This window comes from Protomyctophum parallelum, assembly GCF_964188405.1.
Source record: "Protomyctophum parallelum genome assembly, chromosome: 11".
NCBI classification, from domain to species: domain Eukaryota; kingdom Metazoa; phylum Chordata; class Actinopteri; order Myctophiformes; family Myctophidae; genus Protomyctophum; species Protomyctophum parallelum.
The window spans coordinates 37,796,546-38,042,985 of record NC_139707.1 but is presented as its reverse complement, the minus strand read 5'-3'; the positions used below and the strand labels follow the sequence as shown (position 1 = coordinate 38,042,985).

Genomic DNA, 246,440 nt, shown 5'->3' with positions numbered 1-246,440 from the left:
TAATAAACAGTGTAACATAATTTCAAATGCATATGTTTTATATAAACTTTATTAACTTAAAAACAAATAGGCTACATTAGACATAAAGAAAATGCAATTGAATACAGGACTGTATAATTAAAACGGAAACAGGTCATTTAAACTTGCATGTTTGGAACAGCAGATCATCAACAACAGTATTTGCATATCAGTATACTATATTCACATATTAATATATAGTATTAAGTAGCCTATTCAAACGCATGCCGCATTAAGTGAAGAGTGTTTGTTTAGTAAAGGGTTCTCCCCCTCTCTTTTTTTCATCACTTCCAACTGCACATGTTTATCTTGTAGGCTATCTTGATAGTTATTCTCTTTCCTTATGAAACTGATATTTGACCTGATCTTTTGGAGTGGGAGACCCCTCTCCAGCTCTTTATTCTGATTTCTATCAATAACATATTTTATTAAGAAATATAACTAACAACCCCTTAAAGAAATGTGCATGGTTAGAAACAACTAGAGGTATAATATATTATATTCTGTGGTAAAAACTAAGAGTGTTTTGTTTAAAAAGTGAAAGCTGCAGGTCTACTAATCACTATCACTATCAATAACTAAAAACATCGCATGGATGCACCTGGGACGTATCCTCAGTAATGTATACTGAGGTCAACAGGGTTTCGAGTCTTCCAACATGATTCATACCCCTCACTCAGGCAACCCAGCCGGGGGTGATCAAGTCCCGACTTACGTCCCAGTAGCTACCCACAATCAGTCCCACTAGGGCAAAACCAGGGCCACACAATCCGTTGGAACTACTCCAGAACTACACTGCCAGGGCTGGGAGGTACACTCAACCCTTCCCATTTCACGTGTTCATCCTGTAATGTATCCTATATGAATTCTCTCTCCTGGCTGGATGAAATTGGTACAACAACCTGACATTTTATTTTCTGTTAACTAAAGAGTTGGCGACACAGGGAGACCCCTGTTACTGAACAAATGCTTCAGGCTATGCAAGATCGAGGATTTTGTTCTGTTGTGTTCTGGTTTCTGGAATGTGTCACCTGAAAATTATAAATATGCAGCATAACCTGTGCAGCAAGGGATACATGCAGGCAACAAGAGTATTAAGTTGTCTTTGATTTGTGGTCTCTCATGCTCATGACTGGCTTATCTGTATATGTATATCTGTTATTACTTCCACTGGTGCATAAGATCACACATTGATACCATGAAGAAGGCAGTGCTGGCCGCTACGAGCTTTTAAACTTTTTTCACGAGAAGAATGCCGTGGCTTCTTTTTCCTTAGTTATAACAGTTAGTTACACATATTGTTCACCAGGGCCCAAGTGTTACTCACATATGTTTAATAACTGTATGTTATAGGCATTCGGCCTATTACAAATTTTAGGCCTATTTCACCGTATCTGTCTCTCAATTGGCTTTGCGGATTGGTTGAATGCACTTGTCAGAGATCCCCCAGGGCCAAAGAGTTCAAATCCCTATATCTGAGAGGATCATATTTGGATTTGGGGTGTTAAAGATATTTGATTAATGAATGCATGTCTTATTGACATATTATTTACTGACATATATATAGAACAGATAAAGTTATCTCAATCCTGTTTTTTTTACGGCTTAGAACTATAGCCAAAATCCAAATGTGAATCTTGTGATCCACTCTATAACACTCTATAACACATAACTGATAACGGGAAGTCAATTAGTTAGAACTTTGAACTATAGGGAACAACGATATGTGTTACGAAGGAACGTAGTGCCTCTCTGACATCACAATCAGGACGTCAGGAGTGACATCACTCTCGACATCCCAACACCATAAATACCGATGCCTACGCAGGTTTAGACGGAATGAAGCAAGAAGAACCCAGATCACGTATAGCAGACCTCGTATACCATATCAAGATCCCGCTGCTGACCGCCGGTTCGACCCCTGCGCTCAAAGACGATAGGTTATCCAGTCCCTATCTCTTCGGCGTCCCACCAGGCCATACCTAGGTCTCGGTTACAATATGATTACCCAGTGAAGATGTAAATTATTAGTGTGGTTGCCCGAATGGGCAACCAGACTCTTGTAACTGTGACACTTTATTATTTCACTGGAGTAGTCTTAATTTTGACGCTTTATACCTCCCACACTGTACGCTGTACGCACTTGAGCCATATGTCAAATTGACCGAAAAAATCGGGAATCGTGTGCTTGTATTTTGTTAAGAGAAATGTTGTATAGTTTAATTGATATGAATTTATTAGTGAATTAAATTTCCCCATTGACATGAATGGGAAAAGGCAAAAATTCACATTCAAGTATTCGTTCCTCGGAGACTGTAATCACTATAGTTACAAAACTTTTAGGGATAATTCAACATTATCCCTAAAATTATTTAACCCTAAAATGTTATCGGTCGGCCTCATGGTGGCGCTATAACAGCCCACTTTACCTTTTGGCTTATAACTCTTGAACCGTAGGTCGTAAAATCAAAATTATTTTTTCCGCCATGATAGATTTTCCGCCATTTTGAATTTTGTCCAAAACACACTTTTTGCTTTTCCTCCTACAGATTTTGTCCAAATCTCACAGAAATCGGCACACGTGATCTCTGGACCCATCCAATTAAAACTGAACTGCAGAATTTTTAAAGTGCGTATCGTTCGGCCGTAATCGTCTTCCGAAGTTAGTAGGAGGGGCCTATATCACAAAAAATGCCATAAATCACGAACGGAATGTCCAATCCATCCCACATTTCAATCACATGTCCGGGGTGGTTCAATCAACCAAGTTCTAAAAGCAATTCCATTTTCATCCATAGGGGGCGCCGCAAATGCGAGAAATGTAACCGTTTGTCGCAAAAACATGAATTTCGGGGGTTAAATCCCCTCCGAATTACTTACGCATGATCTAAGGCGTGACTTGAAATTGTAATTGGCTGGCAATACTAGTGGGAGGGGCATATGTAAGCCACTGCGGCAACCACACTCTGCAATTTTTTTAAATTGCGAATTTTCTAGTTTGTGATGCCTTTGACAGATGTTTGTAGAAGTCGTTCAGTTATTGTTACATCATTTTGTAATTAACCTCTTAAGTCCTACATAATATATACACTTAGTCGCACAACAATGTTCAATTGTAAAAATGGCTGATCTACAAACTCACAACACAGCATTGTGAGGCTGTTTTTGAACATTTGTAAAGGATAATTTCACATGTTTCAAGTGATTAAAGGATGGATGGCTTTGCCGGCATTTAATGTGAATCACCACCAGCCCAGGTGAAATGTAGGCTATGCATAGTTCTTGTGAGGCTGGAATCTATTTTACAGTATGGCTCTAGATGCGGAACATAGAAATGTTATGTCAGATTTTCACATTCAGAACCGTGTTAATCAGACCAGTGTGTGTCCATGTGGAAACCTCGTATGAATCTGATCTCAGGTCAGAATGGGTTAATCAGACCAGTGTGTGTCCATGTGGAAACCTCGTATGAATCTGATCTCAGGTCAGAATGGGTTAAATACTAACTACTGAAGTTTCACTTGTAAGTTTGGGTAAGAAACTGTTTTTTTTTATCAGCTTGCAGAGACTTTTTGTCTAATCACGTGGTCTGGTTCTTTATTTTCTTTACTTTATACGATAAAGCGTCCAGTACAGGAGTTATGTACAATTTGTCAATTTGCAGGTATTTAGAACAAAATTAGACTCAAAATCTATACATGCTGCAAGTGCTCCGTCTTCCAATAAATAAGGTTTATCAAGTAGAAATACATGTTTGGTTATGGTGACATACATTTTGTGCGTTGTACATTTACATGACATTGGCAGTTATAAATAAAATTGATATAAATTAACATGTTTTGAGTACTGAGTTATTTCACCGAGCTGGTTCAGTTCAGGTGAAGAAGTTTAAATGGTTTAATGTTTGAAATTATGTTAATTAATTTAGTATTAGCCAAATTTGTTTGATACATATCAAGTAGTGTCTAATGGGGGCTCAACAAATGTGGATTTGGGAACAACTGCAGTACAGTATTAAGTTATTAACAGATCCCTGATTTATCTAAAAACGAATCCACAAATCACCAACAACACAGCAATAAGGCATTGAAACGTTTCCTTTGGAAAGTCAGAAAGTGACGTGCAAAATAAAAAATAAAATCTGCCAATTTATACACACTATGTTACACGTATACCGACGGTAGGATACCGTGTCTTTTAGGGGCGTTTCTGTGGTCAAGATAGGGCTTTTTTTGGTAGGCTACTGTAGCCTACCTGTCAGTTCTGCTGCTGGAGTCGGGTCTTCATGTAGGCTATAGCCTATGTGGTCTTCAATGTATAGCCTATGTGGCGTGAACACTAAATCCAGGCTAAAATCGCGAGATAGTCAGCAAGTCATTAATTACAGAAGTATTTCACACACCTTTGATTCGCTGTAATAAAGGAACTAAAAGGTGTTGAAGCAGAGGGAAACACAAAAGTCAGTTGGCAGCGCCACAGCCCAGCGACACCCACGTTGTGGCCAGAAATGTCACTCCGTTTGTAAGCTAAAGGATCCCACATAATGTAGGTTTGTAATAATGTAGTTTTTTGATGAATTGAACAATGTGGACTTTTGATGAATTGAACAATGTGGACCCTCTTAAACAAGTGTAATGCTTAATTGGGTCGTCCACTCACAGTTAACAGTCTTTGTATTGAGTTTGTGCTTGAAATGTACTGTAATTCTACAAACTATTAATAAAATATTTAAATCAATCAATCAAACCAGAGCTAGACTACACCATGATATATTATTAGGAGTACAATAACTTGGCATTGTGAATAAAAAGGTATTAGCCACAGTGGGGTTGCAGTGTAATGTAATGCTGAAGGTTTAATCACAGGGCTGTCTGCTTTATGTATTATGATTAAACGTGCATTCTGGTATATGTGAATCAATGATTGAGAAAAACATCAAAGGGGTTTGAACCCGTGAAGTTCTATAAAGTTGTATTAAGAAGTCAGGCGTCTAGACTGCTAGACCACTGAGGACGCTGCCAGGAAAGGGACTCATGTCTGTATTGACTATTTAAGCCGTGACGTAACCCGCTTCCGGGTCTTACTCAACGTCATACATTTTCTTTGTCACACTTTACAGTTTACATTAATAATAATTATACTCGAGTTGGAAGCATTAAGACACATTTTAACCCTCAATGGCTTCCTTTCTGAAAAATAACGTTATTGTAAAAAATAAAAAGATTCACGCGTTCAGAATCATAATAATATGTAGCTATAGAAGCGGACGGGACCCGGATGTAACGTAGGAGGACTACAATAATATATGACTAGGCCTACAAGAAAGACGCGGCAAAAGACTCGCGGGCGTGGCCTCACGTCACACCCGGAAGGAAGTGACGCCAACCCCTCAAATACGGAAGAGACGCGTGGAGGGGGGTTTTGCTCAGTGTTGTTTTGATTTTGCCACGTCACCATGTCCGCCGTGGCGTCGTCGTGTCCGCAGCAAGCAGGTACGTTAAATGTTATTTAATACTTAACGTTGTTGTTGTTCAAACATCTGTGATCACTTTATGATAACTTTGTTGTGATGTTTATATATTATGTTCGTGCCACTCTGTAAAACCGTGTTCGAGTAGCCGAGTGGTTACCGTCGGCGCCTAGTAGACTACGGCCAGGGCCCGGGTTCGAGTCCCCATCGAGGACTGAGAGTTTAGCTTCATTTCTTACCAAACACAATTGTTTTAGCTTTTCTCGTCGAGGTCCATTATTCATTCAGTATTTGAGCCTAAAAATGGTGGTCCCGTGGCTCAGATACCGAATGACTAAAGGACCTCGACTTGATGCAAACAAACAGTTGTGTTTGTTAAGAAGAAAATAAACTCGGTCATCGACTGGGAAGTGAACCCGGGCCCGGTTGTTCACATTATTACCATCGACGGTATCCATTGGGCTACTGGATCATGGTTTTATAATGTAGTTAGTAACATATATGAACACAACACAGTAGGAACAGAGCATTCTGGTTCACGACGGCAGCACGCTAGCTAGCTAACGAACTAGCGTGTTCGTTAGCTAGCTAGCGTGCTGCCGTCGTGAACGTGCACAATGATAGTCAACGGACCAGCGCGTTCATGTGTTTGGGGCCAGGCTGCAATACCTTCATTCGGCCACTATGTCCATTTGGCCTCAGGGTTTCCTCTGGGTGCCTTTTCTCTATTCATAATATACTCTATGCTCACAATGGTGGTCAGTGGCTCAAATGGGTCTGAGAGGCTAAATGGCCTCAAATGGTGGTCCGTGGCTGAATAAATAATCGACTAGAGGTGAACAGAGTAGTGTTTAGATGGTTCTGTTATGACTGCATGCTGTAGTGTTTAGATGGTTCTGTTATGACTGCATGTTGTAGTATTTAGATGGTTCTGTTATGACTTCTCCTCTGCATGTTGTAGTGTTTAGATGGTTCTGTTATGACTTCCCCTCTGCATGCTGTAGTGTTTAGATGGTTCTGTTATGACTTCTCCTCTGCATGCTGTAGTGTTTAGATGGTTCTGTTATGACTTCTCCTCTGCATGCTGTAGTGTTTAGATAGTTCTGTTATGACTTCCCCTCTTCATGCTGTAGTGATTAGATGGTTCTGTTATGACTTCTCCTCTGCATGCTGTAGTGTTTAGATGGTTCTGTTATGACTTCTCCTCTGCATGCTGTAGTGTTTAGATGGTTCTGTTATGACTTCTCCTCTGCATGCTGTAGTGTTTAGATGGTTCTGTTATGACTTCTCCTCTGCATGTTGTAGTGTTTAGAATGGGGGTGGGCAACTTTGACGATGGAGACTATATTTCCACTATATTTCCACTCTCACTCCAGAGGGCCACGTTGCATATTGCTGTTGTAGCAAAAATAGCCGATGTACAAGCTCAAAACGGGTCACAGTGCAACGCGTTTGGGGCTTATTGATCAGCTATTTTTTCCCCCCCAAGACGGTGGATTGTGGCCCATGCCTTCCTGCTGTTATTTGTCATGTTGGTGTTCTCTATATCTTTTCGTCCTGGGCATGACGTTAAACTGTTCCGTTCGAGAGGACCGGCGACCCTCGAATGTAAACAGCCACGAAAGGAAACTATGTGTGTGTGAGGTGTTCTATCATTTCATTCCAGTACTACTACTTTGGGTAGTGGCTGGACGTTTGTGTAGATATTGAAAAGGAGGGGACGAGCAGGCTACCTTGTGGTAGGCCGTTCTTTTGGGCTTTCCATTTACTCCTCTGGTCATTTAACTGGACATAGAAGCGCCTGTTGTTGAGGAGGCTTTTCCCGACCATTGTGCGGTGTTGGACAGTGTCGTAGGCAGCAGAGAGATCTCTGAATGCTGCTCCAGTTATTTGTTTTCCCTCAAACCCATCCTCCATGTGTTGGGTGAGGTTGAGCTCTGTCCAGCACAGGAGCGGCCAGGATGGAAACCAGCTTGGTCTTTAGTCAGCTTGGTGTCTGTGAGTGGTATGAGGCGTTGGAGTAGCAGCCTCTCTTGTAGGTGATGCAGAGGAGGGAAATGGGTCGGTAGCTCTTTGGGGGTGATGGGTCTTTGCCAGGTTTGGGGATTGCAACCACTTTGGCCTTTCTCCAGACAGAAGGGATGGTTTTCTGTGCCATGCATTTATTCAGTATCCCCACGAGCCAGATCTTTGCGTTAGGTCCCAGGTGCTGTATCATTTCTGCCAGTATGTCATCAATCCCTGCTGCTTTTCCGGGTTTCAACTTTCCCATTGCAGTTTCGAGTTCTTCTAGGTTGAAGGGTTTGGTTTGAGGGCTGGCTGATTGAGGTTGGTCTGATACCACTGTGTGATGGTATTCTCCTGTGGGTCGGTGGCGGTGTTGGTCACAACTGGTGGCCAACAGTCGTAACCAACACCGCCACCGACCCACATAGAATACCATCGCACAGTGGTATCAGACCAACCACAATCAGCCAGTCCTCAAACCAAACCCTTCGACCTAGAAGAACTTGAAACTGCAATGGGAAAGTTGAAACCCGGAAAAGCAGCAGGGATTGATGACATGCTGGAAGAAATGATACAGCACCTGGGACCTAGCGCAAAGACCTGGCTTGTGGGGATGCTGAACACGTGCATGGCACAGAAAACCATCCCTTCTGTCTGGAGAAAGGCCAAAGTGGTTGCAATCCCTAAACCTGGCAAAGACCCATTATCCCTGAAGAGCTACCGACCCATTTCCTTCCTCTGCATCACCTACAAGCTCTATGAGAGGCACTAACATTTCTGAACAGACTATATTTACATCAATATGTCTGGGTCCCCACATACTCACTCAGGGTTGACGTGTCACACCTGCAGTGATGGGAGGGGCACCAAAATGTGGTGTTTTGATTGGTTGATGGGGGCACTCCCTTAGTATAAAAGTGTATGTTTTGTGTACACATGACCTGATGAAGATCAAATAGATCGAAACGTTGTCAGTATTTCAATACAGAACGTTTTTTTTACACCTGTGATGTGCGGGCTCCATCCAATACCTACACCAGTTGTGATGCAACAGAGTTTGCTGTGACCGTTGTGAATTATGGGTGGTGTGGTCTTTGCCAAGACGGTGGATTGTGGCTCATGCCTTCCTGCTGTTATTTGTCATGTTGGTGTTCTCTATATCTTTTCGTCCTGGGCATGACGTTAAACTGTTCCGTTCGAGAGGACCGGCAACCCTCGAATGTAAACGGGAGTAGCAGCCTCTCTTGTAGGTGATGCAGAGGAGGGAAATGGGTCGGTAGCTCTTTGGGGATGATGGGTCTTTGCCAGGTTTGGGGATTGCAACCACTTTGGCCTTTCTCCAGACAGAAGGGATGGTTTTCTGTGCCATGCATGTATTCAGTATCCCCACGAGCCAGGTCTTTGCGTTAGGTCCCAGGTGCTGTATCATTTCTGCCAGTATGTCATCAATCCCTGCTGCTTTTCCGGGTTTCAACTTTCCCATTGCAGTTTCGAGTTCTTCTAGGTCGAAGGGTTTGGTTTGAGGGCTGGCTGATTGAGGTTGGTCTGATACCACTGTGCGATGGTATTCTCCTGTGGGTCGGTGGCGGTTTTTCGCGTCTCGGTTCCTCAGGTGCAAGCTGCATAGTTGGGTTTGTGTGTGTCTTTCTTTTTCTGTCTTTCTTTCTTAGGACGGAGATCAAGGTAGACGCCGTTGGAAGGCTCAACACAAGCCGATGCCCCTAGAGATCCATCCCAAAGCTTCCCTCAGGGAGTTCAGCAAGCCAGCTAGCCAGCAAGCCTGCCCAGTCAGCGAACGCAGCCAGTCGGCTCCGCCAGTCAGCCAGTGTAGAAAGTCAGGCTGCCAAGCCAGAGCATATCAGCCGTTGCAGTCAGCCACTGCAGCCATACCAGCCTTGCTCAGTCAGCTCAGCCAGGCCTCTCTCGAGGCCTGGCTCTCTGTCTGCCTGGCCCGGTCTGCCCTGCCCTGCCTTGCAGCAACAGAACCAGCCTTTCTGGCAAGCCAGCCAGCTCAGAATGCGAGCTGAGCAAGCCAGTGCAGCAGCAAGCCCAGACTAGGTTACCGCAGCCTTACTGTGCAGCCACAGCCACTCAGCCAAGACCAGCAGGAGCTGGCCAGGCTCCAACCCTTGCAGCGCAGCCTTAGGCCGGATAGTCCCCCTGCCTGCACTTTGTTGCCTTCCTGGCCTGTCTGCCTGCCTAGGCGCCTCGGTCTTCCTGTCTGTCTGCCTTGGCCTGCCTGTCTGAAACTGGTTTAGACTAACTGCGTGCTTGCCAGCTGCGTTGGCTTGCTGAGCTCGTATTCTGAGCTGGCTGGCTTGCTAGCAAGGCTGGTTCTGTTGCTGCAAGGCAGGGCAGGGCAGACCGGGCCAGGCAGACAGAGAGCCAGGCCTCGAGAGAGGCCTGGCTGAGCTGACTGAGCAAGGCTGGTATGGCTGCAATGGCGGACTGCAAGGGCTGATATGCTCTGGCTTGTCAGCCTGACTTTCTACACTGGCTGACTGGCGGAGCTGGCTGGCTGCGTTGGCTGACTGGGCGGGCTTGCTGGCTAGCTGGCTTGCTGGGCTCCCTGAGGGAAGCTTTGGGATGGATCTCTAGGGGCATCGGCTTGTGTTGAGCCTTCCAACGGCGTCTACCTTGATCTTCATCCTAAGAAAGACAGACAGAAAAAGAAAGACACACACAAAGTCAACTATGCAGTTTCCACATGAGGAAGGCAGGCAGGAAGGCAGGCAGGCACGCAGGCAGGCACAAGCTGCCTGCGTGCTTGCTTCGCCCTCCAGTTGCTGCTCCAGTTATTTGTTTTCCCTCAAACCCATCCTCAATGTGTTGGGTGAGGTTGAGCTCTGTCCAGCACAGGACGGGACGGAAACCAGCTTGGTCTTTAGTCAGCTTGGTGTCTGAGTGGTATGAGGCGTTGGAGTAGCAGCCTCTCTTGTAGGTGATGCAGAGGAGGGAAATGGGTCGGTAGCTCTTTGAGGATGATGGGTCTTTGCCAGGTTTGGGGATTGCAACCACTTTGGCCTTTCTCCAGACAGAAGGGATGGTTTTCTGTGCCATGCATGTGTTCAGCATCCCCACGAGCCAGGTCTTTGCGTTAGGTTCCAGGTGCTGTATAATTTCTGCCAGTATGTCATCAATCCCTGCTGCTTTTCCGGGTTTCGAGTTCTTCTAGGTCGAATGGTTTGGTTTGAGGGCTGGCTGATTGTGGTTGGTCTGATACCACTGTGCGATGGTATTCTCCTGTGGGTCGGCGGCGGTGTTGGTTACGACTGTTGGCCACCAGTTGTGATGCAACAGAGTTTGCTGTGACCGTTGTGAATTATGGGTGGCTCCCTGAGGTCCTTGATCGCCATTGGGTCCAACAGTGGTCATTGAAGCGTGCACACACACATGCACACATGCACCTACACACGCACAGGCGCACATGCGTATGCACACCTGGACCTTTAAATGAACAACAACACAAAAACTAAGGCACTGGTGTCGGACTTCTGGTTTACCGGAACGGGGTTCAACTCCCTGCAGTGCCCTGCTCAATGTGTTGTATTTCATTCATTGGTCCATGGTCTCAGGTCATTGAGCGGCGCGCTATAGTGCGCGATTCTTCATCATTGTTGAGGATTTTTTAAAGGTGAAAATCAAGGAAAAGCAAAAGGCTATAGTCCATGGTCACGGACCGCATACTGGTCAAGGTCATTTATACTGGTGAAGATCATTTACTAGTCTTATAAAGGTCATTTATACTGGTCAAGGTCATTTACTAGTCTCATGAAGGTCATGTATACTGGTCACAGTCATATACTGGTCACGGTCATTTCTACTGGTGAAGGTCATTTATACTGGTCAAGGTCATTTGTACTTGTCAAGGTCATTTATACTGGTCAAGGTCATTTACTAGTCTTATTGAAGGTAATTTATACTGCTCAAGGTCATTGATATTGGTCAAGGTCATTAAGTGGCACGCTATAGTGCACGATTCTTCATCATTGTTGAGGATTTGAAAAAAGGTTAAATCGCAGAAAAGCGAAAGGCTAAAGTCCATTGTCACGGAGGGCATACTATAGTATGTTGTTTTTCTATTTTTGGTGGTGTGCGGGCTCCATCCAATACCTACACCAGTTGTGATGCAACAGAGTTTGCTGTGACCGTTGTGAATTATGGGTGGTGTGGTCTTTGCCAAGACGGTGGATTGTGGCTCATGCCTTCCTGCTGTTATTTGTCATGTTGGTGTTCTCTATATCTTTTCGTCCTGGGCATGACGTTAAACTGTTCCGTTCGAGAGGACCGGCAACCCTCGAATGTAAACGGGAGTAGCAGCCTCTCTTGTAGGTGATGCAGAGGAGGGAAATGGGTCGGTAGCTCTTTGGGGATGATGGGTCTTTGCCAGGTTTGGGGATTGCAACCACTTTGGCCTTTCTCCAGACAGAAGGGATGGTTTTCTGTGCCATGCATGTATTCAGTATCCCCACGAGCCAGGTCTTTGCGTTAGGTCCCAGGTGCTGTATCATTTCTGCCAGTATGTCATCAATCCCTGCTGCTTTTCCGGGTTTCAACTTTCCCATTGCAGTTTCGAGTTCTTCTAGGTCGAAGGGTTTGGTTTGAGGGCTGGCTGATTGAGGTTGGTCTGATACCACTGTGCGATGGTATTCTCCTGTGGGTCGGTGGCGGTTTTTCGCGTCTCGGTTCCTCAGGTGCAAGCTGCATAGTTGGGTTTGTGTGTGTCTTTCTTTTTCTGTCTTTCTTTCTTAGGACGGAGATCAAGGTAGACGCCGTTGGAAGGCTCAACACAAGCCGATGCCCCTAGAGATCCATCCCAAAGCTTCCCTCAGGGAGTTCAGCAAGCCAGCTAGCCAGCAAGCCTGCCCAGTCAGCGAACGCAGCCAGTCGGCTCCGCCAGTCAGCCAGTGTAGAAAGTCAGGCTGCCAAGCCAGAGCATATCAGCCGTTGCAGTCAGCCACTGCAGCCATACCAGCCTTGCTCAGTCAGCTCAGCCAGGCCTCTCTCGAGGCCTGGCTCTCTGTCTGCCTGGCCCGGTCTGCCCTGCCCTGCCTTGCAGCAACAGAACCAGCCTTTCTGGCAAGCCAGCCAGCTCAGAATGCGAGCTGAGCAAGCCAGTGCAGCAGCAAGCCCAGACTAGGTTACCGCAGCCTTACTGTGCAGCCACAGCCACTCAGCCAAGACCAGCAGGAGCTGGCCAGGCTCCAACCCTTGCAGCGCAGCCTTAGGCCGGATAGTCCCCCTGCCTGCACTTTGTTGCCTTCCTGGCCTGTCTGCCTGCCTAGGCGCCTCGGTCTTCCTGTCTGTCTGCCTTGGCCTGCCTGTCTGAAACTGGTTTAGACTAACTGCGTGCTTGCCAGCTGCGTTGGCTTGCTGAGCTCGTATTCTGAGCTGGCTGGCTTGCTAGCAAGGCTGGTTCTGTTGCTGCAAGGCAGGGCAGGGCAGACCGGGCCAGGCAGACAGAGAGCCAGGCCTCGAGAGAGGCCTGGCTGAGCTGACTGAGCAAGGCTGGTATGGCTGCAATGGCGGACTGCAAGGGCTGATATGCTCTGGCTTGTCAGCCTGACTTTCTACACTGGCTGACTGGCGGAGCTGGCTGGCTGCGTTGGCTGACTGGGCGGGCTTGCTGGCTAGCTGGCTTGCTGGGCTCCCTGAGGGAAGCTTTGGGATGGATCTCTAGGGGCATCGGCTTGTGTTGAGCCTTCCAACGGCGTCTACCTTGATCTTCATCCTAAGAAAGACAGACAGAAAAAGAAAGACACACACAAAGTCAACTATGCAGTTTCCACATGAGGAAGGCAGGCAGGAAGGCAGGCAGGCACGCAGGCAGGCACAAGCTGCCTGCGTGCTTGCTTCGCCCTCCAGTTGCTGCTCCAGTTATTTGTTTTCCCTCAAACCCATCCTCAATGTGTTGGGTGAGGTTGAGCTCTGTCCAGCACAGGACGGGACGGAAACCAGCTTGGTCTTTAGTCAGCTTGGTGTCTGAGTGGTATGAGGCGTTGGAGTAGCAGCCTCTCTTGTAGGTGATGCAGAGGAGGGAAATGGGTCGGTAGCTCTTTGAGGATGATGGGTCTTTGCCAGGTTTGGGGATTGCAACCACTTTGGCCTTTCTCCAGACAGAAGGGATGGTTTTCTGTGCCATGCATGTGTTCAGCATCCCCACGAGCCAGGTCTTTGCGTTAGGTTCCAGGTGCTGTATAATTTCTGCCAGTATGTCATCAATCCCTGCTGCTTTTCCGGGTTTCGAGTTCTTCTAGGTCGAATGGTTTGGTTTGAGGGCTGGCTGATTGTGGTTGGTCTGATACCACTGTGCGATGGTATTCTCCTGTGGGTCGGCGGCGGTGTTGGTTACGACTGTTGGCCACCAGTTGTGATGCAACAGAGTTTGCTGTGACCGTTGTGAATTATGGGTGGCTCCCTGAGGTCCTTGATCGCCATTGGGTCCAACAGTGGTCATTGAAGCGTGCACACACACATGCACACATGCACCTACACACGCACAGGCGCACATGCGTATGCACACCTGGACCTTTAAATGAACAACAACACAAAAACTAAGGCACTGGTGTCGGACTTCTGGTTTACCGGAACGGGGTTCAACTCCCTGCAGTGCCCTGCTCAATGTGTTGTATTTCATTCATTGGTCCATGGTCTCAGGTCATTGAGCGGCGCGCTATAGTGCGCGATTCTTCATCATTGTTGAGGATTTTTTAAAGGTGAAAATCAAGGAAAAGCAAAAGGCTATAGTCCATGGTCACGGACCGCATACTGGTCAAGGTCATTTATACTGGTGAAGATCATTTACTAGTCTTATAAAGGTCATTTATACTGGTCAAGGTCATTTACTAGTCTCATGAAGGTCATGTATACTGGTCACAGTCATATACTGGTCACGGTCATTTCTACTGGTGAAGGTCATTTATACTGGTCAAGGTCATTTGTACTTGTCAAGGTCATTTATACTGGTCAAGGTCATTTACTAGTCTTATTGAAGGTAATTTATACTGCTCAAGGTCATTGATATTGGTCAAGGTCATTAAGTGGCACGCTATAGTGCACGATTCTTCATCATTGTTGAGGATTTGAAAAAAGGTTAAATCGCAGAAAAGCGAAAGGCTAAAGTCCATTGTCACGGAGGGCATACTATAGTATGTTGTTTTTCTATTTTTGGTGGTGTGCGGGCTCCATCCAATAACTACACCAGTTGTGATGCAATAGAGTTTGCTGTGACCGTTGTGAATTATGGGTGGTGTGGTCTTTGCCAAGACGGTGGATTGTGGCCCATGCCTTCCTGCTGTTATTTGTCATGTTGGTGTTCTCTATATCTTTTCGTCCTGGGCATGACGTTAAACTGTTCCGTTCGAGAGGACCGGCGACCCTCGAATGTAAACAGCCACGAAAGGAAACTATGTGTGTGTGAGGTGTTCTATCATTTCATTCCAGTACTACTACTTTGGGTAGTGGCTGGACGTTTGTGTAGATATTGAAAAGGAGGGGACGAGCAGGCTACCTTGTGGTAGGCCGTTCTTTTGGGCTTTCCATTTACTCCTCTGGTCATTTAACTGGACATAGAAGCGCCTGTTGTTGAGGAGGCTTTTCCCGACCATTGTGCGGTGTTGGACAGTGTCGTAGGCAGCAGAGAGATCTCTGAATGCTGCTCCAGTTATTTGTTTTCCCTCAAACCCATCCTCCATGTGTTGGGTGAGGTTGAGCTCTGTCCAGCACAGGAGTGGCCAGGACGGAAACCAGCTTGGTCTTTAGTCAGCTTGGTGTCTGTGAGTGGTATGAGGCGTTGGAGTAGCAGCCTCTCTTGTAGGTGATGCAGAGGAGGGAAATGGGTCGGTAGCTCTTTGGGGGTGATGGGTCTTTGCCAGGTTTGGGGATTGCAACCACTTTGGCCTTTCTCCAGACAGAAGGGATGGTTTTCTGTGCCATGCATTTATTCAGTATCCCCACGAGCCAGATCTTTGCGTTAGGTCCCAGGTGCTGTATCATTTCTGCCAGTATGTCATCAATCCCTGCTGCTTTTCCGGGTTTCAACTTTCCCATTGCAGTTTCGAGTTCTTCTAGGTTGAAGGGTTTGGTTTGAGGGCTGGCTGATTGAGGTTGGTCTGATACCACTGTGTGATGGTATTCTCCTGTGGGTCGGTGGCGGTGTTGGTCACAACTGGTGGCCAACAGTCGTAACCAACACCGCCACCGACCCACATAGAATACCATCGCACAGTGGTATCAGACCAACCACAATCAGCCAGTCCTCAAACCAAACCCTTCGACCTAGAAGAACTTGAAACTGCAATGGGAAAGTTGAAACCCGGAAAAGCAGCAGGGATTGATGACATGCTGGAAGAAATGATACAGCACCTGGGACCTAGCGCAAAGACCTGGCTTGTGGGGATGCTGAACACGTGCATGGCACAGAAAACCATCCCTTCTGTCTGGAGAAAGGCCAAAGTGGTTGCAATCCCTAAACCTGGCAAAGACCCATTATCCCTGAAGAGCTACCGACCCATTTCCTTCCTCTGCATCACCTACAAGCTCTATGAGAGGCACTAACATTTCTGAACAGACTATATTTACATCAATATGTCTGGGTCCCCACATACTCACTCAGGGTTGACGTGTCACACCTGCAGTGATGGGAGGGGCACCAAAATGTGGTGTTTTTATTGGTTGATGGGGGCACTCCCTTAGTATAAAAGTGTATGTTTTGTGTACACATGACCTGATGAAGATCAAATAGATCGAAACGTTGTCAGTATTTCAATACAGAACGTTTTTTTTACACCTGTGATGTGCGGGCTCCATCCAATACCTACACCAGTTGTGATGCAACAGAGTTTGCTGTGACCGTTGTGAATTATGGGTGGTGTGGTCTTTGCCAAGACGGTGGATTGTGGCTCATGCCTTCCTGCTGTTATTTGTCATGTTGGTGTTCTCTATATCTTTTCGTCCTGGGCATGACGTTAAACTGTTCCGTTCGAGAGGACCGGCAACCCTCGAATGTAAACGGGAGTAGCAGCCTCTCTTGTAGGTGATGCAGAGGAGGGAAATGGGTCGGTAGCTCTTTGGGGATGATGGGTCTTTGCCAGGTTTGGGGATTGCAACCACTTTGGCCTTTCTCCAGACAGAAGGGATGGTTTTCTGTGCCATGCATGTATTCAGTATCCCCACGAGCCAGGTCTTTGCGTTAGGTCCCAGGTGCTGTATCATTTCTGCCAGTATGTCATCAATCCCTGCTGCTTTTCCGGGTTTCAACTTTCCCATTGCAGTTTCGAGTTCTTCTAGGTCGAAGGGTTTGGTTTGAGGGCTGGCTGATTGAGGTTGGTCTGATACCACTGTGCGATGGTATTCTCCTGTGGGTCGGTGGCGGTTTTTCGCGTCTCGGTTCCTCAGGTGCAAGCTGCATAGTTGGGTTTGTGTGTGTCTTTCTTTTTCTGTCTTTCTTTCTTAGGACGGAGATCAAGGTAGACGCCGTTGGAAGGCTCAACACAAGCCGATGCCCCTAGAGATCCATCCCAAAGCTTCCCTCAGGGAGTTCAGCAAGCCAGCTAGCCAGCAAGCCTGCCCAGTCAGCGAACGCAGCCAGTCGGCTCCGCCAGTCAGCCAGTGTAGAAAGTCAGGCTGCCAAGCCAGAGCATATCAGCCGTTGCAGTCAGCCACTGCAGCCATACCAGCCTTGCTCAGTCAGCTCAGCCAGGCCTCTCTCGAGGCCTGGCTCTCTGTCTGCCTGGCCCGGTCTGCCCTGCCCTGCCTTGCAGCAACAGAACCAGCCTTTCTGGCAAGCCAGCCAGCTCAGAATGCGAGCTGAGCAAGCCAGTGCAGCAGCAAGCCCAGACTAGGTTACCGCAGCCTTACTGTGCAGCCACAGCCACTCAGCCAAGACCAGCAGGAGCTGGCCAGGCTCCAACCCTTGCAGCGCAGCCTTAGGCCGGATAGTCCCCCTGCCTGCACTTTGTTGCCTTCCTGGCCTGTCTGCCTGCCTAGGCGCCTCGGTCTTCCTGTCTGTCTGCCTTGGCCTGCCTGTCTGAAACTGGTTTAGACTAACTGCGTGCTTGCCAGCTGCGTTGGCTTGCTGAGCTCGTATTCTGAGCTGGCTGGCTTGCTAGCAAGGCTGGTTCTGTTGCTGCAAGGCAGGGCAGGGCAGACCGGGCCAGGCAGACAGAGAGCCAGGCCTCGAGAGAGGCCTGGCTGAGCTGACTGAGCAAGGCTGGTATGGCTGCAATGGCGGACTGCAAGGGCTGATATGCTCTGGCTTGTCAGCCTGACTTTCTACACTGGCTGACTGGCGGAGCTGGCTGGCTGCGTTGGCTGACTGGGCGGGCTTGCTGGCTAGCTGGCTTGCTGGGCTCCCTGAGGGAAGCTTTGGGATGGATCTCTAGGGGCATCGGCTTGTGTTGAGCCTTCCAACGGCGTCTACCTTGATCTTCATCCTAAGAAAGACAGACAGAAAAAGAAAGACACACACAAAGTCAACTATGCAGTTTCCACATGAGGAAGGCAGGCAGGAAGGCAGGCAGGCACGCAGGCAGGCACAAGCTGCCTGCGTGCTTGCTTCGCCCTCCAGTTGCTGCTCCAGTTATTTGTTTTCCCTCAAACCCATCCTCAATGTGTTGGGTGAGGTTGAGCTCTGTCCAGCACAGGACGGGACGGAAACCAGCTTGGTCTTTAGTCAGCTTGGTGTCTGAGTGGTATGAGGCGTTGGAGTAGCAGCCTCTCTTGTAGGTGATGCAGAGGAGGGAAATGGGTCGGTAGCTCTTTGAGGATGATGGGTCTTTGCCAGGTTTGGGGATTGCAACCACTTTGGCCTTTCTCCAGACAGAAGGGATGGTTTTCTGTGCCATGCATGTGTTCAGCATCCCCACGAGCCAGGTCTTTGCGTTAGGTTCCAGGTGCTGTATAATTTCTGCCAGTATGTCATCAATCCCTGCTGCTTTTCCGGGTTTCGAGTTCTTCTAGGTCGAATGGTTTGGTTTGAGGGCTGGCTGATTGTGGTTGGTCTGATACCACTGTGCGATGGTATTCTCCTGTGGGTCGGCGGCGGTGTTGGTTACGACTGTTGGCCACCAGTTGTGATGCAACAGAGTTTGCTGTGACCGTTGTGAATTATGGGTGGCTCCCTGAGGTCCTTGATCGCCATTGGGTCCAACAGTGGTCATTGAAGCGTGCACACACACATGCACACATGCACCTACACACGCACAGGCGCACATGCGTATGCACACCTGGACCTTTAAATGAACAACAACACAAAAACTAAGGCACTGGTGTCGGACTTCTGGTTTACCGGAACGGGGTTCAACTCCCTGCAGTGCCCTGCTCAATGTGTTGTATTTCATTCATTGGTCCATGGTCTCAGGTCATTGAGCGGCGCGCTATAGTGCGCGATTCTTCATCATTGTTGAGGATTTTTTAAAGGTGAAAATCAAGGAAAAGCAAAAGGCTATAGTCCATGGTCACGGACCGCATACTGGTCAAGGTCATTTATACTGGTGAAGATCATTTACTAGTCTTATAAAGGTCATTTATACTGGTCAAGGTCATTTACTAGTCTCATGAAGGTCATGTATACTGGTCACAGTCATATACTGGTCACGGTCATTTCTACTGGTGAAGGTCATTTATACTGGTCAAGGTCATTTGTACTTGTCAAGGTCATTTATACTGGTCAAGGTCATTTACTAGTCTTATTGAAGGTAATTTATACTGCTCAAGGTCATTGATATTGGTCAAGGTCATTAAGTGGCACGCTATAGTGCACGATTCTTCATCATTGTTGAGGATTTGAAAAAAGGTTAAATCGCAGAAAAGCGAAAGGCTAAAGTCCATTGTCACGGAGGGCATACTATAGTATGTTGTTTTTCTATTTTTGGTGGTGTGCGGGCTCCATCCAATAACTACACCAGTTGTGATGCAATAGAGTTTGCTGTGACCGTTGTGAATTATGGGTGGTGTGGTCTTTGCCAAGACGGTGGATTGTGGCCCATGCCTTCCTGCTGTTATTTGTCATGTTGGTGTTCTCTATATCTTTTCGTCCTGGGCATGACGTTAAACTGTTCCGTTCGAGAGGACCGGCGACCCTCGAATGTAAACAGCCACGAAAGGAAACTATGTGTGTGTGAGGTGTTCTATCATTTCATTCCAGTACTACTACTTTGGGTAGTGGCTGGACGTTTGTGTAGATATTGAAAAGGAGGGGACGAGCAGGCTACCTTGTGGTAGGCCGTTCTTTTGGGCTTTCCATTTACTCCTCTGGTCATTTAACTGGACATAGAAGCGCCTGTTGTTGAGGAGGCTTTTCCCGACCATTGTGCGGTGTTGGACAGTGTCGTAGGCAGCAGAGAGATCTCTGAATGCTGCTCCAGTTATTTGTTTTCCCTCAAACCCATCCTCCATGTGTTGGGTGAGGTTGAGCTCTGTCCAGCACAGGAGTGGCCAGGACGGAAACCAGCTTGGTCTTTAGTCAGCTTGGTGTCTGTGAGTGGTATGAGGCGTTGGAGTAGCAGCCTCTCTTGTAGGTGATGCAGAGGAGGGAAATGGGTCGGTAGCTCTTTGGGGGTGATGGGTCTTTGCCAGGTTTGGGGATTGCAACCACTTTGGCCTTTCTCCAGACAGAAGGGATGGTTTTCTGTGCCATGCATTTATTCAGTATCCCCACGAGCCAGATCTTTGCGTTAGGTCCCAGGTGCTGTATCATTTCTGCCAGTATGTCATCAATCCCTGCTGCTTTTCCGGGTTTCAACTTTCCCATTGCAGTTTCGAGTTCTTCTAGGTTGAAGGGTTTGGTTTGAGGGCTGGCTGATTGAGGTTGGTCTGATACCACTGTGTGATGGTATTCTCCTGTGGGTCGGTGGCGGTGTTGGTCACAACTGGTGGCCAACAGTCGTAACCAACACCGCCACCGACCCACATAGAATACCATCGCACAGTGGTATCAGACCAACCACAATCAGCCAGTCCTCAAACCAAACCCTTCGACCTAGAAGAACTTGAAACTGCAATGGGAAAGTTGAAACCCGGAAAAGCAGCAGGGATTGATGACATGCTGGAAGAAATGATACAGCACCTGGGACCTAGCGCAAAGACCTGGCTTGTGGGGATGCTGAACACGTGCATGGCACAGAAAACCATCCCTTCTGTCTGGAGAAAGGCCAAAGTGGTTGCAATCCCTAAACCTGGCAAAGACCCATTATCCCTGAAGAGCTACCGACCCATTTCCTTCCTCTGCATCACCTACAAGCTCTATGAGAGGCACTAACATTTCTGAACAGACTATATTTACATCAATATGTCTGGGTCCCCACATACTCACTCAGGGTTGACGTGTCACACCTGCAGTGATGGGAGGGGCACCAAAATGTGGTGTTTTGATTGGTTGATGGGGGCACTCCCTTAGTATAAAAGTGTATGTTTTGTGTACACATGACCTGATGAAGATCAAATAGATCGAAACGTTGTCAGTATTTCAATACAGAACGTTTTTTTTACACCTGTGATGTGCGGGCTCCATCCAATACCTACACCAGTTGTGATGCAACAGAGTTTGCTGTGACCGTTGTGAATTATGGGTGGTGTGGTCTTTGCCAAGACGGTGGATTGTGGCTCATGCCTTCCTGCTGTTATTTGTCATGTTGGTGTTCTCTATATCTTTTCGTCCTGGGCATGACGTTAAACTGTTCCGTTCGAGAGGACCGGCAACCCTCGAATGTAAACGGGAGTAGCAGCCTCTCTTGTAGGTGATGCAGAGGAGGGAAATGGGTCGGTAGCTCTTTGGGGATGATGGGTCTTTGCCAGGTTTGGGGATTGCAACCACTTTGGCCTTTCTCCAGACAGAAGGGATGGTTTTCTGTGCCATGCATGTATTCAGTATCCCCACGAGCCAGGTCTTTGCGTTAGGTCCCAGGTGCTGTATCATTTCTGCCAGTATGTCATCAATCCCTGCTGCTTTTCCGGGTTTCAACTTTCCCATTGCAGTTTCGAGTTCTTCTAGGTCGAAGGGTTTGGTTTGAGGGCTGGCTGATTGAGGTTGGTCTGATACCACTGTGCAATGGTATTCTCCTGTGGGTCGGTGGCGGTTTTTCGCGTCTCGGTTCCTCAGGTGCAAGCTGCATAGTTGGGTTTGTGTGTGTCTTTCTTTTTCTGTCTTTCTTTCTTAGGACGGAGATCAAGGTAGACGCCGTTGGAAGGCTCAACACAAGCCGATGCCCCTAGAGATCCATCCCAAAGCTTCCCTCAGGGAGTTCAGCAAGCCAGCTAGCCAGCAAGCCTGCCCAGTCAGCGAACGCAGCCAGTCGGCTCCGCCAGTCAGCCAGTGTAGAAAGTCAGGCTGCCAAGCCAGAGCATATCAGCCGTTGCAGTCAGCCACTGCAGCCATACCAGCCTTGCTCAGTCAGCTCAGCCAGGCCTCTCTCGAGGCCTGGCTCTCTGTCTGCCTGGCCCGGTCTGCCCTGCCCTGCCTTGCAGCAACAGAACCAGCCTTTCTGGCAAGCCAGCCAGCTCAGAATGCGAGCTGAGCAAGCCAGTGCAGCAGCAAGCCCAGACTAGGTTACCGCAGCCTTACTGTGCAGCCACAGCCACTCAGCCAAGACCAGCAGGAGCTGGCCAGGCTCCAACCCTTGCAGCGCAGCCTTAGGCCGGATAGTCCCCCTGCCTGCACTTTGTTGCCTTCCTGGCCTGTCTGCCTGCCTAGGCGCCTCGGTCTTCCTGTCTGTCTGCCTTGGCCTGCCTGTCTGAAACTGGTTTAGACTAACTGCGTGCTTGCCAGCTGCGTTGCCTTGCTGAGCTCGTATTCTGAGCTGGCTGGCTTGCTAGCAAGGCTGGTTCTGTTGCTGCAAGGCAGGGCAGGGCAGACCGGGCCAGGCAGACAGAGAGCCAGGCCTCGAGAGAGGCCTGGCTGAGCTGACTGAGCAAGGCTGGAATGGCTGCAATGGCGGACTGCAAGGGCTGATATGCTCTGGCTTGTCAGCCTGACTTTCTACACTGGCTGACTGGCGGAGCTGGCTGGCTGCATTGGCTGACTGGGCGGGCTTGCTGGCTAGCTGGCTTGCTGGGCTCCCTGAGGGAAGCTTTGGGATGGATCTCTAGGGGCATCGGCTTGTGTTGAGCCTTCCAACGGCGTCTACCTTGATCTTCATCCTAAGAAAGACAGACAGAAAAAGAAAGACACACACAAAGTCAACTATGCAGTTTCCACATGAGGAAGGCAGGCAGGAAGGCAGGCAGGCAGGCACGCAGGCAGGCACAAGCTGCCTGCGTGCTTGCTTCGCCCTCAGTTGCTGCTCCAGTTATTTGTTTTCCCTCAAACCCATCCTCAATGTGTTGGGTGAGGTTGAGCTCTGTCCAGCACAGGACGGGACGGAAACCAGCTTGGTCTTTAGTCAGCTTGGTGTCTGAGTGGTATGAGGCGTTGGAGTAGCAGCCTCTCTTGTAGGTGATGCAGAGGAGGGAAATGGGTCGGTAGCTCTTTGAGGATGATGGGTCTTTGCCAGGTTTGGGGATTGCAACCACTTTGACCTTTCTCCAGACAGAAGGGATGGTTTTCTGTGCCATGCATGTGTTCAGCATCCCCACGAGCCAGGTCTTTGCGTTAGGTTCCAGGTGCTGTATAATTTCTGCCAGTATGTCATCAATCCCTGCTGCTTTTCCGGGTTTCGAGTTCTTCTAGGTCGAATGGTTTGGTTTGAGGGCTGGCTGATTGTGGTTGGTCTGATACCACTGTGCGATGGTATTCTCCTGTGGGTCGGCGGCGGTGTTGGTTACGACTGTTGGCCACCAGTTGTGATGCAACAGAGTTTGCTGTGACCGTTGTGAATTATGGGTGGCTCCCTGAGGTCCTTGATCGCCATTGGGTCCAACAGTGGTCATTGAAGCGTGCACACACACATGCACACATGCACCTACACACGCACAGGCGCACATGCGTATGCACATCTGGACCTTTAAATGAACAACAACACAAAAACTAAGGCACTGGTGTCGGACTTCTGGTTTACCGGAACGGGGTTCAACTCCCTGCAGTGCCCTGCTCAATGTGTTGTATTTCATTCATTGGTCCATGGTCTCAGGTCATTGAGCGGCGCGCTATAGTGCGCGATTCTTCATCATTGTTGAGGATTTTTTAAAGGTGAAAATCAAGGAAAAGCAAAAGGCTATAGTCCATGGTCACGGACCGCATACTGGTCAAGGTCATTTATACTGGTGAAGATCATTTACTAGTCTTATAAAGGTCATTTATACTGGTCAAGGTCATTTACTAGTCTCATGAAGGTCATGTATACTGGTCACAGTCATATACTGGTCACGGTCATTTCTACTGGTGAAGGTAATTTATACTGGTCAAGGTCATTTGTACTTGTCAAGGTCATTTATACTGGTCAAGGTCATTTACTAGTCTTATTGAAGGTAATTTATACTGCTCAAGGTCATTGATATTGGTCAAGGTCATTAAGTGGCACGCTATAGTGCACGATTCTTCATTGTTGAGGATTTGAAAAAAGGTTAAATCGCAGAAAAGCGAAAGGCTAAAGTCCATTGTCACGGAGGGCATACTATAGTATGTTGTTTTTCTATTTTTGGTGGTGTGCGGGCTCCATCCAATAACTACACCAGTTGTGATGCAATAGAGTTTGCTGTGACCGTTGTGAATTATGGGTGGTGTGGTCTTTGCCAAGACGGTGGATTGTGGCCCATGCCTTCCTGCTGTTATTTGTCATGTTGGTGTTCTCTATATCTTTTCGTCCTGGGCATGACGTTAAACTGTTCCGTTCGAGAGGACCAGCAACCCTCGAATGTAAACAGCCACGAAAGGAAACTATGTGTGTGTGAGGTGTTCTCTATCATTTAATTCCAGACTTTCCTTCGTTCATTCCCAACTTCACTGTCTATCTCCTGTGTTCTCCATTCATCTTGAGCGATACACAGTTGTCTGATGTGCGGGGGGAGGTGCCGGCTAGTGCATAAAGGCACGGGACAGGTGTTGTCTTGACGCATCCCAGGTGTCATTTAGGGCTGTGTCGACCAATTTGGTGTGACGTGATCGGCTCCAGCTTGAGCAGGCATACTCTGCTGTAGAGAAAGACAGGGCCATGGCAGTTGCACGGATTGTTTGTGGGTCTGCGCCCCTCTTGGAGTTCACTAGTTTTCACAGGATGTTATTGTGGGTGTTGACCGTGGCTTTTGTGTTCTCCAGGTGTTTTTTGAAGAAGAGGGTCCTGTCCAGTGTAACTCCAAGATACATGGGGTGGGTATGGTTGGAGAGTTTGTGACCATCCCAAGTGACGCTCAGTTCTTTTTTTGCGTCTCGGTTCCTCAGGTGGAAGCTGCATAGTTGGGTTTGTGTCTTTGTGAAAACCGTGTCTTTCTTTTTCTGTCTTTCTTTCTTAGGACAGAGATCAAGGTAGACGCCGTTGGAAGGCTCAACACAAGCCGATGCCCCTAGAGATCCATCCCAAAGCTTCCCTCAGGGAGCTCAGCAAGCCAGCTAGCCAGCAAGCCTGCCCAGTCAGCGAACGCAGCCAGTCAGCTCCGCCAGTCAGCCAGTGTAGAAAGTCAGGCTGCCAAGCCAGAGCATATCAGCCCTTGCAGTCAGCCACTGCAGCCATACTAGCCTTGCTCAGTCAGCTCAGCCAGGCCTCTCTCGAGGCCTGGCTCTCTGTCTGCCTGGCCCAGTCTGCTCCGCCCTGCCTTGCAGCAACAGAACCAGCCTTTCTGGCAAGCCAGCCAGCTCAGAATGCGAGCTGAGCAAGCCAGAGGTTGGGTGAGGTTGAGCTCTGTCCAGCACAGGAGCGGCCGGGACGGAAACCAGCTTGGTCTTTAGTCAGCTTGGTGTCTATGAGTGGCATGAGGCGTTGGAGTAGCAGCCTCTCTTGTAGGTGATGCAGAGGAGGGAAATGGGTCGGTAGCTCTTTGGGGATGATGGGTCTTTGCCAGGTTTGGGGATTGCAACCACTTTGGCCTTTCTCCAGACAAAAGGGATGGTTTTCTGTGCCATGCATTTATTCAGTATCCCCACGAGCCAGGTCTTTGCGTTAGGTCCCAGGTGCTCAACTTTCCCATTGCAGTTTCGAGTTCTTCTAGGTCGAAGGGTTTGGTTTGAGGGCTGGCTGATTGTGGTTGGTCTGATACCACTGTGCGATGGTATTCTCCTGTGGGTCGGCGGCGGTGTTGGTTATGACTGTTGGCCACCAGTTGTGACGCAACAGAGTTCGCTGTGATCGTTGTGAATTATGGGTGGCTCCCTGAGGTCCTTGATCCCCATGGGGTCCAACAGTGGTCATTGAAGCGTGCACACACGCACGCACACACACATGCACCTACACACGCACGGGCGCACATGTGCATGCACACGCTAACCAAATGTAACTCTGAGAGTGTAACACATGTAACCAAATGGACCCTTACAGCTCTAACTCTGAGAGTATATATGGTGGCCGACGGGCACGTACAGGTCTAGTGTAACCAAATGGACCATTTGGTCCATGTCTGTAAGTCTGAGAGTGTAACACATGTAACCAAATGGACCCTTACAGGTCTGTCATTCTGAGAGTGTAACACATGTAACCAAATAGACCCTTACAGGTCTTTAACTCTGAGAGTGTAACACATGTAACCAAATTGACCCTTACAGGTCCAACACTGGTTATCGAAGCATGTACACACGCACGCACGTGTAACCAAATGGATCCTTACACTACAGATCCAACACTGTTTTTTGTTAATCATCGAATGAAATGTGGGAGGTCGGCAAAAGAGAAAGTTTAAAAAATCAAAGCAAAGGTAATTCGAAAATGTTATTTTTGTGCTTTTGTGTTTCTCTTCTTTATACATTACTTTACTGTTTGAAATGTAAAATTTACATTTCAACGAAAGGACCTGTAAAGGACAACACAAAACCTAAGGCACTGGTGTCGTACTTCTGGTTTACCGGAACGGGGTTCAACTCCCTGCAGTGCCCTGCTCAATGTGTTGTATTTACATGGTTCATTGAACGGGGTTCAACTCCCTGCAGTGCCCTGCTCAATGTGTTGTATTTACATGGTTCATTGAACGGGGTTCAACTCCCTGCAGTGCCCTGCTCAATGTGTTGTATTTACATGGTTCATTGAACGGGGTTCAACTCCCTGCAGTGCCCTGCTCAATGTGTTGTATTTACATGGTTCATTGGTCCATGGTCTCAGAGGTCATTAGAGCGGCGCGCTATAGTGCGCGATTCTTCATCATTGTTGAGTTGAGGTGAAAATCGCGGAAAGGTGAAGGGCTATAGTCTATGGTGTCGGACTGCATACTGGTCAAGGTAATTTATACTGGTCAAGGTAATTTACACTAATAAAGGTCATTTATACTGGTCAAGGTCATTTATACTGATCAAGGTCATTTATACTGGTGAAGGTCATTTATACTGATCAAGGTCATTTATACTGGTGAAGGTCATTTATACATGTCAAGGTCATTAATCCATGGTCTCGGAGGTCATACAATAGTATGTCGTTTTTTTTCGATTTCGGAGGATTTGAAAAAAAAGAGGTGAAAATCGCCGAAAAGAGAAAGGCTATAGTCCATGGTCACGGACCGCATACTGGTCAAGGTCATTTATACTGGTCAAGGTCATTTATACTGGTCAAGGTCATATATACTGGTGAAGGTCATATATACTGGTGAAGGTCATTTACTAATCTTATGAAGGTCATTTATACTGCTCAAGGTCAGTGATTGATTGATTGATTGTCGAATTACAGTACATTTCAAGCACAAACTCAATACTAAAAAGTTCCAGCATGTGTCTCCACAGTAAGCTGAATAACAAAGTGTGAATGTAGTTTCTAGGTGAAAGTGATTTTTAAATTTCCCCATTGACATGAATGGGAAAAGGCAAAAATTCACATTCAAGTATTTGTTCCTCGGAGACTGTAATCACTATAGTTACAAAACTTTTAGGGATAATTCAACATTATACCTAAAATTATTTAACCCTAAAATTGGTTAAATGGTGGCGCTATAACAGCCCACTTTACCTTTTGGCTTATAACTCTTGAACCGTAGGTCGTAAAACAAAAAATATTTTTTCCCTGGATTCCTTGGGTCATGATCTCCCCATATAGGCCACGCCCATTTCCGCCATGATAGATTTTCCGCCATTTTTGAATTTTGTCCAAAACACACTTTTTGCTTTTCCTCCTACAGATTTTGTCCAAATCTCACAGAATTCGGCACACGTGATCTCTGGACCCATCCAATTAAAACTGAACTGCAGAATTTTGAAAGTGCGTATCGTTCGGCCGTAATCGTCTTCCGAAGTTAGTAGGAGGGGCCTATATCACAAAAAATGCCATAAATCACGAACGGAATGTCCAATCCATCCCAAATTTGAATCACATGTCCGGGGTGGTTCAATCAACCAAGTTCTAAAAGCAAAAACATGAATTTCGGGGGTTAAATCCCCTCCGAATTACTTACGCATGATCTAAGGCGTGACTTGTAATTGTAATTGTAATTGGCTGGCAATACTAGTGGGAGGGGCATATGTAAGCCACTGCGGCAACCACACTCTGCAATTTTTTTAAATTGCGAATTTTCTAGTTCATGATGCAATGGAAACAGTGATTACTTCACGATAGTCAGAGCTTGAGAATAAGGTGGAGGAGGAGAAACCACTGAAAGAGGAGAAGAAGCAATTTTTGGAAACTTGGAAGGAAAACCAGCGTGGCACAACAGGTCAGGAATATTGCCCAACTGGTTGTGAAACATCCCTCACATCATAAAGTTAGCCGAATTTTTGACCAATCTGGGGGAAAGAAATGCTTAAGAGCTTTCTTCACAAATATGTTGTGTTCATAAAGGTACATCTACTATCACCTCTCAATTTGTTCCAACCCAACTCCCTTGGGAAACTTTGTGACAGCTGCTGAAAGTTGGGCTATATTTAGGCAAATTGTACAAAATATCATTCTGCATTAAACGGGTCAAACTAGGGTTTTTTCATGATTCTGAATTCCCTGCACACATTTGTTTTGCATGAAAAATACTCCTTGGGCTAAAAATGGCACATAGGCCTATAGCCTGGGTTCACTTCGCAGTGACAGTTTGCGAAGTGACATTTATGCATTTGTGATGCAAGGAGTGTTTTTCGTGCAAAATGCTTGCAAATGGATTCAGAATCATGAATGGCGTTCCATGGCCAAATATATAATATATTATTCATTTGGCTTCCTTTAGCCTACATGACAGTATTTGAAAAGCAATAAACTAGTGATTTAGACAGGACTTTAGAGTACCTCACTGTGTTTGTGTAATATGTGTGTTAATGGTGACTTTGTTTTCTTTCAATTCATAATATGATATCATATAGTCGAAACTGGCCCGTAAATTCGATATCCCCCCTCCACACCTTTTCCCCCTCACTGTATATGTTTCTTTTCCCTTTTTACCTCCTTTATGATGAATTCCTGTTCTGTTCTTTGGCTATATAGGCTACGTCTCTAAATGTTTTGATGAATTGAAGGTGGATCCTCTTGTAAACAAGTGTAGTGCTTTATTGGGTCGTCCACTCACAGTTAACAGTCTTTCTATTGAGTTGTGCTGAAAATGTACTGTAATGCAAACTGTTAATAAATATTTCAATCAATCAGTTTGTATGTTTAAGATTTAATCTTTAATTTAAGTTCTATTTGATCACATTTTTGTATTTTTAGAATATCGTTCAGAATGTTAAAGCTTTCACTTTAAAATTGTAGGTCATTCAAGACTGTCCTACTATGACAGTCTTGTCATATCCAATGCTAGTATGCAATGCATACTATGCATTTACAGTATGTATACACTTTTATATTATAAAACCTTTTATATTCAGGTAGGCTACATTTGGATGATTGTTGCTGTTGTCTACACTGGAATGTTTTAACTGATGTGTCTGAAAATCCCATGCTAGGCGATCTAACCTCATATAACTCTATGGTGGGATGGTCCTGATTCTGAATGTCCTGCCACGGATATAAAATACAAATAAAAATGAATGATTTCATTTGTCTGTTCATGTGTCAACCAAATACACCACCACCACCAGTCCGCCACCATAGGCGCACAGCTGTTGTGAACCAATCTGATCTGAGAACTGCCGTTAGCGGCCCGGTGTTGCGAGGGACGGCTATTACTGCCGAGACGGAAGTCCGGTTTCAGTCACGAACCACCATCAAAATGGCGAAGATCGCCAAAACACACGAAGGTAAATTAAATAACAAAAAGTCGTCACTATTTCGTTGATTTTGTGTGAATTGTGACATCATTGTGTGTCGCTTGTTATAATAACTCCACAGAATGTTTTCTTGCCGCAAAATATGATTTTCTGCTCTATTTAAACCGTGTGAGCGGCGGTAGGCCTGGTTACGATGCAACGCAGACATGACGATAATGGCGACGGCTGCTAAGCTATGTAGTATGTAGCCAGCTAATGCTACTATGCTAGACGGCTTTCTCCCTGCACAATACCGTACCACGAATCCAACGCAAAACCTTTAAAGTCGCCCATTTTAAGTACTCATGTGCGACAATAATAAAAGTGCAATTCAAACAGGTGCAACCCAAACTTATACTAGTATTATTTTTGGTACATGGTCATTAACAGCAAGCTAATATTGGCATACCATTACCGTCAGAAACACGTTGTGTGCAGTGTTGGCCATATAAAATGGCGTATCTAGTGGGACGCGAACACAATAAACATATTTTCCAGTTAACTTCAAAATAATCATGCTTATGCATTTTGTGTGGACATGGCGATATATAATTGCTATCGCGCTATTGTGATGGTGTCATTCATTTGTTTTGATTTGTTCCCTTCCTTGCATTACAGGACAATGATGTAAAAATAAAATATTTTTATTTTATTTGTATATCATTGTCCTGTAATGTCATTCATGTCGACTGTCATGTTGTGTGGATCACAGGAAGATTAGCTGCTGCTATGCACCATCTAATGAGGATCCTAATAAAACTCTAAACTCTTGCATAGGGATATCAAGTATGTTGTGCATTGTCTCCACCAGGCCGAAGTCATGGGGAGAGAGTAGCCGCAATTTGCAACTCTAGATTTTTTTAAATAATGGGATGAATCTAGAGTTGCAATACCTCCATTGACTGGAGTTATTCATCCAATTTTGTGTTTGCGATCTGCTTGTATTAAACGACAAACTCACCAACATTGCAGCTCTAGGCCAAGCTTGGATTATCCTCTTTCAATCTGCTTTGCCTTTGTTTAATACAAATCCACCGTAGACATGTTATGAGCTACTTTCTGTCAATAAATTCTGTGCAGGTGATTATTTTTGTGTTGGAGTTTGGAAGCACTCGTTTTTTATTAACGGTCTCTGCTGGCTGCTGCCTCCTGCATTATGTGCAAATTCTAAACGGGTGGTATGCACTGCAGGTCCGTTCAGTGACTTCGACGAGTCCTTCCAAACTCCAACACAGAAAAATAATCACCTGGACATAACTTGTCTATGGTGGATTTTTATGAAACAAAAGCTCTGCAGATTGAAAGAGGATAATTCAAGCTTGGCCTAGAGCTGCAATGTTGGTGAGTTTAACGTTGTTTATTACAAGAAGAACGCAAATTGCATGAATGGGGAGTCAATGGAGGGTATTTCAACTCTAGATTCATCCCATTATAAAAAAAGTTTTTAGAGTTGCAAATTGCAGCTAGGGGAGAGAGTATGTTTTGCACTCTGTCCATGTGCGTGTGTCCGTCTGTTAACTGCGAATCTCCACTCCAGTACCGTTAACCCGGTCGATGCACAATTTTGCACACACACTCCCTAGATGCCAATTATGAACCCCTGCCCCAAATCTTCCATAACGGCCAGTTATAGTGCCACCAGGAGGCAGGAGGCCGACTTAAAAAAAACCCAGCTTTTTTTTATATTACTCCAGATTCTGTCCAAAAATCCCTCAAATCGTTCCACACTATCTCTATAGTCATGTGTTCAAGATGGATCTGTCCGAAAATTGGCTAACATTGGCTTTCAAAGTTTGCAGGATTGGCCCGTTTTGAACGAAAAGCCTCAAATCATGAACGCGGCTTGCAATTTACAATCTTTCACAGACTTTCCTACTAGGCTGAGGAATATATCCCACCCTTTTCACATTGGCCTGTTATAGCGCCACCAACTGGTGTTGATGGCAATCATCCAATTGCCATCCATAAGAAGAAATGGCACCCTTTTCACATTGGCCTATTATAGCGCCACCAGGAGGCCACAACCTGACCTGCCCTGGTGGAGACCTGTGCCCAGAGGGGCACTTTATGTATTGACTTGGTCGGATCATATTGATTCTGCGGTTACATGCAGATGCTCTCCCTATGTTACACAGGCATTAGTGCTTTCACATTTGGAGTATTGTATGGTTGTGTGGTCCTCTGCTGCTAAAAAAGATATACAAAAACTCCAGCTAGCACAAAATAGAGCTGCAAGATTAGTGCTGAACTGCTCTCTTAAAACCAATGTTGCTAGGATGCACCACAGTTTAGTATGGCTAACTCAGATTAAAATAGGGTGCATTTTGCATCCCAAAACGCAGTTTATAGTTAAGGGAGTCAAGGGACGCAATAAAACAACGACCTCTGCATCCACGGGATACACTACTGTACTGTTTTTTTTATTCTAGTTTATTTTGCTAGCTTTAGTTATAACAATAATTTCTTCTGTTTTCTACATGATTATAACCATATACAATGTAATGGGAGTTAAATGCTGAAATTTGTAAAAATTGCTAAATATGACTCCTAACGTTGTTGAAGTGGGACTGGGACTCATCTAAAAGACCATCCCTGCATACCGGGACTCATTACATTGAAAACCAATTTACATCACTGCTAACTGTAGAGGCTAAATTAACTGCTAGTCTTATAAAATTTAACAGAAATTCAATCATTGAGGGAAAGCCATATTTCTACAGGGATCAATTATTTAGTTCAGGTCTAAAACATAGATATCAAACTAGACAGGTAAGCTCAGGGTATTTGGAACTTCCAAAACCAAAGACAAACACTTAAATTGTTGTTATTTATAGAGCCACCCAACAGTGGAACTCATTATCTGTTAAATAAATCAAAAGTAAATACTCTTTTAAAAAATCGCTTAAAAAAAACATCATTGGGAGAGGTCACACAATTGGATTGATGTGCTTTAGTACATGATATTGCTTTTGTACATGTTATTTAACCTACATTATCTATATATCTTTGGTATTCTAATTTAATTGAATCAAGATTTAGACAGACAAGTGTCAGTTGTTTGTATGTATATTGTATTGCATGTTGTTTTTATGTTGTGATGTTCTGTGTGGACCCCAGGAAGACTAGCGACCGCAGCAATAGAACCTAATGGGGATCCGAATAAAGAATCTAGTTGGCATCGTTTCGGTTCAACAGACGGAAGAGATGACCACTTGTAGACTAATGTTTCTTGTTTCTTGTATTTCCTCTAGACATAGAGGCCCAGATCCTGGAGATCCAGGGGATGAAGGCCGCCCTGCTTGAGGAGGGAGATCAAGGAGTGGGCCTAGACTCCACTGGCTTCTATGACCAGGAGATTTATGGAGGCAGTGATAGCCGCTTTGCTGGTTATGTCACCTCAATTGCTGCAAATGAACAAGAAGACGTGAGTAGTTTGTCTTTCTGGGGTGTGGGGATTAAAGATTGAGTAATTATTTGTACTTTCTGCCAAAGTGCTGACACTTGTTCATTTGTGCCACGTTTTTTAAGGAGCTTGACTGCTCCCTTCTTGCCTGTTGCATACGAGCTCGGAGAGTCTGCCTCAATGGCAAGGCTTGACTAGACTCTTGTTTCTCTCTATTTTTCCTCCAGGATGATGAAGAGGATTCATCTACCAGTCTGCTGGGACAGAAAAAGCCGGGGTACCATGCCCCGGTGGCAATACTCAATGCCATACCACAGTCAGAAGAGCAAGTGAGTATTTTATTGTGCTTAGTTATTTCCATAACCATCAGCACCTGAGTAATAAAGGGGCGCATACGTTGGTCCGACGACGTACTAACACTCCGACTGACATGTGTGGCTGCTTAATACTCACTGTATGGCGACAAACGTATTAAGCCACAGAGAGGCAGTACACTTCTCCAGTGTACTGTACAACGATGGTGACGTCATAACAAAGTGCGTAGTGCAAAATAGTATACAGATAGCAGCATGGTGTTGCGTTTGTGTTTGCAATGACTGGGAAGTTTGACTTCCCAGTCATTCACCCCCTCCTTCCATTCATGAAATGCCACCAGTGAACAGCTGACTTTACCCTGACGTACCACCCAACATCACGTGACCGTAGTATCCATAGCAACCCATCGAGCTGTCTAACCTGTCACCACTCACCCGTGGCTCTGACATGCGTGGCTGGTTAGTGGTTAAGACTCAACCGTGGCTCTGACATGCATGGCCGGTTAACCAATTTAGACCGTATGACGTGTGGGAACGTCATAACTAATCCAACCGACGGGTTGCTACACACGTCCTAGCGCATTTTCATGCGAGAAAGATATTCAGATTTTTTTTTGGCCTCTCCTTCTGCACCATACACCATACTTTCGTGCATGCACGTTGTCGTTCACTTCCCTGTTTACCGTTCACAAAGAGAGGCTCGGCGCATGTAATCTATGGAGCTCTCAGTGGTTTTGACCAGATGGATATACTAAGCTCTTAATTTCTGACTTCAACATATGAAGCGAGCGATCATCAGCAACTTTATCGAAATCTTAGTGAAGTAAGCAAGCAATTATGTCTCCCGGTTTTTGTCCGGAAGGGGGAGGGGGGCCTACAGATTATCTTCCCGTCACCCGAGCTTCTATTTTGAAAGAAAGGGGGAATAGAAAAACTCCTGTGTTGGCAGTCATGTACTACCATTTTCTCTGATCTGATTTCTCTGTCTCTGTTTCCTCTTCTATAGTATGATCCATTTGCGGAGCATCGCCCCGCGAAGATTGCAGACCGGGAGGACGAGTACAAAGCCCGCCGCAGACAAATGATCATCTCCCCTGAACGTCTCGACCCCTTTGCAGACGGTAATTTTCACCACCTGTCTTTTCCTCATCACATCCTCCCATTTCCTCCCCTTGTTCATGGTGTTTCTCTTTGTTTTTGTGACCCTGTGTCTACAAAGGGTTTCAAACTCACACACCTTTTTGCTGTTCAACCCTTCGGCCACAAATGCAATGCTTTGCTCCCCAGACTTAGCCCCTTCCTTGTGGTCAATCCTTTCTGGTCCCAATGACACCATTGTAATTGTTCCTCTTTGTCCTTTGATTTCCAGTGGACTTTTCCCTCAGTTTTGCAACAGACTTTGTTTACTTTTGTTTTGGAAGGCTTACTGTTGTGAACACAGACTATTTTACATGAGTGCGATACAATAAAGTTTATCTCGGAGTGAGGTTGACATATGGTTTACTGGAAGAGGTAGTTGGGTGTTCTCCTGCTAAGAGGATGGCTCACCTAACAAACATGGGTTGCAGTCATTTGTGTCGAAGGGTTAACAGACCCATATGGCTGTCAGTCTTCACAGACTGATGATGGGAAGGTGTAATACCATACTATAGGCTGTGATAGTACAGGGATGAGAAATAGGCTGTGATAGCAACAGGATGAGAAATTAAGTTTGACAAGTAGGCTAAATTTGATGCTCAATGTTGGCATAGCTCACCCCTCTGCACTTTCCTGTGCTCAGTAGATCAGGACATAGCGATAATCAATCCGCCCGTACATGTAGAACTACATGTCAAGAGGCAGGCAGTGGAGAGAATTGTGCTGGCCTTATATAACCTTGGCTTGGCTCAGTCACCTGGAGCATATTCACAGTGGCTTCCAAGTATTGAAAGGTCACTCATAAAATTTGTTATACAATCAGACCTTGTCTGTAACCTCAGTTTCTCCTCTGGTATCATACGGCAGCATTATGTTGCTTACATTTGCCGTTGAATTGTCAGACTTAAGTATGCAGCGTCCCACAGGCCTTAATAAATGAGGCTAGATATAATCTAATCAGTGCATTCACCATTATGTGATTGTGAACTGTTCAATAGCTGTAGTGCACCTGCCTCAACATTTCTATCTTTGTGTCTGAGTCAATTATTCTCTGTCCATTAGTGTTAGCGTTAGTGGTGGAAGTAATCCACTTACTTTCAAATTTGTAAGCCTTAACCTGGCTTGATACACACCCCAATATGAGTCTTTGACAGTATTAACTGCTGAATGGCATTAAGATTATAGCTTATACCATGGATGTAGTCTGCACCACAACACAAGCAATTCTTAGCAAGATTCCATACTAGTACACATCCCTTGAGAACAGAAGCTGAAGAAGGCCTGTGTGCCACATGTGGTTTAGTGTTGGTAGGGCTTACAAAACCCTGCATGTAGAGAGAGTTGTTTACAAAGATGTTGTGTAAATATATTTTTATTTTACAACTCTCTGTAAAATAGAAATATGTTATCAAAATGTGTACCACAATACCACAGGCCCATACTAACTGTATCTAATTTCTCTCCTACAGCAGTACTGCTTTGCCAGTCCTGTACTGCACTCTGTTAAGGGTGCAGCAACTCATCCTGTGTAGGTTATGGTGAACACACAGAAGTGTGCACTTGTCAGTTTGGTCAGGGTCCACTGGCTGCTTATCTGACTGGGGGAGCCTATGAGGGGAAACAAATGCAGCTTAGCTACAGCAAACCTCTGTCCCCCACAATCCATTTATTTTTGTTTTATTTTATCATTTGACTTTACCAGGGACCATAGATGAAGTTGTAGCAAATCAGAGCCTATCAAACTTTTGTTTGTAGGATTATGTGTTGCTTTATTTTGATTTATATTATTTATTTATACTTTTGTCTTGAAACAAAAGTCAAGATCCAAATTTAGGATTTTTCTAAATATATTCTTTATCCCACGATTTTGTAACCCATTTTTCACCCCTGTGTCAATCATCTAATGTGATCCTGGGCTCTACACACCCTCCACCAACCTAGTCCCCAAATGTAGGATTTAATGTAATTATTGTTGGAATCATTCAGATGTTAGAGTAACCCAGTACAGCCTAGCTTTATGACCAGAAGTTAAGTGACTGGTTAATTTTTCTGTCCTCATCCCATGAACTTGGCTGCAGAGGTAGCAACAGAACTGCTAGTTTTGATGGCGCAGAGGAGATAATTCACTCCTAGATGTACCCTCAATGTCTTGACTTCATCTTTATTTGCTGTGAATAATTAGTAATGTGGACCACCAACTTTTTTTTATTACAATTTTATTTTATTTGAGGCTAAACCTCAAGAAGATTTTTTATTTTACATTTCTTTGAGTGCCGTAAAACATTGCACTACAGGTGGTATACTATTGTGTGTGAGTTCCAACCCTTTTCCAAAGTGTTACTAATGGTAAAGAGCAATTTTCTAGGCTTCTTTTCTGCCGGTTGAAGTCTGACTGCAGAAGGACCCTTGGCACTGAAAGTGTACGTATTCTGGAGAGCACAGCCCAGGACCCCTGCATCAGTGATGGCTATATCCTCCTTAATCTCCTTTTTAAAAAGAAAACAGAGCAACATCAGCTCTTGTCTCAATGTATCTGCTTGTTTTTCTTTTCTCTATAGACTGCTATGTCTGTATGTAAAAACCAACAGAATATGTACATCTCTAGGGATTTGTTGTTGTGTTTCAGCTGTAAAACAAATGAAAGAAAGAAAAAAAGAAAAGAGCATTTTGATATGAGCATAATAAAGAGAGTCAGGGTTAGCTGGCTGTGTTGTATGTGCTTGCTGTGTTTTTGTTATGAACCGGGTTCCGCGGGGTGTGTTCTAATGAAGGTACTCTGTTCTTGTTCGTGCTCTTTCGCGCAGGGGGCAAAACGCCAGACCCCAAGAAGCAGTCGCGGTCATACATGGACGTCATGAGAGAGCAGCACCTGACCAAAGAGGAGGTAGGCTGTGCTTCTATCCTCCCCCAGACACATTTGCTGAACACATTCGTAAAGAAGTGACAATTGTGGCTGCCGATTAGAATCGGCTCATATAGGGATGTGTTGTATAAAAATAATTTATTATTATTCACTAATACCTGTGTGAAATGAGGTTCATTCAATAAAAAAATAATATAGTTCTTTTTGAATTAATTTGTCAACTTATGTTAATATCTTTTAACCATGATACAATGTTTAAAAAACAGTTGCAATGTGTTTAGAAAAGCCGATTTGCTCGTCCACATATGGCGTAAATTCTCCTTTCATTGTCAATGGCATTTAATGTTTGTTGCCACAAAAAGCCGATTTGTTCAGAAACATGACGTAAATTCTCCTTTCAATGGCAAATGTGACACGAGTTACGGACAAACGGGTACACATAATTTATACCTATGTCAAAAGGATAAAGCTTGAGAGCTTATTTCCATTGTTTGTCTCCCCCACAGAGTGAGATCCGTCAGCAGATGGCTGAAAAGGCCAAGTCAGGGGAGTTGAAGGCTGTGAATGGATCCGCTGCTTCCCAGGTTCCCAGAAAACGTCGCTGGGACCAGACGGCAGAGGCAGGCAACCAAACACCCACCAACACCACGCCCAAAAAGATGTCCAGCTGGGACCAGGCTGACGAAAAAGCTGAGGTAGAACCATCTTACATTTGGTATAGCGCACTAATGGAAATATCGTTGAGGGCAGATGTTGTGGTAATGTGAATGCTGCGTGTACCGTTCCTGGGAGCGGATCTCCCAACCATTCCTGGGACCGCATGGAGGTAGTCTCAGGACCGATTGAAGTGTACTCTGATACGGTTGGATGAAATTTGAAAGCATTGAATACAGTTGAATGAAGTGTACTCGGGTGTGGATGAATCAAGGCCAATGTGAATCATGGCCAGCGGGTACCAGGCAATCGTATTCGGGAACAGTTTGAATCAAACAGACTCTGTGAATCTGCCCTTATAAACTGGCTGGGTGAACTATAGTTCAGAGCCTTGCCTTGAGCATTGGGAAGCTACTGTCTGAGTTTCTGTGTATTCAGACTCCGAAGATGATTAAACTATGTGATTTTCAGCCTGCGAAATATTCCCTATACTATACTATTTCCTTTATGTCTAACATTCTTCTGCTTCCTGTATCTCCCTCCTGTACAGACTCCAGGGCACACCCCTGCACATACCCCTGGGCACACGCCTTCCAACAGCCGCTGGGACGAGACACCTGGTCGGCCGAAGGGAAGTGAAACCCCAGGGGCCACCCCCAGCACCCGCATGTGGGACCCCACGCCCAGCCACACACCGGCTGGAGCTGCCACTCCTGGCAGAGACACTCCCGGTCACGCAACCCCCGGGCATGGTGGTGCCACGGGAAGCGTTCGCAAAAATCGCTGGGATGAAACCCCGAAGACGGAGAGGGAAACCCCCGGACACGGCAGTGGTTGGGCAGAGACTCCGCGCACAGACAGAGGAGAGGAGTCGGTGGGAGAGACCCCCACACCAGGGGCCAGTAAGAGGAAGTCTCGTTGGGACGAGACCCCTGCCAGTCAGATGGGTTCTTCCACACCCCTCCTTACCCCTGGAAAAACCCCCATAGGAACCCCAGCCATGAACATGGCCACACCCACACCAGGTAAACAAGCAGTCATTCTGGCCTACGTGCTTTTTTCTTTTTACTGGCTGTGTTTCTAATGCATGTTTACTTTTGTGTTCTCTTCAGGTCATCTGATGAGCATGACCCCAGAGCAGCTGCAAGCATGGAGATGGGAGCGAGAAATTGATGAGAGGAATCGTCCACTGACGGATGATGAGCTGGATGCCATGTTCCCTGAGGGATACAAGGTATAGACCCTGGTCCAGTCTGATAATTCGTCAATTACTAATGAGGAGGTGACTTGGTGTGCAGAATAAATAAGTCATAGTATTGACAATCCCCCCCCTCATTTAGTGTCTGCTAAACGCCTAAATTGTGAATTGTCCTTTCCTCTCATTAAGTGTCTGCTAAATTGTAAATGATCTTTCCCTCAGGTTTTGCCCCCACCAGCAGGCTACGTTCCCATTCGTACCCCAGCCCGTAAGCTGTCAGCCACCCCCACCCCTATTGGGGGCATGACGGGCTTCCACATGCAGACAGAGGACCGCTCCATGAAGCAGATGAACGATCAGCCCTCCGGAAACCTCCCCTTCCTCAAACCCGATGACATCCAATACTTTGACAAACTGCTGGTGAGTACTGCGCACATCATGAATTTCAACACACACAATGCATAAAACACAGCCAATTGTTATTTTAGTACCGTCGCTTAAAAATCTAAAAAAGTGTGTTTGCTAAAGCCTGATTTATACTTTGTCATACATGTTGCTCACCAAAATAAACCTGCTGAGTAAGCATACAAAGTATGAGTAACTAATTGTGTTTGGTAGGTGGAGGTGGATGAGTCTACACTGAGTCCCGAGGAGCAAAAAGAGAGGAAGATCATGAAGCTTCTGTTGAAGATTAAGAATGGAACGCCGCCCATGAGGAAGGTCAGTCTGAGTTACCAAATCCCATCCTCCCTCACTCAAAACAGTATCCCATTGTACTGATTGGAGGGAGAGAACATTGCTCCTGGGTGAGCTGTATGCGAATCATTCTCGCCTGTTGGACCTCTCCCATGGTCAGACCAGGGCTAGTACTTCGCTAGATTGACACACCAACATGAGAACAAGCAGAGAATGACGTTCATATCACCTCTGTTCTCAACCTGCACCCGTTGGTGACAAACACAAAATAATTGATATTTATTACACTATAAGACATTTAGACCACTATTTCTGCCTGTTTACCATTACGGTACCATGTTGCTCTCAGATCTGTTTAACCCATTCTGACCTGAAATCAGATTCAAAAAATGTCTATTACATCCTGACAGTTTCATTATTATTATTTTTTTAAAGATATGTTTTTGCGGCTTACGCCTTTATTGATTTTTTAAGGGATAGAAAGTAGGCTGACAGGAAACGGGAGAGAGATGGGGGGATGACATGCGGTAAAGGCCGTGTCGGGTCCGGCAGTCGAACCCGCGGCACACCGCGACTGGATCACCAGTCCGGTGCCCAGACCGTTACGCTACGGCCTGGGCCGACAGTTTCATTATTAAGAATCATTGGTTTAAGTGCCCATACCCGAAGGCGGGGTTGGCGAAAGGGCCTTTCTGTGTGGAGTTTGCATGTTCTCCCCGTGTCCCCTAGGGTAGGTACCCTCACAAAAAACATGCAGTAATCCTGGTCACTAAACTGCCTCCCCCTGGCCAGCCGGGGCGCCTGATGGAGGGGAAAGGAACTGGTTGGAATAACGTGTTCCTTCCACGCGCTACGTCCAACCAGGGAAACTCCCCCCAGGTGTAAAGGAGCAACTTGGACACTCAGGCATGAAGGAAGCATGAGTTCAAGTCCGTTGCGCTCCCCTTTTCACCCATATATGGGGACTAGGTTGGTGGAGGGTGTGTAGAGCCCAGGATCACATTAGATGATTGACACAGGGGTGAAAAATGGGTTACAAAATCGTGGGATAAAAATATATATATTTAAGAATCATTGTTTAAGCTGTCATTCATTTCAAGTAAATGTCAGTCTCCCTAATGCAAGATCATCACCCAGCACTGAGCCTGAGCATGCTGTCAGTAGAGAGGACAGATAGTAGACCACCATGTTCCACTGGGAGCAGCAGACAAAACAAGTCTTGGCAAGGACAATGAAGACAATTCCAGTATACATAAATTGTGACTATTTTGACCTGCTCTCCCTTCTAGGCGGCTTTGCGTCAGATAACAGACAAGGCACGTGAGTTTGGAGCGGGTCCCCTGTTCAACCAGATCCTGCCACTGCTCATGTCTCCTACACTGGAAGACCAAGAGCGCCATCTTCTGGTCAAGGTCATCGACCGCATCCTCTACAAACTGGATGACTTGGTCCGACCATATGTACACAAGGTAAGCTGGAGCTGAGCTGTGTGTGTGTGTGTGTGTGTGTGTGTGAAGAACAAGTTTTTCCTCTGTGTATATGAGACTGATTTAAAATCTGTGTCCAGATCCTGGTGGTGATTGAGCCCCTGCTGATTGATGAGGACTACTATGCCAGAGTGGAAGGGAGGGAGATCATTTCTAACTTGGCAAAGGTGAGAGACAGCATTTGTAGCAGTAGTTTGTGCTGTGGTGTTTTTAGGAGATGAAATATGATTGTACTTCTTGTTCTTGTACTGATTGGAGGGAGAGAACATTGCTCCTGGGTGAGCTGTATGCGACTCATTCTCGCCTGTTGGACCTCTCCCATGGTCAGACCAGGGCTAGTACTTCGCTAGATTGACACACCAACATGAGAACAAGCAGAGAATGACGTTCATATCACCTCTGTTCTCAACCTGCACCCGTTGGTGACAAACACAAAATAATTGACATTTATTAAACTTTAAGACATTTAGACCACTATTTCTGCCTGTTTACCAGTATGGGTGTAAGAAAATGGGGATACATTTGAGTATGGCAATATTTTATTTCCCAATACTGTATTGATGTTCAAATTAAAAACAGTAAACTGGTATTAGGCAAATGTTTGCTCACCATGCACAAAAGTTGTACTATGAAGTTGGATGTTATAAGTATTGTGATTATTTACACATTTATACAGTGTTGCTTGCTTAAAAGAACAGTTTTACAAACTAGATCAGATCTTCAAGCTAACAGCCGAGCTAGCTTGTAGATTTGTTTTTTTGTTAACAAAGAATCACACCTGTGTGAAGTGACTCAAGTGAGGGGCATCTCACATCTCATTCCGGCCAATTAGAATTTGCGTCCTCACCTTCGTCTTCAATGTTTTACGCAATGTTTGTGTTTACACAAACACTCAAAGATTCATTGTCAATTGCATTTAATGTTTGTTAGGACAAAGTTTGTGTTTACACGCAGTCACGCACACTAAAAGCTGGACATAAGGGCTAGCGCCCCTCAAATGTTATGCAACATGCATAATTTATACTCTGTCGTATATGGTGGTTATCAGTTTTCCTTAAATGACTCAAATTACAGCATCATATGTTTTGTCTAATATGTTATCTTCTTCTGTCCTCCAGGCTGCAGGCCTGGCTACTATGATTTCAACCATGCGTCCCGATATTGACAACATGGACGAGTATGTCAGAAACACCACTGCCAGAGCGTTTGCTGTGGTGGCCTCTGCACTGGGCATCCCCTCTCTTCTACCCTTCCTGAAAGCTGTGTGTAAGAGCAAGAAGTCCTGGCAGGCCCGACACACGGGCATCAAGATTGTACAGCAGATTGCAATTCTCATGGGCTGCGCCATCCTGCCCCACCTGCGAAGCTTGGTGGAAATCATAGAACATGGTCAGTGTTCGCTCATTCCTCCAACCATTTCCATCAGTAACATGTTGGCAGCTAGATTAATCATTGCATAACAGTTAATATGTCCTGAGGAAGTGCACTGCAAATGATGCTGTGATTGGTCTGTTGCCTGTTTTTCCCATGCGTCTACAGGTCTGGTCGATGAACAGCAGAAAGTAAGGACCATCAGCGCTCTGGCTATCGCAGCCCTGGCTGAAGCCGCCACACCCTACGGTATTGAGTCCTTTGACTCCGTTCTCAAGCCCCTCTGGAAGGGTATCAGACAACACAGAGGAAAGGTGAGAAACTGATTAGACTGTAAAATTGTAAATCAACAAATTGACTCCCAATGCAAGATCATCACCCAGCACTGAGCCTGTGTGTGGCTGCAGTGTGAATATCTCCTTGCTATAAAATCCTCCTCTGTGAGGGACTGCTGCTGTCAGTAGAGCGGTCAGATGTGGACCATGATGCTCTGCTGGTAGCAACAGACAATGGACAACTATTTAAATGAAATGACTGGCTAAAGGGGTACCCATGATTAAACTAAGCATATTTTGTTGTCCTAGGGTCTGGCTGCCTTCCTGAAGGCCATCGGTTACCTGATCCCTCTGATGGATGCAGAATATGCCAACTACTACACCAGAGAGGTGATGTTGATCCTCATCAGAGAGTTCCAGTCCCCCGACGAGGAGATGAAAAAGATTGTCCTTAAGGTACCAGAGGGGAGACCTGTTGCTGTGGGAGGGTGGGCCTGTATGCGAATCATTCTCGCCTGTTGGACCTCTCCCATGGTCGGATAAGGGCTAGTACTTCGCTAGATTGACACACCAGCACGAGAGCTAGCAGAGAATGACGTTCATATCACCTCTGTTCTCAACCTGCACCCGTTGGTGACAAACAAAGAAACTATAAATTTATTCCGGTTTTATGCTTCATGAATATTAACATATTAACATTAGTACTACATACTTAATTGTGTTTAGTAAATGCAAGTATTTTGTCCTGATTCACAAATAAAACCCTAAAGCAAGCTGTAACTACCAGACGTCTTGGGGGTGGCACCCGGTTGCATTCCATGTCTAAGCTTGTTCTCTTGCCTTGTGTGTCAGGTGGTGAAGCAGTGCTGTGGCACCGACGGTGTTGAGGCCAACTACATCAAGACAGAGATTCTCCCCCCCTTCTTCAAGCACTTCTGGCAGCACAGGATGGCTCTGGACAGACGCAACTACAGACAGGTCAGCGCACACCTCGTACAGGAGAGACGCCACATACATTTACAAATTCAAGGATCGGTGCATGTGAACTATAGACATAACATGTATTAAGTTATTGCGTTGACTCCTTCCTGCAGCTGGTAGACACCACAGTGGAGCTGGCTAACAAGGTGGGAGCGGCCGAGATCATTTCGCGTATTGTGGACGACCTGAAGGATGAGGCTGAGCAGTACAGGAAGATGGTGATGGAGACCATCGAGAAGATCATGGGCAATCTTGGAGCAGCAGACATTGACCACAAGCTGGAAGAGCAGCTGATTGACGGCATTCTCTATGCCTTCCAGGAACAGACTACAGAGGTGAGTCATGTGAGACTTGCTTGGCTGAACATGGGCGAGCTGGCTGCATATGAAACATTAATTAAATTTGAAGCATGTCCATTACATAGAGAATGGAGTGGCCCCTATATTTGAAAAACTAAAAACAAGGCTGATTAAGATCTCTTTAATCTATGAAATGAGTCGGAATGCGGAAATTAAATGTAAATGACAGGTCTTTACTGATTACCACACTCATTTCCTTTGTCCAGGATTCAGTGATGCTGAACGGTTTCGGCACAGTGGTCAACGCCCTGGGGAAACGTGTGAAGCCATACCTGCCTCAGATCTGTGGTACGGTGCTATGGCGTCTCAACAACAAGTCAGCCAAGGTCCGTCAGCAGGCTGCTGACCTCATCTCCCGCACAGCAGTGGTCATGAAGACCTGCCAGGAGGTACGCCTTCTTCACACACACACGCACACACATCATTTCAGTGACATAAACTATCACTGGCTAACACATTCTATCGGTCTACCCATTTGCAGGAGAAGCTGATGGGTCACTTGGGAGTGGTGTTATACGAGTACCTGGGAGAAGAGTACCCTGAGGTTCTGGGTAGCATCCTGGGAGCCCTCAAGGCCATCGTCAATGTCATTGGTATGCTAGCTTAACTACTACGCACACACTTTCCATGAATGAATTTCTATGGATGTGACAATGGGTTTACTTTTGACTCTTATCAAAAAATGCAGTGCAAAATATGTAGCATACAATTTGTATGCTACATAATAGCAAAACATGTTATGCAGACCTTTCAGCATATCATTAAAGTGAGCCAGGCTGTCCCTTCTTGCACAATTCAGCAACGCACTAAACCGAGTTGAAACTAACCGACTAATGGCTCGTACACACTGCATGATATTTGCCCCGATTATGCTGTCGGGGATAATCCAGTGCCGGTCCGTGCTCGCTGACACCTTCCCGACCGATTCGAAATGTCTATCAGGTATTTGGCTCTCTCGCCGACTGGACAGCATACAGTATGAACTGACTTGCGACCGCGTCCCGAGAAATCCTGTATTGCAGGCAATGAGAGGACAACTTCACAAGACGGCTGCATGTGCTCACAGACACTATCTGTCTGTTAGTCTGGCGAATGTAGGGCAGGTTATATGAACAGATCATAATGATATATATAACATTTATTCCTTGGATAAATCCCTGTCGTACATATTGGTAGCTATATTATATGAGCCCAACATTGCTGTTACACACTTGAATAATGTACGATAAACCGCATCGTTCAACGCTGCAAACTTTTGGACCGTGTGTGTGTGTGTGTGTGTCAAAATTAATTGGAATAAAAAACAAATGTAGTTTGTGCTGTGGTGTTTTTAGGAGATAAAATATGATTGTACTTGTTGTACTGATTGGACAAGAGGAGAGAACATTGCTCCTGGGTGAGCTGTATGCGAATCATTCTCGCCTGTTGGACCTCTCCCATGGTCAGATCAGGGCTAGTACTTCGCTAGATTGACACACCAACATGAGAACAAGCAGAGAATGACGTTCATATCACCTCTGTTCTCAACCTGCACCCGTTGGTGACAAACACAAAATAATTGACATTTATTAAACTATAAGATCGCATCTTGGTGAACTCTTGCAGTGTGTGATGCCTAGTCGGCTATCAATCGTTTAGTGTGAAAGCCACACAGATATGACAGTCTATTTATAAAAAAGACTCCTGTAGTGTGAAATACATAACGATCTGATGACTCGCCGTCGCCGACAAGTTTAAAACTCCTACAGTGTGTAGGTGCCATTAATGACTAGTCTCAAAAATTAGGCCGATCCATCAATTCAAGCCACATAGCAGTGTAATGTCCTTGGGGTGTACTTGCGTCATGTCCTTGGTGTGAACTCGTACATTATGGCAGTGGTGTGTACATGTAATGTAAGCCGCCTCGTGCTACAGAGACGGGAGATAGGCTCCTGCCCTATGGGCCACATACACACACTTTGCTCAATGGACGTGTAGGCTACTGCATTACGTGTAGGCTGACCCCATTATCAAATCCTTTACGTAGGATAGTTGGAGAGAGAGAGGGAGATGGGTCAGTAGTGCTAAAATTGGCAGTGTGCCTATCGGTATGTGTAATAGACTGATTACACAGAGTGTTCCATCACAAATGACAACTTCTTATATAGCTAATTGTACATTTTCTCCTACAAGGTATGCACAAGATGACCCCACCAATCAAAGACTTGCTCCCTCGTCTGACGCCCATCTTGAAGAATCGGCACGAGAAGGTCCAGGAGAACTGCATTGACCTAGTGGGCAGAATCGCAGACAGGTTGGTGTGGCAACATTGAGTAATATAGCCAGAATATGAATACACGACAGGGGAGGAAGTGATGTGTACGTGTCTTGCGTAGTTGAGCAGTTGGAGACCTTGTGTTCTCTCTCTCCCCCTCTCTGCTCTCGCTCACTCTCTCCATTGTCCTGTCTAAATAAAAAGCAAAACAATAATGCATGATAAAAAAATCCTTTCACAAGTTGAGGTGAGCTGAGACATATGGCTGATGTGGTGTTTTAAAATTTCAGGGGAGCAGAGTACGTGTCGGCCAGGGAATGGATGAGGATTTGTTTTGAGCTGCTGGAGCTGCTCAAGGCTCACAAAAAGGCAATTCGCAGAGCCACTGTCAACACCTTTGGTTATATCGCCAAAGCCATTGGGTGAGTGATAAACTACATTTTTGTTTCACCAGCTACGTTATGTCCTGGGATCTGAACCACTAAAGCCCTATTGGAAAAATAGCAAAAATGTCTTATCGTCCAGTTTTGCATGTATTTTCGTACATCTTTGACAAACATATGATGACATGCCCAAAATGGGGATGCAGGGTTTAAAGTGGGTACAGGAACAGACACAATAATTGTAATTCTACACTACGTAGATTGTAGCCTCACTCTGTACCCTCTTCCCTCAGACCCCACGATGTGTTGGCCACTCTGCTCAATAACCTCAAGGTCCAGGAGCGTCAGAACCGTGTCTGTACCACAGTGGCCATTGCCATCGTGGCCGAGACCTGTTCGCCCTTCACCGTGTTGCCGGCACTCATGAATGAGTACCGCGTACCTGAGCTCAATGTGCAGAACGGTGTGCTCAAGTCCCTGTCCTTTCTGTTTGAGTACATTGGCGAGATGGGCAAGGACTACATCTATGCAGTCACACCACTGCTGGAAGACGCACTCATGGACAGGTGATAACCAGAAGCCTTGGAGCTTTAGCAGTAGTAGTAACTATTTTTTTGTACAGTTAATGGCAAATAACTTGCCTAATAATACATAATTTTCCTTTGCATGTTGAACCCTGACCCCATTTTCCTTTGTCATGTTGCAGAGATTTGGTCCACAGACAGACGGCCAGTGCTGTGGTGCAGCACATGTCCCTGGGCGTCTATGGGTTTGGTTGCGAGGACTCCCTCAACCACCTGCTCAACTACGTGTGGCCCAATGTCTTTGAGACGTCACCCCATGTCATCCAAGCTGTCATGGGGGCCCTGGAGGGCCTTAGGGTTGCCATCGGGCCGTGCCGCATGTTACAATACTGCTTACAGGTAAGACTGACCATGATCACGTCTTCTCAGACTAAATCTGCTTCTAAACATTGTTTTTACATATTTTTGTAGTTGCCCAAAATGCCAATTTGCTCGTTGAAATGGCAAGAGACATTAGTTAATAATGTGAACTCTTGGAGTGACGTATTTTTCAGCCAAACATGCACTTGAATATTTTTTAAATACACAACCAATGACGGGAGAAAATAACTTATTTCAAGTAGAACGTGCTAAAGCCTTTCTGTATTGCTCTTACCCACAGGGTCTGTTCCACCCAGCCAGGAAGGTCAGGGACGTCTACTGGAAGATTTACAACTCTATCTACATCGGCTCCCAAGATGCCCTCATCGCCCACTACCCAAGGGTCTACAATGACGAGAAAAACCCATTTGTCCGCTATGAGCTGGAATTTGTCTTGTAAATAACTACAAACTTTTCTCCTATCTTCACTCATTTCTTTCTTGCGCTCCTGTTCCCTATATTTCTCCTCAGTGGTCCTATTTTTCCTGGTAAAGGACTAAGGCATTTTTTTTTATTAAGCCATCTTGTAAATGAGCGTTCAATTCAAATCTGTCTTGTTTCATAAAAGTCAATCGGGTCCATACAAAACAAACCTACATTCATCCTCTTTTGACTGCCAACGGTGAACTTTTCATTTGTACATCCAGTGTGAAGTTAGGAGAACTATAAAACAGAACAATGTAGAGCCTTTATGTATTTTGTTTTGTTTTTAAAAACCTCTGTTTTGTATGCGTTTCCCATAAAGAATGGTTGAAGTCAGAGTAGCCTTGCATAAGGAATGAGAAGTAGTTGGACAGAATTGTTTGAAAGCATGAAGGTTTGGTGTGTTTATGGGCCTCTTTAATGGCTGCTCCCTACACACACTCCTGTCAGTTGATACTTTAACTGTTCTTATCACAATGTTGCTTTATTTGACCAAATAAATTGTTGTATAAAATTCATCTGTCTGTTTATATTTGCTGTTGAATATATTGGTGGTTTTTGTATGTGAAATGAGCATGGCAGCTTCCAGCAATTGTATATGTTCTTATCCTGCAGTGCTAAATCAGCAGTATGTGATTCAAACATGATTACAATAACTAGCCTGGAAATAAGACATGGTCTGGCAAAGATAAAATTGCTCTGTGCAGTGATAGTTATTTACCTATCTGTAGTGCATTTATGTAGATGTGATGTGAGTACATTAGGCTACTTAATAATAATAAAAGTAGGTCTACATGTACATGAATAATCCCAGTTACAGTAAAGAGGGTATTTGCTACTTTCCAGTCCTGGACTAGAAAAACTCATTCATCTCATCAATGTTGTCTGTTCAAGGAGGCATATGATTCACTTGACTTCTCAAACAAAAACGTGTTGTCCTTATCAGCCTTGTCATCGTGCTGAGACACAACACCCAGATAAAACAGGAGAGGAGACCCGGGCAGACGGGAGGGCTGTCCCTGTGGCCTTGTTGAGGTTGTTGAGCTCAAGGGGCTAGGAGGCATTGATTTTTTTTATGCATGGCTTTGTTAAAAACCCAGGGGATTATATCCAGATTCCCCCCGAGAATACATAGCACTACTACAAATAAATCAGAGTTGTCATTAAATTAGATTAATGAATTCAGAGCCTTCTAAAGTCATAAGATCAAGCTCTTCCTCTAACAGTTGGGGTCAAAGAGCTGTGATGTATGCAGTATAACACACACACGACCCCTCCCCCATTTCATTTACCCACTTCCACTTTACCACCCTTTGACCCACGTACTACTGCTCCATAGTAAAGGCCCATGTGCTCTGTGACCTATATTTCACAGGCTGTGCCCAACTCCCCATCCATGCTTGGGATGAATGGGAATGCAAGAATCCCCCAATAGGCCTGCAGGCGAATATAAAAAAACATGTACAGCTGTAGCCTATTGTGTTTCTGTACTATTGCAAAATTGATGTACTTGTTATTGTAGGCTACTGATGAATGAAAACTCAAAAACAGACTGCCGGAATTACAGGGATATGAGGTTATAGTGTTTATTATTAGTATTTTCCATCTACGAGCAGACTGCAGTAGAGTTCTGAGGAAAATATGCGTATATAAAGAAAGATAAAAGTTCCCATGCGTCCTAAAACAACAACACAAAGGAATGCTTGGACTACTCCACTGTGCGTGTGGTAGTGGTGATGATTATGGTAAGTAATACAACTTTATTGAGTCAACATGAAGAGCTTGTCTACTCTTTTGGAAACCTTTTAAAGGGAGTGCAGAATTTTCTAAAATGGAGTGCATGATGCAATGCTTTGTTAATCGACCGGCATTTCATGTTGTATTCGGCGCCCATTCATTTTCCATGCATAGATTCAATGTGTTTTATTGTTTCTTTAATTTATGGCCGATTTACAAGACCCACAGCGCGTCGTGGATGCGAGCGTCGTGAGCTTGTATGTCTGCTATTTTAGACGCGCGACACCGTCGTGCGACCAAGTAAGTACGAATCAGGCATTAGGGCAATTCTACCCACTAGGTGGTAGCAGCGAGGGCACTGCTATTTGATGCTGAAGAAGCCAAGCGCTCTCTCCTCCAGTTCTGCATCTGAGAGGAGAGAACAGAGAAGCATGAACTTCCTGTGTGATCTGTGTTCACTTCACTAGCTTCACCGCCGACTCGGAGGAGGAGGGAGGCTTTTTCTTTCCCCCCCCTTCTACAGAGCAGGGAAGGCAGTGTGTGCATGGCTTGTAACGACAGCGAGCTCTGCGCAACAACAGCAGCCATAAATGTAGATTGTTTACATCAGTCGGAAAAAGCTTTCCTTCCTCCCCGCCTCCCTCCGTCGTCTGGCTCTTCTGCAGCAGTGGAACGGCGGCTGCCGCGGCTCACACCGTCCGTCGCCGTAGATAGCGGAGCGGGCCATGGCCCTGGTGGTACTCGTCCCGGTACGGCGGCCTTCGTGATCTCCCCATCTTCGCAGGAAGGTGCGAGAAGATACACATCTGCCGAATGAACCGGGTTGGGTAGGATAACTGCGGTAGGTAGGTAGGTAGGTAGGTAAACGCAACGCAACGACATCGGAGGTCGCCTATAGACGTCGTATCAAGACATCGGCTGATCTTCTGGACTACTTGGACAGGGTGGATGTACATACAGACCAACAAGCTGACTGAGATATGGCTGTTCTCAAACTCGCCGACCAGGTAGCTATATATATTAGCCTAGCCTGTGCACTAGAAAGAGCTCTCTGGTCTTTCCATTTCATGTTCTTGTAAGATTAAGCTATATTGGTATTCATATTATTTATCATTAGCCAAAGTGGTCTTGGTTAATGTCGATGAAAGCAAGAGCATGTTTGTGTTTAGTGTTTAATAAAACACTGTCTAATGTACATGTACCTTCCCTGTATAGGAAATGTTAAGATGTGAACTACTGTATCGCTGCAGGAGGAGGGAGATTCATGGAATTCAGTGATGCTGTCAAGTTATCTTGGTGCACTGTAGTTAGCTAGTTAGTTACTTAGATTTGTCAATGTTCTTATCTGTCCCGTGCTGAAATGACTACTTCCTTCCTGCTCCGTTTCCGCAAGCATCTCCCTCAATTTAAAGTTGCTCTAGCTAGCTTATCTCACTTAACAGTTAACACTTACTATGTCACGTTATTATAATTTCGACTGAAGTCACACTTTGACAATTCCAAAGGTATCTGCTCTGTGATAATTTCAGGGGAGGGAGAGGGGGCGTGGACACTACTCTCTGACTCTTGGATATTCTCTTGGTAGTCATGGAACTTCCTGTTATAAACAAGTAATGATCACATAGTGATATTTGTCAGGTGAAAGAAGCGCTGTCTCTGTTGTGTGTGTGTGTGTGTGTGTGTGTGTCCCATATTGGTATATTATTATTATTTTAGTAACGTGTATGTTTGTGTGTCACAACCTCACGCCTCGCGGGCCTCGTTTGTGGCGCTGTCTCTGTTGTGTTCTTGTCGCCGTTGTGTTCTCACCCCCCCCCCCCCCCCCCCCCCCCGCCAATATTGGTATGATTATTATTTTTAGTAACGTATTGTGTGTCACCCCTCTGCCGTTGTTTGCGTTCGTTTCCGACTTTCTGTGCGTGGTTCAATGACTGTGTTTTGTTGTGGTTCGCCTGCTGGCCCAGCTCATAACATTAGCAGCTGATTGTTGTCGCTTCGAGGCTGCTGGTGGTAAAGCTTACTCGCAGCGGTGCGGAAATCAGCCCTTTCGTGGTGCGTGTGCCGTGTGGCATCGCTTACCCCGTTTCCAGTTTCCAGCAAAACGGTTTTGCGCCGCGGACAGAAGAAGCTGTGACGGCGTGTGCGCAGCTGTTTTTAGACAGCTGGTGGATGGGAATTAAGCTCCACCTCCGCGGACGATTGACGCGGAGGAGAGCGCTTCCGGGAAGCTGGCCAAGTCGTCCGCGGAAGTGGAGCTTCTTTTCCATCCACCAGCTGTCTAAAAACCCGGTTTTGAAGCTGCGCGCAGCAGGGAACGTGCGCAGCTTTTTTGATAGTGTGGCAGCACCTATAGGAGGCAGGTAATCATACTACACTCCCATTGGCTTAGGCAGAGGAGGCAGACGAGGCAGCCAATTGGATCAGTCGAACTAGGTCTCGCAAAGTGGCCCTGTGGTCGCTTACATCTCATGAGCGTTGTTAGGTCAGGTTTCACCTGACAAAAAGGGATGGCAGATACATCTACATGTCTAAGCCCAGCAGTACCACTAATTTGAGAATTTGTGGAAAAAAAACACCCTGAATTGAGGGGCGCTCTTATCATCATACATCATCTCTTTCTGGCCAATCACAATTTTCGTCCTCACTTTTCCGTCTTCACTTTTCTGCCCTCACTTCTTCAATATGTACTTTTTTTTTTTTTTTTTTTTTTTTTTTTTTGCGGCTTACGCCTTTTATTGATTTTTGAAGGGACAGACAGTAGGCTGACAGGAAACAGGGGAGAGATGGGGGGATGACATGCAGTAAAGGCCGTGTCGGGTCCGGGAGTCGAACCCGCGGCACACTGCGACTGGATTACCAGTCCGGTGCCCAGACCGTTACGCTACGGCCTGGGCCTTCAATATGTACTTTGCTCAGCCAATCACGTCATCGCCAATCACAAGCCATTGTTTGTGTTTACACAAACCCGGAAAACTGGGCATGGGAGGGGCTAGTAGCGCCCCTCAGAAAATACGTTTTTGCAATCGGCGGTTGAAGTGTTAGCTGCATCCATGTGTGTAGTGCTGTCAACAAGCTGAGATATATCCATCCAATTGACAAATCCCACCCGTTTGAAGTGAAGGGCGCTCTTATCATCATACATCATGATTATCTCATTTATGTTTGTGTTTACGCTATGTAAACACTGAAAACGTTCCATTCATTGTCAATGGCATTTCATGTTTGTGTTAAAGTTTGCGTTTACACGCACACTAAAAGCTGGCCGGCAATCTCACTCATTTACTGGCCATATAAGGAAACCATGAGTTTTTGCTGTATATGTCAAGAGTTCAATTGAGACTAAGGTCACATGGTTTCAGCAGTGAACCCTCACACCACATCATGTGCTCAGGAACCTTCTCTGTAGTATGATAGGAGCACAAACTGCAGCTAGCAGGCTCTCTTTTTTGGTCAGTTGTAGGATCTGTTCAGATGGGGCCATGGGGGAGCTTTTAATGTGGTGTGCAGTAATAAACTGACATGTTTGTAGTAGTGACACTGACAAGCATGCTGTGGTGTTAGCGATGTTTTTCTGCTCAGAATGTCATCGTTTTTCAGCGTAGCGTTGCTAGCATATAGTAGAGCCAAACTATGACTAGAGCCCCTTGCAGGCCTTAAAAAAAGAAGAAATACAGGAAGTTGTTGCCTTGTGACATTCCTTTTTCTGTTTTTTCCTTTACACCCATACTGTGTGTGTGTGTGTGTGTGTGTGTGTGTGTGTAAACTTTGAGTGTCATTGTTTTTGGAGGAGAGGGGGAGTTAGCAGAGACATACCATAAAATCAATAAATACATTCATATAATTTCCAAAGTGCTGTAAATGGAACCTGAACTGTCCAGATTTCGCTGTGTATGCAGAGTAGAGTAGTATAGACCCACCGCAACTGTCTCTGTTTCTCACTGTAAAGCTCCATTGACAGGCAGGGAGAAAAACAGAGTCATGCGGTGCAGTGGGGTTTTTAATTCCACTCTTCATTGATATAGGCAGATCAGCTGTTTCTTATTGGTCCCGAGGGGGAGGGGATTGGCCAATTAAAGGCCCATAGGCCACAATCAGTGGAACACACTTACAGTATGTATGTACTATATAGGTCGGACTGACTGTATGGGGGAGACTCATCTGTGTGTCTGTGTGTGTGTGTGGGTGTGTGTGTGTGTGTGTGTGTGTGTGTGCTTGTATATTTGCTGCCATCACTCATGTACAGTTACAGTGTAGTATGCAGTGCACATTGCACATGTGTGTGTTAACTGTTAGCTCAGTAAGGGTACCCTGTAAGCATTCGTATAGTGTTTGTGGAATGAAATCACAGTTTATCTGATGGAGGAAGTTTGTGTAGGATAACAGTGGGTGAAAAGGACGTTTTGGAGGGGAAATGCATATGTTATGCCACTGTTGTAGCAGCAAGACTGAATGTGGTCCTTGGGGACCAGCAGTGACAGGAGTAGATGATTTAGTGGGCTGTGTATTTGAGCCCTCCGATCGTAGACAAGAAAGTTAACTTTTTGTAATGGTCAACAGGGGTGCTTGGAATACTTTTAATTGGACATTGAACTTGAGGCTAGTTAGGAGCATAAGTGTGTTGCTGCTTTTTGTTTGTGTGTGTGTGTGTGTGTGTGTGTGTGTGTGTGTGTGTGTGTGTGTGTGTGTGTGTGTGTGTGTGTGTGTGTGTGTGTGTGTGTGTGTGTGTGTGTGTGTGTGTGTGTGTGTGTGTGTGTGTGTGTGTGTGTGTGTGTGTGTGTGTGTGTGTGTGTGTGTGTGTGTGTGTGTGTGTGTGTGTGTGTGTGTGTGTGTGTGTGTGTGTGTTGCAACAATGAGCTCTGTGTCTGAGATGCTTTTAGATAGCCCGGAGGGGTGGTGGTGTGGGTTTAGGGAATGCCTCATTCAGGACGGCTGCTTCCAGGACAGGCAACCCCCCGCCAATTCCCCCCCCCCCACACTCTCAAACCTCCCTGGCTTTTCCATTCCCAAATGCTGGTAGCACTGAGCTCCCCAGATCCCCATGGCAATTACAGATACCAGCTTGTGTGTGTGTGAGGGGAGGGGGGGGGGGGGTTGTAAGCGTTTGTGCGTGCATGACGAGCTCTTCAAGGAAAGGCATTTCGGCTGAACCGGCCATATACTGTACTGCCAAGTGTTCACGGCTTGTTTAAAGGCACAGCTCCTCCTGTCCAAACTAGGGCCTTATTTGGTACTTTGTATTTGTAATGCAACAACTTAAACACTATGTACTATTGATATGACCCACCCTATTTTTTACCTCTACACCAAATATATTGAAAATGGATGTTGTGATTTGCTATTTCTGTCAAATGTTTGCCACATAAAAGACACTAGAGTTCATATGGTTAATGTGTCCTTCCCCCTGTCTAATCTGTGATTTATTTAGTTAAAGGAAGCATTGGACTTGTCAACTGAACAGTTGAATCTAACTTTGAACTAATATGAAATATGTAGATCAACAGTAGGTTCGAGCACTTAAGAAGACAGACACACCTGTAGTTAAATAGACTAATTGAAGAAGTTAATGTTATCATCTTTTGACGCGGCCATGCATGGCCCACATTGGGTATTTAACTCTTCCACCATTTCAGGGATATGATATGATTCATTTTTATTTTCTTCTGTGTGGCAAACTTATTTATGGGTTAGAGTAGAGTAGGTGGAGGTTTGCAACTGAAGACATGAATGGCCTGAGTCCCCATCCCCTCAGCCCCCTCCTCTTGCCCCATTATGGTTTCATCTCTCTGGGAGAGAAATTCAGCAGTCTCCTGCTCTCTCCATCTGTCTGTTATGCACTGCTGTAGGCTAGCTCAGAGACCAAAGACATACTTTGTGCATGTGTATGTGTGCTTGTAGCTTACTGGATGGACTTACTGGAAGGACAACATATTTTGCGGGTCCTCACTTAGTTTGGAAGGAGGTCCGTACTTTGAACGAGTTATAGTTGGGTTTAAAGTTAGGGTTAGGGCTTGACCTGAATTGGTGAGGATTATGTATTTGGCGTGAATGTGAAAAATCAATCCTCAAGAGTGTTAATACACATGTTAGTCGTGGTTGTTTATCTTTATCATATAGACCTAAAATTTCCTTGACTATTTGCAGACTCTAACTTTCCTACAGAAACAAATGAAAGCACATATGTTTAAAATGGAAAAATGAGTCAGCCTTTGGTGTCGGCAAGCATTCAACATCGGACATACTGTATAGTAGTTCCCTTATCTTGTGTGTGGACTCTGGAGGCTCATGTCTGAGGGATGATAACATGCATCGATTTGCTTTCAGTGGTTAGATTGGCATTTTGCAGTTGCAAGTCAAACAGGTTAAAAGATAGGCTACTGTTCTAGCCAAGGGTGGTCATTTGGTGTGTGCGTTTTTTTTAGTTTATTTTTAAGCAGAAGTGAAACTGCTTCTGAGGTTCCTCTCTGGCATTTCTGAGAAGAAGAGACGGTGCAACAGGAAGTGAGGTGGACTATGTGACAGATACTCAGGAAGTTAAGAGAGGCCTACTTCTGCACAAGTTGATCCATTTGGGCACCACATCTAGCTATAAAATCGATCAAAAATAAAAACAAAAACAAACAAACAAACCATGAATTAAACCATGTCAGGGGGTTTGTAATCTTTGTGATTTTTCAAATGGGCCAGACTGGATGAACTCCTCCCATATCTGAGTCAAAGGTAACTGGGGAAAGTTTGGAAATAGTGATTGAACACTATGGGCTGTATTTTGCGTGTCTTACTCTTAAGTACCAGGTCTTATTCCCTAACTTGAGTAAACTAAAGACCTGGAGGCGTGATCAATGCCATTTGGCTATTCTGAGTGGCCAAAGAGCCACTTTAGTTTACTCAAGTTAGGGAATACGACCTGGTACTTAAGACACGCAAAATACAGCCCAATGTCTGACTTGAAAATACCGAAAGAGATGGGAGGTTGGGAGACTAAACTTAACCGACAGATCGGCAAAACTACAGAGATACCATTCTTATATAGATTTTAGACCCCTTTCATGCCAGACTGAAAAAGAGAAGTGAAATAAGTGGTTCCTAATGGACTTGCGGTGGATGGAAGTTAAAATTTAAAGTGACTTCTGAATTGGCACCAGATTTTGAGAGAACAACTGGGTTCCGTGTAAATCCAGAGGGGTTGGTTAGAATAGAGGAGGTAAGTAGAGCTGACAATGAAGATGAGGTGCATGATTTTGATTACAAACTTACATCAAAGCGGGTTTGCTGATGCATACCAGTAGGAAATCCTATGAATATGTGAATATATTACAGTTGGACATTTGGCAAGGACAGCCTTCCATTGAACTTGCACATTTGAAATACAGATTTACGGATCCTGGGTGCTTTACCACTCTATCGTTTGATCAATATATTTAAAGGTTGTTTTTTGTCTGAAAAATGGGAAGGCATTGAAGAAATAAAAACTTAGGGAGGATGTTCATTTTAATTGTGTTGATTCTTCCAATTAATGAAAAGGTTAAACCTTCCCATCTCTGAAGGTCAGTTTTAAGATTAGAAAAAAAGGGAGGAGATAGTTCTGGTTACATTGATCCCCAGATATTTAACCCATTCTGACCGGGCACCCATTTTGGTGTCGGCATCATGTTATGCTTTAGCTGTTGAAAAATAGCAGATCTACAAGCTCATATCGCGCCACCGAGTGGCGCGATACGAGCTTGTAGGTCTGCTATTTTTGAAAAAAATCGAAGAACGACTGACATTTTTAGAACAGGTCTCAGGTCAGAATGGGTTCATCAGACCAGTGTGTGTCTGGCGGAAACCTCGTATGAATCTGATCTCAGGTCAGAATGGGTTAAAGCCAGAAGGAGTCAATTTAAAAGGGTATATTTAATAGGTTGTGCCAATTGCAGTGCTAACTGCTTGACAGGATAACATAATGCATCAAATAATTTGTTCATCAATGTAGGGCTGTCAAAGTTGGGGGCATAGATATTAACCAGTAGAACCGTAATGAGCCTAAAACAATACAATATCTGCCTTCTAACTTTGGTAGGTTTGAATTGAATTGACTTGTGGACCCTTGCAAAATTGGAGTGAAACACTGAAGCATTTCAGTATGACCTGATCCTTGTTACGCATGTGGGTCTCCTGCAAAAACACAGATCAGCCCTGAGATGTTTCAGATGTGTGAACACTGTCTTGACGACTTGACCTTTTGATAGGACATACCAAACCTTTGACGTTCCAGCTGACAAATCTGTGGAGGAGAGTTGGTACCTAAATGAAGAGAGTTAGTGGCCATCACAGTAGTGCTTGAAAATGAAGAGGATTGGGGAATGAGAGGCCCTGGGGTTTGTAATCTTTGACATATTGTTGAGTATGAGCATCCTGGCTTGGCTTCCCTTGTGTGATTGGCTCAAGATGATAGGAAATGCGGGCATCTGCCAACGAGCTCCCCATGCCTCCCTCTCTGTTCCTCAGAAAGCTGACCTTTATGGCTGTTGTGCTGATTGATGTTGATAGTGTGTGTGCGCGTGTGTTTGAGTCACTGTGTGTGTGTGTGTGTGTGTGTGTGTGTGTGTGTGTGTGTGTGTGTGTCTAGGACCTGTATTTACCATATGTCTGTGATCGTGGAGAGAAAATAGGGGCTTTGTAGCATGACCTCCATACAATGCCCTTTGTCTGATTTTCCCTTGAGCTTGGTAGAGTTTTATCTCTCTTGCTCAGCACGGTAGCCTTTTTCAATACACTGTTAAAAACGCATCTCTCCTGCTAGTTATAGATGCTTCTAGGTGTTCTTTGGTACAACAAGCAACATGGCGAAAAACACGTTTGCAAAGAAGTGAAAAATGGTGTACTAAATAATGAAGGCTGCCCTGCCTACAGTCTAGTCGCAGCCCGTCCTTTCCGGCTTGTGTAAACACTGCACAGGCAGCTGCTTTGCTGGACACGCGTGCACACACACGATTATAAACACGCATGCATGTGCATTGTGCACACGGCCACGTGCTCGCCTCGCAGAGTCAGTATTCCATACCGTGGGAAGGCTCATGCTCATTGGACCTTGTTTACTCTTTGTGCTGTAGCCACTGGACAAATGTGATCTCTACTACAGTATATGGCCTTCCCTTCTGGCTCTGTTTGACAAAATGAAAGGACTGTTACATCGATCAGTGATGTCGCACATGACCTTCAGGGCTCCCGTTTCTTCTAAAATAGAATCTATATTTACTGGTGTTACATATAGGCCCTGGTCACATTCTCTTTAATGTCTTTCATGCCATAAATCGTGTTAAGTAACCCCTCTCTCGCTCTCGCTCTCGCTCTCTCTCGCTCTCTCTCTTTTTTCCCCCCAGCCTCCACTCATCCAGGCCATCTTCAATGGAGACCCAGAGGAGATCCGTATGCTCATCTACAAGTCTGAAGACATCAATGCTCTGGTGAGATGGCATTAGGACAGCAGCACAATGTGTTCTACACTGAGAAAGACCGTTCAGTTGTCTTGTTTGTCTTGAGGTGAGCGGACATTAGCTTACAACTACAAGCAAGACAGTGGCAACCTTATACTTTTCATTTATCTTCTTGCTACTTCCTGTGTGGGCCAAAGCACAGGGATCAGGAGTGATCAGAGTTCAAGGGTCAGCTTAGCCAAAGTTCAGCGCAGCTGTTTATTTAAATTAACCACTTGAACCCTAGCATCCCTGTTCTGGTGGGAACGCCTTGTGTGCGTGTAGATTGTCTGTTTGATGTAGACAGGGAAAAGGTGTGGGCCAAGTACAGAGCCGACCTCGCTCAATTGGCTGCCAATCACGAGATATCTCGTACTTAAACACCCGTTATCTACCAACTACGAGATATCCCGGAGGGCCAGTGGCAAATTTCAAGATCACTGGCCCCACCATTATAACCACTGGCCCGGGAGTCCGGGACATTCGCCAAATGCTACTTTTTTATTTTATGTATTTTTAATGCATGTAGAATTTGTTTATAGCATTAACAGAAAGTATGCCAAGAACGCGGGTCCTCGTTCTTCTCTCCATGACCCGCGTGTGCCAAGACGAGGGACCTCGTCTTTCTTTAACATTATTAATTTGTAAAAAGTGTGGAGTGGAGGACATGCTTCTCTGTCTTCTCATTCTTCTCTTGATTATATTAACCTCCTATGCAGGACCTTGATCGCCTGCAGCAGGACAATTGTACGCTCTCATTTGCAATTCAGTTGTATTTCTTTTGTTTGTTGGAGAAGAGGCACACATCCCAGTGAGATGGACATCTGGTGTGGTCATCGGGACTGTGTGTTGTTGTACTAGAGAGCTCTGAGATGAACAATGGACATGTTGACTTGACACTGACTGACTGGCCCATAACTTGGCCCTCAGCTTCATCATCTGTAGCTTCCTCTGTGTCCATTCTAAGCTACCAGTCCTATTTTACTATCTGACCAAGTCACTAAGCTTGTTTCTCACCAGTTTAAGGCCTGGTTTCAGATCGGCAACTGGTATATAGGATGATGTCTGCGTTACTGAGTCGCTCTGGAAAAGAATGTCTGCTTGATACCTAAATTGTACTGATCAATTTTGCCGACTGCCTCGTTGACTCCCTGTTCTGCAACAAAAAATAATTAACTCGGCAGACTTTCTCTGCTGACTCAAAGACAGAGTTGCATAGTTTGTATTGGTCAAAGTCGTAATGGAAAAATGTATAATAAAAAGAAAGCCAGTGTTCATCTGCTGAAAGATTTAGGTAAGTTGCTGGAGTCACAAAAGTATTAAAATGAAAAGAATAAAGGGAGGCTCCGCACACTAAAATCTGTGCACAATCCTTTATTGGTCAAAGTTTGAAATCTGTGAGCATGGCAAAGACTGATTGTCAATTCTGAAATACTTTTGTTGGCAGCGATTCGAAATGTTGTCAAATCTTAAACTAGCTTAAACTGTAACATCCCTTGAAGGCAGGGGTGGGATAGGACGAGAGGTGTTGAGGCTGTTCATTAAACGGCTTAAGTGCTCAAGACGTCTCCACACGTCTTTTATAATTACACTCATAGAGGACGTCTTGGGGTCTTTTAAAATTATCTAAGTTATATAAACCGCTAAAATCAGCTAATTTGACAGGGCCGTTGCTAGGCAACGCCTTGTGCAGCGCTCAGCGTCATGTTTCGCGAACACACGCAGTTAATACTCGCGCAAGCAGAGCGGGAAAGTACTGCGATCGACTGGGTATGTATGTACGTATGTCGGGTTATGTATGGCGGTGTCCTCTCTTGGCCAATCGGGGACCAGAATGGTGCTCTCTTATTAGCTGCTGTTGGTGACGTTGATAGTGACACAATATGTGTAGGCCATACATGGTACTGGTAGGCCTACTTGTGTGCAAGGCGCAAGTTGGCAGCTCGACAGAATGCATTTCTAGTTACTTGCGCAAGCAGAGCGCGCAAGTAATAGTTTTCGTCCATGTCACCTGATGTGTATGCGCCGTGCCAGCGTATGACGTAATGACTACTTGTGCTTGATATGGCAATGGTGTCAGATTACTTACATGTATACATAGGGGCATTACCTTGAATCACCATCGAAAACCAATTACACCCTGGCATTGGGTCCTTTAATCCACATCTTTATTACGTCATCATTGAGAGCTAGTTATACCAGTTATACCCTGACGTCATATGCTGCTACAAAACATACGCATCAAACGGGGCATACGCAAAGTAACCACAGTATACCACTAATCAATTTACAAGTGACATATACATAGAGGCATTTCCTTTAATCCACCCGACACTGATCGACATATACGTCACCATCGAAAGCCGTCTCTTACCATACTTGACAATACTACTTTTTTACCTCCAAAAACTAGGTACATAGCAAATAGCTAAACCTAATAATTCAATATTTCAAACGTTCTTTCACAGAGAAGCTGAGATTTGACAGTTTGTAGCGGTCGACAGTACTTGCACGCTCTGCTTGCGCACTATGGCCTACTTGTGTGCAACAAGCATGTAGGCACTCGACAGAGTGCAGTTCTAGTTCTCTCTAAATCTACGTCGCTGTCCATGGTTTTGATGTTCTATCCTCATTTCTGAGGGTTAGGGTTAGGGTCAGTGATTTCACTTGATTCAAATATCACTAATTTTTTTGTTTTGTTGTGATAATCCTCCCTACTATAGAGTGTGCTTACCATATAAGGAGTTCCTCCCTGTCAAAAAACCTTAGGTGTCGTTTTTGGCTAGGTGGCAAACCCTTCATCCAATCAGGATAGAGAGGGGCCTTCCGCCAATCATGATCGAGCGGGGGCGGCCTAGGTGTGTGTGCTGTTGTCCTGTCGCGTGTCCCCCCCACTGTAGTGTGTGCATGTGCACATCTTGTTACCGGGGCGGACCGGGCGTTTTTCTAAATCACCCAAATCACGCTCCTTTAACCAAGCATATCGTTTGGAATATCGTTTAATAATATTAACGAATATTAACAGATGTGACAGCACGAGGAAAATTATAACTCCCGGTTTTGGGGGGAAATGGAAGGCGGGGCTTTTCAGAGTAAAATCTGCCTCATCTGCTGGGCACCTTTTTTTTTATTCTGAAAAATTCCGGCACACTGGACGTGTTAAGCAGATTCCTATAATATTTTCATATCATTGCAGGCATAGACATAGAAAGGTAGACGCCTCATTCGCAGCTGCAACTCATTGGAGCGACCTGTCTCGCACTGAGGGCGGAAGTGTGCCCATAGTTATATGGACATGAGTGTCAATACCCTGGATTGCCCCCACCCGCCAGTCTATTTGTAGGAAGTCCACTGCTCCTAATAGTTGATATGTGTAAATGCAGAGGACACATTTCATTTATGTGCAAATGTATTGTACAACAACAACCTACCACACCTGGTTCCAAGGAGCACTTTGTATGGTTATTTATCATTATTTTGATACTTGATGTGTTGCACCGTGAGCCTGTAGATTGGCTAGCTATTTTTGAAGGGCGCTAGCCCCTCCTATACACAGGTTTAATGTTTGCCTTTAGTTCAATGTTTGTTTTGTAAATGCCTTTGACAATGAAGGGAAAATTTACGTCATATTGTCTCTTTATTGTTAATGGCGTTTAATGTTTGTGTTTGCACCGTTTGTTAGACAACATGAGTTGGACTTTAATATATCAGCGCCCCTCACTTCACATAGGTGTGATTTCTTTTTATTTATTTGATTTTGAAACTATGATTAAATCCTCTCCTACAATGACATTCCCAAAATGTGGATTTTGTCTGTGGGTTTTGGATGGCTGACTATCCTATAGACTTCCAACTGTAGTCTGCCTCAACCGCTCTGTCTCCCTTCCCCAGGATGCAGAGAAACGTACTCCGCTCCATGCAGCAGCCTTCCTGGGAGACCCGGAGATCACTGAACTCCTCATCCTCTCTGGTAAAGTCACCCAGACATCCCCAGAGTCCTTTCAGCAGTCTTTCACCACTTTGTTTCTCCCTCTCTTGCTCTCCTTCTCCTCCTTCGTAATCGTAATTCACCTTTCTCGCACTGAGATCTTCAATATAAGTACCTGAGTGAGGACCATTCTACAAATGCCTTCTAAATTCTGACAGTTTTCTGAAGAACCCATGTTTCTACGTCAGTCGTTCTGAAACATTTTCATGTCAAGGACCCCCCCCCCCCCCCCCCCCCCCCAAATATGTACGCCGACTCCCATGTGAAAATATGTTGTTCCAGGCACCCTCCAGAAGCAAAGATTTGAGTTAAAAACGTGCTCTGAAGAATATATAATATTGATTAGCATCACATTTTCACGTTATTTTTTCTAAAATAGCAGATCTACAAGCTCATAGCACGGCATGTTTTTTTTAATGGCTAAACTCTGCTAAAGTATAACATAATGCTTAAAACACCAAAAGGGGTCAGTCTAATTCTTCGAAAACATATGTAAGCTACATGTCCGTATTTGGACTCATAATAACGTGTGCTGTGCATATGCTCCACTTTTCACCTGATCTCCGCTAATCCCTCTCTGCTTGTGCTCCTCTGCAGGGGCTCGGGTCAACGCCAAAGATAACATGTGGCTCACTCCCCTTCATCGCGCCGTGGCATCTAGGAGTGAGGTGTGTAGTTTCTCACTCTCTCACTCTCTCGCACGCGCACATGCACACGCACACACACACACACACACACACACACACACACACACACACACACACACACACACAGTGTCACAGGTGTCGCCAAGCTAAGCCACACAGTGCGATATGCCACCTGTATACTTAAGCTCTTCTCCGCCCACACCCAAATACATACACACAAACACGCTGACTTGTAGCTGACGTAGCGGTTTCTGTTCCTCTCCCCTAACTGGTAATTCCACATAACTATGTAGGCGCAGGCTTACTGTGCTCTAGGTTGCATCTGTATCACTCTCTTTCCATGACTCATTAGTTTGGGCGATTTACAAGTGATGTGCTGATGTTGTTACCATACTCTTGAATATTTCTGAATCATTGAATCATTGTTTATCTTCATATAACACATTCTGAACTCCCTTTTCCCTTTTCCGCGCTCCACAGGACGCGGTGCGCGTGTTGATCCGCCACTCGGCTGACGTGAATGCCCGCGACAAGAACTGGCAGACGCCGCTGCACGTCGCCGCGGCCAATAACGCGCTGCGATGCGCCGAGGTCATCATCCCGCTGCTGAGCAGCGTCAACGTGTCGGACCGCGGCGGGCGCACCGCACTGCACCATGCCGCCCTCAACGGCCACACCGAGGTACTGCACCAATATGCCAACTAGATCTGTTTTTGCATATATATATATATATATATTAAACAAATAGATGCCTCATTGGCTGCTGCAGTTTGTTGGAGCCATGTGTGTTGACGGGAGGGCGGAAAAATGTACACTGGTACGGCGGAAGAGTGGACGGTACACTACGTTCACGCTGCCACTCAAGTGTCTACAGGCCAATCACAGCGCATCTTTTCCGGTGCCTCACAGACCCGCTCTGTGAGGCACACTCATGCTTCGCAAGGAATCTCGGGAATGTTTTGCCCTCCCTTGAGCACATGTATACGCTCCAGAGCCGAAAGGGGCGTCTACCTTTATATGTCTATGTGTTAGGGTATGTAGAAGTGGAGCTATATCATACATCATATCATAATATATTGTAATATGTATTTTTTTTATATCAAGTCCTGATATTTACATGTTTTAGTCATCTACATTGTAATAATATGCTAGTCAAGGATTAGTGAGCTCAATGCGCTCAACCCTGGTCCATTTATGCACGCACCTCTTAATTACAAACATCCTGGATTCAGATCTGAGTCGGGACCTGTATCACATATCACACTGCTCTCCAGTTTCTTTCCTCTGTTTGTTGCTACGGCGCTGGTGGACAAAGCATACACATGCAGACTTTGAATAAAAAGATGTGAAGGTTCTCGTTTTCAGAAAACTTTGAATGAGTAATGTATTATGCAAGTTGAATCAAAAAATTAATGTTGGCAGACATTTCTAGTGGCCAATATGAATGGCCGGCCCTCTATTTATCTGCAGTCTGTTCATGTCAGATTTTCGAATGCAGTTACATGAGTATTATTTATCCCCCACCCCACCCCCACACACAGCATGTGTCAATGTACGCATTGACACATGCGCCCACACTCATCTGTGCATAAATATATGCCAGAGGGTTATGTTCATATTTGACTCATCACTGTTTGCACCCACCTCTTTTTCCTCTCTCTCCTCCACTTTCATTCTGTCAGATGGTGAACCTACTCCTGGCAAAAGGCGCCAACATCAACGCCTTTGACAAGAAAGACGGCCGGGCGCTGCACTGGGCAGCTTTCATGGGTGCGAGACAAGGACAGAATTCAACTGTCGACACACTTCACAACATGTCTTTGTTCCTGGAAGTGTGTGTGTATATTATATATATATATATATATATATATATATATATATATATATATATATATATATATACACACACACTGTGTAAAAAATAAAAGCAATGGGTCCGAGTTACCTACGCAGAGATTGTCATCGATTGTGAAAAGTGTAATGCTTTTAGCTAGAGGAGCTCACTTCAGTGTGCTGTTCTGTACTATCTATGTACTTACTCGCCCCCCCCCCCCTGCACTGTTAAAGGGGGTTGTTACGTACTGTAGCTTTTGCACTCACCAGATACACGATTCAGAGAATTAATTTGTATTAGCCCGGAAAACAAAATGACGGGGAGCCACAGTCCCTCAACTTCCATTAAAGTCGACCTTTTAAAACCCCTTTTGGTGTTAGCGTTACGCTTTAACTATTTAAAAATAGCAGATCTACAAGCTCGTAGCACGCCACTCGGTGGCGCGCTATGAGCTTGTAGATCTGCTATTTTTGAAAAATCGAAGAACGACTGACACAGAAACATAGCTTTTTCAGAAAACTGTCATTTTCAAACAGACATTTTTAGAGTCTGATTTTCAAACAGACATTTTTAGAGTCTGATCTCAGGTCAGAATGGGTTAACTCTGAGGATGACCATGTATATTGTGTGTGTGTGTGTGTGTGTGTGTGTGTGTTTGTGTGTTTGTGTGTGTGTGTTTGTTTCCATTTCCAGGTCACCTGGATGTGGTGTGTGTGTTGGTGAGCCAGGGGGCAGAGATCAGCTGTAAGGACAAGAGGGGCTACACTCCCCTCCACACGGCTGCCTCTAGTGGGCAGATCGCGGTGGTGAAACACCTGCTCAACCTAGCTGTGGAGGTAGGTATTCCTGACCAAAGGATCACTTTAACTCACTCACTTATTCTCCCTATAGTCCCTAGGGCATTAAGCAACTATTCGATTAGTCAATCCACTAGTCGACCTCGTTGGTACTAGTTGACTATTTAATAATAAGAAAAGAAAAGCAAAGCTAAATTTTGTAGGCCTCAAAATCAGGTAGATTATAGTTGTAATCACCAATGTACACAGTTTTTAAATGTATACGTGTGTGTGTGTGTGTGTGTATTAATTTATTTACCTTTCTTGATGTTCTTTATGATTGTTGTTTTTAATCCTGTCTGTAAAGCACTTTGTAACTTTATGTTTGTTATATAAATAAAATGCATTCATTCATTCAAATATTTATAAAAAGATTTACATAATAGGTAGTTAAACTACTAGTCGACTAGTAAACTAGGCAACTACTCAACTAGTAAAAATGACTAGAAGCGAATGCCCTACTACAGATATGCACACACTCTTTCTCTCTTTGCCTCCAGATAGATGAATCCAACGCATTTGGGAACACGGCGCTCCACGTGGCCTGTTTCAACGGCCAGGACGCGGTGGTCAGTGAGCTGATCGACTACGGCGCCAACGTCAGCCAGCCCAACAACAAGGGCTTCACCCCGCTGCACTTTGCAGCGGCCTCCACCCACGGAGCTCTCTGCCTGGAGTTCCTGGTCAACAACGGGGCCGACGTTAACGTACAGGTAGGTAGCCCCACGGGTCATTTTCTGCTTGCACATTATTTTCAGGGTGGAGGCAAGGCAGCTTTGGAGCTAACCATCCCCTCGTGCTGTTCCAAGTACACTGCAAAATCTGAATTAGTTTTGGGTCGATATATACTGTGTATATGTATATGTATATATATATATATATATATATATATATATATATATATATATATATATATATATATATTGGTGTTGAGCTTATAGGACTAGATAGTACAATCCCTTAGATAATCAGAACTTCGAGTCGAGTGGGGTAGGGAGGGGTAAAAGCTTCACTTCATATATATATATATATATATACATACATATACATATACATGTATATATGTATGTGTGTATGTATAAATATTTTGAAGGTTTTCCAAAAATCTCTTATTGGGGGAAAAAGTAAACAAAAATTGATCAGAATTGATATCAAAGATTTGGACAAATATCGATGAAAATATCGGTATTCGGTGGTCTAGGTACGTCTCAATTTACAATTTAGGCATTTAGCAGACGCTCTTGATCCAGAGCGACTTACATTAAGCAAAAACAAAAGCATGGCATACATCACATATATAAAAAGTAGTTATCATGAATCATGTATAAACTAAGAACGTAACAAAGATTAGCATTGGCATTCGACCCAAAAACTGGCATCGGTCGGGGCTCTAATGTTTTGAACTCTTTGAGAATCTGGAGAGCATTCCTGTAAGTCTGTAAAGTGGGAGTGGTGCTATATCTCCCATTATTATTTACTGTGACTGTGTGAGTCTGATATCATCACACCTGTTGCCTCTCTGACAGAGTCGTGATGGAAAGAGCCCCCTTCACATGACGGCAGTACACGGGCGCTTCACTCGTTCCCAGACACTCATCCAGAATGGTAGGTCCTCTTTGCGTGTGTTGAGTGTTTTCTCTTGTGTCTAAGAATGACTTTTAGTAATTACTGGCCTTCGGGCATAATCAAAAAGTCATAGCTATAAAAGTGTTTCAACCATATTAACCCTGAGCATGTACCAAATTTGAAGTATGTCGTTACTCGTTAGAGGCGAAAATACACAAAATTAGCCTAGGCCCATATATGCTTAATTTATACATTCTGTATGCTGGTCTTGCGCAGTGAAAATAGCAGATGGATCTACAAGCTCACAACGAATTGCATTACAACACTTGTTTAACTCGTAGATCAGCTATTTTCATCGTACGATGGTGTCGGGCTTAAAGCTGAGATCCATAAGATTCATGTCCTTCCCGGGGTAACCGGAAGGCTCCAGCGTTAGAACATGGAGAATGCAGAGAAGGCCTACGTTGTGAATGAAAACTGCCAAAGATCCAATATTACATGTCTAGTCATGTTATGGTTTAAACTTTAAGGGGAGCTGGTCAACTAGGAGGAACGCTATTGGCCGCTCTGGTCTAAAAGTGGGAGTCAACCCTTCCGGGTGGGCGTCGCTCCAAATGATGTGACGTAGCGCTGCACTAGGGGGGTGGAGAGGAGGGGCCGGGGGTGACTGACAGATTGGTGAGATCCAATCAGGGCTTGCGCAAATCTCTGCCGCGACCCGCCCCTCTAGACCAGAAACCTAACACATTAGCTCAGGCTAGTCAGTCAGTAATGTGTTCAGACCAGTTCAGCTGGAGTGACAGTATAATTCATTTGACCTACTTTTGCACAGTGCACTGGCATGATGTAATTAATTATTTGGGAGCAAGCGGCTGTGTAAGATTCTAATAGTATTTAAATGGCTTTAATATACTCTTTTCAAATGAGAAATTACCCTTATATATTGAAATATGTTCAGTTTTAGCTATTTTATGGGTTTTAATTTGAATAAAATATTTTTTTACTATGCAAAGAAATGTTTTCAGAAATGCTGCTGTGTACACTTCGGTGTTGTTAGTAGTAGTTGTTAGTTATATATTCTATTATATTACTCATTACACATTCTATACTCATAACATTTTGTCCCCCAAAAAAGTAAGCTTTAAGGACCTTTCAAACGGGAAGCTAGGAACGCAGGCGCAAGTGTAAAAAAAAAAGAAGCTAAACAGTATCCAGGTCTGGTGAGTCGTGGGTGTGTGCACGCAACAAGCGCAATAAATTCACGGGACCGCGCTCACGTAAATACGCTTGCGTTGTCGCACCGCAAACTGCTCCCCAGTGCTACGTGCAAAAAGGCAGGTCGCATTGAAAATGAACTATAAGCGCGTTACTAAACTATTTCAAGAAGAAAAGGAATTATTTACATGATTGACTATCATAATTTAGGTGGAGAGATTGATAGTGTGGACAAGGATGGCAACACCCCTCTCCACATCGCTGCCCGTTATGGACATGAACTCCTCATCAACACACTCATTACCAGCGGCGCAGACTGCACAAGGTGAGTGTGTGTGTGTGTGTGTGGGTGTGTGTGTGTGTGTGTGTGTGTGTGTAAAAGTATGAACGAGTCCATGTAACGTCTTTTGTAAAAGGGACTTTTAATTCGGTTCAGTTCTGCAGTGCCACCGGCTTGTGTAGGCACTCCAAAACGGACACAATTGGTGATGTTTGCAGTGACAGGGACTGTCAAAAATAAGAATTGTATGGTTGCAGAGGGGCTCACATTGGAAAAGCCTATTTTGTATGTTATTGCTGTTACAATTGTGGGCAGTTGCATTAACGTTTGTCTTGATATCTACAGTGCTTGTGTTAAGTGATTTCCCCATGGAACAATAAGGTCTAAAGTCCATTTGTTGTGCCTTGTACTTCTGTGCAGACGAGGGGTCCATGGGATGTTCCCTCTCCACCTGGCTGCCTTGAATGCGCACTCTGACTGCTGCCGGAAGCTGCTGTCATCGGGTACGTCACAAACTACACTCCCCAAGACCTATTGAGAAACTGTCTAGTGCAGGGGGTCGTGACCCCTTTGGGTTTCGCCAAATTATTTCTGGGGTCCCCAGATTAGAAAAAAAAGAACGGAATGGCTGGAAAATGGAAATTAGGAGTTTACAATAGTATACATACCGGTAGTCCAATTGCCATCCAAGGCGTAAGAAGAAATGGCACTCTTTTCCCACTGGCCTGTTATAGCGCCCAGAGGGGCACTTTATCTAGTTTATGATGTATTTTCTCTATTATTATTTCTAGATTAATGTAACGGTCAATTTGTATTGGGGGGGGGGGGAATTTACGGGGGTCCCCAGCCAAAAACGAGAACCCCTGTTCTAGTGTAATGCTGGGCGATACACTCCCTCTGTCAACCTGGGGAGAGCAACGGACTGACCTCACGTGGAAAACATGCAAACTCCACATAGAAAGGCCCCACTTGCACTGCAATTTCTTAAGAGCCATTGAGAAATGTTGCACCATACAGTAGTCTCTTCCTGCTGAACAGAGTTCAGTTTTGTCTTACTCGTCTTAACAGCTCAAATTCATTATCCTCATGAATGAAAGCTACTCTTGAGCAACCACTCGAATGCTTCATTCACACTGCCAGAAGCTGGAAAAATAAAGCGTGCTAGAATGATTTTTGAAGCAGCTTTTTCCTCAGAAAGTGGGCGTGGAAAGAAAAAGAACACTAAAAAATGTGATTCATTCCAAGCTTCAAAATTAAAACATGCATAGAGATACCATGGGAGATAGAAGCAAGAAGCTGCTTCTAGCTTCGTGTATGTGAATGGGACATACGACACTTTGCATCTCTACACAGCATTGTCTCTTTTTTTGTTCTTTTGGTCAGGAATGTCTGAGCCTCACTCTTTATCCTCCTCACAGTGGTGAATTCAACCTCTAGACGTATTTCTCCATAGCGAGATTTAAGTCACACTGCCCAAAAAAACAGACGAGGAACCACTCGGGTCTTATTAATCATCTCTGATTGGATCCATCTCCTTGGCAAAATGTGCACTGCTGAATACTCTTCTTGTCTGGATGGTGGTAAACATCGTGGCCTTATTCCTTGACCACAGGAAAATAAGTCTTCCCGTAAACGGGAAGCCTCCGATAGATTCAACAAATGTAAACTAGATGCAGCCTAGGGAAATCTTGAGGGGTCCATTCCGATCCCAGATCCCTTGTGCCGTTTCCCAACACTCTGGCAGAATCCCTAGAATTGTGGCCAAAGTCAAAGGTTTCGGTTGAGACAGAGCCTCCCATAGCTGGTCTGCTCTAAAACGGCCTCGCTGTGACGAACAACAAAGGAGTAATTTACATGTGCTGCAGTTTTCTGTACACAGCTGCAGATTTATGGGTGCTGGGGACCCACTGTGTACTGGGGGTTTGTGTTCTGTGCTCACATTACTCTTAGCTGTTACTTAGTTAGAACGCTCTATTGTGTGACTTAGCTTGAGTCACTGGACTGTGATTCTTTGCCTGAAATACGCATGAAAGAAAGACTCATGATAATGTGAATAAAATGGGACACTGTCTTGAAGTCCGAGTCTTCCCTCTCTATTGGTGTAACACCCACCTCTGTGTTTTGTGTTTACCTTGTATCTGTAAATATCTGTGCATTTAATATGTAGCTCACAATCATGCACGCACTCATTTGTGTCTGTGTATGCATGCATACCTCTGACCATTGTCACACACTCACACAGTCACACACACTCACACATGAACTTGTCTTTCCACACGCCTCCCTTCACACTTAACACTTGTGTTTCTCTCCACCCACCCCCCCCCCCCCCCACCACCCCACCCTCCCATGTCTCACTCTGTCCTCCTCTCTGTGGCCGCTGCTGTGTGTTGTCCCGTCCTGCACTGCCACCCTCAGGTCGGAGGTTTAGCATAATGTGTAACGACTCGGTCCTGTCTGCAGGCTTTCAGATAGACACACCCGACAGTCTGGGGAGGACATGTCTGCATGCTGCCGCTGCCGGAGGGTAAGGATTAGCTACTGTAGATTTCTGATGGAATGTAATCATATATTTGCACTGGGAGAGATTCATATAAGATTTGTGTTTGCAGTAATCGTTCCTCTCCTCTCCTAGTAATGTCGAGTGTGTGAAGTTGCTTCTGAGCAGCGGTGGAGAGCACAACAGGAGAGACAAGTGTGGCAGGTAAAAAGAATAATTCTAACTAACCTGTTTTAACACCCATATACATTATCTATTTACTATTAAGCCAATTTATAGTATACATCACTTACATGTCACTCCGTCGGTCTCTCAGAACGCCACTCCACTATGCAGCAGCTAGCCGTCACTACCATTGCCTGGAGACCCTGGTGGCATGTGGAACCTGCATTAATGCCACCGACCAGTGGGGGCGCTCTGCCCTGCACTACGCTGCCGCATCAGACCTGGACCGGAGGTGAGGGGGACATGGGAACACACACACGCGCACACACACACACACACATAGTTACATAAGGTAATTTCCCTGTCCTCTACTGTGTCCACAGACCACCATAGTATGGGGGACAAAATCATTTTCAGACCACCTCACAAGTCTCAGTGCCTTGCTGGCGTCGTGCTTACATTGTTGAGCTAGCAAATACAAGCGCTCCTCATAAAGGAGCCATCTTTGGAAAATAAACTATAGCATAGGGAGAGTGTGAGAAACTATGTAAAATGTGTCTTCTATGAATTGTGTTTTGAATGAACAGACCCTTTTCAAACTGGTGTCCCTATTTTGGCATTAGGCCAGGATCTTCAAAAATAGATTTACAAGTGCACAAAGCATTGCCATGCGATGCGTTGTAAGCTTGTAGATCGACTGTTTACTCAAGTGGTTGAGGAAAGGCTTTAGAGATTGTACCACTCTCCTCGTCACCATTTGCCTGACTGACTGGGAGCTGCTATCACTATCTATAGACGAATCCAGGAACGGGTCTCATGGTCGTAGCTTATGTATTTCCTGTAGCTTCGACGTAGCTGCAGGCTTTGAACCCTCACCAGGCGCATCTCTTCCACTACAGTGAACGGCAGAGTGACTGATGTTAGTCTGCCTCAAACTTTACTCTTTTACCTGCTTTTTACTAACACTAACATTACAAAGATGCCCAGAACATCGAGATTAACCTGTGTAGTTTATGGCTGCTCCAACAGTAGTGGCAACATAAAAAATAAAATAAAAACGGAATGTCAAAATATCCACCACGGCAGCTGAGACCAGAGCCATTGAGTAATGGTTGAGACGAAGCAGTGAAAGGTCCTGAAAGATACATAACGTCAGTCTTACCCAATACCCAATCTTTCTGTTTTATGAACAAAAGGCTACTGTATTTTATACCTCATACTAAGCATTTAAAGTATGAGGTATAAAGTACAGCAGCCTTGTGTTCATAAAACAGAAAGATTGGGTGTTGGGTAAGACTGACGTTATGTATCTTTCACTGCTTCGTCTCAACCATTACTCTATGGCTCTGCTCTCAGACCCTGCGGTGGATATTTTGACATTCAGTTTATTTTTTATGTTGCCACTACTGTTGGAGCAGCCATAAACTACACAGGTTCATCTCGATGTTCTGGGCATCTTTGTAATGTTAGTGTTAGTAAAAAGCAGGTAAAAGAGTAACGTTTGAGGCAGACTAACATCAGTCACTCTGCCGTTCACTGTAGTGGAAGAGGTGCGCCTGGTGAGGGTTTAAACCCCGCAGCTACGTCGAGTCCGCCTACAGGAAATACGTAAGCTGCGACCATGAATCCGTTCCTGGATTCGTCTATAACCTGACGGATGGCACCTCTGTGTTTCCACGGCAGCCAGGGGTTATGTGGAGGTAATGTTTGGGTGTGGGGGTGGTGGAGTGGAGTCCGGCCTGCAGGGCTGACAGCCTCATCCTTTTGACGCAGCGCCAGAATGAGAAGAATTTGCATCTTGAGTAACTGACACTCTCTCTCTCTCTTGTCCTCAATGCTCTTGTCTCGCCAGGCGCCGTGTGGCTCTGGAGCCAGAGAGTGAGGGAGTCCAGGCTGAGAAGGAGAAAGAGGCAGCGCTGTGAGTCTATCCTGACAGATTTTATGTTGGACTGAAGCCTGATAAAAACATTCTCATAACTTTATTTTATCTTTCTTTCTCACCTTTTCACCATCTCTTAAGTTGCACTTTAGCGGCGCTAGCTCACAAATTGTATGATAGCATATCATTCATAATGCCCATAGTGGTTCAGTTATCTCCAAGGGGATAGTTGTCAAGTAAGTCAGAGAGGCTTATTGTCGGTATCAGCCAGAGTCTATCCCGGTTCCAGTGCGTTAGACCTCTGGGAGATGGATTGCTGAGGTGGAGCACAACACCTACCATCAGGTCCATCAAGTACTTACAGCACGACATTAAGCCGTGCTCCTCATACGCTGAGTTCTCAGCGGTGCCGGGTTCAAAGTAAACCCATGACCTTGGAACAAGGTTGAGCTTCTGCACTGCAAAGAAAGACATCAACCTGTGTGTATGAATAATCATAATAGTAGCAATAATATTAATAATAGTTCTGATGTGAAATATTTGACAGCTAGAATTTCACATTTTGTATTGTGTATTTGTCACACTACCAGCATACAATTTACAATTTAGGCATTTAGCAGACGCTCTTAATCCAGAGCGACTTACATTAAGCAAGAACAAAAAGGCATAATAGATCCTCGATCCCTCTTTCCGTTTCCTGCCTGTGTTAAAATACGCGTCTCTCATTTAAAACAACGTTTCCATACATCCGTTGTAATTCTGTGGTTCCTCAACTTCCTTCCCTGTTTTGTCTTGTCTGAAACTGGACAAGTTTCAGACAGACAAGACGAGGGGAATTGGGAGGTTTAATGCTAGCAGCATTAGCATTAAACCTCCCAATTGCCCTTGTAGAGACCGGATGTCGGCTCGGCTTTCCTTCAGCCCTCCTCTTCCTGTGGTGCTCCATTGTCTTCATTCCTAATAACAACAACTCTACGTGTTGTAAATGAGAGTTGCAGATGGATTCAGCTGCGGAGCTCTGAATTTGTCTTGAGCTTACGTGTAGTGTAACTCTATACTGTACAACGACTGGCTTATCGGACTGGCTCAGAGTTAATGTTACCTTTGTGTTGTTGGCAGGTGTTTAGAGTTCCTGCTACAGAATGGTGCCACAGCTTCGCTCAAAGACAAACAGGGCTACAGCCCCGTCCACTACGCTGCTGCCTTTGGACACAGACACTGTCTGGAGCTGGTCAGTGCACACGCACACACACACACACGCACACGCACATTTGAGTGCAACTGAGGCCACATACAGGAAATTGTTTTAATAGTGACTAGTGACTCCGGGCGTTTGTCCTTTCGGCTGGCAGATGTTTTCATTGGACAATACCCAACTACCTTTCAGTTTTCCATGAAATCATTGTATAATAGGGCACTATTATTAACTATTAACAACTTTCATTGTTACCGTGCAAAAGAAAAAAACTAAAAGGATACAGTGATAGTTTTGAAAATGGGAAATAAGTGTGTGAAAATCCCCCCATAGCATAATAATGTTGATAAATAATTTAGATGAAGATGTGAGTTGTCTGGTGATGATGATGCTGTTGCCTTTTCTCTGCAGCTGCTGGACAGAGACGACAGTCATCAAGAAGACCCTGACTCCCTGAGTGCCAGGAGCCCCCTACACCTTGCTGTAAGATAAAGCATATGTACACGCAATTGCCAAAACATGCACTCACCAAGTCACCATTGCTCACCAAGTCACTATTGCTCACCAAGGCGCTCACCAAGTCACTATTGCTCACCAAGTCACTCACCAAATGCACTATTGCTTCTATCTAAAGGTTTAAGACCTACTAAAGCAGTGGTTCTCAAACCTCTCAGGCCGTGACCCCCCCCAAAATAATCATGTTTGAACTGGGGACTCCCCACCCTGACAAGGCATTACATTTTTGGTGACTTCCTGTATCTGTGTAACGTACTGTAGGTGCCCACACGTTTAGGAGACCAGAATTAGGTCCTGAGTCTATGAATTCAAGTGAAAATGAACACTTTTCTTCTTTTGCCCCATGCTCACTGAAGGGCCCATTTGGACCCATTCTTCTCAAGCCACATTATGTTATCTTTTTCAGACTGACACATTGTGTTCAGAACAGATTCTTTTTCAAACAGACATATCAAGAGTACATTATATTTGTTTGAGACCCGTCTGTGTCGGCAACACAACCTCGCGAGATCTAGTAACCGTGATCATAGGACGTTTGCGAGATCCGACAACAAACCGCGTTCCCCTAAGTTTCATACTAGTGGCTATGCGTGGCATTGTCTATATTGTGGTTCTATACTATGGATCTTTGATTTAGGTGTGCAAATACTTGCATACTGGCACATTTAAATCTAACCATGATTTATGTTATTAGCTGCACATGTGTTGTTTTTTAACCTTAGATGGCAGCTGTAAATTCATAAAAGTGGCCATATGTCTTATCCATAAGTGAAGTGCATAAATAAACTAACATTCTGGCAGGCGATGTCAATACAGTGAAAGTGTGTTCTCATGAAGATTGTGTGTATTTATCGTCACTGAAACACCGGTCTCCCTGTGTCCGTGCAGGCGTATCACGGCCATGCCCAGGCCTTGGAAGTGCTGCTACAGGGCGAGAGAGAGGTGGACCAGGGGGACGAGGCGGGGAGGACCCCCCTGGCGCTGGCCGCCCTCCGGGGACACACGGACTGCGTGCACACTCTCCTCAACCAGGGAGCGTCGCCGCGCACCACCGACACCCAGTACGGACGCACTCCAGTCCATCTAGCAGGTATGGCTGAAACTGCTCTACCACCAGGCAGTGCTTTTCATTTGGCATTTGAGTTTTGTCTGACATGTTGCTGCTGCTCTCTCCCTCTCTGGCCGTCAGTGATGAACGGTCATACGACATGTGTGCGCCTCCTGTTGGATGACTCGGACAGTATGGAGCTGGTGGACGTTGCCGACTCTCAGGGACAGTGAGTGGTTCTCTGTCTTACTTTTCATCTACCGGTTGCTCTGTGTGCATGCGGAATGTATGAGGAAATGTATGGGTTTACAGCTGTGACATTGGTCTAAGAATGACACATGCGACACACTTTTATTTCATCTTATTATTACTAGATTCTCATGTATTGGAGTCGTTGGCATTAGGGAGAACTACACAGTATTAGATTGGGGGGGGAGGGGGTAATGGCCCTTGGGAGGGTGGCCGTTTGGGAATCGAAAGGTTCCCGTTTCGACCCCTTTATTACTGTCATAGTGTCCTTGAGACAGTGTCCAAGACACTGAAGCCCTAAGTGCTCCTCATGAGCAGCTTTGGTTTCCTCTGCCGTCAGTGTAAAGCACATTGTAAAGCGCTTTGGATAAAAGGTGCTATATAAACATCGCCGTATTCGTACATATACCAACTACCTTAATGTGTCCTCTCTGTCTCTGCGGCCTCGTCCCTCACTCCCGCTGTCCTCCAGGACTCCTCTGATGCTGGCGGTGGCAGGAGGTCATGTGGACGCCGTGTCTCTGCTGCTGGAGAGAGAAGCCAATGTCAACCTGGCTGATAACCACGGGCTTACTGCACTCCACCTGGGGGTAAGGCTGTGTGTCTGTCCGTCTGTCTGTGCGTGCGTGCACGTGAGAGGGAGGGAGAGAGAGGGAGAGTTTTCACTCTGTAAAGCCTATCTGTTCAATTAAAATTTCATGTGATAATTCATCCTCTTCCTTCACTCTTCACTCTTGACTCATTTACTCTCACTTGCTCTCTCTCTCTCTCTCTCTCTCTCTCTCTCTCTCTCTCTCTCTCTAGTTACTGTGCGGTCAGGAGGAGTGCGTCCAGTGTCTGCTGGAACAGGAGGCGTCTGTGTTGCTAGGCGACTCTCGGGGCCGCACGCCCATCCACCTGGCGGCGGCGCGAGGCCACGCCTCCTGGCTGAGTGAGCTGCTCAGCATCGCCTGTTCAGAGCCGCCCTCCCTCCCCCCACTGCGCGACCACTGGGGCTACACACCCCTGCACTGGGCATGCTACTATGGTTAGCAGCACTAACCTCTTAAACCCTCAAGACTTGGTAAACTGGACCCGAGTTGGTTCTGTACTTTATCATTTCCCCTGAAACTTGTAGATCTGTTGTTTTTGGCTAGTGTTTTTGAGTGATTGTTTGAATACTTTGTTGACGGTCTGAAAAGAAAAAAAGCACAGGAAGGACAGTTCTATACAAGGTCTGCTAAAAGGATTGAACTAAAGAAAGCCCTATGGCCCGTTTCCATTGGGGTCCCGTGTATTCAATTCATTGAAACATTAAGTGACAGACAAGTATACAATACTATGCAAAAAACATCATATAGACGAGTACATTGTTATGGAACACTCGAATAGTATGGGAGGGGATGCAGCTGGAGGTGCCCCATTCAACATGACCACTAACAGCCTCTGTGTAGTCATGGATATTGTCTGTGGCCTCTTCATTCATGTCTGTGGCCTCCGGGTGGCCTTGTAGGTCTGCCTGTGCACATCCTAGTAGTCTTAACTGTGACTGGGTTAGCCTTCAGCTTTGAGAGGTACGTGGGCCTTAACAGGATTGCCAGGTGGCCAGACTTTCCAAACTGAGGTTAGGTTAGATTTTGCAGCCTATACTATATACTGTATCTAACACATAATTAAGGGTATGTCTGTCTGTCTGAATGAATGAATGTCTTGTTTTGTCTTGCTGGGCTGTCCATCTCGCATATGGGACATTACCGCCGCCACTGACTGGATGTGTGTGTGTGTGTGTGTGTGTGCGTGCGCCAGGTCACGAGGGCTGTGTGGAGATCCTGCTGGAGCAGAAAGGTTGTCGCTGTATCGATGGGAACCCTTTCACTCCCCTGCACTGTGCTGTGTAAGTCCTGTTTTAAATATGGTGGATCGTCAGTAGATTATTATTTGTTATTAATAGCTAATTAATGGCTAGAAATATGAACAAACGCAATGGGTAATTTCAGCCGTGATTCATTTAAGGCCGGGTCCAGCTGTGCTTTTAATTTCCACAAGGCATAACTAAATTTGTAATAACTATTCCATAAAGCATAACTATGTCTTTTAGCTAGTGAGAAGGTGGTGGAGTGCTTTATAATTACTTGCGCAAGCAGAGCGTGCAAGTAATGTTTGTCGTGTGCTCCGATGCGTATGTCCGCGGCTGCGTATGACGTAATGATTAATTTGTGCTTGATATGGTATTGGTTTCAGATTACATACATGTATACATTCAATTCAATTCAATTCAATTTTATTATAGTGTCAAATCACAACGAGTTGTCTCAAGACACTTTACAACCAACAAAGATCCACCCAGAGCAAGCAATATTGCGAATTTGCGACAGTGGCAACGAAAAACTCCCCTTTTAGGAGGGGAGAAAAGAACGTCAGGCAGAACCAGACTCTGGGGTGGGCGGCCATCTGCCTCGACCGTGTCGGGGGGGGGGGGGGGGGGGGGGGGGGGGGGGGGGGGGGGGGTAGAGGGAGAGAGAGAGAGATAGACAGAGAGAAATAGACAGAAATAGACAGGTGGGCTCCGTGGAGGGGTCTGGTCCACATCTGGTCCACATCTGGTCGAGCTCTGTGAGGCCGGGTCCAGGTCACACTTCTGGTGGGCTCCATGAAGAGGCCTGATCCACGGTCACGCTCATTCAGTCAGTTGGGGGTTAGTATTAGAGGTCCACAGAACTGCGACGGGGAGGACGAAAAGAGACTCCGGGGAGAGATTCCCCGGATGTTGGATTAGTGGCAGGCCTTACTGGAGCCTATATAGTGTATATTACAAGTACTGCTGGGAGACAGACCCACACAACAATGTACGACCATGGTATCCAGCCAGACTTGGAGACAACTCTAGCTATAGGCTTTGTCGTAGAGAAAGGTTTTCAACCTAGTCTTGAATGTGCAGAGCGTGTCAGCCCCACGGACCGAAGCCGGGAGAAGGTTCCACAGCTGAGGTGCCTGGGACCTAAACGCCCTGCCTCCTATTGTAACTTTTGATATTTTTGGAACAGTAAGCATTTTTGCATACTGTAGACGCACTGGTGTTCTATTTGGTTTGTAAGGATCAATGAGATCTTTGAGATATTGTGGTGCCTGACCATTGAGAGCTTTGTAGGTAAGAAGAAGAATTTTGAACTCTATTCTGTGTTTGACAGGGAGCCAGTGTAGAGAGGCCAGTGAAGGAGTGATATGGTCTCTTCTTCTGGTACCTGTCAGCACACGCGCCGCAGCATTTTGAACTAGCTGTAGGCTTTTCAGAGACTTACCTGGGCAGCCTGATAATAGCGAGTTGCAGTAGTCCAGCCTTGAGGTAACAAATGCGTGGACAAGTTTTTCTGCGTCTATTTTGGATAGGATGTGCCTAACCTTTGCAATATTTCGCAGGTGAAAAAAGGCAGTCTTTGAGATTTGTTTGATGTGCGATTTGAAAGACATATCTTGATCAAAGGTAACTCCCAGATTCTTTACAGTGGCCTTGGAGGCCAAGGTAATGCCATCTAGAGAAAAGTTCTCATCGGCTAGCTTGTCTCTTAGGGGCTTAGGGCCGATCACGATAATTTCCGTTTTGTCAGAGTTGAGGAGTAGGTAATTACGGCTCATCCAACTCTTTATGTCTTTAAGACAAGCTTGAAGTTTGACTAATTGATCCGTTTCGTTCGGTTTCATCGATAGATATAATTGAGTGTCGTCCGCGTAACAATGGAAATGTATAGAGTGTTCCCTGATGATGTTGCCCAGAGGGAGCATATATAAGGAGAAAAGTATTGGTCCAAGCACAGAGCCTTGTGGGACTCCGTATTTGACCTTTTCACGTGTTGAGGAGCCATCATTGACATCTACAAACTGAAATCGATCAGACAGATAGGACTCGAACCATTTCAGTGCGGCACCCCTGATGCCAACCAGATGCTCCAGTCTCTGTAGCAGAATGTGGTGGTCAATAGTGTCAAATGCAGCACTAAGGTCCAGCAACACCAGTACGGAGAGGAGGTTATTATCTGCTGCAGTCAGGAGGTCATTTGTAACTCTCAGCAGTGCCGTCTCAGTGCTATGGTTAGCTCTGAAGCCTGACTGAAAGCCTTCTAATAAATTGTTGTTATGTAGAAAGTCACATAACTGTTTGGCGACTGCTTTCTCGAGAATTTTGGAGAGAAATGGTAGGTTCGATATAGGTCTATAGTTAGCTAGAATGCCTGCATCAAGAGTAGGCTTTTTGAGTAGAGGTTTGATTACCGCTACCTTAAAAGATTGTGGCATGTAGCCTGTCACCAAGGACATATTGATCATATTGAGTAGGCATGTACCAACCGGAGGCAGGACCTCTTTGAGTAATCTAGTCGGAACTGGATCCAGGGTACATGTCGTTGGTTTTGAGCAAGATATCATTGAAGTGAAATCAGAGAGCTCGATTGGAGAGAAACTATCCATATATATATTTGGGTGTGCGGCCATCTCTGAGACCACCATATTTGGAGGCAGTCCAGTGGGAGCCGAGAGTAGTTGTAGATCAATTTGATCTCTGATAGTTTCTATTTTGCCACTGAAGAACCTCATGAAATCGCTACTATTGAGAGTTGTAGGAATACGTGGATCAGTGGAATCGCGGCTTTTTGTCAGTTTTGCCAAAGTATCAAAAAGAAACTTTGGGTTACTTTTGTTTTCCTCTATTAGGGATGAATAATAGGTGGCTCTGGCCGTGTCGAGAGCCTTTTTGTATATTTTGAGGCTATTCTGCCAGACTATACATGATTCTTTCTGTTTGGTTGAGCGCCATTTTTTTTTCAAGTTTGCGAGACGTTCGCTTGAGGTTTCTAGTTTCCGAGTTGTACCATGGGGCTAGCCTTTGTTGCTTTATTACCTTCCTTTTCAGGGGAGCAACAGAGTCTAGCGTATTTTGAAATGAGCATGTGACACTATCAACAAGTTGATCGAGTTGAGGAGGACTATATGTGTGGAGGTCCTCTATTTTGTTGAAGTATACTGAGTTGATGGCTGATGGAACTATCTCCTTGAATTTATTTACAGCGCTCTCAGATATACTTCTGCCAAGGACATTTTTGTCCAGTGGCGTATAGTCGATCAATGTAAAATCGAAGGTGATCAAATAATGATCAGAGAGGTCACGATTTTCTGGAAAAACTGTGAGGTGCTCTATTTTGATACCATAGACCAGAATGAGGTCTAGGGTATGGTTGAGAATGTGAGTAGGTTTGTCTACACACTGAGAGAAACCGATTGAATCAATCAATGAGACGAACGCTCTATTCAGGCTATCAGTTCCTATGTCCGCGTGAATATTTAGATCACCAATTAAGATGATTTTATTAGACTCGAGGACTAGACTTGATAGAAATTCAGAAAACTCGGATAGAAATTGTGTGTAGGCGCCGGGGGGGCGGTACACTGTAATGACTATCAGCGGCTGTATTGATTTCCAGCTTGGGTGTGAAAGGTTGAGAATCAAGCTTTCAAATGATTTGTATGTAGCTCTAGCTCTAGGACTAATTGTTAGGCTTGAATTGAAGATGGCAGCAACTCCACCTCCAACTTTACCATTGTCTCTAGGTATTTGTGCATTGGTGTGACTTGGTGGGGTGGCAGTATTTAAACTGACATATTCTTGCTCACCCAGCCACGTTTCCGTCAGACAAAATAGATCAAGATAATTGTCTGATATGATTTCATTTACTAATGTTCCTTTTTTGCGTAGAGATCTAATATTTAGAAATCCACATTTGATATTTGTATTTTGTGGTACTACTGTATTGGTTTTGATTTGTATCAAGTTTGTATGTACAGCTCCTATTTCCTTTTGTTTTTGTTTGTGCAGCCTATATGGTTTGTTCAGCCTGTACAGAGACTGTATAGTTTGTATAGTTCTGATTTGATTCTGATACATGGGGGCATTGCCGCAATTATTATTGCGGTTTACGCCTTTATTGATTTTTTAAGGGATAGAAAGTAGGCTGACAGGAAACGGGAGAGAGATGGGGGGGATGACATGCGGTAAAGGCCGTGTCGGGTCCGGGAGTCGAACCCGCGGCACACCGCGACTGGATCACCAGTCCGGTGCCCAGACCGTTACGCTACGGCCTGGGCTGAAACATACATTATTAATACGAGAGCCAGTTATGCGCTGGCATTGGTACATATCTTCATTACGTCATACGCAGCTACGGACATACGCATCAAACGACCCAAGTAACCACAGTATACTGCTAATCAATTTACAATTACATACGGTATACATGTATACATAGAGGCATTTTCTTTAATCCACCCGACACTGAAACATATCATTATTACGTCACCATCGAAAGCCAGTTATATGCTGGCATTGGTACATATATTCGTTACGTCATACGCAGCTACGGACATACGCATCAAGCGACCCAAGTAACCACAGTATACTGCTAATCAACTTACAAATTACATATACATAATACAACTTACATAATACATACATGTATATATGTAATCTGAAACCTATCTTTATTACGTCACCATTGAAATTAGAAAATTGAGATTTGTTCGTAGCGGTTGACAGTACTTGCGCGCTCTGCTTGCTCACTAGTAGGTCATTTATGGCCTACTTGTGTGCAAAGCGCAAGTAGGCACTCGAAAGAGTGCAGTTCTAGTTCTTATTTTCAGTCTCATGTGATATTGAGAACCTTTCTGTCAATAGACATGCTTGGCAACCATTTTATAAATGGTACAGCACATTTCCATGTGTATCAGAGGAGACGTGGACGTCTACTAGCCTGGCATTGGCAGGCTGATGGCGTGGATTCACTGACACGTTCCTCCATGGTGAATCCTCTGTACAGAACACCCTTTCTTTAGTAGTCAACATATGAGTATATTGACATAGTCCTACAAAACAATATGCCCCCAATGACCCATATACCCATCAAACATGATGTATTTAGCAAATCTGTCTGGTTATCTGCCAAGTGGGCAGTCTTGGCACTGAAGTAGACAATCTTGCCTACCAAACCCAATTATTACGTGGCATTTGACAGGCAGCAATTTAGCCACCCTGAATACAAATAGAGTGATTTGAGCAACATCTGTTTTGGCCCATCCTTTAGGGTGAATGACCATGAGCCCTGTGCATCTCTGCTGTTGGAGGCTATGGGATCCGACATCGCTAGCTGCAAGGATGCAAAGGACAGGTACTGTAAGACTTCATTTTGCACTTAACCTTTTTTGTCATGTGAAACCTGACATACTGTACAACAGGCCAGTAGAAGTGAGAGCTCCCTGGGAAAGCGCCTCTTACTAATACAATATTAGCGCACCGCTGCCACTCTAAGACCGCAGCTCGAAATGACAACAGCTGCTAATGTTATGAGCTAACTGCATGGACAGCAGGAAAAGCCACAACAAAACACAGTGATTGAACCATCGGAAAAGAACATTGGAAACTAACGCAAACAACGGCCAGGAGGTTGTGACACAGAAACATACACGTTACAAAAATAATAATAATAATAATATGGGAGGGAGAGAACGGAGACGGCGCTTGTTTCACCAGACAAATATGACTGTCATCATTTTCTTGTATTGTTTCAGCTTCTGTTTAATCACTTAAAGAGTCTTTCGTACTTAGCACTAACATTCTACTTGTTGAGAGGCTTATTGTCTGTATTGGCCGAGAACACGGGAGCCTATCCACGTTACAATGTGCTAGACCCCTGGGAGATGGATTGCTGAGGTGGAGCGCTACCAACAAGTTATTGGCAAAACACTAAATTTTTTATGATAATATAACATATATTTTTTTTAAGTCTAGTTATTTTTTCTATCTATGTTAGTTCCATTTGTCCAGACCGGAACACATTCGATTGTGTCATTATTTTTTGTGGGCAGTGAAAGCTTTTGAGATTTTCAAGTTGGCCCTTTGCCATATGCTTTGTTGTGCAATAAAAATAAAAAAGACTTTCGCCTACAATGACCTGTCCACAATAGGCTTAAAGTGATTCATCTGTGTTCGTCTTGTAGGACTCCCCTCCATGCGGCAGCCTTCTCAGGTCACGTGGACTGTGTCCAGCTACTACTTTCCCATGATGCACCTGTTGATGCGGTGGACCAATCGGGGCGCACCGCGCTGATGATGGCAGCAGAGAAGGGTGGAGTCAGGGCACTCGGTACACAATGAATTCTTTACTCGGCTGATGCTCTCACGAGGGTCAAAGGCTGTGTGTTCCAGTAAAGATATGACTAATTCAGTCACTCACAGTTGGGAATGTGTGAGTTTTGCTCTGTGTGTGTGTGTGTGTGTGTGTGTGTGTGTGTGTTCTCTACAGCTAATATGGAACTCTTTTGTCTTGTCCAGAGGTGCTGTTGACCACTGCAAATGCCAACCTTTGTCTGACTGACAAAGACGGCAACACGGCCCTGCACTTGGCCTGCAGTAATGTGAGTGTCCACACGAGGGGGCTCTGCTCTCATTGTGCATTATTCTCCATGACTAGCTAGTAGTTACTTTTTTGTAATTTCTAGTAAATTGTACAACCTCATGCAGTGACTGTAACCTCACAATCGTTCTATGTTTAGGGAAAGGAGGACTGTGTTTTGTTGATCTTGGAGAAACTGTCCGATGCTGCCCTCATCAATGCCACAAACGCAGCATTGCAGACGTGAGTGTCTAAAGACTTCTGATGAAGCCATAGGTGTTCAGCTGATGCTCCTGTATGGACTAAGAGTGGGTGCAAAAGTAGTATAAATAACCACTTAAAGGACAACTTTGGGTTTTAGGTTATTAGAGAAAGTAAAAGATTGTTATTGGAGAATGTAAAAAATTTGTGTTCATTTTTTCATTTCCCGCTTTCTTTCGTTTTTGCGATTTTAGCTGGTTAATTTTTTTTCTTTTTTACGCTATTTTACGGCGATTTCTTTGTTATTTACTATAGTCCTACTACACCCCAGGAAATTACATCTAGCCACAAAAGATCACAGGATCTACTGAATGCGAAGGGGGTTACGAGGGCGATGCCATATTGTGTCGTAGGCTCAATTTGTAGTGCCCCCTTGCCCCTTCACATTCAATAGATCCCTTGATCTTTTGTGGCCAGATGTAATTTTATGGGGTCTAGTAGGACTATAGTAAATTATAAAAAAAGAAATCGCTATATATATATTTTTTATGACGATTGCTATAAAACATATTTAGCCCCATGTTCAAATGCCCCCTTGCCCCCCTGTCAAAAATAGCTAAAATCGCTAAAACGAAAGAAAGCGGCAAGAAAGAAAATAACACTCTTCTTTTTCTTTCTCTATTAACAACCTAAAACATGAACCTTGGTTGAAGGAAAAAACAAAGTTGTACTATAAGCCCTATTAAAAACAAACAAAACGATCTGCAAGCTCACATTTTTGGAAAATGTTCGCCAATAATGGCATGCTCAAAATAGGGATGCCAGAATGGGGTTAAACTCCAAGCATGTGATGATGTGAACTTTGCAAGCAAGCAAAAGTAAATTGAGAGAGTCAACGTTGCCTCACCAAGCCTAGATTTCCGGACTGTATGAATGTGTTCATAGAATAATCTTTTAAACATGAGAAGTGCAAATGAACACAAAGATTTTCCACCCAAAATCGTTTATTTGTTAAGGTGAAACTGATTACTTTTTTTATAACCGATCAAATCAATTGGTTTGATTAGCTGCGTCTAGTCTCTCTTATGCTTTCTGTCAATGCTCCTATTCTCCACTTTGGCCCTATCAGTCCCCTCCATCTGGCAGCCCGGAGCGGCTTGAAGCAGGCTGTCAAGGAGCTTCTGGCCAGAGGGGCGAGTGTCCAGACGCTGGATGAGAACGGTATGTCTGTCCCGGTCTGGAACCATCCGCTGTGGTCTAGCCTTTCCAGGAATGCTGGGAGTCAAAAACTCTTAAGCTGCTGCTGCTTCAAGCATGGTTGGCATGCAGTGTTTTTCTCTTTTGAACCCGGGATTCCATTCCATCACAAACTTGAACCTGTAGCAGTGGTTCTCAACCTTTTTACAGCACCTCGGAAGAGATTTGTCTCTCCAAGTCCCACCATGATAACGGTAGCGTAGACCTACCCTCATGGTGGATTTTTGCGAGTGTTATCTTGAAAATACATGGGGGCCTTACAGAGAGAACTATACAAGTCCTGTTACTCAACTATAATAATAATAATAATGAATTGCATTTTTATAGTGCCGAACCTCCGTGGCTCCATCTGATCAGCACAGCTGATCATTATGTTTATAATGTGATTAAGCCGCTTTCAGGCTCATTTTACCAAACTGGAAAATCTATTTCAACCAATCGGATTGCTTTGTTCAGAACTACCTGTTGTATAATATTTAATATAATTAATATTTCACTCCCCCCCCCCCCCCCCCCCCCCCCGATTCCTCTGTCTACCACCAGAGGGGGCCACTGCCCTGTAGTATCAAATGAGAATGGAATTCTCCACATACCTCAAATTCTACTTTGTTTGGGTGTTGGAATTGACCTCAGCAATTTGCTATACTGTATGTGCTCAGTAAATATGGACTATATTATATGTAGCTTATTGTTTTGCATTGGTCTCTTATTTGTCGGGGATGATTAAATCAGGTGCGTCCTAGTTTGTGCCTGTAAGCTTGTTGTCGCCATGTCTGTTTGTGTACCGTGTTGTATGGCTGGCTTTAGACTAATGGAATGCTGCTTCATCCCTCCTTTGTGTCCCCTACTCTTGTCTTCTGCTCAACTTCCTGTTTCCTGCCTCGCCTTCCCTGCTTCCTCCATGTTCCATGTCTGCCCCCCCCCCCCCATCCATGTCCATCCACTTTCCCTCCATTGCTCCATCCTCCCCTTCCATACTGTACCTGTACCTCCCCCTTCTATCTCTCTCTCTCTCTGGGTCTTTTGTCCGTCTGTCTGTCTCTCTCTCTCAGGTCTGACCCCTGCTCTGGCTTGCGCTCCCAGCAGGGAGGTGGCTGACTGTCTGGCTCTCATTCTGGCTACCATGATGCCTTTCTGCTCCCCTTGCAGCTCAGGGGCTCCTTCCCCAGGCTCCCTCCTGAGGCAGCTACCCCGCCAGGGGGGCAAGGGCCCCGGCATCGGCCCCCGGGGGCAGCGCAGCCCCAAGAACCCCTCCGGGCCCTCCAGTGAGGGAACCACAGAGAACGACTCTGAAGACTCCGAAACCTTCTGACACCCCTTCTCGACTTTCTCGTCTCCTGCTCTTCCCGAGTCCCCCGGTGTGCACTGTCCCACGCTGTCTGTCCTCCTACCTCAAAGCGTGCACTTGACTTATTTCATTTGTCCCCACTCCTTGCGTATTCTAGGCGGCATAGAAGAAAGGAATGTCCTGAGGGAAGTGGCTTAGGTTTCACTAAGTATCCAATTTTTGCATCATTCCAGGGCTCGAAGAGCAGTAAGTAAGTGCACACTTTAAGGCTGAAGGTTTTGAGACATTGTTTGGGACGCTGGCCTGATGTTTGTGGCCCTCATCTGCTCTGGCTCTTTGCCCAGAGCTCACTTCACCATGTAGGGGAACATGTACAGGACCTCGCCCCTACACCAGGTTGGAGGACTAGAGTTCTCTCCCACTCTCTCGCCTAGTGCCCTTGTCAATGAAATAATGAACGGAGCGGCTGCACTTCACTGGACGTTAAATGCGACCGAATTATTTGCTCCCTGGATGCGTGCTAGAGTGTTGAAAGATTTCAATCTGGGCCAGTTACAGTTTGGGTCTGCATGCTTGTGTTGAACTTGTATCATCATTCTGTCCACTCACGGGTGCTTAAATCCAAACCAACCTCGGTACTCTCTCTATGTGGCTTGGAAACTAGCCTCGGAGACTTGTCGGTCTTAAAAAGCCACTTTAACTGTTTGTACATGAGTGACGAGGACCATTCTGAAAGCTAAGCATAATCTTAACCTTTTTATATGATTTTAGTTTAGTTGATGTACCAAATATTGACTCACACACCTAAATACTTAATAAGTACTGTAGGCACCATTCTATGGCTGGGTATTTGTATATTTTTACAATGGTACTTAACTCTTGCAATGACTGCCCACTGATAACTATTAATTATTTCTCTGAAGCTCACATTTGAAATGAGCCTATAGCTCCATTGTGAATTGTTTAAAAACAGGTGGGTTGTGCACATCCAGTCCCTCGCTGGTGCTGGACAATAGGTAGATACAGTTTAAAAGAGAGAAGTCCGCACACGGCTCTGCTCCACAGCGCTTAATTTATTTTAAAACACTGGCATTGGTATTAGACACAACGTTTCGGCCATAGTTGGCCTTCACCAGGTGACAAAAAGTCATCATGGGACATCGCCATCCTCTTCCTTGTGGTCTCCTTGCCGTCTTCTCTGCATCCACTTCTTGAATGAGCTCTCTGGTGGTGTTAGTTATTGATTTTAATGTTCTCTCTGCCAAGACACAGGATGAACTGAATTGTTTTCAGTTGCCCTTAGTTGTCCTGTCCTGTCCTATCCGAAAAAGGGCTAGGGAGAAGCCATAGGCTTGTTGGGCCCTACCCCTGGAGTCCATTTGTGCAGTGCACGTGTAGCAGACCGATGGGACATCTATCTGCCTACACAGTGCATACATTCATGTTGTCCTTAGATATATATATTCATATATATATACTAATAACAATTGTAGTTAATAATAACAATAATGGTATAATATATATGATATGGTTTACTATACTTATTAGTCAACCAGTCCACAACACATATGTACTATATAATGGTCTACTAATAATATATATGGTTTACTATACTTATATATTACATAATGTATATAATGTATGGTATACTATAATAATAAAAAATATATAATTATATAGTACAGTACGTCATAGCTCCCCTTTTGTAATAATACAATACATAAAACAAAATAACAAATCAGTCAAACAAAAAGATCTGAAGGTCTAACTATGTACAGAATAGAAAGAAGCATTAAATAGAACACATGTAGCATACAGTACAGTACAGTACCACACCTGGAAATGCTTCAGCTGGAAGTGCACCAGGCACTTCAAGCACTGCTTCTCTACTGGGAATCGGCGTACCAGAGTCCTCTAGAATCTCTCTCTCTGATAAGTGTTTCGCACTTTCTTTGGCTCTGGAGCTCTTCGTGACTGGGTCCATGACATGATCCAGCACGGGTATGATGATGTTTGGGAGATTTGAGATTGCAGAGAGAGCCAACATTTCTGGGAGGCCACAACATGCATTGTTGTCCTTTACCATATTCAGTTGGACACAAGCCTGAGGCTGCCTTAATTTGGGATTTGCGAGGAATAAGACAACGTTGCACACATGGCTGGACCTCCTCTGTATAGTTGTCTGTCTGCAAGAACGTACCAGTGGTCTTACTCTTGTGTTTCACAGGGTTCCTCGCCGCACAGATACCACCTTGATCTGTCAAAGTTTTATTTGCTTTCCAGAATTCCCCACTGTATCATTTTTCTTGGAGCCAGGTTCTACAGTGTGTATTGTAATGGTGTCAGATGCAGTCAGCTCCATGTCTGTGTCCTGGACCATTGTGTTCTCTTGTTCAGCAGCAGAGTCACTACCACTACTAGATGCAGACTGGGGGAATTTCTGTGACGTCCTCCTTAGCCTGCTGGACTACAATATTATAAATTAATCATAATTGCATTAAAACGATGCAAGGGAGGCCACAACATGCATTGTTGTCCTTTACCATATTCAGTTGGACACAAGCCTGAGGCTGCCTTAATTTGTGATTGCGAGGAATGAGACAACGTTGCACACATGGCTGGACCTCCTCTGTATAGTTGTCTGTCTGCAAGAACGTACCAGTGGGCTTACTCCACCATGTGCACCTTCTCATTGTGACCGTCATTGGTTACTTTCCGTCACGTGACCTGATGAAGGCCAACTATGGCCGAAACGTGTCTGATACCAATGCCAGTGTTTTTAGTAGAAATATTGACCAGAAAGAACACCTAGTAAAAATGTGAATGGGTCCTGTCACGGCTTATGCTGATGCTGTTTTTCAAAGCAGTGCTGATAAGTGATGTGAGAAAAAGCTTACAATTGTCATTTTCAGCTGCCTGGATAGTTTTTTCAAATCACAGAAACTCATTTTTAACATGCAGAGAAGTGAAACGGGAACCAAATTTCTGTGCTTTCCGAGGTTACTAGATGGTCCAATGGGAGCTGTCTCCAAATTGCAGCATGGTATTATTTATTAATTATGACACGAAGGTACGTCTAGTATACTGCCAGCACTTAAATGTAAAATAACACAGGGCCTTGACCACTTTTCTCTTTCTCTTTTTTTCGCCTTCTATCCATCCTTCCACTGCTGTTTGTTCACCTACCAGCCATGGCTATGTTCTCACTGGCAGCCCAAATCCAATTTTTGTCCCATCTAGATTGGAATCGCATCAAACAAAACACATAGGAATGTGGTGCAAATCAGATTGGCAAAACTCACCAAGTGACTTGAAATGCAATTCAAATTTGATTTAAAAAAGAATAATACTACTTTGTCATACAATGGCGAATGCCGAAAATAGCAGACATACAAGCGCATGACTCATCGCGTCGTGTTGTATGCTTGTAGTTCGGCTGTCTTTGGTGCTTTTGTGAGCACACAGTCGTACAACAAAGTATAAGTTCAACATTACTCACACCTATGTCGTTATGTCTCAATACAAAAGTCTGACCTGATCATTTCCAAGTTGCAGTGTGATCAATCAGTCCTAAAGTTCGTATTTGAGAAAGAAAGTGGATTTGCCTGTAGTCTGAACAACGCCTAAATGACAGTGTCTCGGACTTGTCCAGTGCCTTGTTCTGTATGTCTATTCATTTTTAATTTGTACATTTATTTTCACAGTAGTAGATGCTACTATTCTGTGTTTTAAGTTGTCTATAATGTGAGGCGCTCGCTCCAAGCGGGGGAACCATTCAGCTGACCTGTAAAATGGATGCAAAAACAAAGTATCCCCTACCAATGTTACTCCTAAAGGATGAGTGTGCTTATGAGTGTATGTCCATGTGTGTGTGTGAGTGTGTAACATTATCTTGAAGATATGAAGTTGAACTGCTTTTGTATATATACTGTTGTAAAGCACAGCATTGTCTGTACAGATGTCCACCAGAGAGGCTATCAGGGACACCTCCATTTCACCCCATTGGAAACAATGAAACCCATGAATAACAAGCATGTATTTCCACAGGGTCTTTCCATTTATATTTTTGAGAAAATAAGGTTGTAAAATATTAGTTTCGCATTCAAACCTCGGAATGGAGATTATCCTAAAGCCTGTTATGATTCAGCACATGACGGTGTCGCTCGCCATGGTAACTTTTTTCAGGTGAGAAACATGTTTCTTCGGGCAGAAACCTCATCTTCATATTCACATTTGTGTTTTTTCATAAATGAATGCCCTACAGCGTCACCCAAAAGTAACAAAAATAGCAGATCTGCAATTTTTGAATTAGGCTACTGAAAGGTTCCACCCGACAGACGATACAATAACTTAAGCAAGCTGATTTTCAGCAACACCACCATGCAACGAAATATAGGTTCAGTTTGAGCCTGATAAGCACACACCCTGTTTTTGAAGCAGTGTTAGCCTGCCTGTCTCTTAAGCCTGATTTATACTTTGTTGTACAACGGTGTCACAAAAACAAAAAAAAACATTAGCAGCTTTCCAAAACGTGCTGTGAGCTTTTAGATTGGCTATTTTTGGCACAAGATACCGTTGTGCAATGGACTATGAATTTACATTATGCTAAAGGTCTGCCAAGGTTAAGTCAGTATTACGTTCAACTATAAGTGAACAGAATGAGAGAAAAGAATGAGCTTCACCAGTTGTGACAATCGCTATTGTGTGTCTGATTTTCATACCAGTTCCTAATGCAGTAATGAGATTCTGAGGGCTGTTTGCCAGCGACTTTGTTTTATATGAATTGTAAAATTATAAAGATCTGTTTTAATTTACTGCTGTGGTGGTATTTTTTGATTAACCTAAGTAGCCTACTTGACCACATTACATATCGCTGCTGTCGGGAAGAAACCATCTAACTCCAAGATGTTCCTTTTTCAGGAAATGGAAAAAATCCTTATTTTGAAAACAAAGTAATAGTGCAAAAGTCTGAGTACGCACATTACTATCACACAATGCCCTTTTTATTGATATGGACATCAGAGAGAGAGAGAGACTGAGGTACATTTTATCCACTAATCCATCAAACTGCTTGTTGAAAGAGAAAGGGGTGGGAAACAAAGATACTAACAATTTAGCAGTAATGCTCTAATCCATGCACGACTTACAGTAAGCGAGGACAAGACATCAAATGCATAGAAATGGTCATCTAGGATCATAAGTAAACAATCTGTACATTGAAACTATAAACACGTCTGACTACGTAACATGCTATCTTAATTACATTTTTAGCCTGCAAGGTCTACAAGGTTAGGACAGGTGCTACTTGGGTGTGAGTCTGCAGTTCCAATTGCAATGGGGAGTTCAATCCATAGTTTGGGAGCCAGAAGGGAGAAGAGTCTGGGACGTGTGGCAAACTAGAGAGGAACTAGCACTGTATCCATCAACAATCATCACATTAATGGACCTCAGTCCATATGACAAACCATCATCAATTTCAAACATATATGACTCACAATCGTCACTTCTCTTTTTACCAAACTCGCCCATACATTTAAAGGATAAATTACTTGATTACCACACCAACATTGCCAAACTATCTTATCACAGTATAACGACAACATAATACATTGAAACTTTAGCTAGCTCTAGCTGTGTCCAACTAATATGAAATATTGAATATGAAACCGAAGGTTGCTTCACTTTCATATATCTTCAGAATTACGTGAATACAACCAAGACGGCTGAAAACAAATAAATGAATGGGGTGTTGCACCATTGGAATGGGTTACAACTTTCCTGAGTGGTGGCATATTCATAGTACTTGCTGAGGAAGTACAGTCTCATATCTTCAATCCTGCAGAGACTCTTGAGAACCCAGGTAGTGGTCTGTTACGTTGTCATGGCAATCGCCACTGTCCTGTGAGTGAGACAGCGTGGGAATAAAGATGTGTTTTGTGTGAGAAACACAAGGTGGCAGTAGAGGCTTTACATAACATTTCAGACCACTGACAACAGATCCACCCATGTCATCAGGCTGTACATTTTATGCACTGTATATATAACACATTAACAGTTAATGTTATCTTTACAGCCGCTATGAAAAAGGGGAGAGAGACTTCAAATCTAAAGTAGTTCTACTGGTTGTAGAACCAACGCAGTGGCTGCTCACACTGAGAAAGGATTGAGATGATGATGAGGATGAAGACTGCACTGAGGCATTACGTCCAGCAGGGGCGCTGGCCTTTTCTTTCTCAGAGAGCCACCGCTTCAATTTCTGACCTGTAAGAAAATAAGACAAATATGAGGCTCATGTCATGTTCATATACTGTGCACAACTATTGTATGTAATAGTTGGCAGATTATAGTCAACATTAGAAGCAAAACAGGCTTGGTCATTCCTAGGCATTATTGAATAGAGATCTTGGTTGGACGGAGTCCAAACAGAGTCCTAACCTAGTCCTAACCTAGTCACCTGTGGAGAGGGGGACAAATTATTGGTTGACGTTCTAACATATTTTAACATGCTTCTTGTATGGTCACAGTTGGGTGGAAACGTATGTCCAAAATTGTTACTTTTTAAGATTCAAATAAATAAACGACAAAAGTAGCAGATGGACATGTTCAAAACACGTCATTTCGCACCACATTTCGAGCTTGTGGATCTGCTACATTTGATGCTTTTGTGAAACGCTGTAGTATGATCAAGTAGGGAATTCATTTGCAAAAGGTTAGAATATGGAGATAAGAGGTTTCTGCCCCCGACAGCTGAAGATAAATTGATGAATTCTTTGACACAACTTACTGTGTTTCTTGGAGTGGTCGACAGCCTTGTAAGAGCCAAGCATGGCAAATGGGTGGTAGGACAAAGTAAAGGGATGCACAATGGCGCTCTAGGGGAGAAACCAAAATCATGCCAAAATCTTTTATAGTATGTCCTATTACAAAATAGTAAAATGAACAAAATTATGAATATCATGAACTGAAGCTGCTGATAAACCAAAGTATTGTGATTTAAAACCCTTTGCGATAGCCATTTGTGCTGGTAGTCTGGAAGTGTGCCGCGGGTTCGACTCCAGTTCCCGACGGCCTTTACTGCATGTCACCCCCCCCCCCCCCCCCATCTATCTCCTCATTACCTACTGTCTACTCCATAAAAAATATAAAATAAACGTGAAAGCCACAAAAAAAAAGTTAGCCATTTGTACTTAACTACACTCATATGGATTTGAACACCTTTCTCCAAGTACTGTACTGGATCTTGGGAGATGGAAGGAAGCAAACTCAACTTAACCACAGCCACCTACGATGTTCCACACACGCCCAAGAACCTAAACCAGCAACCAACAATGCCCTAACTCCCTCAATGCCTAGCCCTAGACCCTCAAACACCACCCCTTCTGTAAGTAAGAGCAGGACAACTCCCAGCAAAGCCATCTGCAAGATGGCTAGGAGCGACCCTCCTAGACACTGCCTGGAACTGGAGGATGCAGGTTGATTTAGACCAGAAACTCATCTTTCCGCCGAGATCATTGCAACTAATATAACCTCAGGCCGGACTTGATCTTGTGGGTCAACCTCCCAGAAGTCGCTATTCATTCGAACTAACTGTACTGTGGGAGGCTGCAGTTGGTGAAGCATACGAATGCAAATGACTGAAGTACTCTGACAGAGCAGCCGAGACAGAACAAGTGCTTCCTGTTGAGGTCGGGTGTAGAGGATTTGTCGCCACATCCACAACCAAGCTTCCTAAGGGGATGGGAGTGCGAGGAAAGGCCATCCGACAAGCTGTCTGTAAGTCTGTTCACTGTCAGAGGCTGCTGAATGGAGCAGCAGCTGGCTGTGGATCATGAGAAAGGACCCGTCCCCAACTAGGCTGCACACCTGGGACGACAGGTGTCGCTGTTGAGCCCAGTGGAGGTGTCGTATAAGCCTATCACTGAAACACCAATGAGGGAGGTTTCCCACCTGAAGACCCTGCAGTGAATCATTTACCCTTACCCCACTCAATGCTAAGGGCTGATTCATCGAAGGGATTGTACCATCAAGTACTATGAGCTCAACTCTGACTGATATACAGTAGAAGTTAATTCGCACATTTTTACAGTGTACCTTGGAATGCTGGTTGGGGTGTGAAGCAGATGGTTTGCATCTATAGAGACATAGAATTTCCTTCACCGGTAGGCTATTCTAGAAGAAAAAGTGTGACGGTTAGAGGGGCAATACATGTATAATCATACCTGCCAGAGCTCAAAATCGAAGACATTTTAGCTCAGTGGTAAAAATGTGGTGCAGGAGACCAGCGTTCAAATTTGGGGTAAAACAGAAAGTAATATGTTCTCTTCTCCTTGTTGATTAAAACTCTAGCATCCGTGTTCAGTATAATTGGGAGCCCATGTTGAGAAGAAATGAAAGCAATATGATTTTGTTGTATTCAAAACTCAAAATGGATCCTATCCCTGATAATTCCAGAGATTGGAAACACTTGCTTTTGGCAACCAGCCTGACATCTATCCATCAAATCAAACTTTATTTCTAGAGCACATTTACAAAGATCAGAGGTCAACCAAACTACCAAAGTGCTGTACAAGATCAGACATTTATTTAGTCAAACAATTTAGTCAATCAAGTCATCCATGAACCAAGTGTAGTGGGTTGAACTTGACAGGTTGCCCCTAGCAACGCCACGCCCCCCTCATCATCAGGCTAATTAATAGGAGCTGTGCGTGTGTGTCTCTTTTGGCGGGTCACGTGGTATAGGCTGTCTTGGGGTTTTCTATCTAGTATTGTTGAGCGACTACGGGAGATTGATAAAATAAGTCGCTGAGAGGCGATGGGATGGGCCAGGTTGTCAGACGCGCTCCGCAAACAAAAGGATCTCGCTGGGTCCAAACAATGCGTTAAAGGTGTTTTATTAAATGCAGGTGCATAACTGAAACGGTGCTCAAACATAAAGTAAAGTAGTCACAGCAATCCAACGTAAATAAAGTAAATAAATAAAGCAAAATAAGCGGAATAAAGCGGTCAACAAAAGTGCAGCTTCCCACACACCCCCTCTCTCTCACTGTGTGTGAAACAGGTGAACTATGGGTGAAGTATTCAATGAAACAGGTCCGCCCCTCTGCCTGTCAATCATCCACATTAATCACCAGTGACAGCCCACTCATTTCATAGACCAAACATCATTTCCAATTCATGGCTCTTACAAGTATAGTGCATGTTACTTTAGCATGTGTGTGTGTGTGTGTGTGTGTGTGTGTGTGTGCGTGTGTCTCTCTTTTGTCTTGTCTTGCAGTGCGAGTGACTAGTGTGTTGATTTATCAAATAAAACAATATGTACTTTAAACTGGAACTGTATACACGTCTGTTTCCGGGCCTTAGTGCCTAGCCTGGTAGAACCACTCTCCCTGCTGGACAACATTTGCATGTGAACTCAGTACTGCCGCAATCTGGCGGAGTCAGGTTACTTAGTGCCCAGGTCACACAAGGACAGAGGACTTGGTCCATATTCTGGGAACTCTGATTAGTCCATGGATAACTTGATTTGCAGACAAACAATTTCTTGACCTGCATGGTCTCTCTTTGATCACAATGGATTATGGAACTATCTAGTTAAATTAAACTTTAAATTAATAAATTGCATCAAATTAAGTAAATTACTTACCAGGATTATCCCTGCAAAGGAGGACAAGATCATAGCTTCTCTCTCTAGGTGGTTGGGGTACTGCTCACTTCCAAAGCTACTTGCTGCTCTACTGTGGAAGCATAGGGGGACAGACATACTTGGCTCTATTTTACTCCTTAACCTTATCCCTAAACTTATTTTTAACCATTTTGTAAAAACATTTGTAGAAGTTTTAACATGTTTTGGGCTGCTAGTAAGTAACTTACATAATGTGTCTGTCCAGCATGTCTTGCCCTTCATGCTTACCCAACCACCAAAGAGCAATACCAATGGCAAGGTCATAATGAGCCTATAAAAAAAACAGACATTATATTATAAACAGAAACACAAATATCTGCAGGAAATTCTTAAGACCAATGGTCCATTGTCTAAATATATTCAATATAAATGTACGATTTAAATAACCAATCTGCTATGTTCTATGTAGAACACTCATTAGAAGTCAAATGTAAGCTCTACTTATTCCTCCTTGAATGAATGAGGAGAAAAGGTGAATAATTGATGGCCTCATAATTCATAAACATCTACAAATTAATTCAGCTCCTGACTTCTCACCAGGTCATCCAGCACTGTTGAAGTCGCCTTCCCTTTGGGATCAAAAGCATTCTCTCGCATTCTCTGTCCAATGTAGTTATCCCTGTTCAAACAGCAATATAGGTGCATGAGTAGAGTACACTTACTTAGTCTTAGCCTATAAAGACAAACTATCTTTTTGACTTAATCATCAACTCACAGAAGAGTCTGGACATCTTTCCTCAATCGCTTTGTCTCCATTTTATGCATGAAATATTTATCCAGTGTATCCTGCAAATAACACATTATTAGTGTGAGGACAGTATACTACTAGGCTTACTGTGGTAATAACCAAAAGCCCATGAACTAATATACCGGAATTATAAGGCAGGACGGCTATAGCCATTGTTACAAACAAAGGGTTAATTTACAACTAAGGACGCAGTGCAGTGTAGTTAGGGCATGAACCTGACACCACTTTCAGCTTACTTGACTACAAGATCAAGGCACACACTTCACAACAACATCCTGCATGTCGCACCAGACTGAATCAGGTCTTAATTGATGAATTTATGAACTTGCTATAATTGGTTAAATATTAGGCCTAGGCCTACATGTCGTGACATACAAGCCTTCTCACTGTTACATAACATTTTCCTGAAAACAACAGCTGTCATAAAGATGAGATACCGGGGTCTGAAATCTGTTATTACTCACCACACAGTTGTGTGTATGACCAGGAACTCTTGTACCACCAGTCCGTTAAAAGAATTTCACATCACACAGAAAATCCACAATTGACTTGCTCGCTATGCTTCATTGCAGCTTTGAAAGGTTATCTGGAGCCAAGAGAGCAGACTTCTCAGGTGAGTGGCACTTAATAATTTACAGGTAACCTCCCCTCAGTCTCACAGACTGATAATTAGCCTATCAGTACCAACAAGAGAAAACAAAGAGGAGCGCTCGTCATCAGAACATACAATATATTTAATTTGATGCTAAATGGATCAGTTCTCTGGCCGGGGCTTGATATGATGATGGTGATGGAGAGAAAGAAGAGAATAATAAACAAATGTAAAAGTACGATAGGGTGCCTTTTTTTTGGTGATGAGGAAAGCATACAGTGGTTCAATTTAAATTGAAGTTAAATTTAAATCAATGCATTTACAATCGAGAAACTTGTTTCGAGTTTGCCTTCTTGGGTTTGTTCTTCCTGGTTTTGAACACTGGAGAATGCAGGTATTGAGTGTCTGTGTACCGATCTCCATGCCTCATTTTGCTAGTAAAAAAGAAGCAATCACAATTAGGAATCTTGTGCATTATAGTTCATGGAAAACACGCTCTAAATAAATATTACTTTCATCAGTATATAAATAATACACAGCTATGCTACAGCTACCCTTCTTTCTCAATTTAGGTCCTCACTTTTTGATGGGATTGGATTATATATTTTATTTAGCACAGAACATTCAGTCTAAAATGGACGAAAAGCAAATGAGACTAGAGTGGTCAGCCACCTACACGCTACAGTACATACAGTTCAGTTAGATGGCTGCATTTTTGAGGGGCGCCTGTTTTTCAACGTTTAAGAAAACGCCATATACAATAAAGAGACATCTAATGTTTGTTTTGAGGACTTGCACCCGTTGCTTCAAACATTGTTGTAATTGATGTTGTAAGATGATAAGAGTTCCCCTCACTTCACATGGATGTGATTTTTTTTATATATGCCAGTGGGGCTAAAGGACGTGCAAAACGACCTCTAAAGTGCTCCCCACGCCTTCATAAGATTCTGCGCAGGGGACCTAGTAGGTGCATAGTAGTTTACCTTTTGACAATCTAAAGAACTTTCCTACAATAAATACACAACAACCTGGTACCTGTTGATAGATGGTTCCTTGTAATTTATAGGGACATGACGTCTCCTCCTTGGGCGCAAGGCTCCATCATCTGTGGCAATATCCTCATTCTCCCTCCCTGTTGTAGCAAACAAATTCAAATAAGCTTGTCAACTGGAATCATATGATCCACACATTTGGCTAAAACAGACTAGAATATTTTCTAAATTTCATTATGCTTCAAGTAGCATGTGACGTGTCAAACTAAAGGTTTTTCAATTATTCTGAATCCATTCCAAGCATTAGATTTACACGAAAAACACTCCTTGGGCTAAATTCGACCCTAGCCACCAGTGTTGTTTTTTACAGCAAATTTTGATTTTAGTTTTAGTCGTAGTCTCTTGAAAAGGTTTCAGTTAGTTTTAGTCACATTTTAGTCACCTGGAATGTTTTAGTGTTAGTCTAGTTTTAGTCGACTAAATGTCATAAGATTTTAGTCGACTAAATCTACAGTTGATTTAGTCGACTAAAATGTATTTTGGTGGTCCTTGATGCCGTCGTAATGGCTGATTTTACACTTGCTGAAAATAGCCGATGACTTATACTGGATCTCTTGTCCACTAGTCCCTTCCTAACATTTTAGTCTAGTTTTTATTTGTTGACGAAATTGTCAGTATATTTAGTCTTGGTCTTAGTCATCATAGCTTAGTTTTCATTTAGTTTCCATTTAGTTTTCGTCAGTGGAAAAGGGTAGTCGACGAACATTTTTCGTCTTAGTTTTAGTCGACGAAAACAACACTGCTAGCCACTTTGCCCAAATGTGATGACCTCATCACATTTGTGAAGACGGCTATGGTAGTTTTTAGCCCAAGGAGTGTTTTTCGTGCAAAACGAATGCTTGTAATGGATTCAGAATCATGAAAACCCCATAGTTTGACATGTCACATGCCATTTAAAGGCTAATGACATTTAGAAAATGTTGCCATAAATAGGTGTTAAGATGACCACCTTAACCTATATAAGGCAACACTTTCAAAATGTCATGGATTGGCCACTGTGGCGACCCTGAAGGTCGCCGGCTTGGGTGTAGGCTACTAGCTAAATCATTAGAGCATGCCCTGGGTGTAAAATTTGGCGCTTTTAGACAAATTAGCGTGAACTAATCCCCAAGTTCCTCCACTAATGTGGAAAGTAATTTCTATTGTGCAATACTGCATTCAATGACTTATTAAAAGTTGGGGTAGATCGGATGCTGCGTTTTGGGCATTTCTTTGAAAAACAAAAATAGAACATTTGACATTTTTGAAGGCAATCATTTCTTCATAGTAGAGCAAATGTGTTTAAGAAAATGGGACTGCGTTTTTTTCAGGCCAAAACATAAGTGGCCTGATTTAGATCCCGATGTCAATGTAAAGACTGAATTGTACTGTAGAGCTAGCCATCAAATGTATTAGACATATGTGGTGTATGTAATAACATGAAAAACTCTGATGATGTTTGAGACCCCAGGATGGGGATCAAATTAATCAAAAAACATATATAGCACCACCAGTAATGCCGATTTGAAGTGTCTGGGAGTGTGCATGCATGTGAAGTTCGACACCGATCGGTCCAGTGGTTTGCAAGATTAGTTGCAAAAACAAAATGGCAAGGCAAAATTGAACTTGATCAGTAAGGATGCATAAGCTCACCTGGAGATGCTTCAGCTGGAACACTAGGGCCTTTATATACAGTTTCACTGGCTGAAGTGAGGCTCTTTGGGACAGAGATTGGGACAGTTCTGCAAAGCTGACATCCAAAGGTGTGCCGTCATGTGGCCCGACTCCTGCTTCAGCAGAACACGTAAAAGTGTCCTGTGTTTCCTCTAAGAAGCCTGTATTGTCATCTATGGCTGGGAATGCAGGAAGATGACTGACATAACCTGGAATAAAGTCCTCCTGCACTATAGTACTGGCTAGTACTACGGCTGGTACACCGTTTGGAGAGGAACATCCATGATTTGGTGAGACAACAAATCTTTCTCTGCATCCACTTCTTGAATGAGCTCCAGTACGTCTCCTTTCACGTTTATCTCTGGCCGTAGTGGTGTTAGTTATTGATTTTAATGTTCTCTCTGCCAAGACACAGGGTGAAAGAAGATTTTTCCATGTTTTACATAATGATATAAAATCACTCCTGAAGTTCTAACTATGTACAGAATAGAAAGAAGTATTAAATAGAACACATGTAGCATACAGTATGTTACCACACCTGGAAATGCTTCAGCTGGAAGTGCACCAGGCACTTCAAGCACTGCTACTCTACTGGGAATCGGCGTACCAGAGTCCAGAGGAATAAGACAACGTTGCACACATGGCTGGACCTCCTCTGTAGAGTTGTCCGTCTGCAAGAACGTACCATTGGGCTTACTCTGTGTTTCAGGGTTCCTCGCCGCACCGAGACCACCTTGATCTGTCAAAGTTTTGCTTTGCTCTCCAGAATTCCCCACTTGTGTATCATTTTTCTTGGAGCCAGGTTCTACAGTGTGTATTGTAATGGTGTCAGATGCAGTCAGCTCCATCTCTGTGTCCAGGAGCATTGTGTTCTCTTGTTCAGCAGCAGAGTCACTACCACTACTAGATGCAGACTGAGGGAATTTCTGTGACACCCTCCTTAGCCTGTTGGACTAAAATATTATAAATTAATCATAATTGAATTAAAACAATGTAAAATAAAATGCCAACTCCTTTCAAATTGGCCACCCTTGGCACCCCCCCGATGGCCCCAACTTTAAAAACTTGTGATGTAGAAAGAATAAATTGAAATATCCTTCAATTTACGTCATCTGGGAGGTCTGTTGTCAAGCCTACATCATATAGGGTGTTGATGTCTTTGAGGAAGAGCATCTGTGGAGAACATGTCAAATACAAAATATGACAGCATGAACAAAATCTCTTGTCAATGCTGTGTGCCTATATCACATATCCAAGAATCCTTCATGCGAGGCAGATTAAGCCCTGTTCAATTCATTTACATGACTGTTACAGGCCGTACTGTACGATTAAACACAAGGGTGACTTTAACACGGTAACCTTGAAGGAAATATGTTAACATACTTGGATTCAATTTCAAGCTCATTTATACATAGAAATGGCTCTTAAGGAATTCCTCATGATTGTCGAAAATCAAAATGGCGTAGTCGTGGATCTCAAAGTGGGGTCCAGATACGCCCAGGGATCCTTGAAGGGGTCCCCAAGAAAATGAATTATCAATATCAGTTTTACCACCATCTTTAACCAGCGAAACAATGCAAAGCATCATGGAGCTTGTTGATTTGACTTTAAAACATTTGAACAATCCTGGCACAAATTATTTGAAGATGGGGATTATGGGGATCCGTGGCCATATTTTGGGGGTCCATGACATGAAAACGTTTGAGAACCAGGTCTGAAGATGTCCATCCAAACACATGTTTAGCCTGTTTGAGAAACACTAAGCAGCTTTCTCTCCTTGTGCCTCATGGACTCATGGTGGCTATATCAAAGCCTTGAGCCTCGATTTGTTTCTGCAGTTTAACAATGTGCATCTGCAGCCGTCTGTTCTTCATTTTCTGGGCAGCCAATTCAACAGCCAATGCCTTATTGTTGATCTTTAGGGAAGCGTAACAGAAAAATCAATATTAAGCATTATTAAGTTTTATTTAGACAAACGACACAATATAGCCTCAAATCAATAGCTTATGTTTTTACGCAGTAGTAAACGGCACACTTACTGAAATGTTTAGTCTTGATTTTTGCTGCCGCTGCTGTTGCAAGACCCTGCTTCGACTTGGAAGGCATGTTTCTCTTGATTGAATACTTCAACAGATATGTAAACAGCACGTATCCTACAGTCAGACAGAGATAAAAGGATTTAATACAAAAATGTCCTGGCCTGGGGACTTTGCGGTTTCCGAAGCTATAAAGACCTATAAGTAAGAAGTGCTAAGGAATTGACCTTTACATATACTCTAAGAAATTGACCGTTAACGATCGAGTTCAAGTTCATTGAATACTTTTACTTCTCTGATATGGATTTCTGCATCAAGACTGAAATTGTAAAGGACTTTTGAAATTTAAATATTTATTAACAGTTTGTAGAATTACAGTACATTTCAAGCACAAACTCAATACAAAGACTGTTAACTGTGAGTGGACGACCCAATTAAGCATTACACTTGTTTACAACAGGGTCCACATTGTTCAATTCATCAAAACATTTAGAGACATACAAATAGACACTTCTATGTAGTTAAAGAACAGAACAGGAATTCATCATATAGGAAGCAAAAAGGGAAAAGATACATAACAGTGAGGGGGGAGGGGGCGGTGGGGGGGATTCAGATTTTACAGAGGCCAGTTTCGAATTGCAGCCATCCGTAGGTGCCCTTTGAGAGCGGTTTTGAAGGAGTCAAGGGATTCACATGTCTTAATGACTGTTGGTAGGGCGTTCCGACACTCTTCACTAAATAAATAAATAAATTACGGTATTTACCTCAAATCATATCAAAGTTAAATGATTAATGACGGATCGTGGCTTATATACGCTGGCTACTGCGTTCCACGCCCACCGTCACAGCTGTGACTTGTTGATATTAATTACTCGACCTGCACGTGAGACGAATTCAGTCAGAGTAGGATTACTAGGACAAGTCCCGCTGTCACATTCAAAACAACATTATACCTTCACAGTCACACGCAGGCTGTGTGCGTGTGCGTGTGTGTGTGTGTGTCATCGGTCGATGATCTCTGGGTGTTGCTGCTTCTGCCTTTTCTCGTGATCACAACAGTTCGATTCGTTCCCGGCGACTTCCCGTGCGAGTGGACAGTGGACTGAGCTGAGAGAGTCTCAAGTCCTAGTCCACAGTCAAAGACAAAGTCAACGTAGGGATGTCGAAGAAGACACACAATAGCTGATCAGGTACAGTTTTCATCTGTGCTTCAGTCAGTGGTAACAATTAATTGGCAACTTTCTTCTCACGTGAGAGTGCTGCTGCTGCAGCCCAGCTAGCATGTCGACTGTCCAATAAAACGAAGCTAACATTAGCTATTAAGCTAACTAACTTACATAATAATAACGTTAACTGTAATTTGTGAATTGACAGCTAAACAGCCTTTTAAAATCGTTTTCTTTATGTAGCCATATAGTTCCGTAAGACCCGGTTTTGGTTGAACTTTGATCAGGTACAGTACAAAGATAAGCATCATCATCTGGTACTGTATATAACATAATTGATTTTCGCTAGCCGTACGACTGCGCGCTCTTGGTTTATAACGGTAACTGGGCCTTTAAACTGTAATAACTGTTAATGCACCAGCGTGTGTGGAGTTATTCTCCAAGGTTTCTTAAACGGCGTGTTATTATATGCATGTGGGTGGACTGTCATGAGATGTCAGATTGAGAACTAGAAGTCTTGTACCTAAAAGGCCTGTTGATCAGATCACATGATGGGGTTGGTGGTGGTGGGGGCCACAGTGATGCTGCCTTCCTTCCTACCAGCAGTTCCTTTTTTTATTGCTAAGCATGAAATGACATGACGGTCACACACTCAGATTCTGCTGCTTCCATCAAAGGGTAAGATTAAACAAGACATGTTCTGGAATTATTATATGAACACAGCTGGAGACTAGGTTGACATGGTCTGCTGCTGACCCAGTTGCTTTTTGGGGGTCATGCCACCTGACTGCCAGTGCTGACTGTACTGTAGAATCTTGAGCGTTACAGTTAATTTAACCCTTAGGATGTACAAATGCAACCAAATGAACGCGTATGGGCCCATTTGGTTACGTTTGTATACTCAGACTTACAAATGTAAGCCCTTCAGTTATCAATTATGTGTTTGAAAAGAGGTTTGGAATCACTGTGTGTTTATTTTATAACAAGCATTTGTGGTGATTTTTATTTAAATTTCTTTAATATATTTAATTTATTGCTCTTTAGTATTATAATATGTTATAATATGGAGAACAAATTCAGTTCATTAGTTTTTTTCTACTATTGCTACTTAAATTAGTGCAGTGCTGAATTTGTTATTCATCTATTCTGCTTTGATAGACTTCAGTAAGCTGATTGCATGTAACTTAACTTCGCATCACCGGGCTTTTCCACATGGGGGAGAAATGTTATTGCATTTGTTTATACATCTTTTTTCAACCTTGTATTTAATCTGTCTAAAGACTGATACACAGTCATTCACACATCAATGGGAGTTGTGAATTATAGCAACAGTTTTGTAATGTTAGACACTTGCCTTAATGCCGCTCCACTTGAGTAGCTGTAGAGCTTGTTCCTGTGTTTAAAGGCAATTTGGCAGGAGGACTCTTACAATTTACCTTCAGCCAGGCTTTTCTTTCCTCCTTCTTCATCATGTCCAAGTCAAGGGCTGGTGTTCTCTTTTTAGAGACTTATTGAATATTACTTTCCCGACCGTGCACCCGGTAAGAATGCTCAAAGAGATTGAGAAGAGTCGTGCTTGCTTCCTTGATTTAAAGATGTTCCAACGTGCTTCTCTATCATTCAAGCTGCTGGCCCCTGTTAAGTTATTAGATAACAGTTCAGTCTAGGTCAGCTTGTTTCCCAAAAAAGGGAAAATTAAGTACATCATCTCATGAACAACTGAATTTATGTGATTGGTTGGCAGATTTGCTCTCTACATATGACATACATTTCCCTTCATTGTCAATGGCATTTAATGTTTGTGTCGCCACAAATGTACTTAATATTTCAGCCAGGCACATATGACCTAATTTCTCCTTTCATTGAATTGCATTCATGTGATTGGTTAGCCGATTTGCTCGTCTACATAAGACGTACATTTTCCCTTCATTGTCAATGGTATTTAATGTTTGTGTTGCCACAAATTTACGTCATATTTGACAAACATGACCTAATTTCTCATTCATTGTCAAATATGAGACGTGTGGACAAAATGTGAAGTGAGGGGCTCTATCATACATCATCTCAATCCGGCCAATCACAATTTGCGTCCTCACCTTCGTCATCAATGTTTGTGTTTAGATACACAAAACATTGTCCATTCATTGTCAGTGGCATTTAATGTTTGTGTTAGGACAAAATGTGGGTTACACACACCAAAGGCTGCACATAGGAGGGGCTATCATCCATCAAAAAGCTTAAAGCTAAAAAACAGGGGATTAGAATTAGGTGGGGAATTTAGATATTAGGGCAAGGGTGGGGGAAGCTTTAACCCATTCTGACCGGGCACCCATTTTGGTGTTGGCATCATGTTATGCTTTAGCTATTGAAAAATAGCAGATCTACAAGCTCATATCGCGCCACCGAGTGGCGCGATACGAGCTTGTAGGTCTGCTATTTTTTGAAAAATCGAAGAACGACTGACATTTTTAGAATCTGATCTCAGGTCAATCAGACCAGTGTGTGTCCAGTGGAAAACTCGTATGAATCTGATCTCAGGTCAGAATGGTCATAGTTGTTGAGGGCCTTGTAGGCATTGAGCAATATTTTGAAGTCTATTCAGTGTTTGACTGGGAGCCAGTGGAGGCCTGAGGAAGTAATTAACAAAATGGAAAACAAACATTTTGTGTCGTGTGACGTGGATCCAGTGATCAGAGTAAAGGAGAAGAGGTCCATTGACTCCATTCTGATGCTTTAAAAAACAACTCGGCAGGGAGTTCACCTCAGGCCTTCTAAAACTCAGGGCTGTGCTGCTGCGCAGAGTCCTTAGTAGATGTGCTCAAGGCATTTACCTATTACTTGGATATGTGAGCTCTACCAAAAGCCAACTAGTCTAATATGTTAATGACTCCACACCAGGACTAGCAGTGACATGGCTGCAGATGACAAGTCCTCCTCTTCATCCTCTACGGAATGGAGCGTAGAGCCGCCTGTCCTGTCTCCCGCCAGTCCCTCCCACCTCACGCATTTCAAGCCGTTAACACCAGAGCAGGATGAGCCACCACTTCGCTCGGCATACAGCTCATTTGTCAACTTGTTCCGCTTCAACAACAAAGGTCAGGGGTGCACACACACACACACACACACACACGCACGTCCATTTTATCCAGTAGTTCTTGCCTACTGCTGGAATTTAAATCACAAAAGAGAAAGTACATGTACACAAAAGTATATACATGGATTAAACAGAAGTGAAAAAATAAACAGATTGTCAATTTAGTATCAAATGACATTTCTGTTTTAAGTGAAAGGTCAACCATGTATTAGTTTTTTTTTTCATTAGTGAAGTATAGGCCTAAGAAGCTTGAATAATATGCCATTTGTATCTAAATCTGCTGCAGGAGAAAGGTAGAAGAAGAAAACAACAGCTTGCTGTTGGTCATGTTTCCTCAATTGCATCTAAGTGATTTGTAGGAAAAAGGAGACTTGGAATCTTGCCAAAGTCATGTCAGTTTATAAGACTAATACGTCGTAAAATGCTCCAGGAGCCGGCCTGCCTGCCACGTGACTGGTCATGTGTGTGGATTCCTGTGCTGCTACTGTAGGAACCAGAGGTTGTGTTTAGAGGTTTTGAACACTGTCTCTGTGCTATATTGTCTCACAGAAATTCCTTCATGTGATGTGATTACAAGTGGGATGTCCTCTTTATATTTTGACATAAATTTGATTAAAGGGAGACAGAGACATGTTGCAAAAACGAGATAAATGTGTTTATTTTTTCCCCCTTTTATGTGCTCTGTAAGAACAGTGTTTCTCAAACCCTTTCCCTGTGATTTCTGAATGCAACTATTGCTGCTGGCATCTGATGCTATTAATGATAAGAAATGGAATGAAGGAGTTGCATTTAGTGCCTCCAGAGCAGATTATTTTAACCGGTCTAGTTGTCGATGTGTTCAACATATTTCAGCATCACGGCACATAAGTATTGCTTTGTATTAACAGTTACACTTACTAGTCATGGTTTTGATTTAATTTGGTGTAACACTTTACAGATAGCAGGTTCACACAAAGTTTGTCAATGTTTTTTCATTAAATGTAACTTTAAAATATTGTTTTCAATTTGACACTTTTACTCATGTACGGTACCCCTGTATTATCTTGGTCCCTTATCTGAGAAACACTGCTTTAGTTTAGAGTATGTTTGTAACTGACTGTGGAGGACAGCAATGCAGTACATGTACTTGACTATTGAACAAGTACATTTTAGAAATATCTATACTTACATTTTTGGGTTACTTTCAAATATTGTACTTTTTACTTCAGTACATTCCTAGGAAGGGAAAATGTACATTATGACTTATGAACCCCTTAGGTCCTATTTCAAATATGTATATGTTGTATTGTTTGTACTTTTGAATACTTATTAGCCAGTACTATTAGCCAGTACGCAAGTACTGCAAATTTGACACTAGCAACTTTAATTTGTAGTTTAGTAATATTTAACTAGGAATGTATACTTCTTTGACTCAAGTTCTGCTTTAGAGTACTTTGTCTACCACTGGTATACTATATTACTATACTATACTATACTAGTCTGGGCACCATTCCATTTTGGATTCATGAACCGGTCGGGAGCGGATGATATCGCTACGTCATGTTATTGTATTGTTGTATTGTCCGGAACTTCATTTTCCCTCAAACTGATCTTTCTCAATAAAAGCTACAGGCTATGAGAGCTTTTATTGTTGTTCTTCTTGTTTGAGGGAAAAGGAAGTTCCCTTTGATTGTTCCTACCTGATGACTACAAAACAATACTACAACATGACTGTATGACCGGTCTGGAGCGGATATCATCCGTTCCAGACCGGTTCACACGGCACTTTTGGAACAGAGACCAGGCTTTCCTCCGAGGTGGAAAGCCTGGTGAGGCGAGGTTAATACTATACTATACTATTATATATTTTTTATACTATAATGTTTGAGCACCATATATGGGGAAAGCCCCCATTTATGGTGCCCAGGTCTCGTGACATCACGTGACATCATCAGGGATGGAGATCCCTGATGTCATAGTAATGTGACCTGCTGTTGCAATTAAGCCCATATATGGAGATCCCTGATGTCATATCAGTATATGGATATATATCAGAAGTTCAGAATCTGTTCTGATCCTTCCCCATCCATCCTTCCTCTTCGATGTCTCCCTTTTGACTGCTACCTATCCAAAACTCTAAATGGGCCTGCCCCAAAGTTATTTGTGCAGCCGCAGCCGGCGAAAACTGTCAATTAAATTAAATTCAATTCAAAGGAGCTTTATTGGCATGAGAAAACGTACGTTTACATTGCCGAAGTGGAACAAGACAATCAAAATAAAACAATGTACTATTTACAAGTAAATATTGGATATAAATAGGAATTAAATAAAGGTGTAAACAGACCTGTGTTACATTAATACTTTGGGTAATACTATCTTGTGAAACTATAAAAAAAAAGATTTCAGAGATAGTTATACAATATACATCCATATAGGATACGTTAGCTTTATACTTTTGATAAACGGTGTACACACAATGGTTTGTATTCCTTAAGGTGCTTGTATTCCATTTGTCTCTGCTTCTCTTTCTGTTGCTATCGACTCTCTCATTCTGTCCTCCTCGTGTCTGTAGAAGAGGGGCGTCCTCCCTCGGCAGAAAAGCCGGATTCTGCAACCTCGTCTCCACAGAGAGAAAGGACTAGCTGGTCCTCCAGCCCCACCCCCTCTATTCAGAGCGCTGGCTCATACCGCAAACAACACCCCGAGCATCTCCGGCGCACGTCCTCCACCACTTCAGGTAACACACACACAACTTCAACCTCAACCTTTATTGTCACGTCACAATTTTACAGGTCAAACACACACACACGCACACGTACACATGCACATGCATACACACACACACACACACACACATCAGATCAATGTGGTTTTAATTTCTATATCTTGATATCTTTATGACATTATGAACTGGTCATTTTGACCTGAACCACCTGGTTTGCAGGGCCCTCCAAAAGGGCCAACTTGGGTTCTTTCCACATTTGATGACGCAATACCTCTTAACTGGAAACCATGGCCTTTTATTGACTTAGCAGTCTCTCTCTTGCAGTGTATAAACCAATCAGTGATAACATAGTCCTAGTGTCTTCACTGTCTTGGTATATACAAGCCAGACGGCTCTAGCTGGAGTAGAAGGTTAGCTGCCCTATTAATGTGAATGCCTCCAAATATTCGGACTGGATCATACATTTGATGTTACCAACCATAGGATTGCATTGGTCACCCTGTCACTAAGGTAGGAAACAACAGCCCTATTCCAAAACACTATATCATAATATCATTCTATATAAATAATTTCCGGAGTAATGCATTTAATAATTTTACATTTATGTTTTGGGCTAAAACAGAAAATTCAGTCTTAAAGTGTAATCGTTTTGACAACCCCTATTACAGTAAATGTCTGAACTAATAGTGTTCCATGAGCTTTTTAATCTGTGCTATCTGTAATCTGAAAGGTGTCTTTTAAGGCGAGACATGGCAGGTGAAATCATGATTTTTCAATGTTGTGCTATTTTGCTTCCTAAACATGTTTTCTTTCAAACTAAAGAAAAATAAACATTCAAAATACAGATTTAGATGTTTATTGTAGCCAATGACAGCTCATTTTGTTGGGTGAAAACTGAAAGTCCACTCTCTCTATTTTCATGATTGGTTGTTTGTACAATTTACAAAGGAAGTGACCACAATCAGCTCGAGGTCCAGACCTTTCCAATGATATATGGCATGATATGTTGTTGCCAAGGTTTGGATGAGATATTTTGTCTCAAAATAGTGGCTTCAAATAAAACGTTTTGGAATTTTACAAGGTTTTTACAGGTTTTCTCCACTTCAGTTGCACTCACATACATCAAACTTTCCAGTCTTATTCATAACTATATTCTGCAGGAATTCACAGAAGGGTTTGTTGATATATCATTCACAGCCTGATCACATTTTATTCCTAAAAACATGGTGAAAATTGGGTTTTTTATGCCTGTTGACACTATTTTCTGATTTGTGGAGTGATAATTAGAGATATCTAAAATCCCTTTTCTTTGTCTATATGTCAACAAAATGAATCTTTTCCCCCCTATTCACCTGTAGTGTCTCACCTTAATTTCAAGGGGCGTATATCTCTTTTTGGAATAATAATAAAACAAAACCCTGAAACTGTGTCTAGAACCTCTTGTGATCCGCTCTAATATTCTTTGGTTATGGATTTTCATAGACAGCAGTAAGTATCTTATTTATGCTTTGCTGAAGTCTGACAGTTATGGAGTTTTGAAAAACACGTTTCACCATTGGAAAAAATGAATGGAAACACCATGGCAGACTAACATCCATTCTCATGTCTTTTCTGATTACAGTGGATTGGCCAGGTGAGGCTCCTCTGTGCTGTGTGGTTTGCTAATTATACTTTTGTGCAGGCATTAACTACTTGGTCTCACAGAATAGCCTAATACCAACACTTACAGTATGTGTGTGTGCGCATGTGAGTGTGTTTTGCAATGTGTGTGGTAATTTACTTAATTATTGGCATAATGGCATTTGCAATGGTCTGCTTTCTACTGGTCGCCCAGATGGTCAAAGTGGTATAATAATATTTGGAAAAATGTTTGTGATTAATCATTTGCGAGCTAACCCTTTAATTCTATACGAATGGCGTTTTTGTTGTTTCTTGCCTAATCAATTTGGTCACATTCAAAACTAATTAGAATGTAGTTGTTGCATTGTCAAATTCTCAGTTCTAGCTCTGTTTTGTGATAACGGTCAGTCCTATGGTAAGCACTAAGCTGTGATGAAAGCAAGCTGAAAAGGAGACAATCATTTGTTTCTGTCAATTATTTTACATTGGTTTTTCATTTAACTGGGATAACTGACAATGTGGCAACATTGATTTTTAGATAGAGAAATCATGCATTGTCCTTTTTAGTTATTTTGTGTGTGTGCGTGGATGTTTTATCTTAGAAGGACGCAGGAAATCTGAAAGCCCTCTGGCAAGTCATGACCCTCGCACAGCAGTACAACTCCGTACGGCTCTGAAGAGGCTAAAGGAAATCATGGAGGGAAAGAGCCAGGTATGAAATCAAGACACTGCCCAAGTAAAAATCTTATCGTGTGTCGTTTTGCCAGACCCTTGAAATGAAATGTTCTTTCACCTGCTTGATCTAAAGCAATATCTGTTATTATAGTTGCATGTTTTTGATGTTTCACACCATCGTATCCAAAGCATGCAGCTTGCGACTATGAGGTCAGTGTGAAGACACAGTGCTTTGTGTTGCTTTGTTGTCCACTAGGACAGTGACCTGAAGCAGTACTGGATGCCAGACAGCCAGTGTAAGGAGTGTTACGACTGCAATGAGAAGTTCACTACCTTCCGCCGCCGCCATCATTGCAGACTGTGTGGCCAGATCTTTTGCAGCCGTTGCTGCAACCAGGAAATCCCTGGAAAGTCCATGGGCTACACAGGTTAGTGCTGTTGGAGGGGGATGATATGATACTATTAAAGCTACAATCTGGGACTTATGTACGGTAAATGAATAAAACGTTAACTTGAGCACTCTTTCATTGAGTCGTGTCCGTGGCGTTCAACAGTAGCTCAGTTCACACGCACATGCTCGCCCAGGAGTGTCATTCGTGCATGAGACGAAGTATTTTATAGTAAAATGTAATACTCTCTGAAAAGCGGTGTTTGTAAAGTAATGATGAATAACTAATTCAGTTTGAAATATATTTTTCTAAAATGGAAAAGGAGCTTGTTAGGAATAATTTAGTTACCAACTAAGAAAACCCAAATGTCTGTCTTTCTATTTTCCAACCTGCCCCTCCCTTCTCCCTCTCTCTCTCTCTCCCTCTCTCTCTGTGTGTGCATGTAGGAGACTTGCGGGCATGTACCTACTGCCGTAAAATAGCGCTAAGCTATGCTCATTCTGCTGACTCGTGCTCCATCGGTGAGGACCTGAGTGCTCTGTCGGACTCTCCCTGTTCTGTGTGCGTGTTGGAGCCCAGCGAGCCACGGACCCCGGTGGGAGGACGCAAGGCCAGCAGGAACATCTTCCTAGAGGAAGATCTGGCCTGGCAGAGGTGAACACAAGCTTACGCATTTTTAGGACTAAATGGTGTTTTGGAATCCTAAGGCAGCAGATTTGAACAGGAAACACCTATGAAGGTCTCATTATGTTTCCTGTTCAAATCTGCTGCCGGACTAATCAAACAAAGCTACAGGAAACTGAACCAGAACAGGAAACGGGTATGCCGTGTCAATATTGTCTTGCTCGGCACACCTTCCAGGCCAAACTCCCTACTGTCGGGTAAAAAGAAGCGGCTGGTGACTTCACGTGTGACTTCATCAGAGGAGACGTGGTTGTCTACTCTATAGTACCCTACCCAAGAGCAACAGTAGTAGGGCTGGGCGATATGGACAATATCACAATATGTTTGATATTGGTATTATGACACAATTGTAGGGATGACTGTAGGTGCTTTCACAAATATTTACACTGAGGTTTTTATAAATTATCATGTATACTACCTATATAATATCTAAGTGGATAAAGGCACTTTATACTTTGAATGCAGCCTTTAAAACACAATATCCAAAAACCTGACGTGATCTAAAGGGAGAAGAGGGCGGGGGGGGTAGGGGCTGGGGCTCTGGTGAGTACAGTATCAGAAATGCATGCCATGCATGTTGCATGTTTCATCTTGTGTGAATCCATGCCTGCCTCCCCATGTCTGCTGTACATCAGAATTGTAAGTTTTGCCTGTCCTGATTCCTGAATCTACCCTGCATGACAAACCATAATTCTTTACTTTACATCCGATGTATGTATGCACCATACTTGATTATTACACAAGTTGGACTTCTTATTAGCATACATGGTTTATATTCATTCACAGTATGTCATGTTAGAATTCCTTTCATCATTTATCACACCAAACAATTAGTTGTTTTTCTACCCATTTATGTTTTCTTCCTTCAATTATTGTTATTCTACTTTCTTTTCCCTTCTCCAATTTATAGTATACTTAGTATACTATACTAATTTCTGCTATGTTTCCTTGACACTGTGTGCTGCGTTCATTTGCTTGCTGTGCATTGTCAACATTCAGGAATCGGGATCAGTCATCAATGGCATCATGGGATGATTTAAGCATGAAAAAGTCTTGAATTTCTAAGAATATAAAAGGTTCTCGCAGGTGATTCCGATATGATTTGTTTCAGGGGAGCTACTGCAGCTGAAAGAAGTCAAACCCTCAAGGAAATGACCGAAGGCCTTATCAATAATTAATCACTCACCGGAGAGATTAATTACTGTTAAGGGCTTAATATGTGCCTGCTCAAGAGGACTCGTTGAAGCTTCTCTCTAATGTAGTTTTCCAGCCATTTATATGGGTTATGTTTTTATCACTTTCCATGCATAGAAGGGAGATCAACTGTAAAATAATTTTAATCTGTCTTTGGTCTCATTTAACAGTGCTTGTGTTGAAGTGCTTGTGGTGAATGTAAAATAACATTGGTGTCCCTTTGACACAATCAATGTGCAGCTTCTACTTGTTTCTCTTTTGACCTGTCTCAAAGAAAATCTTTTTCCCCCTCTCTCCTGGCATAGAAAAACTCCTATTGGGATGAGAAAGAAGTGAGTCTTGCTACCTGTTTTTCGTTTTTTTTCCCCTTCAACGTTTCACATCTGTTTCGGCTTTAGCTTCATGTACATGGAGTGGAGTCTGATGCATTTTTATCGCTACATACATTTGTGTTCATATACATCTTATTGATGGTACATAATGTACACTTTAAATACAGCTGGTGTTTCATAACACATAATGTGTGTGTGTGTGTGTGTGACTGTGTGTGTGTGTGTGTGTGTGTGCGTGCATGCGTGCGTGTGTGTGTGTGTGCGCCTGCCTGTCCGTCTGTCTGGTGTGTGTGCGTGCGCACGAACAGCAGCTTGATTCATCAGGAGTCACAGAACAGTGGCCTCAGCTCCAGATTGTCGACGCTACAAGAAGACGTAGGCAAATCGCCCGCTAGGAAGAGGTCGGTTGCGTCTCTCTCGTAGTAAATTCCAGCTTGATTCAGCATGCATTGGGTTCAGCAGTCAGCAGCAGTATTGTCTCCTGTGTGCTTTAAACCCCCTGCAGATCTGCCAGTGTGACCAATCTGTCCCTGGACCGCTCCGGCTCGTCCAGGGTTCCCTCCTATGACAGCTCGGTCAGTCCGCAGACCAGCCGCGCCATGTCGAGCACCAAGACGGGCGCCAAGCAGGACCACAACGAGGAGGAGAGAAAGATCCTGCTGGTGATCAGTTCTCTGTTCTATGTTTGAAAAACTATAAACGTTTTTTAGGAAACAAAGGACATCCGACAAAGACGCGTGCCGTCCATGTATGAATTGAAATATGTAGCAGACATCTAATGGATTTAAAGTCCCTTATTTGGGATATGATTATGCATTATATTACCATGCATGCAAGTGTCCTCACTTGTGAAAGATATGACACGGCTGACATTTTTACCATTTTTACCCTATGTCATAACTCATAATAGGACACCATTCAGCCAAAATAGCAGATCTGCAAGCTCACAATTGATCTAATGTAGACTTGTCTATTTTTGGTGTAGACTGAAGAAAGGAGACGGCCTAGCGCAGACCCCTGGGGAGTACTGTATATAGGGTCCAATGGTTAATTATTGATGTATGGCCATCAGGACTCATCCCAGCTGAAGGAACTGTGGAAGAAGATCTGCAACAGCAACACAGGGATGGAGTTCCAGGACCACCGCTACTGGCTGAGGACCTACCCAAACTGCATTGTGGGAAAGGAGCTGGTCAACTGGCTGCTGCGGAGTGGCACCATCTCTACCAGGTACAACTGTCTGTCTCCTGGTACCTAGCCTGGCCCGGCCAGCGTGCGTTCTGGTCTAGAGGGGCGGGCGCGCGCACAGAGCAAGCGCCGGAGAAATATTGGTTCACCGATCAGAGCCCCCCTCCGCCCCTTACCTCCGTGGTAGAAAACAACGGAAGAAACTGAAGTCTCTATTAGGGCTGTCAGTTCACCTCTATAATCCAATTCGAATTTCATTGCTTCATTATTTGTAATTTTCGAAAATATTCGAATATTTACATTTTAGCTCATATTTAGCCTATAATAATACACAGAATAACAAGGTTGACGATGCACATTCTGTCCACTAGAGGGCCCCCCCTTCCAAACGACAAAGCAGTACTTTCAGCACATGTAATAATGGTTTTCACGGCACAAGATAGCGTTTAAACTGTTGTTTTATTGAGCACAGTGCACTCAGCACGGTAAGATTGTTGTCTGTCTATAGTGCAAATGCATTTTACAGTGAACGTTGTATACTTCTGATACAGTATAGTCTGAGTAGTGAGTAGGCTAGTCAGGAATCATGAACAGGACATTTTATTTTTTCTTTTTAAACAGAATGATTGGGCTAATGGCTATCACGATGAAAAGGCCATCATTAGTAAATAGCAATGAAGATATATAAGACAGTTTGTAACTGTAAATCTCTGCGTAATTGCTTGCTGGCATGGGGCTGGTAAACCCCGTGGCTCGGGTAGCATGAACGCGGTCATCCTAGCCTTCTTTATCCTGGGTTCGTCCATCTCCGCCAACGCTGCGAATTCAACGGGGTGTATTGTGGCGTCATGATTCCTCAGGTTGCTTGTTGTTGTGTGGTACTTCATTTCGACCCGGCAAAGTCTGCAGATGGCGTGATCTCTTGTCGTAACTTTTCCGTTTTTGGATGGAAAACCAAAAATCCTCCACACATCACTCCTAAAATGTTCAGGTGTGGTTATCTCTGGTGCAGCCTGAGACAATTCCTCCCCGTCGCTTTGAGCCTCTGCCATGTTTGTGTTTACGATCCGCGCTTGCTAAAGTTCTTCTTGTTGTTGTCTCGCTCAGGTACTACTAGTACTGCTGATATCACGTGACCGGACGTGCACCTTTTCACATGCAGTGGAAGCAGCCGGGGAGATTTCACAGCGGTAGATTCGTTACTCAATACATGAGTGAGCGGATAAAATAACATAAAACAAAATAAAAATATTAAATAGAATTAATAAATGATAAAAGCTCCATTCAAATGGCAATTTTAGCTTTCGAATATATATATATTTTTTAATATTTGAATTTCTTTCATATTATGAAATTCGTTCTGACAGCCCTAGTCTCTATATTGAGAGCGACGCCCCTCTGGACTGTAGTTCACTCCCACTCCTAGACCAGGAAATGTCTTGCGTTGCGCCAGGCTTTCATTTTTTGAGCCGTAGTGAATGAAAATAAAAGCATGGCTACCGAGGCTACCTGGTACCTGTTCCCATGGACGTTTGTTAAGTAAAAAAAAAAAGTGAAAGAGACGGAACTGGCCATTTAATAGCAAAATGCGCGCCATGTGAATATGGTAAATGAAAATGCCGTACTTCCCGAAAGGAATCCAACTTATCATGTCTTGTCCATCCTTTTGCCCTCCGTTTTCCTGTCCTGTCCTGTTCCTGTCTGTGTTGCAGGGCCCAGGCTATAGCCATAGGCCAGGCATTGGTAGACGGACGCTGGCTGGATTGTGTCACTCACAATGACCAGCTGTTCAGGGATGAGTACGCTCTATACCGCCCACTCCAGGTTAGTCAATGACAAACATTGGGAGTTGTGAAAAGCACAAATCAATCCTTTTTTTTAGGCTCTGTACAAACCACCTTGGCTCTGATGTCTTTTCCTGGTCCTCAGAGCACAGAGTTCTCAGAGACGCCGTCTCCAGACAGCGACAGTGTCAACTCCGTGGAGGGACACTCGGAACCCTCCTGGTTCAAAGACATCAAGTTTGATGACAGCGACCCGGAGCAACTCGCAGACGACAACGATTACACCTCTAGTATGTATCGCAGGTGGCAGGGTGTGATCATCTTTTTAACCGAATGCCTTCGATATCGATAATGTGACCATGTTGACTGTGTGAGTAGTACACTAGCAGTAGATTTGGTCCTTTAAAACTGGGAAAACGAAGGAACACTGTTGTAAGTAGAGATGTCGCGGTGTTAGAATTTCCCCACCGTTTCCACCGTGCTTCTCCACACCGGTTAAACCGGTAACCGAATCCAACCTAGGTGTCCTAATGGACCTGCCTCGCATTGGACCATTGGACCAGGAAGTTTAGAAACAGAAACTACAACAGCGCTTTGCACTTCCAAAGTAATTACTTACGTCGAGGCTTTAGGCAGTATAGCCAGGCACGGTCAAAAAATGCAACTAGAAGATCAACAATCCAGCAGAACTCTTTTCATCATTTTATTTTCCTCATATGATATGAGTCATATCACCGAGACCAACAACGCACCTGTTTCAGGCAGCTCACATAGCCTTCATCAGCGTTGATCAAGACGCTAACGGGAGATCATTACAGGATGAATTGAGAGCGCAGCACCGTTGCTACAGATTATTGTGAGTAAATAAAGCACTAAAACATTGTGGAAGTATAAACTCACCGTACCGTAAGTCCAATGTACTATAGTCTGAATGCAGCTAAGACCTGTCACCAAAGCGAAAGTGAAATCTGACACCATGCTGGTGTGGGTTCAGACAGCTCCGCTCTGCCTGCTGCAGCCCCGTTAAAAGAGCAGATCACTTTTGTTCTCTTCATAATAATAATAATAATACAACCTGTTGTCTGACTAAAGTATTGATAACCTGCTTATAAGCACACGGGTGCCACATGAAAATGAACGGAGAAAATAAATACACAAGAAAATAAATAGTCTAGCATTAAAAATAATAATAAAACGGTGCTATCGGTGTGCAAGTAATGTACTCGGTGGCGTGCCCGCCCACCGGTAACACCGGTATCACCGGACACCGTGACAGGCCTAGTTGTAAGGTTAATATGTAACCTGATTAGGGGTGAACACCCTGACCAGAAGTTTTTTAAATCCCTGATACCTGATGATTTCTCATCTGCTTTGTCTCTCTCTCTCTCTCTCTCCCCCCCTTCCGTCTAACCCCTTCTCGCTCCCTCTTTCTCTCTCTCGTCCTTTGTGTCCTTTCTGTCTGTCTGTCTCCTGTCTCTCTCTCTCTCCTCTCTCTCTGTTTCCTTTGCCCAGACTCCAGCCCCAGCAAGAGGACATCAGTCAGCAGTTTCCAGTCCGCTGTGGACAGCGACTCGGCATCCTCCATCAACCTGAACATGGAACACGATAACGTTAACTTCCACATCAAGAAGCAGTCCAAGTATCCCCATGTACCGCTGCCTGCCGAGCAGAGAAGTAAGTAGACACACACACACACGCATCATTTTCATAGTGAGAGGAAAGTCATCTGCATGACAAAACGAGCCGTTTTTACTTGCTGAGGTGAAACTGTTTATATTAGTTTGTTCATCTCTACATCTTTGTCCCTTGTCTCTCTCTCTCTCTCAGCTGAGTTTATGGTGTCTGAGGACGGAGGACAGAGCATTTCCATCAGTGATGCATTCATCAAGGGTTTGGAATTCCTTTTGACTCAATCAAAGTAATATTGAACGTAGGAAGACCTTACGGTGACCGGGCTAACACTGGCTCTTTACACAGAATCTCTGTTTAACCGTCGTGTGGAGGAGAAGGCCAAAGAGATGCTGTTCACTCCGCTGGGTTGGCATCACAGTTCTCTGGAGCAGCTCCGAGAGGAGAACGGAGAGAAGAAGGCCATGGAACGGCTGCTGTTAGTAGAGACATTGGTCCCATGTTTAACATAGGGTTGCAAATATTGATTATCTTCTTAGAAACTATTCTATCGATTACTGTTTTGATTAATTGAATGTTTGATAAATGTGTTTCTATTGGGATATTATTTATAACATAACGTAATAATTTACTAGCCTGATAAGGCACTTCAACCTTATTTGATACTTTATTATTTTAAATATTCCACATTTCAGTCTGTACACAGTAACACATTAAATGTCTGGACACCGCACACTATGCAACACTATAAATGTTTGCTGGTTTCATTCCAATGAATTTCTAAAGATAGCAGTTTGACGATGGACTGGAAACTAAAACTTTAGAACTCTCCCCCACCTGCAGTTCGGCCAACCACAGCCACATGATGGCGCTGCTGCAGCAGCTGCTGTACAGCGAGTCTTTGTCCCTGTCATGGCGAGACGTCATCGTCCCCGTGGTCCGACAGGTGGTGCAGACCGTACGGCCCGATGTCCGTAGCTGTGACGATGACATGGACATCCGACAGCTGGTCCACATCAAGAAGGTAAAATGCCATTCGGGCGAGACGTGGCAAGAGATATGGGGCCCTATTTTGTGTGTCTTAAGTACCCGGTCTTATGACTTAACTTAAGACCTGGAGGCGTGGCCAATGCTATTCCGCTGTTTTGAGTGTCTCAACAGCATTGGCCACGCCTCCAGGTCTTAACCCATTCTGAACGGGCACCCATTTTGGTGTCGGCATCATGTTATGCTTTAGCTATTTAAAAATAGCAGATCTACAAGCTCGTATCGCGCCACCGAGTGGCGCGATACGAGCTTGTAGGTCTGCTATTTTTGTAAAAATCGAAGAACGACTGACATTTTTAGAATCTGATCTCAGGTCAGAATGGGTTCATCAGACCAGTGTGTGTCCGGCGGAAACTTCGTATGAATCTGATCTCAGGTCAGAATGGGTTAAGTCATAAGACCTGGTACTTAAAGGGGAATTTCTTCCTAACCCTTTTTTTTTTACAAAAGTAAAAAGATAATATGTATATTGACCCAAAAAAAAAAAAAAAAAAAAAAGTTATAGGGCACAGGTCCTTTAAGAAAAGCTTAGGAGGGGTCTAACGCCAGCACACGTAGACCAGGAAGAGTGCAGCAACAACACTTCAATGACTAACCTGTCACATCATCTAGATCAGATGTAAACTAAAACCTATTGCACGATTGAATAGGAGTTCGTAGCGTTTGACCCACATGGATGGTAAATCCGCTAATTCCTTATGAAACGCTCGGCATGTTTTGTTTTTTGTTTTTTTTTCAATGACGAATGGATACACGTCTTCGTATGCGGTAAGAAAACAGCTTGTGCGAAACTCCCCTTTAAGACATGCAAAATAGGGTCCTTGGTCCGTGTCCTTCCACGTGCCAGATTGATCTACCTCCCAGTCCCGGCAGAGTAGTTCCGGAGCAACGGATTGTGTGGCCCTGGTCTTTCCCTAGTGGGACTGATCGAGGGTAGCTATTGGGGCGTAAGTCGGGACTTGATCACCCCGGCTGGGTCACCTGAGTGAGGGGTATGATGTTGCGAGATCCGAAACCCTGATGACCTTGGGATACATTACTGAGGATACGTCCCAGGTGCATCCATGCGATGTTATTTCGTACTAGTGGTGAAAGTGGATGCTTGTGTTTGAATATACTGTAACAAGACTATTAGTTTGAGACCTCATTTGTTATCTGATAAATTAGTAATACAACTTAAATCTACACATTCTTTTCCCCTCAGATTCCTGGAGGGAAGAAGTTTGACTCGTCCGTTGTGAATGGTTTTGTTTGCACTAAGAACATCGCCCACAAGAAGGTACAGCAGGCCAACCACCCATTTTCCCAGAAACAGAAATGTCTTAAACACTTTTTGTTGTACGATGAATTACGAAAATAGCTGAAAATACATATGTAGATGTAGAGTGCTGCATGTGTATGTACCGGTAATTAAATGATTGAAGCAGGAGTCAAACTCTACAATATTAGTTAGACTCTACACTAAAAGGTAAGTGTTCTGGTGTTCTAGAGTAAAACAGTTGAAACTGCATAATTTTACGTAGAGACAAAAAAGATAAGCTATTTTGACCATTTCCAGCATACTGTATTTAATATATGCATAGCTTTATTGTATTCTTTTTCATTTTCAATTTGTAAGTAGTAAGTAAGTAAGTACATTTTATTTATAAAGCACCTTTCGAAGCAAAGCTACAAGGTGCTGAACAATTGACACAGTAAAAACAAATAGAAGCTCAGAAAACACAGAACAAATACAGTTGTGACAATATAAATGAGCAGAACAAAAACAGAACAAGCAAACAGTCAACTGATTCAGCATTTTTCACTGCCAGAGGCAAGGCATTCCATAGGGTAGGAGCTACCACAGCGAAAGCCCGCTCACCCTTAGTTTTCAACTTGGACGCAGGTATTTCTAGCAGACTTTTGTTGGAGGACCTGAGAGATCTTACATTGGTTTTAGGAGGCAGTAGGTCGATGATATACAGCGGGGCCAGCCCATGTAAAGCTTTGTACTCGACACACAATTCAATAAAGAGATTACAAATACAAACTCGCATCCTAAATACCTCAGGGCTTAGCATTTCCCAAGCTTATTTTTCTTTTATCTTGGGGCCTCTTAGTTCATACGCCTCATTGTCCGGAGGAAGAAGCTACTTTATTTAGCAATCTACTTCCAGTGTCCCATAGGATACAAAGTGACTACAGTAGTAGCCCCATGGCAGCATCTGAAACCGTCTGTGGTTGAGGTGGCTAGTGTGTTTGATAAGCCTGTGAGCTTTACTATATAATGGAGGGAAGCTTACAACCACTGATTTGCTTGGCTGTCTGCACGACCCTCCGCATTGCTTTGTGATTGTGATTGTGAACGAGAACTCATGAGGGATATTCATTGAGGAGATAAAAAATAAAAGCTAATAAGGAAACATGGTTCCAGATAATTATTTAAACCATTTAATTGTAATGGTCTTCCTCTCATTTAATCATTTAAACCCTAAGATTTCATTGAGTTTGGTACATAAATCCCACTACAGTGACAGTATTGTAATGTCCTGCCTAGTGCCGGTGACTTTACTTTTTGTTCTGGCCACTAGCGCCTCCCACTCTGGATGTGCACGAGTACTCTTAAATTAAATACAGTATAAAATGTCTCCTACCAAGTGGTACTATTTACGTCCACCTGGCACATTATCTCAGTCAAAGATGCTTTTTATACCTTTTTTTTGGGGCATAGGCTTAGATTGATCTAATATGGCTCACCGTAAAACGTACAGTATTTAATTTATCCATAAGCATGAAAAAATGACACCCATTAAATCAAGATATGAAAATAAAGGAATGAATATAAAAGCATATATATGCCTATAATTCATTTAGAATTTCTTCATAAACATTCTGTCTATATCTCAACTGTCTATCTCTCTTCTATTCTTTCTTCCTATTCCCCCTCTACCCCCCCCTCTCCCCCGACACGGTCGAGGCAGATGGCCGCCCACCCTAGAGTCGGGTTCTGCCTGACGTTTCTTCCTAAAGGGGAGTTTTTTGTTACCATTGTCGCAATATTGCTTGCTCTGGGTGGATCTTTGTTGGTTGTAAAGTGTCTTGAGACAACTTGTTGTGATTTGACACTTTAATAAAATTGAATTGAATTTATGGTTTGATGAACGAGTACTCGTTTGCCTTGTCTGACCTTTGGTGGGTTCCTCTCTATGAGCAGATGAACTCGTACATCAAGAACCCCAAGATTCTGCTGCTGAAGTGTTCCATAGAGTACCTATACAGAGAGGAGACCAAGTTCACCTGCCTCGACCCCATTGTGCTCCAGGCAAGTATTTACAACGGTTTTGGTATCCACCACCAGACGGCGACGATATGCAGTATTGAGACAGGGAACTTCAATCTAACTGCAGTTGTCATCAATTAACCCTCTGTGCATATATATAATATGTATTTGATTTCACTTGGTCAGGAGCGTGAGTTTCTGAAGAATTACGTCCAGCGTATAGCAGACGTGCGTCCCAACCTGGTCCTAGTGGAGAAAACTGTGTCTCGTATCGCTCAGGACATGCTGCTGGAGCAGCATGGCATCACGCTGGTCATCAATGTCAAATCTGTAAGTTAATTAGTGTTAACTGATTTGAATAGATTATACAAAATTATAGATTTGAGTAAAATTTGATTTTGTCCTTTGTTCAATGGCAAAGATAGCACACCTACAAGCTCGCAAGAGTCGCAACACATTGCATCTACATAAGCTTGTAGATCAGCTATTCTCACGACGCCTTAAGTGGTTAATCAGACTAATTGATTTAGCCAATTATAAAAAATATATAATTTATTTTCACATTCTTTGATAAAAAAAGTTATATATATTTTTTCATTTAACTGTGCTTCTCGTTTATCAAATAAAATATAATTTGCTAAGAAAATAATCAATAGTTACAACCCAAACTTTTGCTAATTTTTGCTTTCTTTTTAGTTATTAGGTAATGTATGATATGCGCGCTAGGTCACTGTTGATTCATTCAGCTGTCTGTGTTCTCAGTACTTCTGACCCTCTGTGTTGTTTTGCATACACAGCAAGTCCTGGAACGGGTGAGTCGCATGACCCAGGGAGACCTGGTGATGTCCATGGACCAGCTCCTCACCAAGCCTCGTCTGGGCACCTGTCACAAGTTCTACCTGCAGCCCTTCACGCTTGCCAACAGTGAGTAGCACCTCTGCTCGCAGCACAATCAATTGTGCACAGTGCTTGCTCATGGTCCATTTTAATTCTTCAAATATATTGAAGGCAATTTTAGATCGACAGAGCGACGGCGAACTTGAGTGCAGCGAGAGGGGGAAATACACGCGAAACACAGGTTTTGCGGTTATTTGTTCAAAACACTAGTCACCTACCAACCTGTGATCCATTCATCTTTATATACTTATATGTTAGATTTCATACATGTCATGTCATGCTGCACTAGTGACTATGTTAACCAATGTAGATCAATCAAGAATCGCTCACCCTGCATCGTTTCCTCCTTTCAGATGAACTAAAGACCTTGATGTTCTTCGAGGGCTGTGCCCCACAGCTGGGCTGTACAATCAAGCTCCGCGGAGCAGCCGAATACGAGCTGGCCAGGGTGAAAGACATCATCATGCTGATGGTATGTGTGGCCTACCACTCGCAGCTGGAGATCTCATTCCTCATGGACGAGTTTGCCATGCCACCCAGTCTGGCTCCGAGCACCCCTTTCCCTTGCCTGCTGGAGGGCACCACAGCCGAGGAGGAGGGGCGCGAAGAGCATAAAGGGGGAGAGCGAGACGGAGAGGGCCAGGAGAAAACCCTCGTTTCTGGGCTTTGGTCGGATGGTTCCACCCTAGACGGAGAGATGATGTTAGGGCAGCGCGACAAGGAAAGGCCTGCCTCTGAGTCTTCCTCCAAGGATGACGATAAAGAGAGCCTGCATATGAAACTGAAGCCCAAGTCATCTTTGTCTTCCCCTGTCCAGGGAGACGAGGCCAGGGACATGGAGATCGCCACCTCCACCCCCGTCTCTAGCCCTACTCTGCTTGTCTCTCCTCCTTTCCTCATGGACGAGTGCTCCGAGTCCTTTATAAGAGGATCGGAGGGGGATACAGGGGAAGAGGGGAGCATAAGGAAAGGGGAGTCACTAGATTCGGAAGGGGCAGAGGGCTCTGAGACGCCCCCTCCCAGGTTGTTCCGGGACCCCCTGCAGGACGACACAGGGCTTTTCGTGGCAGAGCAGGTGGCCTCGTCCGACGACCGACTGAAGTCCATCTCTGCCGTCTTCAAGCAGGAGCTGAAGGACATCATCTTGTGCATCTCCCCGTTCATTACCTTCAGAGAACCGTTCCTCCTCACCACTGCTGGCCTCCGCTGCCCCAGCAGGGACTACTTCCCAGAGCAGGTACTCACCTGTTCCATTTATTATCTATACTATAATAGAGCGAATGTCTGAGTGTGTGTGACTGTGAGTGTGTGTCCGACCGCATTTTATCTCCTCATTATCTCCTCACTGCCTGCACCAATCGTTCCCACTTTTCACACAGGCATTGGCCATATGAATATGGAGGGCGTGACGGAGCCCTTTTTTCGATTTGACACATTAATGATTATTAATTAATTTATTAGTGAATTAAAAACGCACCCGGGTGCAGTACCCCCCGCAGCCACAGGGCGGCAAAACTCCAAGTGAATTGCATTTTGGGACCGTCACTGATTAATACTGGGACACAGTTTTCCGCGTAACTTCAGTTGTTTCGCCCGCAGTTACAGATCTCATCTTTCCTGCACCAGCACGGCCACGATCACAACGGAATGATTATCTATCGGGCTGGCTCTGTTGGATCACTTGATAGGCCCTATAACTTTTAACCAAACGTGGGTGAAACAGCGTGCAGCCGCGCACGTAAAGACTGCACGTGCGCACGCACATGGAGTGGACGGATTGATTGATATACCACAACAACCCTTGCTTAGCACCTCGCTAAAAGCGTGTGCGCAGGCTACTCTGAGGTGGCCACCCACTGTCGTTATAATAGGAACCTTCTGCCCTTGCCTGGCTGGATTGTGTGTGTGTGTGTGTGTGTGTGTGTGTGTGTGTGTGTGTGTGTGTGTGTGTGTGTGTGTGTGTGTGTGTGTGTGTGTGTGTGTGTGTGTGTGTGTGTGTGTGTGTGTGTGTGTGTGTGTGTGTGTGTGTGTGTGTGTGTGTGTGTGTGTGTGTGTGTGTGTGTGTGTGTGTGTGTGTGCGTGCGTGTGTGTGCAGACTACTTTCGCTTGAGCGTGTGTGTGTGTGTGTAAACTACTTAAGCTGTGTGTGCGTATGTGTGCGCGTGCGTCATCGCGTGGCCGTTTTCAGTTCGCTATAAACACAACACGAGATACAACTGTCTTGAAAATAAGCCACACACACACACAGCGTGAAGTGGCTACAGCGCACGCTCCGGTGAAAACGGCTAATCTACAAGCTCACAACATCACAGGTTGCAAAAGCCATGAGTTCTCGCAAGCCAAAGCTCACAATTGAGACCGTTTTGGACGCAAATCCACCTGCAAATTGGATCTCTGCGACTGTCCATAACTCCATATATAGGTGCATGTCAAACTGGGGGTCCTTGATACTTTTCAAATGGGGCTCTGTTGTCTAATAAGTGTAAATGTTGCGGTCCTTGCTCTTGCCATGAAAACGTTTCCCTACCATGCATTTGTAAGAATACTTTCATGTTATACTGCTGTTTTGATTCATAAAAACACACACACACACACACACACACACACACACACACACACACACACACACACACACACAAATATATTATACAAGTTGAAATATATCAGAACGGGTAAGGACTAGTTATATATAATTTGCTGACTGGTGGAAACCTTGTACCGGTATGTCTAAATTAAAACCATACCTTTTTTTCTTTTTTTTTTAAGATATGTTTTTTGCGGCTTACGCCTTTTATTGATTTTTTAAGGGACAGATAGTAGGCTGACAGGAAACGGGAGAGAGATGGGGGTATGACATGCGGTAAAGGCCGTGTCGGGTTCGGGAGTCGAACCCGCGGCACACCGCGACTGGATCACCAGTCCGGTGCCCAGACCGTTACGCTACGGCCTGGGCAAACCATACCTTTTTGAAGTAAAAAATGATAACCTGTGTTCCAATGGATTCAATGTAATTATTATTAAAACAGTTTCCATGTCATAGACGTAAAGACGAGCTTACCTTTACTCTGTCCAGCATGCCATAGCTGTAAAGGCGAGTTTTGTTTAATCCACGTCAATCGGTGATTGATTCGCATCAAATTAGCATTTTTAGCTAGCTCACGTCAAAACGGCACAAGCCGTCTTTATATGCATTATGGCTCATAATCGGTACTTGATCAGAGCTTAGATTGACTTTAGTTATGATTTAAAAAAACGGATCGCTCCGATAGACAGGCCCCATTTCACTACTGTGACCTGGCCGACTTTCACTTCCGGTTCAAACTGATGTAAACATCCGCTACTTGGGACATGTATTACAAATACGGGGTGCATCCATATTTTAGGCATTATAAGTCAAATCATGAATTGATATTTGCTACTACACAATTGTCATACAATGTACTTAACATAGACTCTATGTCATAGTGTATTAATTTATGACGATAATGAAATATGGACTTAGAGTGATGCTATGTAGAGCCATCTTGCGATTGAAGTTCTCACATAGTTTATTGTATTGTGTTGTGAAATCATTATATTGAACAGGTCCTAATTGTACCCTTTAGTCTTATAATTCCATCATGTGTGTCCTCTGTCCTGCAGGTGTACCTGTCCCCTCTCCTCAACAAGGACTTCAAGGAGCTGGACGGGCGCAGGAAACGGCTGCTCCTCAAAGACCCGCCCCCCTCAAGTCTGACCGGCGCCGGCCTGGCCAACGGAGGTCCGCCGCCGCGACCCGCCGTCATGCTGCCCAGCCACCGCCTCACCAGCACTCACATCGTGGACCAGCTGAGCGGAAGCCCGGACCTGGCCAAGATGCTGGCCGACTACCGGGCCAAGGGAGGCCGCATCCAGCAGAGGGAGGCCGCCGACCCCTTCAACTCGGCCAGCCCCGGCGGGCCCGCCGCCACCCTGCTCCAGAACAGGGAGCGGGACAGGGAGGGGCCCGTCAGAGCTCCGGTGAAAGCCGACAGTGAGGAGGAGAAGCCAGCAGGACAGAATGACATGAGCTGGGCCTCCAAGGTGTGACCGGGTTTGACAATTACGTACCTGCCAAATCATAGCTTGGGGGGGGTGGCATTTATTTGTCAAGCTGCATGTGTTTTGCATGTAGTTTTCTCATCTAGGGATGAAGAAACTCCTCTGGAGATGAGCAAACTATGTTATGTTAACCACGTAAACCCTATATACTTGGATGACCCCAGGGGTCTATGCTAGGCCGCTTCTTTTTGAGGGGCGCAAGCCCCTCTTATACCAAGCTTTCTGGGTCTGTGTGAACACAAACATTGGCTTGTGATTGGCTGATCGCCCCATAGCGATGGTTTGATTGGCTGAGCAAAGTACATATTGAAGATAAAAGTGCCAAAAGTGACATTTGTGATGATTTGATTGGCTGCTGAGCACAATGTGATATATGATGATAAGAGTGCCCCTCACTTCACACGGGTGTGATTTTTTTTCACCTTTACATCTCTTTGCTGAAAATAGCCGATCTACAAGCTTGCAACAGCCAAAATAGGGCACCAGAATAGGGACACTGGGGTTCATGTGGTTAATCATTTGCATGTTTAATCTTTGCTCAGCTGTTTGGCTGTGCATGCAAAAGGGAGGCTGCTTTGCATGTCGGGTGGATAGAAGTAGTTCAGAAATGATTCCACTTCATAAAGTCTTAAAGTCATCTGACCTGTACCCATCGTCTCATTCAGCCAGCACTGGTCTCAGTGTTGATGGCAGGCGGAGCCCACCACCTCATCCCTGATCTGAGATCTGTGAGGGACACTGTGAGTGGCATGGCGTGTGCTCTCATAGATTGTCATGATTTATTCTTTGCGTTGTTTTTGACATCGTTTGCTGGTTTTATTGTCTCCAGCTGGACTGTCTGACCCCTGTCAACCACCAGAGGCTGTGTGTGCTCTTCAGTAGCTCTTCAGCACAGTCCAACAACGCCCCCAACCCCTGCGTCAGCCCATGGTAAAGTAATGTACACTCACAGCATGTGGCATAATACTGCATCTCCATGTAGTGTCCTATTTCAATGGCTGCCTGAAAGTACATTTTCAATTAGTGTCCTTTTTTCTTAACAGGATTGTCACAATGGAGTTCTATGGCAAGAATGACCTCTCTCTCGGTGTTTTTTTGGAGCGATACTGTTTTAGGTGAAATACAATTCTGATATACTGTAAACACGACTCTTGAAATATACTTTAAATAAGTAAATGAGCTGTACAGTCACTAAACAACAGCCTGTACTTGAGCTAGTTTTCTGTGTTTGTTTCTAGACCATCTTACCAGTGCCCCAGTCCGTTCTGTGAAACTCCCATGGTGCATCACATCCGACGGTTTGTTCACGGTAGTGGTTGTGTGCAGATCGTTTTGAAGGAGCTGGACTCTCCTGTGCCTGGTTACCAACACACTATCCTCAACTATTCCTGGTGCCGCATATGCAAACAAGTAAATTCTAAGAACAATAATAATAATAATAATTTGGAGATTCTCAAGTTTATGGCTGCAATTGCAAATATTTATTAATTTAAGTGGTCACCGTCACACAAAAGTAATGAAAATAGATTATCTACAAACTCTCAATGTGTTGCATCGCAAAACGCTGTGAGCTTGTAGATTTGTGCTTTATTTCATTCGGAAAAAATATATATATCTCCCACAAAAAAAACCCTAGTTTTACTCGGCCTCTGTCTGTCTTTGTAGGTGACACCAGTGGTTCCATTGTCCAATGACTCGTGGTCCATGTCGTTTGCCAAGTATCTGGAGTTGCGCTTCTACGGTCATCAGTACACCCGAAGAGCCAACGCCGAACCCTGCGGACATTCCATTCACAAAGATTACCACCAGTACTTCTCTTACAATCAGATGGTGGCGTCCTTCAGGTTAGGGCTCATTTCATCCACTTTGTCCCCCAACTGTCTGTTCATCCATCCATCCTTCCATCCACACACTTTAGGCAATTTTAACATTCACTCTGTTTTCCTCAGCTATATCTCTGTGAGGCTGCTGGAGATCTGTCTTCCTCCTCCCAAGATCTTCATCAGGAACCTGGGACCATCTAAAGCCAACATGCAGCAGGACTTAAAGGACTTCTCTCTCAAGTAAGAGCCATAGTTCCCTGTTCCTTAGGTATCAGATATAGAACTCATGAATTCATAATTATATTAAATTCATACTGTGCATTGTTTTCAATTAAACAAAATCACACCCGTGTGAAGTAAATGGTGAAACTTCCAGACCTGCAGAAACGCGCCCAGTGGGCCGGGCCGGTTTCGGCGAGCCGCCCCGCGTCCGAAACGGTTGAGAAAGGACAGTTACCGTGTGGGGGTCCCCAGGTGGTCCCTCTACTGTACTGTCACTGTGTCAAATGTATTTATCACGTATAAATGTTTGTTAATACGTGCCATTTCTGAATGTTTTCCAAAATATCCTGGGAACCAGAATATTGATTTTGCCCTATGGTTAATTGACCGACAGAGTAACCCAGGTGTACCTGGCCATAGACGACCGTCTCACCTCACTGAAGACGGACACCTTCAGCAAGACACGAGAAGAGAAAATGGAAGACCTGTTTGCTCAGAAAGACGTACGGTTCTCCTCTCAGCACTCATCTGTATTAGCTGTAAAATGCTCTTTGTATCTCTTTGTTAATCAATTATAATAAATAAATAAACATCATGTAACAACATATAATCAATTAATACATTAGATAGATAGGTTTTTTTAGAATATAAAATGGCTCTTCTCCATTATTTGATTAATCCAAGTCCAACAACAAAAAAAGGATAGAACAATGGCTACTGAAATAGTGTCAGTCCTAGTCGGGGTAACGGAGTGGCATGTTTCAATGTAGATGGAGGAAGCGGACCTACGAAGCTGGATAGAGAAACTGCAGGCCCGCCTGCAGGCCTGTGGCCCGGACTCGCCCCAGCAGCTGCAGGTTGTCCTCGAGTCCGTTGTGATGAAGAAACAAGGACTGTGTGAGATGCTGCAGTCCTGGAATAGCAGGTTACCTTATATACATATTTTTTCTTCTTTTTTTAATTAAGCCATTTTTGACAGTTTTCTGTTTCTATGTCAGTCGTTCTTCGATTAAAAAAAAATAGCAGACCTACAAGCCACCGAGTGGCGCGCTACGAGCTTGTAGATCTGCTATTTTTCAATAGCTAAAGCATAACATAATGCTAACACCAAAAGGGGTTCCCGCCCAAAATGGGTTCAAAGAAATCACACAAAGTGAAGATGGCCACTCTTATCATAGATCACATTCCGTGCTCAACCAATCGAATCATCACAAATGTCATTCCGGCCAATCACAATTTGCGGCCTCACTTTAGTCTTCAATGTTTGTGTTTACACAAAGTCACAAACATGAAAAGCTGGGCCACGCTGCATAAAAGGACTGTAGCCTTATTCATGTGGCATGTGCCCCAGTTCTAACTATTCTGAGCTGTCTTCTGTCTGTCCTTCATGTCTCCAGGCTTCAGGACCTATTCCAGCAGGAGAAGGGCAGGAAGCGTCTGTCTGTCCCTCCCAGCCCAGGCAGACACAGACAGACCACAGCAGACGACAGCAAGGTCTGTGGAATGAACCATTCTTCCGTGTGTGGTTTAGCATTCATTAACATGAACTCTCTCTCTCTCATCCCTATTCTGGGCTTGACATAGTAGGCAAACATTCACAGAAAATAGTAGATCTACAAGCTCACAACGCAACAGCTTGTAGATCTACTGATTTCGGTGACGAGATTTCGTGTAGAGAGAAAAAAAACAAGCATGCTATTTTGGTGCTCGGACAGACCCAGGTGGCTGGGGGGACCAAATATAGGCCCCTGGTCAGGAGGTTGGGAAGGAACTAGGGATGCACCGAAATTTCGGCCACCAAAAATATTCGGCCGAAAATGGCTAAAAATGTATTTTCGGCCTATTCGGTTTCGGCTCAAATAGGCCGAAAATATATCACCGAATAGTCAAAACACCGGGTCGGTATAAACACAACACGCGATTGTCTTGAACGTAACCAGAGCGCTCCGCATCTACCTCTCTCTCTCTCCCAACTTCAGTCTCCCCCCCACACACACACACACACACACAGCGTCAAGTTGCTCTGTGCTGTGGCTGCGATGCGCTCCGCGAAATCTGCGAGCTCATCAACAGGTCCCAAAACATGGTATTTGTGAGCACCGCCACTGTCTATTCTTTTGTCGTATGACAAAAAATGCTCCCCAATGTCTGAATCTGTGAGTTTGCATGCAGGCTACGACGAACACTAGCAGTAGCTTGCTCGTTAGCTCCTCAAATCTGTTCCACCTGTGTGTAATCTCAGCAGCGCATTGAAGTGGGCACAGGCAGGGCAAAAGCAGAAGCAGAACGTCCGTGAACGTTTTGCTTAACAATGATCAGTTGTTCAGTGCTGTTTAACTTTGGCATATGTGATACTAGAGCCTAGAGAACATGCTAATATGGCTGCTAAATAAGAACGTTTTCCCCTATCAGCTAGCATGCTATTGTGTGTGTGTGTGTGTGTGTGTGTGTGTGTGTGTGTGTTTGTGCGTGCGTGCCCACACACTGTGTAGGACAGTGGTTCTCATAGTGGGAGTTCCAGCTAAATTATAGATAGTTAGGAAGTAAACCAAGTGGGGCCGGTCTGTAACAGAGTGCAAAAATGGAACCAAATACACTCTCAAAATTTACATTGATTTTTACAATAGAAATAAAAATAAATTGGGGTCCCAGAGATAGAAATGGGAAGAAAGACAGTCAGCTATACACAGTCAACATTACAGATTACAGTATCATTACAAGTACAAGGAATGGCAATGAAATCAAATTGTATTAAAAAGGGGGTAAAATATAAATTTTGAAGGAGTATTCATTTTTATTGTCTTTATTGTTAGTTACAACATGCCTACAATAACTTGAAGCATTTTTTTAAAGGTAATTGCAAAAAAGGGGCCATAATCCGATTAATCGTTTAAATAATCGCCCGATGAATCGATTATGAAAATCCATAATCATGTATTTTGCCATAATCAGGTAGCTTTACAACAAAGCTGTATTCGGCTATTCGGTATTCGGTTTTCGGCCAACTGTTTCCTATATTCGGTATTCGGTTTCGGCCAAGAATTTCCCTTTCGGTGCATCCCTAGAAGGAACCCATTTTTCTTTAGTTTGACAGTGCATTATTTGTCATTATGTCATCAATATTATATATTTCTTTTCACTCTTTGACAGACGAGCAACCTGGATTCTTCCCCTCGCAATCCCTCTCCTGTGGTGCAGAACGGCGAGAAAGGTGAGTTGGTCAGCGGGAGTCGCCACCATCTGCTCTCTGAATGGGGTTGTATTGCACATGTAAAGCACCCTGGATAAAGGCGCTATATACATTTTGTATTGTGATTCTGTTGTGTCCACGTTTGATTGACAGAGGACCGTCACCTCAGCACGCTCCTCTCCGGCTCCTCCTCCATCCTGCCATCACCGGGGGACCCGGGGGCCGAACCTCTCACATCTGGCCCCTCCTTCTCCGACCAGGACACCCTCAGCATCCCAGAAGGTATACACACACGCACTTCTATATCTTTTTGTTTTTTAATCTATAAATTATAATTTAATAAATTAATCAAGAATTATTTATCCCTATTTGGGAATTGACATGGCTTTATAGGCTAAACGTTTATTATTTTATTTAATTTTTGTTGTTGAAAATAGCAGATCTACAAGCTGAAAATGCTAGCTTACGTACTTCACTATTTTTGCATGACACCGTTGTGCGACAAACTATAAAATAACGCTAAAGTGGTTTATCGACTCGTTGATAATTTTTGATGAATCGAAAAAGCAATCGATAGAATAGTCACGAAGAAAAGCCCATGCAGCTTTATCTCTGCTTTTCCTGCTCCTGTTCCCAGATGTGTTTGATGGACACCTGCTGGGCTCCAATGACAGCCAGGTGAAGGAGAAGTCTACCATGAAGGCCATCCTGGCCAACCTCTTGCCTGGAAACAGCTACAACCCCATCCCCTTGCCTTTGTAAGTACACTCACTCAGTGGTGCCGTCAGGACGTAAAAAGTGCGGGGACATCTTGATCGTGTTGAGACAATACACAACGACTATTGCGCAGCAGAATGGAAACTGCCTCATGGCATGCACCAGCACCAGTCAGGAAAAATAAATAGACCAGACATAGTGCGGGGACATTCAGACCCAAATGACCCCCCCCCCTCCGGCGCCTATGCACTCACTCTGATACGACCCCATCCCCGAACTGATTTCTACTATAAAGGCTAATTTCTGCTACGCACAACAGGTCTTTGAATCAGGGCAATGAAAGTTGAGTTATATAGCACATTTCATAGAATAAAGGTAAACATTTGCACTTTTCCTTAAGAGCTACACACACACATGGCCAACAGGTCCTGACCTTTTCTGTGATGTTTTGCCAGTGACCCAGACAAGCACTATCTCATGTATGAGCACGAGCGGGTACCCATCGCCGTGTGTGAGAAAGAACCCAGCTCCATCATTGCCTTCGCTCTCAGGTAAACCTGCTCCTCTTCTCGGTCAAGGAGCCATATCCCCAAAAAACGCTTTGAAATTAAGGATGAGCAGTTTTTGATATTGTGATCTATGATATACATACCGGTGTATCTTTTCCTGGTTTTGATCACTTAAGCCTTTCAAATAATTCAAGAATAGCGAACTTTTCCGATCTACAAGCTCACACAACATGGTGCAACACGTTGTGAGCTTGTAGATCTGCTATTGTTGCTATTTCTAAAGATCATTTAACAATGAAAGAAGAAAAAAGGATATTGTCACAATATGATATTATGGTCAGAATATCGATATATTGCTGTATTTGTTCAATAATATTGTGATATTGTACATATCTCCCAGCCCCCTTTGAAAAACTGTAATAGTCACATTTACCAACCATATTTAGACATGCAGAATTATATTGTTGTCTCTTTCCCAACCCTACAGTTGCAAGGAGTATAAGTCTGCTCTGGAGGACCTGTCCAAGACCTTGAAGACGGGAGCAGACGAGACGCCACAGCCAATCACGTAAGGTCCCTGGGTGTTCTGTGGAACAGTTGGATCAAGTAGAACCTTCACTATTCGGCCGAAATTGCGGCGGGATATTAACATATTTACCATGATAAGTATCGTGGCTGCCGGGGCGTATATCCATATATCAACTTTTTATGTTCTTTCCTATAAAGAAATACTTGCAAAAATAAACAATCTACAAGCTCACAACATGTTTTTGCTATTGTTGTGTCTGTGGGTTTTATAAAGATTGAACCAAATGAAAAGCATTAAAGAGCATGTGACTAACTACAGTGGAGTCAAAGCCTGTAGTGTAAACAGCCTTTTGTCTTCTGTTTGCAGCGTTGGAGAGAGCCGAGTGAAGAACAGCCCTGCCAAACCCAATGACTCCGCCTCGTCCCGAAGCAGCATGGACGATCCTATTAGTAGGTGTCCTCTGTCTGGGTCAACAAGCACACAATGTGACCTTATTCAATAATCAATTGCAAAACAATATTTTAATTTATTTTATATTTAACGTTTAACCATCTAAGTCCTATTATATTTCATTGTGCTACAATTAGCTTAAATAGCCAATCTATAAGATGTGTCATCATGATGTAATGTGTTTTGAGATTGGCTTTTTTTTTTACCATTAAAAAGAAATGTGTTGAAAAGAACACTATTCAATAACACATTAAAACGTTTTATTTTATATTTACTGTAGCATTTGATGTAGTGTTTTCTTTCTGTTTTTTGCACAGAAGACTCCGACTCGATAGACAAACAGAAGAAGCAGATTGGGAATCCACATATTGAGCTGCGTAAGTGTTTCTCACTTTCTCACTCTAGTCGACTAATACTATGACAAAAACGAAAACTAAATGGAAACTAAATGAAAATTAAGCTATGATGACTAAAATTAAGACTAAATATATTGACAATTTCGTCAACAAATAAAAACTAGACTAAAATGTAAAAAAACTAAATAGCCGATCTACAAACTCACAATCTTGTAGATGGGCTATTTTCAGCAAGTGTAAAATCAGTCATTACGGCGACATCAAGGCCAGCCAAAATACATTTTAGTTGACTGTATCAGATCAGATAGACCAAAACTAAACTAACATTAAAACATTCGAGGTGACTAAAACTAAAATCAATTTGCTGTCAACATCAACACTGTAGTGCTAGTCTAGTCTCACTGTCCTGTTGCCGCAGTATCCTTTCAAGTCCTTCCAACTTTAAAAACATCCTGATTTCACCCACTTCGACGTCAACTCTGTCGAGGCGTCATGTATCAGGGCCTTGCTCATGTTGACCGCTTGCCGTTCCGCCCCTCACCCCCCCCCCTGTGCAGAGTTCTCAGACGCCAACGCCAGGTTCTACTGTCGGATCTACTACGCAGAGGAGTTCCACAAGATGCGCGAGGAGATCATGGAGAGCACGGAGGACGACTTTGTCCGCTCGCTGTCCCACTGTGTCAACTGGCAGGCCCGCGGGGGGAAATCCGGGGCCGTCTTCTATGCCACAGAAGGTGTTGTCTATTTATTGTCTGCTAAATAAGAACCCCTGTGCTCATGACCAGTGATGATCATACTATACATGGTTTGAAGCTTCGTTGAAGACAGTTGAGAAGCAGCTTAAGTGCCGTCACGAGCCATATTTATATGCATTATGGCTCATAATCTGCTCAAAATGCGATATTCTGCGCTTGATTAGAGCTTAATTTGACTTTGACTTGGGAGAGTTTTTATACAAAAACGTCTGGCACCAGCACCGACCCCATCTGGTGGCCACCCGGCAGAATAGCACTTAAGGTGCAACACATTACACTATGAGAAAAGCTCCAATGCTCGTTCAGTGGAATAGGAACGTGAAAAGAAAACTTGTTTAACTGGACTTCCGGTCAGAATAACAATGTCCATGTGTCCTGTCAGATGACCGCTTCATCTTGAAGCAGATGCCTAGACTGGAAGTCCAGTCCTTCCTGGACTTTGCTCCTCATTACTTCACTTACATCACTGGAGCTGTGCAGCAGAAGGTACCACAGAAGAAAATGTTTTTTTGCATGTCTTGTGCGCTTTTTGGGTGTACTATTCTATATTATTGTCTTTGCAGCCCAGGTACTAATTCTCATATTTGATGTCCATAGCGTCCGACTGCTCTGGCTAAGATCCTGGGTGTCTACAGGATCGGCTACAAGAACTCCCAGAATAACACGGAGAAGAAACTGGACCTACTGGTGATGGAGAACCTCTTTTATGGACGCAAGATGGCTCAGGTTAGACTCACCAAAAGACAGTCTCAAGGCATTGTTGATAACTCAATACTGATACTCATAATGCAATACTCAATTCATACAGAGCAACTTCACTCGAGATGGAGTGGGGGGGGGGGTGTGCATGCATGCATGCATTGCGTGTGTGTATGTGCACAAACCTGCTTACAGGAAAAATATATATATAAACGTCTCCCGAGTTTGAGCTTTCAACGTCACGTTTCTACCACTCCTACATCCACGCAGGTGTTCGACCTGAAGGGTTCCCTCAGGAACCGGAATGTGAAGACAGACTCTGGGAAGGAGAGCTGCGAGGTGGTGCTCCTGGACGAGAACCTGTTGAAGTTGGTCCACGACAACCCGCTGTACATCCGCGCTCACTGCAAGGCCATCCTGAGGGCCGCCATCCACAGCGACGCCTACTTCCTCTCCAGCCACCTTATCATTGACTACTCTCTGCTGGTGGGCCGTGACGATGCCACTGACCAGCTGGTTGTCGGGATCATAGGTGAGCGAGGGGACACATGCTTGTTTTCCAGTGAAAATCAGACGAGTCAAAGATATTATGTGACCAGATATAAATATGCTTGTAGATCGCCTAGGGCGAGATTGGACGAGATAAGGGTTTTATAATGTTTTCTTTTTTTTTTTTTTTTTTTTAAGATATTTTTTTGCGGCTTACGCCTTTATTGGTTTTTTTTAAGGGATAGAAAGTAGGCTGACAGGAAACGGGAGAGAGATGGGGGGATGACATGCGGTAAAGGCCGTGTCGGGTCCGGGAGTCGAACCCGCGGCACACCGCGACTGGATCACCAGTCCGGTGCCCAGACCGTTACGCTACGGCCTGGGCCTAATGTTTTCTAATGATATGAATAATTTTTACCGGCTCTTGGCAATGCTTCGCTTCCGCGTTGGCGACGTCATCCAATTTTTTTTTTATTGGAATTGAGCTCAAATTGAGGTGATCATACAAAGGTCAATAAAAAATCATCGCGACCTTGCTGGTCCGTTTCAGCGGTTGTGATCATAGATATTAAAAAAATAGATGCCTCATTGGCCGCGGCAGTTCGTTGGAGCCATGTGTGTTGAAGGAGGGGCGGAAGAATTTACAGGGGGAAATGCGCCGGAAGTGTGGAAGGCACGTTATGTCACGCTGCCACTCAAGTTATTACTGGCCAATCACAGCGCTTCTTTTCCGGGACTTGAAGAGCCGAACATGCGCTCTGTGACACACGCTCATGCTTCCGCGGGGCTTCGCAAGGAATCTCGGGAATGTTTTGCCTCCCCTTGAGCACATACGCTACAGAGCCAGAAAGGGCGTCTACGTTTATGTCTATGGTTGTGATCACAACGCATGCATCTAAGATAGTGCACCCCTGAAATGATTCCGTGCTACCGGAAGCACACAAAATCGCCTGGTGCCACTTCGTGCAGCTTGAAAACCCTGGCGCTCTGAGCCAACAGCACCATCTAGTGGCTGCTGGGGGAAGCGTTAATATGTATGTAAATGTCCTGTCTCACAGATTACATCAGGACATTTACATGGGACAAGAAACTGGAGATGGTTGTGAAATCCACCGGGATCCTGGGAGGACAAGGTAACACCTCCCCTGGCTAAAGGATGATCTTTAGAGTACTTAGCATAGCGCTATATGAATCGGAAGTATTCTAATCTTAAGTCTGCTGTGGTATGTGCCTCAACACCTTTTAATTAGAACATAGTATTAAGAGTTTTAACTGCATGAACCTTAGCATATTTCCTGGGGCAAACATTCTATGAAATCAGCAATGAGCTTGCTTGTTTCTTTGACCATTATATTAAATGTAATGCTCTCAAGCAGAGAAAGATTACAGATTTTGCAACTGATATTATGTGTTTTTTCAATGTATTTCTATCCACAGGTAAGATGCCTACGGTGGTGTCTCCTGAGCTGTACAGAGCCCGCTTTTGTGAGGCCATGGACAAGTACTTCCTCATGGTACCTGACCACTGGACTGGCCTGGGTGTCAACTGCTGAAAGACATAGAGCAGGGGCCTTTTCAGCGAGTGCATGTCTGAGTGCAACCGCATACACGCACGCGCGTGCGCGCGCGCACACACACACACACACGCACGCACGCGCACACTTTCTGAAATCGCCCTCTGTCTCTCGTGACACAAATATCTAATGCCTTTACAGAGGACCTCAGTACTTGATCATTCTTAACCATAACCACGCTGGACTCTGTAAATGTTTGAATATTATGCAAACTAAAGCGTGGCCAGTGTACTGTTCAGTATCATTCCATAGTAACAGTGCCACTTATCACTATAAAATAGGTTTTTATCAGTTGGAACACGTCAGTATTATGGGGAGCTTATTTATCACCCTCTGGAAACACGGTGTATTTCCAATAAAGGGTACTTTGTTTTATTTGTGCCATTTTTCAAACTGCTTCAAGATGGCACTGAAAAAAAATCTTATGGTTCTAGTTTGGTGAACAAACTAATGTAATTTAAAGTTTGTAAATGTACAGAGATTATGTAATTATTAAAATATTATTAACAATGCTTTGTCAAAGTTTTCAACCGTATTTTCTTCTTGTTACTGTGGAATAGCCTACTTAGGTTTTTACATGGATGCACAGTGCACTTGCAGCAATATCACAACAAAATAGTGCTCCTCAGAACGCAGGTCTCCACCAGGTCAGGAACGTTTGTTGTGGGAATGCATTGTTTCAATTGTTTGGAATTGAGTGATCATACAAGTACTGTAGCAGTTAACACTTACTGTATGATGCCTAGGACGTCCACACACGTCCTATCAAATAAAACCGCGGGTGCCTGGGACGTGTGGACACGTCGTTTGGTATTTTTTATCTGTATAAAACGGGATCGCTAAAATCCATTTTTTGACAGCAGCCATTGCTATACAGTCGCCATGTTGCCATGTTTGCTGTTCTGTGTCACAAAACTTCTCTGAGAGACAAAACAAAGTTTGGTTCAACTATACTAGCAGCAATACATAATTGTTCTATGAGCAGGCCGGGCCTGGCTGTAAACAAGTTCTTGAGCTTATAGTCCAGTTACCCTGGCTAAACATAGTAACTTTGCTTTGCTTTGCTTAGCGTCAACATAAAACAATTATGTTAGATAACATTCACTTCGTTAATGTTACCAATAAAGCTATATATAGCCTATGTTTTAGGCTATATATAGCCTCTTGTCTTCTTCAAGAGGAGAGGCGGGAAGTTTCGAGGGATTCACACTGCAGTGACTGACGTCATCGTGCAGAGTTGCATTCAGGAATAATGAAGTGAAATGATCATTGCTTGGTGTAAACTGTAAATGAAAATGAGTATCGGGCTTGCTGACTAGCTGAACATTAAATATTATTCGCTAATTGCAGGGCAATGCAATGCCAAACATACACACACCACGAGAGGGCAGTAACAAACAGCTATAGCTTTTTGGCTTTGACTGATTGATTGATTTAAATATGTATTAACAGTTTGCAGAATTACAGTACATTTCAAGCACAAACTCAATATAAAAACTGTTAACTGTGAGTGGACGACCCAATTAAGCATTACACTTGTTTACAAGAGGGTCCACCATGTTCAACTCATCAAAACATTTAGAGACGTACAAATAGTGTATACATGTATAATAATGTGCCTTCGGACTGTAACAAAGTCACATAGGGCCTATATATGCATCTCATGAAATCATTTTATGTAACTATCATCAATATTTAATATCAATGATATTTTGTTAGGTGTGCTGTGAACAAAGCACTAATATAACTCAGCCTTTTTTCAGCCTTATGTCACAATTTACACGAGACGTGCAAGGTAAAACAGAAATAAAATAGCCTTTTTTTTGACTGCTTCAGAATGAATTCCGGTATGAAGCAGAGGGCCGTATGGGCCACACTTTGGACACCCCTGCCAAGCCATACAGCATGCAAGCAGGTGTAACCCGGTGGATATTTATATAATGGGTATTAACCTGGTGGAACTGTGTTTTATTTTGTAACATTGACTGGTGCTTTTATTTTCTATGGGTCTGTGTATTTTGGTCAAAGCTGAATTAATGATGTCATTATTGTGTAAATTATAACTTGCCTAGTGTGATTGGTAGATGTGGGGAATTGGGTTAGTTTCAGAGAACCGGAGTCAGTGAGTGTAGCCTACAGGTGCCTGTGATTTCCAATCAAGGAGAGAGAGAGGGAGAGCGGAGCACAGAGGCTGTGTCCGTTTTGCTGTGTGATCTAAAGTTTTAACTTTACGATGTAAAATAGTATTTAGCTGTAGTTTCTGTGTGTGTCTGCTCGACAACTACAGTGAAGCTGGATGTAATCACGTGTGGACTCGGACTGAACGTCTACACAACGTTTTATACCGTGATATGCTGCGTGTGAAGTGATTATCAGTGCTTGCTAAATCAGCGAGGGCAAGTGACTTTTTTTAGCCGCACGTCTCACTAGCTCAGAGAGACGTTGTTTGGGCTAGAGACCGTCAGCCTTCAAGTCTCTGCTAACGTCGGGACGGGAGGAGAGATGTTTCTGCGGTGAGCTGCCTGCCTACCTGCATGCTCTGAGGACATTCTTCTGCTGTTCTTCGTTTGGACGTCGGGACCGGTTTGCTGCTGGAGAGGAGCTCTGAACTGTTGCATCACCCACAGACACTCGTCACACGAACGAAAGGTACATTTTTATTTTCCTGGCTTTAGGAGAGTGAAGTAAGGGGCCATTCCGTTTTAGGCCACAACGCACCCGAGCATCTACAGGCCTGCAACGGGGGTTATTAGTGATTAATTCCTTATCGTCAGGGTGTGTAAGGTGTGAAAGGTTGTGGGCCCACATTTAAGTATTACCAGTTTCCATTGTTTTCATTGTGGTTGAAATCAAAAGTTCTTTGAACAAAGTGTTTTTATTTTATTTAAGGTAATCCACCGGGTTATTGATGGCCAGGTGCTTGTAGGCTTGTAGGGGCTTTTTCCAAGTTGTTGATTGATTGAAATATTTATTAACAGTTTGCAGAATTACAGTACATTTCAATCACAAACTCAATACAAAGACTGTTACCTGTGTGTGGACGACCCAATTAAGCATTACACTTGTTTACAACAGGGTCCACATTGTTCAATTCATCAAAACATTTAGAGACATACAAATACACTTCTATGTAGCTAAAGAACAGAACAGGAATTCATCATATAGGAAGCAAAAAGGGAAAAGATACATATACAGTGAGGGGAAATGGGGGGGGGGGGGGGGGGATTCAGATTTTACAGAGGCCAGTTTCGAATTGTAGGTGCCCTTTGAGAGCGGTTTTGAAGGAGTCAAGGGATTCACATGTCTTAATGACTGTTGGTAGGGCGTTCCACATTTTTGTGGCATAGGAGCGAAAATAATTTAGACCCTTGTTTGTGCCGAATCTGGGTTGTACATAGTTTGTTGCACTCCCTCTGGTGTTGTGGGTGTGGACTTCTTTTACATTAAGTATTTAGACAGGTACATGGGTATCTTGGTGGTGTATCGAATCTTGTGGACCAGACCCATTGCAAGATGCTGTACTCTGTCGTCGACCCTAAGCCATCCCAGCCTGTCAAAGTGGGCAGGGGTGAGGTGGGTTCGGGGGGTGAGGCCAAGTAGGAGCCTGACCAGTTTGTTTTGGGAGGTCTGGAGCCTTGTTTTAAGGGCCTTTGAGGTGCTGTGGTACCAAGAGGTGGATGCATAGTCAAAGAAACCTTTTACGAGGGCTCCTGTTAAGGTCTTCAAGGTGTTTTTGTTGACCAGTGAGGAGATCCTGTAAAGTAATCTTGTTCTTTGATTGACTTTTTTGATTACGTTGGTGGCCATTTTATCACCGGAAAGATTGGCCTCCAGGATGGAACCTAGGTAGGTAATTTCATCTTTTCGTGTGATAATATTGTCACCCAGAGTTCCCCCAGCAGCTCATATACCTGTCTCCTCTTCAGCACAGGCCAAATTGTTCTTGGTGAAGTGCTCCTTCTCCTGGTCTGTGATGGGACTGCAGGATCAATATACAACTAGTGTTTTTTTGGGAGTATGTCTGCAAGCTCATAGGCTACTTGAATTCATACTACCTTCTGAATTAGGTTTCCTCCACACAATCTGTTTAGGTCTACTTGCTTCACAATTCACTTTGGTGTTTTGCTCAAATTAATCATTATTTGAAACGTGTAAAGTGTGTATACAGTCTGTATAACATGACTATTGTATTAACCCATTTAGACCCGAGTTAAAAACATTCACTTTGAAAGAATATATATTCAAAGATTTGCGCCACATTTTTACGATTTTTCAAAAATAGCAGACCTACAAGCTGTAGATCTGCTATTTTTCAATAGCTAAAACGAAATGCTTGCCCCAAAACACTCGTATGTACACCACATTCTTCAATAAAGGCCAGCATGAATGTCAAAATCACTTGGAAAATGGTTTAATGATGTTTACAACAAAAGAGAACTGTACAGTTTACAGTAAAAGATCTTTATATGTGTATAAAAACAAAACAAACAAAAATACAGCAGACAAATGCATCAAAAACTATGTATCCTGATTCACATACTTAAAATTCTACACAATCGTTCAGTTCTATGCGCCCCCCCATGACTGGAGGGTTTTTAATGTATTCGGATCAGAGAAGTGTCCCCGTTCCCCCCAACCTGGTCTGTCAGGTATTAAGCAGTGTTGTAGTCCATATAGTGGAACCCAGGATTCCGACAATGACATAATCATGTCACAATGAGTGTCCGAGATCCTAGCGTTCTAGTGACACAGCTGATTCACAGACTGTCGAATCAGAATATAAGGGAAAAACAATAAAACAGGGGGACACATTCCTGTAGTTTTAGCCCAAGCCTCCGAGTGAGTAATAAATGTTTGACAGAATTCAGTTCTTGAGATACACAAACGGAAGTAATATGTACATGTTTAACTTTTTTTTTTCCTTTCCTATTCTCGTTATTCTCGTTTTTAAACCATAAACGCTTGGGCTGTGAATTGATATCGCACACATGACACACTCAAAACATACAAAAATACTATATCTTTAACCTACCAATAGTAGACAGTTCTGCAATTAGTTCCATGCTGTGACAGAAAAAAGTGATACAACAAACCAACAAGAAGTTAAACAGATTTTTCCCCCCCACTTTAGGTTTTTCTCAGAAATATACCAAAATATACATCTAAGCTTTGGAATTACTGAGGCTAGGACTAAAGCCAGTGCTGGGTTTGTCTCTTAATACACAAGCTGTGGGATGAAAGCAAAAGAGAAAGAGAGACAGGAACAGAGTTATATCTTTGGTATCTGTATTTGTCAAAAGTTAAAATATTTGGATTTTTGCTTTGGGATAGATAGCGCTTGTGAGTTTCCTACAACCTCACGTGGAGTTAAAGCATTGAACAACGTGCCCACTGAAGCCCGGCGGCCCAGAGAGCACACGACCAGCGAAGACAGTCCAAGCAGAGTGAAGGACTGTGATGCATATAGTGTCACACACAGCTGATCAAAGTCAGAGAAGAACAATGTCAAAGATACAAAGGGAGGACAGAGGGGAAAAGCGAGCACAGTGGTGAGACAAGGACATTTCTAGAAACCACAGAGTGTGTATCGAGAAGACAGCGCTGCATCATCCGAGGAACTACAGTGTACGGATGAGGAGACAGAAGACAGACGCACTGTAATGCAAAAGACAGAGGCAGGAGCATTTTTCATATGTATCATAGCAAACAGCACTGATGACAGACAGACATGTAAGTCCTGAGCATTTACAGTGTGCACAGGATATCAACCCTCAACGTGTATTAGCAAACATCACCCAGCTACCACCGGATTGGAACATTTAGTGATCCGTCAGAGAAGCCCACTTTGGCCATTGCCAAACTCTACCAATCCCCACCCACAGGCACTGACGCCACTGCGCTGACAGGGCTGGTGTGTGATGTGCGTACACATTGCAAACACTGTTCGTCATACAGAAGCCTACCTAATTCATCCTTTAACCAGCATGTGTATCGCTTGTGAATCTATTATTTTTGGCGTTTATCGTGGTTGGGATTACATCTTGATCAGTGATGTGGGAAGAGGTAAGAGCTGGCGTGGCCCATATACAATCACTAGAAGTCTTTGGTTAATGTTAACTTGTTACCACAGGAGAGAGCACTAGACAAAAAGGAGCTGTGACACCACACCTGCGTTGGGACAAGACACGCACATACCTGTACCGGCTCACAATCAAAACAAAGACACGATTGTCAAAATCATAGAATTTCTTTTAAACAGAAGACCCTTAAAGTGTACAGGTAACTACACTACAATGTAAAGTCAGTTTCTGTTCAAAAGACACAGCCAAAATATATTTTCAGATGGGGCCAACTTAAAAAAAAGAAATTGAAATAAAATATACTAAATAAGTTATACATCCAAAGGTTTGCAATAGTCATTGTGCCCTGTGAGAACATTGTGAATGGTAACAGGCTGAGGACAGAAAAAAATAGACATTCATTCATTCTTTGTACAAGTATGTAACATGTCTCCCCCTTGTGGCGGCGTTTCCCACAACACTTAAAAACAAAACAAAAAAGAAAACAAGACAAGTGGGCTTCTCCAACAATGACAATGTGTTTCGTTTTGTTTTATGTTTTTTGTTACTTTTTGTATTATTTGTTAAGTAGATTAAAGCAAGTTTTAGTTTGAAATGAGGTATACAACAGCTTGCACGTGCGTTACTGGTGCTCCACACTCGTTCTTTTCCTATTAAACCAGCAAACCAATGTGGTGGGTCAACCTACCGGGCAGATCAAAGGAGCAAGGGTCTACTCTCACTGACTCAACTCTACTCTTCCCACAAACTTTGGTTGCGCCATTGTAACCCAAATCAGTTCCTGGCAATGGACTGCTTGGAGGCTTTGGGGAAACCACTCCAAAACACCAAACAATAAAAACCGTATTCTCATTTCTTACTTCCATTGTTTAATTCTTATTTGGATTTTTCTTTTAAACTCACTGGAAGATGGGAAAGAAAACCGACCATAATGTTTTGCAGACCATCCCCCCTATTCACTCGCTTTGACACGAACACACCACATACAAGCGCTCCTGCTGGAATTGAGTAATTAGTAAAGCTTTTCTTACAGGTATTTTCAACCTGTTTTGAGTCACACCTAAAATTCTAGCCACATAAATCATGCCAGGACAGCACACACTGAAAATGCCCCAAGTACACTGTATTGTTTCAGTGAAAACAATGCACCAGGCGAGCTCAAAGCTAAAGCCAAAGAGATGTGACCCTCTCGTTTGCTCTCACACTCTCGCCGGCCACAATAATGCTACAATGCTCTTGTCTTCTATGTAACGATAAGGCATAAATGATAATGTTAATTATTACTTTTGTCAAACTAAGAAAGCCAGTGATCTTTGCCCTCTCACACACGATACAAAACAATTAAAGGCATAAAGTAATATATATATATATATAAAAACAAAAATCAAATGATTGTTAAAGACAGCACAGCAAATCAAGTCCACAATAAATCAAACAAAAACAATCCCCTCAAAAAATCTATTAAAAGACTAAGATCGGATGCGTCAGAGTCTCGTTTTCCTCACAACCACAGAGACCGCTGAGCCCCCTCCTGTTCCAAAAGACCCCGTCTATACAGAAGAACAGACACAGGTATCAGCCACTCACACCCACAAGGCGTGGTCACGGTTTCTTTTTTTTGTTTTTGGTCTCGACAGTTTTTCCAAGATTGCCGTTTTGCAATCGGAGAAGGACGTTATTTGTGGAGGGGGGGCGTGGGAGTTTTGAGTACAAGTATGGTAAACACTACATTCAGTCTTGATAACATACCGGTTTCAAATATAAAATATGAATATCTTACATGTGTTGTGTATATATATATATATTTATATATAGAATTAAGAAAAGATTCCATTTCTCTAATTCTTAAGTCGTTCTCAGATAAATATTTCAGTAACATCTCTTGGTGCCGATGGCTACTGGTTGGCCTTTTGCTCACGCACTTCCAACCTCTTAAGTAATTACAAACAGCACTAAAACAGGACTGAGTTTTCCACCTAGCTGGAAAGAGAAGGCTATTACTTTGGCAAGAAGGACCACAAAATAATATTTAAACCTGGAAATACCCCATAAATAGTAGTACTAGAAAATAGCAGTAGTAAGGTTGTCCTTTATCGTGTATGGTTAATTAGCCTGTCGCTAAGTCCCACCCAAGCCCGTTCTTGGCCAATACCACGTTAGAAACGGTTACTAGGTAGGATCCTGGTCAAGCTTTCAATGCTGGTCAAAATGGTTTTGCAGTGTCAATAAATATATTTGCTGTACAGCATGTGTGGGTTTGTTTTCTTACCTTATGAGCAAACTAGTCCATTCCATGAATTATTTCGCTCCGTTGTGCAGTTTAATAGTAGCCTACATATTAGAAATAAAAATAGGCTCTCATTGACTTCCATTGCAACGGGGAAACAACTCTCAAACTCACTCTTTTAGAACACTAAGCTGATTATGACCGTTTATGACAGGAAAACTCAGGCGGTTTTATTTTTAATAAAAAATAAAAAACATGTTTTTGTTTTGACTTCGGTGTTGCCACATTGTGTGAGAGATATAAGCCAACCCACCTCCAAAAACAAGCCAACTCTTAAAGCCAAATCAAGAAAAACAAGCCAAAACAAACACAATATGACCATATATAATCCTAATAAAAATATTGTATGCATTTATCATTATAAATACTATGTAGGCCTATGTCTATGATAATTAATGTTTTGGTAATGTATTACAGTACTAATTATTAGCCTTAAGCCAAAAGTAGCGAGAAAAGTAAACAAAATAATGTATCTGATTCTGATCTCGTCCACTTGTCGCAAACACCATACACAATTTTGGACGTGTTTGAGGGAGACGCTTTAGGAGAAATGTCTGGGACTGCAGCTGGGTGCATCTCAAACAGCATGGCGACTTGTTTACAAACGATCGAGGAACACCAGAACGCTTCACTGTATATCTCCAACCAATATAGTTACTTTATAAATCTATCAAAAGACAAATAAAACGGCATGAGTTTTCCTGATGTCATAAACTGTCAGAATCAGCTTATGTGCTAACTGACTGATTTTGAGAGCTGTTCCCCGTTACAATGGAAGTCAATGAGAGCCTATTTTTATAGATACTACTAAACTGCACAACGGAGCAAAATAATTCATGGAATGGACTAGTTTGCTCATAACAGGTAAGAAAACAAACCCTCTTTCTGAGGTCCACACATGCTGTACAGCAAATATATGTATTGACACTGCAAAACCATTTTGACCAGCATTGCAAGCTTGGCCGGGATCCTAACCTAGTAACCGTTGCTAACGTGGTATTGGCCAAGAACGGGCTTGGGTGGGACTTAGCGACAGGCTAATTATTATCAATTTTGAAATGGCGAGCCAGACAGTACTTGTACATTCTACAATGTTCTACAGATAGACATTTCTAATTGTGAACTTTGTGTTTAAGTGCTGCTGAGGTATATTCAGTCAAAAGTAATTCCAACAATACAAACAAGCACATAAAAAAGGATAATGTGGACAAATGTCACTGCTTACAGTCTCTGTAAGCAGTGATTTAATAACCTGTGGCTATTAATAGGATGACATTGGAAGCAGTAGAATGGTGCTACTTTTTTTTCGTGGGGGTCACTTTATCATCAAGGGGCAGTACAGTGGGTAGCACACGGGTCTACAGGGCTTAGCCGAACTGGTTAGCTAAGGTGATTTGGCAGGTCTGAATAGTTCACAGCCAGAATTGAGTAACAACACATCTTTCCTGTGACATGCTATTTTAAAATTGGGTCACAGAGGATGGGTATGTGATGTTTATCTATCTGATAATCAGTGGTAACATTAAAAAAAAAAAGTTGAGTTCTCCAGAGGAAGGATAATGGAACCACAAACCCTGACTTTACCAGGATGTAGTCATAAAGCTATACAAACGCATGCAGGCCTCGACTCTTAACAGAAACTTAAGCAGCGAAATTGATAAAGCTGAGTTTCTGTGATCCTCACCAAGCAGCAACAGATCAGGAATGGATAAAGTATCGAAATAGGCATGGGAGGAAAATAATTTGCCAGTGGTGGTGTGTAGTGGAATTAGTGATGAATTGTGAACGGCATCTTTGCGTGCTCACCCCAGGCACACCAGCTAGTGAGAAAAACCACTTTGGTTCAAGCTTCTTTCATGGCTGAATATTAGTAGAAAACAAAACCAAAACGGACAGCACTCACATATGCTTCATTTACAGTTGAAAACTAAAACTGGCCTAAAAATAAAATAAAAGTTGTCCTAGATCAAATAACTTGGCGAACCTCATAGGAAACCAGGATAAAGCCTTAAGGGCAAGGCCCCCAAAACAGAACCCCTACCATTCAAACACAGCTAAAATTACACAGAAACTATTAGAAAGGAAAACTACTTTTTCACACCTTCACCTGCCAATCCTGATCTTTTTTTTTGGTCACTTGTGCTGCCAATTAAAAGCTGAGCTAATTAAAAGCCCCCCCCCCCCCCCCCCACAATAAAAAGAAAGGAGAAGAAAAAAGGTCTTTGGAAAGTGATAATCAAAATATTGCATTTCTCTATTTTTGCCACTATGAGAGATTTTGTACTCATAAATATATTGACTAGGCTAAAGCTACACAGACTATACACACTGTTTTAACAAATATTTTTGGTATATCTTGAAGTGAGCCAGTCCAAAGGACTGCAGACAAACGGACCTTTCAAATCAAAACGAGTTTTCATTCCTCCAAAACAGGCAGACTGCAGCTCACCAATCCAGTTTTTTTGGTACAGATACTGTGCACAAGTAGATACAACGGTACTTCAAAAAACAGAACCCCCAACCCCCCCCCCCCCTCCCCAACCCAACGTCAACATACAGCTGGTATGATGACCCCCCCAAAAAGAAAAGAGCGCGCAGTCAACCACAGAGCACGTGTTGTCACTTGTCATACAATGACTGAACTCTGGGGCAGCAGCATCTCTCCCTGTGACTACTGCCATCCACCAAAACACCTTCAATCAGACGTGGAACTGCAACGCATGCAGCTCTTTCTTTTTTTCTTTTTAAAGCTCTTTGACGTTATGATTTTTCAGTCATTTCCTATCAGTGTCTATGGAGTCGCGCCCAGACGTCAATTTTACAAAAGCTCCTGCGGTTCCAAGTTCACCACTGCAGCAAAATGTAAAACTCAGTGTTTCCAGACAAGAGAGAGAACCGGAGAGAGACACACCTGGTCCCTTAAGGTCCTTAAAGCAATGATAACCATTATATCGGCCACTTATTACTTTGTTTTTATAAAGCCTTATAACCACGATTTAAAAAGAAATGTTATGAGTTAAATATTAGATCTTTTTTTAAAGTTCGGAAAGTGTCAACACATAGTTAAAAGAAAAGAAGTGTGATTTTCTAATATATAACTGATATGATTAGTGTGGAAAAAGGCCTGTCCGAGAGAACCCAAAAGAGATAAATCTGCAGATAGGGGCAACAAACCAATCCCCCAATAGTGATGATGTATATTGTGAAATTAGTAGTTCATTTTTGGTTAGAATTGTTTAGGGGAAAAAAGAGGGGGGGGGGGGGGGGGGGGGTATGTATATGTATGCAAGTGTGTGTGTGTGTGTGTGTGTGTGTGTGTGTGTGTGTGTGTGTGTGTGTGTGTGTGTGTGTGTGTGTGTGTGTGTGTGTGTGTGTGTGTGTGTGTGTGTGTGTGTGTGTGTGTGTGTGTGTGTGTGTGTGTGTGTGTGTGTGTGTGTGTGTGTGTGTGTGTGTGTGTGTGTGTGTGTGTGTGTGCGTGCGTGCGTCCATAGGAGTGACAGGCCAGAAACTGAACCACTCGAGCCACTGAATGTGACACTTGGGTCCACCGGAGATTAAAATAAAAAATAAAATACTAAATAAAATAAAAAAAAATAGGAGAAGGGGAATCAATCCATGCCTCTTTAGAGGAGGATATCTTTTTGGTGGCAGCAAAATGTTTAAATAATGATAGATGAAAAAAAAGGGAGGAGTGAAGCACAAAAGCCTGGATCAAAACGACCTCCTTATTCTCTATACGGTGTGGTTTAACAAAGAAGTGCACAGCGTAAAAAGGAAAACGGGAGGCGCTTCACTGAGCCTTGGAGGCAGTGGTAATGGTGGAGGCCGACACCGGCACGGCCGCTGTGGTCACGTGGTGGTGGTGGCCATCGGCGGAGACGTGGAGGTGCCCCAGCCCCGCCCCCGCCGCGCTGGCCGACACCAGGCTGACGGGGTTACTGGCGAGCAGCGACAGGTTCTGGGGGTTCAGGAAGAGGGGCGTGCCCCCCGCGGAGGTATTGGCAAACAGCAGGTTCCCGCCGTCCAGGGAGGTGATGGGGAGAGCTTGGCTCGACGCGAGAGCTGCAAGGAGAAAAGACGGGCAAAAACCAGTTGAAGCATCGGCGTCATGAGCTGCTCGTCTGACTGACGGTGAGGGGGTGCTTATGTGCTGCAAATGCATGATAAAAAGAAAAATGGATGTACTTGCCACTAAACAGACCCTGGATGGTGGCCAGAGTGCTGTTGCTCATGAGGGCAGGACCCAGAGCACCGCCCAGAGCACCAGGAGCAAGGCTTAGCAAGGCCCTGCATGGTCACACAGATATACAGTCAACACGGCTGATAAGACACAAGAAATATTTCAGTGAAAGATATGTCAGTTTTTTTGGGAGATGGCTTCCAACTCACCCCGGTGCAAACTGGGAGGAGGCCATCAGTCCTGGGTTGAGCCCGGCCGCGGCCGCCATGGCAGCGAAGCTGGCACTGGTTGGTAGCTGGGCGTTCTGCAGAGCAGCGGACAGCCCCGGCGAGGCCACCATCACCTGGCCGCCCAAACTGGCCAGGGAGGGCGCTTGGGTGAAGATCGTTTGCTCCAGGCCTCTGCCGGACTCGGCCGACGTGGACAGCACAGACGTGAGGGATGGGCTTAAAGAGGGAGAGCTCGCCATGGTGATCATTGGTGTGGTGGAGATGACCGATGCCGTGTTTGTCATTCCGACTGTTGTACCTTGGGAGGAACAATGTGATGAATATGTAGCCGGTCTTTTATGTACAGTAAATGGTCAATTTATATAGCGCCTTTATCCAAGGCGCTTTACAGAGATTGTGCATTACATTCTCCCATTCACGCACACTTTCATACCATGCAAGGCACCAACCAGCACATCAGGAGCAATTAGGGGTTCAGTGGTTCAAGGACATTTCGACACTAACTCTGGGGGAGCCCGGGTTTGAACTGGCAACCTTGCGGTTACCATCCGGCCACTCTACCCCTGAGCCACTGCCGCCCCCAGTACAAGCACACCGTAAGATAACCACACACACCTGTGAAGGTCAGGCCGGAGACGCTGGTGCTGGTAAGAGGCATTATTGGGTTTACAGTCAGAGTGGTGGGTGTGTTAATGGGGCTGCTCACAAGGCTTGCTGTGCTCGCCACCTGGATGACAGTCGGAGAAACACGCCAGATTGAATGAGATACAGACGACAGAATAAGAGAGAGAGAGAGACAGAGACAGATTGTGTGTGTGTACCAGAGGGCTACTGGGGGTGAATATAGTTTTGATGGGAGTGCTTCCTCCACTGAGGAGGCCACTGCTGGGGGGGTTGATCCTCTTCTCCTTCTGCCGCCGGTTGCAGAACCAGACCCGAATCACCTCCTTCTCCATGTTGAGCTGGTCAGCGATCATGGTGATCTCTTCAGAGGTAGGCTTTTGGTTCTGCTGAAAGAGGTCAAAGACATCGGGGATTCCCTTTCAGTATGAGTTAGCCAGTACACATCAAACGCAGCGCCGCCGATTAATGAGACACTAGAGAGCTAGAATAGACCACTGACTGAAGTCTGACGTCAATGCCACTAGAGGGCACTATTCCCCGTGTTGGGTTCATGCATTTTATATAAGAACTGTTTATGGGAGAAAAGAAAACCAAATCAACACAGCACATTTCTGTCAGGGGGGTGGCTGTGTGTTGTTTATGATGTTCATTCATATTTGATACAGCCCGTTTCTGGAGAAAATTGAATGAATTCTGCCACAAGTCTTAAAACTACACTTCTGGGTCTGAACCATAGACTGTAAAAAATATGGACAAAGCGTTCCCCGGGTCTAACATGGACGTAAAATGAAGCCTGTTATTCCTGCACTGTAAGTCGCCATCTTTCGAGATCCGTTTGGGCCCAGCTGGCCATTGGCTGGCTCCGTTTTGGCCCAGCTGGCCATTGGCTGCCCAGACAACGAGGCGGGACTTCCCCCCTTCTTCTCCGTTGGTTTTTATTTTGACTCGAGTGGGTGGGGACTCCCGATCATAGACTGAATGGTAGCCACGCCCCTCAGAACATACGCGACTTTATGGTCATTTATTTTATAAATGGGACCATAATTTTCCAAAAAGAATATTATGACATTAGAAATGAGACTTTAAACTAGTGACTGGAAGCATAAAGTATTCATGACCATGTTTATTACGGTAATACAGTCTAGGTGAAGTTGGGCCCAAATACATGGACTTCTATGGGGCTATGGTTTTTTTTGGGTCCAATGACAGCGCCACAACAGGCCATTATATGAACTTTCAGGTTCAGGCTTCACAAAATATCTGTCTGACTGACCCCCTGGTCTGAACTCAATGTTGAAAAATACGTAACGTCCCGTTAGATCTACGTCAATTAAAAGTAATTAATAAATGTTACGCTTAACGCCAAAGACGTTGATGTACAGCAATTGGTCTTTTCATTGATCAAGTCATAAATTCATAATGCTACACGTTAGCATTGGGTTGCTAACTGGTGTTGTCAATAACACTGGATTGCACCATCTTGATGGCCATGCCCTATCTGTTTCTTTCAATCACCTGTATCTCCTATTCCTTGTCCCAGATGGCATTTTTGGTCAAAACAAGGTTTATTCCATAGTCCAGAATCGACGCTGTGATGCCCTCCATGATACATCATCCCTCCCCGTTTACCGACCGGCGCTGCTAAAACATTGTCACACACCCCAACATAACATTTAACATTGATGCCGACGGCATCAATGTTAAAATATTTAATCTTTTTACCGTGCCGTGCCGTCCAGCAGGTTTTGCCGTCTACCGCTTGCCTGATTCCATGTGAATGCAGCATTAGCCCTGGGCCAGTTGCTAGGCAATGCCTAGCCTCGGATGCCGCAGGCGTTTCTTTTCACAAGGAAAATAAAAGCCTGGGAAAACGAGCCACATTTCGCAAGACATGGCCAAAGCATTTCTGGGGGAACCCAGCCAAAAATGTTGAGAACCCCTGCTCTAGACCGGAAGTCACACTGGCTGGGCCAGGCTAGGCAACGCCTTGCTCAGCCCCTCTCGGCCTGTTGCGTGCGCTCACACCCATTTACTTATGTTTCAATAGGTTTTTACGCTTTTTTTCCCCCTCGGAATAGTCGGAAACTACGGCGCTGTCCATGGTGATGATCAGATCCACGAGGTTCAACGCTCATTTGTGATTTTACAGTGCATCGCGATTACAATATTATCAATACTGGAGAAAGATAGCGTGAGCTAATGCTAGCGTTAGCAATTTTGCTTCTCGCTTTTTAGCTAGCGGAAAAACTGAATTGCATCATAGTAAAATAAAAGTCATGAAAAAAAGTCACAACACGCTACATTGACATGTTGTGAGCTTGTCTGCTATTTTCATTATTACATTTTTGGGCTTCTATGTCCAGCTTTTAGTGTGTGCGCAAACAAACTTTGTCCTACACAAACAAAATGTCATTGATAATGAATTGACCATTTTGAGTGTTCGTGTGAACACAAACATTGCGCAACACAAACATTGAATTGTACGATGATAAGAGCGCCCCTCACTTCCTAACAGGAGTTTGACAATATAATATAATAATGGAACATGTGAAATGTGCTGACAAAATGTGAGTCGCTCACCTCTAGAAAGCTCTTTTCTAAGGCCACTCGGATGTTGGTCTCAATACTGGTCCTTTTCTTCCGTCTACGGTTGAGCCCCTCCATGCCCAGGCCGCCGGAACCCAGGGCACTGGGGCTGGACAGGGCCTGGTCAGAGGTCAGGTTCTCTGCACAAACAGCACAGACGCAAGGGAACGGGATAGAGGTAAAGACAGGGTACTATACTGTAGTGTACATTCATGCTTACTGTCATGGCATGGTATGCAATGCAGCCAGACAGGTAGTGGCAAGCACAGACATGCATTGTGTGAAAGAAAAAGGATATACACATGCACGCATATATATTACATACATTACACATCAATGGATTCCACCCCACGCCCATTTCTCTGACAACACACTGGCTGGGTGAGTTCAGGGACAAACCTGCATCGTTGAGCCACTTTTCCAGCAGCGGCTTGAGTTTGCACATATTTTTAAAGCTCAGGTTCAAGGCCTCAAACCGAGAGATGGTGGTCTGGCTGAAGTCATTCCCGTACAGCTTCCCCATGGCCAGGCCAACGTCCCCCTGGTGTGACCGAAGGAAGGCAACCACATGATGAGATGGAGAGAGGTGGAGAAATAATAATGTTAGTGCAAACTATAGTGCTATTCAATGTGTTTGTCTTGATTTCTGGAATCAGTATATTCATAAAAGTCCTTTGTAATGGCGTGGGTGTTGTAGGGGAAGCCGTCTTGAACAGCAACATGCATGACATCATGAACCAGAATCACCTCTAGCCATGAAAGCCTTATTGAGAGGTTAAAGTGAAACTTGTGAAGTTGGGGCATAATTGACAATCTAAAGGTTGAAATAGCCCAGCCGCCCAGACTTGTTTGTTGATTAATTACTTCCTTTCCTCACACACACACACACACACCTGTGTGAATCCCAGTTTGATCCGTCTCTGTTTGAAGGTCTTGGCAAATTGCTCCAGCTCCTCTAGGTCACTGGGCTCCTCCATGGTGGGGGTATCCAACCTTTTGGGTGGTGTCTGACTGTGGGGGAGAGAGAGGATGGGGGTGGCTGCTATCGTACGGGTTGGTGTCGCAGGCTGTAGAGGGCAAACAAATACAAAACGTGGATTATTGCCCCCGTGGTGGTTATGCCAGGCAGCTTGTCCAGAGACTCTACGAGAGTTGTGTTCATCGTTTGCTGACCTGAGTGGCAAGGGTGATGCTTGGTTGGGTCGGCAGGAGGTTGGCTTGGCTTTGAGGTAGTTGAGTTAGAAGACTCTGGGCTTGCAAGAGACCTAGGAAAAAAAGAGCAGGGTAGTAAGGCGAGGAACACATTGTGGAACACATTGTGTTTGTTCCCGTGAACAAACGCAATGTAATGTTTTAAACCTCAATGTTTTGTGTTTGTTGTGGGAAACGCACTGTACGCACTCTGGCCCTGCGGCGACTGTGAGATGATGAACTGAGCAGGTTGTAGCGACTGAGCGATGTGGTGGCCGGGCTGCACCAGGACAAACTGGGGCAGACTTAGATTCTGCTGCTGTAGCTGCTGTAATTGCTGCACGACAAATGTGAAAGATAGCACTGAGAAACAATATCCAGCAAGTAAGTGTGTCTGTGTGTGTGTGTGTGTGTGTGTGTGTGTGTGTGTGTGTGTGTGTCTCTCTCTCTCTCTCTCTTACTGGGATATGGATAGGCTGTGACAGGGATGACAGCTGGGTGACGGGCGTGACGGCAGAGGCTGAGATGTTGGCTCCAGTGGTGTTGTTCTGTTGGTTGGCCGAGTGCTGTACAGCTGCCGCCAGAAGCTGGGCCTGGGCCTGCTGCAGTAACATCTGCTGCTGTGCTGGGGTCAGGGTCAGCTGGAGGAGGAAGCCCGCGGACAGTAGGCACAAGAGGTAGTAAGACAATGAGAGGTATTAGTTAGGAAGAGGATTCAAAAGTCACAATAAAACATTAAATATTCTTTAAAGAAAAGGTGTAATCATCACACCGTGGCCATAGAGATAAATGGAGGAGAGGATTCGTATGGCTGAGCCAGGCACAAGTACAAATGAACATGAAGATTTCATTCACGAACGCACAGCCCACATGCAGAACAAAACATTCACCTTTGTGTAGTTCAAGTGCAGCTCAAACATTCAGTCGCCTCTCCACAAATAAAATATGGAGACATGGACTCAGCCATTGATGTATAAAAATGGACTCCAGGTGCGTCATGTGGTTGCCCTGACATTACAAGCGTGCAGAGACACACCGAGGCTATGTCCAAACAGCTCCTTCTGCTGTGGAAGGACTTGGACATAGCCTGACCAGACCACCATTGGGATAAAGAATAAAGGAAAAGAAAGGCAGGCAGGCGGAGAAGAAAACTGCCGTAGCCACTGAATCAGGGTCAGAAATCACTTCAAACATATTCTTGACAGTATCAACTGATCCCAGATCCATGGCTAGGGCCAAGTTCTAACTCAAACCAAGGAGGCAACATGCCACTTACTCCAGCTATCTGTCCCCCGGCCAACATTAACTGGGTTTGGGGCAACACACTCTGCTGGACGGAGGTCGGAAGAGCACCCGAGTCTTCCGACTTACACTAGTAGAGGTAAAGGACAAAATGCGTCATTGAGACAACCTTGCCAGGAGACCTAACCAGAAAAGTGTAGGCTACACTGAAAAATTGTGAAACGTGAGCTATGGAGAGGATGGACCGTCCAAATTAATTTGAATGAAAAACGAATAGATTGTGCAGGAAATCCAGATTAAAACAAAAACATAAACAGACCCACTCAAATACAAATTAACAAGGTCAGGGAAACTCTGACACCCAAACAAGACTCAAATAATGAGTCCTTTGTCTTTAAGAGAGCAAGAGGATTTAAATTAAAAGGCAAGTGAGAAGGTGGGTGTATAAAATGTACTGCAGCCTTCAGAGACAAGGGATTGGGAGGGGGGTGCTAATTAAAATAACTGGTATGCAGTGCATGTAAATTCTGCATAGATTTGCATATTCTCTACCATCTGTTTCCGAGCAACCGCAGAGCAGCTAATTAGCATACAGGGTTGATTAATCTGCCTTGTTGCCAGGCGACACGAGAGCCTGGCCATTTAAATGGAACTCTTTCTGCGTGTACATGTCTATAAGCCTCTTAGTCAAACTTCCTACCTCATTTTCATTGCAATACAATCCAACAACCGTGTAAATTCAAAATTTGTAGAATGATGTTGATATTGAGAGCCAAGATAATACATTTTTAAAAAGCGCACCTCAAATTGAATAGCTGTCACCTGTTTTGTGACTCTGATGGTATTGGTAATAGAGTATAGGCATGCCTATGGCGTGTGTGTGTGTGGAGCAAGATGGCAGGGGTATGTGGCAAGTTACCTGTTGGAGGAGGGCTTGTGCATGGGCATTAGTGATTGCACTTGTGGTTGGCACCGTCTGCCTCTGAAAGTCCAGTCCATTTGTTTGGACACCTAAGGACAAAAAAAGCTCATTGAGGATAGCACCAGGAAATGCTTTACTCACACGCACGCACACGCACACACACACACACACACACACACAGACACATACACACAATTTAAAGCCATGTGCATGAGGGATTTTCCATGACTTTTGGTGTGGCTGGCAGTGTGTCCAGTGTGAAAGGTCACACATGGAGATGGAGAACTCAGGCCACGCAGTCCTCTACATTACATCCAATATCAGACTACTGGAGCACAGATTGAATGTATTGTATTGCTAATTATTGACTGCAATGGACCACAATAGAAACAAACCCACCAGGGCTTTTTGTGTTATGCTTTTAGCATAGCTTTTCTGACTGTACTACCATACTGAGAACAAACTTAACCCATTTAGGCCTGACCTCAATTTTTTTTTTTTAATCTTCTAAATCCTCCAGTTTTCTGAAATAAATATTCACGATTTTTCAAAAATAGCAGATCTACAAGCTCATAGCGCACGCTATGAGCTTGCAGATCTGCTATTTTTCAATAGCTAAATTATAACATGTTTAAAACACCAAAAGGTTCCCGCCCCAAAATGGGTTAATAATAATAATAAAGTATTCAGTCAATCAATCGTCAAATCATATTGTTAAGTTGCAAGAAAATTAAAAGGCGTTTAAAAAAAAACAGCAGTTAAGAAGGATCATAATTACATGATATGGTCCCATAAATCTGCTGGAATGTTAAGCTGGTGAATTTGATTTGCAAATCACACCAGCATTATATATTGACATTACAGTCCTATATGAATATTCACATTAAGCAACACTGTCAGTATTCATCTTTATATACCTCATTACACAGCATAAATATCATGCAATTCAATGTTTGGCCTACAATGCTCATTGCTACAATAATTAATATTACAGAATAACTCGAGCATCAATCAAGGTGGAGGAAATCAATGTTCATATTCAAGAGAGGAACCGAGTTACAGTGGTTTGACTAATGATTTCATTGCACAAAAATGACGATTAGGGTTTTTATAATTCTGGTATCGTTTTCATTGTCGAACTCAAAAATATAACAATAGATAAAATAAGCACCTTTCACGACATGTTCAGGCCTAATTTAATTTGGAAACCTGTTGATTTAGCCAGTAGAAATTGTTTCCCTCCACTTGACACTCCAAAAAAGAAAAAGTTAGAGGAAAGTTCCAGGTTACCCACCTGTGTTTCCACCACTGATCTCCATTGCACATTTAGTTTCCGACTGATTTATATTCATTTTGGAATCTGGAAGAGACAGACAGAAGGGAGGGGACAGAGTAAGAAACAGGCCTCTACATTCGAAAGTATATATATTTTTTACCTGCCCAATCAGCAATCTGACATATTTGACACAATACAATTACATTAAAAAAAAAGATGCTGTGCGCTGAAAGACGACAAATAACAATGTATATAAGTTGCTTTTTTATAGCGTGCACACACACACACACACAGTTGAATAAATACAAATAACACCTGTAATAAATGACTTGTTCTAATGAGAAGAGTTTCACAACAACTCCAACGACAGCCAACGACCCTCCATTAAAAGCGCACCTCAACATTTATCCCATCACACTCACCGTCTTCTGGTCCACACGTTTTCTCCAGCATGGTTGCAACAAGAGCTACCAGGAGAAAACTGTCTGTGCAGAGCAGACCCTCAGAATGGGTGCCCACTGCCCGGCACTCTGCCCCTCCCTTCACTCCTCCCCCTGTTCACTCTCCACTGGTCAGCGAGCAGAATCCAATACAACTACAGCTACACACACAGACACAGTGGCACTGTGTCCACCACACGGTCCAGTGAGCAACACTGGGATACACACACACTGGGAAAGCCAACAGGGTTGAGGCAAACAACTCTCCTATCCTCTCTCCCCCTTGTCTTTTCTTTACCCCCTTTGACGCCCTCTTTTAACACTCCCGAGTCGTCCCGACGTTGCCCTTGCACCCTCTTTTCTTCCCGTTCCTCTCTCCGTCTCGTGTGCCAGGGTTGTCACGACTTCAGAAAAACTTCTCTCTGCCTCTCTTTCTAGAATGAAACAGAAACAACGACTGCAGCTGGCAGCCTCCTAGCTCTAGTCCCCCCCACCCCCCCCACCCCAACAACACTATAATGAAGGATAATCAGTATTCAGCTGATTAAAGCCGTATGCAAATCTGCCCCTGCCTCGTTAGCGATGCAAGGCTTTGAAGTCCTGCGAGCGACGCATTTCACACCGGGCTCTGAAAGCTTTCTGCATAATTTAAAACCCCCATAAATATTTATCAGCTCATTAGCATATTAATTGGATGGCTTTTGGAGGACGATAAAAAAACAGGGGAATAAGGAGGACACGCAGGGAACGAAGGGGAAAAAAATACAAAATAGTGCTCAAACCAGCACTCAGCACAGCAGAGGCAGCAAAACCCCATGCCAATTATTGTGTGAGTGAACAGACAAAAATGTAATTAGCTAAGAGCAGGTAAAGGGCTGAAGATATCCCAGAATGCAATGTGAGGCCTGTCGGCGGTGGTCTGAGCATGTTAGCGAGGAGAGATGGCGATAATAGAATGTCTCAGTCCGGAGCACCTCCAGGAGTCATGGAAACCAGGCCCAACTATTAAAAGGGTGTGGGTGGGTGGGGGCATGAGTGGGAGGGGGGACCCGCTCAATCGGAAATAAATAACTCCACATTAATCCACCACGAGCCCGTCATTACTGCTACACCCCCTGTGGCTAAAGCATTCCACAGTGAACAACTACAGAGAGTGGGTATTGCAGGCTATGTTTATGAAGTGTTTGAAGATTAGCATATTTAGATTAGCTTTAAATTCCATTAGTATTTCACTTCGGAGCTCTTTTTAATTCATTTTAAGACATGCTCTGAGAGCTAATGTGCCAGAGAAACAAGCATGCTATGGTGACTGAGGCACAGGTGTCAAATAAATGGAGATTAGGATGACAAGAGCTGAATGGCTGAGCATGTGCTGTAGATCTTGAAGTTTGGGCTTTATGTGGTCGTTCCAAAAATATTGACCTGGACAGAATTCTGGGCACCTCATTCACTTAGTCCATCCATCATACTTGCCAAAAAGGTATTTATAGCCTTATTTGACCAAAACAAACCAAGAGGGCATGGTGAGGTTTACACAAGTGACAAGACAGGAAGTAAACCAAATAGATTCTCGTAAGACCATGAGACATAAACAGTAACTGAACAGACTGATCACTCTATTATCACTCTAAAATCGACTATAGTCATCTACTGTCACCAGTCAATGTAAGCCACTTTACCCTGCACCGTACAGAATAATGTAGGCTACCTTAAGGTTAAGGCCTGACCTTAACCTGGGGAAGATCCAGAAATAAATGGCAAATAGTTAGTTAGTTTAATAAGTAGCTCATTAACACATTAGTGCAGAGCCATGTGATCTCACTCTCACACACACACACACACACACACAGAAATAATTTTACAATAAAAATACATAATTTTAACATAACATAATTAACATAATTTTGTCACAAATTGCCAAGTTTATGTTAATTGTATGGATTTTGGATTCTAACATTTAATCTGGCATGATGGTGATCTATTGTATTCTTTGTTTACCAACTATTCTATTACAGCGTAATATATATTTATGAGCACAACTTCTCTATGCTCATAATAAGGCATTCTTTCTTGGCACTCCGTCTTAAATTCCATTCATTCCTATATACAGGCTGTCAGAAATGTCAGAAACAAAGTTATCTTTTTGGTGCATCACACAAGGCTATTCGTTATGATTCTCTTCCTCCGCTCTGCAACAGCTTGTTTGACTGGAGCCTTCATGTAGGCCTACTCAATACTTTGAGATGCCCATGTCTTGAATCTATTACCGAAAAGTATGCATTATTCATGGTGACTGTGTTTACATTAATGAATATTCATGATGGAACTCCTAGGATGGAATGAGGGTGGAACAGTAAAACTGATTAAATGAGAAAAGTGTGCCTTAGTGTGCCCAAGTACGAAGATGACAAAATTATTTCTCCTCTGTATACCAAGTAGCCTTGCCTAATGCCTAGGTCAATAAATCAATCAGCGTTGAGTGGAAGGCCATATTCACACACAGCCGATATCATTTCTCACAATATATGACTGCAAAACGACAACATGGATTAGAACATTAATGCAACCACATGTTGAGCAGATCAGCTACAGTACTGCAATATTTTTTCTATACCACCATAGACAAAAAGCACCATATATCCCATGTATTAATTCATGAAAACACTCACTAGAGTCTAGACTATAAGTAGTGTTTCTCTTTGATTCGACTGAAAAGGAACCTCAAAGCGCATGCGTGTGTCTGTGCGTCCGTCTGTTACAAGCTAATCTCCAGCACCGTTAACACGGTCGATGCCAAATTCTGCACGCACACTCCCTGGACTCCCAAAATTTTCAAGAACAGCCTATTATAGTGCCACCAGGGGCCGGCTTTTGAAAAAAAAAATTGCTATTACTCTTCCAGATTCTTTCCCAAAATCCTGAAAATCGTTGCACACTATCTCTATAGTCGTGTCTTCAAGACAGATCTGTCTATTTCATATTCCATCGTAATTGGCTAACATTGGCTTTCAAAGTTTGCAGAATTGGCCCGTTTGGAACAAAAAGCCTCAATTCATGAACGCAGCATGCAATTTACTTGAAAACTTTCACTGACTTTCCTACTAGGATGAGGAATATATCCCACTCCTTTCACATTGGCCTGTTATAGCATCACCAACAGGTGGATGTTTGCAAAACACCAACCTAAAATCATCCATTGCCATCCAAGGCATAAGAAGAAATGGCACCCTTTTCACATTGGCCTATTATAGCGCCACCAGGAGGCCACAACCTGACCTGGTGGAAACCTGTCCCCTCTAGTTCTATTTGAGTTGTTTGTCAAGCCTGGCAATGTACAGTACTCTATTTTAGGTATTTGCTTGCCAAGCCTGGCAGAACTGTCTTTTTCAAGTGCTTCATGTTACAATTCATCGGGTAATTGTAAGAAGTTAAGAACTAAGCATAGAAAACAATAAAATGGTAAAATGATAGTAATAGCTACAAGTTGTTAGGGTCGGTTTGCCCCTTTAAACAAATTCGCTAAACCACAGGGGAGACAGAGGTATCCGCAAGCTGTGACTTGCCCTATTATTAAACAGACAGAGAGAGAGAGAGAGAGAGAGAGAGAGAGAGAGAGGGGGGAATTAGAATGCCCTGCCTGTTGTTGTGGCTTTCCGGAAGTGGGCCTCACCACCCCCCGGGCCTTTGGGGGGGAATGCTGCACAGTGCACACTGCACAGGTACCCATGTTAAAACTGTGAAAACGGCCATTCATAGTCAAAGTAAAGTAGTTTAGTTAAACTACAGACTACCTCCTCCAACAATAGTCTTGGTCTTCGCACAACAGTGACAATGAATGCATGCTTGTCTGTTTACTGGCGGATCGTACAACATTCCTAAATTTAAGCTATTCTAAAACAGCGAAATGAATATTTTGTTCAGGGAAAAAAACAAACGCCCCCCAACAACCCGCCTGCTGCAGTGCACACACACAGGCAGACGCACTGGAACTGAACTGAATGGATCTGTGAGACTTGTAAAACTTGTACCAACAACGCGCACTTTTCCCGCACGTCTCTTCAAAAAAAACAACAACAATGCGAAACATCACGAATGTAAGCTGACTGCTCCATTTAACACTACAATGTAAAAGATATGAATTCAACATTCGAACATTCTGGAACCAAGTTGCGAACGCAGTCGTAAACTTGCTCCCTAAACGAAATGCCACCGAGTGCTATTGACGATTACACCCCCCAATTAATTATCATACTACTACATCGTACTACATCTTACCAAAAATAAGGGATCAACAAAGTTCGTTGTAGATCAGTCGAGACCTTAACTTCGCGTTTACAATGTAGTGATATAGCACTATAAACCATTTACACCGTGGTCTGACTACTAGCCTTTCGGTAGGGTGGAAATATAATTCTATACCGAAATGTCCACATTTCTTTCAGTTGTGAAAATGCGTCATTTTGACGAAAAAGGCTCGCGCGACGATGTCCAAAAATGTGCCGTTATGGGTTTATATAGAGACTGCCGCTAACAGAACACTCGGCATTCTGGTCCTGTGTGTGTGCCATAGGTGTGTGCACTGTGCAGTGTGTGTGCCGGGGATGGGAGGCCCACATGAATAACACAACAGCCTGCCTGTATGCAGCTGCAGCACCGAGCACACAAAGGCACAAGAAGAAAAAAAACGGGCACAAAGCTATAAAATCACGTCCAGTAAAAAAAAAAAACCTATTCTTCCCCACCAACCACAGCTAGGCAACATCATCGTTAATGTATTTGTGTAAATAAATGTGATCATCCAGGCGCAGAGCTGCCCCGCTCAACCCTTAAAAAATGAATATGCAAACCGCTTTCAAAAGCTTCATGCTGCTGCTGTGTGACTGTGTGTGCATCAACACACAAAGCAAAGCCGACCTGACTGCTGCCTTTAGCAGGCTGGGCTAACGCTAGCCATGGCTGCTTGCTTGCTACTTCATTTCAACCAAACTGCATTTATGATATGGGTTAATATGTCACCCCAAGGACCAGAGTCACGTCGCCGATTACTAATAAAATATGCTAAATTGTATTTGTCGACAGAGGTATGAATATGTAGCGGCGTACAGCGGTCTAATCACACAAAGGGAGGCATGTTTTTCCCTGTAATTTTGCCGTCGCACTGCAATAGCCCGTTTCCTCCTCTGTCAAATTACAGCTAGATATAAATAAACTAAACCTGGCTATTATCGCCAGCCTATTTGGGCCAAATGAGCCTCTTTTCGCGAGTGTTGTGTGCATTTTGGATTGTGAGTTAGAGAGTTTGAATATGAGTATGAATATGTAAAATGCTGTAATGATTACCTGGTCCTGAACTCTCATCTTGACTCGCTGCTCCTCCGTCCGCCATTTTGAATATTTAACCCGAAATCCCAGCCCCGAGCGTGCCACACACGCACGCACACACACACGCGCGCACACATAAATACACGCGGAATTTCACACATGTATTGTACATACAAACATATGCACGCGCATGTCAATTGTCCACTGACCATTGAGCTTTGTACTTGAATAAGGAATAACTCCAGTCCAGTGATTGAGTGAGTGATTTTTGGTTTTTAACTGTGGTCAGGGATACAAGATAAATATGCAGGCTTGTTGTTTATAGGCCTATAAGTACATTATCCTGCCTGAATACTTAAAAGTGAGTCCAGGAGGTTGAAAAAGTTCAGACAAGGACCCCTTTCACCCAGGTTTGCATATGGGCTGTATTATATCTGTAGGATAGGATACAATAGGCTATGAATATATTATAAGATATTATGTTTTATCCTACAGATTAGGATCTGTCTTAGAGCATGCTGTTTTCTTATTATTATTGATTTTGTTATGTTGGAACTTGGAAGATAGGGCGTTACATGAAATAAAATAGCAAGACAATGAATGATACTATAAGACAAACAACCCCATATCAACCAAGTATAACTCAATATAATTGTGTTGTATCAAACTACTAACACAAGTTTTTACTATATTAAATTGTGCTTAATGTAACCAGTCTTGTGGCAGGCCTAATGTATAGCCTATACTTCCAGAGAGTATTCCAAGGAAAAACAACTGGACAGCTGTGTTGTTTGCGTGCATGTCAAATATGAACACATGAAAACCTATAGGCTATGTGAAAAATGTTGAAGATTAATTGTAATGAAGAGATTACAGCTATTAAAACATAATAGCAATATATATCTCTAGGTTAGTTAGATATAGATTAACTGGTATATATCAATTATGTCATGTCTCTCGTGTTACATCCAACACTGAATGCTTTTAGATGACCATGTGGGGCAAACATTCAGCACAGACAACACAGTCGCAACTCGCACCATATAGCTGTAGATTGGCCCAGGCCTGTGTGTGTGTGTGTGTGTGTGTGTGTGTGTGTGTGTGTGTGTGTGTGTGTGTGTGTGTGTGTGTGTGTGTGTGTGTGTGTGTGTGTGTGTGTGTGTGTGTGTGTGTGTGCGCGTGTGTGTGTGTGTGTGTGTGTGTGTGTGTGAGACTGTGTGCGTGCATGCCACTGTCTACCCAACCAATTGATTAATCATATTCAACACAGTAAATTCCTCAGTGTTAATTTAACTCTGACATTTGTACACACTCTATTACACATGTATAAATTAGATATTTCTGTAAATTATCTCGAAAGGAGCAGAGTATGTCTTTAGCAGGAGATGATAGTTATAAAGGAGATTAATTATACATTAATATAAGATCCAAGAAAAAGGATAATTGTGGGTTGCTTTTTTATGTTACAATCATATTTATTATCTTTTTATGTTGGAATATTGTTGGAAGACCAGGATACTAAGCAAGCACTAAAGCAGTTCCTCATGTAACTAACTGGCACATTTGCCTCAATTTTAAGACCAATACTGCAACCTGCAGGAAATGTTAAACATAACAACAAATATAAGCAACACAGTAAAACAAATTTGCCTGCATGGTCAAATGAGTGCAATAAAACATCAAACCTCATTACATCCAACAAAGTTTGTTTTGTTTAGGTTTTGTTTCATATTGTTCCATTTAACTGAAACTAAGTCATAGACTAATAAATGAGGATATTCTACTCATGTGAGTAATATTTCCTGCCTTATCACCATTCAGTACTAAAGGTGCGCCTTATCAAAGTTGTATAAGCCCAACGATTGGCTCGTCTGACAGCATGTGACCTACGGCTGTTAATTTTTGATCTGGACAGGGTGGGGGGAATCCACCACACCTACAAGTCAAACGTGAAGGTTACAGACCGATTCTGGGACCATACGTGTGGATTGTACTTTTTAATTGTTGGATCTTAATTATACTGTACCAGAAATGACAAAAGAAAGGTGGGATAGTTTTAGAAATCTTCTTCTGATACTCACAGGTAGGTTTACATTTCTTCTCATTTCTGAAAAGGGATACCACACACACCTTTTCCTTATAGTCACTCTGGTTAATGAATAATCCTTTACCTATTGTCACTGACCAAAATGGAAGACAGAGCATTGCGGTTCTCTGATTCAAACTTATAGGTAAGACAGTTTGTTAGATTTGCTAATTAAAAATGAATGAATGTATCCAGTAATAATAATAACAGTAATAATATATACATTTTTAACACTTTTCACCAACAGTAAATCTCAGAGTGTAACAAAAAAATAAATAAAAGATTGACAAGAAGCAGAAGTAGGAGTGGGAAGAAGCACCAAAGACTATATATGGTCTTTGGTGCTTTCAGGTGGCCAGGAAGGGCGTTCCAAAGACAACTTTCATCCGATCAGAAAGTCAGAACCCCACAGTTCAGGGCATTGTCTTGGGGGTTCTGATGCAGTTGTTGGATCTGAACGTGTGGTGCAATGGTTTGAGTGTGAGGAGATGCTTCAGATAGGGGGTTCAGGTCCATGGATGTACTTTTTCACCACGAGGATGGTTTTTAATTCAACAGAGGCAGGAAGTCACTGCAGTGTGTGCAGAAGGGGTGTAGGCCTGTTTTGTCACTCTGATTTCTGGATACACTCTGTATGTTCTTATACCACCTAACTTGATGAAGAGAATTCGGCAACAGTCCAGCCTTGAACAGATGAAGGCACGGGCTGTAATTAAGACAGCAATTCAATATATTTGTATTTGCATTTATTTCCTTTCAGCTCTGCCCTGTTCCAGGGCCTTACAAGTTTCAATCCCCAACAAAGAATATGAGGTTGCAAAAGGAGGTGCCATCACCATGACATGTACATTTATCCCCGCCAACCCAGACGTCACTTTCTTAGTCCTCAACTGGGAAATCCTACATGGCAACGATCAACCAGTGGTAAGTCCATAATGCCAGAGTGTACACATTTGTTATTAAGCAGATTTCTTAATATATATTTCACAATGAAGTCGCAGAGCAATAATAATATCATGAAATCGATTGAGAATTTATATCTATTCACTATGTAAAATACAACGGTTGTGCCAATATTGTGTAGTGTGATTTTGTGATTTTCAAATTATTATAAGTGCATATATGGGGAATAATTAATGCAGCAGATAGAGTCATTCCATTATGTAAAGGAGTACAACTTTACCAACAACTTCCAAGTAAAGGTGTAGATATTCTGCTTCTATACAATATAGGACATATTATTAATAGTGGACATGTGTGATTTGCATATTTAATTAGCATAACATTGGACTGTGACAATCCAGGATATTCTTTTTTGGAGGGGTGGGGGGTCTGGGCGTCCTACCCCAGCAACTGAGTTGATGTAGATGTAATTTCCTGTGTACTGGTGAATTTTGGGTGTTTGGTACTTTTATCAGCTTGCTTTACTAGCATTGGAAAATGATGGGTACAGTTTCATGTCATTAAAACGCAAAACGTATGCCTACAGAAATTGATTTGATGACTGAAGCAATGTAAGAATTTGGGGACTTTCATACCAAATCCAGGAGATGTGGTCGAAATGCAGGAGTACCTGGCTGCAGGATCCAGGAGTGTTGGCACTGGCAGACCTGACTTTAGTATAGCCTACAAGTTTATTTAAAAGATTAGAAAATCTGATTATGTACAATATTAAACAATATTAACAAAAACAAATCTACTCAGTCTGTGTCTCATAGGAGGGCTGTGGGCAGTTCAGAAACCCGTCCACTAGTGGCATCATCGTTAGGCAGATTTTTATTTTTATTTTTTTTCGCTTTGCAACTTTTCAGGACTAGAAAGCCTGCAGTTTCTATTAGCTTGGATTCCCCATCGATGATGTCACTGTCCACAGCCCTCCTATGAGACACAGACTGAGTAGAAAATAAATTGTGCCATTTAATCATGATTACTACTGAGGACCTATTATATGAAGATAAGATGAAGATAGGTTGAAAAGGTGAAGTGGTCCTTTAAGAGTATAGAGAAGTATACACCTAGCATCATGATTAGCACCAGGATACTGTTTTTTTTAATGTGATGCTGATGAGTCGTGAGTGGTGTTTTTTGTAAAATGTTTTTCATCTGTATTTCTGTAGACACCTGTGGCCACCTACTATTCCAATGGCCACATTGACATTGGTCCTAAGTATGAAGGCAGAGCAATCCTGTCCACTGACATTGCCAGACGGGAAAGCACCCTCCAACTAACTGATGTCAATCAGGAGGACAGCCAAATTTACCAGTGCAGTGTCATGATCCCAAATGATGATGAGGGAACAACAGCCGCCACCACATCCCTTTTGGTTCTGGGTGAGAATTTATCATTGCCACGTAATGCATGCTGCTTTACATTCTCTCACATTTTGTGACACACCAGTGCTATTTTCTTTTTCCGGTAATTCCTGGTATACAATAGGGGTGGGACAATATGGGTAGGCCTACCTCACGATACGATATCTGTGGCGATATTAGGCCCTCGATAACGAAAACGATTGATTGAAGTATTTATTAACAGTTTGCAGAATTACAGTACATTTCAAGCACAACTCAATACAAAAACTGTCAATTGTGAGTGGACGACACCATAAAGCATTACACTTGTTTACAAGAGGGTCCACCTTGTTCAAATTCATCATAACATTTAGAGACATACAAATATACACTTCTATATAGCCAAAAAACAGGAAATCATCATTATAAAGGAGGTAAAAAAGGAAAAGAAAAAATATACAGTGAGGGGAAAAAGGGGTGGGTGGAGGATTCAGATTTTACGGGGGCCAGTTTCGAAGGGGTCATACCTATGTTCCCTCAGCCCTATGTTCCCTCAGCCCCGAGGTGCGCTGCGGGTCGGGAGAGGGTTGCGGTTAGGTTTAGGTGTCTGCCCCGGGGGTGCGCTGCGGGTCGGGAGAGGGTTGCGGTTAGGTTTAGGTGTCTGCCACGGGGGAGGTTAGGGTTAGGGTGAGGGAGGAGGTAGGTTGTCGTAGACTGAGGGAACATAGAGCTGAGGGAACATAGGTACGGTCCCGTTTCGAATTGCAGCCATCCGATAGGTGCCCTTTGAGAGCGGATAATATCACAATATTAGATTAATTGCGATATTCAATATCTGTAACTGAACTGAAAAAATAACCATAAAGGGCAAAAATGTAGAATGATGTATTTATTCCAAAATCTTACAAGATGTTTTGTGTCACAAACTGGCCAATAAGTACAGTACATGAATCTTGCCTCCTCCAAACAGTAAAACACTGACTGCAACTTTGCAACTTTGTCCACAACAATGGGTAGCCCACTACTACTAGTACTAACCAATCAATATCACAATATTGGGAGGACGATACAATATCGTGGGAGGAAGTATCGCTATATATCCCGATATCAATATATTGGCACACCTAGTATAAAAATGAACCAAAACGACCGATAAAGGTCCATTTGTTTCTGTATAGACCGTGTATCCTACAAAACCACTACTCTGATTGTGTACTCACTACAATGATGATTTTGCAATAGAAGGAAGTACTGTATATGACAGAAATTGTAGATGCATAATATAACAACACAGTCATGGACATTTGTTTTATTCCAGAGACTCCCTCTACGCCCCTATGCACCTTGCAAGGCACTGCAGTGTATGGGAACAACATTAGCATCACCTGTAAGTCGGCGAACGGATTTCCTCCACCCACGTATGCCTGGCAGAGCTACAATGTCCAAAACATCCGACGAGAATTCCCACCAAGGACCACAGAGAGTGTGTATTTGTTCCATATGTGTTTTTGTTTCATTTCAATTGCTTTTTTATCAGTGTGAAATGTGAATCATTTTTTTATATATATATAATTTATATAACATTTTTTTCACCCAGTGTCAATTATCTATTCTAATGTAATCCTTGGCGCTACACTTCCTCTGCCAACCTGGGGGGGGGGGGGCAGCGGACTGACCTCATGCTTCCTTCTATGCATGAGGAGTCCAAGCTGCTTCTTTTCACCTGAGTTTCCCCAGCCGGACATGGAAGGAACATGTTATGCCGACCAGTTCCTTTCCCCTCCATCAGGCGCCCCGGCTGGCCAGGGGGAGGCAGTTTAGAGACCAGGATTGTTGTTTTTTGTGAGGGTATACCTACCCTAGGGGACACGGGGAGAACATGCAAACTCCACACAGAAAGGCGCTTTCGCCAACCCCGGGTATGGGCACTGATGAAATGTGGAATGAAATGTGAATCCAATATTCAAAGAACTAACTACAACACAATACTACAATGAACATGTATGGCGACAACATTGTTATTGTATTGTGGCTCTCATCACTTGACCCTATAGGTGTTTATGGGTAGAACCAACACTCTGTTGGAAGCAGTGTTGTTTTTGGCAGCAAATTTTGATTTTAGTTTTAGTCATAGTCTCTTGAATAGTTTTCATTTTGTTCTAGTCGCATTTTAGTCACATGGAATGTTTTAGCGTTGTTCTAGTTTTAGTCGACTAAATATCATACGATTCTAGTTGACTAAATCTACAGTTGATTTAGTCGACTAAAATGTATTTTTGCAGGCCTTGATGCCGTCGTAATGGCTGATTTTACACTTTACACTAGCTCACAACGCGACACTTTGTGAACTTGTAGATCTGCTATTTTCAGTATGCAACCAACTGTAAAATGACTTATACTGGATCTCTTGTCCATTAGTCCCTTACTAACATTTTAGTCTAGTTTTTATTTGTTGACGAAATAGTCAGTATATTTAGTCTTAGTTTTAGTCATCATAGCTTAGTTTTGATTTTGTTTCCATTTAGTTTTCATCAGTGGAAAAGGGTAGTCGACGAAATCAACACTGGTCGGAAGTCCTACCATTCATGTATGCTCCAAAGCCACATATACCACATTATGTGGACTCCTTTCTCATAACCCTGTTTTGAATATGGAATAAGGAGATAAAGATAAGTTTAGCATTCCATTCATTATTTTTGGTATCTATTATGTCTAGTAAAAAATGAAACCTGAACAGCGATACCTTCATTTTCTTGTTTCATTGGTGTGCACTGTCCACACTGTTCACTATTATTGCCTTCTAGTCCAACATTAATTTTATATACTGCACTGTACAACACTAACGTTACTGAATTTCATCGTGCTGTAGAGGATGGCGTCCTGTCTCTCTTCAATGTATCAATGGTGACGTCTGGATTCTACATCTGTACCTCAACAAATCGAATCGGCTCTGCCAGCAGCAACTTCACCCTGGCTGTGACACACTGTGAGTGTTCAACGTGACTTAGCTTCTTTCTGAGGGGAACAAGAAATGCAGAAATTAAGTTTGATAAGTATTGGATATTTGACCGTCAGTAATCATTTTCCCTGCACTCTGATGTTTCCCATTTCAATCCAGCTTCTATGAACATTGGGGCCACTGCAGGGATTGTTGTGGGAGTCCTAGCCGGTATCATTGTCCTGGCAATTATCCTCTTTTGTTGTTGCCGCCGGAGGAAAGAAAAACAAAAATATACCGAAGGGTATGTATGTCGGTTATTTATTATTATTTCATTTTTGTTAAAAAATGTATGTAGGAGGATCTATTGTGGGTAGCCTGTATTTGTTTTTCTGGACGCACTGTCTACTCTAGAGCATACATGTGCAACGGGCGGCCCGGGGGCCTCATGTGGTCCTCACCTTCACTTAATGCTGCCTGCAGGTTAAAATAGCAAAAGTAGCAGATTCACAAGGTCAAAACGCATCGCATTATCTATTTTTTGCCTACTTTTGTGTGACATAGAATGACAAAGTAGGGGAAACATTTCGCCATTAAAAGTAAGAGATATAAAACAGTCTGTGGATATTTTCATCCTCTCCTTGATCCTCGCCTGAGTCGCCTTGATGCCTTGATGTCCAGCACCTGGCCAAAATACAGGCATAAGTGCACACAATCTTCTCTGTGAAATGTACCTGCACTGGCCAGCAGCCCACCACTGACATATAGTAGGCCTATACACACCTCAAAACGGCCGTGAGGTTAACAATTTGTTGCACCCCTTTACTTTATTATGGATCCTCATTAACACTTACCTAAGCATGGTTAAACTTCCTGGGATCCGCCACACCCAAATACGCGGCATACACTTACATAATTTGAACAATGCTTTAACTTGCTGCAGCAGCTAGGACAGATACACCCCATGTACACAATTTGTTAACAAATTGCACTCGCTAGCTAAAGATTGCACAGTCAGGGAGGGCGTTCCATTAGACTCTGTCTTGGGTTTTTTGGTTAGTTTTTTTGTTTGAATATGCTCTGGTATGTGTGTGTGTGTGTGTGTGTGTGTGCGTGAGTGCGTGAGTGCGTGCGTGCGTGCGCGTGAGTGCGTGCGTGCTCGCGTGCATGACACTTATGTGGTTGTAATGATCAATGTTTGTTCTTCAGTTCACCAGAAACAGTGGAGTTCCATGACAAACCCTCTGCTGAAGACGGAGAGCAGCACTGGGATGACAAGTCAAACAACCACATGAAGGCACGCATTGAGCCCTCTGAGCAGTTTGAGGAGAAAAGTGTCACCCACCAAAGTGATTACAGCTACAAAGTTGGAACTGACAAACCTAAGTATGAGGATGACCAAGACAGTTATACCAGCAATAAAGAGAGCCATGATGGCCGAGCCTACGATATGGACAAGAGACAAGATCGCTATGGTGGTAGTCGCGATCGCCTCGATGACAGTCGTGGTCGTGATAGTGGCAGTCGCGATCGCCTTGACGATCATCGCGATCGCTACGGTGGTAGCCGTGATCGCCTCGATGACAAACCCGATCGTGGTAGTCGCGATCGCCTCGATGACAACCGCGATCGCTACGGCGGTAGTCGCGATCGCCTCGATGACAACCGCGATCGCTATGGTGGCAGTCGCGATCGCCTTGATGAGAGTCGTGGTCGTGATAGTGGTAGTCGTGATCGCCTTGATGACAAACGTGATCGCTATGGTGGTAGTCGAGATCGCCTTGATGACAAACGCGATCGCCACGGTGGTAGTCGAGATCGCCTTGACGACCGCCATGATCGCTATGGTGGTAGTCAAGAGCATCTTGATTTGTAGGCAAAATGTATCCCCAAGGTTATACGGTACAGTAACTGCAGTTGCTCTTAGTCTCAACTCAATCAAGGTGTCAGGCGGGCTAATACACAACAATGTGAGTCATGATGCCACTGATTCCAAGTATCACCATGGCCAAATCACACAGGACTGGACTGGGTGATATTAAGAAAACATCGCAATATCTTTTTTTTTTTTTTTAAGATATTTTTTTGTGGCTTACGCCTTTATTGATTTTTTAAGGGATAGAAAGTAGGCTGACAGGAAACGGGAGAGAGATGGGGGATGACATGCGGTAAAGGCCGTGTCGGGTCCGGGAGTCGAACCCGCGGCACACCGCGACTGGATCACCAGTCCGGTGCCCAGACCGTTACGCTACGGCCTGGGCCACATCGCAATATCTTTGACCGAATACCCCGATATAGTGCTAATGTGACAATATTTTGAGGATGACTAATGCTTTCAAAAGTTATTTACACAAGTTGATTATTAGTGATGTGGATACATTGACCAAAAGTTATAGAAGCATTTCACTCAGCTAACAGTCTAAAAAGTTGTATTGTAATTCCATACTATGATGAAGCCTTTAAACAAGGACTGAGGCTGATTCTAAAAACGCCTTCTAAATACTTTACTTTTTCTGGAAAAGTTTTTTTTTTAAGTTTAAAAAATAGTATAGAGTATATTAATACAATAAAACTGGCACATCTACTATAATGGTTGGGGATTTTGACCCCGCTGTCGGTATAGGACACCGCCTGAAGCTCATAAGCACATTTCCCCATTGCCTCTTGAGACGTAGATATCTGGTCTCTCATGTGAGAGACCCTTGTTCGAATCGTGGTAATGGTAAGACATAACATTTTCGGATTGCAGCTATTATTACATTATTTATGATGTAACTCAAAATCCCAGATGATATCTATAGTCTCATATCATAGAGATCATGCACTCATATAACATAAACTGTGTCTATTCAGTTTACCAGGCCACGCATGACATATTTATTGGACCTACTATATTAGACAGCACTCAAACTGGTGCCTTTCAATAATGTCGTGAATTGAGAATAACTATGTGGTATCACCAAATCAATGGTGCTGTTTTCTTTCGCATTTTATACTTACCTTGGTAATGAATGTACACTTTTCTATATATAGAGCGAGCCCTGTTGCAGCGACTCATTGATTTGAATGTATCCTGTGTCATAACATTTTTGATTTTACAGTACAGGTCAAGACCATACCTTTACAAGGAATACATGACACAGGGTCACTCAGTTTTGGGAGGATTGGGATTTTTGGATAACTTTAATCCCACGGGGGAAATTCCAGTTATAGGTGCATAAATTGGTTAGACATACCAACAGTCCTATACAGTCATTAGTCAGACAAACCTGTGCTGCGGGTTTAAAATCACCCATGCTGCAGGTTAAAAATCAGCCGTGGCTCCCGACTTGCATGGCGGGTTAAAATTAATATGTGCTGCAGGTTAAAATTCCCCCATGGCTTCCTGTGAGGTTAGGGTTTGGGGAGGGTGTCTGACTCATGGTCTGACTGTTGGTATACCTCCTGTGGCAGGATGTCCTCATGTGCACAAGAATTCCCATGGGTGAATTCAATTAATTTCCTGGTAGGATAGATAGAAAACAGCTGTTCCAATAAAACTATTTGGCTGCCATCCTATCAGGAAATTAATTGCATTCACCTGGAAATGAGGATATCTTGTCACATGAGGTACTCAGGGACTATATAGTGTGGACTCAGCCAGTAGGTCGGTCTTAAGGTCATTCTGAATGTATATCGCTTCATTATTCATTCTGCAAATAGGCTATACAGTACTATCCTTGAAGTAATTATATGTTGTATAGCCTTTCCTTTTGCAGTCAGAGAATTCAAACACCTATAGTTATATGTGTCTGCTGAGAATGAGAGAGCGTGACTGTGTCAAATATACTAGTATATCCCAGTGGTTCCCAAACCTAGAGCTACGGCTCTAGCAGTGATTCTCAACCCGTTTAATTTCAAGGACCCCCATTTGACATGCATATTAGTCCAATTGAAATAGTAAAATCAATGTTAATTTAACTCTGAGAGTGTATGGGTCCGTGTGGTTCCATTTGTACACTCTCAGACTAGTTACAAACCCATAAGGGTAGGCCTACATTTGGTTCCAAACTATCATTTAGCTGGGGACCCCTGGAACTCTCTCAAGGACCCCTAGGGGACCCCGTACCCCACTTTGGGAACCACTGGTATAGCCTATATATTAAAAAATATATATATATCTGTATATGCCCTTGTAGTGCATGCACATTCAGGTAACATCTGATTTTATCATGGTGAGCAGGTTCTTGAATTACGTGAGATATACTGAAATTGTACAGTTTAACTTTTGAGTGGTGCAACCACTCCCTTATGGAGCTATGTGTGTGGGTGGGTGGCTGGCTGGGTGCCTGGGTCTGAGCACGAAACAGCATTGTTGTTTTTCACCACCTGTGAGCAACCTAACACACACAAACAAACACACACACACACACACATAAAAATTTATATACTGTGTGATGATTTCGGGTGTGCCAGTACAGTACAGTACAGTACAGTACAGGGACCCCCACACGGTAACTCTGTCATTTCTCAACTGCTTCAGACGCGGGGCGACTTGTCGGAACCGGCCTGGCACCCTGGGTGCGTTCCTGTGGGTCCTGTGCGATTACTGTTCTAAAATATTGTGCTGTATTACTGTTTTTTTAACACTAGGAAACTTCTAAACTGTATATTGTGTGTAGGCCATTGATTCTCAAACATATATGTTGCTGTTGTTGGTATGTCTGGTTTTGCTGTTGTTTGTAAAGATGAAATGTAGCCTATAATTCTTGAATTTTTATGAAATTGGAATTTCATATAGCCTATTTTTTATTGTTTTGTACTGAAATTATTTTCAATGGATAATTAATATTACAATTAATTCTTAAATAAAATAAATAATAAAATAAGTTTTTGTGTTAAAATTCCTCAGTAGCCTACTCCAAATCTGACCTGATTTCATTAATAAACTGCCCCCTTCCCAGACGGCGCGACTATCTTTCTTAAATAGGTATGTTACATTTTGTAAGAAATTCAATATAGTCTACTGTAATGTTGTAGTTTGGATTTTTACTGTAGACGCTATAATATAGTAACTATACCTAATTATAGTTCGTAATTAAAATAGCATGATGGTATTCAAAATGATGTCAAAGTAGTATTGTTGTTGTGTGGCGACACCCATTCATTAAATGGTACAGTCCCGTTAGTCACAGACGGATTCCCCCGGCCAGTATCTTGAGCAGTCGGTGGACCAAAAGGACCTAAAAAAAAAAGCGGACAACGAGAATGAGTTTTGACCATCATGTGGATTATTCACAGATTACTGTAAACTGGCTGTAAAATGCTTCTTCGCCAGTTAGCCCTTTTACTGGCAGCATGGGGTAAGTTTGACTTTTCAAAAAAGTATAGCCTAAACCGTTACCTTTTTCAATCTTGCGAAAACAGCGGACGACGTTCAACAGGTTAATCCAACATGCACTGCCTGCGCAAAACATATACAGTAGCGTAGCCTACTAGCCTATAATTGAACAGTGTACCCAATTCTCCTGTATAGTACCTTGCATCTTTTCATAAATGGTATGGATTATACGTAGGCGTCTTTTAGATCTGTCCAGACTCTTCCCTAACGTTGATCCAAATTATAGGTCCTATATGTAGGCGGCAAATAAGTGAACCAAACTTAGAGGACTAGCCATTCCAAATATTATCGCTGGTGTTATTTCATATGAATGAAGTGAAGAGGTAGGTAGCCATGTTTAGTGATTCAAATGACTGTTAAAACACCCCATTAGGCTACACTTTTTCCAAGTGTGGAGAATTTGTTCTTATCAGTGTTTTCAGGCGAATGAGTCAACGTGAAGGAATGCATAAGCAGGGACGTGTCTGTCTGCTGGTCAGGAAATGTGACAGCTTAGTTTTAAAGAGGAAAAGTCTGTGTTCAGGAAACACGGAGCGTCCTGTGGCCGTGGCACAGCTTTGACCACTAATATGATCCTCATCCAATCATGAGACAAGCTGGTTAAGCCACATAGGGACATAGGATTGAAATACATCGATATATGTGTGTTATTTTATTATTAATCTATATCTTGTTAAAGAAAAAAACATTGGAAACACATGAAATGATAATTAACACCTGATGAGACTTTTCGAAAACAGTCAAAAAGCTTTCAGGTGAATGATTAGCTTATAGCGAATGCAAAACTTGGTGACGCATCCTGTGGTTGTTGCTTGCTTCGCTCCACCTTCCCTAACTCCATCTCTCACCCTTAAACAAACTGATGGGATTCAGCAAATCAGCACATAACGGTTTTCTTTAAATCTCTAGCAGTTAATTGGCTGTCCACTCCCAGCTGGAAGAGATGAAATCATCTTATTGGCTGGTTTTTATTTCTAACCACCTCCCCCCTCTCGGGACAAGGGGAGAATTTCTGTAAAGCTATAACAATGGGTAGTAGACCTCCTGATCAAGAAGACAAAGAAGACGACAGTCGCCCCCCGTGAGGGAGTTTAGGGGCGTTTGTATCCATACACATTGATGCACAGCAACATTATTCCGCTTACTCACGACTAATAGACCCTTCTAAAGTTCTAATTTCCCTGACCCTTCTATTTTCCCCTGTCATCCTGCCATCCACTCAGAAAACAACCTGTTGAGTATTTACAGTGCATGGGGGAAGTGAAACTTGATCCTCATCTGGGAATGGGATCAAGATAAGCCCCGGAAATTGGGAATAATGTTTTTAAACTTTCACAAGAACACTTACTAATCTAGCACCTTGAGTCAATGTAGCATGGTGGAAATGAGTGGACTAATTGCTAGCCTTCGTAGTAAATTCCTCAGTGTTATCAACTTGTAACAATTGAGTGTACAATTGAACCAATCCATTTATTTCGTTCCATTTGCACAATCTCAGTCAGGGACGTGCACACATAGACATCAAAGGGGGCTTCAGCCCCTGCCCTTTTACCCGTCTGTAAAAACAACTGCCCTTTCCAGACCACGAACGCAGCATTTACTACGGCGAAAGAAATGCAAATGCCACTCCTTTCCATGCCATACCCGGAATGGCAGCATTCAGACCTCCTGAACTTGAACGCAGCATTTTGCATTGAACTAATTTGTTTCGAAATCCTAGTCGTAACACCGCAAGCACGACACGTTGAGAGCTTGTAGATCTGCTATTTTCGCTATTTTTGTCCAAAGGTGCCCTCTTTTACGAGATTTCAGCCCCTGCCTCTCTAACAATCTCAATGTCCTTGCTCATTGGTAAATTAACACTGAAGATGTTACACTATGTGTTGGTGTAATAGAAAGAGGACCTAAATGGAAATAATATACCCACAGTGCACGTTGTCAGATTGGTCTTAAAAATAGAGGTCCACAGTGGACTTGTCATTGTTGTGATTTCCTCCCCTTGTGGGAAATGTTTAGATGTGGTTCTCTTGCCCCACCCAGGCCTAATATCACTTTCTACAGTGCAGAAGAATGCATCCACAATGCCTCTCATAGCTCCCTTTATAATGACAACCCCCTACCTCTCAACAAACTTCCCCAGCCCCCCCACGCATAGAGGAATTTCACCTCTGTGACCCCAGTACTGAACAAGAGGAGCCCCCCCATCTCTATTCTATTCATTGCCTCTAGGCTTGTTTTGATATTGCTCATGTCAGCTGTTTATTAGGTGTAATCTCTCAAGGATGAGCCTCAAACACATGTACACATGCACATGCACTCAAGAGCACCTGTAGTGCTTCAGACAGTCTACCCTTCTGCTTGGTATTAATTGGAGCCATTTTGATCTCTTTGTAACATTTTACATAAAACCATCTGAAAATTAAGGTATCAGGTACGGTCGCCCCTAAACCATCTCGCCCGTCGATTTTTCCGCCAACCTCACGCCGACCGCTCGGTCTGACGATTTTGTTTTACTTTTGTTATTTACTGAGAATAAGGTTAGAAATAAGTTTAGGTTTAGGCAAAGTTTTACTGGGGTTAAGTTTACGTATAGGGTTAGGTTTAGGCATAGTTTTACTGAGGTTAAGGTTAGGACTTAGGTTAGGTTTAACTGTTTAAGCATAATTTACTTAGGTTACTTTAGGAATACCAGGCCGCGCAGTTCCGCTGACTGTACGCCCGGGGCGAGTTGGTAAAGGAGCGAGTCGTTTGGTATTCAAAATTAAATGATGTACCGGTAATCAAAAGTCAAACACAGGACCTTTAGATGGGTTCATTTTGTATGAATCTAATTATTTCCTAGAATTATTGGAAATACACTCACACTGGCATCGCTATACTCTATCACCTGCAGCTGTTTGACTGGCTTCCCCTCCGAATGTCCCCCTATATTTCACCTCTGTTTGTTTGGTGTGTTTTTTGTTTCAGTCTGTGTGTGCGACGGTGTGCAGGTTACAGTGCGGGAGGACAAGCGATGGGCTATGCTCTTCCAGACGGTGGTCCTCGAGTGTCAGTACCACACTGCCTCCACCCAGACCCCGGTGGTGCAGTGGTGGTACAAGTCCTACTGTCGTGACCGCACCAGAGACGCCTTTACACTTGGGGGTCTGGGGGCCCGTGCATCGGATCTGGGTCCCACGGCCCATCTGGAGTGCTCTGACAGCACCCGCACGGTTCGTGTTGTGGCCTCTGGACAGGGACCCTCCATAACGCTCTCCGAACACTACAAAGGCAGAGATATCTCCATTATAAACAGTAATGTGGTGATTCCTATATACATTATTTGAATATGTTGAATAATATTGTCATATGTCTGAAGTCCTACTTACAGAACATCTGTAGGTTGTGGAGGTCCTTGTTCACGGCTTACTGTATTGTTCAGGATTACTGGTGGCCATGTGTGATACTCTGTGATTTATCCCTCAGTAGGACTCAAAGCTGATTGTGCTGTGGTGGGTTTCCTGTTCCTTTAATGGTTCTCTTTTGTCCTTGTGTCTCACAATAGACTGGCTACTATGAAAATATCCCCTGCTCCCTCATTCATTTCTATTCATGACTATACTGCTTTTACAACGCACTTCTTATCAAAACCAAACACCCGCCTTTTATTAAAGTGCATCAATAGAACACACCACCTTAAACAATGCCCCACGCTGTCACCATTCATTACATTATTAAGTAAAGACGTGTTGCTGCTCTTAACTCACTATGGATTGTAAAACCTGTCAACCCCTAGTCAGTGATATACAGAACACATCTTTGGAATTTAGCCCCCAAAAGCTAGCAGTATTCAGACGAAATATATATATATTAAATATATTGGTATGAATGCCAGGTGACTGACTCTGAATTATACAGTAGGTTCTAGTCAAGAATGCTGACATGTTTATGGTCATATCTGTTCACGCTCTCAAGTCATTTGACCTTTCGCTACTCTTTCCCTGTGCAGAAGCAGACTTGCGGATCGGAGAGTTACAATGGGGAGATAGCGGAGTGTACTTCTGTAAAGTTGTCATCGCCAACGACCTGGAGGGGAAGAATGAAGCCCAGGTGGAGTTACTCGTGCTTGGTATGTCCCTACTGCATTCATACCAAATGCTCATTAACACCCAGCATCAAAAAAAACCTTGTGATGCAAATGACACAAACATTGAAAGAATACAATTCAGCTCCTCTGAATATGTATTCTGCTCTTACATGGTTGCACAATATGGACACTATGGAAGTTGGAATACTACCAAGCTTAAAAAAAAGATACAAATAAACAAACAGGTCAGGAGACCGCTTTGGTTCTCTTTTTATTGGTTTGTAACGCTATTGTGTGAATGCAATTGTTGTCTCCTGCATTCCAAAAGGACCATACACAAGCTTCCGTGGAGACAGCCAAGCGATGATGGTCTCTTTACATGATCCTGATCCTCTGTGAGAGGCTCTATTGTTTGCCTAAAGACTACACTTTCACTGGATCCCACTTTTGGTACAACTTAGAATAGTCAGTTAGATACAATGTAACATTTGTCAAGATAGATGGTCGACTAGGATCACAACAGACATTGTGTGTGTGTGTGTGTGTGTGTGTGTGTGTGTGTGTGTGTGTGTGTGTGTGTGTGTGTGTGTGTGTGTGTGTGTGTATTGGTTTATGTTTGCTCATTACAAATTGTTTGTGGTTGATTAATGATTATACACAACTCTTAAAAAGTAGTTTGAACAGTTGAGCAGCCTGTGTTTTAATATACTACTGCAATATCTTTATCTACTGAATCATGCCAGAGAGAAGTTCTGTGTGTAGGCTATTGTTAACAGAACCACAAGCCACTCCTTAAGCTGTTACTATGGCAACATTCCTTTTTTTCCTGAAGGGACTAAACTTATAGCATGGGTTCAATGGTGTGGACATGTCTCCAAAGAGACAGATGCAGACAGAAGTAGGCTTGACACTTGACAGTGACCCTAAACATACCAGAATAAGGTCATTGACCAAACTTGTGTGAGCACTGGAAACTTGCCTGTAACAGTGCCATGTTGCACCAAAAGAGACTTTCACTTTTCTTCCTTTGTACCGGCACTCTATCCCCACTTTCTTCTTCCATACCATTTAATGGTCTCTTTCCATCTCTCACTACCACCCTTTCCTCTCAGGGGGTGCATATCTTCTGCTGTCTCTCAGGTTACTTAGTATTACTCAGCATTTTGGTATTTAGATGAGTTTGCCGGCCAGCACAGCTAGGTGCCTTGTGTGCACACACAGTGCACTTTTATCAGAAGGGGAGGTTATGCTATCCATGGTAACTGCCTACTCAGCACAGGCTGCAGCCTGGCTGCCTATATTTCTTCTACAGTAGTCAGACAAGTCAGACGGTGAGGGCAGAGGCTTACCTTAATAACAGCCTCCAGAGACCTCACACCAGCACATACTGAAAACACAGAACGTATATTAACTGAATCTGAGTGTAGCCATCAAATCACCTGTTGCAGACCAAATTAATGTTATTTTCCCTGGGCCATGAGAATGAGCAGAGAGTACTGTGTGCCTGTTGTTTGATAGTGTAAAAATCACAATTTATTTCCCTGGTATATTCTTTTTAGTCCAGTTTACCTGATCATCCATCACTCTTCGTAAATTAACACAGATATATCTCTTAAATATTTGCTCTCTTGGTCCTTCTATCGCTATTACTGCCTGTTTACTGTACACCTTATAATAAAAACAAAGAGTCATTGTCTCCATGATGATATGACCCGGCCTTGATGAGTGCTGGTCAATTGGTGCCCTACATTCCTTTATTATACTTTGCGCTCCATTTTCCCAAGCCCCCTCTTTGTGCTTTTAAATTCCCACACTTTCTCTTGCAAACCCTCCAGGCTCCACCTATAACCGATCCCAATTGTAATGGATTTAAACTATAATGTGTGCATTTTATGCACCATTGTGCATGCACTTTACTGGTTTGGAACCGTTGAGCGTGTTTAATGTGATCAGTGAGTTCACATGTGTACCACTTTGCAGAAATGTTGCACCGCTGGGTCTCTAAAAGTGTAATGAGTTTGGCCTTTGAACTCTGAACCATGACTTGTGAGAGTTGTGTCTATGTTCATAGGTTGGTATTTTGAGGCCTATTTCTCAGAAACTCTCAGTCGCATCAGACATTTGGAGCATGGACTCTGGACAGCCCAATGTTTCCATGTCAATATACAAAACATCCTGCGCTGAATTTGCATAGGATTTAAAAGTCAGGGACAGGGAGTATATGATAGCATGCATTTTTTGACCATTTGTGCATTTGCAGTACCTTAATATGTACAATTACATAATTACGCCAGAAGCAATTTTCTAAAAAGGGGGGATTGTTGGCCCCTGAGACCAAGCAGGGCCGAGTTCAGGGTGGTCGTTATGAACTTGTGATGGCCCAAGGTATATAAGATAACAGGAAATCATAGTGATTGTTTTTAGCAAAACTCATCCTGAGGGGTGGACCTGGCTCCCGGCATATAGAGCATGTACAGTACATGTCTCTCTTACACATCTGTGGCTGTATACAGTATTTAGTCTACGCTTGCAACCCTAGTTGATAGCTAGACTCGGGGTAACCTCACATCACCAGACTTTCCACCGTGGAGACTCATGGTTAGATTTGCTGGGGATGAAATCCCTGCCTTCTGGTCCGATTAAATTCAACAAACTGATGAGAAAATGTTTGTGGGCTCTTGTTTATTCTGTTTATTGCATGAGCCATTACTCGGTCACTCTGGCTTCATATTATGCCACACCTTTTTCTCTTGCTTTTCGGCTTCCTCACTTTTGCTCTCCCTCTCTCTGCAGGTAGGACAGGTGAGAAGAACGATATCCTACCTGAGTTTGATGTGGAGATTATGCCAGGTATATATGGCACCTCACCTGGTACCTATCGCTTAGCTAATGCCCTTCTGTTTTACTCCTTAACTGTCCAATCAAAATGCTCTCTGCTCTTTTACTAACACATTGAGAGGAAACAAGTTTTCGATTCTCTGTGCTCAGTGAGCCAATCTTAAATATGAACTGTACATGTAGTACAGTACAGTCATATGCATAGGATTCATGCCTTGATTACAAATGGTGTAGTTAAGTGTTGCTTAAATTGTACCCCTGCCGGCAGGATTGAATCTCACCTGAGACCTTTATTCTGTTTCGCTGATGCTCCATATCCATCTTGGCTTTCCTACTTTATGATGAAAGGAAAAACACTTCTTTTTTTTAATGATTTTTCAATAAAGCATACAAAATTCACATGACTTACACAAAAGAAAAAGACAAGAAAAAACAAACAAAAAACAAAACACAACTTGCAGTCAAAAAAAAGAAAACCCCTGGACAACACCCCTCCACACTGTTGTTGACACTCGTGATTATGTCATATGTAATGTATAAATACAAATTGTTACTGCAACCATCCTTTGATATATAAATAAAAGTAGTCCCATATCTCATGGAACCTCCCTTTGACGTTGTTCCTCCTGGCTATTGAGTATTCAAAGGATGCAGTTTCAGTCATAAGTTGGGTCCAGTCTGTGATCTCTGGCGTAGCAGAGCTCTTCCAGTTTCTCAGTATCAACCTAGCTGCAGTAATAATATTTTTGAAATTATTTTCTCTCACTGCTAATTGTTGTAAGCGAAAAAAGAAAGGTGTTTTTGCGACAATTTAAAACATTAATGTAGTTTTCTGTATGACACACATCTACAGGATGTGTGTGTTCACTTGGCAGGGAGTTGATTGGACTATTATTTGTCATTTTTGGCCACACCCAAAGGAAGTGTGTCATTATGGTCTAGAGATGCTTGAAAGACAGGAAGGTGGATAAGAATGGAAGTTTAACCCCAACAGATAGAGTTCCCTAGAGGTTTCCTAAAGATTACTATGTTTAATGACGTTATGTCTGTGGGAATACCTTATTAAAGGCTCTTTATTTTCAGTCTGTGATGGCTTCAGATGCTGCCTCACAGAAAGTGATGTAACTTGCAAATGCTACTCTTCACCACTGATTCTGGAAATGATACGTTGCTCAATTGTATTGTAGTTTCTGTGTAGAACCACGACTTGGTAATTTGGTCATTTTGCACTCTACTTTAAAACAACAACCAACTTGCTTATCTGTTAGACTGAGTGCTTGTGCGTGCAGAGGGTGTATTTGTTTATCTCTCTACTGTATGTGTATTCCAGAGTGGGTGTTTGTGGGATCTGTGGTGCTGGGCAGCATCCTGTTCCTGCTGTTGGCGGGGATCTGTTGGTGCCAGTGTTGTCCACACTCGTGCTGCTGTTACGTCAGCTGCTGCTGCTGCCCTGACACCTGCTGCTGCCCACGACACTGTGAGTAATGTGCACTAGTATGTGAGGTATACCTGAAAACGGCAACGACTACATATATATGAGGGAAAGTGACTTTAGTGGCTTGAGGTTGTCCTGTAACCAGAAGACCTTGCATACTATCCATGTTACAAGCAATATGTGTGTGGGTATCTTCAGCTGACGAAGTGTGCCTGCTCATTCATCTGGATAAGAGAGACAGATTATTGTCTAAAATACATACATTTTCTTTGTACACACAAGGAGTTTGCAAGCAAAACTTTGTAGACACTTTCTCCAATGATGATCCTTGTAGGTCAGCAATTGAAGGTGTCACGTGTGCAACATTGGCATGCAGCTAAGTATAAATTGTGCTTAATTTAAAGGCAATCGTCTATTTGATAAATATCATTTCTCACCATTTTTCTTAGTATATGAGGCAGGGAAGATGGCAAAGAGTGGCCAGCCACCCCAGCCTCCCATGTATCCCTACTACATTCCTATGGGTTCCACCATGATCCCCATGGCTCCTTCATCCCATATGGACCCTAAAATGGTTTCCCTCCCCCCCTCAGTAGAAAATAATCTGGCTGGAGGTAAGTGCTATGATGAACAATGTTCATGAAAGCCACACATACAGCACACAGTACAGTAGCACTTGAGAGTGAGATAAACCTGCTACATTTTTCCTTTCACTGAGTTGACTAACCCTCATTTACCGTAATTCATTCACCACCCTCAGTAGTTTGTCCCTAACCTGAATGGAGAAGTATAATTGACAGCAGAAGTGTTGGCAACATCAATGTGCATGCATGTTCTGTGTGTGTGTGTGTGTGTGTGTGTGTGTGTGTGTGTGTGTGTGTGTGTGTGTGTGTGTGTGTGTGTGTGTGTGTGTGTGTGTGTGTGTGTGTGTGTGTGTGTGTGTGTGTGTGTGCGTGCGTACGTGCGTGCGTGCGTGCGTGCGGGTGGTGGGGGTGGTGGGGGTTGTATGTGTGAAGTTGCTGCCAGTTTGTCTTGTCTGGTTGTGAGTTAGTTTCATGTTTGTAGCCCACAGTGGCTATTTTACAAGTGTCTGTGCCCTGCATGTTCATGTTCTGGCGTGTGTGAATGTGCACGTGTCCACGTCGACAGTGCGCAGTGGGTTTCGACTCCAGGCCAATCAAGGCCAAGACTCAATGAAAGTTCTGTACTACATAGAGAAGGAGATGGCTCAGTTTCCCTCTGTCAAGATAGCTGCACCCCAATGTAAGCCTGTCATCAGTTGGCACGTTTATGTGATCTGTGTGTGTGTGTGTGTGTGTGTGTGTGTGTGTGTGTGTGTGTGTGTGTGTGTGTGTGTGTGTGTGTGTGTGTGTGTGTGTGTGTTTGTGTTTTAGCTTAAAATGTCTTTGTTGTCAATGTTTGGTTTAAATAAAGCATGTCATATCTTCATCTCATTCTCACATGCTCCGTCTTAGCGTCACCATAACTAACTAACCTATAGGCCCTTCACCACAGGACATGCATAGATGACAAAGTGTGCCATTGACATCAATTCAATGAAGAGTTGTGCACACCTTTTTGCACGCTGACGTCATGGTGAGTGCAGTCTGCTGCTGCACTCAAAGTTGAAACAAATTCAACTTTGACTCCTCCAGCTGCTGATCTTTCAACACACAGGCAATAGCGACAGAGAGCGGACGACACTGAATTGACCAACTTTGCAAACGCGAGGTCCACGTGTTGTACTGTACCAGTCAAATTCTGATGACTACTGTGATTTAAATAGGCTAAATACAAATTTGTACACAAAATATCAGTTTTCAATCTGGGCTACCATGTTTGTAACAAATAAGCACTCCTGCATATATACTTTACCAGGCAGCACTAGCTCGCTATGTAAAATTAATGTATTTATTGTTCTTGCAACTTCGCACTCTACTTGCTTGCGTTGACTTAGCACTATATTTGACTAAAGTTGCCCCCATGCATGCACGTCCTGTGTGAACGGCATACAGCATGTCATGTTCTGTTTTTGATCCTCAGTCAAACACAGTTTGACACTTTTCTTGCTTTGGATGGAACTTTCAGTAAACAATAATCACAAACTGTGTGATGTGGCTGCTACTATCTATCTACTATACTGACCTTGCATAGTTTTGGGGAAAAAAGCAACAAAAACACGACTACCGGTACATAAATGTCTATCCCAACAGCCAGAAGCCTATCAGAGCTGAGCTCTCTTCACGATGGAGGGAATACAGATTTCAAGCAGACCTATCAGACTGTCCAGATGAAGGCACTCCCACCAATACCAGATCTTGATGACCAAACGGTGCTGAGAGCTCCGTTTACTCAGGGTCGCAGGCACAGGAGGGGCAGGGACAACCACTCAGAGGATGAGCAAGACAGCAGGTACAATGCACATAGTGCATTTGATTTATAGCCTACTTGTTGTGTTGAATTATCAATATCAACTGTAAAATGTGACATTTATTTCAGAGAATCTGTTATTTTAGGTGACAAGGTTCCACGTCAAAATATCAATTGGGTTTCATGCTGTCTCCTGTTGGACCAGGTGGAACCCTCGCTCTGAACACCTGAAGCGGAAGACACTGAGCAGCAGGGGGCGCACTGGCTCTCTGGATGAGCTGGAGGAATTTGCCCGGTCCTACGGCGGCAGCCATGCTCGCCGGGGAGAAGCGCAGGACTACGAGCGCAGACACCCGGGCGGCAGCCCCCCGCGCCGTTTCTATGGTGACGAGGAGGACGACTGGCATCGCCGCAGCCCTTCTCCTTTGCCACAGAAGCGGAGGGGCACGTGGGACAACGACCGGCCCTCCCGTCCCTCCCGCCACCGCGCTCAGAGAGGGCCGGGCTACGACGATGCCTTTCTCAACAGCGTGCTGGAGAGCAAGGCGAGGGGGCAGGGAGGGGACAGGGGTGGTGGAAGGGGTGACGAGGACAGTGACACTCCCTCCAGGGGGAGTTCTAGAGGCAAGGGCAAGGGCAGTGACTGTTACTACAGCCGGTCACCTAGCAACCGCCTCGAGGACGAAGACTCTTTGCCTCCATACTCAGAAGTGGAGAGACATCGAAGATTTGACCAACAACAGCAAACAGAACGTTACCGCACGGTAGAACCACAGAGTGAACAGTACAGGGCCACTGACCCAGCCATGAGGCCTTTCTCTTACACCCGCCCACCCCAGGGAATATCGCATACCTTGCAGGGCGGCAGAGAGGACTGGGACACTGGGGACAGGAACAGAAACATGGTGAGTTACTTGTAGTTGCAAAGAGTACACGCTGGCTCTCACAATACGCTCTTATGCAGAGGATGAATAATAGTATGATACAAATATTCCAAAAACAATTAAACTGAAACTGTTATACTGTTGGCCAGCATAATATTCCGCATGTCTCTATTTTGAAAATGGGGTTAATGTAATTTCAGTATATAACTGACGAGTCAAGTCTTAGACTGAAGTATTCTAATTTAGTTTTCTTTTTTTGAATAATTATTAGAGCTAGCTATAAGTTCTTTATACTTCACAAGCACAATATATGTTGTCAAAGTGTAAATGTTGTTACCAGATATCGGTCCAAGTCAACCGAACCACACTTTTTCATCATCAAAATCATCATCACCATATACTACTAACAGATCTGCATGTTTTTTTATTGTTGTTTTTATTATTACAAGAACCAAAATGCCTCAGTGAACACGCAAGACTAACCCAGCATGCAATGCAAGGTTTCTAATGTATGGCTCCTGGTCTATTTCCTTTAACAGAGCACAGCACTGAGCCGAGATTCTCTCATAGTGTGACACTGTCAGCGTTCAAGCCTTGGTCCACACTGCACCGCCCATGTTGTGAATCTCACGCCACTCTTTTAAACCTGAACTCTGTTCCTAAGCAGGACGGACTAATAACTCTTCTACCATGCAGTCACATGATGTGCGTCATCTCATTAAAATAACAGCACTGACGGAATTGGATGGAAAAATCGTGAGAAATGGAAAGTGCATCATGTGCAGTATAATTTGTTTTAACCCATTTTGGGCGGGAACCCCTTTTGGTGTTTTAAACATCTACAAGCTCATAGCGCGCCACCGAGTGGCGCGCTATGAACTTGTAGATCTGCTATTTTTGAAAAATCGTTAAAATGTGCTTCAAATCTTTCCGAAAATTGGCATGATTTAAAATAAAATAAAAATCGACGTCAGGCCTGAATGGGTTAAACTAAAGGAAACGTTTATGGTTCTGTTTGTGTGTGAATGCATATGTGCATGCATTAATACTTGAGTGATTAAGCACACATGTAGCCTACAAATGATATGTAAATGTGTGTGTGTGTGTGTGTGTGTGTGTGTGTGTGTGTGTGTGTGTGTGTGTGTGTGTGTGTGTGTGTGTGTGTGTGTGTGTGTGTGTGTGTGTGTGTGTGCGTGCGTGTGTGCGATGGGGGGTTGGATGTGGATTCAGTGGATGTACCTGTGCCAATACTTTAGCTGTATATTTATCATGTTAATTTTGCCAATTTAAGGATGTTTATACATGCCTTGTGTTGAACAACACTACTTATGAATAGGTAGCGGCCACTGTGGTTGTAAAGTTTTGTATTTTTCCCTATACAAACTTTATCAAAATATTTTTCTCTCAAAGTGCTGCAACTCAGGTTCACTTTGTTGGTGTGTGCAGTATGTTTATGTATTTTGTGAAATGTACGACCTATTTTAACTTACATCTTTTTCTGCAAATTTCAATTGCACTGTTACATGAACTATATACCCTATAGCCCAAGCATAAACTGGCCTCTAGTGTCTAGGCTAAGTGGTGGGCTATGAGACTGTGCCATACCATATTGCTATATAACAATTTTTACGTCACTGATTTTGATATAAAACACCTATTGTCTGACAGAGATTGTGTCTGTGTGTGGTTAATGTCTGATAATGCGTGTGATAGCCTTGTGTGCTTTGTGTTTTCTTTATCAGTGCTTATCAAACATACACAGCTAAATACACACCAGTGTTGCTCACTATACCTTCATCTAAAGTAAACTACTCACTCGGTGTGCACACTTGTGTCAAGTACAACATGTATAGGTATGAATCTAAAGCCTGATTTATGCTCAGTTGCGTGCCAGTGTCGTGGACAATAGCCAAAGGTTACAAATGGCATCGAATGTGTTGTGAGCTTGCAGATCGACCATTTCCTGTTGCGTGACACTACACACAACCAACTATAAATCTGCGGTATATATTTTGAAAATAGTTGGGCCATTGTAAATTTCAGAGCTTACTATAACATATTTATTAGTTTAGAATAATATAATAAGAGGAAAAGAATGGAATACATCCATGACAAAATATACAAACATTAAAGTAGAAGATAACAGGACACAGGATATAAAAGATGCATCCTTCCCACATGCTGACATCACAATACCAGGAAGGAAATTATGGTAGATTCTGGACCCTCGCAAAAGGTTCAGAATTAAATGACTGTGCAACTCGCAACAGAATGGGCAACAGTTCCATTATGTGGAATTTTCAAGTACAGCCTGTTGAGCTGACAGGAGTGCTTGAGTTCAGCTCTGGCAAGCATGTTTTGCATAAATACGGTAGTAAAGCTGCAGATGTAAACAACCACACAATGACCACAAAAGCTTATAGACGTCACCTACTTTTCCCAGGACGGAACTTTATATTCTGTCTGCCAGGGTGAATGAATGCCATGTGTTTAGACTAGGTGATCTGCATCTATTCTGAACAATGTCTAGTGGCTCTTTCAATTCATATTCAAATCCCTCTGGATTCAGTTTTGTGCGACTGCGAGCCTGGAGACAAAGGCCTATACAGACAAAGACACATCTTGGTCTAAATGTAGGCCTATACACAAAATAAATCATTAGTATCTGCAATCAATAGCCTAGTCCTAATTCAGAAGGAGCAAAGAAATCCCAAAGCCAGAAGTGGATATACAGTAGTAGCTATGTTATTGCATTTTTGTTTTAGCCCCCCCAGAAAAAATATATAAAATAAAATACAAAATAAAATAAAATAACAAAAAATAAATCACTAAGGGATTATTACACAGTCCCATCTAGTGTTCAGTGTATGTGATGTGACAGCAGTCGAGTTCTGCACCTGTTACGACTCGAGGCGGGGTCAGTGGTGATGTCACCTGAAGCTGGGGGATGGGGGATGGTGTGACTCGTCGATTCCACCGACCTGCCTGCGGTCTGCGGAGAAAGTTGTCCTAACAACAGGTGGAAATCTACTCGTCTCTCGGTGGCGGTGCTGTGCAAGGCGTTTTAGGGACCTTGTATTGATCTTGGGAGTATAGAGAGAGTATGCAGAGCGGAACCTATGCAAAGTGTCCATGTAAAGGTTCACAATAATGGGTGGAAATCGGCGAACCTTGGGTTAGTTTAGTGTGAGACGCGCTTCCGCGTCGCCATGAAGAACAAGATGGGAAATGTGATATTCGTTGCAGTTGCGCTTCTCCTTGGTTACCTGCCAATAGGTAAGGCTTTTCTTCTTCTTGATTTTATACGCTATCTAAAAACATCCAAATGGGCCTTCAAAAATATATAATACGAGTATCTGACTGTTAAATACTTCCATCGAGCGATATAGGAAGAAGACGAGCAAAAATGGTGAAAGTATGCCTACAAGTTAATGATTACAGGCTGTAAACAATACAAGGCCGAGCTGTGCCACGTGACCAATTGGCTAGGCTTAATGGTTATTGAATAATACTAAAATTATAATAATCACATGGCACATGGCATGCCAATAGCCTGGTCTGTAACATGTTATTAACTAGCAACATAAATAGGCTTTTAATACAACAGATCTTTTTCAGTAGGCTACCTACCATGCTAGAACGCTTAGAGCTCGTAAGACCCTGATGATTGACAGCTAAAATGACATGTATGGTGGTGATGAGACAATGATATACTAGGCTACTAGTGGGAGTAGTTTAACATGAGTGTTCTTTAATACCAGTCTGGTCAGATTCCTATCTATCATACACAAGAAAACATGAACACTTTGAGCACCTGCTGCAAGTAGCAATAGGGATTTCAATTTAAATTATTATTATTATTTATGTTCAAAGCTCCTTGTGACTGGAACAATTTACCTGTCCATATTCGTTCAATAACATCTTTTCATTTGTTTAAAACTGTGCTGTCCTCTCATCTTGAGACTACCTGTTCATGTTTTCACTAATCATCACTATAGAAGATCCATGATGCAATGATCCATGTGTTATGTCTACGTTATGTCCAATTGTCCATGTTATGTGAAATGTTGTCTTGTTGCAGTTTTTGTTTTGTTGTTTGTTTCTTGTTTATCTAGGAATTGTATTGTTTTGTCTTGTTTTGTTTTGTCTTGTTTTGTCTGGTTGAATTGTTTGTAAAAAAGTGTTTTTACGTATGAAGTGTATTTTGTGAATTGCGGACCCCCTTGAAAACGAGATGCTTCATCTCAAGGGATTGTTCCTAATAAAGAATTTCAGACAATTATATCTGAAAATATTTAGGCAGCTGTTTACATGACGTTCCCCCCCTCTCTTATTTCCATCAGAGGTGTTCTCCATCCAGGTGATTGTTCCCCAGACAGAGAGGAGCACGTTCCTCTTTGCCTCTGTGATCATCCGCTGTGATTACTCCACCTCAGCTAACCAGCAAGATGTCCTGGTGACCTGGCGATACAAATCCTTCTGTAAAGACCCTGTACTGGAGTTCTACTCCACAGGTAAGACAGGGATGGATTTGGGGGACGGGGGACGGGGGGGCTCAGGGTTTGCTTCCCAACTGCATTTATAGAGTTGGACGTAGTGGTGCAGTGCAGTCTAGTTTATGATTCCCTCCAGGCCTCGTGCACACACCTGACTTGGAGTGACACCCCACATAAGCACCCCCACACTCACTAATGCAAAGATTTCTTTTCAGATTTTTATTGAAGGGATGGCCCTGTTGAGATTCAGCATCTCATTTTCTAGGGGGACCCGTGACACACGAACAAAATACATAAAATGTACAATACAGACTGTTATAAAACTCTGTTCTAAGTATTGGACCCTCGTCTGGTTCTGGTGTGTGACGACCCGGTTGACATTTCCATGGTTCGGACAGACGGACATACGGGCAGGCCTGCTCCGGGAGAACGAGATTAACATGACACGAAGACTTGGTCACATTAATTCATTCACAAGGTTTATTACACATACAGGATCATATATAGCTTGGATACTTCATGTCCTACTGACGTCACTGACTAGACATCACAATCACTGCCTGCCAGCACGCGGCCTTCAGCGTGCCCTAACACAGCTCTTAAAGTATGTTACAGTTCAGTGCACCATACATATATATAAGTACATGCATATTCACGTACAAGTACCACGTATCAGTACACAGCATGCTGTATTACAACAGCCCACTCTTAGAGAAGATAGGTGTGCAAGTTTTGTGTAGTAATATAGTCAGTGCACCATACATATATATAAGTACATGCATATTCACGTACAAGTACCACGTATCAGTACACAGCATGCTGTATTACAACACAGACAATATACAGATACGTACATACATAAATACACAGACAGCTTGCTCAGCCTCTCCCACCCACCCCACCAACCACCACATCATCAGCTGTTAATGAAAGTGCAAATACATTGGTAAATGTGCTATAAGTTATAACTGGTACTTCAAAAGCATAAACAAGGTGACTCAAGATGTAAATGAAGGGATGTCCTAAAAGCGAATAAAGGATGAAATCGATCTAAGTGATAGAGGAAGATTATTCCAATCAAATGGGGCTTTATCACATACAATCAAATGCAATACAATACAATACAGTACAATTCAGTGCAGAAGACGTCAATAATAGAACAACAGGCAAATAGGACAAAGTAAGAGGAAAGGTGCAAGATCATGTCGGTGATGCAAAGGCTTGTGAATATAAAGAAAATTGAAGTTGTGATTTACAGAGGGCGCAGACCTCCGTTGAGTTCTTGGTTGAAGATTTTTGGTATTTTAAAGTAAGGGTATTGTAGATGTCTAAGTGGATATGATGGAGTAGACTCTGGGCCAAGTACTGCTTCAGGTAAGAAGGACACTTAAAAATTAAATAAATACATTTATAAATGAAGAGAAACCAATGTAATTGCCTTCTTGATTTAGGCTGTAGCCAATTGAGTGAGGTACATGAAGCAGTGATGACTTGAGTATCATAATATGGACATCTCAATACAAACCTGCAAACAGGGAGTTATATAAGACATTAAGATGAGAGTCTGTGGTGTTCTGGTACACGACATCTGCCTAGGGCCCTAGGCCATAGCTGAGTGGATAGGTAGGCCATCTGCCTAGGGCCCTAGGCCATAGCTGAGTGGATAGGTAGGCCATCTGCCTAGGGCCCTAGGCCATATCTGAGTGGATAGGTAGGCCATCTGGGAAACTGAAGGTCCCTGGGTTTACCACCTGCTGTGTGTCAAATTTTACCTGACCAATAGACACCATGGGCGGCGGTGGCTCAGGGGTAGAGTTGGCGGATGGCAACCGTTCGAACCCGGGCTCCCCCAGAGCTAGTGTCGAAGTGTCCTTGAGCAAGTCTCTGAACCCCTAATTGCTCCTGATGTGCTGGTTGGTGTCTTGCATGGTTTCCGCTGCCATTGGTGTATGAACTATGAATGTGTGTGTCAAATTCAATGGGTGAATGTAATGCACAACCTATGTAAAGCGCCTTGGATAAAGGCGCTATATAAAATGCACCATTTACCATTTACGCCCTAACTGCTATCTGGGCACTGCACCTGAACTTGAGCCCACTACTCCTAAATGGCTAGGATGGATTAAATGCAGAGGACACATTTCACATTTGAATACAGCACCCAACTGGACTAGGGACCATATTATTTATTATTATTATGTTATTATTATACTGTAATACATGCATCCATCCACAAATACTGTATTTGAGAACATTCTGAAAGACTGGGATGGTCTTATCAACTATTTATTGTGAGTAACACAAGACTTTAACAGCCAATTACATTTACAGCTGGGGAGACTTTTGTTGTTGTTGCTTTGGTGGATTTTCAACTGTTTTAGTGTAAATTTAATATAACTCAGCCACTTATGAGCCAGCCAGGTACAAGATACTTTTAGCCTCAGATGTTTTATGAATTATTAGGCCACTGGGGAACACGTTCGCCAGCTGGCACAGAACACACACACATTAGCTAATGTTAGTTGCACTATGGCAGTAATTCATGTATGTAATTCAGCAGGTATTAAGATCTGCTGCTAACTTGTTTGCAACCTGCACTCAGTCATATTGTTGCACACAGTTTTGCACACAGAGCGCGTTTTTCGGAGCACGGAAACCAATAGTCAACCTCACGTCATGTCAATCACGTTTGCACACAGCCGCCCAATATTGCGTCCGTATAAAAAGTTTTCGGACTGGGGTCGATTTTATCCGTCTTTCACATGGTCTTTGACCCTTTGAGCAGTGCTGAGCCCTTCGAGACCAACATGATCTCCACTGATCATCTCGTTGAAGAGAAAGTACTTTATGAAAAGCCCGAGCGGGTGAGGCAGCAGCGCATGCAACACTGAGAGACAGAGAGGCAGAGACAGAGAGAGAGAGAGAGAGAGAGAGAGAGAGAGAGAGACAGAAACAGAGAGAGAGAGAGAGCTATATATGTGATATGTCTCTCATCAATGCAAACTGAAAAGCGTTGTTTCATCGGCTACTGTAGCCTACACATTTTGGTTGGAATACCAAGGAATACCATGCAGGCAACTGAGGCAAGTTATAGGCTATAAAAGTTTAAGGGGATACATTATAGCGATAATAGGTATTCTTGAGACTGTCAGTCCACGTGTGTGTGTGTGTGTGTGTGTGTGTGATCAGCGTGCTCAGCGTGCTGACGGCATTGCTCCCTCCCTTGCATCTGTCTTTCACCCATTGTGCTGTTCCAGTATAGCGATCCAGATAAAGATGAAAATGATCAGATCAACCTCCTGCTTATTTTTGAATAATTGTGGAAAAAAATGTGAAAACCTTTAACTCATTTTCTTTATGACTGCCTGGAACCCCCTCAACGACCCCTGGGGGATCCTAGACCCCCCTTTTAAAGCTCATACATACTGGTGATAGGTTATCACCGTTTTTGGTGATAGCTTATCACCTAAAACGGTGATAAGAGTTGAGGCCGTCATACTCGCGGTGATGTCCTTAAAGATTGACCCCGCCTCCCTGTGGTTTACCCAACTTCTAGACCAATCAGTGCTCCAGAGTGAAAAGACTTGTCTGATAGTAAAAACAGAGAGATGGGTCTGTGTCTGCGGTGATAGCTGATCATCACCGCGACTGACTAAAGTCTCATACATAGTCTGGATTTTCGGTGGTTAGGTGACCACCGAACTACAACATGACGTCACAAGCCGCGGTGAAGAGTAAATGGTAAATGGTGCATTTATATAGCGCCTTTATCCAAGGCGCTTTACATAGATTGTGCATTACATTCACCCATTCATACACCGATTGCGGCGGAAGCCATGCAAGGTACCAACCAGCACATCGGGAGCAATTTGGGGTTCAGAGTCTTGCCCAAGGACACTTCGACATGTAGACAGGAGGAGCCGGGATTCGAACCGCCGACCCATGGATCATTGGACGACCTGCTCTACCTCCTGAGCCACAGTCGCCCACCACCACCACCACCGCTCCAGCCCTTCTCTCTGTTTTTACTCACCACCGCTCAACGTTATTTCAGCTCCGGTGGTCAGCTCACCACCGGAGCGGTGGTCACCTCACCACCGAAAATCCAGACTATGAATAGGCCTTAATGGTGTAGTTTTCCAACCCTTTAAAAACTACACCGCGGTGATAAGCGATCACCAAAATATGTATGTATGAGCCTTAAGAACCCCTGCCCTGCTCTAAACTGGTTTATGTGGTCATATGTTTGTATGCTAAGTATGGTAAGTGTAAATGATCTTTGGGCAATGTGAGATGTAAAATTATAATAATAACAATATTTTTCATCGTCCTCTGTTCTCCCTCTGAAGCCTATCAGGCTTCTCTTCAACTGGGTCAGGACCCAGCCAACGACTGCCCCGACCGCCAGCGTACCGTTCGCACCGTGATCCAGAAGAGGGGCACTAATGAGGCCATGTTGGGTGCAGAGTATCGGGAGCGCAAGATAACCATTCTAAACAGTGAGGTTTTTTTTTTCTTCCTTGGATTAGAATCACAATCACTATCTATTCTTAATCTTATCTCCAACCACCTGTCTGTCAACTATTTGTCATCAAGCCTCTATTCTTTTTTTTTCTTATAATTTTTATCCCACGATTTTGTAACCCATTTTTCTAATGTGATCCTGGGCTCTACACACCCTCCGTCAACCTAGTCCCCATATATGGGGGACATGGGGAGAGCAACGGACTTGAACTCATGCTTCCTTCATGACTGAGTGTCCAAGTTGCGCCTCTATTTACATACATTTACATACCTACATTTATCTTTAACACTGTTCAATATGACATTTTGACGATAATCATTTGCGATTCATTACAGTACTATAAGGAATTAATGGACCATTACTAAATGCCTACAGTGACACACCAACAGAGAAAAGCTATATGGCCCTTGAGCATTATGAAAAAGCAACTACAAGGACAAACATAGTGGTAAAACTTTGTGTTTGTTTGTTTGTCTGTCTGTTTTTTCTGTTTCCATATTGTCAACAGAGGCTGATCTAGTCATTACCGAGGTCATGTGGTGGGATAACGGCGTGTATTACTGCTCCATTGATGCTCCCGGTGACACCACAGGAGACTCGGATCGTGAAGTCAAGCTCATTGTTTACCGTAAGTTAGGCATTACAACAAGTGGGATAGAGTTTCAGATGTAACTTGGCAGTCTTTGTAATCTAATGATTTACTACACTGCTAGTGAATAGATTTGAACCGTGTGGTTTTGAATTATTCTGTTGATAGCATTTGTATGGTGATGACCCTTGACCTCAAATACTCTTCCAGATTGGCTGACTGTCTTATTCATCATCATCGGCGCCCTGCTGCTGCTCATGCTGTTTTGCATATGCTGCTGCCAGTGCTGCCCACAGAAGTGCTGCTGCTATGTGCGCTGCCCCTGTTGCCCACAGACATGCTGTTGCCCAGAGAAAGGTAAACATACGGTCATGTTTTAAAACCGGCCCACCCCACACACATTGACACTGGGTGGGTAGGTGAGGTCAATGGACTGTCTATCTGCCAGTGTTGATTTTGTCGACTGAAACGAAGACTAAAAATGTCCGTCGACTACCTTTTTTCCACTAAATGGAAACTACGTGAAAAGCTATGATGACTAAAACTAAGACTGAATATATCAACAATTTCGTCAATAAATAAAAACTAGACTAAAATGTTAGGAAGGGACTAGTGGACAAGAGATCCAGTATAAGTCATTTTACACTACCAGCTCACAATGCGCCGAGCTTGTAGATCAGCTATTTTCAGCAAGCGTAAAATCAACCATTAGACAGCATCGAAGCCCGCCAAAATACATTTTAGTCGACAAAATCAACCGTAGATTTAGTCGACTAAAATCTCATGACATTTAGTCGACTAAAACTAGACTAATACTAAGACATTCCAGGTGACTTAAATGTGACTAAAACTAAATGAAAACTTTTCAAGAGACCATGACTAAAATCAAATTTTGCTGCCAAAAACAACACTGCTATCTGCTTAGTTGCAGGCGTGGTCAGGTGGATTATGGATAACCAACACTGAATGTGTCGGTCAGAAAACGATAAAAGGACATAAAAAGAATGGTTCTGGTGATGTTTAATAATAACTTTGGTTGATACAGTTTTTTGGGGGTTTAGTCTATGTCCTTTTATAGGAATAGCCTACAGTAAATGGCTACAATAAACAGAACCTGAACCTACAAATAATCTAAGTCTAGTCGGATCATAATAAATTATACAAGAAGTTATACATGCAAAGTTATAATACAGCCACAGTACATTCCAGAACTAAATACTGACTTGAACAGTTACAGTATGTGTAATAGAGGGACTCATTAGTGCCATCTGATGAATTTAGCAGCACATTACACCTTTGACCCTGTTTTCTCCATCCATCCTCAATTAGTCAAATAAGATTCAGGATTTTAATGCTAATATTTGACGATTTCTTTGATACACATTATAGGTCAAAGTATCCCACATTTGCGAGCGTTTCAGTGTGATTTTATACCACGTTGGAAACTTGGATACTTGGATAGTAAACTTTGAGCATGTAAAATCAATAAATCTGGTAAGGCAACTACATAATGATGGCAGACCGCATCAGATTGTCTGTACTGTAGTATAGTTGTTTTGTTTACTTTGACCAGGGTCAAGATGATGGCTTCAATAGAAATTGGATTTTCTCTCAAAACTGGGCAGATTTCAAAATAAGCTACTTTTATTGAATACACTATTGGAAACGTAATTATAATATTATTAGTCAACACATCTCTATATGTCAGATGGACCTGACTACCTGTACCATGGATTGTTTGAGATTGTGACACTGTGACACCAAATTCACGGTGTTCATTTTGTCCAAAAGCTGAAAATAAACTAGCCTGAGCTAACGTGTTAGGTTTCTGGTCTAGAGGGGCGGGTCGCGACTCAGATTTGCGCACGCCCTGATTGGATCTCATCGATCTGTCCGTCACCCCCGGCCCCCTACGTCACATAATTTGGAGCGACGCCCACCCGGAAGGGTTGACTCACACTTTTAGACCAGAGCGGCCAATGCGTTCCTCCAGGCTTTCAATTTTTGCACCAACAAAAATGAAAGCCTGGTACCGAGGCTAAAAATAAACAAACTGAAGGTTTTATTTTGAATTGGAATTAGATAGACAATTCTACTATTGGACTATTAGAAGTAGATAGACAAACTTAGCAGTAGGTGAAACTTCACGCTATTGGGAAGAAATCAACATGCATAAACCCTGACTGCTCAAATCAAATCTCTGTCGACTGTTGACTATTGAGAGATTAAGAGATATGATATGCACCCCCGAGTACATGTTGGTGTCCATATGATATCACGCTATCAGCCAAGCTGACACCTTTTCTCCATTTTCTCCAGCGGTGATGCAGCATCGAATGTTAAAGGATGCTCAGAAGGCCATGGCACCATGGCTCCATGGACAGCCCATCTATGCTCCCATTAGTTCCAACGTTTCCTCCCATGGCAACATATACTCAGGTACAGGTGACATTCTTTCTTCTTTACACTGTAGTTTTAAGGTGAGTGGGCAGGTCTCTGCCCTCAGTAGTATTTTCTTTTATTCAGGCAGACAAGATAAATGTATCCTTTGTGTGTCCCATTCTGTGTGTCCCATTCTGTGATTGGTGATGACTCTTGTTATGACAGAGATGCATGAACAGTTTATAACAATATCGCTTCCTTGGTAACATTTTCTAGCAATACTCTCGGCGAGTGGCCGACAGTATGAACGCTCAAAACTCAGAACATTGTGAAACACGTAGTGTCTTTTGACACTTGTTGTGCAAAGTATAAATTGACCTTAATGCGAAAGGTGAGAGTCAGTCAGCATAGGGATGGTATAAAATTTAGTGATATGCCTGCAAGGACACATACGTATCCAGAAGTAATGGTCTTAATGTCACTATCACAGGGCATACTTTATGGAAATGTGTCCCAGACGGGAACCCCTTTTGGTGTTTTAAGCATTATGTTATACTTTTGCTATTAATTAAGAAATTGCAGATCTACAAGCTCATAGTGTGGCACCGAGTGCCGCAATACGAGCTTGTCAAATCTTTGAATATGTCTTTCAGAGCTAAAATCTTTGCTTCTGGGGGGTTCCCTGGAACAACATATTTTGAGATTGGGGTCCACGGCCAATTAAATGGGGTCCCTGACATGAAATAGTTTGAAAATCATTGACATAGAAACATAAGTTTTTCAGAAAACTGTCATGATTTAGAAGACATTTGTAGAATCTGCTCTCAGGTGTAAATGAGTTAAGTGTATTAGATCTCTATACTATTGTTTTTAGTATGAAATCAACCATTTCACTCATTGATGTCGTTCCAGGCTCATTTTCAGAGTACCCCTCTAAGCAGAACTTCTCCATGGGTCCTATGGGTCCTATGGGTCCTATGGGCCCGGCGCCCATGATGAGCCACCACCTGCAGCAGGGCCCTCCCCCACCACCACACGCTTTTCACCACAACGGCAGCGCGCGCGACAGTTTCCAAGGCACCAATCAGGTGCTGGAATACCTGGAGCACCAAGTGAGGGGAATGGACGTCGGGCCGCCTCTGATGCTTCCCAACAACACGCAGCACCTGCCCCCGTTACAACCTCACCCTCAGCACACTGCCCAGGCGGTGCCCTTCTCCGCGGGGCCTCCTAGCATGCTGTCGGCCCTGGACGAGATGGGGGTGAGAGGGCTTGAAAGAAGGGTGATAACCCTGCCGCCTATCGTCCAACGCGGGTCAAGCTTCTCCTCGCGCAGGGGTCTCAGAGAAGGAGAGGGGACCAGGGGGGGCGGCTACCGCCTGTCGAACCACTCCAGCGGAAGCTCCAGTCGCACCGTCGGTGGAGGAGCTCACCACCACCGCGACGGCCACGGGAGTAGAGATCCCTCCTCGCCCCGCCGGGGGATCCTGCGAGGCTACAGTGAGTCCGACTCTGACTGGGAGATCCAAGGAGGTGGAGGAGGAGGAAGAGGTGGGACACGCGCGGGAGGAGGGAGAAATGAGAGGGGGAGGAGAAGCGGCGGGTCCGCACCGCGCTCCCGTAGCCGCGACGACCTGATGGACGAACTGCGTCGTTCTGCACCGAGACGGGACAGGAGCTATACGCCCCCGCAGCGTCGGCGAGGGTCCTGGAGCTCTGACGAAGAGGATAGCAGGAGAGGAGCAGGACGTAAAGGCAAAGGGAAGGACTGGCCAGAAAAACCTCCCAGTTACTCAGCCATCGACATCCAGCCTGGTCGCCACAGCGATAGAAGGAACTACGATCGCCTTTCTGTAAGACCTACTACACATGAGTATATGAGTTGATCTTGCACAAATACACACTGACATATTGTCCAGTACATCTTAACATTTTGTATGTGTTTTCTTTATTTTGCTTCTCTCTCTCTCTCTCTCTGCCACACTCTGTTTCTGTGTGTCTCTCTACCTCATTTACTTGCTTTTGACTTTTGTCTGTTGCTTTCTCTTGTAGGATAGAAGCTCCCGTAGTGGAACCAGCGTAGTCATCTGAAGACTTTTCTGTGTTTTCTTCCACTTGTGACTGTTTTCCACAAAGGTGAAAATGAAGACAGACAATAGGTACTTTGAATTCATACGATGTACCAATTTCAGAATAAGGATATAAGTTTGTGTTGAACATTTCTGAAGGACAAATGTGGTTAAAACTTATGTGTACTACTACTACTACTACTACTACTGTCTACACTATTATGTAATTAGTTATTTTTGCAGTTTAATGAAGCATGCTCCTGTTTTGGAATAATTCATGCAAGTCTTCTCGATGCTTGTCTGTCTTGTACCAAAATAGTATAATTTTTCATTTTAAGTGTTTTGTCTGGTGGGGGATTAATGTATTCTGTGTTATTTGAGCTGTGAGAGTCTTTGTGTGGTAACTTTTGTAAATTATTTCCCTTTTTTACAAGTAGAAGTAGCGTCTTAGCCTACGCTTTAAAGTTTGTCATTTCTCAGAGGGAAAGACACCAGTCAGATATAAGAAGTATGTGTAGAAGACAAGTATGTATATACACTGCGCACACATCCATGCGGGCAGAAATGTATTTCTTTCAAAAAAATGTTTTTTTTTTTCTTTTTTACTTTTCTAATTTTATGCACTATTTAATGTTTTTATATCATGAATCATAACAGCAATTAAAGGCAATCCTAATTTGAGAGGATTGGGAATATTCAGATGCTCTTGTACAACAGATGTTTAACATTGTATTTCAATTGGGGGTTTGTTTTTTGTAATAAGAACATTTGAGAAAATGTATTGTCATGAAATGTGTACTGTACATTTTCAATAAATGTGTAGATAAACATAATATGCACACTTGTGATTTTATCTTTTATTGGAGATGAATCAGAAAGAGCTGTGCTCCCACCCCTGTCTCTGTTATCTCTGAACTGTGATTTGTGAATGTTTGTGTACAGTGTCAGGTGTGTGGCATATGTTTAAATGGTAGGTAGGTGGGTGAGGGAGTTTGTGAAAGCTGTGGAATGCTGAGGGCAGGTTATGTCAAATGTACAATAGACATACAATAGTAGGGTAAACTCAGGTGTGGCATTCCATTCAGATGAAAGTCAGGGTGCTGCTATTGCACGTGTATGTTGGCTCACTGAAAAGGCTCTGCTGTACTAAATGGAATGGAACCTTAATTAGTATCATTGGTAACGTTTGTTACCCTATTTCAGGTCACATTCTGACTGCCATGAAATGTTTTTATTAGCTGGTCGTGGCACTTCGAACTGCTCCCCGTAATCTTTTGTTTCTTTGTATGTCCGCCATGGCTGGTGTCTGTGTATTCGCTTCTTCATTCATAGATAGATCTTGTTTAGATCTCTCTCCCGGGTTTCGGCACCAAAACTTGTAGCGGTGCAAATACCATCAGACGGGACAACTTCTTGCTTGCAATTAAGATTTCATTTCATTTCCTATACGGTTTAACAATACTAAAAACAGGGGAAAGGGGAGGTGGAACAATGTTGGCATCAAGTTCAAGGTCCAACAAATCTGAATCGAATCGAATCTGAAGGCAGAGTGTCACTTCCTGCCTATAAGCACTCACAGCATGGGCTCAATCCCACTTAGGTGTGAATGGTCATTGTCTTATTGTCTTCTTTAAAGTGCTGTAAACAGTGCAATTCAATTAATCTCCATCTCCTCTTCACAATCCAGCCAGACTGCATCGATGGGCGCGTTAATCAATACTCTGCTGTTTCACCTGCTTGTACAAAATAAATGTGTAAGTAGTGAGGAGCAGAGAGCAAAGAAATGTTGTCTTGTGTAGATGTAACAATGAACATTTGAATCTTGGAAACAAGCGATATCATAATTCGCCAGAAGAGGGAGCCGCAAATCAATGCAAATCGTGTGTGAGTGTGTGCGTGTGTCATGCGTGCGTGTGCCGTGTGTGCGTGTGTTTTCACTTTACCCTTCCAGGCAGGGGCTGTGCCTGTAATAATACTGTTACTGTAATACAGTTTCTATTACACCTTTGCAGTGACACATTAGTTATTTATCACGCCATTAATATTAGACATTTATTCTGATGGTCAACCCTAAACATTAACGTTGACCAGACTTGGCTCAACTCGAGAGAAGCATGTGATGTGATCTCACTGATCTGTTTTCTGTTCATCCAACACAGAAAAGAGGAGCGCTGGGGGGGTGGGTGGAGGTCGAGGGGAGGAGGCTATGGAGGTATAAACAAAGAATTTCTCCAGTCTGGTAACCTCGCGTCACCAGACTTTTAGTTTGAATGTAACCGATTGGTTCGGCGCAGAATAAATAGACAGGGGAGGTCCTTGCAGAAACAGATGCTGCTGAACTGAAGTGAAAAACGCCAAAGTCAACTCAAAGGAGCACTATACAGTCAGTCAGCTGGTTTAGTTGATTTTATTTGACCACCATCATCAGATCATCCACCGATAATAAAATCCTTGGCGGCAGAGACGAGCGGCCGGGCTATAAGTGCACTCTATGAAGATTGGAGATAATAAGAAGCCACGGGCAGCTTCATATTGTGTTCAGGTAACAAAATAGCTACTTGCTAGCTTGTATGCAACTGCGCAGATGGCTGCACAGGCAGCCTCCTGTATGAAGAAAATAAATCCATAATATCAGCTAGTATACAGCTAAACGTTAACGTTACTTCGGTCGGTACTCGGTTGCATTGCAAATTTGCAGAAGCATACAGTTCAAAGTAAAAATGTATATGTCAACTACTTTAATTTCCTCACGAATCGTTGAATGTTATTTTACGTCTTGCCGCCCCCAAATAATAACGTGTTTGATTAAATATAGCACCTGTTGTATATAGCTGCAAGCTGCAAGCAACTGACTCATCCGGGCTAGAGGCCTGCCTAAACTTTACAGTAGCCCTAGCTCTGGTCCATAGCCTTCTGGACCAGAGCTACAGTAGCCCTGGGTCTGCAAGCTTTCATTTTCATTAGTCATTAGTCAGTTCCATATCAACATATAGGTTTAATTATGACACCACATAAATATTCCCACTGATTTTGATTCTCCATAGTACTGGAGGCAACATAACAACCTTTTTATTTATTAATTATTCTTATTTTAGAAATATTCTTTCTTTCACATCAGGATGCAATGTTCATTAGACACAATAAACCACCCACCTATCTCCCAGAATCTCTTCTCTCCCCAGTCAATTAGGAGTTTGAATGAACGCAGAATTAAGTTCAGGATGTAATTTGTATATGAGGGGACTTAATTTAACTGACTAAACTATTTTTTTTATATTTAATTTAAAAAGAAAAATCCTCTCTCACACTTATGCCTGTGTGCCAGTGATCACCCTCCGGGCCGTGCCTGCAGTTTCCCACCCCTGCTTTAAAGGGAGTTGTTTACTGAAGGGTAGTCTTACTAGACTAGACTGTGGTGTGGTATGCACGGCATGTTAAAGTCGTATGCATATTTGGTGACGTGTACAATGAGGGTCACCGAGGTTGAACGCATGTGTTGTTGTGTTGTAGCCTCAAGTTGTGTTTCTGTTTTGCAGGCAGAATGAACACCCTTCCTGGAAAAACAGTGTTGTCACTATGCAGGCGCACGTCCACAGGCGCTATGGGGATCTTGGCGGGCTCTCCTGGCCTACCTGCCCAGGATAAGGCCTGCTTTCAGGCACTACGGGTCTGCCACTCAGGAACCAGCCATAAAGGCAGCGTCAGTACCAAGAGACGTGGCTATGATATCACCAGAAACCCCCACTTAAACAAGGTTGGTTTCATAGATTGTGAAAAGCAATTTCTGATCAATGCATGAACTGATTTCCACCCAACAGCATGGCAGGCAGTTTTTATGTAGTGTATTTAGCTTTTTAGATTATCTGTGCAGCACTTTGCTAACCTTGCGTTGTAAAATGTGCTATATATATACTTTTGGACAAATGGCAGCATTGTAAAATGTGCTATATATACTTTTGGACAAATGGCAGCATTGTTTTCTCAGGACTATTTATAGTATACAGGAAAAACTCAGATTTAAGATCTGCTTAAAGGTAGCAGCTCTGTTTACATGTGCAAGGTCCAGCGGTCTACTTGGTACAGATAGTAGTCCTTAGGGTGGTTGTATTCCATTGGCTATCCTTCTTTTGTCACAACAGTTCACAAATCTTGCTGCTGTGTTTGCACATTGTTGTATTTCTCCCAATAGGTATGGGAGTTTTTTGTCATTGGTCCACAAAGTAGTGACTCGGGTTTGGCTACAGCAGTACTCCATAACGTAAACAGACATTTTTCCAATGTCATGCCATTAAATAGAAAAACTGCACAGAGACATGTAGTAACAGTGGATTTCTCTGCTTTTGGGAGTGACTTGACTTACAGTTTTACAGAGAACAGTGAACACTACTGCGGAAGATGACACTTCCTTCCAGTCCCTTTGCTTTGTCAGCACTAAACTACTGGGAACTGGCCCAGGAGTTAACTTAAGTTCACAGATGAATTCCCTTAGGTTTTTATTTTTAAAACAAGTAAGGAGTTCCAGTCGTAAGGACCGTGCAGCTTGCTGAAAATGACAGATTTTCAAGTGATGCAAACTAAGGTGAAATTAGGTTTTAGTTTTGAACACTGATGTTCTCAACCATTGGACAGAAGCACTTACAGATGACAGTCGGGTGTGCTTTGAAATCAGTGATGACATAACTCGATGAACTAAGGGACTTTGACTGAGGGACTGCCTTTAGTTTTTTTGAATTTTCGTTTTTTCATGTCATATGAAAGCAGGGAATCAACAATTCAAATTGACATATTGGCTGTTCAGTTTGACCCACCAGTTTTGGAGATGTGGCTTATAGAGTAATGTCTTGCAGTAAACAGCGAGTTGAGAAAACGGGCTTGAAAGGTTCACTTCTGTGGACTCTTAACATTACACCTAACTACATGTTTAAGCATTTATTTCATATTAACATTTCAGCTCTGATATTTATTTCAGACATGCTCTAGTATGTGAAGAGTCTGCCTGCGCTATTGGCTCATTTTGGATAAAATATAAATAAATTCAGTGTTTTCTCCTCTGGTGAAAAGCTGGAGGTTGCACGATGGCAGGCTCTCAACCTTTAAAGTGAATATAGTTCAAGTTTTCTTCTCACACACTCGTTTTTCTATCTCTCTGTTTCACTGCTGCGAAAGGATAATTAATATCCTATTAATAGGATAGTTAATTCAATTACTTCTTATTATTATAAGATGATTAGGCAGGCTCCCTTGGGTTTTCTGCAATGGGTTTACTTTAGCTTCTATTTAACTACGTTATTCTGTCAAGGTAGTTCAAGGTAACTGTTGACTGTATCTCTGTCTTCTCTCTCCCTCGCTCACTCATAGACTATGTTAATATGTTTATGTTGCACAGTGCTATTTTCAGCCTGGATTTCATCACCTACTACTCATAAATATTAGTAGTTTTAAATGAGCATGTGCCAGGTGAAAAGGGAGGCAGTCTTGAGTATTGACATTCTGATAGACTATAGTGTATACCACATTGCTAAACATACACAAGAAAACATCTGATGTGCATTCAGAATAGGCATGAATGTATTGTGCAACGAACCCTATTTGATTGTTTTCTTTCCTACAACACTCTGGCTTTTGCTGGCATACAAGAATGAATTTGAATAGCAATGAGAGCAATGAGAGAATGTACAGTAGGACATGTAAGACATTAAAGTGAGAGTGTGGGCAGGGGAGGGAAGCCATGCTCCCATGCCCATTGGATAGAATAAATAGATAAGTTTCACACACAACCCCCTTGGAACAACTGCCAGCACCCTTGCATGCGTGTAGCAGCACTAATCGCAACCAGGAGGCAGAGGCAGGGTCAGAAAGTTTACCAGGATAGAATTCTGTGGTGTGGACGGTTCTCTGTGACCTGGCTGGCAATGGCATGACCCTGTATTGTTTTCGGTTTAATGAACCCAAATTATCAATGATATGTTTTCCATCACATAACATCACTAGTACTTTACTACTGTAAGTTTTTATTATCTCTTATAGGGCTTTACACATTAGACAGAAGCTGCATATAGCCTTTGTGTGTAGAATGGTCATTGAGAGAAACATTTAGACACAAGACACCATGACTGTTTAATGTGTACTGTAGGGCCTGTTGACCAGTCCTCTACATCTATAACTTACTAGCTCACATAATACTACATGCATGATTTGTCAAAGCTCCCCAGGGCTGAATAAACATGGTTGAAGTTTAAGTATACTTTGTGTTAACACATCAATGTAAAACATCTGTTAATCATGCTTATAACTGATCATAATAGATGTGATTGTCTCCACCAGGCCGAAGGCATGCGGGGAGAGTATGTTTTGCACTCCGTCCGTCCGTCCGTGTGTCCGTCCGTCCGTGTGTGTGTCCGTGAGCAGCTGATCTCCGGCACCGTTAACCCGGTCGATGCCAAATTTTGCACACACACTCCCTGGATGCCAACGATGAACCTCTGCCCCAAAATTTCCAGAACGGCCTGTTATAGCGCCACCAGGAGGCCGCTTTGTGCAAAACAAGTTTTTGCACAGTACACCTACAGATTTTGTCCAAACATCGCGCAAATTGGTACACAGTCTCTCTAGAGCCATTCAACGAAACGGGTCTTTCAGATTTCTCAGACTCCATCCTGATTGGTTAAGATTGGCTTCCAAAGTTCACAGGAGTGCTCAGTTTCAAACAAAATGCTGCAAATCATGAACACATGAACACATGAACAATTTCAACTCAGCCTCAAGGTGGCGCTATAACTGGCCGAAAAGTGTTTTTACCTCTAATTTACTTTTGTTGCCTGCAATGTCCTACATTCCTATCCTGGTGGAGACCTGTGCCCAGAAGGGCACTTTTTCTAGTTTGATTTAATTTCATGTACTTGTTTTAAATGCACAGTGAGCAGCCAAAAGGATAAAAAGCCATTTTCCCTCTATTTGGGATGTATGAGTCACATTTACCGTAGCCCTGCCCTCTAAGCTCTACTGATGGAAGCAGTGATTCATTGTGGTGGAACTTTGGTTTCCTATTTATTTTGTGGGCTTCAGCTTTTTGCTGGAGTGGATTGAATACTTTCCAGGGAAGATGTTGCTTTAATGGTCACTCCATTCCGAACTTGCAGGGAATGGCATTCACCCTAGTGGAGCGCCAGCAACTGGGCATCCACGGCCTGCTGCCGCCCTGCATCCTATCCCAGGATGTCCAAGTGCTGCGTGTCATGAAGAGTTATGACACCCGCACCAAACCCCTGGACAAGTGAGCACATGCTTTATACAGTACACACTACAGTTACACGGTAACATGTTCACTATTACAATTTAGGCATTTTAGCAGATGCTCTTAATCCAGAGCGACTTACATTAAGCAAGAACAGAAAAGCATGGCACTACATCATATACATAGAATGTAGTTATCATGAATGAATCATACTGTAAGCTAAGAACGTAACAGTGGAATATCTATAAAATGAAACTATGCATTATATATATATATATATATATTATATATATATATATATATATATATATATATATATATAATGCTGTTTACATAAACTGCCATCTAAGTCTACATAAAATGCTGTCTAAGTTACATAAGTTGAGCCTTTGCATACGCCTGTAGGAGGTCGAGGCTAGGGCAAGTACTACCAGTATTCATATTTAGTTTACAATGTAACTACCAGTATTCATATTTAGTTTACAATGTATAGTGTCAATAATAAAGAAATGCCAAGGGTAATGACGGGTCATACGTACTGTATGCATTGAGAATTGGCATCCATAGGACTAGAAAATCGATTTCAATTGCAGAGATATACTCTCCATCCCCCCCCCCCCCTCACCCACAGGTACATCTTGCTGATGACTCTGCAGGACAGAAATGAGAAGTTGTTTTACCGTGTGCTGACATCTGACGTAGAGAAGTTCATGCCCATTGTGTACACCCCCACTGTTGGGCTGGCCTGCCAACAGTACGGCCTCGCGTTCAGGAGACCACGGTGAGACAAACGGGATCACACGTATGACGGCGACCGAATTTCGACCCTTGTGGAATCAATAACGGTCTTATCCAGTGTTGTTTTTGGCAGCAAATTTAGATTTTAGTTTTAGTCATAGTCTCTTGAATAGTTTTCATTTAGTTCACATTTTAGTCACCTGGGATGTTTTAAAGTTAGTCTAGTTTTAGTCGACTAAATGTCATAAGATTTTAGTCGACTAAATCTACGGTTGATTTAGTCGACTAAAATGTTTTTTGGCGGGCCATTTACTTCATTTTACAAGAGTTATGACGTTGTACTTTTTAACATTTTCAAAATGTAAGGAAATGCTCCTTTACAGACCATTGCTACAGTTAGATTACTGTATTATCACAAGGCTTTGTTGAATGTCTAATTGGTGAGTCTGTGCAGTCTGTTAGTTCCTGATAGCAGAACGCAGTCGTTCTCAATAACGGATAAGTGTTCTGCCTCTGTAAACCCATATATATGGAAGTATGTTGGGTAAAACGTTGATTGTTTCATAAATAACCATTTAATAAGCATGATAATGTATCGTAAGCATGTCATTACTAGAAAAATAAAGGAAAACAAAACTGATTTATGAACCTGACTGCTTTACAGAGGGCTCTTCATTACCATCCATGACAAAGGCCACATTGCCACTGTGCTCAACTCCTGGCCTGAGGAAAACATTAAGGTACCGTCTGTCCTCTCAGATTCAGAGATTTGTACGTGGGAGCTTGTTTAGCCCTTTGTTAACAGCGGTTAATGTCTCCACCCCTAGGCGGTTGTGGTGACAGATGGGGAACGTATCTTGGGTCTGGGCGACCTGGGAAGTTACGGCATGGGCATTCCTGTGGGGAAACTAGCCCTCTACACAGCCTGCGGAGGTGTGCATCCCCAGCAATGTCTGCCTGTGGTGCTGGACGTAGGAACTAACAACCAGGTGCTTCAGAACTGTGAGACGTGTGTGTGTGTGTGTGTGTGTGTGAGAGAGAGAGTGTGTGTGAGCACTGCCGTAATAGCAAAGCACAGATATGTATGCGGTATCATGTACTGTATATCATTTGTAGGCTAATCATTTGTAATGAACAAAACGGCATCCGTTTTTCTGATCAGGAACTCCTTGATGATCCTTTGTACATCGGACTTAAGCACAAGAGAATTAGAGGAAAGGAGTATGACGATCTTATTGAAGAATTCATGCAGGCAGTGACGGACAAGTGAGTACAAACATTGCATTGGCCATATTCACAGCGTTATCCCAATAGATCCATTTGGTTCCATTTGCACACTCTTCTCAGTTCAATTGACACTTAAAGATCCAATGACAGGCCCCCGAAAATGTCATTATGATATCGTACATCACACAGTCTCGGTGGAAAGTGGAAACGGTCTGAAAATTCACATGACGGGGCGCACTGAGCACTGGCTAGTAGGCTAGCGATTGGCGGAACACGCCCTGAATTAGTAATGGGTCACTTCCCACCACCAGTCAACCTGGTCTTAGCCTGAGCTAACGTGTTAGGTTTCTGGTCTAGAGGGGTGGGTTGCGGCTGAGATTTGCGCACGCCCTGATTGGATCTCATCGATCTGTCCGTCACCCCCGGCCCCTCCTCTCCCCCCTAGTGCAGCGCTACGTCACATCATTTGGAGCGACGCCCGCCCGGAAGGGTTGACTCCCACTTTTAGACCAGAGCGGCCAATGCGTTCCTCCAGGCTTTCCATTTTTGCACCAACAAAAATGAAAGCCTGGTACCGAGGCTAACCTGATCTTAACTTAAAAGTGCAATGTCTGTGGGGATCGCGCCCCAATCATGCCAGACCACACCACACCTCATTTTAAGAGCAACACACGCCCATGGGCAAAATTGGCGCAAGATCATCTGATATCTAGATGACGTGGGCAGCCATATGGCACATGCGTCAGGAGAATTGTACCAAAATATGCCTTGCACTCGGCGCTATACGTTTTTTGCGTCAGGTGGAAGATGGATAGTAGTATTTTACTGTGTACATCACACTTGAGTGTGTGTGTGTGTGTGTGTGTGTGACCACAGGTATGGGATGAACTGCCTGATTCAATTTGAGGACTTTGCCAACATGAATGCTTTTCGGATTCTCTCCAAATATCGCAACCGTTACTGCACCTTCAATGATGACATCCAAGGTAATGCTCAGTGTTTTGTCTTTCCTGAAGCCTACACTACAGCCAAGTTTGGGTCAAGTTTCAAAATGTGCAGTGGTATTTGGGTTAGGGCAGAGTAAATGTTATTGGCTCAGACTTAAAGCTGCTGCAATATATACAATATAAATAGCACATCTGCAGTGGATAGAGGTTGTCACCCGCCTACTATTCCATTGATAAATGCAAACCCTAGGACATCTAATGGTTGACGAGCACTACTGTATGTGATAATAATAATACATCTTATTTATAGCGTGCTACATTTTTTGCACTACATTTTTGCAAATCTCAAAGTGCTACAGGGTTTAAAAACAAGACATAAAAACAGCAAAGGCAACCAAACAACCAACTGGTGTCATGATTAGTGCTCAAATCTGAATCTCGATTTACCATTACCACCACAAGAAAATATTTATTAACCCATTTTGGGTGGGAACCTCTTTTGGTGTTTAAGCATTATGTTATACTTGAAAAATAGCAGATCTACAAGCTCATAGCGTGGCACTGAGTGCCGTGCTATGAGCTTGTGGGTCTGCTATTTCTTGAAAAATCATGCAAATCGTGCAAATCTTTGAATATATATATATATATATATATATATATATATATATATATATATATATATATATATATATATATATATATTCTTTCAGAGCGAACGTTTTGAACTCAAATCTTTGCTTATCCCTGGAACAACATATTTTCAGATGGGGGTCGGCGGCCAATTACATATATTTTTGGGGGTCGTTGATATGAAAATGTATGCGAGCGAGAAAGAAAACTGTCTAGAAGGCATTTGTAGAATCGTCCTCAGGTCTAAATGGGTTAAAAAAAGACAAACAAAAACGAGTAACTAAAATGAATTAGTTCTGCACGATTCTACACAAAATTAGATTGCATAGGTGTCTGAATCTAGATCTCTTATCTTTTTTAAAATTATTGTGCAGCACTAGTCCTGATGAGCACAATATCTCCCTGCTGGGCAAACGGAAATTGCTGGTATAAAAAAAGAAAAGTGGAAGACTGGGCTTGAATCCCAAGCAGAACACAAAGGTTATGGGTTGCATTGCAGCTTTAAAACAGTCTGGTAATGGGTGCCCAGTGCCCTGCCAAGATCAGCACTGTGACGTTTTAATGTTGGGTTATATAGTATTACATAGTACCCAATAATTTAAGTAATATAATTCGAAATACTCTCTTGATTCTGCAGAATTCTACATAATACATTTTTAATCTCTTTGACTTGCTCACATGATCTGTATTCTGTATCGCTGATCCACAAGCCTTCAAATGCTCTCTTCTGAGCGGCACATTTTGTCATTCTTCTGTCATATTATAGGCACAGCCTCGGTAGCAGTTGCCGGGATCTTGGCTTCATTGAAGATGATCAAGAACAAGCTCTCAGACCACACGTTTGTGTTCCAGGGAGCAGGAGAGGTATTAAGAGATTTGCCTGTGGTTATTTTGAAAGGAGTAGTTCACTCGAATGAACGCCATTATTATTATTATTATTATTTGTTATTTATTTATTTTGTATTAATTACACAGCCCACAGCCTTGAATTCATGGAGAGATTTATTTATTTATTTTCTTCTTGAGCCAATAATTTCATGACTGGGTGGCTGGTCCATGAGATTAATCCATTATGATGAATAAAAATAACCACCTAAGATGTCTTTAAGCCCACCCCTGTGACACAAATCATCTTCGTGTAAACCAGCTGTTCCAAAATCTTTCAGCTCGAGATCCAAAACACAGACCTTTAAAACTACTAAAAATAGCCAATTTACAACTATTACGGTATTTAGGGCAACCCCTTGCAAGGACAGTGGACACCCACATGATTGACACCTTAACCTGCAGCTTTTGTTGGAAATAGCCCCTATGCTATCTTTATGATAGATCAACATTGGCCTGGAAACCCTGCTGAGACCCTAGCCTAGGTGTCATGACATAATGTTTAAGCAGATGGTCTGCAACTGAAACTTGCACTTAATCTAGACTGTCCCATGAATGTGAAATAACAGAAAACATGGTCAGTGTGGTTCATCAAATATTCTTCACAACAACATTGGGCCCGACCCATTGTTTGGTAAGCACTGATCTAAAAAAAACGGTGAAGATAGAAGTTAGTTCTGGGAAACAACTGAAGTTTATGTTTATTGAAGGATCCCCATTAGAGATCCATGAATGATCCTCTAGTCTTCCCGGATGTAAATCTAGTGCAGCGAATCGTTTGGAATGAAACTTCATTTAGTTTTAGTCATATTTTAGTCACCTGGAATGTGTTAGTGTTAGTTTTTGTTGACTATCATAAGATTTTAGTCGACTAAATCTACAGTTTAGTCGACTAAAATGTATTTTGATGCCGTTGTAATGACTGATTTTACACTTGCTGAAAATAGCAGATCTACAAGCTCACAACGCGTCACGCTGCGACGCTGAGCTTGCTATTTGCAGCATGAAACCAAGTGTAAAATGACTTGTCTTCTATTTATTACTGGATCTCTTGTCCAATGGTCCCTTCCTAACATTTTAGTCTAGTTTTTATTTGACGACGAAATGGTCAATATATTTAGTCTTATTTTTGTCACCATAGCTTAGTTTTCATTTAGTTTCCATTTAGTTTTCGCCAGTGAAAACGAAATTTTTTCGTCTTAGTTTTAGTCGACGAAAACAACACTGTAGTACAGTATGGCTTCATGTGCAAGGTGTTGATTCGTGCTCTTTCTAACCTCGCAGGCTGCTTTGGGTATTGCCCATTTGCTCACGATGGCGATGGCAAAGGAAGGCGTGGCCCATGAAGATGCCGTCAAGAAGATCTGGTTGGTTGACTCCAAAGGTCTCATTGTGAAGGTAGTGTTGCTGTTGTCTCACTCACTCACTGTTCTCCGTCTCACTCTTCTCTTATACAATCCCCGGTTAGATTAAGTTGGGTCATCAGACTCGTCACCAATTAATGCTGCATGGAAAAAGCCAATGCATGCATCAGAAAAATATTCAACACACTCCAGCTCCACATGCATTTCTCTTATTACTTTGCTCTTATATGAATAAAAAGACAAATGCACATGGTGCATGACACATCTATAATTAATGTATTCATCATTTATAATTCTACTTGGTTGACTTCAGGAAAATTCCTAGAGTGCATTAACTTAAATTACCTTTTTTTAATCCAATATAGGGAAGAGGCAATCTCAACCATGAGAAGGAGGAGTTTGCTCACGATCACCCTCACCTGAAGACACTAGACGAGGTGGTGAATACCATCAAACCCACGGCTATCATAGGTGAGCTTTTACTGCACGTCTCTCCACTCAGGAGAAGTTAACTCTTCTTTCTTTTTAGAAACCAATACCTTTACAGCTACTTCAGTTTAGCATGGCCTGTAGACATGAGACAGCACATTAACAATAGACGGCTAACTGTTTATTTGGTCTTGCGTGTAGTGGTGGTTGGTCACAAGAACATATTCTTGGTTTGATTCTGGTTCAGGAACATATTATCTTTTATTAAGTTTAGGTAATAATCAAAGGGACATTTCACCGCTGGAAGAAACTCAGTTAATAGTATTTGTAGTAGATAACAGTAGCACAATTTCAAATGTGCACCCTATGGCCAGAAAAAGAATAAAGTCTGTGTGTTTACTAGGGTTTACTGGATTACTGAATTCCTACAATGCCCATAATGCTTTAGTGCACTTCGTAATTCTGGTTATGGTTAAGCACTGGTTGTTTATAGAGTTTGGGGATGGCTGACACAGGAAATACTTGCACGCGGGACATATCACCCCTCAACTATGTCTACCAGACATAACCCTTGCATCCAGCAGCCCAACCCAGTAGTCACTTTGAGTGGCACCGCAGGCGGAAGCCACGGGCGAGTCTTAACCGGCCATGTATGTATACATGTATGTCGGACATTACTAACCCTAACCTCACAGGGAGGCCAGGAGTGAGTCTTAACTGGCCATGTACTGTATGTCGGACTCCGTCGCGGTCTAAAACTTTACTTTATCCCTCCCCATATTTCTGGCAGAAGCCCTTGACGGGTGGTTTCTCCATTCTGCGAAATACTTGGGTCTAACTTAACCTGGTTGCCCATTTGATTGGCCTGAGGCTTGACAAACAAATGAGGCTTTCTGACAGAAATCACTTGCTGAACCTCGTCTCCCTTTGGCCATCGCACCTTACCTGGCTCAGCTTTGTTGAGCAGAATAAACAAATCCAGCGTGGATTAAAAGCATAGACTAATCTACCTACCATAGGCTAACAGACGGGTGCTACCTTATTGGGGGTTAGGGTTAAGGTTAAGGAGCACTAACAACACTGAAAAGTACTGTACAGAATAGGGATGTCCTGATCGGATCAGGTGATCGGAAATCGGACAAATGTCGGACAAATCGGACAAATGTCGGACAAATCATGTCATTTTCAAATGAGATATAAAGAGAAATAAATCAGATTATAAATTTCTTTTCAATAAAATAGTGTGTCTAAATAGGCTTGTGTCTAATGTAAATCTCAAAGAAAGCTGCATAAACAATGATATTTTGTGAAAACTGTCGTGTTTATGCTTGATGTTTGTCCTCCTGGGACACTAGTTCCAGCAGTGGCAAACATTGGTCTCAAAGATTATGCAACAAAGACATTCACACAGGCGTGAAATAGTCCCATGATGAAAACAAAGTAATGCAACCCCCACTATGCATGATATGATGACGTCCTGTAGTAGGCCTACTATCTAGATGGATAGTCAAATGATAGCCAAAGCCATGCAAATGGTGTTTTCTCTACAAGAGTTTTAACTTTGACCTCAGTTCCATAAGCTGTAGTTGCAAGATTCACTCAATCTAAAGCCCACCACACACCGGCTGCGTCCGACGCGCGCTGGCGCGCGGTCACGCCTCGCCTGCCGCGCCGATGCACTGCTGTTCTATTTTCCAGGCGTTGCCGCGCGGCCTCCACCCGGCTATCCGTGGGCGTGGCAATGGAATAGTCAACAAAACTCCCCAGCCGCGTGGTAGCGCGCCGCGTCCTGTTGGTGTTGCCGTGCGGCTATGGCGCGCGGCAATACTGTGCCGCGGCGCTACGCGCGGCGGTCGCAGACGGTGTGTGTCGGGCTTCATTAACCAATACATCATTATTTTTTGCTATGATTCCCTGCTTTCATATGACATGAAAAAATAAAAAATCCACAATGACAGTCCTTCTATAGTTCTAATAAAAGTAGTCACATATTTTTGCCTTTGCACAATTGAAAGGCAACAGACTAGAGTGACATAGATTTCTCACATGGCATAAGTGTTATTATTGTTATATAATATAAAGATCGGATCGGGAAATATCGGTATCTGCATGTCTCAAAATCAAATGATCGGAATCAGATTGGGAGCAAAAAATCATGATTGGGACATCCCTAGTACAAAACTGTTTTTCAGTTGTGCTTTTAAAAGCCCCCGCTTTTGGTAATGATGGCTGACTCATTGTGAAATTTTACCTCCACCTTTGCTTAACATACAGTAACAGAATATTGCAAATATCAGCTGGTGCACCGTTGCTTATGAATGTTGTCTTAAGTCCTTGATCAGGGTTTCAGTGATTTTCTTATAGGCTTATTCACACAGTAGCTGACCTTTTATTCTCTTTGAATAGCACAGTTGATGTCACAGATCATCTGTGTTATGGGGTGCAAGGTGCATTTATAAACACCACATGACCACAATAAATGTATCCCACTAGAAAACTGTTTTTGAATTGTCATATTGAAATCGTGGAAAGGATTTGATATATGATGGATTGTCCCTCTGAATTGAAGGAGTGGCTGCCATTGCTGGAGCATTCACTGAGAAGATCATAAAAGACATGGCGTCCTTCAACGAGAGGCCAATAATCTTCGCCCTGAGTAACCCCACCAGCAAGGCAGAGTGCACTGCGGAGCAGTGCTACACACTCACTGACGTAAGGAATCCTCTTGACCTCAATTTAATTCAATGCTTTTGTTGTTCATTCCAGCCATAACACATTTTTAACTCTCCAGTCAATGCACTAAACCCCTAGAAACTAGAATCATTTATAAGAAATAATATAGCAAATAAATGGTATACAAAAAGTGTGGAGCAATATGAGTCTGAATTATAAGCTTATTAAAATACAGTAATGCTGCAAACGGACTGAAAAGTCAAATCGTTTAACTTCACAGAAGGGGATTATTATTACCGGTGTATATATCAAGGAACCAGAGTCACCGACTCACACTGCCTGACTACTACTTCAGTAACCTGTCTTCCGCTCATCTTCAGGGTCGGGGAATCTTTGCCAGCGGAAGCCCCTTCGACAAGGTGACACTGGCTGATGGGCGTACCTTCTATCCGGGCCAGGGTAACAATGCCTATGTGTTCCCTGGGGTGGCGTTGGGTGTTATTGCCTGTGGTGTGCGCCACATATCGGATGACGTTTTCCTCACCACTGCAGAGGTGAGTTGTTTTGCTTGTCACTGTAGGAAGTGATTTGTTATACCACAACATCAGAGATGAAATACTGTTATGTCAGATCAACCATGTGTTCCATCATCTCTCCCCCCCCCTCTCTAACCTCGGCTTCCTTTCGTTTGTACGCCTATGTAAATAAAGCAAGCATAATATTACACCACTGTATGTATATATGAAGGCTGGGTTATGGATTCCATGAAAGGCAAATACAGTAGTTTTCCCCCTAGGAGTCAGTAAGTTCATTTCACTGTGGTAATAACTAATAAGTAATTTACTCTAATGTAATACAGGATGTAGAAAGGGAAAAATAGTAAGTAAAACATAATGAAACGAATAAAAACTAGCATTTGTTCTCTATTCCTGTTTTTGACCATTTGTGTCTTTTAACTAGGCTGGTTTTCATTAGCAATTTAGCATCCCTGTCATCTAACCTCTCCATGTGCGCCTGAGATTTTAATTGCTGTTTTATCTCTCAGGCAATCGCTGACATGGTAACGGAAGAGAACTTGGCTGAAGGAAGGCTGTATCCCCCTCTCAGTACCATAAGAGAGGTATCATTTAAGATTGCCGTGAAGGTAGGACATCTTTACATGTTTTCCACCCACATTCCTCAAATTGAACCAAGTTTGTCACTCTCCTTTGCAATAAATACTTCTGAGCCTAGGTTTCTACTCGAACATGACCCCGTGTCTACTCTACTCTCAACCTCAAACTGTTTTCTTGCTCTTTGTCCCTTTGCTCGTCTTCCACTCTTTATTTTCCCCTCTCTCTCTCTCGCTCTCTCAGATCGTCGCATATGCGTACAAACACAACATTGCTTCACTGTATCCCGAACCCAAGGACAAGGAGGCATTTGTGTTGTCTCATGTCTACAGCCCAGATTATGACTCCTTCGCTCTCGACACATACCAATGGCCCCAGGGAGCCATGAATATCCAGGATGTTTGAGTGCACCAATATTTCATGACACAATAGAGTCATACAATTCCTGTAATGTCTCCACCTAAAAAACGCTGCCAATCATTCATGCCTTTTTATATAGAATACTATATTGTTTTTTTGTAAACACTGATATACGTCTGTCCCCTTCTTGGATCCAAACACAGGAGTTCATTGTGAAAATGGTCAACCAAAGTAATGCTTTTTTAGTAATTACTAATTACTAATATATTTGTCACGATATTTCATATAGGAGATGTTTTATATCAGTGTTGTGCTTTCTTCATATCGGTGCCCTGTGCTCTTCAAGTGACCGAAAACACAATAATATTTATATAGGTGAAACACCACATCTAGTGTCAATAAGCATGTCTTGTACCTGAACTGCACTCCTTTTGTCGGGTATTGCAATTTCATTGCGCTTTCGCAGCAATGACAAGAAAGGTCTTGAATCTATCCAAGCTCACCTGTTGTGGCATATACGTCCTCTGCAATGTTGAAGGTCATTCTTTATTTGACAGTTTTTGAGCACCAGATGGAACGGGTTAGGATGCATGTTGATCTCACAGAGAGTATGCCACAGTAGTGACCATCTTGTCTGATGAATGACAGCACTTGAACTTGTCTGTTTGACCTCAGGATCTCATAACTCATATCACATTTTACCGAGTGAAGTCCTCTTCACATTGTTGTTGGCTGACCCATTAATGAACACTCCCAACTGAGATATTGTTCATCCATTGCTTTTGCTCTTTTATTGTGTTTTTAACTTTTTTTTAAATCTTCCTCACAAGTTTTCCTTCGTTTTTTTTCTCTGAGGCTTTGTGAGGCACCTTTTACGGTTTTAAAAAGTGCTATACAAATGAACTAGATTGTTATTGCTTGTAACAACACAGAGCAGCTTGTAACATCTTACAGTCGTGGCTTGTTTTACACTCCTGTTCTAGAATGCCAACGAATTACGTGCATATTGGACTCCCAGTTCCTATAACACTCGTTTGCTGAAGTCGTATTTCTGTTTGTATCTAGTCATCGTCTCTGGTTCCCTGTTGAAATGCTGCAAGAATGGCTAGCTATTTATAGAATGAGGTTAATGAATTTTATTTTCAGAATCTTAGGTCCTTTTTGGGTTTTTAATTTCCCCCCCCTTCATTGGGTATTCTATTAGATTTGTTTTGTACAAAGTTCTGCTTCCAGTGTTTCTGCCAAAGTTACTGATAGACATGATGAATCCTATTTCTCCCAGAGAAAGTGTTATGTTGTGCTATGCACTGATGTATGTGTGTGAGAGTCACGCATAGTGGGGTCGAGGAAATGAATTGTTACAGAAGGGAATGTAATACAAAATAAATATTTTCCCCCCCTCCTCCCTGTTTTGGATCACTTCCGATGACACTGTTTAGACAGCGTGAATACCACTAGAGCTGCCCGGGGCTTGAGAGGGCCCATGTTCATTCTGGGAGGGTGTTTCATATAATATTCTATATTCTCAGCTAGGCTTTGTTTCTCTGTCAGGCTGCTCTTAATCACATTACACAAACACATTACATATTCTAAAGCAAACCAAGTAAATTCAATTTAATAACTAAATCATAATGGCTAACTGGGGAATTCCTTTGCAATTACTTAAACTCCTGCCACCTCCTGTATCTGTAGTACTATATACTAATGGGTGCTTCATGTATTCTAATTTGATGCACTCAAAACAAACACAAACACATTTCTGCATAATGCTTCATTTAATAGCGACTTCATCTGTGGTTTAGTGCAACTGTTAAAAACTAAAAGGTGCAATCCATGCATTTCAACAGGCTTTTTGCATGAAATGAAATAAATGATGCTTGCCTAATACTGTATACTGATCAATTCAACACTTATACAATCCCAGCCACAGCATTTGCCTTAAAAATGTGTCTATAAAATATTCAAGAGCAAGCAGATGTTTAGCAGATATTTAAGCCTAATTTATACTTTGTCTTACTCCCATATTGCTCACTGAGTGAGAATATTATATTTTCCAGTGTCGTACGAGGTATGACAAAGTATGAAGACTTTATACTCAATGTGAGGATATAGGGCACAACAAGTCGGCGCATTTGCGCCATTGTAATATGCTTTTAGACTGAGCAGTTGCAATTGTAAACAAGATAAGCTTCCAGTTGAAGTCAAGGTGTACGGTAAGCAATCATTTCAGGGAATACTTGATAAAAGCACACGACTGCAGGTAGAACTAATCAGTGGTACAGTACAGTCACTGCTGTGAGTCACTACTGTGAATACAATGCCATATACCAAATTTCGGCCTAATTTTGGCAGAATGTTAAAATAATAAACGTAAGCACATAAGAAACACCAACTTTAATTAGACAGTACCTGATAAATAAATAAAAGCTCTTTACAAAAACATTTTCATGCCTTCCTCAACTGTTCATGAAAACCAGTCCTTAACTTGTTTGCAATTGAGTATCAAATGAGGGGGGGGTAGGTGGAGACAAATAGAAAAATACAATTTAGAACACAAAAGCTTCAGCATTTGGCAGATGCACAGCAATAACATGACATTACTTAAAAGCTGCTCATGTTGAATGAGGACAGACGGCATTTGTCAAAATAAAAAAAAGCATAATTTTCTTACATCTGTAACCAATCATTCCATTCCATTATTCCAAGGTATGATTACCATTTATGGGTATAGCAAGATGCTAAAATGTATGGTTCATGCTTTTTGCAATGGTCTTTGCCGTTTTCTTTCCTAGCACAGATACAAAAAAGGCATAACTTTCATGTAGGCCAATCGGTGATATCAAAATACCATTTGATGTCCAGTTTGTAAAATAATACTGTATTTTTAATACTGAAATATTTATTTTGAAAAATAACCAACAAGAAACAACCCAAATAAGGTGCACTTTAATCCCAATGTAGCCATGCTGTACTAAATAGTTCAGTCTAGTTCAGTTGCCCTTTTCCACAACAATATGCACATGGTGTAAATTGTAAAGCATAATTTCAGTTAATTCATTCTCCAACGTGTGCTAATCATGGCTTAATCCACACAGAACATGATTGCACCAAGTTTTAAAATGTCTGTACTGAACAAGCTAAACATGAATAGAAACAAAGTCACCCATAGTCTGCCTTTGGCAAGAAAGTATAAAGCTAAGCTCTAGGAAACCAATGCAGCTCCTTTATTTATTTGCAAACTTAAGTTATTTCACCTATTTTCTTCATATCATTGGTCCTCACTAATGGTCATACTAATATGGTGCCATTACTCTGTGTCTCAGAGGAGGGCTGTGTACAGTTCAGAAACCCGCCTACCAGGTATCATCAATAGCACAAACACATTGTTGATGTTGACTGGCAGTGGAAATAAACCAAGCACACAATGCTTATGGTATATTTTATCAGCAGCAGTTCTTATTTGTGAAATTCCACAAACCGTTCGCAGTATGATTGGGGAATAATCATGAATGGTTGAGTTATGCTGTTGATGCCAACATCTGGTGTCTTTGAGAGTACTAGATCGTAGCAGATACATTAGGCCGTATTTCCCATTTACACACATTTGGAATTCAAACAGTATCTGGTTTTCTGTAAAACTCAACTTCCCTGAACAAAACATTTGTTTTCTTTAGGCAAGCCTCCTTTTCTCTGTTAGCTCTTTTTCTTTCCCGGACAAATGTAAGACAAGAGGAGGTCTATCATGTTCTTGACGATAGCTGGTGGTGGATGGAGGGCGTGGGGGAGGTGGTGCGCTAACGTCATCTCCCAGGCGTCCACGAGCAGGACGTCCAGTCCCTTGAACATCGCCCTCAGCACCCCGTCCAGCTGCAGTGAGTACCAGTCACTGTTGTACAGGCTCACCTCCGGGTCCAAGGCCTGAAGGTTGGCCGATCGGATAACCACCAGGGTCCCCGGAGCCCGGTCCAGCAACCGCACGAGTGCCTGGCGAATGTTGCGCAGCCGGCGAATGTAGACCTCCACAGGGAAGGTGCTGAAATGAGCCCATATGCTGAGGACTACCACGGTGTCGGGACCGCCGGGCAGGCCGTCCAGCTCGTTGGCGATGTAGCGCAGCTCGCTGGACGAGACGGTCGTGAAGCGAATCGGCGGACCGTGGCAGCGATACTTCACAAGGATGTTGTGGGTGCTGTCCACCGCCAAGTAAGGGCCGACGTTTTTAGGACTGTGCAAGTTGAACTCCTTCAAGTCTAAGGTTCAGAATAGACAAATGTACTGTAAGACAGATGCAGTGATGGAAAGTAACTAAATACATTTACTTAAGTACTGTACTTACTACAATTTTGAGGTACTTTAATTTCTACTCCACTATTTGAAAACTTTAGTTCCTAGTTACTTTGAAGATTTTAATTATTACTATGACAAAACATACACCAACTACTTAAGCACTATACATTTCGGCCAATTGAAAATATTTGTATACATATGAAAACTTGAAATGGGAAAAGAAAATTATTCCAGACTACTTGTAACAGAGTAGTTCTACATTGCAGTATTGATACTTTTACTTAAGTAAAACATTTGAGTACTTTTACCCACGTCCGAGCATTTGAGAGCAATGCAAAATTACTCTTTGAGGTGTAACCCTCACCTGGCACGAATGCATTGAGATACTCAAACCATTGTCTGACGGTGGAGTCCCCATACATGCTGATCACCTTGCCCATCAGACACTGTGTGATGGCTGACGACTCATTGAACTGGAACATTGTAACTCCACCCAGAGGTCGCCATGAGCCCTCAAAGTAATACCCAGGAGGTATTAGCTTTATGGGCTCTGGCTTCATGCTGCTGCTCTCTGCCTCTTTTTGGTCTGACATAAGGGTGCAAAATGTTCAATTAATTTACCACACACAATATAGTAAAATAATTACTGTACATCCATTATGCTCTCTTACCTTTCTTCTTAGGTAGTACGGTGACTCTATCAGTCCCTGAGGCATGGACGCGAACTTTGATATTCACGCCACTGAGGGAAAAAATAAACAATGATATTGGTACGGTGGAAAGTGAACCTGATTCGTTTGGTTTTACTCATCTATTACAAAACGCCTAACCTCTGAAAGAGCAGCGCTTCTTTGTTGGAGATCAGGTGTTTCTGATAGCCACCCTTGGCGTGGTTGATTCTGGTGTCGCAGCTCAGCAGCTTGGGCTTGTAGCAGTACCAGGGCTCTCCGGTGTGGGGGTCCGTGAAGTTGCACAGTGGCTGCTGGCCGGGTGGCAGGCACATGTTACACACGGTGGACTCAGACAGAAAACCCGAGCGGAACAGGCTCTTGAAGAAAACACGGTCGGGTCGTTCCTCCCTCAGCCTGCGTAGCACAGTGACGGCCTCACTCGGGTGCACCAGGGTGATCTCAACCAGGGCGGAACCCTCCCAGAGAAGAGGGAAAACGGCGGAATAGAATCCATTCCGGTGGTCCACCACCTGACCCGCTACGCCTGCTCCCAGGTCGGGGGAGTGAAGCCGAGCCAGCAGGAAATCTCCGCCGTAGCGTTTGGGGCGGCCCTGAAAGTCGTGCATTTGTATGAGAGCCTCCAGCTGGTCCCCGACGTGCCACTCCCTTCCTTCTTTAGTTGGGAGGATTGCGAAGAGGCTGTGCACGGGGTCACTTGTCTGGCGCAGTGGCACTAGGGTGGAGCGGGCAGGGGGCTCCGGCCACGCTATAGAGTCTAAGAGGTAACGCTCCTCCAGAGTGTTCTCGGGTGACGGCTTTTGGTCGAGGTGACCGCAGAAGGTGTGATTGTGATATAGGACTTGAGGCCCGTCCTGGGTAAAGGCAGAGTGAATTCTGCTCTGGAACTGGTAGAGGGTTGAAACCGTGTGACATTTCAGGTTCTGTTTGACAGACAGAGAGAGAGAGAGAGAGAGAGAGAGATTGCTGACAGCAGTAAAGGTGGAGTTGTAATGTGATGATACACTGGCAACACTATTAGGGCAGCATTTTCTGGCAATGGGCAATGAAGGGCATTGGCAAATTCGAATACATGATGTTTAAAAGTTGGATTTGGAGCTATGAAATAACATTTACTGCCGCTATCACTTATCTTTAATAAGAAATGTTTTATAATATTTTTTATCCACTGTAATTTAATATATTATAGGCATACACGGTATGTATTGGTCTGTTTGTTTAACAAAAATATACTTATTGGCCTGGTATTCCAACATTTAATTCGTACATGCCCGCCAGAAAGGGGTTGATTAATAAATTACAAAAACAATAAATAATTCTGAATTTGCTGACAGCGCAAGCAGCAGCAGCATAGCCCAGCAAGTCTCCACATCTCTTTTTATATCTAACAACACCTGTTCTTACCTCCAGAGTGTGAATGTTACGTAGTAGGAAGATGAGGCCTGAAAGGGCTACCAGGAGGAAGATGGGGGCATATTTGGACAGATTCCGCCACATACTGCCCCCCTTCTGTCTCCCATGCTCAGGTCCCATTTCACATTCCGCTGTCACCATGGTAATGATGGGATCATCGTGTTGTTTTCAGCACATAAAAATTGCCAATATTGTTATTGCCCTATGTTGGAGTAGAGACAGAGACAATTATTTGACAATCACTTAAGAGATAATCTACAAGCTTAAAGATAAAGCTTGAGCGACAGATGTGATAGCTGAACCATGAATCATCTTTGGATTGTTTCCATATTTCCCACACTTGCATGTTTGTATTGTGGATGACTTGGTCTCCGTCTGGTTAAAACATCACCATCCCTTCTTTCTATTATAGTTTATAATATTTCTTACTTTTAATGCCACACCCCTCAAAGCATGCAGAGCAGATGGTAACGTGGCACCTTATAGTTTTCGCTGTTATATATATATATATATATATATATATATATATATATATATATGTGTGCCATCCTTCGGTTTAGTTATTGGGAACTCAACAATTACAATAACTTACAAATAATAGAACAAAGCTAGATGGTTGTTTAAAGAGCAATATGATGGATATTTTTAAATAAGATCCATCTTTAATAATGATAGATTTGAAAGGACTGTATAGGACTGTATAGGACTGTATAAATATCAATAAACAATAGCTTAGGATCGATAGCTTGAGAGCTAGAGCTAGAGAGAGCTCTGGAGCACCGGAACTGAATAAATACTCTAGAAAGTAATCTAAGTACCATAAATACTCTTTACCAGAATAGAAGCAGAGGGCTTGTAACTTTACAGAAATGGATATAAAAACCCTTTAGGCTATGATGAGTAAAAGTCAGAGTATAACAGAGTTAACCAATATACCTTAGAATGAATTGACGGACACAAGAAAGAGAACTCAGACAAGCAGAACTTAGAGGGAGGTTCGATCAGATATATTCACCACTGTTTCGGGAGAGAAGAAGACATGTCATCCGGACAGCGTTTCACAACGATCTCTGACCATGTTCAATTAAACATGGTTGATATAGCATACCGTAATCAATACACCGGACAATGTGTTGAACAACAAGGTTAAAAAACATATTTGTTAACAAATGGACAGATAATGCAAGACGTCACTGAATATTGCATACAGAAAATATCTCACGGGGCAGAGATAGTCCTGATATGAATATCAGTTAGTGGAATCAGGTGACAAGGCAGAACGTCATTGAGTGCAGTTTACCAGTCTGTTAGAGCGAATACTAACTTTCAAGGGCAAAAACACAGAGGCTGGGTGTTTTGGCCAACGAAAACAAAACAATTCTTATCTACCAACGCTGGCTAGGGAAAAGTATTACTATCGAGACTCAGAACCATACTATTTTAAAGTCAGTGGGACAGCTGGACATCAAATGTCAGTCACAGGGCAATTAGATTAAAAGGTCAAAAGGCCAATTCACCCACAAACTAGACCAAATATATCTATCACAATAGATATATCTAATTAATTTGACCAGGGTTGCTGTATGGTGCACTGTTGACCAGGTCTCTGATGGGGAATAAATCATAATTTACAATAAACTTATGGATTTGCCTATTTGCATAATGTATCTGACCTAATTGTAATAACATGTTATAACATTTTTGTTTTGTTCCATAGAGACATATTATACCGAAGATACAAATATGCAAAATATCTAGATGCACAATACCAAATGTCCTATGGATTAATTTCTACATTTCTACAAAAAACGACATTTGGATCAATTGAGAAAGGTTAGACTCTAGACTAGATGACGTCACAATAATACGTCAGGGTTATCTGAGGCTGAGGGTACAAGGGTATTTATAGGTTTCGGACATGCAGAGAAAGACAAAAAAATCCTAAATAGTCACCTTTTTTGGTGGTTCGAAAAATCTTTGTACAGCCAGCCAGCCTATCCTAATTAAGATCTTGGATTCAGGGAGAAAGGGGGAACAGTAGCCTACCGTCACCAGACTGCCCCAATCACTGTCTTGCTGATAATCGAGTTCTGCTCTCCACTCAATAATCCAGTATTTTTGAATTAGCCTATAAACTAATACAACTATAGTTTATAGGCTAGCTAGACGACGTCGACATTATAGGTCGTTATAGACTGTAAAGCGACAGCGGTAGGCAGTTGCACAATACAAAAATTATATAATACAGTAAAGTTTACAGTACATTATGATTTATATTCACGGATATGCTTGGGGATTGATCCACAGTAGTAGAGCTCATCTGCTGCTTTGCATGCTGACGCTATCTGCTCTGCTGCATGAACTGGGTGTAGAAGATAACCATGGTCCTGACCTGCATACTAGCCTACTATAGTCCTCCAGCATACGTAACGTGACTGTCACATGATGATTATCATGTACTGCTTGTATATATTGAACACCAGTGAAACCACACGTCTGTACTAATGCAATGTAATGATCTCTGGACTGGTAGTATTAATTAGAAATATAATACCGTTACATTATGATAAGTCTATTTTATTTCAGTGCTGAATTAGAATATGTATATATATGATGTTATTGTTACTTACATCATGGGTTGAGAGCGACACCATCATATTCGTTTTTCGGCGCGTGGATGAATCATTGCTGAGGCCCATCAAGTGGAATAACGCGTAGCTGCAACGCTTACAAGGAACACGGCTGTTTGACATCGGTAATCGGACAGACGTAATCTGTGTTGACCGCGGGGGTCCATTGCAGTGATTGATCTGAGCAATAACACATCAAAATCCACCATCTGGAAAGCGGCTTCTGCGCTACCTACTAGAACCATGTTGTAATACCCTTTGTAATGTATACACATTTTTGTTTTGTTTAGCTGCGCCCTCTAGTGGTCTCCCTGTGGTCACCAATAATACATAATAGATCGAATCCGTTAGGTAGATACGTTGGTTCGTGGTGTGATGACGTAGCCTCTTTCGGAACCCTTGCATCCCTTTTTGTAGGATTGTAAACCAGTGGTTACCAACCTTTTTCATGTCAAGGACCCCCAAAATGACACTTATCAGCCCGCAGAGCCCTTTACAGTCTAGGCCAGAGCCCCATTTGAAAATATATGCCAAGAAGGACCCCCATAAGAGAATACTTTTACATATCTAGCAGTGATTTTCAACCATTTTCATTTCAAGGACCCACAGTTTGATATGCAACAGGCATATCAAATTTTCCATTCAAGGGCATTTCTATGTATGGGACCCCTATTGTAAAATCAATGTTAATTTAACCCTGAGAGTGTACAAATAGAACCAAATGGACCAACGGTTACAGATCCATAATGGTCCATTTGGTTCCTAATTATCATTTAGCTGGGGACCCCCTGAAACTCCCACAAGGACCCCACTGCAGGAATCACTGATGTAAACGACTAGTGTTAGTGATGAGAATACATTCAGTCTGAATGGACCAAAAAACAAAATGGTGAAGCTATTGAGACAAAAATACAAAGTGGGGTTGTCTTCATGTGTCCAATGAATGCCATATTTAACCAACTTTGAGACATGGTCACCAAAGGACTTATTCATAACAAGCAGTAACATTGCCGATCACAAAATATTTCACCAATGAAACATGAAACCATGTGGAAAAAGATACTTGATTTATTCAATTTTAGGGAGATAAATAATCTAAAAGTGTTCTTTCAACATTAGAACTTCAAATAAGTAGTCACAGCAAAACTTAGCAAGCAGTGCTCTATATTTATGCAAAAATGAATATACATCAGCTGCATGCCAATGTTCATTTAGCCTTCAGTGTAACTGCTCTCAGAATGTAGCCTATACATTTAAAATGTCCTGTGGACACAGAGCATATAGTTCTTATAATCCTAAACTGATTTATTGCAGTTTCTGACAAATGTAAGTATTGGACATCAAACAGATGTGATAAAGTTCCTGGTCTTTTTTTAATCTGTAAAAAATACTGAACTTAAAGTATTTTCTTGTGAATCATCATGGGAAGAAAATGTATAGGCTACCGTTTCACCACGTTTTTATCTGGTTTTAGCTAACTGCTACTTGTCTTTTCTCAGCTTAGTATCTCGTAATTATGAGATGCTACTGTCTGCAAGTAGTTTTTCTTTCACCACATTGGCAGAGATGGGCAGCAGAGCGTGTACACACGGTGCTTACGTTTCTCAGACCGTTAAGACAGGACTGGGAGGAGTGTCCTGTTTGCACTGCAGTTCTGATTGCTTGTCTAACGGCGAGGTGGACTGTGCCATTTTGTTGGGAGAGAAGGGTGAGGGGGGCTGAGGTGTGTCTGTTCTATCACTGGACGTGACTTCCTCCGACTCCTCTTCCCGCTGCTGTACCGAGTTGAGGTACTGCTCCAGCAGACTGCAGTCTGCACTGTTCTCAGCCTGGGCTGTCCCCGTTGTTGAAGTAGGGGTCACCAAATTCAACGCTCGCACCGTTTCCACAGAGTCCGCTGTCCCGCTGCTCTGGAAGCTGTCCTCTCGTCCCGATAGCCGCTCGCCGGTTGACTGGAAGCCAGAATCTGGGAAGGAGATGTCCGTGCATGCAGGATCTGCAGTGCTGGACGCGACAGGCAGGGGCAGATTGAGGACGGGCTGGCCAAGCCCGGAGGCTGAGTTCTGAGCCGGGGCCACAGCCTGAGGAATGCTGGCTAGCTGCAGCTCAACAGACTGCTGCCACTTTTGCATAGACTGGACCTACATAGAGATGTCAGGAAATAGTTGTATGTATGTCAAGTAGTAAAGGCAGTCCAACATGCTTGTTTAAAATTCCAGACAAATTAAACAGCGAACCACTTTGCAGGCAAAAAGCATTAGTAACAATGGAAGGCTCGTCTTAGGACGACCTAGAGAGAACACAAATTGTTGATCAGCGGTCGGACAGAGTTGATATTAAACTGTCTGGATAAAATAAAAATAAAACTGTTGTACATGTCACAAAATTACATCATTCATCAATTCATTGCAATGAGCAAGTTACTGCAGCTGGAAATTACATGAAACTGACTTTGGAACATATATAATACTACTACAAGCACAGTGACTGTCAATGGAGAACGCGTTATGAAGCAAAGTGATTGAAGGATAGGCAAGAGACTGTATTGGCATCATAAAACAGTAACAAAAGTGTATTACATTATGGTCGATTTAACATTTCAAATAGAATCTTGTCAGGCACGATGGTCCGCCAAGACAATTCCTAGTGGGAACCGGAAACCCTTCATGAGTCAGTGTTGGTGAAAGTGTGTACGATTCTGAACCTGGCTGTATGTATTTAAATGAATCAATGTGGTCACTGACCTGTTTCCACAGAAACTTCACAGCCTCCTCCTGAACCAGCCTTTGTAGTCTCTCTTCTTCATACAATTTCTGCATTCTGTAAACACAACACTTTCTGTACTTAGAACCGTTCATGTCTTGTCTTTCCAAATGAATAACATCACATCAACACATTAGCTATATTATGTATGTCAACCGAACCAAGTATGGTCAATTACTTCTCTCTCTGTTCATGAACTAGACAGGCACCGGCCTATTTGAGAGCGATGCATGCAAGTCAGGAACGATGCCAAGTGCGCCACCCGTAACCAGAACGCTCACCCCAAAACATGCTCCTTCCCTTTTTTGTGCAGAACGCAGGATCACTTGCCCCACGTTCCAAGGTCGCCGGATTTGACCCGGAGAGAGTGTATTTTGGGGCGAGCGATCTTTTATTTGCCACCAACCAGTCATGCAATATCTGTTGTACATTATAACAGTCTGACTGTCACTTTTATGCCCATATATGGATATTTGTCTGCGTCCCTTTTATGTGCATATGGAGGTCCTTGTCAGGCATGCCCATTGCCCAAATATGGAGTCTACTACAGTCAGTCTGACAACATATTGATGACTCTGCACCTGCTATCTACGTACGAAGAAAATGCTCTGTGTCATACCTTTCGAACTCTTCAGAAAGGAAGAGTATGTGATCTTGCATCCTACGCAAACGGATTTCACTTCGCACCTCTCTGGCCATAGGGTGGTGATGGCGAGTGTGCAGTCCCCTCCACCAAGACTGGATTCTGACTGCTGCCCTATCGGACTCAAAGGAGCGTGATTTAGTAGCATCAACCACCGTTTCTTCATGCCTGGGGCCAAACCTTGGCTCAGAGGGGCTTTCCTGAAAGAGATTATTCTGAGGTTGATTGCCTCTGTCCCCCTGTTGGCCAGCAGTTGCGCCTGAAGCACAACTCTGATGACCTCCTGTCGACTTATATTCACTTCTTGCATTTTCTTTATCTTCCCATGAAGGTGGAGGATGTGTCTTTGCTATAACGGGTTTCTTGCGCCAGTTCGGACACTCTGGGGCCAGGGAGTCAGGCTCAAATGTCTCAGTTTCATCCTCACTGTCGGAGTGGTTTGGTTGGGGAGCTGGGTTAGAACTGATGGGGAGAAAAGTGGACTCTGAGAGCAGGCTACCATTGACCCTATCCTCATCTGTCTGCACGTCTTCCACCTGAAGGTGCTCCTCGGCCACCCTGGGGCTGTGAATCACTGGAGCTGATGGCTGAGATGATTCTGTGCCCACCCAGGTATTAATCTGCACAGTTGGCTCTAAAAGCAAGAAGAGAAAGACGATGACAACACAGCTCAATCTCTGAAAAGAGGATGCATTATAACGAAAACTGATAAGACACAAACTGATACCTGAGGAAGGAATCCCTAATAGCACTGATGTGCTGCTACCCGTCTCTCTGCTTGATGGAGTAGCAGTTGGTGGAGGTGCAATGGCTTTATTTGTCTCTCTGGCTCCCCCTTGAGGCACCTTATGCTGAGGGCTGTGGGCCTCTACATCTAGTCGAGTTGGGCGAGGAGGGCTGGGACAGCCCTCATGGGTCTGATGCCAAAGCTGCCTTTGGTGAAACCTGGGAGAAAGAAGCATGTCAGTAAATACTTTTCATGAATGCCCATAGTTGTTAGTTTTCAAAGAAAGGGGAGCCTTTTGTCCTTGGCACAAAAAGACAATTATCTTGGTTTTGTCTTTGACTGGATGTGCCAATATTTCCTTCTACTTAACAATCAATGTTTATACACTTACCTCTGTTTGGTCAAGATCTTCTCCAACTTGGCATCTTCTGCAGTCTCCAGGGCTGGAGTCGAGATCAGAGGGCACACGGTTGCCAGGTACTGAACCAGCTGTACATGCTGACCCGGTCGATATGAGCGACCTCTGCCCTGGCTGTACAGCCATTCTGCTTTCAAACTGTGATCATAGAAATTATAGTAAATTAAATTAAATATAGAATCCATCACAATTACTTCTGCTACACTGGGCTCAGGTACTCATTCCCCATCATGCACATTTTGGAAATGTCCCCTCGACAATGCTTAACATCAATGATCAAACAGACTTTTATTTCTGCTGTCTACTCAAGTCCAAGACAAGCACATTTGTTTGGGTGGCGTGGCAAAGAGTGCTCCTTATTTATTACAGGGACAACATTCTACAGCACAAGTCCATTACACACCCTTCTTTTTGTGAAACGACATATCCGTCCAAGATTTTCAGATTTAGGCACCAGCTCATGATGTATGGCCGATAGTCATATCCAGGCAGCGAGGGGGTCACCATCACACAAGGGTTGCTCATAATGGACAGCTGTTCCAGTTCATGGAGAGGTGCCAGGTATGAAACCTGGGAAATGCAGAGAAAGATAGTTTAGTTTAGTTTATTTCGATCAATTCAACATCAATCATTACCGTACATATTCACTCTTATAGTTGCTCGAAAAGGCATAGGCTGAAGCTCAAAGCTTATTAATGCCTATCCTTTGTACATGTAATTTTTTCTCTAACATTTTAAACTCACATAATGAATGATGATCCCCCTATATAATTATACAGTTTGTACATTCACATTCAAAGATAGGCCGAAAAATAACAAGTCCTGAAATTTGTCATTATAATATTAGATTCTCTGAACTTGTTTTTTGAGTCAGTTCATTGAATTATTTATTGACCGACATGTTTCAGGCTGCTGCGTCATTGCCATGACGAGACTTGTCCATCAATAAATTATTAAATATCCTGGTTGTTGTTGCTTCAGTCATTATAAGAGTACAGGTCTTTGTTTTATTTGTTCCCCCTACACACTAAAAGAAGCCAAACAAATAATGTAAATGCTGCCAATTCATTTATCACTAAAGTATATTCCATTTACATGTAAAAACAAAAAAAGATGACATTACTTCGTTGAGATCCTGGATCTCATTTTCTGCCAGGGAGAGTATTGATAAGTGAGCAGGTAGGTGGGTAGGAACAGTACGAAGTGTTGCAACGCTGTTTCCATGCAGCAAAAGTGTCTGTGAAAAGAAATGACATACCATAATAAAAGGTGCACCGATACCATGACCTTGCCATAATGTATGTTCACACTTTGTCTTTGACCTCAGTCTTCATCAATGCTTACCTTTAAGGCCAACAGTTTGGTCAGATCACCGATGTTAGATACATTATTGTCAGACAGGTCCAGGTGTTGAAGGGCAACACAATTGCCAAGATGCTCAATAACCTGAATAAGTGTTTAATTAGTTTAAAGTATGTCATGCCACATTTACAACAAATTACCCCAAGCAAAAGATAAATACAAAAATATGTGAAACAACAATGTAGCACCATAATGGAATCTTGGATGGATTCCTCCAATCATCACCTTGATATTGTTGCCCGCCAGGTTAAGCCATTCAAGGTGTGGCATGTCCCGTAGACCCTCGATGTATCCAATACTATTATTGGGCAGGTTGAGAACGCGGAGTTCTGTTAAACGAGACACTGCCATCATTCTCACCAGACGGTTGTTTGCAACGGACAGCTATAAAGAAATGGAAAGACAGACATGTAGGCTGGAGTTACACAGCTTTTCAATCCGTCCTGGGCATCCAATCATGCCAGGTCACATTAAATGTCAAATGTGTATCCTCTCAAGTCGATCCTCAGCTACATGGATATCTGATGAGTTCAACTCTCAATGACGTGTGGACAGATACAGTTATGTGGACACAATCTGGAAAATATATTGTTAAATGACAAGCATTCTATCAGGAATAGCAATAAAAGAATACAGGACAATAATGTCTTCTAGACTCTATGATAATAGAGTTTTACTATTCGAGACTGCAGGTATTTACTATGAAATCGTACGTTTTTTGTCCGTCAGTCAGTGTATCACTCAAAATCCCCATACATGGGAAAGCCCCCATATATAGTGCCAATATTGGCCAGCAACTCTACATCTGACCTCAAACCCTTAGATCTTCATATATGGATATATTTCAGAAGTTCATAACCTGTCCTGTTCTGACATTCCATATGTTGATCCTTCACTTCTCGCCCTCAGGCGTCTTACTGGTATTATGGCTTGACCCTAATTCATAGTAAAATTATTAATGTGTTGCTGCTGGGTATTGGCCAGGTACATTTGCACAAACCTGGAATATGTCCTGTGCATTTTAAACCATCCAAACAAGAGCAATGAACAGCTACTGAACAAGGTCCTGCATTGCGCCATTAAAATGTCAAATGTTTTGTACAACAAAATGAAGAATGTTGGTTGCACACACTGCTGTCGTAAGCAACATGCAGCCACGAGGAATATTGGCTTACCTGTTGGAGGCCTGGACTCCTTTCTAGATGATCCAGTTTCATGATATGATTGCGATCCAAGATGAGAGTCTGGGTGTCATCAGAGCAGACAAAACTAGGATCCAACTTTTGAATGCCCTGGGCTGAAAGATCCAATATGGAGCCTATACCAAATAAACATTACAATCCATAAGCATACTGTTCCTCATCGCCATGACCACACAAATACATTGTAACATAATTATGCCAGATATGCAGTCTGTGCCAGTCACACTAGTAGCAGGTAAGACATCAGCTGAGCACATAATGAAACACAGTCTATAACAAACAACACAAGCAGACTACTTCTACTTCTCAGAATCACACAAGATATATAAATACATTTAAATAAAAAATCACACCCGTGTGAAGTGAGGGGCGCTCTTATCATTATACGGTTTGTAAGTTTGCAAATGCATCGAAGATGCGAATGTAATCCATTCATAATGTTTGAAGCCTTGGCCTGGAAGAGAGGTCATCAGGTGGCCTCCAACCTTCTTAGGGCCGATTCATACACCTATTTTAGAGCTGAATAAAAGTCGGTTCGGCGCTGTAGAGCCTACAATGTGACGTCATTTGAGGTTCGGGGGGGCAGGTACCGTCCTAAAGTCGTCTCTTCGGTGCTACTGAAAATTTCTGACGAGCCGAAATCATTTCGGCACTACAGCGCCGAAACAGCGGTAAACCCTCAACCACTACACTCTCCAGTTGGCAGGTCAGCAGTGATTGGCCAAGTCACTGCCCCTCTCCTCCACGGAGGGGCACCCCGGGCGGAGCCACCACCGAGGCGCAACCAGCACCGGGAGAGGGCCACACCTGGCCAACAGGGAAGTGAGAAACCTGCCGGTCAGGTGCGGCAAACCAGAGCTGACCACACCCCAGTGACCGCCACGCCCAGGGCACCCCCCCGCAGACCCGCCCTTTCTCTCCTGCCAGAAGATATGTAAGTAAGTAAGTAAGTAAGTAAAGTTTATTTATAGAGCACCTTTGTGATGGGTTAGCCAATTTGCTTGTCTACATATGACATAACATTTCCCTTCATTGTCAATGGCATTTAATGTTTGTGTTGCCACAAATGTACGTCATATTTGTGGGAGAAATGAAATGAATGGAGAAATTAGGTCATATATAGATATATGACCTAATTTCTCCTTTCATTGTCAATGGCAAATATGAGACGTGTGGGGACAAAGGCTGTAAAGATACACCAACAGAGCTAGTGAAATCATATTAATGTCATATGAGTCATCTATTTTTGATTCAGAGCTAGTGAAATCATATTAATGTCATATCTATGAGTCATCTATTTTTGATTTTGTCACGATGGTCATGTGACGACATGGGTATTTTAGTCATGCCATCTCCGAAAAAGAGACATTAGCTCTGGTCCAACTCAAAGGAGTTGGAGAACTCCTAATGCTACGTACCAGAGCTACCTTTATCATAGCTCTTTTCCATAGCTCGCCTCTAATGCCTTCATTAGAAGGCATTAATGCAACGACAGCAAGAGCAGTAAGGCTATGGACCAGAGCTACCTTTATCATAATAAATCCTGCTTGTTGTAGCTGCCTAGGAACGTAACGTACGACAATGCACCAACAGAGTTAAATAAGATGATGATTACAGTTATTACTCACCAGCATTAGTATCCGTTTTCAAATCTGATACACCCATCTTTAGGCTGTACTAAATAGCAAATCTAGCTAACTGTAAAAGCTGCAGAATGTCTGTATGACAGGGAACGCTCCTGACGCTTGTTACGATTCCTTACGGTTTGCCGGAAAATGTAGTTCCAAACCACTGGTCGCCTTTAGGCTGTACAAAGGACTACACATTTGGACATTCAAGCTTAGCTAACTGATAAAATACGCTATGTAACGGTTAAATAATTGACTCCGTTGCTAGCATAACGATGACAGATGGATACATAGCTTCTTGGCCTATAATGGCTGTTGCCTCTAGTCTGCCTGGAAAACGTTCATGTGTTGTTGTGTGTACTAGCCTACTATGACTACTATCTGTAGAGGAGCTGTGACGTGAACCTCTCGATGTCGGTTGGTTCCCGCTTGTGCTCGGCTCTAGGCAACCGTATCAGCCGCATGAGGTACTTAAAATTTCCATAACTGAATCTTAGACATCATGTATATGTTAACAATGTCCAGAAGCAACTGATTTATATTCTAATCTTCAATTTGAAGTTTATCACATCACACATGTTTAAATTAAACCACTAACGTACCTGTAGAAAAGTAACATTATTTTTATTAAAGTGAATTCCAACAGTGAAATTGTGAGAATAGTTTTACAAATAGCCTATAACACGAACAATTCTTTTTGTGGATCACAATTTTATACACTCCCTGTCCTGTCCCTGTGACGTACACCGTATGTATGACTCCAAATTTGGGCACAGTTTCAGATTTCCCATTGACTTAGAAGTTAGAACTGATGGGGATAAAGGTATGATGAGTGATGACATAAATCATAATAAAACATGATGTCATAAGTTACTCTAGAAACATACAATAAACTGATAATAACAATAGTCTCATTATTGTGGTATGTTACCCTGTGGCCAACCACACTAGGCAAAAACCAACGTCACTATATGATGTCAGAGCACTGGCTTTATATAATGAGCAACGGTGGCCTAGTTTCAGTATAGTCCCGACCTCAGAGGAAGCTAGTCAGCTAGACATATATTATGATTTTTTCTTAAGTCTGTTCATAATTAAATTCACAAGATCCAAAATGATGGAGGACGAGCGCCCCATGGACCTCAAGACGTGCATACATGCAAACTACATTGTGACGAAATGCCATTTAGAAAGCCTAACACAACAGTTTGAAGAGATGTTTGTGAAACAGCAGCGCTGTGATGATGAGAGAACACAACTGGTTGAAGACCTGAGGACATTGGCTGAACGGTTGTTACATGCAGAGCAAACAATTAAAGTTGCGAAGGAAGACAACGCAATGAAACAGTTATTGTTGCAGGAAAATGACGAGGACCTCAAGCAACTCCAAACAATGTTGGGGGAGAAGGATAAAGAGATCACCACCCTCAGAGAGAGACTCATTCTTCAAAACAGGGACTACAGCAAGAGGAGTGCGAAAGCCAGGAGGGAAGAGGGAAGTAGTCCTTTGCCAGTGAAAGAAAAGGGCAAAAATAGTCCTTTTCCAAAAGAAGTTACAATTCATAGGGACAACAAGAGTGAGCATGAAACAAAAACTAATCCTTTTTCAAAGGAAGTTCTCATCCAGGGACATAGGTGTGAGTGTAGAGAGACTAATTTTCCGAACGAAGGTTTCTTTCAGAAGTGTGAGAGTGAGAGCACTACTGGGAATAGTCATCTAGAGGCGAGCATCTGCACCAAGCCAGATACCACCAGTGATGAAGGAAAGAAAGCCCGCAAACGCCGTAAAGTGCAGGAGACAGAGCACGACTGCTGCCCTTATGTTGACCTGACGACGGAGTGCCATGCTGTACCACCTGACAGCAAAGAACAATGTACTGGTGAACCAATAAATGGTTCCTTCCCTGTGTGCGTCGGTCACCCTGACAAGTCAGCGACAAAACAACAACTGCAAGGACTCGGAGGAACAAGGAAGGCTAGGAAGACACAGTGGTTTTGAGCATAAACCACTGTCCCGTTCATGTAACTATATACCTGTCCACCATTAATGGAAGGCGAGGAAGACCAAGTGAAACTGGCCATGTGGACAAGGTGATGGAGTGGAGATTATGAATAATCATAACTTGCACCCCAAACTAACATACTGGAAAGTGGGATGGAGCACCTACATATAGTTTTTTTTAATACTATACTTTAAATACTTTTATAGAGATCTTTTTTTAAGACACTTTTTTGCCGGCCACTGGGTTGTTCACTCAAGGGGGTTTGCCCAGAATGCCATGAAAGCTAGAACCGCCACTGCTTAGGGGAGTAATGGACAGGACTGTGTTGGCACCATGGACGTGGAACAGATTACTCCCAACCATCATCTGCTGAACAACCGTAATAACAGTCCGTGTGTCTCAATATTGTGTTTGTGAATCAGTGGACCATGACACAGCTTAAACACAACTCTTCTTTACTTTCAAACTCAGAGTAATCATAACAACGGCAAAAGCAGCAACATCACACACATCATGTTGTATCCGACTGAAGTATTCGATCCCAGATAATCAACCCTCACTGTCACAGAAGTTGACAATATTGTTTTAAACATGGTAGTACGTGTTTGGCCACCGCTAGTTTACCAATTTGCAACCGGAAGCTATAGGGTAGCTTCCTGGCTTGGCTATAATTCACCTTCACTGGGATATTGACATAAATAAAGTGCCTTTATCCAAGGCGCTTTACATAGATTGTGCATTACATTCATCCATTCACGCACACATTCATACACCGGTGGCGGCGGAAACCATGCAAGGCACCAACCAGCACATCAGGAGCAATTAGGGGTTCAGAGTCTTGCTCAAGGACACTTCGACACTAACTCTGGGGGAGCCCGGGTTCGAAGCCGCCCCCGTAGCTGTAGTACCATACCCCATGAAGCCTTGACGTTATGGAGATTTGTCAATTTGATGACAGGGCAGTGAGACTCTTTGAGCCTCCTACCAAAGACTTCGCCGGTCATCAAATTACTGGCATAGGAATGCGAGAGGAAAGCTAGCATGTCCCTCAAAAAAGAGGGGCTCAACATATGTATGTTGTGTACGTAGGCCTACTGGTCCAAAGGAATTAGGTAGCCCTGACGCCCATAATTAGCAGGTGCTGTCTATATCAGCTATATATAGACAACTGCACCTACTACGCAGAGGCCACGTATGTTCAGACTAAAAGGATGTCAGAGTTATGGGGCAGTCTCCCTCCACACCAGCGAGCCTGGGCTCACACACATGACGTCACGTGTCCTTCAAGAATAGGTTTAAATAGTTTGGGCCCCAAGCCCTCCAATCATTCACTTTACCCGATTAAAATCACACACGTGTGAAGTGAGGGGCGCTCTTATCATTATACATCATCAACTGAATTTATGTGATTGATTGGTTAGCGAATTTGCTCATCCAGGTGTGGGCCTAGCGCCCTTCAAGAATAGGTTGAAATAGTTTTGGCCCCAAGCCCTTAATCATTCACTTTACCAGATTAAAATCACACCCGTGTGAAGTGAGGGGCGCACAACATTTATGTCATATTTGAGGCACATATGACCTAATCTCTCCTTTCATTGAACTTATGTGATTGGTTAGCCGACTTGCTCGTCTACATATGATGTAAATTTTCCCTTCATTGTCAATGGCATTTAATGTTTGTGTTGGCACAAAGTTAAGTCATATTTGGCGGACCTAATTTCTCCTTTCATTGGGGGCTAGCCCCCTTAAGAATCACACTTGTTTGAGCAGTCTCACTGTTTAACCTCTACTCTGTACTAAAATGGACCTATGCTCTTTTCTCGCTCTACACCAAATGTCTTCGCTACAAATTCGCAACACATACTTGCATTGCAACGTGTTGTTGTGAGCTTGTAGATCTGATATTTCTAGTGAATGGTTCCCCCAGCATAGGGAAGTGATAATCCTTTGATGTATTGTCCTATCGTGAAACTTATGTCCTAAAACAATATCCACAACAAAAGCCACTGAGAGGGTTCCCTACTCAGTGCCGGTTCTAGCTTGTATGGGGCCGTGAACCAAACCACCCTTCAGTGCCCACCCTAAAAAATTGAGTGGAGGGCAAAGTAAAAAAGTTAAAAAAAAAGGTGCCATTTACCATTATTAGTTTGGCATGCAGTTTATTAGTAACCATCTAAATGTACCTTCCATCACCTATCCATAAGGCCCAATTCACACTGCTTTGAAGAGTCCTGTTCATGGTGTTAACTGCCTGTCAATCTGCAGTCAGATCACTGACACTGAGGAACTCCGTTCATCCTAACCGTTTACAGAACTTAAGTAAACTTAGTTTATGTTAAAACCACTGTGTTTTCCTAGCCTTCCTTCTTCTTTCTTGCATTTGTTCTTTTTTATCTGACTTGACAGGATTACCAACGCGCACACAGGCTCTGAACCATTTATTGGTTCAGGTTCAACACAAGACTGTTCTTCGTTGTGTGCTATCATTGGTTCCATTGGTTCATCACAAGGAAACGCACACGTCTTAGTGTAGGAACTTTGACCTGTCTGCTGCAGTTTGCAGCATTTGCTGGCTTCCATGCCTTCATCATTGTGACATTTACTGATGACTGAGACCGATGTGGTCTCTGGCATGGTGGGGAGGCTGTAGTCACTGAGTTCAGAGTATGGTGTCCTGCTGACCTCCAGATGATTGTTCCCAGTAGTGCTCTCACTCTCACGTTTACATGTATCTCCATGAACAGAAAAGTGTGGAAAAGGACTCATTTCAAACTCACACTTATCTTCTGGAATGATAAC

The 246,440-nt window shown here is 43.3% G+C and overlaps 11 protein-coding genes across 36 annotated transcripts; 7 read left to right on the top strand and 4 right to left on the bottom strand.

Moving 5' to 3' along the window:
* The first annotated feature begins 29,653 nt into the window (after positions 1–29,653).
* sf3b1 (splicing factor 3b, subunit 1) lies at positions 29,654–48,978 on the top strand. 6 transcript variants are annotated; one of them, XM_083777415.1, is made up of 24 exons: positions 29,654–29,711; positions 32,972–33,144; positions 33,351–33,452; positions 34,444–34,558; positions 37,379–37,458; positions 37,944–38,132; positions 38,642–39,116; positions 39,204–39,325; positions 39,512–39,709; positions 39,908–40,009; positions 41,275–41,454; positions 41,553–41,639; positions 42,591–42,861; positions 43,012–43,157; positions 43,428–43,574; positions 43,971–44,096; positions 44,213–44,434; positions 44,665–44,847; positions 44,940–45,051; positions 46,631–46,751; positions 47,003–47,134; positions 47,389–47,661; positions 47,802–48,018; positions 48,281–48,978. In XM_083777415.1, the coding sequence occupies exons 1-24, from the start codon at positions 29,684–29,686 to the stop codon at positions 48,437–48,439; spliced, it is 3,960 nt and encodes a 1,319-aa protein (XP_083633541.1). In that variant the 5' UTR covers positions 29,654–29,683; the 3' UTR covers positions 48,440–48,978. The 6 variants fall into 6 exon arrangements, 5 of the variants coding, with proteins under 5 accessions (XP_083633541.1, XP_083633545.1, XP_083633544.1 ...); XM_083777417.1 differs by lacking the exons at positions 29,654–29,711; positions 32,972–33,144; positions 33,351–33,452 and adding an exon at positions 36,940–36,994 and having other exon boundaries at positions 34,476–34,558; XM_083777416.1 differs by lacking the exons at positions 29,654–29,711; positions 32,972–33,144; positions 33,351–33,452; positions 34,444–34,558 and adding an exon at positions 34,765–36,994.
* A 1,649-nt stretch (positions 48,979–50,627) lies between these two features.
* On the top strand, positions 50,628–93,543 carry ankrd44 (ankyrin repeat domain 44). 3 transcript variants are annotated; one of them, XM_083777177.1, is made up of 28 exons: positions 50,628–51,206; positions 59,562–59,645; positions 63,546–63,624; positions 64,240–64,310; positions 64,770–64,970; positions 65,972–66,059; positions 66,817–66,959; positions 67,460–67,672; positions 68,486–68,564; positions 69,951–70,065; positions 70,441–70,523; positions 72,484–72,547; positions 72,656–72,724; positions 72,837–72,977; positions 74,538–74,603; positions 75,684–75,795; positions 76,171–76,242; positions 77,164–77,365; positions 77,465–77,552; positions 78,045–78,162; positions 78,377–78,599; positions 79,358–79,445; positions 84,676–84,759; positions 85,589–85,734; positions 85,923–86,005; positions 86,144–86,226; positions 87,314–87,405; positions 88,494–93,543. In XM_083777177.1, the coding sequence occupies exons 1-28, from the start codon at positions 51,180–51,182 to the stop codon at positions 88,751–88,753; spliced, it is 3,174 nt and encodes a 1,057-aa protein (XP_083633303.1). In that variant the 5' UTR covers positions 50,628–51,179; the 3' UTR covers positions 88,754–93,543. The 3 variants fall into 3 exon arrangements, with proteins under 3 accessions (XP_083633303.1, XP_083633302.1, XP_083633304.1); XM_083777176.1 differs by having other exon boundaries at positions 72,439–72,547; XM_083777178.1 differs by having other exon boundaries at positions 72,439–72,547; positions 88,591–88,751.
* Positions 93,544–94,559: 1,016 nt separating this feature from the next.
* On the bottom strand, positions 94,560–100,181 carry c9h2orf80 (chromosome 9 C2orf80 homolog; the record flags this gene model as incomplete). Its single annotated transcript, XM_083776785.1, has 8 exons — positions 94,560–94,628; positions 94,881–94,990; positions 95,514–95,601; positions 96,821–96,898; positions 98,373–98,463; positions 98,600–98,682; positions 98,949–99,030; positions 100,165–100,181. 8 exons carry the CDS (start codon positions 100,179–100,181, stop codon positions 94,560–94,562), a joined length of 618 nt encoding a protein of 205 aa, XP_083632911.1.
* A 5,386-nt stretch (positions 100,182–105,567) lies between these two features.
* pikfyve (phosphoinositide kinase, FYVE finger containing) lies at positions 105,568–142,058 on the top strand. 10 transcript variants are annotated; one of them, XM_083776640.1, is made up of 45 exons: positions 105,568–105,682; positions 108,557–108,753; positions 111,304–111,468; positions 113,078–113,089; positions 113,679–113,788; positions 114,008–114,179; positions 114,587–114,794; positions 116,324–116,350; positions 116,659–116,751; positions 116,856–117,012; positions 117,423–117,580; positions 119,251–119,362; positions 119,468–119,612; positions 120,835–120,996; positions 121,150–121,212; positions 121,300–121,429; positions 121,795–121,975; positions 123,203–123,277; positions 125,192–125,299; positions 125,444–125,587; positions 126,055–126,181; positions 126,508–127,391; positions 129,797–130,216; positions 130,900–130,974; positions 131,064–131,164; positions 131,278–131,349; positions 131,473–131,644; positions 131,900–132,078; positions 132,184–132,297; positions 132,674–132,782; positions 133,050–133,204; positions 133,677–133,773; positions 135,430–135,490; positions 135,623–135,751; positions 136,107–136,227; positions 136,642–136,737; positions 137,183–137,263; positions 137,591–137,673; positions 137,995–138,051; positions 138,588–138,764; positions 139,168–139,271; positions 139,383–139,511; positions 139,755–140,016; positions 141,032–141,106; positions 141,411–142,058. In XM_083776640.1, exons 2-45 carry the CDS (start codon positions 108,570–108,572, stop codon positions 141,524–141,526), a joined length of 6,402 nt encoding a protein of 2,133 aa, XP_083632766.1. In that variant the 5' UTR covers positions 105,568–105,682; positions 108,557–108,569; the 3' UTR covers positions 141,527–142,058. The 10 variants fall into 10 exon arrangements, with proteins under 10 accessions (XP_083632766.1, XP_083632764.1, XP_083632767.1 ...); XM_083776638.1 differs by having other exon boundaries at positions 137,992–138,051; XM_083776641.1 differs by lacking the exon at positions 113,078–113,089 and having other exon boundaries at positions 137,992–138,051.
* An 11,210-nt stretch (positions 142,059–153,268) lies between these two features.
* LOC310866425 (POU domain, class 2, transcription factor 1-like) lies at positions 153,269–167,991 on the bottom strand (the record flags this gene model as incomplete). Of its 6 annotated transcripts, none has more annotated exons than XM_083776036.1 (14): positions 153,269–153,976; positions 154,104–154,201; positions 154,304–154,622; positions 154,940–155,051; positions 155,146–155,334; positions 157,529–157,674; positions 157,934–158,075; positions 158,428–158,601; positions 158,708–158,799; positions 158,936–159,062; positions 159,187–159,366; positions 160,887–160,978; positions 162,184–162,249; positions 167,946–167,991. In XM_083776036.1, the coding sequence occupies 14 exons, from the start codon at positions 167,989–167,991 to the stop codon at positions 153,705–153,707; spliced, it is 2,055 nt and encodes a 684-aa protein (XP_083632162.1). In that variant the 3' UTR covers positions 153,269–153,704. The 6 variants fall into 6 exon arrangements, with proteins under 6 accessions (XP_083632162.1, XP_083632160.1, XP_083632161.1 ...); XM_083776034.1 differs by having other exon boundaries at positions 153,270–153,976; positions 158,927–159,062; XM_083776035.1 differs by having other exon boundaries at positions 153,272–153,976; positions 157,529–157,684; positions 157,935–158,075.
* A 1,959-nt stretch (positions 167,992–169,950) lies between these two features.
* Positions 169,951–177,119, top strand: LOC310866990 (coxsackievirus and adenovirus receptor homolog; the record flags this gene model as incomplete). Its single annotated transcript, XM_083776784.1, has 7 exons — positions 169,951–170,010; positions 170,774–170,937; positions 172,131–172,344; positions 173,624–173,788; positions 175,175–175,291; positions 175,424–175,547; positions 176,453–177,119. The coding sequence occupies exons 1-7, from the start codon at positions 169,959–169,961 to the stop codon at positions 177,117–177,119; spliced, it is 1,503 nt and encodes a 500-aa protein (XP_083632910.1). The 5' UTR covers positions 169,951–169,958.
* A 3,336-nt stretch (positions 177,120–180,455) lies between these two features.
* LOC310866818 (immunoglobulin-like domain-containing receptor 2) lies at positions 180,456–193,883 on the top strand. Of its 3 annotated transcripts, XM_083776569.1 has the most exons (10): positions 180,456–180,585; positions 183,591–183,917; positions 184,612–184,731; positions 187,483–187,539; positions 188,858–189,004; positions 189,412–189,576; positions 190,112–190,225; positions 191,176–191,374; positions 191,538–192,237; positions 192,756–193,883. In XM_083776569.1, exons 1-10 carry the CDS (start codon positions 180,546–180,548, stop codon positions 192,789–192,791), a joined length of 1,905 nt encoding a protein of 634 aa, XP_083632695.1. In that variant the 5' UTR covers positions 180,456–180,545; the 3' UTR covers positions 192,792–193,883. The 3 variants fall into 3 exon arrangements, with proteins under 3 accessions (XP_083632695.1, XP_083632696.1, XP_083632697.1); XM_083776570.1 differs by lacking the exon at positions 187,483–187,539; XM_083776571.1 differs by lacking the exon at positions 190,112–190,225.
* Positions 193,884–195,185: 1,302 nt separating this feature from the next.
* Positions 195,186–207,106, top strand: LOC310866677 (immunoglobulin-like domain-containing receptor 1). 2 transcript variants are annotated; one of them, XM_083776380.1, is made up of 8 exons: positions 195,186–195,492; positions 196,560–196,730; positions 201,062–201,211; positions 201,746–201,865; positions 202,037–202,183; positions 204,146–204,265; positions 205,121–206,061; positions 206,261–207,106. In XM_083776380.1, the coding sequence occupies exons 1-8, from the start codon at positions 195,426–195,428 to the stop codon at positions 206,297–206,299; spliced, it is 1,755 nt and encodes a 584-aa protein (XP_083632506.1). In that variant the 5' UTR covers positions 195,186–195,425; the 3' UTR covers positions 206,300–207,106. The 2 variants fall into 2 exon arrangements, with proteins under 2 accessions (XP_083632506.1, XP_083632505.1); XM_083776379.1 differs by having other exon boundaries at positions 204,146–204,271.
* Positions 207,107–208,571: 1,465 nt separating this feature from the next.
* On the top strand, positions 208,572–225,281 carry me3 (malic enzyme 3, NADP(+)-dependent, mitochondrial). Its single transcript, XM_083776922.1, has 15 exons — positions 208,572–208,819; positions 209,814–210,031; positions 213,417–213,550; positions 214,143–214,292; positions 214,914–214,989; positions 215,077–215,238; positions 215,412–215,515; positions 216,353–216,462; positions 217,820–217,917; positions 219,223–219,336; positions 219,668–219,773; positions 222,301–222,443; positions 222,785–222,958; positions 223,450–223,548; positions 223,760–225,281. The coding sequence occupies exons 2-15, from the start codon at positions 209,819–209,821 to the stop codon at positions 223,919–223,921; spliced, it is 1,845 nt and encodes a 614-aa protein (XP_083633048.1). The 5' UTR covers positions 208,572–208,819; positions 209,814–209,818; the 3' UTR covers positions 223,922–225,281.
* A 127-nt stretch (positions 225,282–225,408) lies between these two features.
* On the bottom strand, positions 225,409–233,128 carry nxpe3 (neurexophilin and PC-esterase domain family, member 3). 2 transcript variants are annotated; one of them, XM_083776923.1, is made up of 6 exons: positions 232,896–233,128; positions 230,257–230,467; positions 228,994–229,775; positions 228,835–228,905; positions 228,528–228,749; positions 225,409–228,126 (listed from the first exon to the last, which is right to left on the bottom strand). In XM_083776923.1, exons 2-6 carry the CDS (start codon positions 230,404–230,406, stop codon positions 227,570–227,572), a joined length of 1,782 nt encoding a protein of 593 aa, XP_083633049.1. In that variant the 5' UTR covers positions 230,407–230,467; positions 232,896–233,128; the 3' UTR covers positions 225,409–227,569. The 2 variants fall into 2 exon arrangements, with proteins under 2 accessions (XP_083633049.1, XP_083633050.1); XM_083776924.1 differs by lacking the exon at positions 232,896–233,128 and adding an exon at positions 232,529–232,570.
* Positions 233,129–233,982: 854 nt separating this feature from the next.
* On the bottom strand, positions 233,983–241,996 carry cep97 (centrosomal protein 97). Its single transcript, XM_083776175.1, has 11 exons — positions 241,639–241,996; positions 239,984–240,126; positions 239,034–239,192; positions 238,791–238,892; positions 238,570–238,683; positions 237,850–238,016; positions 237,420–237,584; positions 237,029–237,246; positions 236,278–236,935; positions 235,640–235,715; positions 233,983–235,036 (listed from the first exon to the last, which is right to left on the bottom strand). Exons 1-11 carry the CDS (start codon positions 241,673–241,675, stop codon positions 234,500–234,502), a joined length of 2,376 nt encoding a protein of 791 aa, XP_083632301.1. The 5' UTR covers positions 241,676–241,996; the 3' UTR covers positions 233,983–234,499.
* Positions 241,997–246,440: the final 4,444 nt, after the last annotated feature.

Excerpts from the sequence above, each read along its gene's own strand:
- sf3b1 (XM_083777415.1), top strand. The coding sequence starts at position 29,684 with ATGGCGAAGATCGCCAAAACACACGAAG. Across the intron at positions 38,133-38,641 it reads AGGCTGACGAAAAAGCTGAG|ACTCCAGGGCACACCCCTGC; the intron begins GTAGAACCATCT and ends CCTCCTGTACAG. Across the intron at positions 41,455-41,552 it reads TCCGACCATATGTACACAAG|ATCCTGGTGGTGATTGAGCC; the intron begins GTAAGCTGGAGC and ends ATCTGTGTCCAG.
- ankrd44 (XM_083777176.1), top strand. The coding sequence starts at position 51,180 with ATGGCTGTTCTCAAACTCGCCGACCAG. Across the intron at positions 68,565-69,950 it reads CCAGACACTCATCCAGAATG|GTGGAGAGATTGATAGTGTG; the intron begins GTAGGTCCTCTT and ends ATCATAATTTAG. Across the intron at positions 72,725-72,836 it reads AGGAGAGACAAGTGTGGCAG|AACGCCACTCCACTATGCAG; the intron begins GTAAAAAGAATA and ends TCGGTCTCTCAG.
- pikfyve (XM_083776638.1), top strand. The coding sequence starts at position 108,570 with ATGGCTGCAGATGACAAGTCCTCCTCTTCATCCTCTACGGAATGGAGC. Across the intron at positions 138,052-138,587 it reads GAATCCACATATTGAGCTGC|AGTTCTCAGACGCCAACGCC; the intron begins GTAAGTGTTTCT and ends CCCCCTGTGCAG. Across the intron at positions 140,017-141,031 it reads GCTGGTTGTCGGGATCATAG|ATTACATCAGGACATTTACA; the intron begins GTGAGCGAGGGG and ends CCTGTCTCACAG.
- LOC310866818 (XM_083776569.1), top strand. The coding sequence starts at position 180,546 with ATGCTTCTTCGCCAGTTAGCCCTTTTACTGGCAGCATGGG. Across the intron at positions 190,226-191,175 it reads CAAGATAGCTGCACCCCAAT|CCAGAAGCCTATCAGAGCTG; the intron begins GTAAGCCTGTCA and ends CTATCCCAACAG. Across the intron at positions 191,375-191,537 it reads GAGGATGAGCAAGACAGCAG|GTGGAACCCTCGCTCTGAAC; the intron begins GTACAATGCACA and ends CTGTTGGACCAG.
- LOC310866677 (XM_083776379.1), top strand. The coding sequence starts at position 195,426 with ATGAAGAACAAGATGGGAAATGTGATATTCGTTGCAGTTGCGCTTCTC. Across the intron at positions 195,493-196,559 it reads CCTTGGTTACCTGCCAATAG|AGGTGTTCTCCATCCAGGTG; the intron begins GTAAGGCTTTTC and ends TATTTCCATCAG. Across the intron at positions 196,731-201,061 it reads ACTGGAGTTCTACTCCACAG|CCTATCAGGCTTCTCTTCAA; the intron begins GTAAGACAGGGA and ends CTCCCTCTGAAG.
- me3 (XM_083776922.1), top strand. The coding sequence starts at position 209,819 with ATGAACACCCTTCCTGGAAAAACAGTGTTGTCACTATGCAGGCGCACG. Across the intron at positions 215,239-215,411 it reads ACGTAGGAACTAACAACCAG|GAACTCCTTGATGATCCTTT; the intron begins GTGCTTCAGAAC and ends TTTTCTGATCAG. Across the intron at positions 222,959-223,449 it reads TTTTCCTCACCACTGCAGAG|GCAATCGCTGACATGGTAAC; the intron begins GTGAGTTGTTTT and ends TTTATCTCTCAG.
- nxpe3 (XM_083776923.1), bottom strand. The coding sequence starts at position 230,406 with ATGGTGACAGCGGAATGTGAAATGGGACCTGAGCATGGGAGACAGAAG. Across the intron at positions 229,776-230,256 it reads GTAACATTCACACTCTGGAG|AACCTGAAATGTCACACGGT; the intron begins GTAAGAACAGGT and ends TCTGTCAAACAG. Across the intron at positions 228,127-228,527 it reads TCTCAATGCATTCGTGCCAG|ACTTGAAGGAGTTCAACTTG; the intron begins GTGAGGGTTACA and ends TCTGAACCTTAG.
- cep97 (XM_083776175.1), bottom strand. The coding sequence starts at position 241,675 with ATGGGTGTATCAGATTTGAAAACGGATACTAATGCTG. Across the intron at positions 236,936-237,028 it reads ATTAGGGATTCCTTCCTCAG|AGCCAACTGTGCAGATTAAT; the intron begins GTATCAGTTTGT and ends TCTTGCTTTTAG. Across the intron at positions 235,716-236,277 it reads CTTTCTGAAGAGTTCGAAAG|AATGCAGAAATTGTATGAAG; the intron begins GTATGACACAGA and ends TTGTGTTTACAG.